General features: G+C 42.7%; 9 protein-coding genes and 1 long non-coding RNA gene across 40 annotated transcripts; 3 read left to right on the top strand and 7 right to left on the bottom strand.

Moving 5' to 3' along the window:
* Positions 1-776: 776 nt before the first annotated feature.
* ZER1 (zyg-11 related cell cycle regulator) lies at positions 777-25847 on the top strand. 5 transcript variants are annotated; one of them, XM_073314374.1, is made up of 18 exons: positions 777-952; positions 3136-3200; positions 5306-5439; positions 7720-8006; positions 8825-8975; positions 9377-9813; positions 11641-11817; positions 13106-13220; positions 13804-13950; positions 14349-14522; positions 15115-15330; positions 16935-16976; positions 17338-17457; positions 18399-18514; positions 18973-19161; positions 20312-20409; positions 20921-21023; positions 22802-25847. In XM_073314374.1, the coding sequence occupies exons 4-18, from the start codon at positions 7849-7851 to the stop codon at positions 22857-22859; spliced, it is 2301 nt and encodes a 766-aa protein (XP_073170475.1). In that variant the 5' UTR covers positions 777-952; positions 3136-3200; positions 5306-5439; positions 7720-7848; the 3' UTR covers positions 22860-25847. The 5 variants fall into 5 exon arrangements, with proteins under 5 accessions (XP_073170475.1, XP_073170476.1, XP_073170478.1 ...); XM_073314375.1 differs by lacking the exon at positions 3136-3200; XM_073314377.1 differs by lacking the exon at positions 5306-5439.
* A 5663-nt stretch (positions 25848-31510) lies between these two features.
* On the top strand, positions 31511-42257 carry ZDHHC12 (zDHHC palmitoyltransferase 12). The gene is made up of 5 exons (XM_073314387.1): positions 31511-31709; positions 33649-33785; positions 36276-36362; positions 38065-38231; positions 39727-42257. Exons 1-5 carry the CDS (start codon positions 31610-31612, stop codon positions 40034-40036), a joined length of 801 nt encoding a protein of 266 aa, XP_073170488.1. The 5' UTR covers positions 31511-31609; the 3' UTR covers positions 40037-42257.
* A 311-nt stretch (positions 42258-42568) lies between these two features.
* Positions 42569-69769, bottom strand: PKN3 (protein kinase N3). Of its 6 annotated transcripts, none has more exons than XM_073314245.1 (22): positions 69287-69444; positions 63680-63962; positions 62895-63049; positions 61398-61527; positions 61124-61275; positions 59838-60036; positions 59371-59562; positions 59004-59113; positions 58253-58396; positions 54854-54929; positions 53501-53690; positions 52506-52617; positions 51447-51523; positions 50057-50123; positions 49271-49362; positions 48742-48918; positions 48590-48652; positions 47876-47952; positions 47042-47184; positions 46534-46641; positions 45580-45660; positions 42569-42750 (listed from the first exon to the last, which is right to left on the bottom strand). In XM_073314245.1, the coding sequence occupies exons 1-22, from the start codon at positions 69308-69310 to the stop codon at positions 42745-42747; spliced, it is 2658 nt and encodes an 885-aa protein (XP_073170346.1). In that variant the 5' UTR covers positions 69311-69444; the 3' UTR covers positions 42569-42744. The 6 variants fall into 6 exon arrangements, with proteins under 6 accessions (XP_073170346.1, XP_073170345.1, XP_073170347.1 ...); XM_073314244.1 differs by lacking the exons at positions 42569-42750; positions 69287-69444 and adding exons at positions 43120-44575; positions 69706-69769; XM_073314246.1 differs by lacking the exons at positions 42569-42750; positions 69287-69444 and adding exons at positions 43120-44575; positions 69615-69689.
* A 7952-nt stretch (positions 69770-77721) lies between these two features.
* On the bottom strand, positions 77722-86386 carry SET (SET nuclear proto-oncogene). 2 transcript variants are annotated; one of them, XM_073313815.1, is made up of 8 exons: positions 86029-86383; positions 84395-84452; positions 83114-83256; positions 82422-82525; positions 82128-82241; positions 80079-80249; positions 79834-79980; positions 77722-78666 (listed from the first exon to the last, which is right to left on the bottom strand). In XM_073313815.1, exons 1-8 carry the CDS (start codon positions 86099-86101, stop codon positions 78643-78645), a joined length of 834 nt encoding a protein of 277 aa, XP_073169916.1. In that variant the 5' UTR covers positions 86102-86383; the 3' UTR covers positions 77722-78642. The 2 variants fall into 2 exon arrangements, with proteins under 2 accessions (XP_073169916.1, XP_073169914.1); XM_073313813.1 differs by having other exon boundaries at positions 78605-79189; positions 86029-86386.
* Positions 86387-109362: 22976 nt separating this feature from the next.
* On the top strand, positions 109363-136353 carry DYNC2I2 (dynein 2 intermediate chain 2). 6 transcript variants are annotated; one of them, XM_073314445.1, is made up of 10 exons: positions 115222-115684; positions 118512-118721; positions 122933-123193; positions 124264-124373; positions 126140-126297; positions 133187-133296; positions 133624-133791; positions 134214-134446; positions 135241-135398; positions 136086-136353. In XM_073314445.1, exons 1-10 carry the CDS (start codon positions 115664-115666, stop codon positions 136109-136111), a joined length of 1455 nt encoding a protein of 484 aa, XP_073170546.1. In that variant the 5' UTR covers positions 115222-115663; the 3' UTR covers positions 136112-136353. The 6 variants fall into 6 exon arrangements, with proteins under 6 accessions (XP_073170547.1, XP_073170544.1, XP_073170546.1 ...); XM_073314442.1 differs by having other exon boundaries at positions 115223-115684; positions 135901-136353; XM_073314446.1 differs by lacking the exons at positions 115222-115684; positions 118512-118721 and adding an exon at positions 109363-109406 and having other exon boundaries at positions 135901-136353.
* Positions 112643-116137, bottom strand: LOC140899255 (uncharacterized). The gene is made up of 3 exons (XR_012155257.1): positions 115310-116137; positions 113103-113212; positions 112643-112968 (listed from the first exon to the last, which is right to left on the bottom strand). It is a non-coding gene; the product is annotated as an uncharacterized lncRNA (long non-coding RNA).
* Positions 136350-208883, bottom strand: SPTAN1 (spectrin alpha, non-erythrocytic 1). 7 transcript variants are annotated; one of them, XM_073314432.1, is made up of 58 exons: positions 208776-208883; positions 199312-199551; positions 198551-198676; positions 196789-196929; positions 194426-194572; positions 193558-193691; positions 192610-192754; positions 192365-192519; positions 190944-191079; positions 189825-189926; positions 189104-189241; positions 188274-188384; positions 187670-187747; positions 187335-187490; positions 186677-186881; positions 186328-186509; positions 179713-179956; positions 179208-179330; positions 178117-178334; positions 177017-177109; positions 176407-176541; positions 175392-175540; positions 174044-174103; positions 171350-171548; positions 169942-170046; positions 169094-169114; positions 168599-168634; positions 166425-166472; positions 160114-160205; positions 158895-159039; positions 158603-158784; positions 158320-158419; positions 157904-158101; positions 157621-157767; positions 156853-156956; positions 156526-156688; positions 155970-155984; positions 153975-154106; positions 153446-153583; positions 152931-153035; positions 152529-152737; positions 151234-151354; positions 150564-150685; positions 149798-149930; positions 148888-148986; positions 147646-147805; positions 147351-147427; positions 146974-147183; positions 145543-145839; positions 144882-144994; positions 143871-143888; positions 140853-140915; positions 139438-139492; positions 138696-138892; positions 138252-138305; positions 137722-137868; positions 137205-137352; positions 136350-136668 (listed from the first exon to the last, which is right to left on the bottom strand). In XM_073314432.1, exons 2-58 carry the CDS (start codon positions 199546-199548, stop codon positions 136543-136545), a joined length of 7494 nt encoding a protein of 2497 aa, XP_073170533.1. In that variant the 5' UTR covers positions 199549-199551; positions 208776-208883; the 3' UTR covers positions 136350-136542. The 7 variants fall into 7 exon arrangements, with proteins under 7 accessions (XP_073170533.1, XP_073170526.1, XP_073170527.1 ...); XM_073314425.1 differs by lacking the exon at positions 140853-140915; XM_073314426.1 differs by lacking the exons at positions 140853-140915; positions 155970-155984.
* A 962-nt stretch (positions 208884-209845) lies between these two features.
* On the bottom strand, positions 209846-236617 carry GLE1 (GLE1 RNA export mediator). Of its 3 annotated transcripts, none has more exons than XM_073314441.1 (16): positions 236241-236617; positions 232235-232465; positions 230438-230563; positions 229967-230115; positions 228519-228579; positions 225716-225970; positions 224336-224564; positions 223591-223709; positions 222197-222266; positions 220966-221108; positions 219780-219970; positions 218156-218285; positions 217593-217697; positions 216014-216096; positions 215769-215832; positions 209846-213432 (listed from the first exon to the last, which is right to left on the bottom strand). In XM_073314441.1, the coding sequence occupies exons 1-16, from the start codon at positions 236322-236324 to the stop codon at positions 213364-213366; spliced, it is 2109 nt and encodes a 702-aa protein (XP_073170542.1). In that variant the 5' UTR covers positions 236325-236617; the 3' UTR covers positions 209846-213363. The 3 variants fall into 3 exon arrangements, 2 of the variants coding, with proteins under 2 accessions (XP_073170542.1, XP_073170541.1); XM_073314440.1 differs by lacking the exon at positions 236241-236617 and adding an exon at positions 235588-235986; XR_012155256.1 differs by lacking the exon at positions 236241-236617 and adding an exon at positions 235588-235985 and having other exon boundaries at positions 213398-213432; positions 215769-215857.
* A 2176-nt stretch (positions 236618-238793) lies between these two features.
* Positions 238794-265424, bottom strand: ODF2 (outer dense fiber of sperm tails 2). 7 transcript variants are annotated; one of them, XR_012155255.1, is made up of 21 exons: positions 262995-263215; positions 260820-260904; positions 257401-257526; positions 256524-256694; positions 254426-254592; positions 253346-253475; positions 252848-252979; positions 252045-252119; positions 251760-251831; positions 250624-250740; positions 248479-248664; positions 247379-247488; positions 246205-246340; positions 245375-245485; positions 244554-244658; positions 243725-243883; positions 242777-242877; positions 241569-241731; positions 241066-241191; positions 240689-240804; positions 240117-240195 (listed from the first exon to the last, which is right to left on the bottom strand). XR_012155255.1 is itself a non-coding variant. In XM_073314434.1 (20 exons), the coding sequence occupies exons 1-20, from the start codon at positions 265403-265405 to the stop codon at positions 240022-240024; spliced, it is 2511 nt and encodes an 836-aa protein (XP_073170535.1). In that variant the 5' UTR covers positions 265406-265424; the 3' UTR covers positions 238794-240021. The 7 variants fall into 7 exon arrangements, 6 of the variants coding, with proteins under 6 accessions (XP_073170535.1, XP_073170534.1, XP_073170538.1 ...); XM_073314434.1 differs by lacking the exons at positions 240689-240804; positions 262995-263215 and adding an exon at positions 265341-265424 and having other exon boundaries at positions 238794-240195; XM_073314433.1 differs by lacking the exon at positions 240689-240804 and having other exon boundaries at positions 238794-240195.
* Positions 264053-273215, bottom strand: PTGES2 (prostaglandin E synthase 2). 2 transcript variants are annotated; one of them, XM_073314448.1, is made up of 7 exons: positions 272901-273215; positions 270784-270978; positions 270073-270128; positions 268502-268654; positions 267637-267837; positions 266498-266615; positions 264053-265648 (listed from the first exon to the last, which is right to left on the bottom strand). In XM_073314448.1, exons 1-7 carry the CDS (start codon positions 273174-273176, stop codon positions 265496-265498), a joined length of 1152 nt encoding a protein of 383 aa, XP_073170549.1. In that variant the 5' UTR covers positions 273177-273215; the 3' UTR covers positions 264053-265495. The 2 variants fall into 2 exon arrangements, with proteins under 2 accessions (XP_073170549.1, XP_073170551.1); XM_073314450.1 differs by lacking the exon at positions 270784-270978.
* Positions 273216-275913: the final 2698 nt, after the last annotated feature.

Genomic DNA, 275913 nt, shown 5'->3' with positions numbered 1-275913 from the left:
ATTTCTGACATACTTCCACAATGCAATCATATTATCATAGAACATCAGGGTTGGAAGGGACCTCAGGAGGTCATCTAGTCCAAACCCCTGCTTAAAGCAGGGCCAATCTCCAATTTTTGCCCCAGATCCCTAAATCACCCTCTCAAGGATTAAACTCAAAACCCTAGGTTTAGCAGGCTAATACTCAAACCACTGAGCTATCTCTCCCACCCATCATGCTAAAATGCAGTGTGGCCTAGCTGGCAGGACAATGGACTGAGTTTCAGGAGCTATGGGTTCTATTTCTTGTTCTGCCACTGACCTGCTGGATGACCTTGGACAATCGCTCCCCCATCTGTGTCTCAGTTTCCCCATCTGTAAAATGGCAATAATATTATCCTCCTTTAGAATGCATTTTGTGATGTCCTGATAAAAAACTGGATGTAAGTAAGAGCTAGGTATTAGTATATCTGCACGCCAGGCCACTATCACAGTGTGATATCATCTCACCATGCTGGGACACCATCAGGCTGTGATGTCATCTCACTGTGCCATGATGTCACCGTGCTGCACTCTCATGATGTGATGTCACCTTGTGGCTTGAGGGAAGGCTGCAATGCGATGGGATTTCCCAGGTGATAAGGCGCAGAGGGAGGTGTCACCCTTCCGGTCCGTCTGGAACCTTTCAGCTCCCTGGGGTTAGGGCGAAAGGTGGGGTGGGATGGGGGAATTGTGGCCTCTGCCCAGGCAGCGGAACGTTCTGCCTGGGGATTCTGTTTCCCGGGAAAGGCAGTCTAGGGCTCCGGGCTCCGGCTGGCGGAAGTGACGGCTGGATTTGTTGACAGCGGAGGCTGCGGGGGGGGGCGGGAGCGGACCCTGAGGCGGACACACAGACCCCCGCCCCCGGGGACCGGAACCGGAACGAACCTGGATCCCCCTCTACCCAGAGAGCCGGGCAGGGGCCTCGGGCCAGGTGGGTGCCAGGGAGATCGGAGATAAGAGCATGCGGGGCTGACTCGTGGTACCGGCGCCCGGGGGGGACCCGATCCCGGATCCGCTCACTGCGGGGACCCAATCCCCCGGCTGCCGCGGGTCAGAGACCCAGGATCCACCCACTGTGCGGGGTGAGGGACGGGACCTGTCACACCCACTACTGCCCCGGGGAGGATACTTGACCATCCACCCACCGGGGAGGGAGCATTGTATCCTCTGGATCCACCCTCGGGAGACGTGATTCCCCACTCTGGGTGACCCCCTAAGAGAGGGGTAACCGTCCCCCCGTTACCAGGGATACCCAGCCGGACCCGTGCCCACTGGAAAGGAGCGAGCAAAGACCCTCCTCCTTTCCCGGGGTTGACACATGACCGAGGAGGATCCATGAGCTGCACCTAAGCTATAGAGCCAATTTCCGTGGGACCTTTGCACGTCTTGAATGGCATTAAAGCAGCCTCAAAATGTCTTTGGGCACTTGTGCAAATGTATCATGACTCATTCATGACAATGTTGGAATACAATGTCCTGCAGGAGAGATCCTGTAAAAGGGTAACAGCTCTCATGAAACTGTTTAATGGGGTGACCTTTAAAACAGATTGGAAACAGGCACAGCAGCTCTTCCGGAGAGGCAGATGTAGGTAGTATTGCAGAAGGGAGTTTCACCCTGTCTGTCCCTTCCTTCAAGGGACAGAAAAACCTGATTTTGACAGGGACCATTCTGCAGGCTGGTGAAACAGCTCAAAATATCTTTGGAGGCCATTGCGATCTGGTGATGCACAGTGTTAATGCGAATCATAACAGGCTTTTCTGGAGATGTTTTACTGGGTGGGTGACCGTTGCGAACAGCACCAACAATCTTGTACTGTAACTTTAAAAGGAGTATCTGCGCCATAGTCATATACAAATGGCAACCTGTTCCCTGTTTATAATCTATCTGATTTATAATGTTTGGTGTGGTCTGAGCAAAGGATGAGCACCAAAGAATTCCTAAATTCTCAGCACACTATGAATATTTTAACTGCTCTGTGCCTCATTTCCCCTACCTGTAAAATAGGGATGATATCTCCTGCATCAGTTGGGATGATCAGTTAGTATTTGTTAAGTGCTTTGGAACTGTGAAGTGCTGTGTAAATGCAATATAAATGAGCCATGCAGTTTTCCTTCAGAATGTAACCTATGCTGAGCTCTGGATTTACATTCAATCTGTTATTTTAAATAATCCCTTGTGATCTGTTCATGCTAATATTCGTTATGCCCTCTTTGTGGGCAAACTCATGATGCTGAAAGCCTTGCCAATCATCTTTGTAGCAGCAAATATGAAGGTTATGCACCTTGGCACTGAGCCACAATGAATCGGGCCTAGCCTCAAGTACCACGCTGAAGAGAGCCTGTAATAGAAGAGGGGATTGATCTGAAGTCCAAGATACAAATTCTAACACAGGCATTCCTAAGTGTGAGAACAGCAGCACCAGGCCTCACATGTGGGTGAAGCTGGGAATGTCTTAAAAATGCAGATGTATCTCATAGAGGAGCAGCACCCACAGAAGTGGCTGTTTGGATCTGGGAGGCTAGGGGTGGAGGAATGCTGTGTCTCATAGTTTCCCTCATTTTGATGAATGCTAAGAGGGTGGTGTACTACTCCCCAGATGCCTTGGATGGGGCTGATGGCTCTAGCCACCATGGGGCACACACTGGTTAACAAGCTTGTTTTAAATAACTCTGTCCCCTTGGATCAACCCTCTTCCAAGATGGAAGGGGATCTGCCAGGGTGGGAAATCAGTACTTGACTTGTGCAGTTGGGTTATAGTGGTCTCTTGGTCACTGAGTGCCTCACTGCTTGGATCCTCTGCACACCTTCCTCACACACATCCCTGACCCTTCACACATACCAGGCAGTTCATTGCCCACTTTGGAAACCATGGGTGACAATCTGGTAGCCAGGTAGACAACCAGCCAGCCAACTAAGTGGTCTAGAAGAGCCCACACCTTATGATAATGGCTAGGCAGTATCTCTAGTTCGCTTACAAATATGGCGCCTATACCTAGTAAAAGCATGCAACATTGTGTTCCCATCAGAGATCCCCTTATTTCCCTGCTCCCTGTCCCCTTGTGCTCCTAGTTAGGAACTTCAGGGCAGGATCTTCTATTTTTGTGTTTGTACAGTGTCCAGCACAATGGGGCCCAAATCTCAACTGAAGCTTCTGGGCACTACTCTAATACACATAATGGTGAGTGCTCTTCTGTAGTGATGCTTTACTGTGACAGTTTAATCCCTATCCCCTAGATTAGAGTGGGGTGCCTTTTGCATATGGTAATAGTGGTGGTTCTTGGAAGCTAAGGGATTAAAGCACAGATCATTTCTGCGCCCCAGTTCTATGAAATATCAGAGTCAGCTGATTACATTGCAGTAGCATCCAACGGTGCTAATCAGGATTGGGACCCTATTGCACTAGACAATATACAAACGTATAGAAAGACACAGTCTGTGTCCTCTGTGAACTGGACTGAGACCCACCAACTCATTTCACATCCCTTTAGCTCCTTATACTGCACCCATCACCGGGGTATTGGAGCCATCAAGCAGCCACTGGGAGGTAATGACATTCAGTTGCTACCAACATGGCCCAGAATAGAATTGTGTGACCTGCAAAACCATCACTAGAAGTGAAAGGCTGCATCTGCCATTACCATCGTCTGAATTAACCAGATCCTATAAAAGATTTTTGTTGATTGCTGGGTTTAATTTTCTTTCTGTAAAGCCCATTTGTAACTGTTCTCGTTCTGAAACCTCTCTGTACCTTGGGCACAAGGTAGCAGAGACCCCAACCTGCTTCTCCACCGGATAGTTTATTAAATGGGTTTTATGTCAGAATGCAGTAGGTTAAGATGAGAGTTTTGCGTTTGAAATTTGGGGAGGGGATTCTGCCCATTGCCTGGATATTTTATTTCCAGGGATGTTCATGGAAAGGAGAAGACACAAACCACTTCATATCCTCTGATGCTGAGAATCAGGTACATGCAGATCCAGAATACAGGAGCCAAATTCAGCCATAGTTTCTGCTCTTGCTGAAGTCAGTGGAGTTGCACCCACTTACACCAGGCCCAGATTTGATTCAAAGAGGCTACTGTGGAAACTAGGGCTAGACTAGGTGGACAGCTGTTCCGAAACAAAGAGCAGTTCTGCTGATCTCTGCCTTTTTTCTTGAGTCGTTATTTTCCGTGTTGGGTTAATTACTTGTTTGGCTCTTGTTCCTGGCACTGAAGCGCATTCTCTAAAGGAGAATTAATGAGACACAGAAAGAAGAACGGAGTTTTGATTTGAAACTCCTGCTGCTACCTAGGTTGCACAGAAATCTGTCCTGAAGCAAAGGGAGGGATCAGAAGGCTGGAGCCTGGGCTGATAGGAAAGCTAAGCCACAGCTGTGCTCCTGTCTCCCATGGGGACCATTCAGTTCCTGAATCTGAGTGGTTACCTTATCCCTGAAGTCATGGTCAAAGCAGCAGACTACCTGACTGGAGCTTCTGAGGGGACAGGGCTGGATCCTGATTGATCTACCTGCCTGATCTGACTGGTGCCTTCCTGTGGGGCAGTGGCTACAGTGGAGAATCCTGTGTTAACCAATTGGAGTTAAAACAACGAGGAGTCCTTGTGGCACCTTAGAGACTAACAAATTTATTTGGACATAAGCTTTCGTGTGATATAACAAAGTGGGTATAGCCCATGAAAGCTTATGCCAAATAAATTTGTTAGTCTCTGAGGTGCTACAAGGACTCCTCGTTGTTTTTACTAATACAGACTAACATGGCTACTCCTTTCTAATCTGTCACAGTGCAACTGGAGTTAGTTATAACATGGTGATGATGAAGAAAATAGCCTGGGAACGCTTTAAGGAATGACTCCCCATGAGAGGAGGGACAGGGAGAGAGACTGAGTCAATATGTTTGCTGTTTTGTCCTTCTGCACTGAGTGTGCTGCTCTCTGGAATCCCATGATGAAAAGCAAAGATTGGATGTTACAGACATTTTGCAACACCTTCCAGAGCAACAGCTGCTCAGCAGAGGTGGGACTGGAGAGAAGGAGCATGGCCATCAGACTCCTCAGTGGTGCTGTGATCACTACTTGCACAGTACTTTGGGGGTGGAATCAGCTAACTCTGCACTTCAGCTGTCAGTAATTTTTGGGGGGGATGTAGGTGATAGCCTTGGATTTGAAGCATAGGCCTGGGAGTCAGGAGATATGGGTTCTATTCCCAGCTGTGCCATAGATTCAGTGCATAACTTCAGGCGAATTTGCTTCAACTCTCTGTGACTTGGTTTTCCCATCTATCTATAGAAATGGGAGAATAGTTCTATTTCCCAGGGTGCTGGTGGTTAATTCATGGTTATAAAGTGCTTTGAGAACCTTTGATGAAAGCTGCTATAGAAGAGCGGTCTCAGGCGCCTAACTCTGTCTCTGCCACAACCCAGGTAAGTTATTGGTGCTCGTGGTCATCTCGGGTTTTCATTGCTTTGCTTTTCCCATGTGGGGAGTGAGTTATAGTTAAAGGAAGATGGGGGTACAATATCCCACATCAGTGATGGCATGCAGCATGTAACCTCAGTGTTTATTGTGCACACACAAGAAAGCAGTGCAAGGACCTCTATAAAAACCCAAATGAGACACTAAACATGATGCAAATGCTGTGCTGTATGGAAAAGAAGACAGCAGAGGATTCAAGAGAGAGCAGATTTCTATCACTTTGTGGGTGATATCCTGGTCTGGCTCAAGCTGGAAGCAGCAGCAGGGAGAGAAAGATGTTTTAACTGCTGCTCAGTGACCCCTTGCTGGCTGGTCCATGAGGCACCATTAACAGGGTACCACAGAGGAGCCTTCTCCTTTCCTCCCAGATGCAGGGTGCTGCTGTGGGTCAAGAGTGTGGTCTGGAGTTGTGCCTTATTAAGAAGCAACTAGCCAGGTAGTTGGAGAGGGTGGCTTGGGACACAATCCTCAGGGGTGTACAGATGGGCCTGAACCAACATAGGCAATCTGAAACTGTTAAGACAGGGTGCAGATGAAATGTCTGCCCTTGAAGGGGAAGATGCCACAAATGCCTTTTTAATTGTTGCCTTTAAGTTCAACACTTGTCAAGAAACTTCTTTCTGATGTTTAGATGGCAATAGCTAACAAAACGTCTGTATTGTACCACCTTATCTAACAACCACCCATCTCAAGCACTTTCTGTCTGAATGTATACACAAGGTCTCTAGTGCCTGTTTTTGCTTCTATACAATGTATAAAGAAGGCTTGAAAGTGTTTATTTAAAAAAAAAAGTTTTGGTTTTGTGTGTGCCTCTGATTTTACACTAGAAATTCAGATGTCTAGCATGTCTGTCATGGTTATCCCAAGAGTCAAGAGAGTGAAAGCTGAGTAGTGGAGAAGGGAAGGGATTTTTAGTACAGCTGCTTAAAACACTTAACTCCAATAGTTAATGAAAATTTCAGCAAAAATATGTTTTATGTTAAAGATTTGCCCTCATTCGTGCTCTCTCTCACATGCTTCCTTCAGGTAATATGTGATAAACATTTCTGAGACTCCCAAGAAGTTCTCCTGCAACAGCAAGGAGACCAGACTTTGCATTTCTGATATTTCTTAGATGAAAAACAAACAGGAAAAACCCTCAAACATTTCTGACTGTCTTTATGCATTGTAAAGTAAAACAAAGCCCCCAGCCCAATTCTTTTTACAGGTCAGCTTTAAAGCCCCAGCTCCTCTGAGAACCTGATCCGGCAAATGCTTACACATGGGACTACTCACAAGTAATATTATTCATGCGTATATGTGACTACAGGATCAGACCCTTCATTGTATTAAAAATAATGTCACTGCCCTCTTCTTGTAACTGTATCTCTGTGCCTGCATGGAGCCCTATTGACTTTGCAGGGGTTCAGTCACACAGAGCCCAGTTGGCTTCATTAGGGCTTTATGCAGAGGTAGGAGTCTGCCCATAAGGGAAGAATTGCAGGAATGTGGCTTTTGTTACTGACAAGACCTCAGAGAAATAAAATGGAGGGAAGTTATACAGATTGATCTTTCTTTCCTATGTACACTTTGCATTTCACTCAGCTTGGAAAATAAAAGTAGACCAATCAGTTTGGTCCCTACTCAGTTTCATATCCTGCTTCTGAGGTGCTGGTATAATGCTGTGGGTTTGGAGCTTTCAGCACTGCAGGGGAAGGTTCAAATTAAGTACAAAGCAAAGCAGTTTAACTGAAATGAAAATAAATAGAATCCTAGATGTTAGAGATGGGGCAAGCTGCTAAGTCCCATCAAGTCTGCATGCTGGATTGTGCCCTGGAGTATATTTTCTAGTGATCTGCTCAGTCTAGTATTATGTGACTCAAGCAATGTGGCTTCCCCCACTTCCCTCTAAGAGGCTCATCTTCAGACAGATGCAGCTCACTGCTTGGAAGCTTTTTTCTAATATTTAACCTAATTAATGAACATGGGTCCCATTAACTAACTAACCTTTATAGCATCATGGAAGCCTGGGGAGGAGTATTCCCATTTTACTGGAGGAGAAACTGAGGCATAGAGAGGTTAAGGGCATTATTTGCAAATGGCCAAACATCTGCAATTCTCTTTGCCATCAACAGGTGACTGGTCCATGAACCTAGCCATCAGTGTCCCCCTAAGCACTGGCAGATTTTCAGGGTACTTTCCAATGTACTTTTCTTTTATCTGATTGTCTGTCTTTTGTCTGCCTGCAGATGTCCTAATGTCCCTGTAAATCCAGCTGGGAATCTCCTGAGGTTGGGGGGCAGGGATCCCTTGAATTGAAAAGCTTCCTTCTGCCACAGTTCCCTGCTCCCCCTGCCCACCACCACTGTTCCCTGAAGATGGCATCTGACAGCCCAGAGTCGCTGATGACTTTATGCACAGACTATTGCCTCCGCAACCTGGAGGGGACCCTCTGCTACCTACTGGACAATGAGACTCTCCGGCTTCACCCCGATGTCTTCCTGCCGAGTGAGATCTGTGACAAGCTCGTCAATGAGTACGTGATTGGCTTGTGTGGGTGCTGCTGTCCATCGGGGATGGAAGCTGGAGGAAGAAGCCAGGACTCGAGGGGAGAGATGCATACACTTTACACTTATTTCTGCTTGATTCTTACATTAGAAATGTAGCTTTTGCTTAGCTTGTTTTTCCTGGAAAGCTCTGTGATTGACTGGAGAACAAATAGGGGTGTGCCCTTACAGGCACCATGTCTGGGAAAGCTGATGGGGGAAAGAGATCTATGTTTATACAGCACCCACCACAATGGGGTCCTGGTCTGTCCCATTTTCTGGTCCTCCAGGGAGAGCTCCAACAAACTCAGAAAGATTTCATAGCTTAGAAAAAGTAATGGGGGGAAAGGGGAAACATTGTTTTTTAAATGGAAAAATTCAAACCCCAGGGTGGAAAATAAAGAAAAATACTTATTTTCTTGGATCTCTTTCAGTTCCAAGAATCTTGGGTGTTACTTGTAACAACAGTAGGAAAGAAAATGTTGAGATGCAAGTGTGATTGTTATATTAGTGAGGTATTAGACCTGGGACTTGATTCTCCATTGGCTTTAAGCACCACTATGCTGCATTTCAGTATAGAGGGCCTTTAAAGTCAGCAGATTCCAACACCATCCCAGCCTTGTCCAGGGAATGCCCGTGGTGTCAGGGGGCATTCCCTGGACAGGCCACCCATGGGCTATCCCACGAGATCAGAGGGAGAGTCTCTCACACACACATGTTTTCTTGTGGCTATAGCTGTGATGAAAATCCTACTAGGTGTGCCCATATCAACACCACTGATGAGCTAACCCTGTTACCTCTCATGTAGGTATGTGGAGCTGGTGAATGCAGACAGCATCTTTGAACCCCATGAGAGCTTCTTCACCCTGTTCTCAGATCCTCGGAGCACCAGGCTAGCACGAATCCATTTGCGGGAGGATGTAGTGCAGGACCAGGACCTGGAAGCCATCAGAAAGCAGGTGGTATTGCATCTATGTCTTCCTAGCTGTCACTCTGCAGCAACCCACAGCAGGGACCACTCACAATGCTCAGGGAGAACCATAGATTACTTGTGCTTATTACCTGCTTTATCAGAATCCTAGCTGTGGGAGAACTTGAGGCTTCTCCATCCCCAGCCTTTCACAGCAGGAGTTGCTACAGGGAATGGAGTGGGAGCACTGGCTATGTGGGAGCTCAGAGGACTCTAGTCCTACTCCTAGTTGCTCCCAGCAGGAGCCACTATAGGGAACAGTGTGGAAATGCTGGCTGTGTGAGAGCTGAGTACTCCAGACCCAGCCTTTCCCAGCAAGAGTTGCTGTAGGGACTGGTGTAGGAACACTGACAGTGAAGTAATTCTAACATTTTGGCTTCCTGCTTCCAGGACCTTGTTGAGCTGTCCCTGATTAACTGTGAGAAGCTGACAGCCAAGAGCCTGCAGACCCTACTGAGCTTCAGCCACACTCTAGTTTCTCTTAGCCTCTTTGGCTGCAGTAATCTCTTCTACGAGGAAGAGAACCCAGGAGGCTGTGAAGACGACTGCCTGGTGAACCCCACTCGCCAAGTCTTGGTCAAGGACTTTACCTTCGAGGGCTTCAGCCGCTTGCGCTTCCTGAACCTGGGCCGTATGACCGAGGGGGTGAACGTGGAGACATTGCTTCGACCTTTGGCCTCCCTCACTGCCCTGGATCTCTCTGGGATCCAGCTCAATGATGTGGCATTTCTGACCCAGTGGAAGGACAGTCTGGTTTCCGTAGTGCTTTACAACATGGACCTTTCAGAGGAGCACATCCAAGTGATCTCACAGCTCCGCAAGCTCAGGTCAGCAGATGCCTCCCTCCTCACTTGTTCTTTCTTCACTGGGAGTTGCAGGTGCTCAGAGCTGCTCAGGATTGAGCCCCTATGGTGATTTTCTGAGAGCATTTTCCCCATCCCAGATCTTAGGTTTGTGGTGGTGGAGGAACTGAGCTTTCCCTCAAAGGCACTTGATCATTCACTTCCTTTACATCCCAAAGCCCTTGCTGAAGGCCGTTGAGGTTTTTCCTGCATAAGGACAGCAAGATCAAGCACTCAGAGGGGGCTCCCTATGTTTATACCTGATCCTCAGTCAAAATTACTCCTGGTCTGTGGGCACACTTGGATGCTGGTATCACAGCAATAATTGCGTGAAATTATTATTAAGTGTGAAATTATTATTAAGTGTGAAACCAAAACTGACTCCCACAAGTTGCTTATCGAATGAGGAAGTCCAATGTTTAAGCCTGACTCACAGATAAGAGAAAAATTTAGCAATCAGTGGTTGGCTTGAATCATCTGATCACTGAGCACCACCAAAGTCCATTGAATGTGAAATAAGCAGCAGATCTTACTGCTCTGAGCGCAGAGTTAGGGAAAGAGGATGATCCAGGAAACAATGTCATCCAAAGCAAATAGGCACCCCTGGCCTACCAGTGAGAATTAGTGCTGTCACATGACTCCAGAGCTGCAAACAGCGAGCACCACAGTCACCAGCGAAACTGCACATTTGCTATCAGGAATAGAATGCAGGACTTTCTGGTCCAAAACCACAGGGCTTTACCATTCAAATTAAAGGAGCCTGTCCACCAGTCTTATCACTTATAGTCTTGTAGGCTGTGGTTACTAGGAGGCACCATGTTCATACACGTTAGACGTGTCAGAAGAGCACCAGAGGTAAAATTTTCAAAAGCATCCAAGTGACTTAGGAGCTAAGTCCCATTTTTAAAGTGATGTAAGTTCCTAAGTCCTGCTGATTTTTTGTTGACTTCAACTCTTAAGTGCCCAAGTCACTTTAAAAATGGGACTTAGGCTCCTAAGTCACATACGCCCTTTAGAAAATTCCAACCTATGTGTCTTTAATCACTAATGTGCAACCCAGTCCTTCTCTCTCTCTCACACACATTCTGGTAGGAATGTACCTGACCATCTGTCCAGTAGGGGGTACTGGAGCCACAACATGCCCCCTGTGGGTAGGCAGTTGTACTGATGAAGTGTATTACTATTATTACATGGTTTATTAACTTAATTTTATGTTGTGTTTTTCATATAACATCAAACATTTAAAACTGTAGGGCAATGGTGCTGGTGTAATAGAGATTATTAAGATCTCTGTACAGTGTCATGGATACAACAATATCCAGTCTGGAAAAGAAAGAGACAAAGGGAGGAATCAGAGAGCTTCTGTCATTCATTTTGGGAGATGAGGTAACACACCTTTCTGGGGATGAGAAGATCTTCTGGTGCAATTTGATCCCCAGGTAGAAGATATGTAGCCAGTTCCATGGTTAGAGAAATGATCAGATGCCTGTTTATGTTGAAGACTGGGAAGGTAGGTTTCTCAGCCTACAGTAGTTGCCATTCTGGTCATTTAGCTGAGTAATTCTTTATACTCCATTCTGGACAGGCCCCCACCAGGGATCTGTTAGTGTATAATCCAAGGGTACTGCGTGCACTTAGGTTATACACAAGACTCCATCCTGCTGCTAGTTCCACAGAGTCACATCCCTGTATCTTGGAAAATCAGCAGTTGTGCTTGTGAATGGTCTCTGCAGGGCTGGGTTTGACCTGGAAGGATGGGGGAAGCCCCACATGATGCTCTCCAGACTCTTAGATGCTTGCTCTCATTTTCAGGCACTTGGATATTTCCCGAGACCGCCTGTCCAGTTATTACAAATTCAAGCTGACCCGGCGGGTGCTGAGCCTGTTTGTGGATAACCTGGTAAACCTCTCCTCACTAGATATCTCAGGGCACACCATGCTGGAGAACTGCACCATCTCAAGCATTGAGGAGAAAGTGGGTCAGACAAGGTAAGGCTAGAAGGCCAGGCAGGGATGGAGGTCACTGTGGATCTGTGGGAGGGGAAATTTCATTGAAAGCTGCAGCAAGGACAAATCTCTCTGTTGGGCTTTAGAATTCTTTAGAACTATTAATAATAACAAGAAAAAGAGATTTGTCACAAATTTTTAGTGACTCTAAAGCCTCTCTCCAAGTGGGATTGATCACCATGGATGAGGGCTTCAGAATAGTCGTTAATTAGCCCTACCTGGCTTTCATTCACATCCACATAGGTTTTGCAGCTGTCCTTTTCCTTATACATTACCCACATACTGATAGCTGTAAAAATAGTTTATATATCATCCACTTCCCTCCAAAAAGACCACAAAGCCCTCCACAAACTGTACTCAAGTAACTCTTGTCCACCACTGAAATGCAGTGAGTTGTGGGGAGGAGCACAGCAGCCTTCCTGCATCAGCTTCACTACACAACAGTTTTTAGAAGGGTTAGCAAAGAATTATTTCTGCAGTTGAAATAACTGCAGGTATTTTAAGGAGCTCGAATTTACAATGCTAATATTGAGATTTGTCAATACCACCCCCAATGAGAGCCTAACTTCCTTAGGCCCCTTTGAAAATCCCAACCAGCATCTACAGGGAGCACTGTTATCTCTCGCTCCAAATCAGCCAGGAATTTTGCCCTCCCATATTCTGAGCTGTTACAGTGTGAAAGCAAAACTGCTGTGCGCAGCTCTGGCTTCTTTACAGAATTTGTGGAGAACGTTGGCTGTAGATCTTCAAGGAGTACGACGGTGATGCAGCAATCACTGCTGATAGTGTTCTGAGTCAATTCTGACCCAGTGCTTCATTGTAATGAGAGGGGTGTTGAGCTGATGGCAATCCTTCAGAGGAGACATAAAATCAGGTTCCTGACTATTTATGATCATTAGAAATCCCATGGCCCTTTTTATAACAATCAGTTGTACCCCTGCTGTCCTAGCCGAACTTGGGTAACTATAGTCTCCCTGCCTGAATTCCTAACGTCATTTCTGTTGGACACATTCACTTCTTGTGCAGACCAGTAGGGATCATCTGTGATGAAAGGTCCCATCGAGGAGTATGATGTGACTGCCTTTAAAGATGCGATTGTCTTTAAGAAACCCTAACCAGGATTTTGATGGGATATGACTGAATTTAGACCCAGTTACTCTGGCTTGTTGTGAAGTGTAATCAAAGCAGGCAGGGAGCTCCGTAACTATCTTTGTGCTGGAGGGAGCTGAATAAGCAGAGCTCAGACATGGACGATTTCTTCTTTTCCCAGCATTGAGCCATCAAAGAGCAGCATTGCCCCCTTCAGGGATCTGAAACGACCGCTTCAGTTCCTGGGCCTCTTTGAGACCTCTCTTTGCCGTCTGACGCATATTCCAGCCTACAAGGTAAAGGGCCAATGGAAAAATTCTCAAAAGGGGTCTGAAGTTAGAGAGTCTGCCAGCATATCAGAGCTCTCAGGCTCTGTGGAAGTGATCCATGGCCTTTTGAACTATGGGTCCCCCTGCTGGAAGAATGCTGCAGTGGTGCAAGGTCCGTGCCCCATGCAATGTTTGTGAGGGCTAAAAACAGCCGTTTAGAAAGGAGCCTGGTAAAGACCCACATGCACCCTGTCCATTCCCAACCCTGCTTGTAGCACAAAGGGCACTCGACAACGGGTGTCTGAGGCTTAAGAAGTAGCCATACATAACTCTGCAAAGAGATACCACCCTGCCCTGCAGGAACCACTTCCTGCAAGGTTGGGCTGAGAGGTAACTCAGCCTGTGTGCTGATATCTTGGGCCTCATCAGAATGAATCCTGCTAGCTGTATAGAAAAGGGCTGAGAGAGTGCATGCACCATTTGAGCTGCCACCTACAGACTCCTCTCACTGCGGATCCCCCATTCTCTTGCTGGCCTCTCTCTTGAACGACCCCCTCCCTTGCTGGTCTCTTCCTCTCTGGACATGATTTTTTTCTTTCCTTGCTGCCAGGTGAGTGGGGACAAGAATGAAGAGCAGGTGCTGAATGCTATCGAGGCATACACCGAACACCGGCCCGAAATCACATCCCGGGCCATCAATCTCCTTTTTGATATCGCCCGCATCGAGCGCTGCAACCAGCTGCTGAGAGCACTGCAGGTGAGCACACAGGCACTTACCCACAGGCAGTGCTCACCTCCCTTGAGCACAGTCAGATTTAGGGGGAGGGGGATTTTACAGCACAAAAATCAAACCTTTCCCCATGACTTAGGGCTTGATCCAAACCCCATTAAAGTCAAAGGAAAGATTACCATTTCCTTTGACTTCAATGAGCTTTGGATCAGGGTCCTAAAGAGGAAGTTCCAGTAGCATGATGGAAATAGGGTCCTTGATTTTAGAAGGTGTCTTATGATCTCATTGAACAGACTATTTCAGCTGTGCCTGTGCTCTTCGTCCCTTGAATGCTTGTATTGGTCTTTGCCTGCGTAGGGGTAACGGTTACATGGGGGCTTAGCTGGGACTAAATGGCAATAAAAGCTCCCGTTGTTTCTTTGTAGCTGGTGATCACAGCTCTCAAGTGTCACAAGTACGATAAGAATATCCAGGTGACTGGGAGCGCAGCCCTTTTCTATCTAACAAATTCAGAGTATCGGATGGAGCAGAGCGTGAAGCTGCGGCGTCAGGTGATCCAGGTGGTGCTGAATGGCATGGAGTCTTACCAGGAAGTGACAGTAAGAGCTCAGTCAACTTCACCATGTTCTCACTGTTCTCCCTCTTCCTTTTCTCCCAGTAACAGGCCATTTCCAGTACTTTGTACCTTCTGGGCGCTTTGAGCCTATTGAATGTGTACCACGGCATGCCCTAGAGAAGCCGTTGCCTATATCTGGTCATGATTTCACTTTATGGGTGCGTGGGTGCCATTTTATTTGGGACCTACATTGTACATGTGATGGCGACATAGTTCTGTAGTAATATGGGGGAAGAAAGAGGCGATAGTGGTGCATGTGTATTTGTGGCAAAGGTGACTGGCTTTGGATTGCATGTGGAGCGTGCAGGTGGTGGTAGGGTTGGGTAGCAGATGGAGAGTGTGCATGCGGTGAGAGGGTTGAGCTGTAGGCTGGTGAAGCTATGGTGTGGGGAGTGCATATGCAGCGTGGTGTTGGGTTGGAGGGTGATGCATGTGTGTGTGGTGTTTGTGTTGAGATGGAAGACAGTGACAACGTTGTGTGGCATCTGTACATGTGCTTATGGGGTTTTGCACATACTTGTAGGATGATCCGTCTTGTCAGCCCACCCTCAGCTTGCTCTGCTTCCCCCCGCTAGGTGCAGCGGAACTGCTGCCTGACGCTGTGTAACTTCAGCATCCCAGAGGAGCTGGAATTTCAGTACCGCCGTGTCAACGAGCTGCTGCTGAACATCCTGAACCCTACTCGGCAGGATGAGTCCATCCAGCGCATTGCTGTACACCTCTGCAATGCCTTGGTCTGCCAAGTGGACAATGACCATAAGGAGGCTGTGGGCAAGATGGGGTTTGTCATGGTTGGTATGGTCCCAGGATGGCTGCTAATCCCTACCCCAGACTGGGCTAGAGTCCTGTGTGAACATACTTTCTGAGACTTCCATTGGACGTGTCCGTGGAGTAGGTCCAGTAAATAATCCAGCCCCCGAGGATCATAGAAAAGTATTGCAGTCAAGGAAAGCAAGAGTCCTAGCAGTGCTGTCCTATCATGGAATTCACCATCCTTAAGCTGAGCCCCTTGAAAATGTGCCAGCAAGGGAAGTTATTACTTTCTTGATGTGCTGTTAGAGGTAGTGTCTGTTTGAGGGCAGGGGAGGAGGCATGATCTCAACACAAGGCCAGGAGTCATGACTCCTGAGTTCTAATCTTGGCTCTGCTACAGAGTTATCGTGTGGCCTTGGGTAAGCCCCATAACCTCTCTGTGCCAGTCTCTCCATCAGTAGAAGGCAGACCGTCCCAAAGAAAAGTAATGTTGGATGGGGTGGGCTTCACACTGGGCAATATTGTTTTCCTCCTAGAAACATAAAAAAATGTTGTTTCTGCAACTAGCACAATCCTCCTGTGAACAATGTAAGGGTTTTCTTTTGGACATGTCTGAGTAACAACCTTGCCCCTGCTTTTCGATACAAAATGGCCCAGCAGGTCAGGAAGGCTCTCCTGCCTCTCCAGAGATAGGAAAAGCTGCTGCCCATTTGGAGATAATAAAATCTGCAGAACCTTTCCATTGTGGTTACTGCATGGACAGCACTTCCAGTGTGCCAAGAGTCAGACTTCCCTTCACACCTTCAGTTACATAGATTGGGTGGACATGTTTCTTTGTCTCACTTGATAGACAACACTGTCCAAATAATGGACCAGAAATTGTGCATGTGGGTGTATGTACACAGTTTTGGGGGGTTTCCAAGTCCCCCAAAGTCCCTACAGGAAGTCACTCTGCTCATTTTTTGACATAACCATAATCTCTTTCTGGCTTCAACTCTCCTGCCTCGTTCCAGTTCCTTATCCTCCTCTTCAAGACTCTGCTCGAATCCTCTACCATACCTCCGCCCTCATTTCCTCCAACAAAATTTCCTATGCCCCAGGCTCTTCCCTGTCTTTCCTTTGGTCTCCTTCACCCCTCTTGACTTCATGGCTCCTTCCGTGCTCCCCCTTGAGTTTGCAACAGCCTCCCAGTTAAAGTCCACCAACTTCTGAGGACCCATCTTTTTCATGAAGCTATAAAGAGCACACACCAGACTATTTATTTCTCATTGGGCTGTTGTGTACCGAACTCTGCATTTTTGTGTGTTTAGCTGTTTAGGCCAGGGACTTGTTATCTGGATGGTACAGGTCATCTGTCGTGCTGTGTGAACCAGTGGAATCGTTGTTTATACAGTGCCATTGACCCAGAGAAAATAACACTAATCTCGGAAGGGATGGGAGGGGTGTTTACACCTTGTGAATCAGATTCCAGATGCATAGAGCCAAATCCAATCCATGAGTAAACATAGCTGCCATTGACTTCGGTGAGAGCTGTGCCAGACTATGCAAGGGTTGAGTTTGATGTTATTTTAATCTCTGTGATTCCTGGCCTGTTCCCAGACGTGCTCTTACACGTCTCATTCCCTCTTCTCTCTGCCCACAGACCATGCTAAAGCTGATTCAGAAGAAGCTGGTGGATAAAACAGTAAGTGTTTCTTCTTAAAATCTGTAAGCAAAATATACTCCAGTTATATCCACTCTGACCCTGAGGTGGAGAGGTCAGCCCAGGGGTGCTAGGAATCCAGTCACATTGCACCAGCAATTTTCCAGGTGTCCCCAGAGGCTTGTGGGGACTTGGCTCCTCTGAACAAACTGGATAATGGTAATGTTTGTGTTGGTGGGTCTGAACTGAATAAAAACTGGTCTCTTCCAAGGTGACAGCAGTTCCCCATCCTTCCGATTAGTTTGCATTGGGCTCCTGTATTACAGGCACTCTGTCTTCAGTTGCCTGTGTCACATACTCCATTCCACTGTGTTTTACTGTTTCCTTCTCTCTGGCTTGACAGTGTGATCAGGTGATGGAGTTCTCCTGGAGCGCCCTGTGGAATATCACAGATGAAACCCCCGATAACTGTGAGATGTTTCTCAACTACAGTGGCATGAAGCTCTTCCTGGAGTGCCTGAAAGTAAGTGCTGCCCAGTATCCTCTACACCAGAGGTTCCCAAACTCTTCTTATTGCGTACCCTCTTCCAGATCTACCAGCTACCCGTGGACCCCTACCCTTCTCATTGCTGATACTTTGTGTGCTCTTCTTAACACTACCTATCTTTAGCCATCTGTCCATATTTCACTGTTACATATAGATATACTTATAGTGTGACATGTACAACTGAAAAAAACCCTGACTAAGTTCTGAGTTGCTGGGCAACTCAATCCACACTATATGGTGATTGGAGTGGAGGGTTCTGTAAATCGGCATCTCTGTGTTTCTGTATTCTCATTTGTACATCTTGAAGTAAATTAACTACCCTATTTTATATAACAAATTCCCACAGTTTTAAAGCTTCGTCTGAGTAGCCTATTATGAAAATGCAATAAATAAAATAATAAATAAAAAACACCATTACACAATTTCTTATGAGTAGCCCCCAGAAATATGGTACACATACCACAGTTTGGGAACCCCTACTCTCCACTGTCACACTGTCACGTTTGGGACTGAGTCCTGGCTCATCTGATCCCTGCTGAAGGCTTCATCTGTTGCATAAACAGAAAGAAAAAAAGACTTATACACATTCTGCCCATTCCCCTTCCACATACAGACATCCTATGAGCACAAGGAAACGGCACACTTCTACCTCATTTACTCTCTCTCCCACTCCCTGTCCTGTGCCTGGAGATGCATTTCCCTCTAGTGGCCATGTCAAGCAGTGGAGGACTGTCCCTTGCTTTGCAGTGGTTTGGTTCTCTCCCACCTGTCATGTGTTTTAAATGCTAGAAACCTCACCACACCAAGAAGAGAGCTCCATTCCTGACTGCTGGGAAATAGTCTGCCTTCCTGGATTTGCTGCATCATCAGTCACAGTGGTCATACTTTTGTTTTGCACATGTTCTTTGTTTCCTCAGGAGTTCCCAGAGAAGCAGGAGCTGCACCGTAACATGTTGGGGCTTCTGGGAAATGTGGCGGAGGTGAAAGAGCTCCGCCCACAGCTCATGACCTCCCAGTTCATCAGTGTGTTCAGGTTGGTGCATCACTGATCAAGAAGCAGTATGGTCTAATGGTTAGAGCCGTGGACTGTGAGCCAGGAGACCTGGCTGCTCTTCCTGACTGCCACTGAGTCACTGTGTGATGTAGGGCAGACACTTAACATTTGTGCATCAGTTTCCCCCCTTGTTAAACAAAACGAAAAAAGGATAGTGGAACTTGCCCAGTTTGTAAAGTGCTTTGGAATCTTCAGAGGATGGCTGCAATCTAAATACAAAGTCTGATCAATAAAACCAGTTTGGGAAGCTGGTGTTTGTCAAGCTGTTTTGCATAGGTTGCTGTGTCCAGTCCAGTTAGGAGATTATTACTTACCTGATGAGCTCTGGTTAGAGTTCACAGGGGCTGCACTGTTTGCATACTAAGTTTTTTTTTGTCCCTGATGTGCTGCATAAGGCTATCCTGGCACCTCTGAAATCTTATCCTCTATCTTGGCAGCAACCTGTTGGAGAGCAAAGCAGATGGGATTGAGGTATCTTACAATGCATGTGGGGTTCTCTCCCACATCATGTTTGATGGTCCAGAGGCTTGGGGTATCTGTGAGCCACGCCGAGAGGAAGTAGTAGACAGGATGTGGGCAGCCATCCAGAGCTGGGACATTAACTCCAGAAGAAATATCAATTACAGGTGAGGGATGTTGGATCTTGGCCCATTTATTCCAGGAGTGGGGAATGTCCCAAGAAGTAACCTCAAGCATGCTGAAGTCTGCAAGAAAGATGGAGATTTAATCAAGTGTAGAACTTCTCCCTGGAGTGAGGAAGAAATTTCCCACATGGACATACTATTTTAGTAGGGGTTTTCAACTTCCTTTGAAGCATGTGGTACTGGCCACAGTTGGAGATTAGAGGGACCATTGGTCTAATCTGGACAGTTGCTACACTTCTAAGCAGAATATGAAGAAAATTAAAATAGTCTGGATCTCTAGTTTCTCTTGAGGGAACACAGTAGGACTAGAACTTGTCTTGCATGTTTCTGGTGGAATTGGATTGTGCAGGAAACATGGAATCTTACTGTTTTAGTCTGCTTAAAAACATTTCTCTAAGGAATACTTCTCTTGCTGTTGGTTAAATTCCGATTCCTAATGAAAGGTACAGCTAGGGTGAATGTCCCTGTCTCCACAAAACGGGTCGCTGCAGCCTTCAGTCTGCCTTTGGGGATGTTTAGACAAGTCTCCCCAAATTCCCTTCAGGTGTTACAGTGACTTGTGGAATAACCCTAAGGCTCCTGCTGTGAGAGCTGCGTCAGGAACTCTGGAATGCCACAGTTCACTAGTACAACAACAGATGGAATGAATTGCTGGTGAGGATGCTGTACAAGTGTGATTTCAACACATGATTTGCAGTGTAGATGCACTTCACTGTTGCAGGAACAAATGGCGCAGCCACTGTTTATGAATGATTAGTGTCCCCTCAGCTGTATCTTGGCCTAGGGTAGATAGACGCCCTTTAAGTGTAACCCATCTACAGAGTGATCAGCACTGCTGAATTTCAGCTTTCTTAAGGAAATGTGACTGGAACAGGATATAAATTAATTCCCCATTTAATCCTTCAGAGCTGGTTCTCAGTGCTGCATGGTAGTTTTAAACAGCAGGGATTGAGCCTGTCAGTACCACAAACTATGACTGACTCTTTGATACTGGAAGCTGATATGCCAATGAGCTTTACTGCTGGGTAAAGTATTAGCTCTGACTGTGAAGCTTCCAGTACTAAAGCAGGAAAAGATGCTGAAACAGCAGCTTTTGGGTTTCTCATTTTTTTTTCTTTAATATTCATTGCAGGTCATTTGAACCGATCCTTCGACTCCTTCCGCAAGGGATCTCTCCTGTCAGCCAGCATTGGGCTACTTGGGCTCTCTATAACCTCGTCTCTGTTTACCGTAAGTCCCTCCATAGAGAACATTATAAATGCAGTGAAAAGGCTGGGGCTGTGAATTGTCATACACTGTGCCTGTTAGACAGCAGGGGTGGCGAAAAGTCAACGGAAACTATTTTCAGAGGCCCGTAGGTTAATGCAGAGTACGTGGCTAACTCCAAGGCAGATCCTTGAAGTTACCAAGAATGTTCAAGGGGTGTAGCCAGAACTAAGAAGACAACATGGACTAAGTGCATGAGAACAGCCTTCTGGAGCTTCCATCACTCTAGCAAGCTTGAGCGCTGAATTGGTTTCTATCTCCGATACTTCTGCAGATTGGATGCGCCTAAGAGGCTGAGCCACTAGAAAGAGAAATTTGTACCCTATGGCTTACCAGCCAGCAACCTTCTCACTGCTTCTCTGTCTCCTCTTGATTTGAGCTCATTGCCTAGGGAGAAGAGTCAGGCTGCAGAATATAGAGATTTGACCCAGTAGGAGTGAAGATTCCCAGGGTTCTATTTCCCCCTTCTTTACAGCTGACAAGTACTGCCCCCTGCTGATCAAAGAAGGTGGAATGCCCCTTCTGAAGGAGGTGATTAAGATGGCTTCAGCACGGCAGGAGACCAAGGAAATGGCCCGGTAGGAAACCAATAAGTTATTAAACATGCAACCTTGGTTTAGGATTTTTTATATATAAGCATGAGAGTAAAGCTATCAAATATAGGCCATTGAATATGTGATTAGGGATGGAGAGAACACAGTAGTAGTGTGCATAAGTAGATAGAAAAGATGGGAAGGATATAGGTGATTTGAGAGTTGTTCATAGATGGGGAATAGACAAGGATGAATGGGTAGATGAGTTCAGTGGATAGGACAGTAAGGTATCAATGGACTCCTAGAAGGTATTAAATGAATAGTAGAGCCATACCTCTCAACTAGATCTGATTATGAGGATAGCGACCCATTTATTTCCATCCCTCAAACCTGGTGTTACCTTACTGTTTATACATTTTTACATATTGTTTGTACATCATTGACACTAGAAGAGCTGAGTCACGTGACAAAATTGATGGAGAATGTCTTACATAGTAAAATGAATCTACCATTTTCCCAAGCTTCTTCCTCTGACGTTTGATATCAGAACCTTCCTTTTAGGTCATTCTTTCAGATTTTAAAAGCCAGTTGTATACATCTAATCCATGGCAAGTTGAGAGCTATGACTTGATAGATATAGGGAAAATGGAAAAGATAGGTAGATATTTGCTGGGAATATGTGTATTGTGTATGTATGACAGACACTTCCAGTAGCTGAAAGAATGATAAATGGTGGAGGAGATTAATGAAGTTTATGGAAGATAGAGTAGGAGATTGAATAATAGGGTAGATGAATTGTGTATGGGTCAGAGGCATGAATGATAGGGACAATAGAAGAATGGTGAATGGAAAGTATATGAATAACATGGTAAGTAGATGGCAAGGAATAGCTAAATTGCAGTCATATGGGTACAAGGATAGATGACAGAAAAGTAGGTGAATGATGGATGTTTGGATGAGCAGATTATTAGATCTGCTGATGACAGAAAGGTGTTTGTTTGGATGGGAGATGAGGGTGTGATGGTCAGTGAATAATGGGTGGGTTGATAAATGGACAGGTGTGGATCTGGATGTATACCAGGGGTTCCCAAACTGGGGTTCACAAACCCCGGGGTTTGCAGAACATTGCAGGGGGTTCGCCAGAAAAATTTCACTCCTGGTGGCCAGAGGACCCCGGGCATTGGAGGCAGCAGGCGGGACCTGGATGCAGGGCTGGCAGCCCGAGCCCCAAGGAGAGTGGGGCCGGGCAGCTGGGGCTGGTAGCCCGAGCCCTGCCCCTGTGAGCGGCGGAGCCAGCAGCCTGAACCCCGGTGCTCCGCCCGGGGCTGGCAGCCTGAGCCCCAGGGAGTGTGGGGCCGGGCAGTTGGGGCTGGCAGCCCAAGTCCCGGCAGTCAGCAGGACCTGCAGCCCGAGCTCAGTGGAACTCAGTTGACCAGGGCGGTCAATGGGGTCCAGCAGCAGGAGCCCCCAGAGTGCGGAGTGTGGAGGAAATTTAAACTTAAATCCCTGGAAATATTCATTTTTAGCAGGGGGTTCCCGAGATTTCACAATTTAGTGAAAGGGGTTCGCGGGCAGTTAAAGTTTGGGAATCACTGATGTACACTAATGTTGGAAGGGATTGGTTGTAAGTGTGTAACTAGAGCTGTTTTTGTTGAGATATACTTGTAACACAGGTACTGGGTTGATGCATGTCTCAGGTTAGGCTCCCCGATACATACACTACATTTAAATATAGGTGACAGTGCCTTATGCTTATGGCCCACTTCATTATTTTCCTAGTCTTTGAACTAAACCTTTTCTCCTTGTCCTTATTTTGTCTATAGGAAAGTTATAGAGCACTGCAGTAACTTTAAAGAGGAGAACATGGACACTTCCAGATAGAGGCAATGATCTAACAACGCCTCTTGCCAGCACTGTATCCAGCTTCTCTCTAATTCACTGTATATAGAGAGGACTCTTTCCCACCAGCTTGGCTGTTGGAAGGAACCTGTGTGTGTGTGTATATGTGTATGAGTGTGTGTGTGTGTGTGTGTGTGAGAGAGAGAGACCCTCAGTAGATGAAGGTGCACAGGGGTGGGGTGGGGGGGACCTTTTGCACAACAAATGCTTTCTTTAAATTAGTAGGTTTTTCGTTATGAAGTATGGATTGACGTTTTGTGTATATGATTTCTGTATAAAAAACAAAAAAAATGTATCTTTTGACCTTTTTTAGACCACATGAGACGCCTCAAATGAATGTGAGCGTGACGATCTAGCTGTGTGATTCCTACTGTGACCTTTTTTTTATTTCACACCTTTCGACAATTCCCCTTCACTATGTTGCATGAGGTCCTGTCATGTCCACAAGAACAGCCAGTCCGGCATCATGGCCACATCTCTACAGTGGGGTTGTGGGCACTGATCAGTGATCTATTCGCCTGGAGGGGGAAAAATAATGCTGAGAGGTGGAGACCAAAGGGATGCGAAGTAGAATAGCAAGGGGAGAAAGAGCCTTCAAGCCATTTCAGTCAGGTTTTGTATGGGGGTGCTGCTAGTGGAACCTTGAGGGATTGTATCAAGTGCATTTGGAAATTCCTTGCCGTAAGGCATTCCCATTAACCCTTTACAGCCAGGAGCTGTGACTTTGCCCAGTAACGCTACAGCGGTACCTTTCAATCACCTGGCACCACAGGGTGAAGGAAAGGCTAGAAAAAACAGCGGTCCTGCCCTTAAGAATGGAGGGTGTTTTCCTGCAAGGCATGCGGTGCAATGAAGAATCAGGTTCATTCACAGAGGGGTCTAATCTCTCCAGCTCTCCATGCAAGTCCTTTTACCACCTCTTCTTTTCAAATTGTGTTTTCTGTGTTTTATGGTAAAGGCTGCAAACACCAGAGGGTGAATTTCCCCTCACTCATGGCCAACTATCTCTGGGACCCAGGCCAGTCACTACTGCATGATTTGGTGACTTTGGAATTTGTGAGGGATTGGGAGTTTTCTCTCTTTTCTTAAGTCTGGGCCAACATTTGCCATGTTAAATGGGGATTCAGCCTCCCTGTGTGTCAAACACATTGCAGCACAATGCCTGATTTACAATGGTGCAAGCACAGCATCTTCATCTGTACGACTTGCCAAGGTTTGCCTTAAATCTAGGTCCCCCAGCAGCACATTGTGCAACCTGCAGAACCCAAACTTGGGACCCCTCTCCTTGTCCTGGTTCTTTCACAGTTAAGATAATCTTCTCCCCTTAGAAATGGCTATGTACCAAGGAGCAGCCAGGAGAGATTTGGCCTACTTGAGCTGGGACATTTCAGGCCACTGAGACAGCACAATAAGCCTGTCTGTCTTTCCTCTGCTTTCTCCTCCTATCCATTGCACTCTGATTTGATTCGCTGCTATGGCTGAGGTTCTCCTAATGTTCAGGGTAAATGCTGCAGTCATTGTGGATGGTATGGACAATTCTTAGGGCCATTAAGTGACATTTTAAATGACAGAACCCAGTTGCCCTGGAGAGGTTTAGTTTTTCTGCCCAGATGGTGTTAATTTTTTTTTTCCTTTTTAACCCTATGTCATTTGTTTCGATGGTGGGCTTGCTTTGTTTGTTTGTTTGTTTTCCTTTTAAATACTTTTCAAACCTATAGATATATATACTTTTGTCACTTTTGATTGTTTTCATATGTTTTGGAAAACTTGACAAATTGTACTTTTGAGGTTCTTTGCTTCAAATGTATTTCCCTTTTCCCACCTCCCCAAGGACTTGCATCTGAATAAGCTTTGGGACAGGGAGCTGATTTCAAAGTGTTTGTACATGCTCTTGCTTGTCAATCTTTCAGTTAGATGCAGAACTAGATGGAGCTACAAACATTGCTCACCTGTCTCCCTGCACATGGAGCACGTGGGAGAGCATTTGTTTATGTAACTATCCATTCCATGCTGAGAGGCTGATGTAGATAGCCTAAAAGCACTTACAGTTCTGCCCATCTTTTGGAGTACCACAGATGTAAGAGCAACAAGGAGCTTGATAGGGTCCCCTCTGAGCACTAACAACTGCTATGTTGGTGGAGTTGATATGCTCGGTAGTTCCCAACCACGGTTAATGCAGGATTTGGCCTTGCAGCATAGCCAGAACCAAATGATGCTTTAACCATAGTCTAGCCTTGGATTTTAGCAGGATAGCACTGTGTTTTAGGAACACAGTTAAAATATGGCTTGTTTCCATCTATTATGAGACTGAATTGTGTCAGGGTCTGCTGTGTTGTAACCAGGGTTTTAATGTGACAAGTGGGTGTGGAAGCCTGGAGGACAAAGGTGTGACCACCAGCTCCGGGACACGTCTACAGGAAGCTGCTGTTTTTGCACAGTTTGATTATGTCCCATGCTTCCTGAGAAGCCAGTCACTGTATGGAAGTAATTGACCTCCAGAGGGATCAGTAACTCAATGGGAAAGTTAAGGAGGCTCCAGCTGAACACGCTCCTAGTTCATAGCTTCCCACAGTGTGGCTTGTCCTTCCTGTTATGACTTGTCTGCTCCACCTACTTCTGAGTGCAGGGAGAGATGGAACACCTGCTTCAGCTTTGCCATCTACCACTTTCTTCCCACATGTGACTGAGATCTTGTACTGCAATCTGCATTGGCTTGGCACTTGTTCCACCAGGCCCAAGGAGATATGGTTTGTGGAGAATGGTGTTAACGGGCCCAGCTTGGACAGGGAACAGTCTCATCTGCTCTCTGCTCACTGACGCTCTTTAATGTACAACTTATCCTCTGATCACCCATCTGTACACACTTCTTTCCCCAACACCCTAGCTAGAATTGTTTTATCCTTGCTGCTATTGCCAGTGTTGCTGACACAGTCACTGGATACAAGCTCTTAGGATAGCTTTAAAAATAACTTAAGAAGATTGGAAGGCAGGATGAGGGCAGGGGCAGAGGCTGGTGTGGGGGAAGGCAGGATGGGGGCGGGAGATGAGTTAAATTTGTCTGATGCCTCCACGTCTAACCTTTGATGAGAGGTCACTCCATCTTTGAGAAGTAAATGCCAAAACAAAAGCTGAGCCTTAACTCAAGAAAAGCCCTTCAGAGACAGACCCTAGCACAATTGCTAAGATCCTCTTGGGTGTGGAGATGGCCCTGAGACTGAACTGTAAGCAAAATCTTTTCAAAGTCAGTCTGTGTTTGTGAGGACTAATAGATTCACAGAGGTTAATCTGACAGGAGAGTTCTTGTCTATACAGTTTGTAAATGTCTGAGGAGTAGGGGAGGCAATATCCATAAGCTAGTCAAGATCTATACAAGACAGGTACTTGCACAAGAGAGAGAAGGGTTTTGTCTGAGCACAGGCCTGGGATCCAGGAACTCCTGTGTTCTAGTACTGTCTCTGTAGCCTTAGGCTAGTCATTGAGCTCTGTGTGCCTCAGTTTCCCCATCTGTAAAACAGTAGGTATAAGTATTTACTTGCCTGCTCCCTAGGGATACTGTGAGGCTTAATCCATGACAGTAAAGCACTTTTGGAGGTGAATAGGTGCTAAGTAATTATTATACATGAGCCCATCCTGGGACAGACCTGCCATCTCCAGCTATCTCCCATCAGAGCACACAACACGGTGCTATTCTGATTTTGTGACTGTCTCTGGGAACACCTGGCCCCTTCACAAAAGAGGGAGTTTGAATTCTCAGGACTGCCCCGAGTTTGCTGGCTAGCCTATGCAGATAAATCCTACTGGGCCTTCCTGCTCTACCAGGATAAAGTTTCCTCAGTGCAACCCTGAGGACATACACACCCCTTTGTTTAGGTGGAAATTTCAGTTAACCAGAGTGGCACTGTTCAGAGCCAAGTCAGAAAACTAAGACAGGGACTGTCAGTGCCAATTGAAATAAAGCTGGAGAGTGATTTCTGAGGCACTCAGAACTAAACGATGTGGCAGAGAGACTCCTCTCACAGTATCCTCCCAAGGCTGAGGCTTACCCCCTTCCTCTACACAACCCCAATTTTCACTGAATGTTAAACAGTAGGGCAAACATGAGTGCTTAAATCAGTGATTCTCAGCAAAGACAGCACTGACAAGAGACCCTCCACCTGGAGTTTAGGTAACCAGCACCCTGGCTAGAGGTCTCCCTTGTCAGAGACAATGGCATAGTCTTGAGCCTCCAAAGTGCTGAGTGCCCTCCATTCCCATTGCAATCAACAGGAAAGACATTTTACAGTAGGTGTTCAGCCCTTAGCAAGTCTTGTAGGAGCAATAGCCTCTACGTATTGGCCCATCAAGATGTGTAGCCTTAACTAGCAACACCGAATAGCACAAGAATAGTTAATTTGTACAGGACTAAGAAGACAGGTGCACCACTGATCATCTGAGACCATGAACACTTAACACTACCAATAGTTCATCTTCCCCATTCACATTATCACTCTAACTATTCCAGACCCTCTACTGGCCTAACTACTTCCATCCTGGGAACTGAGCACTCTGGTTCCTGTGCTGAAGCACACCCAGCCTTGAAGATTAGGGTATGTACATCCTAGCACTTGGTGGTGGTGCAGTGAACATACAGACAAAAGAGGGTTGTTTTTTAACTCCTGTTGCCTGGATTAGGCATCTTGTTGGGTCACTTGTTTGGGTCTCTTTCTAGGGAAGTGAGTGTAAGGAGGGTTGCTAACCACACTTTTCTATATGAACCCCTTCCAATCCAGTTAGTGGAGCCTCACTTAAGGCAGTTTCAGAACTGGTTGTGCTGCACTTTCCCCTCAGGAAGATAATTTCTGTGGGGGTGAGGCAGCAGCCACCAGGCTGTGGACACTGGATTAAGATTCCATTTCAAAGAAAATATGTGGCCTCTGGAATGATGCAAAGACTTAAAAGTAGTAGGAACCACTTGTCTCCAAGACAACCAAAGTGTATAAAACAAGAGGCATAATGATTTTATCAGTGACGGATGGAAAGCAAGATTGGGGGCTGGCTAGGAAGGCAGCACTTTTAAGTAAAGATGGAAAAATTCCTGCTGCACTCAAACACCTCTCTTACAGATTGAATTCTGACTCCAAATACCTGTCACTGAGAGAGACTGTCATTTTTCCTTGTAAAAAAAAGAAAAATAAATGTTTTAAGTAAGGCTAACAATTAACCAAATATGTATTTCCTTGTTTAAAAAAGTTTCTGTTGTATTAAGCAACTTTTGCTTTCACTGTGTCCATTGATCAGCCTGATGTTGAGAGGTCTGGTTTGAACACTTGTACATGGTGAAACCAAGCTAATTAATTAATTAAATTAAAATGCATATCTGTTGCTTCCTTACAATTCTGATTGAATTAACTTTTCCGTTGTTTCCATAGGGATACCTGTTCTGTATTAAACCTAGTGCTTAACAATCTCTTGCTTCTTTGTCTGTGAATATGGTTTATTTGGATAAGTTACTGTTCCATTTGTTGTCATGTGTCTAATTAAACATGGAAGGAACTGCTGTGTGTTGATCCAGTTCAGTTACTTTTTGCTTTCATGACTTCAAAGGGATATGATGATTTTTTGTCACTGGGAGCGGGTGGGGGAAGAAGACTATTGTTATGAAGTGAGGTGGATGGAAAAATCAGGACTATATTCAGTTATACAGATTTCTTGGCAGAGTGTCACCAGGCATATCTGCAGTGGATATTCCCAGTATTCATGGGCATAACCATATTGAGTGGGGAAGCTGACTGTGGGAAGGACTCTCTTACACTGCTTTAGTGCCACTGTGACTTTCTCCTTAACGGTCCCAATCCTGCAAGCTCCTGAGTACACTTGTCTCCCATTGAATTCAGTGGGAGTGCCAGGTTCTCAGCAGGGCCTGGATAGGCAGGGTGAGAAGGGGGAATAGTATGAATCTGAACTGTCCCTAGGGAGCTGGAAATGTAGTAATGCAGTGATTCAGTATGTACTGAGAGAGGCGCTCTACCAGCTGTGATGTGGTTTGTGTAAAATTCCAAGTTGAGTAGATGCCATCAGAATCTAGATTTTATACTGTAAGAGCCCTGCCGCACTCATGTCCAATTCAATATAGGATAGTTTGTAGAATTAAGCCCAAATTTTATCTATCTGGTGATTTTTTGGTTTTTAAACTTTAAGGTAGAGGAAAGCCTCAAGCTCTGTACCAATTTCAAAGCTGCAGGGCAAGGTAAATAGCGCACTACATGTTTCAATGTATAGTTTAAGTCACAAAGGTGAAAGATTTCAGAGTAACAGCCGTGTTAGTCTGTATTCGCAAAAAGAAAAGGAGTACTTGTGGCACCTTAGAGACTAACCAATTTATTTGAGCATGAGCTTTCGTGAGCTACAGCTCACTTCATCGGATGCATGAAACATGTTTCCACGGCATGCATCCGATGAAGTGAGCTGTAGCTCACGAAAGCTCATGCTCAAATAAATTGGTTAGTCTCTAAGGTGCCACAAGTGCTCCTTTTCTTTTTTTAAAGGTGAAAGAGAAGTTCCCTTCATCAGACTAGGGGGCACTCCCTGCAGTCACACAGAAGATGAATGTGTCTGCTAAAGGGATCAGCAGTGAAATAGTTAATGTTGTTGCTATTTAAAATTGCTATCCTTAAGCTTCAGATCAATACCCCATTGAGATTAACTGAAGGCAGTTCCCACCTCTCTTGTCTATCTGGAAGAACAGCCTGACTACTGCCCTGGGTCCCTGTGGGAAGCTTTGCTGCACAACCAAAAGAGTTAGAAACATATTTTTATGATGGTTCCTCCATAATTTTAATTAATATCATCATCAAAGCGCTAGTACAGGCTCAGTCTTACCCCTGGAAGGCTTTCTCCAATACAAAAAGATTACTGGATTTGCTTTCAGGTTGTTAAAACATGATGGGGAATGAACTAGAGATTCTAAATATCATTTTCAACATTTCAGCTTTGCTGTCTCAAATAAATTATTTATAGTCAACCCTGAGCACCTTTAACAGTTTGCACTTTACTGTCATGGGACCAGCGGAGAAAGAACTGACTCACTATATCCCCACAGATGGCCTGAAATAATCAAGAATGCTGATGTACAACCAAGGAAGGAAAATAAACAGTCTGGTTTATACTCAAACAATAACAGGAAGGAATCAGCTGCTTGCCATGTGGAGGAGGATAAAATGTGCAGGGAGAAGAATGGTACTTTCAAGCCTCTACTGTTTTCTAGCTATGATGGATGGAAAAAATTACAGTGTAAAATCATTGTCAGCAAGGCTCGGTATACACTAGAAGTGAAAAGGTGTTGGGACAGATCATTGCTTGTAAAACCCGTACAATGCTTTGGGTCCTCACACATGAGCTGTAGCAGGGATTTTACAAGCTCTGTATTGATTTGACTGCCTGGGTTGAGCTAATTCATGTCTGGCTGACCCAGTGCAGTCTGTGTTTAATTTATCACTAGAGTGAATGGAGAGCAACAGGTATAACAGCTGCATATATTCCAACTGGTTTTGCCTAAGAGACCATCTCACAAAACAGAGCTACACTTTTCACTCCAAATGCTTTGCTACAGGGTCTTGAGAATCCTGTTCCCCTGCTTCAAGCATCCCTGTGGGTAGTTTTAGTGGAACTCCCTAGTTATGGGTATATGATGGCCAGTCCTTGCTGCAGGTCGCTATAATGCACATTTGACCTTCATGAGCACCATTGCCATGAGAGAGCAGAATCTTGTGATAGCTTCCTACATTTTTTTGCTTCCTATAATGCCTGCTTAAATAAAAAGCATTAATTGTGCTGGGATCTGGCCTGAGCTCCATTTGCAGAGCCTTGGTTGAGATCATAGAAGATCAGGGTTGGAAGAGACCTCAGGAAGTCATCTAGTCCAACCCCCTGCTCAAAGCAGGACCAACACCAGCTAAATCATCCCGGCCAGGGCTTTGTCAAGCTGGGCCTTAAAAACCTCTATGGATGGAGATTCCACCACATCCCTAGGTAACCCACTCCAGTGCTTCACCAGCCTCCTAGTGAAATAGTGTTTCCTAATATCCAACCTAGACCTCCCACATTGCAACTTGAGACCATTGCTCCTTGTTCTGTCATCTGCCACCACTGAGAACAGCCTAGCTCCGTCCGCTTTGGAACCCCCCTTCAGGTAGTTGAAGGCTGCTATTAAATCCCCCATCACTCGCCTCTTCTGCAGTCACAGCGGAAACAAGCCCAGTTCCCTCAGCCTGTCCTGGTAAGTCATGTGCCCCAGCCCTCTGATCATTTTCATTGCCCTCCACTGGACTCTCTCCAATTTGTCCACATCCTTTCTGTAGTGGGGGGGCTCAAAACTGGAGGCAGTGCTCCAGATGCAGCCTCACCAGTGCAGAATAGATGGGGAACAATCACCTCCCTTGATCTGCTGGCCAGGCTCAGCCCTTTCTTACACAGCGCGAGTGAAGGAGCCCCTCCACCGCAGGTGCCCCAGCAGGCATCAATGCAGGTAGCCAACGAGTTTAACCCCGGCCGTGCTCTGCCCCCGCGGCTCCACAACTGTTAATGCGGTTTAAGAACTACGCCCCACCCCCCGCCGCGGCATCCAGCTCAAGCCCCACCCCCTCTGCCATGGCAACCACCCGGCCAACCCTCGCTCCTCGCCCTGCGAACCGGCGCGGCCCTTCCGGGTTTGGAGCCGGGGCGCTGCCGCCGCCCCCCCGTCCTGTGCTGGGGCGATGGGGCAGGGGGCTGTACGGGGCGGCGGCTACCTGGTAAGGGTGGCGCACACGGGGATCAGCTGGGGCGTCGCTCTGGCCCTCTTCCTGCACCGCACAGGTGAGAGCCGGCATTCCTCGGGCCGCCCCGGGATTCCCCTCGCCAGGGGAGGGCCGCTCCCTAAGCACCGGACATGAGCCCCTCGGACCCCGGGGCCACAGGCGGAAGGGCCTGGCTGCTCCCGCCATGAACTTGCTTTTTTGGCCCCCTCTCCAACTCACCCAGATTTGCCAGCTCAGGATTATTCGCGCTGTTGGCTGCTTTTCTTACAGGCCCATCGCCTGGAGTCATGCGATTGGGAGACAGCTTTCATTTTTAAAAAGTGTTTGGCCCTCATTGGCTAGAACAGGGGTGGGCAAACTTTTTGGCCTGAGGGCCACATCGGGGTTGCAAAATGGTACGGAGGGCCGGTTAGGGAAGGCTGTGCCTGCCCAAAGAGCCTGGCCCCGCCCCCTATCCACCCCCTCCCACTTTTCGCCCCCTCAAAACCCCCCACCCATCCAACCCCCCTGCTCCTTGTCCCCTGAGCACCCCCTCCTGAGACCCCCCCCCGCCCCTAACCACCTGCCAGGACCCCACCCCTTATCTAAGCCCCCCTGCTCCTTGTCCCCTGACCACCCCGACCCCATCCACACCCCTGCCCCTTGACAGCCCCCCCGGGACTCCTGACCCACCCCCCGCTGCACACTTCTTGTCCCCTGACCACCCCTTCCTGGGACCCCCATCCCTAACTGCCCCCCCAGGACCCCACCCCCATCCAACCCCCCACTCCCTGCCCCCCCATTGGGACCCCACCCCCATACAATCCCCCATCCAACTCCCCTGCTCCCTGTCTCCTGACCATCCCCATCCCCGAACCTCCGCCCCATCCGACCGCCCCCGTCCCTTGACTGCCCCTTGGGACCTCCCCTTCCCCCTCCCCCTTTTCCTTACCATGCCGCTCAGAGCGGCAGGACAGGCTTGTTGGAAAGCCTGGGACATGGGTGGGCACAAGCCGCGCTGCCCGCATGGCGGCGTAACTGCAGGGGAGGGGTCAGGAGTTCAAAGGAGCTGGGCCGGATGTGGTCTGCAGGCCATAGTTTACCCACCTCTGGGCTAGAAGAATAATATGAAAATATGAACTCTGAAGACTCAAAAACCAGAAAGCCGCCCTTGTTCATTACCTTCAAATAAGAGATTTTTAAAAATATGTTTTGATGGAGCCAGACTTGTGATTTTTGGACACTTGAAGTTGGCAATAGTGCACCATCGTATCTGGCAGGAAAAAAAATTACCTCCAAGCTGGGGAAGTGAGAGCAGAGGAAACTGCTATATCCCTACCCAATACAACTAGATCCCTGTCCTACTCAGATAGATGGGAAACCTCACTCTTATTGTTTGTAGGGCGGGAAGGAGGGTTGGTATTTGACATTTGAGAAGACCTGGTGCCTACTCGAAGGAGTTTACAATCTAATCTAGTCACACACTATAATGGAAAACCTATAAACCATGGGGGGTTATAATAAAAAGTACCTTACGTGGTATTTGATTAATATAATGCTTAACATAATCAGTATTGATCTCTTCATATATAAATATTGTTTTTACTGGATTCTTTGACCCTGAATCTTACTCTGGCACCTAGATGCTGCAGTGATAGGCAGTTTTTAAATGCAGCTATCATAATAATTCTAGAATAGTTTTATACAGCACACTGCAGAACAGCAGGAGAAGGTGAAGAGAGACTGAAGTACAGGTAGTGTTTGGGGAAGGTCTTGCAAATCAATGGGAAGCTGTTTGCTGATCTTTTAAGTATGTTGTAAGGGCTCTCTGTAAATAGTTCCCCTTACAGAGGGGACAGCCGTGATGGGTCCCAACTTCCTGAGCAGTTGAGGCATACTTTCCACAGTTAATATGGAATTCAGCCCCACTTTGAATCCTATAGCTAATAAGATCAAGGAGAATAACTTGTTGCCCCAAACATTTCACATGGACTTACTCCTTCTCTTTACTCTTTCAGATCTGCGAAAGCAGGAAGAGCATGGAGAGTTGCTGCAGCCACTGATATTTGTCTTACTAGTTCTATGCTCTGTCTTGCTGTACTTTGTAGTGTCTCTCATGGATCCAGGCTTTGTTGAGTCTGATGAGGAAGAGAAGGTAAATCATTCTGTTAACCTGAATCATAGTTGACTGAATGAAGGAAAGTGGGAACCAACTTTCCTGGTTATAAAACCTGTAGATTTGGGTTTTCTTTGCAACATACTGGATAAGAATATGCAATATAAACTGTCTTGACATTTAGGATAGAGGACTCTTAAAATGTGTACAAAAGCAGAAGAGGTCACGGAGTTTAGGTTCTATAAAGTGAACCTCAGGAATCACAATTTTGCTAGGTGCATTTATCATACCATGCCCCCTTCTCAATTTCCCCTAGCACTCACGTGCTCTCCCACTTTGTTTTACTGAGAAGAACAGATAGCTGCCTTATATTCCCTCACTACTGCCAATTGCTGTGCATATGAAAACCAGGAAAGAGGTGCACTCTGGAAGGAAAATATTCCTTACAACTGTATTTACTGAACAAGGTAATTGTTCTGTTACTGTATCCCTCTTGAAAGATCTATTTGTACAAAAATCAGATGAGTGCTTTAATTAGATGGAAATATTTCCAGGTATTTTATATGTATCCTTCTTTAACATGCTTGGACACCTTATCTTGCCTTGTACAAGCAATTTAATATCCATTATCACTTTAATCTTCCAAAACGTAAGTGAATTTTGATCTGTATATATAACAACTAGCACTGCTTATACTGCAAATGCATTTCCCTTGTATTTTGAGGCAGATAGAGCAGTCTTCCTACTACTTATATCCTATGCAGCTCCATGCCAAAGTTTCATTCTGTCTCCACACCCTATCTGGTTGTCAATGGCTAAAATAGCCCCACTCTCTGAACAGTTATGTGTGTGTATCAATTGTATTAAATAGGATTTCATGGGATTCCCTGCATTGCTGAGGTTGTCATACAGTGTGTTGGGTCTGTCTCCTTTGTCTCTTAACAGCTTCTGTACTTCTCAGGGAATTGTTCTCTATGTTTAATGTTCTTAAACCGTGAGAGAGTTGTGACTATAATACTGTATAAAAAAAAGACAGCTGACTAATGGCTGCTGAGACACTTTACATCCCTCTCTCCAGAGTCTGGAGTACAAATCAACCATGCTGCTCACCCTTAGGATGTCTACACTATGAGCTACAAGTGTGATTCCCAGCTCACGTACATGTACTTGAGCTAGCTCTTATCGAGTTACTGCAAGTATAAATAGTAGCTGTGCCAAATACCAGTTTCAGGCGGGTTTGTACTCTGCCCCGCTAAACTGTGCCTTTGCTGTTGCTGCTTGTGTTATATGGCTGTGCTACTATTTATAGCAGGGGTCAGCCACCTTTCAGAAGTGCTGTGCCGAATCTTCATTTATTTACTCTAATTTAAGGTTTCACATGCCAGTAATACCTTCTAAAATTGTTAAAATGTATCTTTCTATAAGTCTATAATATATAACGAAACTATTGTTGTATGTAAAATAAATAAGGTTTTTAAAATGTTTAAGAAGCTTCATTTAAAATTAAATTAAAATGCAGATCTTATCAGTTTAGTGTGATCCTTGCCCTTGCTTTTCCTTGCTGAGTTTTCCAATGTCTGGCACGTATTTGGATACTTTAAGCTGCACACAGGCTTCTGAGTGATCAGTTGTTAACTGGCTCCGAGAGGGACAGAGGACAGATTTCATGTGTGAAAATACCTGTTCACAGTATGTGGATCCAAATGCTGAAAGCATTGCAAACGCGATTTTCTTCAAACAGTTAAACATGGGCACGGATGTCCAGCAGGTCAGAATAGATGCCCCATGATTTCTCTCGGTAGCTTCAAGTGCACTCCGCAAATCTCTAAACTTTGATGCCTACAATTCTGAGCTTTTTAACTGAATGAGCTGCATTTCAAAATCTTCAACACCCGTCCACTGAAATACAGACAAATTCAAGTCGTGTTCGTTGAACTTTTCAGGTTTAATTATAAAAGGAAGCATTGGACCAAATCGCTGGAAATCTTGAAATATGTCAGAAAATTCTGATTCCTGTTCTTGCATGTACATTCTAATCTCAATGTCAAACGCAGTGTGCTGTTCCACGTGGCATGATAGTGATGTAAGCAGCAAATCAGGACTTAAAAATATCCCAGTACGGTGGCGCTGGAACAACTTTTAAGGTGGGGATGCTGAGCTGTGCCCCCTCTTGTCCCTGTCTGCACCCCTCACAGCCCCAGCCTGGGTCCAGTTGCAGAGCCCCCCCCCGAACCAGTGGCCAGGTCCCAGGGTTGGCAGCGGGCTGAGCGAGACTGACGGCCGGAACCCCAGGCCAGCAGCATAGCCCCCGGGACCGGTGGCCAAGACCCAGGCAGTGTGAGTGCCACTGAAAATCAGCTTGTGTGCCGTCTTCGGCACGCCTGCCATAGGTTGCCTACCCCTGATTTATACTCGTGCTAGCTTGACGAGAGCTAGTGTATGGATGTATGTACAAACTGGGAATCACCCCTAGCTTGGCATATCGAAATAGTCTTAGGTCCCCTCTTTTTTCTTATCACCTTTTTGTAGGTAGGGATGAATGAAGAGCAAAGAGTAATGATGCCTCAATTTCCAAGCAATGTTTGGCTGCGGCGCTGTGGATACTGCATGCTGAAGGTATGTGTGTACAGCAGTTGGTCAAGGAACTGGGGTAACTGCTTGGTGAGCTGGTGCTCATCTGGCTACTTATCTTTTGTTATTGCCCAGCACATTATTATGCTTAGCCATCACTCAGCTGTTGAACTGGCTGGAGGCATCACTCATTTCTTGTAAACTTACAGTATTATCTTGGTTGAAAAGCCAAGGCAGGAGCAGAAAGAATTAGAAACTTGGGTTCAGGTACAATCCTGAGATGAAAGGTTTCAGAGTAACAGCCGTGTTAGTCTGTATTCGCAAAAAGAAAAGGAGTACTTGTGGCACCTTAGAGACTAACCAATTTATTTGAGCATGAGCTTTCGTGAGCTACAGCTCACTTCATCAGATGCATACCGTGGAAACTGCAGCAGACTTTATATACACACAGAGAATATGAAACAATACCTCCTCCCACCCCACTGTCCTGCTGGTAATAGCTTATCTAAAGTGATCATCAAGTTGGGCCATTTCCAGCACAAATCCAGGTTTTCTCACCCTCCACCCCCCCACACAAATTCACTCTCCTCCTGGTGATAGCCCATCCAAAGTGACAACTCTCTACTTTTCAGAGTAACAGCTGTGTTAGTCTGTGTAACTAAACATTTTTAAATGGGAAACTGTTAATTTTCAAGATTAATACAAATATTCTTGGCAGTTCACAAAAAGTACTGTTCTCTTCTTACTCTACATTGGGGAAAACCCTGCTTCCTGCCTCCTTGTTGCCATGTCAACTGAGGCCTCACTGCATCTTCAAAGACTTTATTTGAAAGCGTCTTAGTAAAGTCAAAAGGTAGAGTTCATCTGGGTGGATTGTGTAGCAAGAGCAGATTTCTGGCAGGTATGAGCTTGTTTAGATGCTTAGGACCAAAGAAAAGCTAGTTTTAACTGTAAAAAGCATAGTTTGCTCTTTTTTTTCCTTCATCCAATTAGTTCTTGAATATGCATCCCTGAAGCCCAGAAATGCCTGTTTTCAGTCGCAGTCTCTGTCAGTTTTATACAATCCAGGGTTGTTCCAGCTTCTGTAAATACCTGATGACTGACCAGCAGAAAGAGCTATCAGCCAGCTTGTTGTTGAAATAGATAAGAGACTGGCAGACCGTATGTGTACCTCAATAAGGGGGCATGTCACCTGTTGCCATCATCCCTTCCCCAACTATGCCTCCCCATTAGTCCTTGGACCAGCCCTCCTCCCAATATCAGGAGAGGAGTGGATACTTCTCTCCTACCCTCTCATCCACATGCCCCTAAAGACCAAAAAAACCAAAAACCTTTTCTTATACACACTCAAAACATTCCCTTGAATGGCAGGTGCCCTAGTTTTTCACTGTCAGACTTTGGTCACCTTTTTCTTAAATATCCACAGTTCACTGTATTGAGCTCTTGTTTCAGCTAATACCTTTCCTTATATGTTTGCAACTTTATTCTGTAGCTAGTTAAGGGAAGTTTTATAGCAAAGTACTGGCCATGGGCAAGTCATTTAACCTCCTTTTTCCCCATCTGTAAAAGGGGGATGATTTTCTTTGTAAGGCATTATACAAGTATTAAAATAATTGTTTTTGAAGGGAGAGTAGAGGGAACTGTCTCACTTTGCAGGAGGATTGACCTGGATGACTTCCCAGCTATTTTATAGAAAATAGGGCATTGGATATGGGTAGACTATTCTTAGTATCTGCTTATTCCACAGCAACCAATGCGAGCCAAGCACTGCCAGCTGTGTCGGCACTGCGTACGTCGTTATGACCATCACTGTCCCTGGATTGAGAACTGCATAGGAGAGAGGAATCATCCACTCTTTATAGTCTACCTGGCTGTACAGCTTGTGGTTCTCTTGTGGGCCTTTCATGTTGCGTGGTAAGAACTTTAAGTGGCAGCCTCTGGCAGAGACAGTTTGTCTTTGAGAGTTTTGATAAGAGCTGGACCTTCCAAAATCCTGCGGAATGTAGAGCAAGATAGCAACGGCTGGAGTTAAGCTGGTATGTTCTCTCCTTGCCTGTACACGGTAACCAGCTTTCCTCACAGCACCAATCTGATTATTGCCACTGAGGATTAACATATCCACTTAAGCAAGAGGGTGTGGTGTTCCTTAAAACAGTGGCTCTCAACCTTTCCAGACTCCTGTACCCCTTTCAGGAGTCTGATTTGCCTTGCGTACCTTCAAGTTTCACCTCACTTAGACTACTTGCTTACAAAAATCAGACATAAAATTACAAGTGTCACAGCACACTATTACTGAAAAATTACTTACTTTCTCATTTTTACTATACACTTATAAAATCAACTGGAATATAAATATTGTACTTACAATTCAGTGTACAATGCATAATGTAGTATAAAGTCATTGTCTGAGTGAAATTTTAGTTTGTACTGACTTCACTAGTGCTTTTTATGTAGCCTGTTGTAAAACTAGGCAAATATCTAGATGAGTTGATGTACCCCCAGGAGGACACATACCCATGGTTGAGAACAACTGCCTTAACACTGAAAAAGCCTGAGTCCATTCAGGCAGTGGGAGCAGATGGACAAGGCAATTTTAGAACAGGGGATCATTTAAAAAAGCTGGAAATGTGATTTGACTTAAATTGTCAAACAGTTACCTGAGCTACAGCACTTAAAACCAGAGATATAGGACATACACTCCCTGATAAATGAGGGGCAGGTAGTCTTACTTGCAATACAACCTTGGTTTTTCCAGAGGTAACAGTAACATCAAAACTTCTGGAAAAAGAGGGGAGCAGGCTTTGGCATCTGGCAGTAGATATATTCCATTTAAAGTCAGCTGCCATTCTTTCCACTTTGTACGAACATTGTGGGACTTTCAACAGTGATGTACTGTTTATTCAGTTGACAGAACTGAGGTGATTAGTTATGCAGTTTGATATTTTGGGTTGTAACAGTCCATATGGCTTAGCTTTAAGCTTAAACTAAATAAATATAAAATAATTTTGCATTGTTGGTGACTGTTTAACTTTCCCTCAATTATCGTGCAACCTATATTTTTAAATGGCAGGCAAGTGAAACTCCCCATAAACCATCTTCTGTTAGTGTCTCCTGGCTTTGTTCTCATGCAGTGCCAGTGGACACTCTAATTGTCAGGAGAACTTAATTTGTACAGAGGTATAGATGTCCAAGATCTTTTTCCGATGTCTGTTCCAGTGTATTTAGAACTTAGCTTTGTTTTGAGTCTTGGTGCTGCAGCTGCTGTCGAAGTTTATACAATGCTTTGAAGCTGTAAAACACCGCAGAAATATTATCAGCATGCAAATCAGGAGTGCAGTATTTGTGAGTCAAGCTGATTTGTATAATCTAACCCAGTGTGACTTAGCCATGTTTCTCTTTTAATTAAAAGGTCAGGCCTTTACGTCGAACAATCTTGGGAGTGGCTGCAGCACAACATCTTCCTTCTCCTGTCCTTCGTTGTGATAGCCATATTCACCATTGTAGTGATGCTGCTGCTGGTTTCACACTTGTACTTGGTCTCATGTAACACAACCACCTGGGAGTTCATGTCACACCATCGCATCTCCTACCTCCGACACTGTGAGTCAGACAACCCCTTTGACCAAGGTGTCATTCTCAACCTCTGGAGATTCTTCTGTGCCTGCCGCCTCGTTACATGGGAGAAAATATACTTTCAGGAGGATAGGGACCCTGTTTAATTATAGAATGTAGGATTTAATGATGTAATCCAAGTTTGATTACAAGAGGGAAAAAGTACAACTACAGTATGAACTGAAATGCAGGTCCTCTTGCTGAATTAGTCATTCAGGTTTTAACGGATAGAGGCTGCTTGTCATGGTGCATCTGTGCTAAGGGCTTTAAGAAAGAAATTTAGAGGACTCTCAGGAACCACCTCTGTGTGATTTGTTAGAGAAAGCACTTGTGTTGTAACCCATTTCCTACTGCTTCAATGGAGGGGGAATTTAGTCTATAATGAACCATGCAACTTGTACAACTATCCCATCTGCAGGAGCAAGTCTGCTTACAAGAAGATTAAGTGGCAGTGTGGCTCTATGGTTGTTCTTCATATCCAAGTAAAATAACTTCTATTAAAAGGGGACTTCTTGGTTCTGGGCAGCAAGGAAGGGATGATTTCTGGTCTGAGTGAATGTGTATGCTAGTCTTTACATCTTTTTGCTAATCATATTCATCAAAACTCTTGAGGCAAATGCAGGGACTTCCTGAATAGCTGTTTTCACTTATTTTCTCAGTCTCCCCTCCTCAGTTGGTGCCACATCCACTCTAGGGAATAGCAGCAAAAAGAAAAAGTTCATTATTGATAAATCAGGCCAGAATCAGTTTAGGCAATGTGGCCTTTCTTCAGGATAATTCTTACTGTCAGGACCGATGTGCCTTAGTGGGAAAATAGTGGAAAGTTTTGAATGAATATTTGGACAATGAAAAGCAAACCTCAGTTTGACTGCATGCAGAAGGTTCATGCCTTCCACTAAGATTTGAGCTTTACAACTGCTAATATGCCTGAGAAAAAGCTGTTATGCACCAAATCCAAGTTTTGAACTGTTAAACGTATGCTTTGTGATGGGGTGGCTATTTAGATACAAGTCAACAAAATGATACCATTGACTTAAACATAATGAAATGCACATTTAAAACCTACCATAGACTGTTATTCGATACAGAAATTCATGAGTTTTCAGTGAATATAGATTTCTCAGATTTAAACCATTCTTGAACAGAAAAAAGTAACATTTGTCAACTGCATTATTTGTGCATCTCACTTACTCAGCTCTAACTCTCACCTATAGCTTGTGTTTGGGAAAAGTCTCCCTCAAAATATTGTTCTAATTACATATTCTTAAATTAAAATAGTAAATGGGTGAGTGGCAGTGAAGGAGGTATTTCTGTATGCCCTGAGATGGTTTTTAACTGGTAACAGTGGGCTGGAGCCAGAATCCTTATTTCCTTGCCCAGCTGGTAATAGTACTGCTAAATCCATGTCTTGATGTTTTCCTCACTACCGTATTTCGTACTGTTTAGGTTTTCAACTTATTTTACTTTTTAACTCAAAAGGAGAAAGTCTCCTCTTTATTTTTAAAGTGTTAAAGTAGGTGCAGGTATTGTATTAAAGATACTGGGAAGATTTCCATTTTTATCTAAGATGACACTAACGAGTAAACTTAATTTCTTCAGTTTAAGCAGAATGGACAGTGAAATGAACCTGTTTAATTACAAGTTACAAGTTATTATATGGCATTGCAAAGATTGTGTGTCAGTCCCCAGCCTCAAAAAAAGGAGAGCCCTCCGCACTGAAACTTAGTCCTGAAAATATTTCTAATCATCAGGTTTTGTAAAAACTGTTACGCTTATTTGGTGCCTTAGTATCTTTCATTACTCAGGGGTTAGCACTTGACACAAGAGCCAAATGGATGGCTATCACATTGGCAGATTGCACTCAGGTTTCAAGGTAGGTAAGCTCTCTTAGAATACTGTTATACTCTGAAAAAGCCACTGAAAGACAGCAGGAGGCTCTATGTTTGTGTCTGACACCAGAAAAACATTGCAGGTTCCTTGGGGCCGGGGCTGTGTCTTGCACAGGGCAGAACACACTATCAGCACTGTGGTATGTGAATGTCAAGATGGGGTCTTTCTGGATTGTACATCTAATTGCAGAATCCTTTCTTAATGGTGAATTTTATTCTGTTGATGAAGTATGTCAGATTAGAGTTGACTTCACGCTTAGCTGTGTTGGCTCTATCACATGGAAAAAATAAGTCAGTATAACTGAATACACAAGTTAGATTTTTTTGATGGGATGGTGAATTTTAAAAAAATGTCTAGGCTGCCATTGAAAGATATTTGCAGTTTACATTTTTAAATGCTCTTAACTGTGTCAAAAATAATTGTAAATCATTAAAAGATTAGAACTAGTTTTTGCTGTTCTCTATGCATTTTTCAGGTTTAACCCTCAGCGTAGAGTCATCTAGTTCTCCTGCAGTAGCGCTATGCTGTACCTTTTAATATGTTAGAATGTAAAAAATCATGGAAACATGCCAGTCTTGACAAACACATTTGGAGCCAAATGTGAGCAGACAATGGCTGTTTAAACAAGGCACCATATAGACACGTACCTTGCCTTTAACTGGCTTTAAGGTTAGGAGGAGATAATTGGTAGTGTGGGTCAATTTCCCTTGGCGAGAGATTAAGCAGTAGTTATACTTGACTGTGGGAATGGGTGAGCTAAGATCAGGGTGGGCTGTTTTTCTTCCACACAAGTACATATACTAAAGCTCTTACCTAAGTAACTCCTTGAGCACTTCAGCAAATCTTGATTCAATAGGGACTCCTCTCTGGTTATGCCCAGATCCCGTCTTCAGAACAAGCACAATCAATCCTTCACTGGTAAAGTCTATCCCTGTAGATGAAGGGTTGAAAAAGCAACATCTACTTGTTCCCATTAGCCTTCAGCAGGGATATTTCTTCTCTAGCCTACTAGCCAAAGCCACAAGCCAAAGTTCTGTTCCCTGCACAGAGTAACAACCATAAATGTGTAGCAGTTCAGTCTGCACTGTGAAGTGCAACCATGTTGTAATTGCCCCAATAGTTTATGAATGACTCTCATTCCCCATACTTATCACTTGGAAAGTGTTTAAAGAACAATTGCTATTTTTGACTTGCTAGTCATACTGGCTATTTGGGAAGAGGCAACAGCACTCTGCAAAACAGTTTCACAGTCAGAATGTAATGTTTAAATAGTAATTATAAGTGCCTGTTACAGCACTGCTAGTACAAGAACCTCACACCCACTAATTTCCATATACATACTCACAGTTCTGCATTTTGGGCACCAAATGAAGTTGGTCTTGATACAAATTATTCTATATTTAGGCTGTTTTCTAGTCAGAGTTGTTTCACAATCAATATTTATTACTTTTTCCAATATAAACATCCACAATATTTTATATTAGCTGAGAAAAATACAGCATATACATAGTAAGGTAAAAAAAACTGTGGAGAAATAACCTGCCTGCAATCATTAAAGTGACATACACGGCCCCAGTAAGGCTAACACATACAAAGGGGACAGATCCAAGCAGCTGAAGTGACAAGAGACTCTTATGAAAGGAAGGAGGAAAGGGAAAAAAGTATTAACGTTACATTTACAGAGATAAAGAACACTCTCTCTCTGTGTTAAGCAGAAGATCTGTGTTCTCCCAACTCCTGAGATGTTCTAACAAGTCAGGGGGATGAAAGGCATAAGTTTAATCAGAAGGGAGAGTCTCTAATTTACAATAAACAATATATGCAAAGTTTGTAGGGTTTTAAATCAGTTCTTATTAAAGACAGGAATTAAGATTTAAGAGTAGCAGGAGAGTAGAAATAATCTTGTTTCTTCTACAAAGCAAGGCTAAGATCTCAGCTTGTAACGTCTGGGCAGTTTTCAAACTCAACTTTCATCATTCTGGTTGTATTAAGCCACTGCACACCTTCCCCCTCAAACTATGAACACAACTGGGCCTAAATCCTTTGCAAAGGAGAAATAGTGCCACTTTTCTTCTCTCAGAAAATAAGTGGAAAGTGCCAGTTCTTCTGCCGCTGATCATCCAGTGCTGAGAACGCTAGACCGCTTGCGAGGCCCTGCTGCAGAGGTAATGGAGTTTGTTTGGGAAGGTTCTATTTCATGTAGATACATTGTTAAATGAAATCAAGTTTAAATTGTAAGTGCCCACAGCGATCCAATGGTGGCATCAGAGTACAGCCAGGTACTGTTTCAAACACAGCCAGCAAGCATGAACCTTCTTAAAGCTCACATCCAGTACACTCCCGCCTAGGATGTGCACACACTGAACAATGCAGTAGAGCAACCAGCTTGCAGAACAGTCTGCTTTCTACAATCCTTAATACTACCAGACCTATGAATAATCTTTGCCTGTTATTAACTTGACCTTCCAATAGTCAGTACCAAGTTCCTCTCTAGGATCTCTCAGTGTAGTAGTGGTCTGCATAGGCTCCTTACACCACAGCAATCAGACTTCCAGAAGGTATCTGGAGACAAAGTCAAAGTCCTTAAAGACAGCCTGTTCCTCAGTGGTCAGGACAGGGAGCTCGTCTGGAGGAGTCAGGATTGGCTTCTGGGAAGTAAACTCTTCATCAAAGTTGCTAATGTCAGTGGGAGCTCTTAAGAAGGGCACAAAAGGGGGCTTCAGTGCTCTGGCAAACAGAGCATCCCAGTCAATCTCCTGTAAATAGAGGAAATTACAAAACCAGATTGGCACTAACAGACTAATGAACTGTGAGATAGTAGGTAGGAAATAGTAGCGTTATGTATCCTTCCTCCCTACCAGATCAGCTGCTGCATGCCTAATTTCTACCAGGCTAGAACCAGAAGTGCCAAGATAACCAAAATGATGTACACCACAGGAAAGAGAGAGATCAGTGTCTTCCATGAAACTTAAGGCTGCTCTTCAGAAAATCAGCCAAAAAACAAAGCTACAGCTCAGACTGTTATTCAGCAAAGACAAAACTAAATTAGACTCATAAGCTCTTATCAGGAGACCATTAAGCAGTTCTCTGTATAGGGGCTACCCAAAGGTGTGTTTTCATTACTACAGGGCCTGGCATAGCTCTTTATAAATATTAGCACTTATGGCAGAATAGTCCTGGACATTGATAAAGCTCAACTGTTTTATACAGTTGGTTTCAGTATTCAAAAAGTGTTAGTACCTCAGTGGCCTCCCTTCATAATGTATAGATTATAGCATCCTCTCCACCCTAAACTATTCAGCAGTCATATTCCTCTGTGAACACTCTGACAGTTCAAGTTTTATATTCTAACTGTTCAACCCTTCCTCCCGAATTCAGAGATGGTGCTTGCCAGACAATCTGTATACCCACAGCAAGAGAATTCCCATGCGATAGGGCAGATGTTTGATTGTATGCCTGAAATTAAGAGGTGAGGGACATTTAAGACTCAATTTGGAGCTGCACATATTGAAATAAAGATCCTGTGCTTGGAAGCCTAACAGTACCAGAAAATACAGTCTTCCATCAGGAGGTTCTAAAAGATAGGTTATGTAGATAATTGTTTGGCTTTAGTGACCACGTGTCAAAAAAGCTGTTGATGAGATTCTCATTTTTGACCAAAAGAAACAGGCAAGTTTGCCTCTATAGCAACAGAAAGCAAATAGCTCTTCTGCAGCTCAGACATATGAGCACAGAGGTGCACAGGGGACTGAGCTCTTACCTTGAAAAAGGGCTGGGTTTTAATCTCCTCTGCATCCCTCTCTCCTGCCCCAAGGCGACGTTCTGGACATTTCTGGAGAAGCTGCAGGAAATACCAATAGACAAATTCAACACATGGAACAAGGAGGAACATGAACACTATTCCAGAGAGAAAACAGAGCAGCAACCATCCAGTCTCTTCCACTTGCTCCCTTCAGGGCAGGGCCATAACCAGTCATAGAATCATAGAATATCAGGGTTGGAAGTGACCTCAGGAGGTCATCTAGTCCAACCCCCTGCTCAAAGGGGGACCAATCCCCAACTAAATTATCCCAGCCAGGGCTTTGTCAAGCCTGACCTTAAAAACTTCTAAGGAAGGAGATTCCACCACCTCCCTAGGTAACGCATTCCAGTGTTTCACCACCCTCCTAGGAAAAAAGTTTTTCCTAATATCCAACCTAACCTCCCCCACTGCAACTTGAGACCATTACTCCATTTAGTCAGCACTAAACTCAAGTTTAGTCCATTGTAAACCACCCATTTATATCAGTGGGTGATCCACTGTGGACTCTAGGTAGCATATAGCCGTAACTGTATACGCTGATCCACTGATAATTAGAAATGGAATTCAGCCCTATCCACAGAATGAATCCGACATCCCTACCCTAGAGTTATTTAACATCTGTCCATTTGAGAATTGGCAGGATAGACTCCAATAGGAACCCTGCTTAATCCTCAATGGCTATATGGATGGCATGTGTGTATGGAGGTGTCAAGGATGAGAAATTAAGAGATAAAAAAGTGTGTGTGTGTGTGGATCTTAAGGGTTCCCTATAGGATATGTGGACACCTCTGGAAGCACACAAACACACGCACTCACACACACAAGTGGAAATGCCATCTAGTAAGAAGAGTGTCTCTCTGGCTCTACTTGTGCTGAGGCCTGAGTAAAACCAGGGAGATCCCATTGCAGTACCTTGCGGAGTATGGGAAGTGCCTCAGAAGAAAGGAATCGCGGATAGCAGACCTCTTCATTAACAATGCTATCAAAGACCTCCTCTTCATTATCTCCAGGGAATGGAGACTGCAGTGGAGACATGTTGTTATCTGACATACATAGTATCTGTATCCTACTATTTGTTTATTGCACTGTGAGATGGGGATGATAATACTTCAGAGTTTTGGAAGGATTAAGTAAGTTTGACAAGTGCTGTGAATGAGGAAAACGTGATATAAATACTAAGGATCATTAGTGGAGAGAACAGAATTGGGAATGTTAGGCTGTTATAGCTGGTTTCAAATCACCACAAAAGCAATTAGAGGAATTATACTTTTAATGCAAGAGGAACCCAAAGATGTACTTTTATTCACTTACATTATTTTAAAGACACAAATAAAGAGCAGTTAGGTGCACCCAGCCCGTGACCACTCATGTCATGTGGTGAGGCCCACCTCTCCCTTTCCCCAGAGGAAAATGGTCTCACCTCACCAACAAGCATCTCGAAAATGAGCACACCAAGCCCCCACCAGTCCACTACCCGCGTGTATGAGGTGTCTGTCAGGACTTCTGGAGCCAGAAATTCAGGGGTGCCACAAAAAGTGTTAGTGCGGTCCCCAAAACCCATCCCTGTGGAGAAAATGCCTTTATGAACACACCATACACATTCTCAATTGGTTATGCATCATCACATTTTCTGGAAGCATAACAGGCAATGTAGGTGATGACAGCAGAGACGGTGATACTGGACAATAGACAACATGGCTGAGAACAGCAGAGACAGGTGGGCAAAGAGAGGAGAACTGGCATTAATACATTACTCCAAGAGGGATCTGCCTCTGACCTTGCAGGACTCTTGCCCACCCATGTCCATTTACTCTTGAAGAAGCATGGAATCTTTACTAAGGACTCTAGCAGCTTGTCTTTTTAGTATTTCTAAGCTGAAGCACAAGAAGGAATGTAAAGACACTGTTTATATAAACAGCAAGGCAAAGAAACTTCCTGCAGCCACAATTATTATATGACCACATAGCAAGGAAGAGGCCCTCCTCAGGAAAACTGCATGATGCTGCATCTTGGCTCCGCAGAACAGTCAAGTGCATTGTAACCCCCTTTATAAATTACCCAGAGAGAAAGAACAGGAACTGCTCCCAACTTCATAGTGGTCAGATAGGAAGGATTTCTTTAAGTGGGATTGAACACAACTGTGTTAGCCCAGCAATTCCACTAGTTGCGCTTGTGAACATGTTATCAAACCCTAGATCCTGAGTTGCTCCAGCAAGGGTGATGGCTCAGTCTTGGTACCATCAAAGTTGCTCACCTTCCTTACACAGCCCAAAATCTGCAATCTTCACAAAGCCCTCAGCATCTAAGAGCAAGTTATCCAGCTTCAAGTCCCTGCAAGCAGAGGAGGAAGAGAATGGGGGGTGAAGTCTGGGAATTGGCACATAACCCCAGATGTTAGGACCAGGAAAGTACAATCAACCATGAATAGAGAGTGCATTTTCTCAAATACTATATCACCTTAGAGGATGCTCTTCACAGACTATTGTATTTATTAATTTATTTTCCTAAGAGTATCAGGAAATGGCTCTGTGCAAGGAGGGGCTTGTGCTATCAAAGGATGTGTCCTGCTAATAGCAGGCCCCATTGCCAGGATGCCCCTGGAAAGAGGACACATGTTACCTCGCCCCAGTTCATCGCTGCTTCAGTGTGGATGGCCCACTGGCAATATGTCTGACAGACAGTTTCTTAATAACATTCCCTGGCATAGTTAACAGTAAGTTGGTATGGTCAATACAGACACAGGTTTGGATGTGTTCTATTTCTGCCAACTCATTCCAGTCAACTGTGGAAAAGATCCAGTTTAACTCTTGAATGTGATGGCAGGAGTGGTGGAAGGGAAATGTCACTGAGCTGGCTAGGTGGACAGAGTGCTAAAGAAACCCGAGCATGGCAGCAAACTACACATGTGGCTAAATGCGCAATTTAATATTTGGGTTGCTGGGTTTCTTACACTTTACTGTTATGTTACCTGTAAATAATTTTCTTCTCATGTAAGAACTGGAGTCCCAGCACTACGCAGGCTGTGTAAAACCTGAGAAAGAGGAAGAGTTTTCACTACAGAGACTTGAGAACCAAGTCAAACATCTATGGTACTTTGAAGCCTGAAACAAGCTAACTCACTGTGTCACATGTTCTGGAAAGATATCAGAGTGAATGCGCATCATGAGATCACCACCAGGGGTGTATTCCATCACAAAACATGCGTGATCTGATGTCTGGAAACATGCAAACATGTTCACCAGGAATGGATGGCTGAAGGAGTTGATCACTTCAAAGATTCGCTTCTCACAGTTCAAGCTGTCAGGGTTCAAAGAAAGAAAATGTCATGGCCAAAGCTTTGCAGAGAAGTCTATGTTTGGAGATGGAAGTACAGGGGGGATATTTTTATACTTAGATTTATAGAAACAAAAAAGGGAGATGACATTTATTTTGTGTTGTTCCCAAACTCCAGTTTTATTCTCTTCCCCCCAGGTGAGTGTTATTTTGCTAGATGCCAGGAGCAACACCATTATAAGCTTCCTCCAAGTCTTGATTCTAGCCCTCTGATGCTTAAGAGGGATCCACTACCACATTAGTGCTGAGATTGACATGATTAGAGAGGTGATCTCACAGCCTCTGGTGGAAGTGCTCCCTCTGGACAGAGACTCACCTATCAATCTCATCTCGGCTAATGATGTCTTGTTTCTTTAGGGCTTTGATAGCGTACAACTTTCCTGTTGCCTTGTATTGACCTAGCAGCACCTGAAAGACAATAAAAAGCCAATAATCCAGCACTCTTAGTCATTCTGAGATTCTCTCATCTGGCTACTTGGACTCCCACCCACACAGCCAGCAGGTACTCACACAAACTGCTCCCGTCCATTCCAGAGAGTCATTGTCAAAGCCAAGGCCAAGTAACTCCAAGGAGGGTTTTATTTTTCCCGAATGCTCTGCAGTGAATAGCTCCAGATAGAACTCATTTTAAATTATGCTATTTTTAAAATCTGGAGTGTCAAGGCTAGTCCTATGATTTTATAGCTGTTCAGTGCTCCAACTACCCAGGAGTTGTGAGCTCAATCTTTGGGGAGGAAGAGCACCTAATGCTGTTCTCCAGTGACCCCTATGGATGATGCAAGGAATGACTTTGATGAGCTCTGGAGCTAGAGGCATATGAACTACATGGGGTATGTGAAAAGAGGCTAGGTAGAGGATCCTCAGCCCTTAAAGGTTATCTCCAGCTTTGGAATCCCTAAACACCCTAAAGACCCTCTTATTAACAGGAATATCAGCTGTTTTCCTTGTGGGGCAGGAGCTGATTTTTCCATTTACACTGGAATGAGCCACTTCCCCTTTTGGAACATTTCCACTCACAAACTATGAGACGCAGAGGTGGAAAAAGAGAGGGGAACAGCTTTGCACCCACCCCCTTCAAGGAAGCCCCTTATTCACACTCTACCTTCCCGAAGTGCCCTCGTCCCAGCATGGCAATGCAGTGAAAATCCTGAAGCTGAACAGCCCTCTTCCTGCAGGCAAACAGAGAAAGCACTACTAGTAAACTCAAAGGTCAGAAATGGATACCAAAGGGAAGGAGGTTTACACAGCAAGAAGCCAACCCTAAGGAAACAACGAAGCTAGAGGGTAGCTGGTGGGACAAGACCACATAAATATGAAGATGCTGTCAGGACAACGATAGAAGAACAAAAAGTTGGTGGTGGGGTATGGGAGGAGACCAAGTCTCGGGTGCTGGTAGGATGAGAAGGATTCTAGTTCTTAGATAGGGGTAGGTAGTGATGAGGGGAGAGTGGGGGTGTTAGAGGGCCAAAAGGGGGATACAAAATGTGTAGCTGAGTGGACAGATGCCATGAAACATTATGCTGGCCACATGCTGTTACCAAGGAAACTAAAACTAGATTCTAGAACCTCTTGGAAAAAATAAATAAGAAGTTAGAAGGCTTAGTCTAGGAACATTGTTTGCTGGGAACACAGGTTTCCCTCTCCTCTGTGTGTGAATTGAAGGGCTAAGAATATAGGCTAGAAAGACACAAATGTCCCTCCCAGAGAGAAGGCAGGTATGTCAATGTATGTGTCTGACTGTCCTTGCTACCAACTTCAGACCTCCAAAGTGAGGGCAAAAGGACTGATACGTTAATGCTCCTACATAAGGAAATAGTTGAAGCTGTAGATCAGCTAACGTTTATTTTGTTATTCATGCATTTGTACATAACTGATGGTTCAATATTGTTGTTGTGTTTTTTACCTAGCATTTTCTTGTTGCATTTTTCTAGTCTGTATCCTTGTTATATACAGCCCAATAGCAGGATTAGACTCTACAAACAACTTTATTATTTTATGTATGCCCCCCGTCCAATGGGCACTAATTTACCTCAAATAGCTACATTAATATAATAAACAAGGGGTGGGGTCTACTGGGGGTGCTTTTGAAGTATGTTACTTTGTATTCACAGAGGTATAGCTAAATAGCTCACAAGTTTAAGCCCTAGAGAATTTAAAATGCTTAAAAATGAGGAGCCATTTGAGGGCAGTTAAATTATTTTACCTTCTACTAGAAAGATTCACTCAATTATACTGCACAGCCTGTTAATAGGGTAATCATCAAGGGTCATTACACAGATAATGCTATGCAGACATCTGGATAAATAAGGTAAAATACAGAGTTTTACCTGTATTCTATAAATACAGTATAAAAAGTCTGTTATTGAGAAATTAATTTCCTAATTAGAGGTCATACTACCTATTTAACAGAACTCAAGACTGATGGTAAAAAAATGTCAGCTCAATATCCTCTTTTCTTGTGTCCAAAAGAGCCCCATGCTGTCCACAATTACCTCTGAGAAGCCCAGTTTGGTGTTTCTGTTACAGCAGAGCTGCGAGTCCTCTCTTCCACATGTAGCCTCTTCAGACACTGAATGGAGAGAAAGTCACCACATCCAGTTCTGTGGAATGGTGTTTGCAAAGGCCCACTGGATCAGATCAGAACAGACTGGAAAACCCACACCCAAGCCTCCATCTGTCTCACCCAGCAGTGACCAGAGAGAATGTTGTTCTTGTGATATAAACAGGGATTGTCTCTGTTGTGAGTGGAGTATGGCCCACAGAGCACACAAACACAGATTATCTCTGGCTACTTAGCCCATTTCTACATACTGAGCAATGCAAGAATAAGATTTTATCTCCCTGTTGGAGTCAGCCCCCAGCGTGGGTACCCATTTGAAAAAGTCTAGGATGAACCATGGTTTTCCAGAAAGTCACTTCACATGTCTCAGTGCAATTCTAGAGAACTCTGGTGACCAGAGAGAATGCACTTTCATCTATGGGCACACACCAAGTAGAAGAGTAAGGTAGGTATGTGTCAGGGCACAGCTATTTAACCTTTACAGCACTGAAAACTCACATCTCTACCTCTCCCCCAGCGACTGCTCCTTCCCCTCAGTGAATGAGATCCCCTCTTCCTTCCCACCCAGGTCTCCTAGGAGGAGAGCTTTACAGGCCCTCCTGTTTTACAGCATCTGCAAGCTCTGTGCCCCTGCTTTCCCCATGCAGATACCTCTTCCCCACTTCTGGCCTAAAATCCCAAGATGACCCGCCCGCCACTTTTTTTCTGCAAGGGGAGGCAGTTTATAGGATTAGGAAGATGGAGCTCCTCCCCTTAGAGTCCAGATCTGTCCCACTTCTGAATGATCAAAAGCTCAATGCCCAGTCACCCAATTGGACCCCAAATCCCTGGATATTAACCAGTCTTAAATCAACATCTGCCCGAGGAGTCACTAATTTCCTGAGAATTACAAGTCAAAAAGAACTTGCATTTGAGAAGAAAGGGCAGGGCCCAACCCACTAAAGAAACCTGACCAAAACACAAAAATCTCGCTATGAACCCAGATCCTTACCGGAGAGTCTGCAGGAGATGGAGCAACCTCTTTGGAATCTGCTGTCAAAAAAAGGCATGGAGGCTTAGGGGGAGGTTCCTCGCCAAATGTCAGTTTAACCACTGGATAGTCACTGCATTTGGAATAAACATTTTAAAGAGGTCACTGTGGAATAAAATATGGTACAGCAGACACTATAGTGCAGTGTCAGAATTGCACAAGCAAGGTTTAAGTTAATCCTAAATGCACTGGACAGTAAGACTCCCTGATTCACACCTGGGATTCAAGTCTATGAGAAATCAACAGGTAGTACGCTCCTTTAAAATGAACTGTAAGGAAATAAGCCTTTATTGTGCTGCTGGTGTTTATACTCATGTCAGAATACCTAGCACTCTGACATTATGAGTGATGAAAGCTATAAAAATGGCTATAAATAAAATGGCCATCTGATGAAGAATTTAAAGTAGACATCTATTGTTTGACTGCGTCACAGCAATGAAGTTTAGCTTAATGACCAACTTGATCTTCCTCCTTTACAAGGGCTAGTGGACCAGTGAAAAATATCCTCTTCTAGAGGAGCAAATCTAAAAGCTAAAATACGCACTGAGGGCAGTTGAGAAGGAACAGATTTGCGCCTGCCTATATGCCCCTGCACAGGGACATGCAGTGCACAGGCACAGACCTTTGGACACTGCTAGCTAAAATCTCCAATTGAGAGTGCCCAGGCACATGCACATCCTATGGTGGAGCACCCAAAGGGGCATATACTCAAAGAAGAACCGTGATTCTGGAAATCTGTCTAATGGTCAACAATAAATCAGAGGTGGCCCTAAAATACTGAATGCGCCATAAAAGTTCACACCATCTCAGCCAGTATTTTTTCTTAATAGCCCACACTGAGTTTCCTACATAGATCTTTCACACCAAGGTCTTTCACCATCTTGTGGAGTTTCACCAAATTTTAATTTTGTGCCCATTCCAATTTGTCACATAGCATTAACTGGAACAAGACTTACCTGCTCAGCATGGACAGTGAATCAGTTTGAGTTTGCAGCAGCACTGGAGAGGAAAAGTCTGTAAGAATGGGAGTACGAAGTGGGGGGCTTAGCGTGTTCATGGAACTACATGGAGGGAGAATGTTCATCATTAGACGACCCCAGGTAGCAATATTTATGTTCATCTGAGAAGCTCGGAGAAACTCCTTTCCTGGAGAAGGAGAAATCCAAATATTACTAAGATTACCATGCCAAGCACTACATGAACCACTGACCTACCTAGTTCATCTAGGCAGCCATTTGCTCACCCCAAAAAAAGGCCCAATTTGGGGATGGTGGGCCAAGAGGCACCATAACCACATCTCCTAGACAATCAAAACAGCTGACAGACTCATAGGTAACTAACGAGGAAAGTATTCATAAGGTCCTAGTAGTTGGAGCTGAAAAAGATCTTCCATTTCATCACATCCAGACCCCTACAATGGCAAGGTATAATCCTCACACAGAAGATGTACCAGATATTAAACTGATACTCTACTAGAACTTAGCCAAAAGATAATGTGAAGGTACTACATTCTTATTTTCCACCCGCACTTCCATACTGAATTTAAGTCCCATAGCCTGAGAACAGAAAAATTGTGAAAATAAATTGTGGATTCTGAGTTTTTAAGGTCTTTCCACGATTTTTGCTGTTTCCTGCAGAATCAAAGTTGTTTAAAAAAAGAAATCGAGCTTTTCCAATTGCAAAGAGCCTTCAGAATATAAATTCTCACTCTCTTGCTCCAGCTCGGGAGAAAAAGAGTACATGACCTGTGCCACCCACCAACCCATTCACCTCGCTGAAGTGTCAACTTCAAAGCCTTGTTGGACAATCGATATCCCTGTCCACACCATGGTTGTGTCTAAATTTTCTGGGAAATCTCTCACCACTGCCACTTATCAGTGATAGCATAGGTGGTAGAACACACAGATTGAGACTTGGATCCTACTAGCAACAATGCTGTTCAGAAATTACTAATCGTAGCCCCGACACATAATCATGTTAGGCATGGATGTAAATGTTATAACATGTACATTCCATGTTACAGCCATGCTTCCATCACTTCCCTGGTGAGTGGAGACATTGCCACACACTAATAGATCTCACCTACACACATACATTAACCCAGAAGCATTCCAAAAAGTACCATAAACCAGGGATGCTTGAACAATTTTTACAGTGGGGGGTGCTGAGAGCCATTGAACCAAACTGTAAACCCTGTGTATAATGGAAACCACTTCAAGCCATGGAGTGCTGCAGCATCTCCCGCACCGACAACCACATAACCATACATGCCCCTAATTGGAGTGGCTGTCAGTTCACAGGCTGGTTACCTTTCTGTTTCGGGAAAATGCGTTTCTGGCGCTGCAGATTGGACCGTCTCTCAATCACAGGGTTACAGAAGGTCACCTGCCAGGGAAGCAGAGGAGACTCTACAGGGCAGTTCACTTCTCTCCTGGACACATGCTTAGCCTTCTGATCAAATAGAACATTCACACCCATTCAGCAAACTAGGAGTCACATATGAAGGCAGACTCCAGACTGAGTTATACTATCTACTCCCCTCAGGTGCTATGTTAAAAAAAAAAAAGAATTTTTAAAGTTAGAAGTATCCATTAACATGAAGTACAGAGAAGCTGACAGAGGCAGAATGATTGGCTCATAATTAGGGCCCTACCAAATTCACGGCCATGAAAAGTATGTCAGACCATGAAATCTGGTCTTCTGTGTGCTTTTACCCTCTCCTATACAGATTTCACAGGGGAGACCAGCATTTCTCCAATTGGGGGTCCTGACCCAAAAGGGAGTTGCAGGAGGGGTGTGGGGTTGCAAGGTTATTTTATGGGCGTTGCAGTATTGCCACCCTTATTTCTGCGCTGCTGCCTTCAGAGCTAGGCAGTCGGAGGGTGGCGGCTGCTGACTGAGGGCCCAGCTCTGCAGGCAGCAGCACAGAAGTAAGGGTTACAATACCATATCATGCCATCCTTACTTCTGCGTTGCTGCCAGCAACGGCTCTGCCTTCAAAGCTGGGCTCCTGGCCAGCAGCTGCTGCTCTCCAGCTGCCCAGCTCTGAAGGCAGCGCCACCACCAGCAGCCATGCAGAAGTAAGGGTAGCAGTACCGCAACCCCCCTACAATCACCTTGTGACCCGACCCCCCAACTCCTTTTTGGGTCAGGACCCCTACAATTACAATACCATGAAATTTCATATTTAAATAACTGAAATCATGACATTTACTATTTTTAAAATCCTATGACTGTGAAATTGAGCAAAATGGACCGTGAATTTGGTGGGACCCTTCTCATAACATTTCTAAGGTGTCTTCCATCCCAATTGATGCCAGTGTACTTTTCAAATTATATACATAAAGCACTGCTGAAATGCAGATACCTCCAAAGTGGGAAGCAGTAACCAGTCACTCCACAACACAAGAGTGACAAGAGGGGAAATTTTGGCTAAGGAGACTGGGTCAGACCCCAATTTAGGAAAGATGGCCTGGGATCTTTTGTCTCCTGCAAAGGAGACAGGACTGTGGTTTTTAAGGGGTTACCTGGAGATCTCGTAACAAACTGAATTCCATGCACTTTATTATCTCGAAAGATGAAGGGATGAGCCCAACCTGATGGGATTTGATCCCATGGTTCCAGACAGTCTGAGTAATTCAAACCTAACCATTAAGCCACCCCCTTTAATGTAAAGTGTTGCTGATGACTCCTAACAAAAGCAAGTCAAAGACTGTGGTTTTTATGTAGTGCCCAGGTAATTACAATGGGGCCCTTTAAGGGTCACTTCTGGCTATAAACACACTCATCTTTTTAAACTATTTCTTTCCTTGTTTTTAGTTGGTGCTTTTGTCCTCAACCATCTGAGAGTAGATTTCAGAGTAACAGCCGTGTTAGTCTGTATTCGCAAAAAGAAAAGGAGTACTTGTGGCACCTTAGAGACTAACCAATTTATTTGAGCATGAGCTTTCGTGAGCTACAGTTCACTTCATCGGATGCATACCGTGGAAACTGCAGCAGACTTTATATAAATATAAATATATTTATATAAATATATAAATATAAAATTTATATATATGCATCCGATGAAGTGAGCTGTAGCTCACGAAAGCTCATGCTCAAATAAATTGGTTAGTCTCTAAGGTGCCACAAGTACTCCTTTTCTTTTTGAGAGTAGATTGTATCAGTGACAAAGGCCACTCCTTAGGGCGGGTAATAATCAATGATTTTTTTTAAACAGATTTTTAATTTAAATTAAATAAAGGTTTATTTTAAAAAAATAAACGTATTTAGAACTACATTTTAAATTACGGCAATCTATGTTAAGGCTTACATTTATTAAAATAATTGAAATTAAATAAAAACATATAATATTATGTAGTAAATGTTTGCTGCCAAGTTTTAAAGAAAGTCATATCACTGAACTGGTGAAAGTCACTGGCTAAGGGCTAGTCTACACTGGCAGTGCTAAAGCGCTGCTGTGACAGCACTTTAACATGCCTTGTGTGGTTGCAGCATGGCGCTTTAAAAAACCACTTCAACGAGGGGCGTAGCTCCCAGCGCTGGGGCACTGTTTACACTGGTGCTTACAGTGCTGCAACTTGCTGCACTCAGGGGGGTATTTTTTCATACCCTTGAGTGAGAAAGTTGAAGCACTGTTAATTGCCAATGTAGACAAGCCCTTAGTATCTCTCACCAGTGTTTTTTGATGTGCTAAACCAACTTTTTCAACAGATACAGAAAGAATATATTTTATTTCAGTTTATTCAACGAGTTCAGTTTAATGACTAGTTCATTCTAAGTTAAGAGATCAATGTGAGTTGAAAGTGCAGGAAAAGTTGTTTTCCTGTTTCAATCTATGAATCAAAATTAGGTGCAGGAGGATGAAATCTATTCCTTCGGAAATCCTAAAGGGCATGGTGACAAACAATCAGTTCAATTCACTAATTACAGATAATACTTACTTTGTTTAATAAATCAGTTAGTTTTAAATGCAAAACATGTTTTGATTAACTTTTTCATTAACTTTGTTTAAATGTATCCAGCATATTTAAGGTAGTTTTATTTAACTAATAATTTTAAAATGCTGTTTTGTGCATTTTTTATTTAATTTGAATTTCCATCTACATAGACCATGACACAAATCAAAGGTAAAAAAATTGATCATTTCGTAAACAAATGGATCATTCACTATTCCCCAAAACAATAACAAAAATAAAAATTAAGAATCTGAATAAATGAAAGTTAAACTATATAATTGCTTAAATAAATGTGTGTAACACACATCCTCCCTGTTCACTCCTTTCATTCTGAGACAAGCACCTGTTTCCAGGGTAGACACGACACTTTAAACAGGGAGATGGAAACTATTTGAATTACAAGTGCTCATCATCCCTCCTCCTCTCCCCACCAGAGGCCAAGCAGATTACCTTTGAGGTATAAAGACAACGCATTGAGGGAGGGTGGGAGTGTACATCTAGAGGTTAGACTAGAGAAAATAGGAGTCAAGACTTCTGGGTTCTAGTCCAAGCTCCCCCACTGACTCACTGTGTGACCTTGGGTAAGTCACTTCACCTATCCGTGCCTCAGTTTACCCATTTGTCTGCAACCTTCTCAACGCAAGGAGAGACAAACCCAAAAGAATTACCTATCACTTCAGTGTATACCCGAAGAAAACCTCCAGAGTAGTGACTCTTCTGGAGGAGAAAGGTAAAATCTGGAGACTTTACCTCTGCAAAAAGCATCCCTTGGGGTTCGAGAGAGAGGCACATCCCATGGCGTTCATTATCGAGAAAGTCATCCAAGCGCAAGAACTTCACTGCACACAGCTCTCTCCAGTCACGCCAATAAACTGCAATCTCCAGCTCCCGGGACTGCAAGAAGAGAAGCAGAGAGCTTGGTAATGGACCAGGTCAACGGCCTATAACATACACACTCTGAACTCCACCTTAGCTCTGATGCTAGTTCCTTTTCCTTCCTTGTAGAAATTCCATGCAGCTAAATAATGCAGTGTATAAGAAACATGCTCCAAGGAAGAGGTGACAGTTCCTCATTCCTATTGCTTCCCACCTTTTTGGTCTTTTCAGACCTTCAGCAGCTACAACTTTCTTTAAAGATTGCTCATTTTCATGATGTAATTTGTTGACTTTGCTCCTACATAAGACTGTACCTCATCCCAAATATCCTGAAGTGAGCTGTATTGCAGGTAAAAGATGGAGCATGGCCACTCAAATGGAGACAGAAGAGGGGCATCAAATGTTCGGACTTAAGCTATACCAGAGGTAACCTGTACTTAGAGTAGATTTAAGGCTGGGGAGAAGGCCACATTATCAGTCCCAGTAAAGAAATAGATCAAAAATTGAATGACAAGTAAATCACCAAATCCACAGAAATAATTCAAATTAAGTTAAATACAAGGTTCTGAGGACAAGACTGAAAAGATCCTGGAATTCCTATCATCCTACAGAAATATAGTCTTACCCGATCCAGCTCAATGACAAAGCTTTGGTCCCAAGCCTGGTTATTAACTGGGCCCCAGTTTGTCTGACCAACCACTTTATTGTCCACTTTGAGCACAGCAAGCACCTCATCTGGACAAGGGAGAAAGTGTAGGTTACAATCTTTTATATGGTCATAAATTGGAATATACTTCTTGCTGGAGGTAGCCACACAATCCAATCAGATTTCCACCACAGGAGATCACTAAGAGGGATAGGAGACCAAATGATTCAGCCTCTTCCCCTGTTTCAGGAGCCAAGTTTCCTCTCACTGCACTCACACCAGACTGAAAGGTGGCAGGCACATTAGAATACACCATCACTGATCCAACAGGGAATATCATACTCACTACACAGCTCCTCATTCCGCAAGTGCTTTGCTGCAGTACTGCGGCCATGAATACTCATCCCAGCTCGTGCTCGGTTCAGGGACTTCATGTCACTTGGGCTCCCATGGTTGGGAGATGAACCAAACACTCGGGAACGTCCTGGAACTTTTTCCAACAGATCCTGACACCCCATCAGTCTCACTTCTAATGAACCTGAGGAATTTCACCAAAGAGTGTTATTCTCAAGAAAAGGGAAATTATTCTAGTCAGTCCACATAGGAAGTCAGAAACTTTAGACTGATGCTGCCCAGCCTTCAGTAGCGATTAAAGTCGTTACAATCTGACAGCTTTTTGGTGGCCTACATGAAACAAATTGAGGACTTGGGCCAATTCCTAATGGACCAAGTGTCCACATCACAAAAACCACCACAGTCATGACATGGGTACATAGGGAAGAAATATTCCCCACCCCCCGCAGCCTCAGGTACCTGTAAGAGCTGTGGGTTTGATCAGTGAAGTGAAGGGCTGGATGCTGACATGTGGAGCTCCCAGAGAGGAAGCATTCACTAGCTCCTGCTTGATGAGTGCCCGCTTTGGGTGATCAGAAGAAAGCTCATTAAGCTGCTGCTCCAGGGACAAGCGCAGCAAATCAATCTTCTGAGATGATTCTTGCAAACGACCCTGAGCCTGGTAACAAGGAGCAGAGAAAAAGCTAGTACAGGCTTTGAATGAATAGCCACTGCCATGATCTTGGTACTACTAACACTTCACAAGTGACCCAACTTCCCATCCTGCTCACGAAGGACAAGAAGGGACTGTCAGCATCACTCATTCATTGCAAGTCACTGCTGCTGAGGGTCTAGAGGATTCTGCCCTGAATAAGCTCCCACCATGGTATTTCCGACTCAAAGAACAGACTAGGATCAAAAATCCAAAACTGATTTCTTACATGCCAGTGCACTACAAGCAGACACAAATTTGGACTCCAAGAGATTTCCAATTAAAAATTATTGGTATAATGAACGCCCAAGTTGGAAAATTACTATAACTAACACTTCACACTTACATAGAGCCTTTCATCAGAGACCTTCAAAGCTCTTTACAAACATTAACTATGGTTCACAAAAGCCCTGTGGGATGAGTATTATCCTCATTGTACAGATGAGTAAATGGAGGCACAAAAAGGATAAATGACTTGCACAAAGTTACATAGCAAATGAGTGAAATTTCCAATTCACATTTTCCTGTTCTGACCATTAGAAAAATAAAAGAGATTGTTGTTTAGTTTACTATAAGTTCATTTTTTTCTGTCTTAGCTTTATGATGTAAGTCAATTGGCAAGTTCTGGAAACTTAACATCTCTCACAAGAACAGCATAAGATGGGGGAGCTTTATATGTGGCTTTTAAAAAAAAGAGTCATTGCATATTACAGGCAATGAATCAGATGGCAATGACAAGCACACAATCTCTCAAACAGCCAGTAACAGCAGTTATACAAGGGAATTATCACCTTCTACCGTTACAGTTGCTAGGAGTAGCACCTGCCACAACATCACTATGAGCAGGGACTGTGGTATTATGGCAGTGCTGGGGGATTTAGACCAGTGTAATGGGACTTTGAAGTAGGGAGCCATCATATCATTGTTCAGAACAAAGCTAAGGCATTCGTGGACAACAGCCGTAATACTGTTTTTCCTCTGAAAAAAGGTTACTATCCAGCATACAGAAAGTCACCACCAATGCTTCAAGTAGCAATACTGCAATGGTGCTTACTTCAGCCAACACTTTGCGATCCTGCACCCGCCTGCCTCCCAGGATCTTCACCACATTTTTTGCCCCCTCAGCCACAGCAGCTTCAATGCATAGGTGATGCCGCAGTTCCTCGATGCGTAGCTCCAGGAGACTGATGGTGGCCCCCACCTTCACTGGTAAGGTTGGAGATAAATATAACAATCAGACAAGCAAGTGGCCTAGCATCTCAGGCATTGGGGCTTCTTAATTCAGAAGCATCTTCTCTGAGTGATGTCAGATATCCAAAGCATCTTACTTGCTGGATCCATTGCATCCTCTATTCCACCTGCCGACTGAGATACCTTCACAATCTGCATGCGAATCAGCTCAATCTTCGTCTTGCTGTCCTGGAGCATTTGCTGAGCTGTTGCCAACAGCTTCCGGTCCTGGCAAGACAGATTACAGATGGCTAGGGAGGTCCATACAGGAGAGAAATGGATTTTAATGATGTGTTAGACTAGGACAAAGATGGGGCACCACAACACACAAGGCCTTACAAGGGGTCCCAGAAAGTCCTAAAACTTCACACAATGCCCAGTTGTGCAAAAAAGATGCATAAGCAACAGGGCTGATGATTTCCAACCATGGTAGATACAGATGAGGGATCTGTGAAATGCTGTGACACCTATGAAAGATGTGACGAGTTTGCTAGGTAACAGTGTCCTGCACTGTGGGTACATTCAACTAAGAGTTTGTGCTGATGTTGCAATGATTCAATATTGTGCTTCTCTAGTCAATTGTGCTGGCAGAGTTGTATGGATGGAGGTGAGGAATAAACCAGAATGTCTAAGTTCTTTATCTTGCTCATATAGTTAAATTAAGCTTCTTAATTAAACTTTATATTTTTATTTTCCTCCAGAATATTAAATATGATTATGTCAAACACAAAAAGCATGATGAATAAGAAAGCAGTAAATTCCCCAAAAGCTCTTTCTTAAGTAACTCATACACAAAGATACCATTTATACTTTGCTCTATCTTAAAGTCTCTGTTGAAATAAACAGTATTGCACCAACTTGGTACATTATATCAGAAACTTGATGATTTGGGATAGTGTCACACATTGAGGGTCATATTCCAAAGCATTTTATTTTCTTACCTTTGGTCAGATGTTTTGGCTCCTTTCCCTCTGCTGCACCTCCCAAAGCCTGGATTGACTTTTCTGGAGGCAGCACTCCATGTCTATGACTGACAAGATCAACCACTTCTGAGATTTTTTGTATCCATTTCTAATCTAGTGGCACTACCACCACTGTTAGATGCTGGTAGCCATTCTAATGTCTCATACTAGTAACTAATATCAGAGAACAGAAGCATAATCAGTATCTGAAGTCTAAGAACATAAATTACCATACCAGATCAGACCCCTGGTCTATCTAGTCCAGAATCCTGTCTCTAACAATGTTCAGCACTGATGCTTCAGAGGAAGGTGCAAGAAACCCCACAGAAGGCAGACTGATTTGAATTGTAGTAAATTATTGCCTCAATGACATCCTGTGACAATAAGCCTAACACAACCAGCATTCATAACACTGTTCCCCCATAGGATAGTACACCATGCTGTCACAGGGCTGTGCATCAGCTCATGAACACACAGATGAGCTCAGTCATTCAACCTAAAACAACTCTGCCTTAAAGCGTCTCCCTTTCACACCCAGATCTGGAATAAAGATTTTTGTGTGTTTGCACTTTTAACAGAAATCTTGTTCCAAAGTGGCATGCTCCCTGCTTATTTCTACTCAGCAATGCTTACCTTTGACGTTGCATTTGAATACATCTGGATCATGTTCTCAGCTCCCTGTTTCACTTTCATCTCAATGTGCAGCTGCTTTTTCAGAGCCTCTATCCTCCTTGCCACTGGGTTTGGGTTCCTTTCCCAGAGACAAGGGTCCGGGGACATAGAACCATCTGTGCAACAACAGTGAATTCCATTACCCTCCTTCTCATAGTTCCCTCAAAGGGTAATAGATGAGATGAGAAGAGTAGTATAAATGAGGTTTTCATCTTCAAAGACACGTACAATACACGGCCTCAATAGAAGGACAAATTCTCCTAGCAGTTGTTTACCCTAGCCTACTACTGACCCAATATGAGAACTGCTGGCTTCTTAGGATCAGGCCCTAACTGAGAATACCAACAACTTCCAATCTCACATTCACCCCTCTGTTAGGAACTTGCATGTTGGATTCTACCCCAAAGCCCCTATTTTCTCTCCCAAGCTCTGTACGTCTGCCTAAATAAAGTTCAGGAGGTGATCCTATGTCCAACATACTCAATCCTTTGCCCGTTCTGATTTATGTTATCACCTCCTTCCATCTCGATTAGTGCCAATCACAACTTTCCAAATTTCAATACCTCTACACTGTTCATCTCACCTGGACATAAGCAGGAACCAGCTGAGATTCCTCTCCTAGATGGATGAGATTTTTCCTTCCCATCATACTACCCCCCAATAGAAAAAAAAAAAGTTAAAGCATTGGCTATAATGAGGTTTACTGCTGAAGCTATCATGCCCAACAATTACGTACTAAGACATACCTGTTTTGCTCTCCCCTTTCTCTGTTACTACAATCCGGGCATTAAGCTCCTGGAGATCCCAGTGCAGCTGCTCCAGTTTCCGATTGGAAGATTTCAGCACATGCTCTATATGCACCAGGTTCTTCTTGTCTGTTGTCACCCTGCGCAGATTTTCCGCCCCCTCTTTGATCTTCAGTTCCTTCTGGATAGCTCGACGAATTACTTCCTTCTCACCCTCCAGTTTCTGCTGGAACCCTGGATCCATGAGGTTCACCCCATTGCTCGCTTGCAGGAGATAGATGCCCTAAATCCAGTACCAAAGGGGAGAGAGTTGGAGATATTATGTGATAGCAAAACAGTGAGTGTGCGACACATCAATAGCGTTCTACCACTTCATCTCAACTACAGAAGGTCTCAGACCAAAACCTTGATTCCAATCACCAACAAATTTTGAGGAAGATCAGATCTAAATTTTAACTTTGCAGTTTGGGGCCCATCTTTGATCTTAATATACCCCAACTAGGCACTAACTCACAAATGAGATGAGTCCTCACAAAGGTTGTCTTCTTGTTATTTAATATCAATTTATATTTATGTGTCCTGAATGAGTACCAAAGGGAAGCTGTAATTTGTTCTTATCGTGATCATGAGTCTGAGTTCCATTGGCATTATATAACAGGTGCAGATCTTTATTTTAATATGGCTTGAGCTGCCAGTTGTCCAAAGCTACATGCCAACTGGAACTTTTTGGAGGTGTTACAGCCATACTCTAACTTTCAGTGAATGCATGACCAAGTCTTCATCACTGAGGAAGACAAATAAATTAATCCAGACATCTGTTTGTAAATTAATGAGTCAAAAAGTCAGCTGTACAAGCTATACCTGAAAAGACAGACACAGTCTGTAGTCCCAACCCCCATCCTAGCTGTGATTTGCAAGCAGTATGGCTTCTTTAAAATTTTGCTCACGTTGAAATTGATCTGGCAACATTAAAATCTGCTCTTAGCTTTGCTTTTTAAGTCAATTTTAAACATATTTGTTTTGGTGAAAGGTGTACTGGTGATAGCTCTGGACTGACAGGCTCTGTTTACAGCCCCAGAACAAGATACAGCTTAGATAGCACAGACTTTCCCCATGTTCCCCCATGAATAGGCTTGCCACCCAGGCAGGGGCAGCCAGACCCCTATCCACAGAGACCTGCTCCTGGCTCCACCCACTGCTGATGACATAGTAAGCAGCTCCACGCAGGGGGCTCTAGAAAAGGAGGAGGGGTTTTAAAGGGCTCCATAGCAATTAAAGAAAAATAAATATATATATACACACACAGAGCGCCCAGGACTGATTGATTACTTACCATGATCCTCACTTTTATACAAAATGAAGAGCAGCAAAATAAAGTTCCTGTCACACTCAGTAAATTTCCCAATCTCACAGAGTCGCTGTCAGAGGTAGGAACAGAACCTAGGAGTCCTGTCTCCCTGTCATATTCTTTAATATTAGACCATAAATATAGTAACAAACCACATCAGGATTTGCATTATCAGGTCACTGGTGCATGTCACGGGTGGTTAAGACTTTACAATGCACCCAAGATACATGCCAACAGCTCAGAAACACACAATTGTTGAGTCATTGTAATGCTGTTATTGTGTTGCACATCACACAGCTAGTTTTATAAGCAGGCTCTCCATATTTCTTCACTAATCAGGTGTTGCTTAAATTTCAGTTTAATAGCAAAACGAGAGAGAGCGAGAACGAATTCTATTTTTACTTGTGGTTTAAGCCAATGTCAAGTTCACTACAGACTCAACAACCAAAAAAGGAGACTTTGGGATTGGTAATGAAACAAAGTAGCTCAGGTTTAACATCCTGACTCCAGGAAGTTCTCGCCCAATTAGTAAGGCCAGGAATCTAGCCAAATTCCTGACAACAAATAATAAAAGGTTTCATCAAGAGGAACTTGAATCATGGAGCCCTTGAGTCACTCAGCCAAACTGTACCAACTCTCGGTCAGGAAATCAGAAAGTCTTTTGTCCAGTGTGTAGAAAGTTACTAAAAGGAGTTTGATTTTTTTAAAATTACATTTTAAACAAATATTAGGAAAAAGTGTGTCATTTATCCTCTTCCCAAACTATATTGATAGGTATATGCAACACACCTTTCTGGTCCTACCCGTACATTTGTACTGACAAACTTATAGGGTAGCTGGTTAGTGTGAGCTTAGGGCTGGCAAAAAATACTGGACTGACTGCGCTGGAAACTGACATCCTTCATTTACCCACAGAATGGATACAGTGTGGCCAGTGTCAGGGCAAGTTTCCTCCACTCTGCTCCCTGCCAAACACATAGCTGAAAGTCAACTATCTGCCTATCCATTTTCTAAATACAGTATATTTAGAACACATATACCCTAAGGCATTGTGATTTACAGGCTCTTTCTACCCTCTGTGGGCCAGAAGATACCCAGTGTTAACAGTGATTGCACTAGCGCAGTGGTTCTCAACCAGGGGTCTGGGGCACCCTGCAGGGCCGCAAGCAGGTTTCAGGGGGGTCTACCAAAATAAACCAGGGCAGAAAGCCAAAGCCCGAGCCCCACCATGCGGCGCTGAAGCCTGAGCAACAAAGCTTTGAAGGCCCCGCTGTGGCATGGGACCCCAGGCAGTTGTCCTGCTTGCTATCCCCTAATGCCAATCCTGGCTTTTAAGCTACTGGATATGCAGAAAAACAGTTGTGGCACGGGAGAGGTGGGGGAGGAATTTTTATAGCATGTTGGGGGCCTCAGGAAGAAAAAGGTTGAGAACCACTGCACTAGGGGACATAAAATACTATTCAGTCAATCAACACAGAAAAGGGTAAGACAGCAGAATTTGCATTTGGGCTGATACATTTTTATGATCATTTTGCAAAGCTGGTTTAGGAATTCTGGGTGGAGTGTCAAGAAGCTGACACTGTCCATGCTGCAGTTGTTCTGTGGATCCCAGAAAAGGTTAGTCTCCTAGGCTGTTAAACTCTGAACCTGCAATGAAGTCCAATAGCACAGGACCCACTGCAGAGCTGGGGCCAGAGGGTTTGTCTACACATAGACATTGCACTGCTTTAACTGAAATCACTTTAAACATCAATTCAGCTACATCAGTGCAAACCCCTGCATAGACGCTCATATCAATTCAGCATTCAGCAAATGCAAGCTAAACCAACAGAACGTTTAAACTGATATAGAATGTCCACACACAACGATGCACCTTTTTAACTAAAGGGATTTTAAATCACGCCTTTAGTTAAACTGGTGCAACTCTGTGTTTAGACCAAGCCTGAGTCTGGCAGCTTTCACCTACACTAAATGTATTTTAAAAAGTTAAAAGTACAGCTCCCAGTTTGGGATAAATCAACTTCTAGCACTTGTGAATCTGGTCCCCTTTACTACTCTGAATTATGCAGACATTATCCCTCCTCTCACAAAAAATAAAAAAATCAGAGAGAAGGAAAGACCTATTTATTACATCGGGTATTCCCTTGCCCCAGTGGCTGTTTCAGAAATATTCTTTATAGTGGATTCTCCAGGGATTTTTTATGTAAGCAATGCAGCTCCTGTGTTAAAGTATAATTTAAAATTTTAATTTTTAAACATTTTCTAAAATACATATCTTGATAATTGTTCTAGGTTTGTCATATTTGGCACCATTGTGTTTGTGGAAGAAAGGGCATTTGAATTATACCCAATTCAACCCATTTCCACCAACATATCAACATTTCCACCAACCTGAGGACCTGGAGCCAGGCCATGGGGGACAGCAAGTGGGTGACATTGTGATTCTGTCAATTTTTACAAATCAAATTAAACCTCTCTGACCTTTCTGTCACTAACTTGCTCACAGAATGAGATTGTAATATATTATACTCCCAGATTAGATTTTTTTCCAGATTAGTTTTTAAAACGTCCGAAGTGATGGGGCACACACACCACCTCCCATAGGAGAGTATTCCACAACCTAATGCATTCCACTGCCAGAAAACGTTTCCTGTTATTCACCTTACATTTTCCCTTTCTCCATCTCAGCCCATTTCTCCTGGTTATAACAAACCCTTTTGCCATCCTAAATAACTAAACCATAACCTTAACATTCACACCTATCAGACACTTGCATTCCTCCCTTAGTCACATTGTAGCAAATTTAGCCCATATTCGTGGGGTTCTTTTTGGGCCAGGGAACATTTTTTCATTGTGTATATGCATGGTATCTAGCACAAAGAAACCCTAATCTCCAACCTGGGCTTTTAGACACTACCTCAATAATCGTCATCAGTGAAGGATAACCCCATTGTTCAGAGCCAACCCAGTCTGTTCTGAAAATCACAGGGTCTACTCTGGTGAGAGGAATGTGTCCCCACATACACTGGGATGAGCAGAAAGAGGGCTGTACACAATAGATCAGAATGGGAGACTGACTGCTTCATACTGGGTGGAGAAACCACAGCCTCATGGAAAGAAAAAAAGGTCTCAGGGTAAGGGAACTGGGGACTCCTAAGGGGTCCAGTTTCTCAAGCAAGCCAGGAGAACACTTGAGCCCCTGCGTGGATGTAGGGGAGGAAGGCAAGATGAGTTTCTGGGGGGAGGTGGCAATCCTGAGGAGTCCTGAAAAGCCCCCCAAGAAGGGAGAATTTGGAGGTGACAATGGGAAAGAGCTGGGGGAGACACTAGCTGATTTTTCCAGAGGCCAATTTTTCTCTCCCTTCTAAATTACTGTCCCTCTGCAAATGTGAAATCTCATTGTTGTCATCCCCCCATGCTTCCCCAAATGCCCTCAGGCTCTCCCCCCTCCCACAGGACTCTCCTTCTCCCTGCCACACAAATCCTCTCAGGCTCTCCCCCCTCCCGACTCTCCTCCTCCCCCGCCCCCCAAATCCCCTCAGGCTCTCCCCTCCTGCCCCCCAAATCCCCTCAGGCTCTCCTCGTCCGCCCCCGCAGGACTCTCCCCTTCTGCCCCCCAAATCCCCTCAGGCTCTCCCCCCGCCAGCCCCCGCGGGACTCTCCTCCCCTGCCCCACAAATCCCCTCAGGCTCTCCCCCCACCCGCCCCTGCCCCCCAAATCCCCTCAAGCTCTCCCCCCGCCCGCCCCCACGGGACACTCCTCCCCCGCCCCCCAAATCCCCTCAGGCTGTCCTCGCCTGCCCCCGCCCCCAAAATCCCCTCAGGCTCTCCCCCCGCCAGCCCTCGCCCCCAAAATCCCCTCAGGCTCTCCCCCCGCCCGCCCTCGCGAGACTCTCCTCGCCCGCCCCCCAAATCCCCTCAGGCTCTCCTCCCCCGCCCCCCAAATCCCCTCAGGCTCTCCCCCCCACTCGCCCCCGCGGGACTCTCCTCCCCCATCCCCCAAATCCCCTCAGGGTCTCCCCCCGCCCGCCTCCGCCCCCCAAATCCCCTCAGGCTCTCCCCCCGCCCGCCTCTCCTCTTCCCTCTCCCCCGGCCCGCGGGACTCTCCTCCTCGCCTCAGGCTCTCACCCCGGCCCAGTCCCAGAAGGGCTCATCCCGATCCCCAGCTCGGGGACTCTCGGCTCCGGCCCGGCCCAGCCCAGTCTCCTGCCCTCGGGACCCGCTGCGGATCTCCGCTCGGACAAGTCTCTCCCGCTCACCTGCCGGGACTCCCCAGCCGCCATGGCTCCTCTTACCCCGCGGCCCCCGAGCTCCCTACCCCAGCGCAGCCACTCGCAACCGGCACTTTTCAAACTTCAACCTTCATCCCGGCAGGGGAGCGCCGTTCGGGAGCAGGGAGCAGGCGCCCGCTCGCGGCACTGAGGACTACAGCGCCACCTGCCGGAATGCCGGGCGGCCCCCTGAGACTGAGGGATCCAGCGCCCCCGGCCGCTGAGTTCTGGTATCCCCTGCCCGCCAGGAGTGGATCAGCGCCGTTTGCTATGACACCGGGATCGCTGGCACAGAGCTCAGCATTTCCAGCGTCGCCTGCCATGGACCCAGCAATCGAGTGCCCATCGACAGGGATTCAGAGATCTGGTCCCACCTGCTGGAGATCTGCATAGCCAATGTACCTCACCTGACACTGATCCAGAGATCTAATGCTACTTGCTGGGGAATCCAGCAATCCTGTTCCACCTTCCCTTGATCCAGGAATCCGAACAACACCTGACAGGATGTGTAAATCCAGCACTATCTGCTACGGGGTCAGAGATCCAAGAGGGAAGGAGTCAATAATTAAATAGGGAAGAGGCTCCATGGTGCCTCCTAAATATTAACACATTACCAGGCAAAAACTTAGTTAAGATGGATTAAGGTTGTAAACATTCATCAGTTCTTTCAGGGAGAAAAAATAAACTTTAGGGCAATGGTGCCATTTTCTAGATAAACATACTTGGACATATGATGTTAAAGTTACATTTTTTAAAAGAGCATTGAAAAGTATGCACCTGCACAATTAAGGTCAGAAAACCTTAACTCTGCCCTTATCTCCCAGCTTTCCACCCTCAGCACTCTTGTGTCTGGAATTCTGATTAAGAATTTTTTGTGAGGATTGCCAGACTGTGACTCCAAATATCATAAATCCTACTGAACAGACTGGTTTTAAAGGCCTGACTACATTGATGGGAAGAGGGAGGGCTACACCATGCATCCATCTGACTCACCAGAATTCCTAGCCATCCTCTGAAATGGAGAAGTGTGCAGTGCTCTGCTCTGCAAGGCTAGCTTTGCATGGAGAAGAGAACATGCCCCTTCTCTCCCTGGTCCTTTTGGGAGGGTTGCCCCAGCAGCAGTTCAGTCTATCAACTTCTTTCTGCTCCACAGAGGGATTATGCACCTACATAAGAGGGAATAAAGACTTATTGTACCTTCTTCCCTTATATGACTACAGCACAATCCCCACACTTCCTTTTCCCTACTGTATAGCCTGCAGGATCAAGCACAATCTGGTTCTGTTTCTTGTGGAACTGAGAAGCTAGTTTGGAGTACATATGGCTTTAGTTTTGTACATACCTGTCTATGATATATGGGTGAGGCCTCACCACTGTGCAGCCCCAGAGTGAACCATACATATGGTAGCTATGTGTCTATGCAAAGCATCTCACAGTATAACAACACAATTTGGAACTCCATATACTTTTTTGGGGGGGATCCTAATAAAGTTCTCCTTTGGTGAATACATATAAAAGGCTTAATTGTATCTATAAACTGCATACAGATTTAAATAAGGGAGCAGTTTGATACACTGATTAAAAAAGACAGGTACTCTTAAATTTAAATTCTACAGTACAATCCATTTTAAGTGTAACACTACTTTTTAATTTTCAGTTTTCCTAAAATTTGTTTTTATCAGAAAACAAAGGTGTCCTTTTAAAATCCCTCCTTAAATAAGATAGATATTTAACTCCATCTTAGGAAAGTTATTTGTCTGGAAAGACGTTAAAATCTGGAAGATAAACTGTGCCTCTTCAGTACTTAACGTTTGACTCTTTCTTCCATTACATAATTCTTCTTGTAGGTCCAGGAATGTGGTCCTGGATTCTCGGTGGTATTGGACCTCTGGATCAATGTGTGTTTGTCACACTGCCCTCATAGATAGGAACAGAATTGATTTATTGCAGTCCTAGGGCTTATATTCCAAACACTTAAAGGGCATTCTCCTTCAGTTCAAGTGGTAGAGCCCTGTACTTAAAGATCTCTTCCTGCTGCCAGCCACATGTAATGCTGTTTGTTATTCCATTAAACAGGTTATTTCTGTCCTGAAGTGACACACAACTTTCCACAACTTAACAGCTGGAATTGGGCTACACAATTAGAGGATATTTTCAGTTAATAGTAGTCTCATGTTTATTTATTTTTAAAGTGTGTACAAAACCTGATATAAACATAAATTTTTCCATTATTTTTTAAATTACATTAAAATTGTTTTTTTTTATGTAAGCATTCCTCTGCAGAATTTGCAGACTGAATATTACAGTATGAGAACTAGCAAATTAAACTGACCAGAACAAGAAGTATAACTGAAACTGAAGTCTAGTTTTTTTCCAAACTGAATTAAATTACAAAAGTAAACAATGATAGATGTGTGCTAACCCTTATTCATCTGCTGTTTATTAGTAACAGAATTACAGTATTTTTGTTTGTTTTGTACTATATGATTCTACACTAAACTGTGTCCATGTAAAGGAAATACTGGAAAGTTAAAAAGTCAAGTTATTGGATTTAGATTCAGCCTCAGAGGAACAGAAGCTGTAGAAAGGGCAGAGAGATTCTGCTCTTATCTTCAGCAGACAAAGCCTTTCACAGCAGGTAGGGGTCTTGGCTACATTTTGAATGGTCAGAGGCTGGAGAAGGCTCTGGGTAGAAGCCTGGGGAGAGAATAGAATTAGTTTTCCTGGTCCTCCAACTTGTGGAAAGCGCTGTGCTCTCTGCTTTTTGCGAATACACACTAACACAGCTACTACTCTGAAATCTGGCTTTACAGGATCTTTCCCTTCTTTCCTTCCAGGTCTTGGATTCTCTCCAGGTGGAACAGCCAGTGGGAGGGGCTCAAGAAGCGGTTTAATAATATTGGAGAACTGGACCACTGAATAAGGACCAATCAGCTGAATAGCCCATCAGTCCTAAGGAAGAGGGCTGGCTAGCTAGCTATTCACTCTCAGGGCTTATGCATGTATGAGCTTGGAGGAGGAGGATGCATGCATTGGCTTTGCTAGCAGCCCTCTTCCTCTCCCTTGGTTGCTTCAGGGAGGTTCGCAGCCACTAAGTGCCTCAGGTCAAGCATCAAAGCGCAACCCACCAGCATGATCCTGAGGAGGAGAAAGAGGAATTATTTCTCTGCAAGCGTGCGGATTCGAGTTTGGGACTTGAAGTTCCTCCCCAGCCAGTGCTGCCTGTCAGGAACATGACGGTCACTGTTGGGAAACGCAAAGTGCCCGTGCAGCTCTCCCAGGATCCCACTGGGGAGAGGTACTCGGTGATCACCCTGGTCAGGGCTTAGTGCACAAGCACTGGCTGGCGGAGGATGGCTTCTGGTTCCCGGGATTCTCCTGGATGCTGGCCAGCTGCCCCAGGTGCCGTGCACACCTAGGTAACCGCCTCCTAAGAATGGCCGAGCTGCCGTTGGGAACGGAGACGCAGGAGACCCGGGGTCCCTCTGAGACCTCTGCAAATATGGTCTCCGGATGAAATGTGGTCTACTCCCCTTCAGGGGACCTTCCTGGAGAAGGGGCGGGGATTAAGGTCCTGTCTTGGAACTGGGTCCCTTTGTCCCTAGCGATTGCGATTAGAGAGAAGGGTGAAGGGATGGTTCTGTCCGTTGCTGAGGCCCTGCAACTTCTTTCACTTGTGCTCTGGGTGGGGGAGAAGCACCAGTTCTTCTAATCACCATTCCACTCCTTCCACGGATGTTTTGAAACACGGAGGAGGATCATTTGGGGGTCGGTGGAGGGTATTTAACTAAGAAAATTGAGGGGGTGGATAGGAGGAGGGATAGGTCCGGGCAGGATGGTACACCAGTAGCAGAAGCGAAACTCTTGAGGACTTGACTGGGAGCAAATTAATTTATCTCACTGAAGGGAGTGGAATTGTTCTACGGTGAGTTGTTTGTTTGTTCGTAGTGGTCGGGTTCCTAACTTCGTTCCCCTCCGCTTGATTTTCTCCACCCCAATAGGTTGGGCGTATCAGCTTAGGCCTTGGAGACCCCACGTCGCCGATGTGGAGTTCGAAGACTCTGATGATACTTTTGTGACTCTGATCAGGGACGAATTGCTGCCTGAGGGAAGCTTATCGCCTTCTGTGGTGATTCTACCACGATCCTTCCGCAGTTAAGGTTGAAAGGGCTCGACTGGAGATAAAACATTGTAAATGAGAACATTTTTAATTCTAGTGTGTGTGTGTTTCGCCCTCTAGGGGTGAGTTGTTAGCGAGACACATATAACGGACTGATTATATGAAGCATAACATCTCGGATGTACTATTTTTTTTTGGTAAGGTGTGTGTGGCGTGGAGGGAACTTTGCATGATCGGGAACAATACAGGTTCGAGCCCTTCTGTATTTCCCACCCTTAGCCGCGATTTTGCTCGTGGGGTGCACATCCTGCTTCCAACTCCCTCCCCCGCGCCCCTTTAAGCGCTCCAGGAAACATAGGCGATGATCCTGGACTTCATAGATCTGTCCTATTCTCGTGTGGTATCTACTCCAGCTTTACTGGGGTGTTGTCCGGGTGAAGTAAAATAGGGGAAGGGGTGGGGTGGAATATAAAATATACTTTGTTCTAGATCGAACAGGTGATCTTCAGCTCAAATTGTAGAATAGACTCTGCTAACCTCATGGGTCAGCACTCATTGAGTGACCAGCTTGAGCCACAATTGCAATTGTTGCTTCAAATTCCCTTAGCCATTTCTGTTCACACCTGTTACGTTAAAATATCATTATCCCCTTCCCTTCCCAAATTAGCACACTCACCTCCTGGCCGAAATTCTGGTTCAGAAAACTACCCTGTGAGTTTGAATGTCTCTTCTTTACAGATTTAGGGCCTAATTCGGTTCCAATGGAAATCAAAGCTTTATTATTTAATTCAGTAGGCTAGGACCAGGACCCTAAACTCTATCACCGACTAGTAAGTACTACTAATGAATGAGCACAGCTGAGGTTTCCAGAGGTTATGAAGAGGCAGTAAAGAAACCTATAGGTCTCACTAGAAAAAAAGCATGACAATTACTTTCATAAACCAGGAGAAAATATTTATTAGATGTTGTCTACCAGATAGCATGCTAAGATAAATATGATTAAAGTGAAACCATGCTTTCCAGTCCTGTTTAATAAAGAAAAGGAGGGCAAGTAGTGTAGTAGAAACTTGGTGTTTTAGCAACTGTTTCTCTCCCTGGTCTGGAACAAATTAAAGGGAGAACACTAACCTCAGAAATAGTGTATTTCTAAAAATTTGGTACCTGACAAGTATCTCCTAAAATACTATAAGCTTAGAAAATGTTGTTTACTTTTTGCAATTGACAGCTCTTTGTGCATAGTCCTTTAATTACATCCTACCAGGGGTTCCAGTAGCCCTAACCTGAGCCCACAGAGTCCCATTAAAGAAAACTGAACTTCATAATTAGAAGATCTACCCCATAACACAGCCTGATACAGGATATGGCCCTTAATTGGTCCTTACTAACCTTTATAAATATTAAGTATAGAAAAATACCCTCAACTAATATTTAAAAGGAATTTTCCAAAATCACTATGTATTATTGAGGGTATTCTCCCAGAAAATGACATGAGTGTCCTTTAATCTATTTATCAGTCACAGCAAATGCTTTCCTGAAAGCTCTAACAGTATTGTTACAGCAGAAATAAAGGCATAAAAATATCTTCTTGCAAGCCAAGATCAACATTATGGTTTTAAAATTCATAGACAGTGGCTACAGTGTTTGGTGTAATTTGGGTGTTGCATCAGTAAAAATTTATTAACCTGGTCCACTTTCTCTTCAAATAGAACTGGAAAGTATTTGCAAGTTCAAAGAAATGAATATAGGCCTCAATTTCTAATCACTCATGCACATGCACACTATTCTGCCTACTGATAGAGGAAATCTGGCATTCACATTTTCACACATAGACTAATAAGAAAATAATTGAGATGCTATAAATTTTGAATGACCCCCCCCAACACAATTGTGCTAAATTTACTAATTCTACAATCTATATACATTTCCCATGTGCATATGTTTAAGATCTGGCATTAAAGTTTACAGAAGCGGCGGACATTTCTGCTTCCTTTATCTATTAAACTTCAAACATAAGAATATGGAAGCTCTTCCATATGCTTTCTTATCATACTGGTTAAATACACATGCTAAAACTTTATTAAATGCTTCAACTTCTAAATTGTAAACCATTAACTTAGACAGCTCTTATACTGGAAGTAAAAGCCAGCTTCCATTAGCTTGAATGGGAGAATTCCTACCTCTGTTGAGAATTTCATGATAAATGATCTGCCAAGATAATTCATAAGGATAGTTTACCTTAAAAAGTGATTAAAGGTTTTAAGGAATGTACTAGAGATCCCTCTTCCGGTCTTAATTTATGAAATTGCAGAACTTGTATTTGACCCTAATTGTTACAAGGACATTTCTATCCCTTGAAAACATACCCATCAGTGTATTACATAAGTAATTACAAGTATCTACTAAGCTTAATGAAACGGGTCAAAGAACAGGCACTTCTAAATAGGTATGTTTGACTGAGTTTTTCCAAGTAGGTGTGTAGAGCACTGGATGGGCACTTAGGGCTGTATTTTTAAATCTGGAAAGTGTTTTAATCCCTACTCAATTTATATTTCCCCCCACTACTAGTTGATAAAAGTTTACCAGAACAAAAGTAATCTTACTAGCAGTTCAAAGGTTTTTTACTCTTACTGTTGTGAAGAATAAAACTGCAATGTAGAGTAGTTTCACCAGAAAGTTAAACCAATATTTTGTCTGCACAATAGTGGGATTGTTTTGGCACCTGTATCGTACTAATCAGTTTTTGTTTTCAAACTTGGAGGGGCATTTGATCACACCTCCCCCCATCTTACTTTTTGTCCTTGGTATTCAGCTGTACCACCTTATTGTGTGTGTCCTGGGGAAAAGCAGATTATGTAACTTTTTATAGGTCTTGCAATATAGGCAGGAGATAGTTTACGCACTCTTTCTGACAGCATAGAGATTTCTCCCTAAATAAGCACAATTTAGTTAGTTCTAGTAGCATTTTACTGTGCACTACATAAATGGCTACACAAGATGCAAGGCAACAGTTTGTCTACAGTTTTAGCACTAATGTAACTAAATTGGTTAAAAGATGGAGTTATTTAAAATTGATGCAAAAAATGGACATGGACTAAGGCAGTAGGTCCAACCCAACTGTCACTGAACAAAGTGAGTTGGTTCTGTCTTTTAAGGAGTGTCTCTCCCCACTGTGGAATATCACTCAAGAGAATAACCTTACTCCGTAGCACTAATTCTCTAGCATCACCAAATACACATGTGCTGCTATGACAGGCTAAAAGAAATTTTTCTGTAAGAGTGAAGACCCCCATCCTGAGAACCCATTAGGAAAAGACAGCTATACAATGATTTAATACTAAAATTGTTCTATACAGGTTTTAAAATATCCATTGAAATGAGGTTAGTTTATATGGTATTTTACTTTTTAAAGTAATTGTATAAATGCTAATTATTGCTAGAACAGGTTTCATCAAACTTTGCCACTTGCTATTCTGGTTAGTTCTAGATGTAGATTTTAGGCAATTGATACTTTTAAATCAAAACAGGTTGCATTTTATTAGCTCACATAGTTGAAAATATAAACAGCATAGACTGGAGGTTGTATGGCACTGAAATTCCACATGCAAAGTAACCACATCCTTGTGAGATGTAATTTAGCAGAATAAGATTCTTCTGTTTTTGAAGAGGAGTACAATCAGCCTGAACGTGTTATTGAAACTGATTTAACATCTCAACTGAGAAAGCTATTTACCAAATGGATTATAAACATTAGCCTTTGATCATTTAACTTGAGTTTGTATGGTCTTCTCAGTGATTTGATTTATTAGAGATATGTGGTATCTCTTACATCACTAATGAGTGTTTAAATCTGCAAATTTCTTTATTTTAGAACATCAGGTAATCTTTTTGGTGCAAGAGGGAACATTTAAAGACTCCATTAATTTAACGTAAGAGGAATGTAACCACAACTCATTCCTATGGAGATATAAAAATAAGTAAAGAGAAAATGTGCAGATTACAGTAATGACTGCCAATTTATAGTAATGATTGATAGGCAGTCTGACAGCAACTTATTGATAGTATCAGATAATTTATGGTAAGTTACACCTAAAGTAAACACTTTTTTCAGATATGAAAACTATCTAACAATTTAAATTCAGGTTAAATCCATATAGCCATGAGGTTATCTTGCAATACAGACATACTGACCACACACCAACAGGTGTTAAATTAGAAACTACAGACAAAAAAAATTTGACAATATACGGGAAAATGAGCAAGAAAAATCAGAAACATATTCTGTTCAGTGAAGACCATTAGTCCCTTTGTGTACACATTTAGTTTTATTGTAACAAAGCAACTTGTACACTTTAACGTTTAAAACTGAGCATCTTTCTTTCCTTTCCAGTGAACCAAAAAAAAAAAAAAAAAAGAATTTAAAAATAAACAAGAACAAAATTACAATAGAGAATGTCAATTCCAAATAAGATCCTACAGGTTCTGCTGATTCTCCATCAAGTGGTAGGGCTCAAAGTCATCATTAGGAGAAGATTTTATTTTAAAAGTGTCATCTTAAACTGCAAGGATGTTTGTTAAACATCACAATAAACATGCCAAAGGAGAAGAAGCCATGTTGTCAAAATGCCCACTTAACCCACCCAAACATCTGAAACCCACCCTTGCTGACCTTCTATACCCCATTTTTTTTTTAGTTTTTTTAATTTTTTTTAAACAAGAGAAAGTAGACAGACATGTTGGTAAATGCTAACTGTCCATATTCACATAGAGACACTGTAATCTCTGAGCCCAATATACAGAGAAAGAAGGAAAAAAGCTAGATTCTATGCACTACTACACAGGGGCCTAGCACTCTTCAGCTTCCAGCAGAGTGAAGGGAGCAGAAGGTTTTCTTTTTTCCCACAGAACATGGTGTGTTGATTCCATAAACAGTTTTTGTTTTGAGACAGAAAGGGATAAAAATGAACTTGGAACAGAAACTGGTAGAGATTTTCTTTTCCACTGTATTCTGCTCAGGGTATTTCCCCCAAAATAAATGGCGAATCATGGTGTAGAGGAGAGAAAAAGAGACCTCAAGAGAACAAGGCGACTGAGCACAAGGGTGGGGGAAAAAACAAACAAACAAACAAACAAAAAAAAAAAAACCAGCAACTTGCTCCCAGGGACTGGAGAAAAATTAAAAAGGTAAGAAAAGGAGGGGTGGGTGTTGGAATCCATCAGTGTTTAATTAGTCATCTTCTCCTTCATCTTCCTGTTGAAAGAAAAGAAACAGTTAAAATCTAGTCACTTTTTGGAGGGTGGGGAGAGGGAAGGAGCGGGAGTCAGTACATTCAAACTCCAGACAGCCCTGACTTTCAAACAGCAATTAACCAGAATTTTTGACCCTCTAAAAAGTCCTGTGCAGATATTCTTGCAGGACTGGTTGAAAAGATCATGTTTTCTCCCCCTCCACATGGAAATAGGTAAGGCTGGATAAGGTTTGATCTCCATGTTATTGCTGGGACATATGATTTGGATGAAAATTGACAGAACTATTTGTTAGTGAATATTGAAGAGACTGCTAAGGGCACCCAGAGCTTTGAATAGGCAGTCTTAAAGAGTAGTAAAGTCTAAGTAAATAATCTACAAGATTAAATAAAATACTATTTAGATACTAACAAGAATATTGCTCAGCAGAGCTTAGTTACTGCATCTAAAATCAAGCACCTTATGTGTCTACGTGCACAGCGTCCAAAGCCTTCCCCATTGTTTGCCTCCAAGGCAGTTTCATGTACCTCAATAACAAAAGCCAAATGTGGTTAATAAATTAATTGTAACAAATGAAACAGTGCAACATTCCCAGTTACTGGGTGATAACTAATTCCAAACTTTAAATCACTGGAGATTGTGAGAGTAGCAGAGGTGAGGAGGTCATCCCTAGCACTCCCAAAATGAGGACACAACCACATAAAAATTGGCAACAGTCCAGAGTAAAGTGTATATAATAGGTGAAACCTGCTAAAAGTGGATGCATACAAAAAAATTTGCTATTTATGGAATAACGTTAAAACTGGCACTCAAATACCCAGTAACTCACTAATAAAAACCAGTTTGCCGAAAGAAAAAACAGGCTTTTGGATGAACTGGGGTATAAAACAGATCAATTTTCCTCATTTTTGCCAACGAGTTTCCTAAAGCTATCCATCTCCAAATTAAAGGCAGTACTTGCCCCCCCCACCAACTAAGTACACTAAAATCATTGCTCAAGCTGCAAGAACTGTTATCACCTATACGAACTCCCCTCTGAAAAACATAATAGCAGACTGTACAGTGTGTCAATAACACCTTAACATTTATCAACAAGATAAATTCAATGCTGAAACAGGATTTCCTAATTGGATCTATTCATCTCCTGGATCTGGAAACAATGTGTTCTCACCTCTCCTTCTTCTCCCTCATCATCATCTTCGTCTTCTTCCCCCTCATCTTCATCTCCTTCTTCATCAATATCCTCCAACCCTTCTTCCTCTTCATCATCATCATCATCTTCCTCTCCTTCACCTTCTTCATCATCCATATCAGGAACCTTAATTAAAAATACATATACAATGTTACTGCATTGATCAAATTAATTCTGACATTGCCACGAGAACACCGTTACAAACAGCTCAACTCTACACGTACCAAGTAGTATTGTAATGGATTTGGCCAGATGTCATCTTTGATGACTTCTCCTAGTTCATCAGCACCTGCATCAGAGTGGTCAGTGAACCAGGTAAAGAAACTTTCTGGTTCTTCATGCTGCCTCTTCCTACTGGCCTTGTTCTGTGTCTGGCTTGAGCGCTTTGTCAGGTCCTGAAAAAGAAGAGACAAAGTTAAGTATTTTCCTGAAAGAATTTCCTGACCATGTTTCACAAGATGCGTTTGGAGATGTGCTTATTTACGCAACCACATACTACTTGTTCTTTTTCAAGGAGAGGTGTGTAGGAGACAGATTATACAGAGCCCCAAGGGCATGTACTAGTTGACACCTCATAGCTATGAGTTTCAGCTACCATTTCTCATGAATAGGTTCAGTGCTAGTAAAAAAGCGCTCAATTTTTTGCTACTTTCCTCAGAATGTAAGTTTTCACTCCCTTTATTTCTAGCTTTCTCCACTGAAATATTGACAATTCAAAGAGACTACCTGTTGACCTTTGTTAATGTTCCCAGCCACACAGTGGCAAAGGTATGACGCAAACCATTTACTGAAGTGCTAATTTCAAAGACTTGTTAGAACTATTTAAATGCTAACATTAAGCACAAACAATTTAAGCAGCTCTCAAATTAGCCCATGCCGCTTTCCGCAGCTCCCATTGGTTGGGAACGGCAAACCGCAGCCACTGGGAGCTGCGGGCAGCCATGCCTGTGGACAGTCAAGGTAAACAAACTGTCTTGCGGCCGCCAGCACATTACCCTGATGGGCTGCCCACCACGACTCTAGGCCTTTTTATAAAACATTGTCTTAACACTCCACTCTTCCTTCTCTCTCCCCCTAGGATGGGCTTATCCTTGTTTTCTTCATAAAAAAGATAAATCCTTAATCTAAGTCTTTTATCCTTGGAGTTTTCCCCTTTTAAATTTCCTGTTTCCCCTTTGTAGCAATTGAAAGGGGGAAAGCATACAACTCACTTTTTATGCTACTACAACATATTCACTAGCAAGAGAATATAGTAAGTTAACCTCACGCCTTTGAGACCAATACCTCTGTACTGTCCTGTCTTATACACCTGGAAAACATGACTTCAGAGGTAACTCTGGACCTTTTACTTCGTTGCTTAATGTGTACGGACTTCTAGCTGCTGCTTTGTTGAGACACTTTGCCCAGCATATACTTGTTTATGCAATTTTATGGACAGCAATAACTCAGCTTGTTTTAATAATTAGCTGAATGACCATAAGGTACTGCAAGATGTAAGTTATTGCTGGAAGACCCCAGAACACCAGAGGAAAATGCTAAAATTTTGACTGAAGTGTGATGCAGTTTTCCAACAGATCCAACTATGACGGATTCAAATAGACTCATTTGCAATATTGTAGTTTACTTTTGTGAGGTGCAGGAAATGAGCTCCTAATTCAGAAGTTCCACAAGATGTACATGTAACTTATGAACTACAAAGAAAGCATTAACTATATAGATGTAACTGGCAAATGCAAAAAAAACCAATTCATTAGATAAAAAGATTTGTTAGTTTCCTTACAAAGACCAAGTGGCCACCCAAACTTTTAGCATAATAATATTGAAATTGGAAAGGCAGCTGTAACCTGAAGTTTAAATTAGGCTTTGTTTACAATGAGAACTGTAGTTTACAATGAGAACTGTAGCACTGATGTTAGATCAACTGTGGGAGAATTCCCTAAAAAAGTTGGGAGTGCTAGTGTGAATTTGTTTTCTTTATAAAAGCACACACTTCACTGTGATTTCTAGGCCCACTCTGAGCAGTTGAACTGACATGCTTGTAGAAATACTGACAACTGGTCTTCACTAGCACTTCCACGGGTGCGCGACAAAGTGAGAGAATTAACTACAAGCTTCAGTGTAGATGCAGCCTCACCATATCCTTGGGTTTCATCCAGCAGGAATGGACTGGGTGTGTGTGTTTTTTCTTTTGCATCAAAGCACCGAGCACTCACTGACACTGTTTCAAGTGGAGCAATGATTTAATTCCTCCCCGCCCCAGTAAAGATACATGCCTTCCCAGATTTCCATTTGATCTCAGTTGATTTTGAAGATGGATCTCCACTCTCATTCAGATGAAACTCTTTGGAGAGAACTTTATTTTCAAAGTATGGATTCTCGTCAAAATACTGTAGAGTGGAAAGAATAAAGTTAGGATTGCATACTTGTCTATAGCACACCAGATATGTTAACTAAAAAATGTTAAGTACTATAAGTTTTGAAATATTAAGTTATGCTACTGTTCTCTGATGTAGGTTACATGCAAATAAAAATGGCACAACATTAAACAGACTGTCCGTGATACTTACAAAATCTATTCTGTAACCTGATTTGATATCTTCAAACTCTGTCACCTCAACTCTGGTCAAATAATGCAGTGCCTCCTCATCTTCTTCCCCCAACAGTGCAGATACTATGGTAGAATTAGGAATCTTGCATCACAAAGCTATTTATATAGGTTATTTTGCAGCAAACATTATAAGAAAATGTCACAGAAAGTTGATTTAGTAGGACATTTAGTATATTGTTTACTTGTCCCAGCCCATCTATAGAGGAAGCTCAAAAGAGCCACTGGCTCTCAGCTCCCCAGAGGTCACTATCAAGTACTCTCTGCAATACAGTCCATAAAAGAGCACTGAAAAGGTTGTTGAAGGTGTATTCTCTTTCACTTAAGAGGATGGTAAAAAGTATAGTGGTGGAGTCCTAATAATGGCGATCAAGTTTGTTCTTGGATTCAAAACGCAAGTGGAAGAAAATCTTTGGGACAATAGAAGTAGAAATGGATAAACTGCTTCCGTTTGATAGCATTATCGCCTCAAAAGGAAGTTCTAGGCATGTAGTCAAACAGAAGCCAGTGTTGTTAATCGGGGGAAACAAAAATCTAAGAGCAATTTTCTCAACCAAAGGACTAAAAGGCGTACATAATGTAACAAACTTCCCTGATGCCCCTCCCAGCTCCACCCCCCCGCCACCAAAAAAAAAAAAGGCACTGGGAACATACCTTGTGGGTGGTTGACAAATGTTGTTACCCAGAAGTTTGGGATTTTGGCGATCAGTTCTGACCTCTTCTGGAAGAATGGTTGGCGGAGTTTGTTGTATTTCTGTTCTACTTTCAAAATTTCCTCGCTTGCTTGTTCATTCAGTCTAAAGGAAAAGAAAGGTTCATGTTAACAACTGTATTATAGCATGGGGATCTGAAGTTTGAACAAAGTGCAAAATCAGTAGACAGTCCAAAACTAGAATGGATTATTTAATTAAACTAATCAACCCTGCCTGAAATATGTCAGCCAAAAACAAGGGGCCCAATCCTGCAAACACTATTTAGCTTGTACTATCGGGAGTAATCCCACTGACTTGACTGAAACTACACCACTAGTAAACGCTATGCTCTGGGGCATTTGCAGGGTTGGGCTCTAAATTGAAAGCAGCACACTATTAAAATTTGTAAATATCTAGTTTAGAAGGACCGGTGAACTTTGACACATGATACTGGATCAGATTCAAGCTCATTGCCCCTCCTCATATTATTTGCCAGAAAAACAAGATAAACACAAAATAAGTTTGTGTGCCACAAAGAGAACCTTTTAAGACCACAGAACTCTCTCTCTCTTTTTTTTTTTTTAAAATGGTTTGTTACACAGTAAAGTCCTAATCTTGCAAATGCTCCTCCCGGGTAGACTCCTATGTCCACTTGGAGGTTCATTAGTCAGTTTAGGAGGGTAGTGGGAAGGGTGTCTGTTTGCCAGGAAAAAGGTTGCAGGCATCAGGGCCTAAGCCGGCAGTGACCTGAGAAGATAGATAGATAGCTTACTGCTCCAGTGTAAATTTCGATAGATTTTATAAAACATACAAGAGCCTAGAGTTTGGTGTATGCACTTTTAAATTAAATCTAGACATTTTACTAAGTCAATTTTCAGTTCTGCTTTTCACAAAGAAATGAAATCTTACAAAAATAAAATAAGTATTAACCTGCAAAAGGCAATGAGTGCCAGATGTATACTGTCAAAGCCATTTTAAAGTCATCACAATGTATTTCAAGTGTTAAAAGTCAAGTTCTATCTTAAGGCCCAGCTAGTTTACTTGTACACAGCTAAACAGGACACAAGATTGCACCTTCAAATGTCAAACCACTACTATACTTTTGAGATTTTGGAAAGTGTGAGAACAACTATGGTACATACGCTACTTCAGTTACGAAAGCATTTTTATTACAAGTTATTTTTTTCCAGTTCTGCTAAAACATAATTTAAATTATTGAAAAGTTTTTTTGTTAATAATTTACCTGTCTATTTCATTCTGTACTTCATCAATATGTTCAATTGCTTCCTGTTGCTCTTTTTCTGAAAGAAAAATAAATCCATCAAACTCCGTAAGTTACTGAAAAGAAGTCTCAATAATATATGACACCATTTGAGAAACAATCAGAAAAGTTTATTTTCACAACCTTTACCACTATTCTGGATGGCATTTAAATGATTATTTCCACTTGATACAACAAGGCTCACCAGACCTTGTAAAACTACCATTTTTTACTAACTGAACTTGCTAAGTGAAGTCTCTGAAGATTGGTGTAAAGCTTTGCTATCTTTTTCCTTTTTTCTTTAAAAAGGGCTCAAACCAGGTCCCATGCTAATTCACAATATATTGTCACATACACTTGGTATTTTATAGCCCATCTGTTGAAACAACAATAGTTTAATAATTTACTAAAATTATACACCAAATCATTCTTTCTGAACTGAACACAGTTACAGAAATTGAATCAGTTAAGTGAACTGAATACTAAAGAAAAAATAAGATACAAAATGCTCATTAAAATAGTACAATTGGAAAGGCTGTTTTCCACAATTAACAGGCGCGTTTCGGAAGAGATGCGGGGAAATATGTCAAAACCACCATGAAGTGGACATTTTCTAATCAGAACTTTAACTCGGCAGAGGCTGTTGGAGCGCTTAATTAAGCAATGGCTGTTTGCCTAAAGTGTTTTAAGATTAACGAAAGGTAGCGGGAAGCAGCTGTAGAAGTGCGGCACAGGCACCCCTCCCCCGATTACTTTGCGAACACAGAGGATTTCGTGTGATGGGGTAGCTGTTTCCGGTGGGGGCCTCAGAGCCAAGCCCTACCCCCACCCTGCGGCCGGAGATGGGTAGATTGGTGTCGTCTTCTCTCCCCCGCCCCCATTACACAGGAAAACTCAGGTGCGGGAAGCACGTGTGTGAAAGGAACCGGGCACAGCGGAGAGCGGCTGGCCTGGAGGCTCGTTGCCATGAGCACCTCCACACCCCGCGCCAAACAGGCGAAGATCCATGGGTGGGGGAACCGACAGCCTTTACCGGGGGGCAAGTTCCCCCTACGGCGGCGACTGATGCAAACCCCACGCCACGGTGAACCGAGTACCGACCTTTGAGGACACACGGGCTGCTCGGATCGCACGTGGGGACGGGCGGGCAGCCGCATCCCGCTGCTGCACGAGTAGCGCGTGGCTCCCCAGTCGGGCGGGCCCCGCCAGCCACCGAGACAGCGCCGCTCTATCCCGGCGCTGCGCGGCCGGGCAGCACCATGCAGCAGTAGCGGCTCCGAGACCACAAGGCGGCGAAGCATCATGGCGGCGGCGGAGCACAATGAGGCTCCGCGGATGCTGCTCCAGGAGGGGGGGGTCCCGCTGCTCCGCGCAGGCCGCAGCGCCCCCCGCCCGCGGAGAAGGAGGCCGGGCAGTACAGACAAAAGGGCTCTAACATGGCCTCCTCTTGCCGCGGCTGAGGCCTGCACATCCGCCCGGCCGACCCCGCGCTCTTCCCGCCTCCGGCCCGGCCGCGGCCCGTGTGGCTGGGGAAAATGGCGGTCGGTGCAGCGCCGTGCGGGGAGGAGGCCGCGGCGGCCGCCGCCATTCCCTTCCCTCCCCCGTCCCGGCCTCACCTGAGGTCTCGTCGGCCCCATCGTGGTTGGAGTTCAGCTCCTTCTTACTGACTTTGGCCGCCGGCGCCGACATGTTGGTGGCTGCGGAGCGCGGAGGGAGGGGGTTGTAACGGGACTGAGCGCAGGGGGGGCCGGGCACAGACTGCTGCTGCCGCCGCTCGGACTCCCTCCGCGGCCGGGACGCCTCCTCCTCCTCCTCCTCGGCCCGGACCTGGGGCTCCCGGATAAAAGGGGGCAACAGCGGCGCTCGGGCACCCTCACGCTATCGCCCCAGCCGGGACCAACGCCGCCTCCTCCTACTGCTGCTACTGCTGGCGAGGGGCGGGCAGCGTTGTGCGCAGGCGCAGCAACCCCCCCCCTCCGGGGCACAGGGGTACGAAGGCCACACTGCGCATGCGTAGCAATCCCCCTCTCCCGGCCACTGGGGAGGGGAGGCGCACACCGCAGGCGCAGAAAACACCGCTCTTGGGCATGTGAGACCAGCGCTGTTATGCGCAGGCGTAGACACCCCCTCCCGTCCTGAACATCCAGGGGCGGGCAGCTTTGTGCGCAGCCGCACCAGACTCCATGTGGGCCCCGCCTCCGCCGCCTGCCCCACGCTGTGCCCCCATTGGCCGCGCCTCGCGCACAGGGAGAGGGCGGACGGAGCTCAGTGCTAAGGCACCGAGGACGGCGCGAGAAGCGGGCGCGGGAGAGGGAAAGTGGGACAGCGGCGCGCGCTGTCCCGCTCCATCACACACGTGGCTGGTTCCGCCCGGCCTTCGACGGCTGTGCCCAGGGATGGGCTGCCGCGCCCCCAGGCGATGACCTTGCAGCTCTCTTGCCCCAAAACACGCTCCAGCCCCTGGCCTTGCAGCTGCATAAGTGCCCGAGGGTTGGCCCCGCAGGTTTCCTGCCCAGTAAGGAGCTGGCGTGGTGGCCTATGCATGCCTGCTGTGGTAGCCATGCAGCCATGATAGTCACAACATCCGCTGTGTGCAACGTACACCTACCACCTCCTGCTCTGGCACAGTGGCCCAAGGGAAGAGTGTATCACAGGCTGTCTGAACTCTGTCCTGTACAATCTGTCACCACAGAAAAAGGATGTAGGCTTGAGGGAGCCACTGGTAGCTATGCAGCAATGTCACTCAGTAATGGGGTTCCGGGGTCACCTGACTGATAATCACTCATAATAAGTGTGCTGCTTTGGGTTCTTTGTCCTTCTAAAGCCTAAACCCAACCTGTAACGTCTTCTGAAAGGTTAAGCTGAGAGGCACTGGTTGGCTCATAGAGTCAATAATTGGTTTTTGATATCTCAATTAGCAGTTCCTATCCAGTTGCAAGTGAATAACGAGCACAGGTCACTGCCATCTTGTTGCTATTTGAAAAGGCCTAGGCCACAGCTTCAAACGCTTCCGTTAGCCTGCGTCTCAACGAGCGTTTAGAGAGCTTTTCAATCGCATTCAGCTAACTTGATTGAGATAGCATAGGGCTTCTTAGGAGACTAGATATCGATTGTAAACACATTTTTTTTATGTTCTGGAGTTGCCGGTCATGGCTATGTAGTTACTGTTGAAGTCCATTTTGCTCTTAAAACATGGATTCAATCACTTTGTTGTGTTTCATCCCCAAATGTACAGCGCTTATTCTTTGAGTAATTTAAACATACATCAGATTAGAAGGTGATTCAGTGATTTGGGGGGGAGGGATAGCTCAGTGGTTTGAGTGTTGGCCTGCTAAACCCAGGCTTGTGAGCTCAATCCTTGAGGGGGCCACTTAGGGATCTGGGGCAAAAATTGGGGATTGGCCCTGCTGTAAGCAGGGGGTTGGACTAGATGACGACCTGAGGTCCCTTCCAACCCTGAGATTCTATGTTTCTATACCCTCATGTGCTCAGCACAGAGTAAGCAAACCAGAAGCTCATCTTTTCCACTGCATTTTTCAGTCTGCTGTTTCTCTGCCACTCTCTGGCCTCTTGCATTGTCCCTGGTTCTCTTGGTTTTCTTGCTCTCTTCTTTCGCCTCCTTTTCATATGGCTCTTCTCACACACTTTACCCAACATCCCAGTAACACTTCCCTGCCTGATCCCTCTCTCCCCCTCAGATGGTTCCTACTGTTGTCACTGCACTTTCTTCAGCTTTCTTCTCTCTGGGATTCCCCCTAAGAACTGCCATTCTCACCTCTCAAATTCCAACAGCCAAATCCCTCGTGTCACTCCCCAGTTGCTGTCTTTCACGTCCAAATCCCAGCTCTAACAGTCACCATTCCCAACTGTCCCGGAGTGTTCTGGAACTTTTCTATTTCTAATGTTCTAGCCCTGTTTGCTGTATGAATAGCTGCCAAGAGGAAAGGAACATCACTGTATTTGGTCTCATTACGTCTGTACGATAGCAATTGTTAGTACCATGGGTGAGCATGCTTATTGGCAGTCAGAAATGAGAAGCAAGGGACTGAAAGAGTCATGGAGACTACATTATTTTCTCCTTCCTAGGGGTGTCTCTCCAGGGCACTGTTGAAGCATATCACTGAGGAGAAACTGCCTCATTCCCTGTGTGAATCTCCTAAGATCCATTATTGTTGCTGTCTTCATCTTCAGAGAGGGTAAGTGTGGCTTGTTTTTTTCCTTCTTTAATAGCTGGCTTCAAGTTTAATCGCTGGAGCCAGTCTATACGGCAAACAGTTATATCTGCTTGGATTGTCTCTGGCATAAACCATATATTTACCATTCACTGCAGTTCTTCAGATTTTCATATGAAGGGCTCCAAGTACCTAAAAACGTGGACATCTGTAGGAAAGCTACTTCCAAATGGGAACATCACAGTGGGAGAAGCCTCTGTCTACTCCTCACCCTGCATTTGAGTCTATGAATTATTTAGAGCCTTGGAAGGATTAGATTTTTGATAGATATCAGTAAACATCTATTTCACCGTACACACACAAACTGACAAAAAGTATTTCCATCCATAATAACTGAAATATACAGGCAGGCAAAGTTAGAAAAATGCTACTTGAGAACGTATTAGAGTTTGATTTAACAATACGTACTTGGTATATTTTGACATGTGACGTTGATAATTTGTATTTTAATGGTTATAAAGTTTTAACTTTCTGAATTTCAGTGTCTTCTGTCACTAAATAATTTTTGCCTGACCACCCCGTTGCCTGAACCTCCCATATTTTGCCACAAGTGTGAACATTTAAATGGTTAAAAATAAAAAAAGCTTTAAAATAAACATCAGTATCCATTGAAATGATATTAAAAAAATTGATTCTGTCAAGCCTGATCATTCGGTATCCTGAGGCACATGATTAGTATGGCCCATTGATGCATCTAAGGTCTAGTAAGCTGGGATGCGCCGTCTTGAATGCCAACAACACACTGTAGTTCCTGGGTACTGATAAGAACATCCTATGAAACTGTTTACCTTTTACCAGAACTAGGTAATTAGCCTATGGGACCACAATATATTCATTAGAGAGAGAGAGAGAAATACTTGAAATGTTTGTATTTTTTTCCCCCAAAAAAGGTCAGGAAGCAAATTCAGATCTGTATATGCTCCATGCAGTGAGAGAAAGCTAGGAACTCACTGATCTTTTTGGAGGGATGGCCCAGTCTGTTATTCTTCCACTGCTACTTCTTGCTTTTTCTTTGATTCTGTTGGTTTCCCCTCTTGTTCCCTTCCTTTCACTCAGCTCTTCTGATGCACTCTTCCAAGCTTCCTAGTAATGCTTCCTCCCTGACTGCTCTTCTCTTCTCTTCTCTCTTCCCCTCACTTTTATCCTTCTCATGTCAGCTGACCAGTTCCAACTGTTGCTTTCAAGTGCCATGGAACCTCCTGCTTCCAACAGTCTCTCTCTCCTCCTTTTCAAAGGGATATCACCCAACCATTCCAATCACTGTGTTTACAAAACTCCCATTGCTTTACAAGGGACCATGTGTAAACTGTAATAGTATATCACTCCTGTGTACCTTCCCAATCATTACAAGTCAGGGACTTTTTGCTCCTCTTCACTGTCAGATGTGACAGGGTGTAAAGTGATAGAGTAGCTCCTGAGTCCATGGAAGGATGAGAGCAGAGCGTACTCCCCATTTCAGGCAGCACTGGTTCACCTTCTGTCCTTGCTTCATGCATGTGCGCCCCCACACACGCTAGATATTAGAGTTCGGGTGTATGTGTGGGAGAGCTAGTAGCAACACAGCCCCTCTGTCATTTGATGTTATTGTTCCTCTGTGTAAGGATCCCAACATTTAATTGGCTTTTTCCCCCCATCTGATTGGTTTGAACACTTGATGTCACATATCTGCAGAGTTTGCGCTTAACATTTATGGCTATTTTGTCATATCAAGCACGTTCTAGAGTCACCGATGCCATAACAACACAGTTCTTAAGAGTTTAAAAATTAAATATTCAGAGTTGTCTCCTGCCACAGATTTCCAGCATTATTCAAAAACTGTCATCCAAAACAGTTTCAATGCTTGAACAACAATGGAAGTATTAAAAGGAGCATACTACTTCTATGACACATATCTCTTGTCTGTTGACATTATTGGAGAAGATAAAGTGCTCATTTTGTGACCGTGACCAGACCATGCTTTTCTGAGCTCCGATTGCATCAAGATCACATTGAATATTACATGGCCTCATTTTTCACTTTTCTCTTTTGATTGTGTAAGGCTTGAATATGATACATAACGTAATGTAACTTTACTAAAACATGCTGCCCAAATAAGTATCTTCCCTAAGAGAGGTGAATGGGGGCTATGGCAGATGGGCAGAGTCAATATTCCTGCTCTTGTCTGAACTTCAAATTGGACCATGAAGAAATACTTACTCGTCTACATCATATCTTTCAAACACAATACGTTTACCCTAGTGTTGTCACTAAGGGAGCTAGGCTGCAGAGGAGCCTTCAGGATGGCAGGGGGCTAGACGCATTGTGTCAGTAACACTTTATCAGAGGACTTATGAGAGTTTATTCCCATCTGCCTTTCTGTGTGGTATTGGCCTCTTTGGAGGTTGCTGCTGGCAATTGGTGGATGCAGAATTTGTGCAGACCTGTAACAACAATATCTTAATGGTATGCAATAATGATATAACAGCAGTTGTCAAACTGTGGGTGGGGACCCCAAAGTGGGTTGTGACCCCGTTTTAGTGGGGTCGCCAGGACTGGGGTTAGGCTTGCTGGGTACTGGGGTCCACATCCGGGTCCAAAGCCTGAGGCCCTGAGTGGTGGGGCTCAGGTTACAGGCCGCTTTGGCCCCACTGGGCTTGGGCTTTGGCCTCCCTCCCTCCCCCCGGGGTAGTGGGGCTTCAGTGAGCTCAGGCTTTGGTCCCCCCTCCTTGGATCATGTAGTAATTTTTGTTGTCAGAAGGGGGTCACGGTGCAATGAAGTTTGAGAACCCCGGTATATAATGATCTTCATTCTAAAGGATCCCAAAGGGCATTACAGGCATATACGCTGCAATCACTTTGTCCACCACTAAAACATGAGTCATGACAGCTGTTTAATAGAAATATTATTCTTTAATTTAGGACAGGAAGTAAAGAATATGATATCCAATTAAAACTTCAGGGGGACAAATATAATCAGACTGAAATTACTCAAATTGAAATTTAGCCAGGGCAATGGGACTGTCATTCCAATCTGGATCTGACTCACTACAAGCCAAATGATTTGTGCTTTCAAGAAAAGGGGAAAAAAACCTTTTCAGACAGACATCCAACCTCATCTACTCTTCAACGAAGAAATCCTTCTGATTGTACAGTATTTCTTTCAATAGCTGCTATGTTGCTATAAGATTAACAGAGAATTGTAACTGTCCACCATATTCAGTTTCTGAGATGCCGAACCAGCGTTCTACAGTCACAAGTCCTACTTGAGCACTGTCTGATGACCCATTATGAACTCTGCCATGGGGTTTAGGTCTTGGTTTTGGTGACAGTTTTTGTTAGAGCGTTGTTTTGGCAAGTGAAAGAATAAAGCAGGCCAAATCCACCTGTAGGACACAATACAATGTTGTGTGAAAAAGTAAGAGCAGTACATCTTCATGGAAGTATTTTGGTCACTCAAAATGTGTATAAAGTAGAACCTCAGAGTTACGAACTGACCAGTCAACTACACGCCTCTTTTGGAACCGGAAGTACAAAATCAGGCAGCAACAGAGACAAAAACAAAACAAAAAAAGCAAATACAGTACTCTGTTAAATGTAAACTAAGGGGGGGAAAAATAGGAAAGCAGCATTTTTCTTCTGCATAGTCAAGTTACAAAACTGTATTAAGTCAATGTTCCGTTGTAAACTTTTGAAAGAACCACAATGACTTGTTCAGAATTACAAGCATTTCAGAGTTATGAACAACCTCCATTCCCAAGGTGTTCATAACTCTGAGGTTCTACTATATACTAAAATTATGTTAATATAATAACAATGTACATATATAAAAATCATAGAAATGTAGGGCAGGAAGGGACCTTCCTCGAGAGGTAATCTAGTCTATCCCCCTGCATGGAGGCAGTACCAAATATACTTAGAACACCCCTAACCTGTTTGTCTAATCTGTTCTTAAAAACCTCTGACTATTGGAATTCCACAACCACACTAGGTAGCTTATTCCAGTACTTAATCATCCTTATAGTTAGAAAGTTTTTCCTACTATCTTATCTAAATCTTTCTTGCTGCAGATTAAGCCCATTACTTCTTGTTGACATGGAGAACAGTCGGTCACCATCCTCTTTATAAAAGCCCTTAAACCTTTTGTGCTTTGCATACTTATCAAGTCCCTCCCTTGGTCTTCTTTTCCCAATACTAAACTTGTCCAGTTTTTGTAACCTTTCCTCATAAGTCAGGTTTTCTAAACCTTTTATCACATTTGTTACTCTCCTCTGGACTCTCTCCAATTTTTCCACATCTTTCTAAAAGTATGGCACATAAAACTGGACACGATACTCCAGCTGAGGCCTCACCAGTGCAGCGTGGAACAATTTCCTCCCATGTCTTACATTCAACGCTCTAATACCCAAAATATTAGCCTTTTTTTGCAACTGCATCACATTATTCACTCTTGTTAAATTTGTGATCCAGTATGACCCCCGATGCTTTTCTGCAGTACTGCCACCTACCCAGTTACTCCCCATTTTGTATTTGTGCATTTGATTTTTTTTTTTTGTAAATATAATTCTTTACACGCCTTTATCAAATTTCATCCCGAAGAATCCCACAGTGCTTTAAAAATTTTATAAGTTTATAGAACAGCTGTACAAAAGGTTCATATCACCCCCTGCAGAAGTGCAGCCATCTGAGAGTGAGCCCTGGAAACTGTTTTAACAGTGGACATCCATGCTGGGAACATGCTTCACAGAGCATTTGCAGGATCAGGCTCTATATCAGGAGCAAAGATACTTGCAGCATGAGAAAAAATTTGTTACAAAATAATAAGGCTCTTGAATTGTTTAGGACACCAGAAGATGAAGGCTGCAAAACCTTAGCAAGGGCATATAAGGGTTCACTTAAAGCTGCTGCGAGAGGGAAGTCTGTGACTATCAGTGTATACTCTGAGTAGCAGGCAGAGATGCTCCGGCTCTTTTGCTGCATGTAATCTGTTTGACAGCCCAGAGGAACTACGGAGTCTCCATGACCCTGGAAAGACAGCTTGGCAGGCACATATGTTAAACAGGCAAATGCTTCTCTCCCAACTGTTTATTCATCTCCAGTAGCCATAGACCCTCCCAGTCAGACACTCACATTAGTGTTGAATGGTTAGATAATGACTGAAGAATCTTGCATGTGTCTTCACAGTGGTTGCATCCAAACCCATGGATCTAAATACTTGTGAGATGACAAGAGTGTCTGAAGCAGGATGATGGCCTAGTCATTTAGGCTGTGTCTACACTGGCACTTTCAGAGCTAAAACTTTAGTCATTCAGGGGTGTGAAAAAACACACCCCTGAGTGACAAAAGTTTTAGCGCTGAAAAGCGCCAGTATAGACAGCGCTTTATTGCTGTGCGTCATGCTCCTGGCGATAAAGCTACCAGTGCTCATTCGGGTGGGTTTTTTTTATCACTGAGAGAGCTCTCCCCAGTGATAAAGCGTGACTACACTGCCCATGTCACAGTGCTGCCATGGCTGTCAACAGGGAGATGTCAATATCATATACAGCAGAATGATTCAGTGTAAATAATTATCTTTATCATGACAGGTTTCAGAGGAACAGCCGTGTTAGTCTGTATTCGCAAAAAGAAAAGGAGGACTTGTGGCACCTTAGAGACTAACCAATTTATTTGAGCATGAGCTTTCGTGAGCTACAGCTCACTTCATCAGATGTTTACCGTGGAAACTGCAGCAGACTTTATATACACACAGAAATCATGAAACAATACCTCCTCCCACCCCACTGTCCTGCTGGTAATAGCTTATCTAAAGTGATCAACAGGTGGGCCATTTCCAGCACAAATCCAGGTTTTCTCACCCTCCACCCCCCCACACAAATTCACTCTAGCACCAGCAGGAGAGTGAATTTGTGTGGGGGGGTGGAGGGTGAGAAAACCTGGATTTGTGCTGGAAATGGCCCACCTGTTGATCACTTTAGATAAGCTATTACCAGCAGGACAGTGGGGTGGGAGGAGGTATTGTTTCATGATTTCTGTGTGTATATAAAGTCTGCTGCAGTTTCCACGGTAAACATCTGATGAAGTGAGCTGTAGCTCACGAAAGCTCATGCTCAAATAAATTGGTTAGTCTCTAAGGTGCCACAAGTCCTCCTTTTCTTTTTATCTTTATCATGTATATTCTGTCAAGTCCTATCATCTTATGTTTACTTCTGTTAGCACTGCAGAGCTATAGGACGGCAAGCTGAAAGACTGTAAGCTCTTTGGGGTAGGGACTAATTATGTTTGTACAGCACCTAGCACAATAGGGTTTAGTCCATAACTGAGGCTTCTTGACACTACCACAGTACAAATAAATTAATAAATACATTTATTATAAATAAATAAATAAACTATAAATAAAACTATACTAGTGTTCACACACCAGTAACAGAACTGTTAATTAAGTTCCACTTGCAGAATATTTCTTGTTGGTGATATGTAAGGAAACATCATATTTAGTGGTAAAACTTGAAGATTAGGAGTTTGGATTCCTGAGTTTCAGTCCCAGCTCTGGTGTGGACACTTACCTACTCTGTGACTTAGTTTAATACTTTTCTCACAAGGGAGTTTTAGAAACTCTGCTTTTAAATCTTAAAGTGCTTTGACATCCTAAGATGAAAGAAATCATAAGTACAAAGTATTATTATGGCATAACATTGTATATGTTAAATCCTTGTCTTATATATTTAATACTTTCCCTTTTTACTCCTGGTTTGTCTTTTTTCCAATTGCACTTATCTGTTAGGGGGCTTATTCCTTCACCCACTTACTTCCCTGGTCCTTCTCGCACAAACAGAGAGCAACAATACCCAAAGTCCAAAGGTGCAAACAATAAAGGGGCAGCTGTTTTCTTGGGAATCATGAAAGACTCCCCCTGTTATGGAAAGAGAGAGAAAGAGAAATTCTATTGATATTTCCACTCTGTGGAGGAGTATCCTCTTGTTTCTACCCAGGAAATATCAGATTAAAATAAACACACAGAACATCACTCAGTGAGGAGTGAGTGCTTTATTTGTAACTCTTTAGTTTCAGTCCAACACCTTTTAAATGTTTTCAGTGTGCCAATAGCCTTGGATAGTGTTAGGATATAGATATTCAGGCCTGTCTGTAAAGGCCTATACTCTAAGAATTTAGGTGTATTCTTATCACTTGGCTAGTTATAGAGGTATAAAAGAGAGAATCAAAATCACTGTCTGCCGGTGTAAGAGCCTTCTCTTACTAAGACAGTCTGAGGCCCTGTTCTTAGGTTAAGGCCTTTGGCTAAGCAGCAGAGGCAGCCATAAGATGGGAAGCGAATGGTCACCTCCTCACATTCCAAACTAGTCACATTGAAATAAGGTGCTATTGGGCTGTTAGGAATACAATCCCGTCCTGATAATGCCTATCGCCTCCAGAGAAAGGGAAGTGCCTAGAAGATGTAAAAGGAAACCTAGTTTGATAGGTTTCAGAGTAACAGCCAGGTTAGTCTGTATTCGCAAAAAGAAAAGGAGTACTTGTGGCACCTTAGAGACTAACCAATTTATTTGAGCATAAGCTTTTGTGAGCTCACTTCATCGGATGCATACTGTGGAAAGTACAGAAGATCTTTTTATACACACAAACCATGAAAAAATGGGTGTTCACCACTACAAAAGGTTTTCTCTCCCCGCACCCCACTCTCCTGCTGGTAATAGCTTATCTAAAGCAATCACTCTCCTTACAATGTGTATGATAATCAAGTTGGGCCATTTTCAGCACAAATCCAGGTCTTCTCTCGCCCCCGCCCCCCCCCCCCCCCAAACCCACTCTCCTGTTGGTAATAGCTTATCTAAAGTGATCACTTTCCTTACAATGTGTATGATAATCAAGGTGGGCTGTCTCCAGCACAAATCCAGGGTTTAACAAGAACGTCTGGGGGGTGGGTAGGAAAAAACAAGGGGAAATAGTTTGATAGCATCCTGTCTGGCAAGAACTCACTTATCAATAGCTGGGATGTGAAATCCTCACTTCTGTATTGTTTTGTCATTATAGTTCCCACTTTGCGATTGTTTGTCTGTATAATGTCTGTCTGGTTCTGTGATTGTTTCTGTCTGCTGTATAATTAATTTTGCTGGGTGTAAACTAATTAAGGTGGTGGGATATAATTGTTTACATAATCATTTTTACAATATGTTAGGATTGGTTAGTTAAATTTCAGTAAAGTGATTGGTTAAGGTATAGCTAAGTAGAACTCAAGTTTTCCTATATAGTCTGCAGTCAGTCAGGAAGTGGGTGGGTGGGAAATGGGAACAGGGAATGAGGGTGGGGAAATTGGAATCATGTTTTGCTAAAGGGGGAAATGGGAACAGGGAATGGGGTGGGGAAATTGGAATCATGTTTGGCTAAGGGTAGGAATGGGAACAGGGACACAGGTGTAAGGCTCTGTGGTGTCAGAGCTGGGAAGGGGAACACTAAGGAAGGAAACTGGAATCATGCTTGCTGGAATTTCACCCCAATAAGCATCGAATTGTTTGCACCTTTGGACTTTGGGTATTGTTGCTCTCTGTTTGTGCGAGAAGGACCAGGGAAGTAAGTGGGTGAAGGAATAAGCCCCCTAACAGATAAGTGCAATTGGAAAAAAGACAAACCAGGAGTAAAAAGGGAAAGTATTAAATATATAAGACAAGGATTTAACATATACAATGTTATGCCATAATAATACTTTGTACTTATGATTTCTTTCATCTTAGGATGTCAAAGCACTTTAAGATTTAAAAGCAGAGTTTCTAAAACTCCCTTGTGAGAAAAGTATTAAACTAAGTCACAGAGTAGGTAAGTGTCCACACCAGAGCTGGGACTGAAACTCAGGAATCCAAACTCCTAATCTTCAAGTTTTACCACTAAATATGATGTTTCCTTACATATCACCAACAAGAAATATTCTGCAAGTGGAACTTAATTAACAGTTCTGTTACTGGTGTGTGAACACTAGTATAGTTTTATTTATAGTTTATTTATTTATAATAAATGTATTTATTAATTTATTTGTACTGTGGTAGTGTCAAGAAGCCTCAGTTATGGACTAAACCCTATTGTGCTAGGTGCTGTACAAACATAATTAGTCCCTACCCCAAAGAGCTTACAGTCTTTCAGCTTGCCGTCCTATAGCTGGGACAGCTCTGCAGTGCTAACAGAAGTAAACGTAAGATGATAGGACTTGACAGAATATACATGGGAGCAGGTCTGTCATGTAAAGTGATATTTTAGCATAGTCACCTTTATGACAAGATCATCCTTCCTTTCTTGCAAATAAAAATATCACAAACTCTCACAGGTTTGTACAAGGGAAATACCTTTATATCATGTGTTTCTTGGTTTTGCACTGACATGATTGGAAAATATTTTCTTTCTGCATTGAAGTGGGCAAAACAGAGGGTGAAGACATTTTTTCCCCAATAGTACTGTACATCCGTTACCAAATTTGCCACTTCTGGGATTCTTTTTGACAACAGTGTTGTTTTTTATACTGCACTGGGAAATCAAGCTTGTCAGAATATTTCATACTTCCAGATTGCTATCTACTTTCAGTCAATACTCCTCCATTTGAATGTGTGGAATTCAACATTTTGAAAACTCTGAGCTATTGCTATTCCTAAGGAGCCTAGGGGAAGGATTCTAGTGGCAGGGATCAGCACAGTGGATGGGGGAAGGGAGGAGAGGAAGGTCCATATCTGAGGAGAGACTTTCTGGACTAGGAAGACTTCACTGACATGCATTCAGCACCCAGCATGGTTTCCTTCAAAGACCTTGTATTTTCATGCAGTACTGCCCTCTGGGAGTGAAGTTATAACTCTAGTCCTGGATAATAATAACAAAGAAAACTACCAGACTGCCATTGAAATGTCAACTGGGTGCTAGTGTCCTAGAGAATAACAAAGAAATGCTAATATAATTAATTATGAAGTCTTGGAGGCCTCATTAACACGTTTAGAGCCCAGATCTTTGGAAATGGAGCTGTATAAAGACATGCTCTGAGTTTATTCCTTTATAAATTATCTCCTGCCACTTCCCAAAACTGGAATCAGCTCTTGTAGGCCTTGACAACATGAGGAAGTTTGTTTTTCAGCCTCAATCCAGATGCACTGGTGCTATCAATGGTTTAAGCTGTGGTATAAGCAGGACTAGGGTAGGGTAGACTGCAGCAAGGTTAAAATGCCTGTACATTACAGTTTATACCATTGGTAGCACAGATAGGGAAAGTTTGAATCATCTGATCAAAGTGAAAATGAGGAACAAAGGGAAAGCAGGGAGGGGAGGTGTCACCTTCTTTTTGCATTAAAATGTTTCCAGACCTACCTTTCATTTTGAGTGGCATGACCAGTCTACAGCCCTCTTCCTGGGCTTTACTTCATTCAGGTCACTCTCCAAATGCATCATCCAACTATATGGCTTCTATTTAAAAGTGTTTATGTAGGACTAGATTACTCCAGCTGTCACAAGGTAAGCACGGTTAGCTTGGGGTCAGTACTTGCATGGGAATCCTACAAAAATTTGCATGAAGTGGTAGTGCTGATGATTCAGTATCTGTTTCTTTTCAGTGCTGGGCCAGTGTCCCATTCTTCAGATGGGTTTCAGAGTAGCAGCCGTGTTAGTCTGTATTCACAAAAAGAAAAGGAGTACTAGTGGCACCTTAGAGACTAACCAATTTATTTGAGCATGAGCTTTCGTGAGCTACAGCTCACTTCATCGGATGCATTCAGTGGAAAATACAGTGAGGAGATTTATATACACACACAACATGAAAACACCCATTTTTTCATGTTCTGTGTGTATATAAATCTCCTCACTGTATTTTCCATTGAATGCATCTGATGAAGTGAGCTGTAGCTCACGAAAGCTTATGCTCAAATAAATTGGTTAGTCTCTAAGGGGCCACTAGTACTCCTTTTCATTCTTCAGATGGAATACAAAACCATTTCTGGTCATTAGAAATTGCTTGGCAATTTTTTCAGCAGTAGGAATGTTAAAATTGGTATCTTGGCCATATTCCAGTTTGGATATTTACTATATTCTTCCTCCCTAAATCCCCCATGTAGTTTTTGCTCGGTGTGATATTCTTCCTTTATTATTCTAAGATGCTAAGTAGTTGTGTAGAGTTGCTTGTGTGTGTAGTCTGTAAAGCACTCTGAGATCCTTTGATGTGAACGATGATAAGATGCTAATAAAGGTAGGATATTCTTATTTACAGTTTCAGAAGCTACTTTGAGGTCTTGTCTGCGCTAGAAAGGCTTTTCTGGTGAAGCTATACCTGCAAACCCTCCTAGTAGAGATGTAGCTTATACTAGAAAGAGTTCTTTTTCTGATAAAATGACAGGTTTCAGAGTAGCAGCCGTGTTAGTCTGTATTCACAAAAAGAAAAGGCTTTTTCTGATATAGTTTATACTAGTCTCCCAAATGAAAGAAGGTCTATTTGCAAAATGAATCTTTTGCCAGTAACACTGCATCTACACTAGGGCTTTTCCCAGAGTAGCTATGTTGGTCTGGAGTGTGGGGTGTTTTTTTTCTTCACACTCCTAACTGACATACCTATGCCAGTAAAACTTTAAAGTGTAGATGAGGCCTGAATCTATGCTCAGATACTATGTTGAGTATTTAAAATTGCACATTTTAAATAAAAAATCAGCAAATGTTTACTTAAGAGCAGGCAGAAACTACTGGCCAAATCCTGCTTTTATTCTCATCAGTGTAAATGCAGTGTAACCCTTAGGCCTGGTCTACACCAAAACTTAGGTCAAAAGGCTTAGTGAAGATGCCCTCAGTCCAATATGGATGCCATTAGGTCAACGGAAGAATTCTTCTATTAACCTAGCTACCACCTCTGAAGGGGGTTGATTTACTACTGTGCTGGAAAAATCCCTTCTGTTGTTGTTATAAGTGTCTAGACTACAGCGCTGCCATAGTGCTTGCAATGTAGACATAGCCTGAGTAGAATTACTCCAAGAGTAGAACTGAGCAGAATTTGGCTGTGTGTTTCTAGGTGCCCTTTTAAAAATGATACTTTTGCAGCGGTGACTGCTTTTAGAATAATAAATAATATTTTGCCATAGCACTTACCTTCTGAAGATTTCTAATTATTTTACAAATGTTAATTCACCCCCCTCCCCAACAAATCTGTGAGGTACTATTGTGTCCATTGTATAAGCTGGTGAAGTGAGGCACAGAGTGGATAAGCAACTTTCCCAGTCACATGATGAGTTAGTGACAGAGCTAGGGGTCCTGATTTCTGGTGCCCTATTGTTGTGAGCACTACACCATACTTCCCCTGTGGTCATGCCCATTCTTGTTATATTTGGCTATAATTTTTGTCTCTTCCTTTTATTAAGGGCTGCCTTTGCAACGTAGGTGCTTGGATGTGAGTTTAGCAATACCTGCAAAAAAGGAAGAGGTCATTAATGCCCAAAATATTTAAAAGGATTAAACCCCCAAACCCTACCAAACTTGATTGATCTGTGACTTAATTGGTAATTGATGTTATTTATTGTCATGTTTTTCTGTACCAGATAAGGACTGGCTACAGAGTTGCTTATACACACCAGATGTATTCACCATAAGATCTTTTAATGCTCTGCCAGATATGGCTTAGATTCTTTTAAATAACTTATAATAACCAGAACAATATAACACATTTTAGCATTACATTACATTGTCCCCTTTAAGTTATGCGTTCCTTCCGTTTAAAAAATATACCCTATCAGACTACCTTTGACGTTCTGTACGGATTAGTCTGTTATGTGTGTCTGAATCAAACTGGTTTTCTAATTATATAGCCTGAACACATAATAACTTGGTTATCTGGCTATCCATTAGTGCAAATTGTCTGTGATTAGTTTGATTGGCCATTATCTTTGAAAACTCGTGGCGAATGGGGGAAGTCCCAGATGACTGGAAAAAGGCTAATGAAGAGCCAATCTTTAAAAAAGGGAAGAAGGAGGATCCTGGGAACTACAGGCCAGTCAGCCTCACCTCAGTCCCTGGAAAAATCATCGAGCAGGTCCTCAAAGAATCAATCTTGAAGCACTTACATGAGAGGAAAGTGATCAGGAACAGTCAGCATGGATTCACCAAGGGAAGGTCATGCCTGACTAATCTAATCGCCTTCTATGATGAGATTACTGGTTCTGTGGATGAAGGGAAAGCAGTGGATGTGTTGTTTCTTGACTTTAGCAAAGCTTTTGACACTGTCTCCCACAGTATTCTTGTCAGCAAGTTAAAGAAGTATGGGCTGGATGAATGCACTATAAGGTGGGTAGAAAGTTGGCTAGATTGTCAGGCTCAACGGGTAGTGATCAATGGCTCCATGTCTAGTTGGCATCCGGTGTCAAGTGGAGTGCCCCAGGGGTTGGTCCTGGGGCCGGTTTTGTTCAATATCTTCATAAATGATCTGGAGGATGGTGTGGATTGCACTCTCAGCAAATTTGCGGATGATACTAAACTAGGAGGAGTGGTAGATATGCTGGAGGGCAGGGATAGGATACAGAGGGACCTAGACAAATTGGAGGATTGGGCCAAAAGAAATCTGATGAGGTTCAATAAGGATAAGTGCAGGGTCCTGCACTTTGGACGGAAGAACCCAATGCACAGCTACAGACTATGGACCGAATGGCTAGGCAGCAGTTCTGCAGAAAAGGACCTAGGGGTGACAGTGGACGAGAAGCTGGATATGAGTCAGCAGTGTGCCCTTGTTGCCAAGAAAGCCAATGGCATTTTGGGATGTATAAGTAGGGGCAAAGCGAGCAGACCAAGGGACGTGATCATTCCCCTCTAGTCGACATTGGTGAGGCCTCATCTGGAGTACTATGTCCAGTTTTGGGCCCCACACTACAAGAAGGACGTGGATAAATTGGAGAGAGTCCAGCGAAGGGCAACAAAAATGATTAGGGGTCTGGAACACATGAGGAGAGGCTGAGGGAACTGGGATTGTTTAGTCTGCAGAAGAGAAGAATGAGGGGGGATTTGATAGCTGCTTTCAACTACCTGAGAGGTGGTCCAGAGAGGATGGTTCTAGACTATTCTCAGTGGTAGAAGAGGACAGGACAAGGAGTAATGGTCTCAAGTTGCAGTGGGGGAGGTTTAGGTTGGATATTAGGAAAAACTTTTTCACTAGGAGGGTGGTGAAACACTGGAATGCGGTACCTAGGGAGGTGGTAGAATCTCCTTCCTTAGAAGTTTTTAAGGTCAGGCTTGACAAAGCCCTGGCTGGGATGATTTAATTGGGGATTGGTCCTGCTTTGAGCAGGGGGTTGGACTAGATGACCTCCTGAGGTCCCTTCCAACCCTGATATTCTATGAAATCCTTGAGTCGTTATTGTTTTGTTCTGCATCTACCATCTGTAGAGTTTGTGTAACCCTGACAGACCCTGGTCATTGATGGACGGGATTGAACCTGGGACCTCTGGAGCTAAATGCATGAGCTTCTACTACATGAGCTAAAAGCCACATGGCTGTTAGCTAAAGCTGTATCAGATTCATTAATCAATAAGTGGTCTTGCCACTAGATGGGACAGAGCACCATACCCAGGAAGTGTATGGGTTACATTTGTGGATTATGTTTGCTCTGTTGATTGTTCTTTCTGAGGAACAAACTGTAGATGTTGATGGTTTCTGTTGAACTCTCCACTGTGGCTGTCGGTCTCAATCACATATGGTCTGGATGCTGAATTCTTTCTTTACGACAATTTGTAGCTGTCCATCCTTTATCTCCATCCACTTTGACATGAACATGGTAACCAGGTTCTAGATCTGGCAGTTTTCTAGCTGAGTGACGTGTTGTAAAAGTGGACCATCACACTCTTCTAGAATTCTAGTTCTAGCTTTCCTAGAATTCTTATCAATTTGGCTACTCCCTTCATGTCCGGCCACTTTGGAGATACATTATTTTCCAAAGTTGGAAAAACAGTTCTGAGTTGTCTTTCCATTAGGAGTTGTGCTGGAGTATATCCAGTAGCAGCTATTAATGTTGATCTGTAAACACAGAAGAGCAAGGAATGGATCTTCCTGCTGTAGGATTTTCTTGGCTGTCGGCACAGCTCTCTCAGCCTCTCCATTTGCTTGTGGATAATGTAGGCTGCTACTAATCTGAACAGATCATATTTAATTTGGAATGACTGAAATTCTGCTGCAGTGAATTGTGGCGTGTTGTCTGTCACTAGCTGTTCTGGAATACCAAAGTGAGCAAAAGTGCACTTCAGTTTTTCAGTAATACTGCAACATGTTATGTCTTTCAAATACATTATTTCTATATACTTGACAAATAGTCCACGACAACCAGGTATGATGTCCGCTGAATTTGCATAAATCTGCAGCTAGTTTCTTCTAGGGTGTGTTTGGTAGAGTTGTGCATACACTGCAAGAAAGGTTTTTATCTCTTAACCCCATAACTAGCCTGTCTCTGATATTTTCATGTTTTGCTTGCCCAAAATCACAGCTGTCAGCCAACATGTGCCACACTCTTATAAAACTTCTGACTTTTTCTTCTTGGTTCTTGAATTCTCTGGTTAAAACATGCTCTTTCATAAACCACATTTCTCTGAGTATAAAGTATGCATCAAACGTAGCCAGAACTCTTTCATAGTCATTTTTGTGACTCTTCAGTCAAGTCAAAAGATTTAAACATATGCTCTGCTTGCTTCCCCAGATCATAAGCTAAAGAAGATACCTGTATATCATCAGTTTTCTTGTAGAACTTGATAGCAATACTAAATCTTGCAAAAAATTGTCTCCAGGCTGTATATTCTGAAAGGTTTGGCAAGTTCTCTTGGGCATTGAAGAGTGCATGTTGATGAGATCCTGCAACCTTTGTTGTTGTTCCTTCTGTTTGCAGCTGTTGCTGTTGTTTTTCTTCTGTTTCTGGTCTTAAATTTATTCCTGAAACCATCTAATTTTCTTCTGTACCAGATATGGACTGGCTACAGAGCGTGCTTATGCACATGAGACCAGATGTGTTCATTATAAGATCCTTTAATAAGTGCTCTGCCAGGTATGGCTGAGGTTTGCTTAAATAAGGTATTTTATGCACAGCGCCACCTACTGGCTGAACTATAAAATAAATTTAGCATTCCGTTTCATTTATAATACATCATATGGAAAATCATGTAATAAAACCTCAAAGGTTAGCAACAAAAAAGAGCCCTGTTTCTGCTCTTTCCCCATTGATATCTGTGCTGTCTCTTTCATACCTTCCCCTCCTATCCAAAATTGTGAATTGAATTGCAATAGTGCCTAGAGATCAGGGCCCCTTTGTGCTAAGCACTGTACAAAGAGATGGTCCCTGACCTAAAGAGCGGAAATATCCTGTATACCACACCTCAGCTCTCTTATGTTCCCTTCCTCTTTCTGTTATGTCTCCCAATGCCCCTTCATTCCATGCTTTGTTTGCCTCCTCAGTCTTTTCCTGCTCTTGCCGTTTCCTGTTGCTGATCTGGACTGTTATAATATAATATGTCACCTATTAGCAATACGTTAATGTGAGGCCAGATGAAAATCCCTCTTTTTAAAATACCTTTAATTCCACCCCACTTTCAGTTCAGAATTAACATCTCAAAACAGAAAATTCTGTATGTTTCTGATGTTACCATTTGTGGCCTCACACACAAGAGAGAGAAGAAATGCTGATTACGCTGTTCAAACACAGTTGATATGTTGAAACTCTCAAGCAGATCAGAGAGACTGGATTTCCAATGACCCAAGAACAAAAACATCACTCCCTAAAAGGACACTTGTCCTCTCCTTTTGCTGTTTGGTCACTTTTCATACTTATGGAAGAAGTTCAGACATGTGCAGCATATTACCAGGGAATATAAGGCACTGGGTTGCAGCGGCTCTGATCAGCTTTGCTGACTGCGCCGTTAAAAGTCCCGTCGGTGGTGCTGCCTGGCTAGTTCCTATCTGTTCTGACACCGTGCTGCACCCTGGGAGTGGCCAGCAGCTGGTCTGGCTCCTGGGGGGGGGGGAGCTCCGTAGCTCTGTGCGCTGCCCCCATCCCGAGAACTGTCTTTGCACTCTCGTGCCTGCGGGTGAGAGCCACGTGGAGCTGCTTGCCCGCCTCTGCCTAGTAGCCAGACCTGCTGCTCGCCGCTTCTGGGGTGCAGCACGGTTCGTGGTGCCAGGACAGTCAGGAAGCCTGCTTTAGCACCCTTGCTCCGCCGCTGACTGGGAGCCACCTAAGGTAAGCCCGCACCCCAACCCTGTGCCCCAATCCCGTGCCCCAGCCCTGAGCCCACAACCCAGAGCCCCCTCCCACACCCTGAACCCCTCATTCCTGGCCGCAGCCCTCACCCCTGCACTCCTACCCTCTGTCCCAGCCCTGAGCCCCTTCCACACCCCAAACCCCTCATCCCCAGCTCTGTTGGGTTGCGGGCGTCAACAATTTTCTTCAACTGGGTCGCTAGAAAAAAAATTAGAAAACCACTGTTTTAATCTATGGTTGTAAAGCATTGCATATATTTGATACTCTATAATTATTAATAAACTAATATTTTATATGTGGAAATCATGCTGATTAAAGGTAATTTAGCAATGACTGCAGCAGATTCTCTGTTTTAAATTATAAATACTTAAGTACTGCTGAGAACTTTTGTGAAATACTCGTTTCCAGTCAGGTTCAAATGTTCAGTAAAGTTGTCCAGCAGAGTTGTCTAGCATACAGTAAACTGTGAGATTCAGAAGCACTCTACTTTCTGTACTTAATATTTACTGCATTTTGATCAAAGAACCCTGTAAAGAACACCCACTTTGCATATTTTAGTGGAGTGGCTGAGTTTGAATAGGGAAATTTATTTATTTACTATCTCAATCATTGGGAGACAAAGATTCTCAATGCCCTTAAACATCTTCAAGTAGTAGAGTCTGCTGATGTCCCAAGGAATAAGCATTTCCCAGCAAGTGCTATGCTAGGCTTTCAGCAATAATAGGAGCAGAGCGCTGTTTTATGAGACAGCAGTCTGGGTCCTGAATGAATTCACTATGAGGCAGAACACTAAGTATTTTCTCCAGACAAGGGACTGGAGTCCTGCTGTGAGAAAAACAGTGCATTGCTCCTATTATTCCTCTTGTACTGCAAGTCTTTTATAATTGCTTCACAAATGAATGTTTAAAACATCAAGTGCCAACAGAGAGAGCAGAAAAGGGAACAAGGGGAGTAAAGTATTGCTAAGATCATACTTAAAACTGGCCTGCTGAAAATCTAAAGAGAAGTTCTGCAGTCTGGATTTTGTCAGGTTTTAGAAGTATTAAACTTGGGAGAAAACGAGGGTGAAGGATACTTTCATGATATCAGCCCATTACAATCCATGTACAGACCCTTGCACTGGTAAAACAGTATATGTTACTACAGAATAATGGGACTTGCTTTGTGATCTTGGGCAGGTCAGTTAACCTCTCTGTGCCTCCTGTTTCCTTATTTGTAAAATGGGAATCCCATTCACTTCTCTAATAAAGCTAGAGAAGATCTGCAGATGCAAAGTATCGTTTTAAGCACAAAGTATTATTATAGCCTCATGAGGTGCAGCATCTGGGGCACAGAGTAAGTAAACGTACACATGTGAGTTCATTGGTTCATAGTTTACCAGAAAGACATCTTGATTTGAAGACTCCAAGAGATGAAGTATCCACCACTTTCCTTGGTAGTTTGTTCCAATGGTTAATCATCCTCACTGTTAAAAAAGTGCACATAATTTGCGTTTGTCTGGCTTCAGCTTCTTGGCCATTGGTTCCTGTTATGCCTTTCTCAACTAGATTAAAGAGCCAATTAGTACCTGTTATTTTCTCTCTGTGAAGATACAGTACTTATACAATTGTTGCAGAAACTTTTTTCTATATAGGTTCTTATATTGCACTCATCACCATAGTATCCATGCAGATATCAAACATAATACAATAACTTTCTCTGAGTTTATACAGCATATTCGACTTACATCAATAGCAAATACAAGGTTTAAAAACGTGTGTAGACCTCATTAATGGCTTAGTGAACTAGGAGTGGTCCTTTTGTTCCCAATACTGTATTAGGTGGTGAGGTGTCATGCTCAAATGGGGTTTGGGTTACAGTGCTTATATGGGTGTAGGATTTACGTCCTTTGTAAAGATCTGCTCATTAGAGTTTCATGAAGGCCTTAATAAACCAGGAGGAGCGGAGGAGATGGATGGTAAAAGGCACAGGGCTGGGAATTAGGAGACTTCTGTTCAGTTCTGCCTCTGATTTCTTTTGACTTTGGGTGAGTTACCTAATCTCTCTCTACCTCATTCTCTGTATCTGTAAAATGAATATAATATTTATATCTACCTCATATCCGTGTTGGAAGGCTTACTTTGCTAATATTTCTCAAGTGAAAGATGCTAGAGAAGGGTGAAATATTACTATAAAGTATAATTATTATTTGATGATCTTTCCTTGTTAGATTGCCAGAGTAGAACAAATTGAGCTATGGCATAACTGGGTGCAAATCTCTTGACTTTAGTGGAGTTATGTCCATTCTGAGCTACGCCTGCATTGGGGCATGTCTATAAGTGCAGCTGTACTGCTCCTTTACTGGAATAGGAGGAATACCAGTATACTATACTGGCAAAGCATTCCTAGTGTGGATGCAGCTATATTGGTATAGTAAAACCAAGTGAAACAAGCTATACCAGTAAAAGCACAGTTTTGCCAGTTTGTGTCGACACTAGGGTCTACAACCAGCAAAGGTATGTCAGTCAGTCGGTTAGGATCACACCTCTTCACACCATTGACTGACATAGGGTTAACAGAAATCTGAAGTATAGACCTGGCTGAATTTGTTCCCACATATCTTGATTCTTATGTAGGGGGCATATTCATTCCTGGAATAAGTGGCAACAAATCCATTGACGAAGTACATGGATTGATTTAGATCTGTTTATGCCAGGACAGAATTTATCCCATGTGTTCACCACAAAGTTAAAAAGAACTGGTCTTTTTTTGCCTCTTTTCAGCGTCCTTGCCTCTCCCACCGTGGCCATCTTTATTCCTGGCACCAACCCCCTCGACCTGTTCAACTGTTCACAGGAAGTGGAATGTTTCCTCCCCACATTGGGTCCCGGGGTCTAAGCCGAGGTAAATGCCCCCTAAATGGATATGGTGAGGGAACAACGGCAGGCTCATGCAACACGTCCTAAAGAGAGACCCTGTGCCCTTACAAAGATGGCGGGTCGGGCTAGGCCCTTCCCCGAGACCTGAGGTTCCATGCCCTTAACCAAGGTGGCCGTCTGAAGCATTGGGTATTCTGTAAGTTCAGTGCCCTTAACCAAGATGGCGGTCATGCCAGTCACAGAGTTGTACAGTGGAATTTTCGCTGTTCTGTATTTCATAGAATCATAGAATATCAGGATTGGAAGGGACCTCAGGAGGTCATCTAGTCCAACCCCCTGCTCAAAGCAGGACCAATCCCCAATTTATGCCACAAGTCCCTAAATGGCCCCCTTAGGGATTGAACTCACAACCCTGGATTTAGCAGGCCAATGCTCAAACCAACTGATGTCATTGTACAGTGCCTTTCTGGTCTCCATGGGAACCTACGTGGCTGGCTTGGGAAGATGGCAGCTCTAGAGGTGTCACCAGAGGTTGCTCGGGACTGGGACTCCAGGCTTCTGTGCTTCTAGAGAGACGCACTGCTACCTCTTGCCTTTCCCCCATTGCCGGGATGTTCAGGCACGGTGTGGCGTGCGGTGCCAACGTAGAGTCGCTGTGGCAAAGAAACCAGGGGACCCGCTGCGAGGCGGTGAGCGGCCATGGTGGTTGTGGGGGCATGGGCCATTCGCCATGGTGGTGGGTTGGTAGGTACCTTGGCCCTTTCTCCTGCACGTTGACTCTGTCCATGAGTCACTTGCTCTGGGGGAAGCCAAAGGGGCTGCTCACCCCACTCTCTGGCATTAAGCAGCTACCAATGCATGAAACAAATGCTGCAGCTCGCTGGGAACCTGAGGGGTTTTCCCCCAAATCAAACCATCCTTCTGCAGGAAGTGCAGGAGAGCCTAGGGACATGTCTGTGGCAGTCCTAGAGTGAGGTAAATTCCCAAAGGTCTGGATGCCATAGAGTGAGGCACACAGCATGTTGACACACTGTTTACCTCAGCATGAGGCATTGGTACCTTTATTTGGTTCACCTTTGCCATCTAGGTCTGATAGGTTAGCAAAAGATCTCACAGTGCTTCCTTCTCTGAAATATGGTGGAAATGTAGTGTTTTATCCTGGAGAGAAAATGTACTGTGTCCGTTGTGCCCATTCCCAAATGTTGAATGGCAAAACACAACAGTTGTTTGTCTTCCAAGAAATCCCTTTGTGCTAAGAAAATTGTGATTTGCCAGCTCTACTGCCCTTACAGATCTTCAGATAACACTTTGTCTGAATCGTTAGAGTAAGAAAATAAACTAAGGGTGGAGGGAAGTTTCTGCCATTGCTATGACCATTGTCACGGCACTGTCAGAATTTTTACAATCTACTACATGTGCCTAAGCGGTGCTAATTATATATCCTCCTCGTTGTATTTGTCTTCTACCCATCCTAAATCCTCTCTGGCCATAACTTCAGTCATCGCTCAGCACTATACAGCCCCTTTTGGGACTCCACTGGCCTTGTTTTGGGGGTGGGAGGGATAGCTCAGTGGTTTGAGCATTGGCCTCCTAAATCCACGGTTGTGAGTTCAATCCTTGAGGGGCCGTTTAGGGATCTGGAGCAAAAATTGGGGATTTGTCCTGCTTTGAGCAGGGGGTTGGACTAGATGACCTCCTGAGGTCCCTTCCAACCCTGATATTCTGTGATTCTTTGATGGGTCATTAGGCCTCAGGTTTTCTTTTGGAGTGGGCTCAGCACATTTCTAAAAGATTGTGGCTCCCTGTGAATGTAGACTCTGGAACCCTGTGGGACATGTTGGATCCAGACTGTGAAGTCTGGTCCAAGAGCTGGCTTGCTGTATGTCTTGTACAGTGCTGAGACATCATGGTTATAGGTATAGTATAAATAACTAGGTAGAGCATGTTGTTAATGTTCAATTAATAATAATTCCGGCCGTGTCTTTGTCATGGCATACAGAAAGGCAGATGGGAATAAACTCTCATAACTCCTCTGATAAAGTGTTACTGACACAATGCGTCTAGCCCCCTGCCATCCTGAAGGCTCCTCTGCAGCCTAGCTCCCTTAGTGACAACACTAGGGTAAACGTATTGTGTTTGAAAGATATGATGTAGACGAGTAAGTATTTCTTCATGGTCCAATTTGAAGTTCAGACAAGAGCAGGAATATTGACTCTGCCCATCTGCCATAGCCCCCATTCACCTCTCTTAGGGAAGATACTTATTTGGGCAGCATGTTTTAGTAAAGTTACATTACGTTATGTATCATATTCAAGCCTTACACAATCAAAAGAGAAAAGTGAAAAATGAGGCCATGTAATATTCAATGTGATCTTGATGCAATCGGAGCTCAGAAAAGCATGGTCTGGTCACGGTCACAAAATGAGCACTTTATCTTCTCCAATAATGTCAACAGACAAGAGATATGTGTCATAGAAGTAGTATGCTCCTTTTAATACTTCCATTGTTGTTCAAGCATTGAAACTGTTTTGGATGACAGTTTTTGAATAATGCTGGAAATCTGTGGCAGGAGACAACTCTGAATATTTAATTTTTAAACTCTTAAGAACTGTGTTGTTATGGCATCGGTGACTCTAGAACGTGCTTGATATGACAAAATAGCCATAAATGTTAAGCGCAAACTCTGCAGATATGTGACATCAAGTGTTCAAACCAATCAGATGGGGGGAAAAAGCCAATTAAATGTTGGGATCCTTACACAGAGGAACAATAACATCAAATGACAGAGGGGCTGTGTTGCTACTAGCTCTCCCACACATACACCCGAACTCTAATATCTAGCGTGTGTGGGGGCGCACATGCATGAAGCAAGGACAGAAGGTGAACCAGTGCTGCCTGAAATGGGGAGTACGCTCTGCTCTCATCCTTCCATGGACTCAGGAGCTACTCTATCACTTTACACCCTGTCACATCTGACAGTGAAGAGGAGCAAAAAGTCCCTGACTTGTAATGATTGGGAAGGTACACAGGAGTGATATACTATTACAGTTTACACATGGTCCCTTGTAAAGCAATGGGAGTTTTGTAAACACAGTGATTGGAATGGTTGGGTGATATCCCTTTGAAAAGGAGGAGAGAGAGACTGTTGGAAGCAGGAGGTTCCATGGCACTTGAAAGCAACAGTTGGAACTGGTCAGCTGACATGAGAAGGATAAAAGTGAGGGGAAGAGAGAAGAGAAGAGCAGTCAGGGAGGAAGCATTACTAGGAAGCTTGGAAGAGTGCATCAGAAGAGCTGAGTGAAAGGAAGGGAACAAGAGGGGAAACCAACAGAATCAAAGAAAAAGCAAGAAGTAGCAGTGGAAGAATAACAGACTGGGCCATCCCTCCAAAAAGATCAGTGAGTTCCTAGCTTTCTCTCACTGCATGGAGCATATACAGATCTGAATTTGCTTCCTGACCTTTTTTGGGGGAAAAAAATACAAACATTTCAAGTATTTCTCTCTCTCTCTCTAATGAATATATTGTGGTCCCATAGGCTAATTACCTAGTTCTGGTAAAAGGTAAACAGTTTCATAGGATGTTCTTATCAGTACCCAGGAACTACAGTGTGTTGTTGGCATTCAAGACGGCGCATCCCAGCTTACTAGACCTTAGATGCATCAATGGGCCATACTAATCATGTGCCTCAGGATACCGAATGATCAGGCTTGACAGAATCAATTTTTTTAATATCATTTCAATGGATACTGATGTTTATTTTAAAGCTTTTTTTATTTTTAACCATTTAAATGTTCACACTTGTGGCAAAGTATGGGAGGTTCAGGCAACGGGGTGGTCAGGCAAAAATTATTTAGTGACAGAAGACACTGAAATTCAGAAAGTTAAAACTTTATAACCATTAAAATACAAATTATCAACGTCACATGTCAAAATATACCAAGTACGTATTGTTAAATCAAACTCTAATACGTTCTCAAGTAGCATTTTTCTAACTTTGCCTGCCTGTATATTTCAGTTATTATGGATGGAAATACTTTTTGTCAGTTTGTGTGTGTACGGTGAAATAGATGTTTACTGATATCTATCAAAAATCTAATCCTTCCAAGGCTCTAAATAATTCATAGACTCAAATGCAGGGTGAGGAGTAGACAGAGGCTTCTCCCACTGTGATGTTCCCATTTGGAAGTAGCTTTCCTACAGATGTCCACGTTTTTAGGTACTTGGAGCCCTTCATATGAAAATCTGAAGAACTGCAGTGAATGGTAAATATATGGTTTATGCCAGAGACAATCCAAGCAGATATAACTGTTTGCCGTATAGACTGGCTCCAGCGATTAAACTTGAAGCCAGCTATTAAAGAAGGAAAAAAACAAGCCACACTTACCCTCTCTGAAGATGAAGACAGCAACAATAATGGATCTTAGGAGATTCACACAGGGAATGAGGCAGTTTCTCCTCAGTGATATGCTTCAACAGTGCCCTGGAGAGACACCCCTAGGAAGGAGAAAATAATGTAGTCTCCATGACTCTTTCAGTCCCTTGCTTCTCATTTCTGACTGCCAATAAGCATGCTCACCCATGGTACTAACAATTGCTATCGTACAGACGTAATGAGACCAAATACAGTGATGTTCCTTTCCTCTTGGCAGCTATTCATACAGCAAACAGGGCTAGAACATTAGAAATAGAAAAGTTCCAGAACACTCCGGGACAGTTGGGAATGGTGACTGTTAGAGCTGGGATTTGGACGTGAAAGACAGCAACTGGGGAGTGACACGAGGGATTTGGCTGTTGGAATTTGAGAGGTGAGAATGGCAGTTCTTAGGGGGAATCCCAGAGAGAAGAAAGCTGAAGAAAGTGCAGTGACAACAGTAGGAACCATCTGAGGGGGAGAGAGGGATCAGGCAGGGAAGTGTTACTGGGATGTTGGGTAAAGTGTGTGAGAAGAGCCATATGAAAAGGAGGCGAAAGAAGAGAGCAAGAAAACCAAGAGAACCAGGGACAATGCAAGAGGCCAGAGAGTGGCAGAGAAACAGCAGACTGAAAAATGCAGTGGAAAAGATGAGCTTCTGGTTTGCTTACTCTGTGCTGAGCACATGAGGGTATAGAAACATAGAATCTCAGGGTTGGAAGGGACCTCAGGTCGTCATCTAGTCCAACCCCCTGCTTACAGCAGGGCCAATCCCCAATTTTTGCCCCAGATCCCTAAGTGGCCCCCTCAAGGATTGAGCTCACAAGCCTGGGTTTAGCAGGCCAACACTCAAACCACTGAGCTATCCCTCCCCCCCAAATCACTGAATCACCTTCTAATCTGATGTATGTTTAAATTACTCAAAGAATAAGCGCTGTACATTTGGGGATGAAACACAACAAAGTGATTGAATCCATGTTTTAAGAGCAAAATGGACTTCAACAGTAACTACATAGCCATGACCGGCAACTCCAGAACATAAAAAAAATGTGTTTACAATCGATATCTAGTCTCCTAAGAAGCCCTATGCTATCTCAATCAAGTTAGCTGAATGCGATTGAAAAGCTCTCTAAACGCTCGTTGAGACGCAGGCTAACGGAAGCGTTTGAAGCTGTGGCCTAGGCCTTTTCAAATAGCAACAAGATGGCAGTGACCTGTGCTCGTTATTCACTTGCAACTGGATAGGAACTGCTAATTGAGATATCAAAAACCAATTATTGACTCTATGAGCCAACCAGTGCCTCTCAGCTTAACCTTTCAGAAGACGTTACAGGTTGGGTTTAGGCTTTAGAAGGACAAAGAACCCAAAGCAGCACACTTATTATGAGTGATTATCAGTCAGGTGACCCCGGAACCCCATTACTGAGTGACATTGCTGCATAGCTACCAGTGGCTCCCTCAAGCCTACATCCTTTTTCTGTGGTGACAGATTGTACAGGACAGAGTTCAGACAGCCTGTGATACACTCTTCCCTTGGGCCACTGTGCCAGAGCAGGAGGTGGTAGGTGTACGTTGCACACAGCGGATGTTGTGACTATCATGGCTGCATGGCTACCACAGCAGGCATGCATAGGCCACCACGCCAGCTCCTTACTGGGCAGGAAACCTGCGGGGCCAACCCTCGGGCACTTATGCAGCTGCAAGGCCAGGGGCTGGAGCGTGTTTTGGGGCAAGAGAGCTGCAAGGTCATCGCCTGGGGGCGCGGCAGCCCATCCCTGGGCACAGCCGTCGAAGGCCGGGCGGAACCAGCCACGTGTGTGATGGAGCGGGACAGCGCGCGCCGCTGTCCCACTTTCCCTCTCCCGCGCCCGCTTCTCGCGCCGTCCTCGGTGCCTTAGCACTGAGCTCCGTCCGCCCTCTCCCTGTGCGCGAGGCGCGGCCAATGGGGGCACAGCGTGGGGCAGGCGGCGGAGGCGGGGCCCACATGGAGTCTGGTGCGGCTGCGCACAAAGCTGCCCGCCCCTGGATGTTCAGGACGGGAGGGGGTGTCTACGCCTGCGCATAACAGCGCTGGTCTCACATGCCCAAGAGCGGTGTTTTCTGCGCCTGCGGTGTGCGCCTCCCCTCCCCAGTGGCCGGGAGAGGGGGATTGCTACGCATGCGCAGTGTGGCCTTCGTACCCCTGTGCCCCGGAGGGGGGGGTTGCTGCGCCTGCGCACAACGCTGCCCGCCCCTCGCCAGCAGTAGCAGCAGTAGGAGGAGGCGGCGTTGGTCCCGGCTGGGGCGATAGCGTGAGGGTGCCCGAGCGCCGCTGTTGCCCCCTTTTATCCGGGAGCCCCAGGTCCGGGCCGAGGAGGAGGAGGAGGAGGAGGCGTCCCGGCCGCGGAGGGAGTCCGAGCGGCGGCAGCAGCAGTCTGTGCCCGGCCCCCCCTGCGCTCAGTCCCGTTACAACCCCCTCCCTCCGCGCTCCGCAGCCACCAACATGTCGGCGCCGGCGGCCAAAGTCAGTAAGAAGGAGCTGAACTCCAACCACGATGGGGCCGACGAGACCTCAGGTGAGGCCGGGACGGGGGAGGGAAGGGAATGGCGGCGGCCGCCGCGGCCTCCTCCCCGCACGGCGCTGCACCGACCGCCATTTTCCCCAGCCACACGGGCCGCGGCCGGGCCGGAGGCGGGAAGAGCGCGGGGTCGGCCGGGCGGATGTGCAGGCCTCAGCCGCGGCAAGAGGAGGCCATGTTAGAGCCCTTTTGTCTGTACTGCCCGGCCTCCTTCTCCGCGGGCGGGGGGCGCTGCGGCCTGCGCGGAGCAGCGGGACCCCCCCCTCCTGGAGCAGCATCCGCGGAGCCTCATTGTGCTCCGCCGCCGCCATGATGCTTCGCCGCCTTGTGGTCTCGGAGCCGCTACTGCTGCATGGTGCTGCCCGGCCGCGCAGCGCCGGGATAGAGCGGCGCTGTCTCGGTGGCTGGCGGGGCCCGCCCGACTGGGGAGCCACGCGCTACTCGTGCAGCAGCGGGATGCGGCTGCCCGCCCGTCCCCACGTGCGATCCGAACAGCCCGTGTGTCCTCAAAGGTCGGTACTCGGTTCACCGTGGCGTGGGGTTTGCATCAGTCGCCGCCGTAGGGGGAACTTGCCCCCCGGTAAAGGCTGTCGGTTCCCCCACCCATGGATCTTCGCCTGTTTGGCGCGGGGTGTGGAGGTGCTTATGGCAACGAGCCTCCAGGCCAGCCGCTCTCCGCTGTGCCCGGTTCCTTTCACACACGTGCTTCCCGCACCTGAGTTTTCCTGTGTAATGGGGGCGGGGGAGAGAAGACGACACCAATCTACCCATCTCCGGCCGCAGGGTGGGGGTAGGGCTTGGCTCTGAGGCCCCCACCGGAAACAGCTACCCCATCACACGAAATCCTCTGTGTTCGCAAAGTAATCGGGGGAGGGGTGCCTGTGCCGCACTTCTACAGCTGCTTCCCGCTACCTTTCGTTAATCTTAAAACACTTTAGGCAAACAGCCATTGCTTAATTAAGCGCTCCAACAGCCTCTGCCGAGTTAAAGTTCTGATTAGAAAATGTCCACTTCATGGTGGTTTTGACATATTTCCCCGCATCTCTTCCGAAACGCGCCTGTTAATTGTGGAAAACAGCCTTTCCAATTGTACTATTTTAATGAGCATTTTGTATCTTATTTTTTCTTTAGTATTCAGTTCACTTAACTGATTCAATTTCTGTAACTGTGTTCAGTTCAGAAAGAATGATTTGGTGTATAATTTTAGTAAATTATTAAACTATTGTTGTTTCAACAGATGGGCTATAAAATACCAAGTGTATGTGACAATATATTGTGAATTAGCACGGGACCTGGTTTGAGCCCTTTTTAAAGAAAAAAGGAAAAAGATAGCAAAGCTTTACACCAATCTTCAGAGACTTCACTTAGCAAGTTCAGTTAGTAAAAAATGGTAGTTTTACAAGGTCTGGTGAGCCTTGTTGTATCAAGTGGAAATAATCATCACTCCCCGTGATAAAGCTACCGCTGCTCATTCGAGGTGGGGGTTTTTATCGCCGAGAGAGCTCTCTATTCACTTTGACATGCACATGGTAACCAGGTTCTAGATCTGGTAGTTTTCTAGCTGAGTGACGTGTTGTAAAAGTGGACCATCACACTCATTAATGGCTTAGTGAACTAGAAGTGGTCCTTTTGTTCCCAATACTGTATTAGGTGGTGAGGTGATTTCTTTTGACTTTGGGTGAGTTACCTAATCTCTCTCTACCTCATTCTCTGTAACTGTAAAATGAATATAATATTTATATCTACCTCATATCCGTGTTGGAAGGCTTACTTTGCTAATATTTCTCAAGTGAAAGATGCTAGAGAAGGGTGAAATATTACTATAAAGTATAATTATTATTTGATGATCTTTCCTTGTTAGATTGCCAGAGTAGAACAAATTGAGCTATGGCATAACTGGGTGCAAATCTCTTGACTTTAGTGGAGTTATGTGCATTCTGAGCTACGCCTGCATTGGGGCATGTCTATAAGTGCAGCTGTACTGCTCCTTTACTGGAATAGGAGGAATACCAGTATACTATACTGGCAAAGCATTCCTAGTGTGGATGCAGCTATATTGGTATAGTAAAACCAAGTGAAACAAGCTATACCAGTAAAAGCACAGTTTTGCCAGTTTGTGTCGACACTAGGGTCTACAACCAGCAAAGGTATGTCAGTCAGTCGGTTGGGATCACACCTCTTCACACCATTGACTGACATAGGGTTAACAGAAATCTGAAGTATAGACCTGGCTGACTTTGTTCCCACATATCTTGATTCTTATGTAGGGGGCATATTCATTCCTGGAATAAGTGGCAACAAATCCATTGACGAAGTACATGGATTGATTTAGATCTGTTTATGCCAGGACTGAATTTATCCCATGTTAAAAAGTTAAACCACAAAGTTAAAAAGAACTGGTCTTTTTTTGCCTCTTTTCAGCATCCTCGTCTCTCCCACCGTGGCCATCTTTATTCCTTGCACCCACCCTCTCGACCTGTTCACTTCCTGTGAACAGATGGAATGTTTCCTCCCCACACTGGGTTCTGGGGTCTAAGCCAAGGTAAATGCCCCCTAAACGGATATGGTGAGGGAACAACGGCAGGCTCATGCAACACGTCCTAAAGAGAGACCCTGTGCCCTTACAAAGATGGCGGGTCGGGCTAGGCCCTTCCCCGAGACCTGAGGTTCCATGCCCTTAACCAAGGTGGCCGTCTGAAGCATTGGGTATTCTGTAAGTTCAGTGCCCTTAACCAAGATGGCGGTCATGCCAGTCACAGAGTAGTACAGTGGAATTTTCGCTGTTAACTGATGTCATTCTACAGTGCCTTTCTGGTCTCCATAGGAACCTACGCGGCTGGCTTGGGAAGATGGCGGCTCTAGAGTGGTCGTCAGGGGTTGCTCGAGACTGGGACTCCAGGCTTCTGTGCTTCTAGAGAGACGCACTGCTACCTCTTGCTTTTCCCCCATCGCCGGGATGTTCAGGGATGGTGTGGCGCACGGTGCCGACGTAGAGTCGCTGTGGCGAAGAGACCAGGGGACCCGCTGCGAGGCGGTGAGCGGCCATGGTGGTTGTGGGGGCATGGGCCATTCGCCGTGGTGGTGGGTTGGTGGGTACCTTGGCCCTTTCTCCTGCATGTTGACTCTGTCCATGAGTCACTTGCTCTGGGGGAAGCCAATAGAGTGAGGCACACAGCACGTTGACACACTGTTTGCCTCATCCTCAGGCACTGGTACCTTTATTTGGTTCACCTGTGCCATCTAGGTCTGATCGGCTGGCAAAAGATCTCTCAGTGCTTCCTTCTCTGAAATATGGTGGAAATGTAGTGTTTTATCCTGGAGAGAAAATGTACTGTGTCCCTTGTGCCTACTCCCAAATGCTGAACGGCAAAACACGACAGTTGTTTGTCTTTCAAGAAATCCCTTTGTGCTAAGAAAATTGTGACTTGGCAGCTCTGCTGCCCTTACAGATCTTCAGATAACACTTTGTCTGACTCGTTAGAGTAAGAAAATTAAACTAAGGATGGAGGGAAGTTTCTGCCATTGCTATCACCATTGTCACTGGCACTGTCAGAATATTTGCAATCTACTGCATGTGCCTAAGCGGTGCTAACTATATATCCTCCTTGTTGTATTTGTGTCTTCTACCCATCCTAAATCCTCTCTGGCCATAACTTCAGTCATCACTCAGCACTATACAGCCCCTTTTGGGACTCCACTGGCCTTGTTTGGGGGGTCATCAGGCCTCAGGTTTTCTTTTGGAGTGCTCACTAGGCCTGAAGTCTTTCCACGCCAACAAAATCTCCTGGGTCGTCTTCTACTTTCCTGGAGGTATCCCTCTCCTTTTTCAACTCCACTGCCCCTTCCTTTCTTTTTCCCCAGCCTCATTCTCTTTTGGTAAATGAAAAGCCAAGAAAAGCACTCCACAAAGTCCAAGAAATCAGAAACCCATAGATGTAAGAAATCTGGAAACTTAACTCTCCATCTTCAGTGGAAGGTGAAATCTTTTCTCTTGTCTTTATTATCCTCTGAGGAGTCAGACTCAAATGAGGGGAGGCATTTTGACATTGTAGACCTGACAGTCCACATTCATTGAGGTGGCCTAATTTATTCTGGATATTTCTGATGAGGAAACACATCTTCCAGATTAAAATAAATAAAAATTCCCCAGGATAAGTTAAATAGAGTCTGAGGGATTCTGGTCTTCTCTGCCCTGGAGCTGCTGGAATAGATTTTTGCTTCAGTGGCTCTGCCCAGAATATAGGGAATTCCCACCAATAGAGCCTGCCTCAAGATGAATAAAGTACAGAAAAACACACACCTCAAACTTGCCTCAGTACCTGAAGTGAACATCTCAATCTCAAGGTTTGCAAAACCAAATAAAAACATAAAAATGGTGATTCCAGTTGAGGGGTGCTGCCTCCCTCAAAGATCTGTTGGGCAAACACAGGGTGAAATTGCACAATACAGCTGTGAGACTGCAACTTTGACCGCAGAGGTAGCGATGACTGGACCTCTCTCTCTCTGGTCAGGTCCAAAAGCCATTACCCCAAAAATCTTCTCAAAAGCCTGCAATCCTCATTTTTCACTTGGAAAAGCTTTCCTCTAGTTTCTTATATGAAAGTTGTCTTCCTTGTAGCAATTACCTCTGTGAGAAAGGTCAGCAAAGTAGAAGCTCTTTCCTCCTGAGAATCCTTTTTTTACTTCTTTCCTCTTACGGTTGTACTTTTTAGAACCCATGAATTCACATCTAAAGTGTATTCTTCAAGTCAGTCAGGAGACTGTTATTCCTTTCTTCTTCTGTAAACCATCCACACTGCTAGTCCAGATCTTTGGCTCGCATAATCCTACATTAGCAGAAGACAAACTGATTTTGAGTGCATAGTACAAGCACTGAGTCCTGCCACAGGAACTTCAGTTTTCCTGTCCGTTTTCAGAAGTGCATCCATTTTCACACTTTTTCATAGTGAAAATTGAATAATTAGGAAGTGCTAATTATAACCACCATCTCCATTTATTCCTTCATTCCAGCTTTCCGGCTTCGAAACACCTCTGACTTGCTGAACCCATAGCACTGTTCCATCAGCAGTTTTATTTCTCTTTGGGTAGCTGACTGGTTGCTGAAACTGGAGTGAAGCCACATCTGTATTTGAAAAAAGAACGAGGAATACTTGTGGCACCTTAGAGACTACCGCTCTGAAATCTGTATTTGAACGTTCACAGCAGCTTTACATAATTTAGCTCTTGGAACGGCCTATCTGTTCTTTTTACTGTGCCCTGGGGGCATATGGAATGCTGCAGAAAATCCAGGCTGGAGATCTTGGCTAGGAAAGCATGTTTACTTGTTTACAGGTAGCAGATACAGAAATATCTGTTTCAGAGTAGCAGCTGTGTTAGTCTGTATATGCAAAAAGAAAAGGAGGACTTGTGGCACCTTAGAGACTAACAAATTTATTTGAGCATAAGCTTTCGTGATGCATCCGATGCAGTGAGCTGTAGCTCACGAAAGCTTATGCTCAAATAAATTTGTTAGTCTCTAAGGTGCCACAGGTTCTCATCTTCTTGTTTCATAATGTTTTGTTTGGTGGAGTAGTCTGAGGCAGTTTTTAGCACCCTTCTGAAAACTGAAGAACTGTCAAAATTAAGCACAACTCCCACTAACTGAGATGTGGATAAAAGGTGCAAAATAAATCAGGCTGATGGGCTCAGCACATTTCTAAAAGATTGTGGCTCCCTGTGAATGTAGACTCTGGAACCCTGTGGGAGATGTTGGATCCAGACTGTGAAGTCTGTTCCAAGAGCTGGCTTGCTGTATGTCTTGTACAGTGCTGAGACATCATGGTTATAGGTATAGTATAAATAACTAGCTAGAACATGTTGCTGATGTCTGATTAATAATAATTCGGGCTGTTTCTTTGTCATGGCAAAAAATACAGTGGTCACAAATATATGGAAAAAATCCAGAAAGTCATGAACACACATTGCTTTGACCAAATAGCCTTTGTTTTTCGATTTATTTTTGAAATTTGTTTTAATTAAAAATTATTTAAAACAGCATGTCACTCTCTGATACTTCACTTCACTGGACATATGTAGAGCCAAATTTGTAAAAGTCATGGAGGAGTCTTGATTACTGGTTTAAAAGACCTTAAAAGTCTATAAAGTTTTATCAAAGCCATGACTGTGACAAACAAAGAGCCTCAATAATAATGGTCTTTGGAGATAGAAGTAATTTGATACTCTGCACAAGGAGAAGAGGTGGTATGTTCTAGGCCCCCCTAGATATAGGGAAGCATTATTTACTACTTTGCATAACACTTTGCATAACATAAGGAAGTACTCCTTCACACAATGCACAGTCAACTTGTGGAACTCATTGCCAGAGATGTTGTGAAGGCCAAAAGTATAACTGGGTTCAAAAAAGAATTAAATAATTTCATGGAGGATAGGTCCATCAATGGCTATGAGCCAAGATAATCAGGGACACAAACCCCATGCTCTGGGTGTCCCGAAACCTCTGGCTTCCAGAAGCTGGGACTGGACAATAGGGGATGGATCACAGTAATTACTCTGTTCTGTTCATTCCCTCTGAAGCATCTGGCAGTCATCACTTTTGGAAGACAGGGTACTGGGCTAGATGGCCCATTTGTCTGACCCAGTGTGGCCATTTTTATGTTTTTTTATAGTATGCTGCACTGGAGGAGCAAGAATGAGGGGAATCTGTTTACATTCATGTTGATCATATGCTAAAAGTAACTGAATTTTCTTACCCTAGTAGTACAGTACATACATAGTGTGGACCCCAGTGCCTTATACATCAGTTAAAATTGGGTCCTATGTTTCCACTCCCATAACTCTGGGACTATCCTTTCCTACTTATTCTCCCGAGTACCTAATCACTGTAATAGAAGGTTGGCATCTGTATCCTCACCCTGTTGATTTGAGGGAAGTCAAGGAGCAAGTAACCTCTGTTTCTTTGATTCGAAAACCAGGGTTGCTCCATAAAGTGACCTGCTAGAGGTGTACTTAGATTTGATAACTGTTCTTCTCTTTGTGAAACATGATCTCCACTGGCCTGAGAACTGTTCTTGCATACATGACTCCACAGTCCATAAAAGCCACCAATTAGCCAGGAACCCAATATGCAAGGTTCCTTTTGAGTATATATTCAGTATATTGAGTGACAAAAGGGAATTGTCCTAAATGCGTCTCTATGCACCCATCTTTCGTTGTTTCATTTGTAGAACATTATTCTTCTTCCAACAGAAAAGCTGCCAGACTGGGGAGATCTCAACCATGGAGGCTGCAGTACAATCCCATTCCATCCGAGATGCTGGCATGCAGACTGATCAAAGTGAGGAGACGATCCAAGACTTGGATATCCAGAAGGAAGCTCCTGTGGATTATCCTGGCCTGCTCTCGTTCCTTCAGGGAGTGGAGGATGTTGTTATCAAAGAGCTGAATAAAAACTGGAGAAGCCATGCCTTCGATGGCTTTGAGGTGAACTGGGTAGATCAGAATGAAACGGTAGGTTGATAGAATTCAGAGCAATATGACCATACTATACAGTGCCAATAGCAACAGCTGTGGAATAGTTGGCTCTGTTACCTGGTGCTGAGACTGTCATTGCTTGACTCTGTTCATAAGAAAATAAGTATTCTTTCTCCTTTTGACTTCACCCCAGTCTAGTTAGGTAACCTGTCCTTGTGAGTAGCAACAGTGTGTAATACTGGGTTCATCAAAAGGAAGCTTACAATTGGAGTAGGTTAGTTTCCTCCTCTCTTTAACCAGTGCAGTTTAAAATCTCTGATCATTTAGATCTTCCTGCCATATTCTTCAGACAATAGTGTATTAATCATTGTCTGGCAGCATCTGAAAGTCATTGCAGTGCCTGTGGTTTGGCAGCTCTACCTGTTCACATGACTTATCTGTCCAGGAATGTGGGCAGCTGATAGCTATTGGTGCATGCTGGGTATGTTTATTGCTGCCTTTTATCAGATTATGGTTTGAGAGCACAATGTAGATCTTAAACCACCAGAATTGTGGAGCGGGACTGCCCCAAGCTTTCGGGGCATGGGCTCCTTAGTCTTTTCCGTAATTGCTCTGAAGATAGTAGAGTGGGAGATGACATTATGGAGAGACATTTGGTTTGGTGGGAGCATGCAGAGTTTTGCGTGTGATGCTCTCAACAGGAGGCAAACTTCTGTCTTACCTGTATCTACAAACCACAGTTTGTTTCCCCAGACTCTGCTGCAATAAAGAGAGTGGGAGTCTGGACCCTGACCAGGATATTGGTCTGTGGAGATAATGTGATTCTTTCTTTAGTCTCTGAATATAGATCAAGACTAACAAATTTATTTGAGCATAAGCTTTCATGAGCTACAGCTCACTTCACTGAATACATCCGATGAAGTGAGCTGTAGCTCACCAAAGCTTATGCTCAAATAAATTTGTTAGTCTCTAAGGTGCCACAAGTATTCCTTTTCTTTTTGCGGATACAGACTAACACGGCTGCTACTCTGAAACCTGAATATAGATCCTAATTATCCGTATCTCCATAGGTTGGTGGCTCAGTATTTGGATTTCTTCTTTTCCAGGTGTCCTGTTTGCATAGCTTATTGTACCCAGAGGCTCAGGATCAGAAGTTGCAGGTGACCAGCATCTCCTGGAATGCCACTGGATCAGTTGTTGCATGTTCTTATGGCAGGTGAGCACCTGCGTTGATCCAGAGCACAACTGAGAGTGGTCTCTGAGACATTTCAGACTGGCCTGCATTCAGAAGCATTGGAGAATGTTCACTTGCTTTGTAATAACTAACCATGTGTATAAGCAACTTATTTATGTTGAAAAAGATATTTAATTGATATTCAGAAAAATCAGAACCCAAGGGCAGTTCTAATTTAGGTCAGATATCCTTTCCCTTTCCTCTCTGTCCATTATGTCCAATCCCCAAAGCTAATCTATATTTTCTCAGTGTTTTGTTCTTAGGCAGATTCTGTTGGAAAATGTAAAGAGGAGGTGTATGTTTGTATGTGTCTGCAGTGTGTGTGTGTGTGTATGGGATGGTTGGATGTGCATACTTGCCTTGATCATAAAATGTCTTGTTAGCCATCATGTGGTCTCCAAGCCCATATAGAATACACCTGGTGCCCATACACAGAAGTGCTCTCAGCCGTGTACTCGCATGCCGGATACTATTTGGATTAGATTTTCTTCCAGCAAGGCTAACCACCATTTTAGTCGTCTTTGTTATTGCCAGTGTGGACAGAGATTGCTGGTAGTCCTCCCACTGTCGGCACATAGTAAACTAGTCATTGTTGAAGTTGCTTGTCTGATTTACTTTCCACATGCACAGTTCGTGGTACCTTACTCTGGGAAACCCATTATTTCAGAAAGTGGATGACCTCATTGTGGAGTTGATTGGGATTAGCAAATGCAATATGGCAAACATTTGTTTCATGGTATTTCCAGCTCTGGGGATTTTGCACATGGCAATAATTGCTATAGATTTGCACTGCCCCTAACAAACAAGGTTGCACGCTGATAAACACAAAGTAAATGAAATAGCTACAAAGCAGAAGGGAAGCAAAACTTTGTCTTTTGAGAGGTTTATTTCCTTTGTCCTTTCAGAGTTACAAAATGAAACAAATCATGAACCCAACTTAACTGGGGCAAGTAAACATGGAAATGAAATTGGATTTAGGCTTTGAGAGATGTCAGTGGCATGACTTGTGTAATATCTGCACCATTTGGAGGTGCAAATGGGTGTGAATGAGACTTCATGCTTGTATGACCTCAGCAGAAATGTCATTACATACATGACTAATTAAACCAATGCCTCATTTTGTCTTTGAGATGGGTGGGGGAGATCGTTGTACATCACTATCAGAGCCCTTCACGCCAACATCAAGGGTCCACTTAATGGCTACTCTCTCCTGGCCAAGCAGGACTGAGTAGCACTTCAGCTCCTATCAGTTCTCCTTATTCAGCTGCAGTGGTCACTGCTCAGCAGCACAACACTTTTTTCCTCTCTAGAACACTTTCAAACCCTGAACTCCTTGTTGGAATGAGGAATGTTGGCTTTTCATCCTCTCTGCAGAACAGTTGCTTCTGGTAACTTAAAAAGGAGGAAATGTGTGCTCTCTTTGAATGGTGGCTGTGAAGTAACTTTCCCCAATGTGGATTCCAGGCTGTTACCTTAGTAGTATAGTTAATAGGTCCTGTCCTGTAATAATTTATATATGCTGTCAAACACTCCCATCATACTGGGGTGCACCAACATGTACTCAAAATGTAGCACTCCACAGAAATGCATTGTAACCGCAGCCTCCTCTAAAGAAAGGCTTTTGTAGCCCCAGAGAGCACATGTCAATGAAAATGGGAATGCAGCTGGAAATCTGCGTAGCTGAGTGTCTCTGTATAACAATGACCAGATGAGGTGTAGCTTTCATCTTGACTTCTTTTCTTTTCCAGACTGGATGACGGGGACTGGAGCACAGAAAAATCCTATGTTTGTACCTGGAACCTGGACAGAAGGGGGTTAAATCCAAAGCGTCCTGATCTAGTAGTGGATGTTCCCAGTTCTGTCATGTGCCTAGCTTTCCATCCATCACAGCCTTCGTTGATCGTTGGTAGACTGCTCTTGCCTTAGATTTTATTTTTAATTGTTCCCCTATCTCCTTCAACTAGTGCTGCTGATTTTCTCTTCAAGGCTACCTGGGTAGGGTGATCAGACAGTAAATGTGAAAAATCGGGACGGGTGTGTGTGTAAGTAATAGGAACCTATATAAGAAAAAGACCCAAAGATCGGTACTGTCCCTATAAAATCAGGACATCTGGTCATCCTATACCTGGGACTCCTCCCAAGAGGAATGGTAGTGCGCTTCCTCAGTCGCTTCCTCAGTCACTTCCCAAGGCAAGGGAAGTGTTGCTGCCAAATGTGTAATTGCTGTTTTATCCGAGGTACTAGGAATCAGGATCTTCCTTTGTTTTAGTGCGACCTTCCCTTCTCTTAGTAGGCTTTGCCTGTTTTATACTACCTCTTGGAGCACTTAGTTTCCCCACTTTCTCAGCAGGAATCTCTGGGAGATGAAGAGGGAGGGCAAATATCAGTCCTTGCATAAGTATTGGTTGTTCAAGATGGCTGTATATTCCCACTTATGGTATTGCGCTGCCTAGTGATGCCTAATGGCAGAACCTTCCCTTGGCATTGTCTCTTAGAGTGCTCTTGCATCCTCTTGTACCCCTCCCCTCAGCTGTCTCAGAGTGAGGCTATATCAGGGGACACAGCATCATCTACCACCTCAGTTCCTTTCAACCATGAGCTTGCATGGAAGTGAACCGCTCTGAACTGTTTGGGTCTGGAGTTCTTTCTCCTTGAGTATTCATTGGTGTTTTGTTGTTAGTAGTAGTTAGTATAAGTGTAGAAATAGTTACTTGCTAGTGTTTCATTTCTGGGTGATGGTGGAACTGAAGAGGAAGAAGCAGCCAAGATTCAAGAGGTGTGCTTCCTGCCCTACTGCCTTCTCAGCAGTGGATGACCACATCAGGTGCCTCAAGTGTTTGAGAGAGGTCACTCTCCGTCTGAGTATTCTATCTGCTGAACTTTGATACCCCAGAGCTCGCAAGCAGAGGCAGAACAGATTGCAAGGGGTTCTCCTGAAGGAGGCTCTTGAAGTTTCCGAACCAAGATCTGAGATACACTGTTGACTCTTGTGACTTCAAGAAAATTGAAGCAGTTGGAGGATTCCAGGAAGTTGGAACTCCCATCAGCTTTGGCTCCAATTCTCACTGTTCCTTCAACTAGGTCTTTGCTATGTCAGAACTAAGGGCCATGTGGTCGTCTCCATCTGTCTTATTGGATCCATTCTATTCTTACAGAGCCTCTATGGCTCCAGAAGTCAAGGTTGATTCTGGGGTCAGCCTTGGGAGCCAGGAGCATGAGTCTGGTGTTGGATCTGCTGCTGTCAGCTTCTTTGTCCCTGACCTTGGCTCCTGCTTTGGTTCCACTTACTTTTTCAGTTCTGAAAAATACTGTTACGTGATATCTGAGGCTTCTGATCAATCCTCAGATCTGAGCAAAAAGCAGAGGACCTTGAGAAAGGGCAGGCTTCGCTGACCACTTCATCTGTAAGGAGAGTAGAACTGTCTGTACTTCCTCCTCCTAGGACTCCTACAGGATCCTCGTAAAGGTTTCCTCCTTACGTCCCTCAAGGTCCTCCAGTGCACTCTGTCACAGATCCAGTGCCAGATCCATATCTGAAGGAGGCTAGAGGAAGAATTAAGAGGCCTGTTTCTTCCTGGTTTGCCCCTACCTTTGGTCCTCCTCCTGTGGGGGTGCTCCTGAATCCCAGTTTTTGGGAAGACTGACAGTCCTGGGTGTCGTGACCTTATTGGGAGCTGCTGCAGGAATTTTTCGGTTATCCTCCACGTGGATGGAGAGGTGAGCTTTCATTTGCTAAAGATCCAGTGGTGTGGAAATCCCAGATCCAGTTCCTCCAGATCTGTCTACGTTTCAGGCAGTGGTGCCTGATTATTGATAGCCTCTCTCTTTGAACAGGAGCATGTGGTCACACACTGTGATCCTGGATTTGTCACCAGATGAGCATGTGGGAGTTCCTTCAGTCTCCTCCCCTTTTAAGGATACTACACTATTTCACAAATTAGTGGATCGTGTCTAGAACTCATGTGTCTAGAATTTGAATCTGCCTTCAGTGCCTGCGGAAGAGACTTCTCATCTGATGTTTGACATTCTTGGTGCTTCTTCCAGGAATAGGATATCCCTACCTATTTTGGATGTTTGCTTTAGCCAACTAAATCAGTGTGGGTCTATTCCTGGCAAGCTACATTATTTATCCTCAGAAGAGAATTCATATTTTCATATGGACCCTGTACCTAAGTCGCTGGTGGTGGCTGCTGCCAGTAGCAGAGCAAGATCTGGACAAGCTCACCCTATCCTTATTGACAGAGAGGGGAAAGGTGTTCTCTCCTTTATCCTTTGGTATTAGGGTGGCAAGTTATCAAGCTGTTGTGTCCTGCTATCAGTTTCACTTGTGGGAGAAGATACTGCTGCAGGAGTTGCCAGATGACAAAAGGAGATTAACACAATTTCAACGGAGGGCCAAAATATGGTGAAACCCTCCTTTAGGGTTTTTTTTGATGTCTTGGACTCTTCTGCTAGTATATTGGCTTCTGTAGTGACGCTGAGGAGACATGCTTGGCTTTGTTCCTCTTCTCTGGAGGTGGATACAGACATAATGTTGCAGGGGATGGTCTTTTCAGTGAAAATACAGATGAATTGCTGAAAAAATTGGAGACGACAAGATTGACAACTCGTTCTTTGGTCTTAATTGCTTCTATTAGGAGATTGCTTCTTTGTGTTATCAGAGGCAGTACTCTCCAGAGTTATCTTCAACTTATTACCCAGAAAATCAGAGATGTCAACAACAGTACCAGCAGGCTACATCCTTTCAGAGCAGCATAAGAAGAGGTCATTTAAATCAAGACCTAAATTTAAGCAGTCTTCTATTTCCATGACTATTTTGTCTCATGCCAGACCTCAGATGTGATGGGAAGATCGAGTCAAAAACCAACCATCTAGGATCCTTCTCTTCCTCTGTTTGAAGAGAGGCTAGCCCTTTTTATTAGTGCCTGGAGGCTTATAATATCAGACAGATGGGTTCTAGAAGTTAAAGAAAAGAGCTATGCCATACAGTTCGAAAGACTACCTCTTCAAATTCCCCATACCCTTCCTTTGTCAGGGAACCTGAACATTAACATGCCATGCATTACATTGATTAAAAACTGGCTAACTGATAGGTCTCAAAATCTAATTGTAAATTGGGAACAGTTATTGAGTGGGTATGTTTTCAGTTGAGTCCTGCAGGGATGGATTCTTAGCCATACACTATTTATCATTTTTATTAATGACCTGGAAGAAAATATAAAATCATCATTGATAAAATTCACAGGAGCCATGAGAATTGGGGAAGCAGTAAATAAGGAAGAGACAAGTGACTGATTCAGAATGATCTGGATTGCTTAGTGAACTGTGTGAAGCAAAACAGTATGCATTTGAATAGTTAAATGTAAATGTGTACATCTAGGAACAAAGAATGTAGGCAATACATAACAGGATGGGAACTTCATCCTGAGAAGCAGTGACCTTGAAAAGGATTTGGAGATTGTGGTGGATAATCAGTTGAATATGAGCTCCCACTGTAACACTGTGGCCAAAAGAGCTAATGCAATCTTGGGCTGCACTAACTTGGAAATCTTGAGTAGCAGTAGAAAGGTTATTTTACCTCTCTATTTGGCATTGGTGCAACCACTGCAGGAATACTGTGTCTTCTGGTACCCAAAATTCAAGAAAATATTGATAAATTGGCGAGGGTCAGAGAAGAGCCGTGAGGATGATTAAAGGATTAGAAAACTTGCCTTATAGTTATAGACGCAAGGAGCTTCATCTATTTAGTTTAACAAAGAGAAGGTGGGGTGACTTGATTACAATCTATAAGTATATGGGGACAAATATTTAATAATGGCCTCTTCCATCTAGCAGAGAAAGATATAACGTGATCAAATGTCTGGAAGTTGAAGCAAGACACATTCAGATTGGAAATAAGGAGTACCTTTTGAACAGTGAGAGTAATTAACCGTTGGAACAATTTACCAAGGCTCGTTGTGGATTCTCCATTACTGAAAATTTTTAAATCACGATAGGATATTTTTCTTGTGTAGCTGCAAGCCCCATTCCAGAGCCTGGCAGCTGCGCCACAATGTCATCCAAGATCGCCTGGTCAGAGCCATCCCACCACCCGTGGGGAAGGTTGCTGTGAACTCCGCCATCCCTGGAATGGACAGACAACTGCGACTGGACATTGTCATCACCAACAAAGACTTGAAGATCATTATGGTGGATGTCACAATTCCCTTTGAAAACAGGACCTCAGCTTTCCGTGATGCCCAATCTTGAAAGCTGGAGAAATACGACCCTCTGGCCAACACATTGAGAGCAAGGGGCGACGAGGTCCAAACTCGCGCGCGCCAATCGTTGGAACCCTGGGTGTATGGGCCCCCACTAACGAGTGAGTGTTGAGAGAATGTGGAATCTTGGCTGATGCGGCAACTCATGCTGTCAGAAGCTATCAAGTGGTCGATGGACATCTACCTAGAACACATCACCGGACATCGCCAGTACCAGGAGGGATGAGCTGGAATGCCGATGAGAAGCGCAGTAGGGAAAGTAATTCAAATACTTTCCTGATGGATTGCATTTTCTAATGGCCAACCTATCCTAAATTCTCAGTTACTGAGAGAAAATCTTCACTCATTGATATATTCGCTTTCCACAACCAACTCTGTATAACTTTTCTATGAGTGATGTACCTGAATACTTGGAGGCTAATATCTAAACTGTATTGTTAAATTTACTCACCTAAATTTGGGTTATTGCTGATTATGCACTATATATATCTTATGACTTTATCTACAAATATGAAGTTTGTTTTAAAAATCTAAGCACTATACCCAGATGTACAGACACTCTTCTTAACCTATTGTGACAAAGCTCTGTCCTTGGCTCCGTGGGTCCTGCATTTCCTGACAGATTGCGCTAGTCTCAGAGGCTCACTGTGACCCTCCATGTAGCCCTTCTCTCCCTAGAGGCACGGGTCACAGCCTACTGAGCCATTTACATCATAAGTGAGGGAGGTGAGGAGAAGCTATCCTCCCTTGCACAGTCTCTGTTGTCTCCCAGTCTGAGTGATTAATCGGGGGGACAAAAGGAGGAGCCCGGGCCCGCCCTCTACTCTGGGCTCTAGCCCAGGGACCCTAATAGTATCAGCTATGGTAGCTGACCTTTTAGAAACAGGACGTGTACAATTCCCTGGGCTACTTCCCCACAGCAGCTCCCACTTCCTCTAGCTCCACTTCACCCTTACCTCAGGGCCACCTTCCTTGTGCTTGATATGGTATGTACTGCTCAGTCTCTCCAACAGCGCAACTTCCTCCCACAGCTCCTGATATGCGCACCCACCTGACTGACTGGGAGGTTTTAATCTAGTTTCAGCCAGCCCCTGATTGGCCTCTATTGTCTATTGTCTCAATCAACCTAGCTGTCTCCACTGCTTTCTGGAAGGATCTTAATTGGCCCCAGGTGTCTTGATTAACCTGGAACAACTGCCATTTGGTTACCATGGTAACAGGGATTTGTTTTGCCTGAGGCTAACATACCTGTTTCTCATTACTTTCCTATAGCCATCTGGCCTTGCCCCGTCACACTGTGTATTATATAATATTTTAACATTAACTTTAATAAAAATTTTAAACCTGTTTTTATCTGTTAAGATGTCATTCATTATTGGCATAATGTCAGTTAGAAGGGTGAGTGAATTGAATGCCTTGATGGCTGATCCACTGTTTACTACTTTTCATAAAGATAAGGTAGTTCTTAGGCCTGAACCCAGATTTTTGCCAAAAGTGGCATCTGACTTTTAAACCAATCAATTACTTTGCAGGCATTTTTTCCAAAGCCTCATATGAATAAGGGGAAATCTGTTATATATACTTTGGATGCAAGAAGAGCTCTTGCATATTATTTAAACATAATTTAAAAGATTTTGAAAATCATCCAGTTTATTTGTATTTCATGCTAAGAATTACGTGGGTTATGTCATTTTCCTAGACTGTTTCTAGATGGATTAAACAACACATTCATGAATATTATACATGACAGTACAATCGCATTCCACCAGAGCTGTGGCAGCTGCTTTTGCTTGCCTTAAGCAAGTCCTTGCTGCTAAATCTGCAGGGCAGTGACCTGGAATCTTGTACACATTTTTACTAAGTATTACGCTCTTGATATGGCCTCCAGGGCTGATGGTAGATTTAGTAGAGCAGCACTTCAGTCTCTATTTCATTAGGACTCTGTTCCTGCCTCCAGGTTATTTTCAGCACTGCTTATCAATCTGTCCCATAAATTGGAATATACAGAGCCACTTGGAAAAATGAAGATTACTTGTGTGTAACCGGAGTTGTCACTGCATATTCACACTTCCTACCCGCCTTCCCCTCTTTCTCAGAGTCCTGGTTTATTCTGGCATGTCTGGTTTGCAGTGGAAGAAACTGAGGTGGTAGAAGGCGCAGAGGCCTTGCCTTCAGAATGTTTGGAGACACTAAGGCGAAAGGTAGGATGGGGCACAAGAACACTAATGGACACCGCTAGAAGGTTCTACTATTAGGCACCACTAGGTGGTGCAATACCCATGAGTAGGAATAGGCAGAACCATCTCATGCTTCTACATAGCATTGCATCCGCTTACATCCGAGCTGAATATGTCCCCTGCTTGTTTCTGCTTACATCAGAGACTAATTTATTTTCCCTTGGCCCTTTTTGTTCAGGACAACTATAGGGGCCAACCTATTTACAGTCAGTAACAGAGTAAACAGAGCCCATCATGCTGTGTGTGACTTTCATTAGTAGCCATTGTTTATGTTCTATTGATCCTTTGTCATCTACAGGTGGCCTTTACAGTGGGGAGGTCTTGATATGGGACACGAGCAGGATAGAAGACCCCTTGATCTGGAGGACAGGGATGACAGATGACACTCATACAGATCCAGTTTATCAGGTAATAGGGGGCAGTCCACACTTTAGTGGGATGTTCATTGGGTTGGAGGGCAGGAGGAATCACAATCATGGCATTACATCCCTTTATTTCCTGGGCATCTTCGCACCAGATTAGTACTTGCACAGTTGCATTGAAATCTTCATATTCTCATTGCTAGATTAACTTAACCTCAACACAGTTGAAGAGGGCAAATCCTCAGACTGGTTTGCTGGTAGTGTTACCTAATGTCATTTGTTCTGAGACTTAATAGTGTTCTTGAATGTGGGGTTACTGAGCTTGGTGGGTTTGGCGAGGCCCCTTTTCAGAGTTTTCTCATGTTGGGAACAGGTTGACTGGTTTCAGGACTCAAAGCACAGTCACCACTTCCAGATTCTGAGTGTATCCACAGATGGAAAGATCCTTGTGTGGCAGACCCAGAGAGATGGTCAGCTGACATTAGTTGAAGGATTCGCCTTAGTTGCTCAGCAGATCCCTCGGAGTATGAAACTTAAGAAGGTTAGTTCAGTAATTCCAGAGAACATTGATTTGAAACAACCGTTTAATGGGCTTTGTGTGAGTTAGAATAGCTTGGGTTATAGAGAGCAGAAGCAGGAGGCTGTAGCTTCCATGTGAAGGGGGAGCAGAGAGAGATTGAAGCTCAGTAAACTTGGCTTTCCCATTACCAACCCACAGGATGGTGTGGAAACCAGCACCTTAGAAGTTTTGGGTGCAGCAGCCTTGCCCTGAACTAAAGCTAAATGACCAGAGCTAAGTTCTCCATCCTGAACTTGAATACTTATTAGAGGACTCAGTTCTGTAAAAAGAAAATGTTAAATGGTTGGTGCAGGTCATGCAGGCTGTGATTAGTACAGATTTCATGTAAGTGTGTGTTCAATTTCTGAGTCCTCGTGTCTCATCATTTGTCCCCTTTCCCCTAGCGCACACGTGGGGAGACGGCTGTGGGTGTGACCTCGCTCTCTTTCTCCCACTTTGATCCCAGTGTGTTTATCGTTGGTGTGGAAGGTGGATATTCTCTCAAGTGCTCCACTGCAGTAGAGACCACTGCTGCTCCTGGGACAGGTAGCTCTGTTCCCCTCAAGGCACCTGCACAGTTTGCCTTTTCTCCTCATGGTGGACCTGTGTACTGTGTAAGCTGCTCACCTTTCCACAGGCAAGTAAGGGGCAAACTATATTGGCACCAACTGTTAGTTTGTTACACTACCATCCTTTTCGAATTGTGGTTTTCTTGAGTGACCTAGGGGGTAGGAAAGATCCAATCAAGGGCCACATGCCAGAAGCCCTGCTGTGTTTGTCACACTGGGAAGCTGTTTTAGTGGAAATGCAGTTACCTTCAAGGGAGTTGCACCAACTTCTACCAAAGCTGAATATACCCCTTGTATAGGTGCAACTTCATTGAAGCCCATAGCATTGAACTTATTTCTACTAGGCTCTTTTTATTCAGGACAACTCTTCCCATAGTTCCATTAACAACTTTAGGGGACAGCCTCTTTTCACATCAAAGTCAACTGCCCATCACGCTACTTGTGACTTTCATTAGTAGCCTTCTATGTTTAAATGTGGAAGTGTACACAGTGTGTGGGTGCACCCTTTAATGACTGACCATTTTAAATGTCCATAAATCTGTTTCCTTGAAACATGCTGCGAGTCCTGGTGCTGCATAAAATTTGCATGAGCGTGACCAGATTATGTTAGATCCTGATCCTTAAATACAAGGTCTCTGGAGACTACAGGGCCAAAGATGCAGTGATTCATGTGATGGCTGGCAAACAAAAAAAAAATTGAGTAATCTTGATACCATTCAGTCAAAATGGCCATACATAAAGCCACCACACACTTGTGCAACAACACAGATCTAATGTACATCAACTTGCAGGCTGCTTAAAAGAACTCTGCTCTGTGTTCTTAATACTTATCCCCTAAGAAGTGTTTTCTCATTTTCTCCAGGAATCTCTTTCTGAGTTGTGGCACTGATGGACATGTTCATTTGCACTCCATGCTGCAGGCACAACCCCTTATTTCTCTCCAGTTATCAAAGAAGTATCTGTTTAGTGTGTGTTGGTCTCCAGTACGACCCTTGGTCTTTGCAGCTGCCACTGGAGAAGGTAGGTACCCTCTAGCTGCTTATTCCTTCGAAGGAGAAACCAGGTTTTCTTCTGGGTTCAAACACTAGTGCTATGTAAAAGTTTACTGCTTAGCACTTCCCACATGGGCTTAATTAATTTGAAAGCTGGGGTTTCCAAGCTGTCAGTTGGTATAACGTAGTGGTTTTTAGATCATTAGATCTGGTGTATCAACTACAGTTGTCATATCTTGCCCATTGCCAAAGTCTGTCTGGCCACAGACTTGTGTGGATATGGGAAATTTGATATCCCATACCATGGCTAAAACTGTTTCCAGCACTAGTATGCAATGTGACTGACTACAGAAAGTGGCCTAGCATTTAAAGATGTCAACAGGGCTGCAGCTGGTTTCAGCCTGCCCTGACTCTAGTGAGTAGATCTACACACTGCCAGCAGGAGTGGACTTTAATCCTTATGGCTCTAGTGCTGTGAGGCTGGAGGAAAATGTAATAACATAGATTGATGTGGATTATTTATTTTAAAGGAGAAGTGCAGCTGTTTGATTTTGGAAAGAGCTCCCAGAAGCCTGCAGTTTCTATAAAGCAAGCTTCAGCTCAGACTCCTGTGTACTGCATAGAGTTTAACATCAAGCAACCTCAGCTTTTGGCAGCAGGGGATGCCTGTGGCATGCTGAAAATATGGCAGCTGAGTTCAGACTTTATTCAACAGGGACCAAAAGAAGTGAATCACCTTGAGCAGCTGGCAAATGAAGTCACTGACTAAGACACTTACAGACCAGTTTTGGGTAAAAATTGTAACATAACACTGGCCTGTTAAACACATCCATGACATTTGTAATGGAGAGCAAGGTAAGTCCTAGTCACTCTGACCATCTTTACCTGAAGCTATGTAATGAGTGATTCTACTGGGCTTTGTTTGTATCACACTTGAAATTGGTACTCGAGCATCAAGATGATTAAACACAAGTTGAAATTTTTGCTGCAGTTTAGACCAGTAACTTTTATTGAAGCACACTGCAATATTGTTTTTTTTAAGCTAAGCAGTTTAAGATTACATCAGAAAGTAGCATTGATTATTGTAGAACACAAAGATAGAGACGCATGCAGGACTATAGTTAGCAAATGCGAGTGTGTTCTTGGTATTTTTAAAGGTTAGTGCTTTTATATCAATTCACAAACAGTGAACGTGTAAATTCTATGTAGTCATAAGCAGAAGGAAGTTCTCTGCCCTTGCTATCCATGTAGGGCTTCATGTGAGAGATGCAGTAATCGGCTTGTTCCCTGGTCAGGTTCTGAAAGACAAAATTGAAGATAGTTGCCTCGGTGGTGAAAACTTAAGCTGTTTTCATTGGTAAAGTACTTATCTGTAAACCTACTTCTCAGGGTAATGGGAGGATTAGATGAAATTACACTAAGGCCATAGAGGCAGAGCTAGGACTGGAATTCATGAGTTGTGGCTCCTGCTGAGAAGTTAGTTATCTCTCTCCTACTGTCAGGATCCAGAATGGAAAACTTGTTACTTGGTGACTATAGGCCTTGAGAGGTCCAGAAAGAAAAATCTAGAGTTTCAATGCAACTGGGAAAGTAGTAATCTGGCTTCTTACTGATAGTGTAAAGCACTGGTGTACTCTCATTAAAGGATCAAACAAACTTACAGACAGCTTTAGTTGTGTCAATAAAATATTTCAGTAGCAGGGAAAAGATGTTTTGGTGTTTGGGAATTTAACAGTTGTAGATCTATGTCAGCTTTGTAAAACAGTGCAATAGCTCAGAACAACTAGAGTTGCTACTGTCTTTCCTAAGATGGGGTTGCACAACTGAGACTTACTTGGTATAGCTCCTCCTTGGTCACATAGGGCTTGCCCTCTGAACTAAGAGCACGGAAAGCACTTTCTATTTCCTCACTGGATTTCACATTCTCAGTTTCCCTGCTGATCATAAATGCCATGTATTCCTGCAGTGAGACATGTCCATCCCTGCCAATAAAACACACACCGCATGTAAACAGACCTGCTTCAGAACACTACTACTAGATGCTATTGAGCTCTCAAGCCCATCGAAACAGGCAGGTCTATCCTTCTTAATTTAATGCAGGTCTAGGAAGTAAGATAAGGAATATTGTAAATATCTCATGAAAAGCCCTGGGCTCTAGATTGACTAAAGCATATCTACATGTGAAGAATTTCTCAGACACCAGTTACTAGGTGAGATTTAATGGCCCTTTTTGCTCGAACTATAAAAAGGAATAATTTGAAAAATATAGAGATGCTGCAACAGACTTTGAAAGTGAAAACAGAACATTTAGCAGTAGAACAATTTATATAGGTTTTCTTCTGTCTGCATACCTGTTGGGATCTACGGTGTCGAGAATCGCTTCAAACTCTGGATCTGGTTCTCCTTCCTCAACCATAGGGAGGTCATAGCCCAGAGAACGTAAGCAAGACTTAAACTCTTGGTGATTCAGACGACCAGATTTATCTTTGTCAAAGTGTCTAGAATAGAAAATATGAATCTTAAGATAACTGGGAAAACTGGAGCAACACTTTAGCCTGATGTTCTGAACATGCTATTTGCAGTGAATAAGTACCTTCCTATTTAATACAGCCAGCACATAGATTCTCTGGAGTGCTTCAGAAAGATCATTAACTGGCCACATACCCTTAGTGAGTAATTATTCCAGTTATTGCCAGCTGGCAGAGTTTATAGCAGCCTGGCTCAGAACTGGCTAAAGAATCAGGGAGTTGCGAACAGTGAAAACTATGTGCAGCTGAGAATCTGGACCATCAATTTTTGTGTAGCAATCATCTACATGTCAAGGATCTAAAGAATTCGTTTATGACCACTTTTCCAGGTTGCTGAGAACATGCATACTTACTTGAACATCATGCTGAACTCCTTCAGAGCCTCCTCAGTGACTCCAGTTGTGTTTCTAAAAAGGAAGAAGCAAAGCTAGTGAACTGATCATGAACTTGCAGTAGTAGGTCAGAGGCTAATCAAACACCAGGTTCATTTCAGGCTGTTTGGTTTTCTGTCTGCCATCCCTTTTAGGGGAGACAGCATGCACCTGGTTCAATTGCCACTCATTTCACTAAAATCACCAAGGCTAGCTGTAACCAGAACTATTTCTCAAATTGCAGTCTACCTTAAAAAATGAACATACTAATACACACTACTCAGAACACAAAACAGTAAGTGGAAGAGGTTTATCCTACCTGAACTGTGCTTGATTTGTACTGGTTTTTAGACAGTCTCTCCCTAACCCACTTATCCCCTGAAATGGTGAATGTGGTTTATCTTCCCAAATGAACGAACACTGTACCTAGCTTGTATTTGCTGTTCCAGGTTGTGCTGCATCCTCATCCCTAGTTGGTCAAGCTGGTCCCACTGCTGTGCCAGCCCTACAGTGCTGTGCTCTGTATATTTGTTGTCCAAAATAAGTGCTTCTTCCATAGCTGCTCCAAGGTCCTCAATCTTCTTTAGTTGACTTCTCATTGCCCGAATCTCCTGGTGCTTACGCTGTTGGGAAAGAAAACAGAATGGAGCAAACATATCAGCGTACCAACATTTTACTGACTGAGTTAGAACACAGGCTCATAACATCAAAGAAGTGGGGGGAGGAAGCTATGGTGAAGTTGTATATAGTGACATATTTTGTAACACTAGACAAGGGAGCTTCATCACATCTGACAGATAGATTTGTAAGATTGGCCAGTGTTCCAGGAAAGCTGATTTTGCCTGTAAATATCACAAGAAACCTCACAGCATCTACAGCCTAAATTTCAAAACAGAGTGTAGAGGATAGCAAGGAAAGGTTTCCAATACAGTCTCCTCTGCCCAGACAGGCTTACTTAGAAATACTATACAAGGGGGAACTAATCGAGGATTTTCCTTTGGCTTGTGCAATGCAGGTTAGATTAGATAATCATAATAGTGTCTGCTGGCCTTCAAAATGTATGAATCAATTAAAGACCTACATATCAGTCATTAAACGCATTCTCCCTCCCCCCTCATTCCTGAACATCAACAGGAAACAGAAGTTTTAACAGGTGAGGTATGCTTACTTTAGTAGCTTCCAGCTGTGATTCCAGGGTTCCTGATTCCTCCACCATACAGGACCTAAACAGAACCACAGTGAGGGACAGGCACTCTCCACATATGACAAAGGGGGCGGGGGGTGGGGGGGGCTTGAAATTAACACCATCCTTTTAGGGTAAAATAATTTTTCCATAAACTTTATAAACAAAACTTTTTCTGTCAAGCTTCTGGCCATAAGCTTTTAAATTCAGACTGACCCTATATAAAACAAGAGGCTTTTAGAACCTGCTGCATGTAATTTCTTTATATAGTTAATTTCAAGCCCAGTTTCACAGGCTGTGATAAAGGAGCTACTGGAAACACTTCATGCTAAATCCAAAGCACTCACCTTCTTACTGTACCTAGTGAAATTAGAAACCCAGTGCAAATGCCTTTCCCATCCCAAACTGTGCCCAACACACACACAAACTACAAGTGATTCACTAGAGCCAGGTTTTGTTTGCCAATGAGACAGGAGTGCGAGAGAGGCTTTACACAGAAAGCAAGTGTGAAAAACTTGAACTACTGGCTTAATGTAAAGCCAACCTTGATGTAAGACAATCACCCTTGCAAAACAGAAAAACTCCATTACTTTATTACGCCTGGGTGAATGTTGCTTTCTGTATTCTCAGACTGATACCTCACAGATGAGCACTTCTACAATCCTAATGTTCAGAGCCATTATGACACAGCCATTGATAGTCATTTGAATTTTGAAATTGATAGTAGTCACGATTGTAAGTCCATTTTTAAAATGTTTCACACAGAGGCATTCTTGGCATGCCAACAAGGGGCCCCAAACATCAGTCCAAACACTGGTTCATAAAAGCCACCTTTTGCAGTTATGATCTCCATGATTTTTTTCACAGGTACTAGCTGCATAAAGTTTCTGAATTTGTTTTTGTTTGTTCAATTTTAAGCAATATTAAGGCAGCAGTTTTTAGAGCCTCTGTCCTGTAACATTTAAAGTGAAAGTTTACAGCAGATGACTTGTGTACGAACAGCAAGTTGGATATTGTGCAGATGTGCTGTGTTTGTGCCCCCGGGGGAATTTAAATTCCTGGTGCTAAGATTGTCTTCCCTCGCCCCCACCAGATCCTTTCCTCCCAAACGTCTTTTAAACTTCTTGGGAAGGGTTTTCAAGTGCTGTATCACTGTGTAGCAATGAAAATACGCCAAACATCTGGGTATCTCTCACCACAGAGGGTTAAAGCTCAGAATCAAAGCGTGTTTAAAGAGAATGAAGCACAGGCCCAAAACCTTGGGCAGGAAGCTGTGAATCAACAGGGAAACAACCCCCAAGCATCTCACAGCAGTGAAAGTTAGTTGGAAAGAACGCGAACCTTTGCAATTAAGAGTGCATTTTAAAATCACAGTGAGGTAAGAAAATAAGAGGAAAAACCTTCCAGACAGATCATCCCCAACTTCATACTGATAGACACGAATGACACGACGATATGCTATGCTATTCAAAGAAAAGAAACCAAATGAATTCCAAAAAGAAACCGGGCAAGACAGAGGAAAGAACAGACCACCACAAGAGCACAGCAAGAGATCAAAACTCTAAGCCAGCACCACCTCACAGAGAAATAGCAAACAAGCAAATTACTTCATGAAGTACCAGACTCAATGGCAGATGCTGGTTGCGTACCCAAAAGAAATCTAATTATTTTAATATCTATTAAAAAGCGTTGCTGAGGTGAACAGAACAGAATCTCTAAGTTAATTTTGAGCTACCAACTTCATTTAAAAACAGTATCAATGTGCAAATATGGCTGCTGTATGCTGATAGATGAGACAGTAGGACAACGATGTTGACCATGAAAGTTCTACGTACAGGACATTCTGCTTAATAGCAACTCCGATATTAACAGCAACCCTTTCGGGGGAACCAATCCCATCCCACTGAGTTCAGTGTTAATGGGATTCATATTTTGCCACTGGCAGACTGCTTAACAACATTTTTTGGAAGAAAGGCCCCAGCTACAGACAGGACCATGAGGCTGCAGCCAGAGAAGGGAGTAGTGGGACATGCTGAGCACTAGCTATGGGCAGCTATGGGCAGGTCTACAGCCTAGGTAGTAAGTGCTAGGACATTCCTTCCTTAACTGCATCCCCACAAACCTGCTTAGAGCTATTCCTCAGCACATCCCCATGCTTCCTTCAGGGGCTCTGGCCCCACAATCTGCTTGCGCACAGGGACCACTCAGGAGGTAAGTGGTTTCAGGCTGGGAGAGGAGGCTGTGGGCAGTGCAGTAACAGGAAAAAAAGCTTCAGCCTGGATGCTGGAACTGCATGGTACTTTCTCCCTGTGCTGCGCTGTGCGAAGCGGCTGCACTCTGGAAAGGAAGCACTGGGGACTGAGCCCCAACCCCAGAATGCAAGAAGAGATACAGTGTAGCTTTATGGGCCCCGAGCATCCCTGCAGAATCTGAAAGCCCTGGCATTTGGGCTGCAGTCCCTACTCCTGCCCTGTCCCAGCACTTTTTCCCCTGGCTGCAGCCTTGCAAAACATGCCTCTGCTTATTAGCAACGCCTGGATAATGGCAAATTTTTGCTGGCAACTGAAGGTTTGCTAATAAGCGGAATCTACTATACATGGTTATATGCCCTCTAGGGGAGAATGAATGAACACAGACAATGCCCATTCTAATTAACTACAGTTTTAATCCTCTCAGAGTTTTGCTAAAGATTAACTTCCCTCTGCATTTCTAATAATCAGTTAGACAATAGAGTTGGAGCATGGCAATTGTGAGCACTAACCCACTTTATTTAGTAAATGTCTCCCCCTCTCCATTAGTATTTTCTGGGACACCAGAACTCATCTACAACACTACTTTTTAAAAACAGCAAAGAATCCAGCACTCATACCAGCAAAATCTATTGGGTTCCACCAAGCTACAACTGCAAAAGCTCAGGTGCTCTCCCTCTTATCTGAGGGGAGATACTGTGAGACCAGAGATTCTTGTCACTACAGAGCAAATAAAAAGTTACCAGAGATAAACCCACAAAACATGAACAAAGGCCCTCTATTCTAAGTAGCACACTAGACAATGTATAGAGGCCAGGGCAACCTCCCAAGCTGTGACCCCCTCTCCTTTGTATAGGATTCCTTAATTATTTTAATATTAAATACATTTTACACTGCACCCAAATTTAAAGTGTTCATTGTACTGTAGATTTTTTTTTTTTAATACTGAAAGTGTGTAATTGCATGGAAAAGCTGGAGGTTTTGGCAGCTGAGTCGGGGACAACAAGCTGTTTTGGCATCCAGGAAGTCACTGGAGTCAATTTGGGGTTTGCAACCAGAAGACAGTTAAGATTTTTGATGGTGGGGAGGGGATCTCTCTCCTTCCTTCCCTCTTTTGGGCAAAAGTAACTAAGTATGGAGTTGAATTCCCTATTTCATACCTCAGCAACTAGCTATCCCACTAACTGCCACTGTGCCCAACAATGAGAGATTTGTCAACCTCATTTTAGTAGAAAAGGCACAAGCAATGAAATAGTTATCTTGACAGTAAGCTTCAGTTAAAACACCATTGAGATGAATGGGTATTTTACACTTCAGGTTTTCAGCAGAGTGCATTGGTTTAGGTTTTCTTTGCAATCCTAAAGCCTACAGACTTTTTTTTTTTTTTTTTAAATAGTTAAAGCTTATCTTCTGGAGCACAGTTATGCAACAGAATCAAAAAGGACAACTAGGTAGCCACATAACTGAATTACACATGGAACTGTGATTAAAGAATATGATTTTTTAAAAAAAACTGTAGTGATACTAATTAGTGACAACCTTTAATAGGAGTCTACGAACAGGACATTCTGCTGAATACCCATGATGTGCAAGCCTGGGCTATTCCATTCCTTTATTTTACTCTTTTTACAAGATTGATTATAGCAATACCCAGTCAAAGCCCTTCAGTTTTAAATGTTCTGAGAGCATTATCGGAATATGTTCTTATTTTACCAAGTGTGCTTCTGACTGCTGGGAAATTGAGAATGCTGGCTAGTGAGGACAAAAGGCTACAGATAATCTGAGATGTGGAAGCACACCCAATAAAGAGCATCACACCTTGCACATCCTTATAAGCTGACCAGTGAAAGTTAACTGGTCACACAGAGTGTCTATTAACTCTTTATTTTCTACTCTGAACCAGGAAAAATGGTATTCCTTCCTACATGTTTATATTTATCCATATCAATGTCCTGTTACCTGTGACTCTCTGTGTGTGGCATTCTTGCGGGGGGGAGGGAGAAGGGGGAAATGGGTAAGTATCTCATGCACATCCCAGGCATGGCTTGCATTGTCCAAATAGAATGACCTTTAATACAACTTTCACAAGCAAAGCAATGACAGGAGAAAGCACACAAGACAGGAGAGGATCCGACGTCAAGCTTTTGGGAAACAAAATTCAATACTAACCCATCTAGCAGATACGTTCTGTAGAGTAGGAGGGTCCAAGTATCAGGCAGCAGGACAGAGAGAGAGGTGGGGGGGGGGGGGAAACATAGGTTAACAAATTAAAACCATATTTATACTTCAGACTTTTTGCAAAACCATCTAAGTGATGATTTTCTATAAATGCAGAAAGATTTACTATCAAAGGATTACATGAAAAGCACCCTCAGCTTAATTCACCTCTTCTGTACCAGAGCCCACACTTACTAGAATTGACGACATTTGATGGTGGTGTATGAGAGTATGCTTAAATCAGACACAGTTGTGCTGTAAAAATATCGTATTGATCTCCTTGCAATTCTGAAACACTGAAATTATTTTTCATTTCTAGAGAGGCTGTTGACCCTTGCTGCCTCTCCCTAATCATAGGTATTACTAGTACATTGGATAGGAGCTTGCAAAGTGATCCTAAAGACTGTGGAGTAGTCTCTTTAGAGAAGTAGTGGATACCCCCTCCCTGGAACATTTAAACCTGGACTATACAAAACACCTTAGGGAATAATCTTATGGTTAGACACAGGATAACAGAATTTTCCCCTTTCTAATTTCTATCATAATACAGAGTAGGTAATAAAGACAGTATTGGCATATTCTTCAGTTCTGTTCTCGGTATTTAGTATTCTCCTTGCACTATGAGTCCAGCTCTGGAGCTACCAGATAACCATTAGGGCATGTCTGTATATAGAATTACCCTGGGGAAGTGAATTCAGGAGCAGACACATTTTTAAAAATAGTATTGAATCAGAGACCCCATTAGCTGTCGCTCCAGCCCCAACTCTTGAACTCAGAAGGTGATCTTGCACTCAGCAATTCTGCCTCTTAGCAGCAGACACCTAAAACCCAATTGATCACAAAAGGAAGTATGGATAAGATGCACAATGTGAAGAATAATTAACAATCCCTTCTCAATGGGACACAAATGATTCTCTTTGGGAAATTCCCTAAGGCCAGCTCCTCTGTTAAGACAGACTGTACCTGGTCTCCTGAATCCACTGGTGGAAAGCATTAGCATGCTGAGCAAACTCCTGGCGCAATTTGTCATTTTCCTCCTGTCTTCGCTGCTCCTTCTGCAGCTCTAACTCACGTTCCTGAGAAACAGGGAAGTCATTTTACACTGAGAAAGAACATGGCACCTTTATCATGCACTGAAATACAGAAACCAAGCCAGCGCAGCAGTGAGATCTGGAGCTCAGCCCAAGACTGAGGGCCTGTAGGGTCTCTTGCCTGACTGCTCCACTAGTCTATAACTATGATCATCAATATTCCTACAGAAGTCTTGAGAATCAGCATTGAAGTGAGCCTTGCAATCATAATACTGTAACAAGACAGGTCATAAGGAACAGAGTATCATAGCTACAAATGGGAGATCGTTATTTGTTTTTGGGGTCTTTCAGGAAGAATGGAATGGGAGGGGGAGGGTCATGAAGTAGCAACCCAAATATATGGAGAACGGAGGATTTTGGGAGGTGCTAGTCCCACAGAATTCCTTTCAGAAACATTTCTGTGCTACCAGATGAAGGTGTTTCCATTTGTAATGTTTTATTGCTGAATAAGAGCACTGATTATCTGGATAGACGGTGTCCAAGGAAGAATTCAGAGGCAGAGTGGCAATGGGAAGAGACTTGTTCCAATTTACCTTGATGATCTTCTGCAGGTTCCTCCAGGTCTCTTCAAGAGCCTCCATAGTGAACCAAGTATATGGGTTGGAGGCTACACGGAAACTCTTGATCTGGCGATCCAGCTCAGCTAGCTGGTTGAAGTCAGCCTGGGCGGAACTTAGTGAGGAGCGGAAAGCATCATGAGCCTCTCGCAGTGCCTTGATCTCCTCCAGTGAGTTACACCGCACAGGGTCAGTCAAGTCCTCCTCTGCATTCTCAAACCAACTGTTAAAGGCAGATGCCTTCTTTGCAAAAGTCAGGAACAGATCCTCAACCTCAGAGAGAGAAGACAATCTAGGTGTTTACTTAGGCAATAACACAAATAGAATGTATTCAAGCAGGAGGATCTGGTATTAAGAACATGCAATAAATAATATATAATTTGCACCTGTTGCTCCTTTCTTGCAAGGCAGAGAACTAACCATAAGCACTATCTGTAAAATGGGGATAGTACTATTCCTCCCCATGACATCTCCCCTAAGACACAGCCTAAGAGGCCCATCTCATCCTCACCCACAGCTCTTAGGGGCAAGGCCAGACCTTTCCAGGAAGCAAAAGCTGTCTCTGGCCTCTTAGTGGCAGCTGGGGAGACAGCAATACATTTTGAGGCTTGGGAACCATCTTAGAGAACTTCCTTTAAAAAACCCCAGACACAACTGCAAGTCAGCAGGTCCCTGCTCACTTCTGTCTAGAGAAAGGGGCTATTTTTCAGTGGTGGAAATGTTGAAGGGAGGGGCACTTTGGGGACAGCAACGGTAGAGCATGTTGGCTAGGCAAGCTGTAAAAGGACAGTTGGGAGAGGTCAGGGGAACTAGGAAACAAAATTTTAATCTAAGTTTTGCATTTGGGAATTGTGTTTGTGTGTGTAGTCTGTCTTGTATATTTGGACTGTAAGCTCTTCAGGGCAGGGACTGTCATACTTTGTGTTTGTACAGTACCTAATACTAGGCCCTGATCCTGATCAGGGCCGTTAATAATTTACTTTACAGTAGCACCTATTAACAACATAAAGGAGGAAGTAATTTGTTCAAGAACACATAGCCAGTAGCAGAGTTTGGACTGGAACCCAGAACTCTAGACTCCCAGGCCCCTTGCAGTGACCACTTAACAATACTGCATCCCTATCTAAGTGTTTTCTCAAAAATAAAACATAGCAGAAAATCTGTCCTCAACAAATTGTATGTTAGTTAAATAACTACAATTATGATATACAAGTTGCACACGACGTAGAAGGCTAGTTCTTTAAAACAACTCCACTGTCAATACCTTTTCCATGAATGCTTCTCACGAGAAAGTGTTTAGTGTATGGTGTTTTGTGTATGTTTTTACACAGCTTGCATATCAAGATTTTAAATCAATGCTGTGCACGACTGTCAAGCTTTATAGCGTTCCAAGGTCTGTGTTCTCACCTTTCTGAAGTGCTCCTGGGCCTCCAGGAGTTTCTTCTTCCTAGCAGCTGAATTAGCCAGCAGCTGATTCCAGCGTTTCATCAAAGAAGCATGCCGGACCTCAATGGCCTTTGACTGGATGTGTTTGGCTGCCAGCAACTGATCTTTCAGTGCAGTGATGTTTGCAATTCCTTCCTGCTGGAAAGCCTGGAGACCAGCGTCAAAAGTTTCCTGCAGCATTAAAAAGGAAGAGACTAATGTAGATTAACTATATTTATGGATGATGTAGACATTGTTTTAGGTAAATGCAAAAATAAATGGCAGGCCCTCCGATATTCATCTGCCTGATGAGCATTAAAGCTCCATTGCTTCTCTGGCTCAAAGCACCTTGTACTGACCTGTTTGGTGAGGAGTGTTTGCACAGAGGAGAGATCCCGTCCATAATCATCTGTCTTCAGACTGTTTTCCTTCTCACCTGGATAATGAAGTAGAGACTAAATATAAACACCCACATTCCTTCTTCCTAAATTTGGGGAAGGGATATCACTGCTCAGCAAATCAATGGCTCAGACTACCACTCACATCCGCTTAGTAAAACAAGGTTAGTCAGAAACCATTCTCCATTCAAGAAGGGCTATAATGTTTTCAGTCACCTGCTTTGTCAGTGCACATATGTTTCAATGCAGCACATACCTATCCAAGACTCTACTACATCGGCTTTCCAGTTGAACTGGAGGAAGGCAGAGTTCTCATCTAGTTTGGCCTTCCTTTGAGCAGCCGCCTTCTCCAGATCTGACACTTTGCCCCTCAGGCCTTTTATCTTTGCAGTTATGTTCTCCTCATGATGATTGTTCTGTGGAATAGGAGAAAACAGTTTAGTACCCACGTGATTTAATCATCTTCCACACACCACTGGAGGAAATTTAGTCCTGTTCACCAAATTAGGAAGAAATACACTTAAAACATGTAGGCATCTGAGGGACTCCTTGGGATACTTATGGGAATTCCTAAAATGGATACCAAAGCTGAGGACAACAGAAGCAATTAAGACTAGTGTTCTCAAAAGAACTGAAGGGAGTTAGCTGCTCAAATCCCATTCTGAGTTTGGTGCCTAGCTCCCCTTAGGTTGCTCTGACAATCTCAAACAAGAAACATTAGCTCATGACTAATACAATAAATCCTGCACAATAACTCACAAGGCAGCCCACTAGCTCTAACAACATGGGAACAAACCACCTCGATTCACATTTAGGGATTCTCCATTTGGTGAAGAAGATGGCCTCATTCTACCTTAGTATGTGCCCCAAATGTGAGAGAAATCAGGAATGCAAACAATTTACTCCTGTTTTTCCCCCTGTATTGCTAGACTATTAAGGCTTTCTGGGAAGTGAATATACAGATAGAAAACAAAAGCATGGGATGGATAACAGTTGTTTTAGGTCTTTCGGAGAAAATTCCAATTCAATTTATGTTTCACAAAGATCTTACTGACTAGATGAGAAGTGTTAAAGATAATGGGAAAAGGTATCATGGTACACAAATGGGTATGTCAGAGGCTCTAAGCATAAAAGACAAGAATTCTTGGTCTGGTCTAGCACAGACCCATATGTAAGAATCAATTGGGATGGCTGTCTGTGGGAAAGAGAAATTAAGCGACTTGCCCAAGACATCCAACAAATCAGCAACAGAGCCAGAATTAAAACGAAGGAGCTTCTGTTAACAGTCCACCATGCTGCTGTCTCTAAAGTATTTAAAATCAATTATATGCCAAATGCCCTGTTATTGTGGCTATAGAGAGCATGATGTGTAGATGGTGTTTAGTTTTCATTTTTTAAACATACTTGCAGCTCAGTGTTAAGAGAACAGTGAATCCATTTTGACATGCTGACACTTTAAAGAACGTTCAAGGCATTCTTCTTACCAGGTTACACTCACCTTCTTAATGAGGTCCTCTCCATTAGCACAAACATCATTCACTCTGTCCTTGTGGACAGTGAAGTCAGTTTCAAATGCTTCATGCTTTTTCAGCAAGCCCTGCAGGGAAAGCATGTTCACAAGTCACTTTACTACATAATTTTACTTCTCAAGATGACTGCTTATAAAACAAGGATGAAAAGAAAGCAAAACAAAACATGATGATAGTAGGCCTGCAACACATCAATCAGTTCAATACTCACCATTACAACTAGTTAGTTAGTTTTAGCTAATATACATTCTGGCTATTTTTTGGGGTGTGTGAGGGAGGAATAATGGTTGGGTATAGTCCTGGATATAGTCCTTAAATATAATGTTAAGTTAGTTTTCTTTCACCTTTATCCAAGGAGAGATAAGGTCTTCTCTATGAAGTCCACTAGAGACCTCACCATGCAGATCTAATTTACCTGGAAAGCATTTAGATCCTGCAAACACACACATGCTTAATTGTAAGCACATGGACAATATTTAAGTTAAGCAAAAAAAAGATGGATTAGAAAGATTCTGTTGCTTCTTGCTGCTGCTGAGACTCTTCTTCTTTGCAACTCAGAAGTGGGATTAAAAAAACATTTAAACCATTTTTACACAATTCTGGGGTTGCTTTGCATCAGTCCAGTCCTCCAGAACAAATAAAAGCAGTCTGCTTTAATTAGAGCTGCCTACCAAAGGCCCAAACCCACAAGATCCTTCTAAATACCAGAGAAAAATCTTTTGAATCATTTTTATAGAAGGATCATCAATATTTTATACTTCTTTAAAATGAACAAAATGTCTGACTTGAAAAATAACAAAAGGGTATTTTAAATTCTAACCATTACATGTTATAAATAGCTGGTAAGGAGAGAACCAGAACAGTACAGCTTTTGCTTACTTGGATAGCAGCAAGTGTGTCTCCATAATCCTCACTGGCTACCAGGGTCATTTTCTCATTGATCCAGGCTTCCTCCTCTTCCACATTTGCTACAAACTGCTGATACTCCAGAGACTCCTCTAGACGTTGACCACTGTAAGAGGAATGAGAGGAAGTGGTGGAAGGAAATCACAGGTTGCATTCTGTACATTCAATTATGATGTGGAAGCAGAATAACTACTAAATGTAGGTGCACTGGAGGTCAAGACAGGTGAAAGGACGGCCTGCTCACTGCCATCAACCCTAAAATGTGATCATTTTACACTAACCTCTTTCCTCCAGAAGCTGAAAATGACCCCACTGTGACACTGCCAGCTCTAGATCTACCCTAAATCTACTATGTAATTCACCAGGCCATTTCACAGTCCTTACATTTCCAGAAATTATGTATTTCCTCCCCCATGGTCTCTATTCAGAAGAGCACAGCATGGTGGGAACAACAATGTCAAGCCTCTAGCCTCCAAATGAAGAAGGAATAAATGCCCCCCAAAGTTTAGATTGTGTTCAACTAAAGGAAAAGACAAAATTGAAGTTAGTACTGATCAGCATTTACGAATGAACCCCTTTTTACCTGTCCCCTCAGGCACGGCCTCAGCAGAATGCAGTATTAGCATTTATTGCATTGATATTGTTGATGACCTGAATCAAAGATTGCAAGATTTGGCTGCTACTTGTCCCTATATGTTTCATTCATAGTTCCTGGTGTAGAAAAATGATTCTCACTCACCGAGCTGCTGCCAACTGCTTTAACTCCTTCCAGTGGTCTACAAACTGAGCTAGTCTCTGCTGTATCTCCTCCTTTCCAATCGTGTTATCATCTGACAGTTTCTTACCAGTGTCTGACAAGCCCTGTGAAGCAGACAAAGCACACATCTGTCTTCTCAGTGTTTTCAATTTTCAGCAGCAATGATGCTTTCTCCTCATGATTTACCTGCACTCCCTACAACTCCTCAGTTTTGGGTCATTTTCTTTCACAAACATACCCTTTTTCTTCTTTCCTCCAGTTCATGTGTTTTTTGTGGATTTAGAATCAAGGTGAGGAGTGTTACTGTTTGAAGAGGAAGGAACTTCCTGCCACTTTAATTTAAAATACTCCATATCTTTGCTTAGTCACACCCTTCTTCAGGAGCATAAAGAAGTCTGATTTCCTTTGTGATCTGCAGAAACATCTCAGGATGCACAGATCTAAACCAGTGATGTTTGTAATTGATTGTGATCCAGATTATATAAATGTTAAAAATCTATAACTTGACTATACAGAGTACTACACTTTCTATCATGACTGGTTATTTTCCTCATCCAAATGTTTGCCTGTAACCTACACAGTTTGTGTTGGAAACAACACAGCAGTACCTGTCATGGAACAGCTCTTCATCTATTTTTTTTTTTTTTTTTACCTGGATGGCAGGTTCATGAGCAGCCAATTCTGCTTCCAGACGTTTGTGTTTCTTTCTTAGGTTCTGCACTCCAGTTAGGTCTCTGCCATAGTCCTCTGAGCTAACCAGCAGCTTCTTTTCCCTGAGTCCCAGAGAGGAAAAGGAGGAGGAGGGGGATGAGTAAAGTTTGTTCCTTTAAAGGTCAAACCAGACAGATATAACAGCTGCCACTGAAAACTTGACTCTTAACAGCTCTAACAGGAATGAACATTACCTCCTTTTGTATGTTTCACATTCCAGGACTGGAGTTTACAGCAAATTATTACATATATTTAAAGCGGTAAATAAAAGGATTTTAATGGGGTCCTCTGTTTTTAGCATTTGATGGCCTTTCAGCTACTTTATGATACAGAGGATCCAAGGCAGAGAAATCAATATAAATAATGAGGATGTTCCCTACAACCCAGCACTATGAGCACCTTTGAAGCAGTAAGCCATGCACCTGACTTATAAATGTTAGTCAAAAGGATTCAGCTCTCATCACTTTAACCAGAACAGTTTCAAAGAGGGGACAGGGCGCTCCCTTTATATATGTATACTACAGAAATATCCACTCCTTCTCTCCCTTTAAAGCTTGAAAATAAGTATAGTTCTCCAATTTTGATCATTTCTATTTGGCTAACCTACACATATTGATGGAGTGGAACCAGCACAGTTCTTATTTCCTTGATTATACACCAGTCATATCAATAGTATCAGGATCCATACGGACATCTCTGGAAAGCGTTTTTCCTTAACTGCTATCACAGGCCAAAATAGTAAAACTAAAAACTGCTTTCAGCGGGCTCATAAGTGCCTTTTTGAAAGAAATTTAAAATTGACAGAGGCAGAGTTTAAAAGATACACAGGATTCATAGGATTTTTAACACAAGATTATAGTCAAACCTCAATTTTTTCCTAGCATTGAACATGCTTCCTGAAGCCTGACCATAGATATCTGTAGACATTAAGACCATGCCCACACTAGAGTTGAAGGCACTTCTGCATGCTTCCCCGAGCACTGCGGGCAAGGGGTGTGTGCGCGCGTGCGTGTACGCTATAGACAAGACAGCATATACCTGACAAGTGGGTAGGTAGTCTATGGCATAGTTAGATTAACATGGTTCTTGGGGAAATCATCATTTTCCTCACTGATATGGTAAATTGTGCTATGAACACTGTTAAACAACTGCGTTGAAATATGGTTGTTGATAGCATGGCTATAATATGGACATCGCCTCAGACAATGCTACATCTAGAACTTCTGAAGTACATACTTGATCCAGGACTCCTCATCGTCCATATCCCGGAAGAACTGATGCAAGCGGTGGGACTCATTCAGATTCGCACGGCGGGCAGCTGCCATGCTCTTGATCCGCTGGAAGCGCCCATTAATAGTGTCTCGCTTGTCCTTTACCTGGGAGGTGTCAAAAGCGCTGCTGGTCATCAAGCTGTCAGCCTGGCCATTCAGGTCCTTCAGGCGATCCTGGAATCATAAGCAAGGAGTGTATGAAGAACGAAAATCTCAATTTCGCAATCAGCACAGGATCTTCTCTTCATATTCATGATGTACACACAGAAAAAATGTATTTCTACAGGTTTAAACTTTACAGCATGTTGCTATGGCATTCTTTGATTACTATAATTTCTCTTCCTCTGTTAGCAGAGGAGGTGCTTACCTCATGGGCAGATATGTCAGCTTCCAGGAGTTGGTGTTTCTTCAGCAGGTTATTTACAGATGCCAGGTCTTTTCCATAGTCTTCAGATGCAAGCAGAGCCTCCACCTGGAAAAGGAAGAATACAATTACATATTGCAGTTTAACTAAGAACTGCGAGTGTAATGCTCTTAGTTGTGCAGGCGACAGGTTGTCTCCTCCAACTGTCCCCAGTGCAAGTTAAGTTTGTGAAGTTTGTCTCCCTGCTTGTCTCAGACACAGGAGATTTTATGCAAGCACGTTTCCTGCCAACATCAGTGTAGGAAATGACACAAGCAATGAAACTTCCCAAACACTTGTTTTTTATTCTCTTAAGAATTTTGTACTAAAGAATCATTTTTGCAGTGAGAGTTTTAACTTTTTCATGCCAGCAACTGAGATTTTTTTGGAGCACATCACATATCAGCAAAGGGAGCCAGTATCAGAGAAACTGCAGTCCCTTCAGAGTGCATAATCCCCAATCCAGGGTGGTCAGGTACCTCTGACAGCCAAAAGTCAAAATCCTTGATTCCAGTATTGAAATTCTGCTGTTTGTTTGCTTCCTTCAGCTTCTGACTCTTCTCTGCTGATTTCTGCACCAGGAACTGCCACTGGTCAGCCAGAGCAGCTAAACGTGCCTGTTACAAAAAGGAGAAGATAAATGCTCAGAGCAAAACAAAATCCCTAATAAATGTAGCAAATGAACACACTGTACACATTTGGTTGCTGCTTCTACAACTATAGATTATGCAGTTATTCATGCGATCTAGGAAAATTCTCCATTGTATGCCTCTCCAGTTCACTTTTACATTCTGACAGAAGAATCAGAAAACATTACTCATTCCCAAGCAAAAATGGGACAAAACAGTTCTCATGCTCCATACTGCATAGTTAAACAAGGAATTTAAAAAAAAAAAAAAAAAAAAAGCTTCTACAAAAGAAAGTGGTTTTCCTCATTCTAACAAAATGTAACTATAGAATCAGTGGAAGGCTACATGTCATTAACTATCCTATATGTGCTGCCCCTACCTTCACTGCATCCTCACTGCCGGCACATGCTCCCCGATCAATGAGAGAATTCCCCATGTCAATGACTCCACGGATCCGGTCTGCATTGGCATGAAGTTCAGCTTCAAAGGCCTGGTGTTTCTGGTGTTTGCTCTGAATGCAACAAAAACAAAGCTGTTAAGGACTGGACATGGGGCTCCTAAATTATTCTCATGGGTTGAGAAGAGAATGCAAGAATGTTCTGCATAGACAGGGTTAGAAGGAAGGGAGTTTGTGTGAAGCATTTCCCCAGATTAGACTAAATACCTTATGTAAAATCATGAAAATCAAAATCTCTCTCTAGGCATTTACATCACATTCACCACTTGCTCTCTCAGTCTTACTAAGTGAGCATTAGGCTGTTTTTGAACCAGCATGTCTACCCTGCGATTGAACATTTACACTAATATTCCTATATCAGCATATATCTCCTGCATTTTAAAGGGGGCTGCAATACATTTCTAATGTTAAGTTTTGCTATTCTCCAAATATGGATTTCTGGTTTACATGGCACCACCGCTAAAAAAGATTGACTGTGTATGTACGTACCCTGAACATGGTGCCTGCTCCACACTAATCAGGTCTAGAGGTTTATGACTTTTCCCATCCAAACCCATGGGTCAGGAGAAAAGTCCCCACCCCAACCTGCACTTTTCTCCACACCTTTCATATTAGAAGATATGGAGTTACCATATGACTAAATTATGTGGTCAAATTAAACATAGTTCGCAACTCAACTATTTAAGAAACAACGCTTAGCTGTTCGTTGAAATTTGTCTTCACTGAAAATTGAAGGCACCATGAGAACAACAGGAGCCACAGGAAGGGAGTGAATAAGCAGTTTTCTTTCATATACATGCATACACCCACCATAAGCATAAACAATGGGACGAGAACAACAAAACAGTATTTACAAGTAACAACTCCACATGCTAGTAACACTGGACACATGGGAAAAATACATTGTCCTGAGGGAGAATGGAAGGGAAGGTGACTGTTAAAGTAAAAATAAAACAAGAAAAATGCTACAGTACTGTTATGAAAAATTCTGCATGCCTGCTTATTCTGGAAACGGCTATTGCTGAAGGCTGTGATTATACTGTACGTCAGCTAAAATCCACCCATTTCTTGGCATATAAATTCATTATGCGGGAGAATGAAAAAAGCTTCTCATAGTACAAAATGTCCATCTATTACCACCAAAACAAATTCAGACCCTAGGGAAATGACAGACGACATTTTTGCTTGAGTTGCCAATATATAGATAGTGCAGCCTCCAGGGCCAGAAAGACAAACACTGCTTCCTTCACTTGGGCCCCTACTTCCTTACCCTAGTCACTCCTCCACTCTTCGCTTTGCTCTGTCCTCTTTCTGATTCTTCTCCTCCTTGGATTCTTACCACTCCCATCAGCCTTCTACATATACTCTCAGTTCTGCAATCTTCCCTCTACTTCTTCCACACTGCTATCCCTGCAAACTGTGGGTCTCCAACTTTCACTGATAAAATTTCTGAAGGAAGGGTGACTCCAGACATAAATTAGTGGAATTGACATCTCAAGGCCATGGGTTAATCACCACAGCTCTAGGTCCACCAGGAATGAGGACAAGACATGTCCAGTAGCCAAATATTTGAAAAAGGAGGATGACAATCCATATTTCTATTTCCTTATGAGCCACCCCTTAAAGAACTAATACCACACCACAAATTAAACAGATCATGCAGAACACATCTGCAAAACAAATACATAAGTAAATGGTGTTTAAGAGGCATTAACTAAACAAAAAAGCAACACCCAAAAACACTGAGGCTTATGGTAACATCTGTTTGGAGGTAATGAATATCAGAAAATGGAAAAGAAACTGGATGAATTAATGGATGGAGCAACACTGAACACAGTCAGACTTTGTGCTCACATATAATCTATACAGAGGAACAAACACCTACCATGGCAAGTCCAACCAAACTACAAAACTTACCAGCAATTTGGAAAGCTACAAAACAGATCAAGAAGAGAAGAGTTCAGTGCAGTCATACTGATCCACATATCAGTATTAAAACAGAGGAAATCACAAAGTTTTTCTTTAATAATGAAAAATAGATGAAGACTGCATCTTAGGGCAGTAAGTGGGGTTGGGACATAAGAGACATTTATAAAAGGTAAATACTTATTTTATCATCTAGTCATTAGGGAGAAGAGAGGATAGGATGTCTTATCAAATTTACACTGGAGCATAACTGCCTAGGGATTTATGTGAATTCTGGCAGCATATTTATGTGGATATTATATTTATTAAAAAATAATTACTGCCTTCTATTTTGGTCCTTTCTCTATGCATATTGCATGTCTCCATAATGAAATGATTGCTTTATTTACATTTTCTCTCCTTTAGAAGATTAATTCCAAACAATTTGTTATCCCTTTAACACGGAATTGAAATTTTTCCTGTGCACATCCTGTAATCAGCAACAGGATATGCCACATGGAATTAAACTTTCACTCCATTTGACTTTCTTGGTCAAATAATTATTCACCTGGATGTTTGTGGGATCCTTATAGGATTCATCACTTGCAGTTTGGAGTTTTTCACTGATCCAAGCCTCTATTTCATCAACATCACGGCTGAACTGCTGGAGGGTCTGAGATTCTCCCAGTTTAGATCTCTTCTCAATCATCTGAGCTTTCAAACGACGCCACCTGTACATAATAAGAGATATGGTTCATACTCACCAGTACCTATAAGAACAGGCATGAAGTAGGAGACTATGTACCATCATAACAGCGATAAATTTTCTCTAAACAATTTCCTTCTTTTCAGAAGGTATCCGCAGCTGATCTAACAATGAAATTAGTACACCAACCTGTCCAGAACTTCATTGCGTCTGTTAGAAACGACCCCTTTAGCATAGTGGTCAGCAGAAATCAGCTGGTCAGCAAACGATTGCAGGGCAGCAATTTTTTCTTCCTGTTCAAAACAAAAGGACACAAGTTGGGTGGATTCAGGTACCGCAAAAAACCAAAAAGCCACTGTGTCAGAACTAGAATAGGGCATCCTTTTGAAAGGAGGCTGGTATCTTGTTAATAGGAGTCTAAGGAAATCAGCCCTATGTCAGGATGAGCAGAACTCCACTTAAGAGCAAGTGGGGGATCCTGCAGATCAGACATTGAGAAGAAAATTCTTTTGGCCTCTGTGCCAGAACTACAGAGGCACTTCTCTCAGGATCAGAAAGGGCTCTTCCCGGATTTAGAGGAAGTGGAGAAACACTGATTTTTTTCAGTGTAAGGACTTCCAATACAAACCATTAAATCACTTAGTCTTTTCACAAGAAATCTGCTGTACTGTGATTCATGCTACCCTAGTTAGGTAAATACCTATTATTTTATTGCATCCTGTTCATAGCCAATCAATAACAAACCCCTTATCTGCAGTGATAGTAGCCATTTCTCATCTTTGTAACCAGTTTCTAACCTGCTAAATATTTAGAACAAATCTTTATAGGGTTCTAAACTTTAGAGTCACATCACCAACATCAGATCTATCATATCCTGCTGACCTTAAAAGAAGCTTGCAAGAGCTGAATGTAAAATAAAATAGAAAAACTGTCCCCCACTTTGGATACATCCCTCACCTGGACATTGATTGCTTTATCAAAGTCTTCATGTTTCTTGATGAGAGCCTCCACACTGTCTAAGGAATCTCCTTTATCTTCTGTGTTCAGGAAAGCCTCCCGGGCAGCCATCCAGTTTTCTGCTTGTTCACAGTCCCGATGAAACAGCTAAGGAGAAGGAACACAGGTAGGAGAAGACTAGCCAGTGAGTACGGTCCACTGGTGGGAGTGAAATAAAAATTTCCTTAAGCAAGCATACTACTTAAAAAAAAAAAAAAAAAAAAAAAAAAAGGCAGCAAAGTACCTGTAGTTCTAGACACTGGTCCAGCATCATTCTACGTTGGACCCAGGCTTTCTCCAAGTCCGCCCGTTCTTGATCTAGAACATCCAGTTTCTCCTTGATCTCTGGGCTGGCATAGTGTCCACGAGCCAAGAGTTGTTGCCCAAACTGCTCAAATGCCTGGAAAGTGCCAGCCCTGGCATCTATTTCAGTGCGATGTTCCTTTGGGGGGGGGAGGGAGAAGGGGAGAAAAGAGGTTTAATAACTAGAAACAGAATGCTAAACTGAGAGGAAATGATTTTATCAGTCTCATCTTGGAAATATACATGAGGAGTCTCAAAAAAACACTGTTGAACTGGTTTACTAACAGAGTACATAAAACTGATTTTAACAGCAAATGTTCACACCTACAGAAAAATGCTGAGGGCTCTTGCACATACCTGGTGTCTCTCCAATAAAGCCTCAGCTCCAGTCACATCCTTTGCCAGTTCATCTGAGGATACCAGCCCCCGGATTCCATTGATCCAAGACATGAGGTCCCTGTAGCCATAAAACCAACCAAAAAATTGTTTGTTTGTTTTTTCTTGCAGCAAGTCTGATTAGGGAAATGAGTTATCTTTCACCACTCCAACAAATATTCAGTCCAAGCCATATACTATATGTACTTAAATTGATAACTAAACTAACAGTGGGGACGAGGGATTTGATCAGTTTAGTTTTTACCTGAAGTCACTGAGGAAACGTTGCAGGTCATGAGAATCCCCAAGCTTCTCTTTACGCTGGTCGGCACGTTTCCCCAGGCTATTCCAGGCCTGGTTCAGTTCAGTACATTTTTCTTGAAGGTCTTCAGCAGACTCTGGGTGTGACTGAATCAGGCGTTCAGCAGTCTCACCTAAAGAGTTCACCTAGCAATAAAGAAGGAGGAGTAAGAAGAAAGGCAGGAACCTCTTTTGCAGTACCATTATTACGGCTACAGAAAGCAAGTAACCCATGTGTTCTGGTCTCTTGGTCTGACCTTGTCTCCAAGAGCTGCCAAATCTCTCTCAAAGCCTTCATGCTTGCGCTGCAGGGCCTGCACACTGGCCAGGTCATGCCCGTAGTTGTCTGTATTTAATGCCTGATTCTTTTCTTCAATCCATTCCTTTGTTTCATCAGCATCTCTGGTTGGGGAAAAAGGAAAAACACTGAAATGAATGACATGCAAGAGTCTCATCAAACTCCAGGTAGCCTGTTTCCATAAGGTCTTAAGTATCTAATACTTAAATCAGAATTTTTAGTGCCCTTCAATAATAAGCTTTCCTCTGAGAATCTCAACACTTAATAAATCAAGCTTCAGATTACACCTGTGAGGTAGTGTAAATTCTCAAGATCACAAAGGCGATCTCTGGCAGAGCCAGGAAACTAATCTAGACCTCCTAATTCTCACATTCCTGTGCTGTAACCATTAGAGAAACTCTCCTCTCTCTAGTGAATGCAGACACGGAATACATAGAGTTCTTGTTGGACCTGGATTAAGATATACTTTCCTTTTCAGGAATGAATGTAGCAGGAGAAATTAATGAGAGATGTGGAGGAGGCTGGGGCAAAATGTTGGCATCTGTTGAGCTGACAGCATCTTAGCCACAGAAGTAAGAATGGTGCTGGTGGCAGTAAGTTCAGACAAAGCAGAAGCCGTGAGATACAGACGTGGTGGACAGTGAAATTAAAATGTTTAGAAGCCTGCTATCAGCTGTGCCAAATAACTGAAGGGAGAAGCTGCACCTGTGTGTGGTAGCCAGCTGGCAAAGGGATGGAGAAGAGAGAAGAGAAAGCTCATGATAGCAGTTCCAGAGAGAGAAAGGGCACAGCATGGTTGGAGCATTGCAACCCCTTTAAAGAATATCACTGATCCGAAGATAAAGGTTTAAGGCAGAATCCTACACTGGGCTTCCATACGGATAGTGACACGCTGGTACCACAAGATGCCTCTGTCAGCAATAAAACTAAGGTGGCCAATTTTTTAATTAAAATTTTACTGCAAGCCACAGATTAGAGAACTGCTCCTTATCATGGACCTGGTCCAACTTCCACTGAAGCAGATGGAAAGCGTCAATGCGTATTTGACAAGGCCCTATATGAGCTGGTGTTTGTTCTCTTAAAATTAAATGTTTTCACGTTAAACTGAGAACAAAAATTGCATGCAAAAACTACCACTAAAACATTATGTGATGTACCTGAGGCAGTGTGCTCCTTACCTGTGAAATCTCTGGACTTCATGGGCACTGCCCAGCAGCTGGCTTCGCTCCTCTGCCATCTGCTGCAGAGATCTCCAGCGCTCATTTAGTTCCTGAAAGGGAAAAATGGAAATGAAGCCTCATCACCGCACCTGCTGATGACAGGTTAAAACAATGTTATGTATTTATTTCTTGTTTAAAAGAGAAAGCTTTGTTACTCCAGGTCATACTAAAATGACAAAAAAGACCGTTACCTTTTCCATAGCGGGTGTTCTTCGAGATGTGTTGCTCTGTCCATTCCATGTTAGGTGTGCGTGCTCGCCGCATGCACTGGTGCTAGACGTTTTTCCCTCAGCAGTATCCATGGGGGACCGGCTCTGGTACCCTCTGGAGTGGCGCCCGCATGGCACGGTATAAGGGGCACTGCAAGCTCCCCCCACCCTCGGTTCCTTCTTGCTGGAAACTCTGACAGTGGGGAAGGAGGGCAGGTCATGGAATGGACATGAGCAATACATCTCGAAGAACCTCAGTCATGGAACAGGTAACTGTCTTTTCTTCTTTGAGTGCTTGCTCATGTCCATTCCATATTAGGTGACTCCAAAGCAGTACCCCTGGAGGTGGATAGGAGTTCACGGACGTGTAGATTGCAACACAGCTCGGCCAAACCCAGCATTGTCCCTGGCCTGCTGAGTGATGGCATGAGTGGTAAACGTGTGGACAGAGGACCATGTTGTGGCTCTACAGATGTCCTGGATAGGGATGTGTGCCAGGAAGGCTGACCAAGACACCTGAGCTCTCATCGAGTGGGCTTTGGAACCCCCGCCAGGTCGTAACAGGTCCTTATGCACGAGGTGATCCAATTGGAAATCTTCTGCGAGGACACCAGATGACCCTTCATCCTATCAGCTGTAACAATGAAGAGTTGAGTTGATTTACGGAAAGGCTTGGTATGTTCTAAGTAAAAAGCCAAGGCCCTCCGGACGTCCAGGGAGTGGCTGCTGACAGGCTCATGAGTGTGCCAAACCAATGCTGGCCAGGCCACGCCGTGGCGATCATGATAACCTGCGCCTGGTCTCTCTTGATCTTTGCCAGGGCCCTGCTGATGAGTGGAATCAGAGGGAACGTGTACATCAGGCTTCCTGACCACGACAGGAGGAAGGCATTGGAGAGGGAGTCCTTGCTCAGACTCTGTTGAGAACAAAACCAGTGGCATTTCCTGTTCTGTTTGGTAGTGAACAGGTCCACTTGGGGAGTTCCCACCTTTGGAAGATCATACAGGCTACCTCTGGATGAAGTGACCACTCGTGGTGAGAGGAGAAGTCCCTGCTGAGCTCGTCTGCCAGCATATTCCTGATGCCAGGAAGGTGACAAGCTTCCAGGTGGATTTCGTGGCTGATGCAGAAGTCCCACAGATGGAGCACCTCCTTCCTGACAGAGAGCCGACAAGCACGCTCCCCCTTGCCCATTGATGTAGAACATGGAGGCTGTGTTGTCTGTCAGGACGTGTACCACATTGCCTGATAGGTGGGGCAAGAAGACTCTGCATGCCACCCGGACTGCTCAGAGCTCTTTGACGTTTATGTGTAACTGTGCATCCCCCGGGGACCACATTCCCTGTGTCTGGAGGTTGCGGAGATGTGCCCTCCAGCCGAGGTCTGAAGTGTCCGACACCAACTCAATGGAGTGAGGAGGGTTGTTGAACGGAACCCCTTCCAGGACTGTCTGGCAGTCAGTCCACCATCTCAGCGAGGTATCGCCTGAGGAATGGTAACTATCTTTTCCAGGGGGTCCCAGGACTGGGAATAGACCATTCCCAGACATTGTTGTAAGGGCCACATCCGGAGCCTGGCATGGCAGACCATGTAAGTGCATGCTGCCATGCGGTCCAGCAGGCGCAGACAGAGCCTAGCTGTAGTCAGAGGGAACTCTGAGACTTCCGCAATGAGGTTTGCCATCGTGCGGAACCTTTCTAGTGGCAGGAATGCTCTGGAGCAGGCAGAGTCGAGGACCGCTCTGATGAACCCTATCCTCTGCACCGGCACCAACGTCGATTTTTTGTCATTCACCAGTAGGCCCAGAGAGTGGCATACGGCTTGAAGCACTGCGACATCTCTTTGGACTTGAGACCTGGAGCCGCCCTTGACGAGCCAGTCGTCGAGGTATGGGTAGATCTGGATACCCTGGTGCCTGAGGTAAGCCGCTACCACCGACACGCACCCTTGGTAAACACCCTTGGTGCTGTCATCAGGCCAAATGGGAGGACCGAAGACTGGTAATGGTGGGGTCCACCGTAAACCAGCAGAAGCGTCTGTGTCCTTGAAAGATCGCTATGTGGAAGTACGAGGATGGCATACCAGTCTCCGGGATACAGAGAGGGGATAATAGAAGCCGAAGAGACCATGCAGAACTTTAGCTTCTGTAGGTACTTGTTGAGGTCTTGCAGGTCCAGGATGGGCCACAGACCACCCTTGGCCTTTGGGATTAAAAAGGACTGGGAATAGAACCCCTTGTTACTGTACTTGAGATTAACTTCTTCCACTACACCCAGCTGTAGTAACCCCTTTACCGCCTGTGAGATGAGACTCTTGCGAGAGGAATCCCTGAAGAGGGATGGGGAAGGTGGGTGGGAAGGGGTTAGAAAGCAACTGGAGGGTATAACCCTGTTCCACTATGTTGAGGACCCAGTGGTCCAAAAAGCTGTAGGGGTCCACACTGGGAGGAAAGGCGGTCGGAGAACACTGGGAAAGATGGATCCAGGGATTAGTCTGGTAGGTCGCCCTCGGGCGCACCCTCAAAATGTCCGTTTGGCCCCCTGCTTATTACGGGTCAAGCCCGACTAGGCAGAGGGTGGAGGTGGGTGGCTCAGGTGGCGCTTGTAACCCTTGGCTCATTTATGGGGCTGATCCTGCCAAGGCTGGCTCCTGTGGCCCTGAGGCTGCTGTGATTTGAACTGCTTATGTGCCGGGGCTGGGACATAGAGACCCAGGGTTTACAGGGTGGTGCGGGAGTCCTTGAGGCCTTACAACTTCTTGTCTGTTTGCTCTGCAAATAGAGCCCTGCCGAAGGGCAGGTCCTGCAATTACCCTGGTGGGCAACCCAGAGAGGAGCAGCCAAGAGATTCGCCGCATGGAGACAGCGGAAGCCATGGTGCAGGGGAGCAGCAGCATCAGATGATGCCTGGAGGGCTGCCCTGGACATGGATGTGCCCTCATTGAGGATCGCTCAGAATTCCTTCTTGGAGATTTCAAGGAGCGACCCTTGGAACTTGGCCATGGCGTGCCACATATTAAACTCATATTGGCCAAGGAGGGCTTCGTGGTTGGACATTCTCGGCTGGAAGATGAATAAACCTTACATCCGAAGAGATCCAGCCTCCTTGAGTCTTTATTTTTGGGGGTGGCCCCAGGCTGTCCTTGCCTCTCCTTGTGATTAACCACCTCAACCACAAGGGCTGGGTGGGAGTGTAAGTACTCTTTGGTTGGCACGAAGTACTTGTGTTCGGCCCTTTTAGAGATAGGAGCCAGGGAAGAGGGGTCTGCCACAGGGCATTAGTGATTTTGGAAACCCCTTCATGAAGGGGTAGAACCACCCTGGCAGGAGCCAAGGAGGTCAAACAGAGAGTCCAAGGGCTCTTCCTTTTCCTCTGCCTGAAGCCCCAGGTTAGAAGTGACCCTCTTCAAAAGTTCCTGGTGTGCTTTGGCGTCATCCTTAGGAACTAGGTGAGGGGGCCCCGTGATTGGCATCATCCTCGTTGTTGCCGGACGAGGCTGTGCGGCAGGAACCTCCACGTCCATTGGTGGTCCAGCATCTTGCTCCCCTGGGTCCTCCTGGAAATGTGGTGTCTTATCCTCTGAAGCCTCGAGCACTGTAGGGGGATGGGATACTGAGGCCGCTGGCTTCTCTGAGGCTCCCGACACCAATTGGGCATCCAGAAAAGGTTAGGTGAACCCCCAAAGGTTCCATGCATACCATGGTGCCGGTCGCTGCGCTTGGGGCTATGGGACAGGTTTCGGGGCCGATAATGTAGTCGGCACTGCCAGTACCTGGGCTTGTCCCGCAGTCAGGGAACCTTGCTCCAAGCCAGAGCTACCAGCAAAGCAGTCAGTACCGGCTGACCAGGTTCTTGTCCAACCGGTGCTAATTGATGCGTCCCAAAGCCGACCTGTCCAAGTGAGACTGTCTTGGTCAGGAATTCAAGGACCGACAGCTCTGTGTCGGATACCCAGCGATCCATGCCTCACGCTACTCGACCGGTACCAGGATGTCAAACGGGACTGGGAGCTACTATGGGCCAGTTGCCAGGAGGATCGTCCTGAGTAGGGTGACCTCCTTCTTGGAGACAGGCAATGATGGCCCGGCGATCTCTGGTGTCCGATTGGTCCTGGGCCCATATAGACAGACAGGGCTGGTCCCGGAGTTCTTGCCGGGTGGCACATGCCTCAGGGGGTCTGTGCCAATCTACTGGCGAGATACACCTCAAGTGCCTTGATAGGTACCCCCAGTGCGGGGACCAAAGAGGGCTCCGCTGAGCCTGCCTCTCCAGTCCTGAGGCATGACGGCTTCGAGCAGGCAAACGCTGGCATGACGTCCCTCTTGATGGGGATCGGTATTGCTGAGGCGGGGACACTTGCATAGGTCCCAACGCGGGTCTTCCTTGAGACCCGGGTACTGTGGGAGCCGGTGTGGGCAGCACTGGGAGCATCCGGATCTCTTGAGCCGCTCAAAGAGCTTCGGGAGTCGACGGCACCTAAAGCTGGCTAGGGCCTGCACAGCTATCTGGGGTTGTAGGTGAAGCATGGAATGGGCTGCACCGCTCGACTTGACCGGGGGCCCGACTTCCTGAAGGGGGTATTGAGCTGCCCGGGGGACCAGTGCTGGCTTGTGGATGGTGCCAGCAGGGCACTGCACACGGAGGCTGTGGTGCTCGATGCAGAGTCAGAATGCTGCTCTGGTGCCGTAGCAAGTGCCGACTCCATTAGGAGCACTTTCAGATAGATATCGTGCTCCTCCTTCATCCGAGGTTTAAAACACTTGCAGATACAGAACTTGTCATTTATGTGCCCTTAACCTAAGCACCTTAGGCAGCTGGTACGTGGATTGCTGACGGGCATAGGCCATTTGCAGCTATCGCAGGTCTTAAAGCCGGGGGACAGGGCATGAGTTCCGTTTGGGACTAACAAAAAGTTGAGAACTACTACTAAGGGTAACCAAGAAACTACTAACTATATACAACTATATTACAGGTTTTCAAAGTTCACAAGAACAGAAAACGAAACAATACTAGCCAAAGCAGCAGATGTTCCAGCACCGTCACTGGCGGCAAGAAGGAACTGAGGGTCGGGGGAGCCAGCAGCACCCCTTATACTGCACCATGTGGGCGCCACCCGAGGGGGTGCCAGAGACGGTCCCCTATGGATACTGCTGGGGGAAAAATTTCCGGCACCGGTGCATGTGGAGAGCACACACACCTAATATGGAATGGACATGAGCAAGCACTCGAAGAAGATCTTCATGACGTGAAATGTAAATCCAATAAAGATTTATTTTCAAATATTTTGCTCACTGTGCTTGTATAGTTACATTTCTTAAGGTATAAAAGGTGCTTCAAATTCTCTTTAAAGAAAAGGAAAGGAAGAAGGGCCTATGAAGATTTATTTTCAGGTGAGGATCACATTTAAAGCATGGTTCCCCAGCTTTTTCGTTCCACAGATTTCTTTATAGAAGCTAAATCCTCTTGCAATTCCCACCACCGCTGCCACTCCATTTTGGCTCCCTAAAGGTTTCATTCTATAGATCTGCTGAAAAGGCCCATTGGAACACTGGCAGTCCACAGACAATAGTCAGAATACTGCCACTTTAAAAAGATTATGGTAGAAATGGTAGTCTTCCTAAAAATGTTACTCTTTGTGCTTTAAGAGCACATAAGCAAACTACTTAGAGAACAGTGGGTGGGAGAAATGAACTAGGAGGAAGGCCAAAGTTATCTTTGAGCATAACTGAAGGTTTCTAACTGCAAGTTGTCCACAAACGTCATTGGATTTCTATTTGCTGCTTTGATCACAGAAGAATGCACTGGTTCAAGGAACTATACAGCAAGTTATAAGCGTTTCTCCTGCAATGTGAAAGCAGGTAATTTTATGGTATGTATGTGCATAAAGCCCCTGTTGCATTCTGAGAAGCAGATGCTGTAAATTAGCATTTATCTTAACATGCTTATTTAAAAGAGTATGAAGGGCAACAGAACATGGAGGCAGAATGGTGAACACAAAACAAGGTGATGAGAGAAAGCTGTTACTTTTCAGTGAGTAGAAGAACCACAACTGGACTCTTACCTTGATGGAATTAAAGGTGGCCACTGTATGCACCATCATACGTGCAGACTATATGAGGAAAAAGCAGAAATAGCAAAAAAATCAAAATCAAGCAGTTAAATTTCTATCCTAGCAATCAAGAGTCATACCATACTAACAAAAACTCAGACACCCCAACACAACTTAGTTTTGGCCAAAAACAGGTTTTGTAAAACAGGTTTTACAACATGTAGGATGAATAGAAATGTTCATGATTTTATACGTTTCAATTACAAATTTTTAGTGTACATTTTCTTCTACGGCATTGTGAACCCATCATTATCTCAGACAAGTGATTGCTTTTTGTATGTAGTGTTGCAGTAATTGTGTTGATCCCAAGATATTAGAGAGACAAGGTGAGTGAGGTAATATCTTTTATTGAACCAACTTAATTTTTTACAGTAGAACCTCAGAGTTATGAACACCCTGGGAATAGAGGTTGTTCGTAACTCTGAAATGTTCATAACTCTGAACAAACGATCATGGTTGTTCTTTCAAAAGTTTATAACTGAACAATGACTTAATACACACACCTTTGAAACTTTACTATGCAGAAGAAAAATGCTGTTTTCCCCCTTTTCAGCAGTTTACATTTAACACAGTACTGGATTGTATTTGGGGTTTTTTTTGGTATGTCTGCTGCTGCCTGATTGTGTACCTCCGGTTCCAAATGAGGTGTGTGGTTGACTGGTCAGTTTGTAACTCTGAGGTTCTACTGTATTAGATTTTGTATTTTTAGATTGCTTTTTGTATTTCAATCAGCATATAAGTAAGTGGTGAAAGACAGATTTTTAAAATTTAATCAGTTGTAACAGCTTAAGGTTTTACAGACCGCAGTAATTTAAAAATGTTTATAAATATTATCTTGATAGTGTTCCTTTAAAGAAGAGCCACCGCCTTCATGAGGGTTGAAAAGGCAAAGAACCTGAAAAGACAACTCTTGCAAATGGAAACTTTTTAAAAATAAAATATGCACTGAGAATGACAAGTGTTAAACAGATTTAAGTTTAACTGAATTTTTGACAAAAATCATCCCAGCAAGTAATTAAAATATTCCTGAAAGGCTAAGAAAACATTTGAGGCTAGTGGAAACAAACTGGAAAAATAATTGACTGAATCCTCTCCTCTCCTTCAGGATGTAAAAATCTCCTTTCTTCTACCATTGATGGATTGCTCACAGAATTCATTCTTTCGTGCACACTGTACAACGGAAGGGGAGCTTAAATCATAGATTCATAGATATTTAGGTCAGAAGGGACCATTATGATCATCTAGTCTGACCTCCTGCACAACGCAGGCCACAGAATTTCACCCACCACTCCTACAAAAAAAACCTCACACCTATATCTGTGCTATTGAAGTCCTGAAATCGTAGTTTAAAGACTTCAGGGAGCAGAGAATCCTCCAGCAAGTGACCCGTGCCCCATGCGACAGAGGAAGGCGAAAAACCTCCAGGGCCTCTTCCAATCTGCCCTGGAGGAAATTCCTTCCCGACCCCAAATATGGCAAATCTGCTAAACCCTGAGCATATGGGCAAGATTCATCAAATCGTTCACAGTGAGACTATCATCTTCCCACCAAGAGCCATATTGCCAGTTAAAAGATCTGAACTGCAAATCATCTTTGTACAGAAGTGGAAATCAGTCCTCTATTAAAGACTGTCAAATGGAAAATGTCATTTTGCTATACAGAAAGGGAACTGATTACTTTGGTTTTATATATAAAGTGCAGTTTGAGATTTCTACAGTGAGTGTTATCTTGCTGAGGACATGCTACCTTGTTCATCGTTGTGTGCATACTTGTAATGAAGACTAGACATGAGGAAATTTGAGGGTGTTTTTTTTTTGTTAATATTACCTCTGAGACAGCAGCATCTGTATAGTAGCTTTATATTTTAACACAGTGTGCGGGATAATTACATCAGTTAATTTCGACTGATTATTCCACAGATTTTTCATAATGTGCATTTTAAAAATCTATCCACTGTGAAATGACATGATTACTGGAAAAAAGGACCAGGACAGCACTCTACTACTACTCGTAAGGAAAGGAATGTGTGTGTTAGAAGGATGCAAGGCCCTAAGAGATGATGCAATTTGCAAGAATGTTATTATTTTTCCTATCTGTTAGATGTGCCACCCAATAGTCAGACCTACCTTCCAAGGAGACGCGGTCTTGGAATCAGTTTCATCCTGTTTAAAGAATTAAGGGAAAACTTTAGACATATCAAGAAAACACAGAAAATTGAAGTTAACCAACACCATGTTAAACTTTCAAGGATCAAGACACCCGATTAAATCTCTAAGATATTTATGTGCACAAAATCCTTTCAGAATTAATTATTTTAAAAATTTAAAAAATGCATGGTGGTAAATATATGCCAGGGTCACATGAACTACCCTGCATTGAGCTGGCTACTGGCTTGAGATGTATCAGAGGATGAATGCATCAAAAAGATAATTTGGCTGAAGAAGGTAAGAGAATTTTTGTGTTTCCCTTCAAAGCCATTATCAAGAAAGAGGGTTCTGAGACAGAGATGAACTATGACCCAAAAGGGATCTCAGTCACAAAATCTTCTCTTCTGTATGTCCAAATCCTCCTTCTGTTAAAGCTTCTGCAAGACAGCATGCAAATATCATAACAATGCTCACCCTGGGCATGCCATAGACTTCCTGTAAGGGAAAAGGAAATAGATATGATATTTTGTAAAAGGAAATCTAGAAAGATTTGATTCTTTTTGAGGAAAGGGACGGAAATGGGATGAACAATGTAATCTACAAAGAGGAAGCAAAAGTATTCTGCTACGTTGACCCTCTGCGTACTACCAAGCTGAAGAACATGCTCAAATCAAAAAATACCTGCAGAACAAGTGGCAGAGTTTTGATACTCACAGTGAGTTATGGGATAGCATACACATTATCTCAGGATTTATAAAGGAACAAGAGTTTTCGGTGCTCTTGCTATAATTGTCGATAGTGTGTAGAATTATTTACACAAGCAAAAGCTAATAATACTTGGGCATTTTATATTACATTTTAAATTTTCAAAGAACTGCATGAACAGTGGAGTGAATTTATCCCATTAACCAACTAATCCTCACCTCTGTAAGGTCTAACAGTATTATCAAAAATGTAGAAACAAAGGCAGAGAGATTAAATGACTTACCCAAAGCATCACTACTAGTCATGGAAAATCCACATACTATTAATTTAGAACTTCCAAGTATTAAAAAATGTAAATATTACCTAGATGTACGTTATAGCACTATTTACAATGAAATGATCTGAAGGCTACCCTGCTGACGAAAGCCACTTTAGGAGGCCACTTTTAGACAACCAGCAATCTAGAAAAAAGAATAAGTAGCGAAATAGAAGCAATAAAAATCTTCAGCTGCAAACGTGGAGGACAGATGGAAAAGCAGGAGAAGAAAGGACAAAACCAATTCCTTCTGTCTCTTATTATCAAATGGCAGCGGACCAAGCCGCAAACACACACAGACCTGTTGCTGCACAGCCTGTACTTCCTCTGCCATCAGCCCTTCCGATTCCAGGTCATTCGCAACCTTGTTTATGTCCTTTAGACGAGATTCATTGGCTTTCAAATCCTGCACAGAACAGTAAATATCACAGCACGAACATTTATATAAGCAAAACACAAAGCGATAAGGTTGTCAATCAGAGGCATCAAAAGGTATCCAATTTATGAACAGCAGGGATTTAGCCCTTTTGACCTTTCCAGTCATCAGTGGATCTACAATGCATAGAGTCTTATGCCAAGAAATCCCAACTGCCAGTGTCAATGGATTAAAGAACTGGACTACTGGAGTTTTCCCACGCTAAAATAAAGTTAATTTCTAGACAGCAATGATATATCCTTTAAAACCATTAACTAAAACGTTAATGTAAACCGCATTACTGAGAAGATTAAAAAATGATCAGCTATTGTGCTGAATAAGTACACTAGAAAAGATGACTCAAGATGTGATTTTATGATACAGGCCACTATTTCAGGCCCCATAACAACTCATTAAATAGATTACTAAAAGTAGAAAAGGGGAAGTTATATATTTCAGAATAAACCTACTTCCCTATACTAGAGAGCTGGCACTGAAGTCTTGAAGGGGATATATTTTAAGTTCAGTCAGCTAGTTTATTACAGAGACATCAAGGTGTTTGGCACCCATCTCTCACCTGTAAAGTTAGGCCAGCTCAGACTGCTTGTTACTTAACATTCAAGCTGTAAATGCAATACAGCCCATATTGAATCACCGGTTATTCCAAATCATTAGTCCAGAGCCCCTAGCACTTCTATGCACAATGTTTCACAGAACAAGAGGGAAAACATTTTAAAGCTCTTTTACATCTCATGCAAGGCAAAATTCAGCCAATGTCATACACTCACCAATGGTGGATGGAGAAAAAAAAAAATAAATAAAACCAATCACCTCCTCTTCAAAGCAGAGGCCATTATTATTTCATGTCTTGTAGAAAGACTACTGTGCAGTTCAGAGTGCCTGATCACTCTGCCTTTAAACAAAGGGAGGGGGAAGCTTCCTCGTCTGGATGGCACACTCAGCATAGAGGAAGTCGTAAAAGTGGCACCTACAGTCAGTGCAGGAGGTTCCATGTTCAGAAATGCTAAATAAAAAGAGGGTTTCCTCTGGTGCTACATAGGTGGAGATAACATGTAGCAGAATACCATCTTGGGCTGTGTGGATATGGGGTCTCCAGCAGCAGATCCAGCAGAAACAAACTGAATGCTCTGCTTGCTTCACAGAGTTGTGTCTTAGCAGAACTATACCAAACTATGAAGGGATTGTCATGGAAACCTCATCAGGAATCTGAGCTGAAGGATGACAAGAAGATGTAGAATTATTGTGCTACATAAAAGGTTACATAATAACCTACCTTCTGAAAGTCATCAAATTTCTTCTGCAGTACCTCAACCTGCTCCAAATCAGCCCCCACCTCTTCATTGGTGAGTGCAGACTCTTTCTCATTGATCCACTGCTGCAGCTCATTAGCCTCACGGAAAAGCATGAACTTTTTGCAACTTTTTTCCAGCATATCCTTGCGCTTCTCCCCCAGCTCAAGAAGAGAGTGATATCTGGAACATACAAAGAGGGAGGGTGGGAGACCATCAGATCTCACCTGAACAGAGTTATAGTACATGAAGGTGATAAAAATGGACTAGTAGCACCAGTGATGAAGGAAATCCCTACAAGGAGCTGCCAAATAAATCATTCTGCACAACAACAGACAATGATCATGTAGCTGTAAACCCTGTACGTTTCTATACTACACAGATCACGACACTGAACCATGACCTCCCACATACAAGGCTTTTTTTGATGGGAGAAGCAAAGCAAAACTGCAGCTTAGGATAAGGAATGCAGGTCAGCAACACAGGGGTAGCTGCATACAACATAAGCTCTTTTACTTATTTATCCTACCCTATATTTTGTTCATGCAACTATATCAAACATATGCATGAAATATGCTAAACACCACATTAAAGGGTTTTCTTCTAGTATATCAATTTCCCACAGCTCATTTAAATTTGTTTGGCTCACAGCTGTCTGACACAAGATTCTTGCCAGCCTGTTATTCAGTGCAAAATCTGATGAATACCTGGTTATCTTGTTTTTTTTTTTTTCCCCTCCTTTCACAATGCAAAGATTTTCAACTGTGGAATAGAAATGTGCCTAATTCTGATTTCACTTACACCATTTTTACATCTGTGTGATTCCTACTGACTACAGTGGAATTACTCCTGATTTACATTAGGATAAATGTAACAAGAATTAGGTCCTAAAGACATACCAACAGCTTAAAAAAAGGTACATAGTTTTCCTACGCCTTAAAAGACCAAAGCAAATTAATATTTTTGCCTAAGGGGTTAGGATCTCTCAGAACAAGTATTATATACAGAAATATTGTGCAATTATTTGAAAAGCACAGGTAGGTGGGTGGGTAAATGTCTTCTACTTATTTCTCGCAATCAAGTCTAAATATTTCCAACATACAACAAAGAGGAAGCAATGGATACAGATGGTCTTTGGAGCCCTTTTACAAGCTATGGCTGGTGACAGACAGCAGAGAAGTCTTGGGGGACTGTGAATGCTTCTTTTTGGGAGGGCAAACTTGATGACCATTTTAAGGAATCTGTGGTTAGATCCTTACGGGAAAAACCACCTCTAAAAGTTTCTCTAATTGCCATCCTGTTTCAAATCTTCTGGTGATGGGGCAGCTCCAGCAGCCTCTGGATTCCTCAGACTTCTTCAATCAGATTTCAAGCTTGAGTATAGTAGAGAGACTATTAATATCCATGACTGATTTCGATCTTCAAGCCACGGGTAGAAGGAAAGTGTCCATTCTGATTTGATTAAATTAGCAGCCTTTAATACTACGAGATATCATTGGGTCACCTGCAGCACCAAACAAAGGTGAACAGGACACCCTTGCAATGGTTTCATTCCTAAGACCAAAAGCACACTGGGCGAATGAGTAATTACTTCCCAATAGGAGGGACTACACAGGGTATCACTCTGTCACTTCTCCTATTCAATGTCTATGTAAGGCTGTTGGAGAAAAGCTAGACACTTTGGGCTCCAGTGTCAACACACAATGTCCATACTTACATATGTCCTTTTCATGAAACCTAAATTCAATGAGACCATTGTCATCTTGGTATCAGATTAAGACTGGAAGTCAGAAGGAAGTGAACTGGCTGAGACTGAGTCCACCTGAGACTCATGCAGAATGCTGCTGCTCATCTTCTGAATGGGATAGGCTGCCATAAGCACATAGCACTTGACTGTCATATCCTGCACTGACCATAAAAGTTTGCTTCAGGGTGCAATTTCAGGAACTAGGAAGCATAATTATATAGCCCATAAATGACCTGGGATCCAATTCCCTTAGAATCTGATTTTCCTTCAACTACTTTGTGACAATTAAGAGAGATTAGGAGGTTTCTGTTGTGGGTGCCTGAGACAAACTCTGTAGGAAAGGTGGCAGAGCATTCTCAAGTAAGAGCAGTCACCTGTGGAAGTTGCTTCCTCTGGCGGTTTGTCAGAGCTCAAGGCAAAGTACATTTGTTCCAGCAGGTTTTAATAGAATATTTTAACTTAGTCTTATGACAGTGAGGAACCTTCCTGTATGCCTGTAACGTAACTTTTATGGAGCAAAATAACAGGGCGTGATCACCCTTTGTGAATGGTATGATTATTTTAATTGTGTCTGTGAATAATTCTAAGCCATTCACATGCAATATGTTGTATTCCAATACACACACATACCTTCACGTATGTATATAAATAGATCACATTTTTACATACACCTAAGAAACTGCAGGATTCTTTTTAACTTGGTAGAAAATAACAGCGCCTCCAGTTTAGCAAAGACAGAAGTGGTCAACAAGATAAGATACTATCTAGCTGTCAGAGATCCTGTGCCAAATTAAGACTATTCTACATTGCACAAATTGATTCCCTGTGTCCCTCTGGAGCAGCACTCCCAAAGGAGGAAAGAAAAAAGGGAGAATGAACAGGTAACTAGTATGGAGACAGCGTGGTTTAGAAAGGGGTGAATCCTACTCACAGTTCTTCGACCTGTTTCATACGTAGAGATACACTGCCGACTTCCTTAGTTATGAGAGTCCTGCACAGACAGAGGGAGCACAGCAAAAGCATGCAAAAATTAGTTAGATTAACAAAAATAATGAAAGCAGCAGCTCCATCCAGGGGTCATTTGTGGTGGGAGATGAAGGTTAAGAATTCACATTTAAATGGAGAAAGTTAGGTGCCATTCAAAAGCAAAATCTGAAGCAAATCAGTCAGTGCAAATCATGTAAAGAAATCATCAGCAGCACAGTTGAACTCTCACTACAGGGCCATCTCACTTCCCGATCATGCCATTCAGTTCAGAATGGATTCCAAAATAAGGCACCCTAGTTTCTACGTCTCAGAAGCAGTGTGCAAGCATATATTAGAGTTACATAACAAACTGTTTAGGAACTTATTACTATCTAAGAACCTTGCGTTCTTTCCTCCCTCTAGCATGTACTATGTATTACAGTAGAATAGAATTTTAAAAAACACAGGTTTTCATTCTCAGTTTACAAAGCCAATAATTTACAAATACATTTAATAGTTGGTGTCTCAAAACAACTGAGTGGGTGGGAATTCTTGTAAAAGTGACAGCATAACTGTGAGAACACTTGGGAGGGAGCATACAACTTACAGATTTTCCTTTCCAAGTAGTCTGATAAGATGAGCCTGTAGCCCACACCTATCCTCTACTGCTCTGCCTCAAGCTAATCTACAGCTACCATGTGCTGTAGGAGAGGCATTTACCAAGCATTCAGGCAGCTTTCTTCATCTGCATAGCAAATTAAAATTTTATGCAGGTAGATTTTAGCTCACATAGTGCAGAGTGGCAGCACTTTGTCTCTGAAAAACTGCAACAAGCCAGAACCAAACAGCCATGACCCGACCCCTAAACAATTAATTGCCAAGGCCAGTCCTGTATATGGAGGGTACTGTACTTCAGATAATCAGATTTAAGAAGGTGTCTCAAACATAATTGCATGTTAAGATGTTATAATTACAAAGATGAATGCTGCTTAGGACAGAAATAATTCAACAATGAGTTTAAGTTGTTAGGTACAACAACAACAAAACACGGAAAATAACGTTAGACAGTAAGTGTAGCTCAATTTTCATGATGTGTACAGTTAACCCGGAGAAGCAGCAGAAGAATCTAGAATTAAGAATGACAAGGATCAATAAAAAAAAGCATTTTACTGCTGTAAAAGTGCAACGCTGTGAGCTCTAATGCAACTAGCCACTGATGTTAACGGGACGTCTACCTAACCTGGTAAAAGCGAGGCACTGGCCAACCCAGCAAGTGCTACGACTGGTTTTAGGTCCTGTTAATTAGATCTTACTGGTTATCAATTTGCTCCTGCCGCAAGGCTATGCTGCCCTGCTCCTCAAGTAGGTTCTCTCGGGATGCAGACTGGGCAGGGTCTAGTTTTTTCACGTAGGCAGCTGGTACAAAACCCTGACGGTCATTCACTTCTACCTTCCACCAGTCCTGAAAGAAAGGAAAATACAACCTTGATTACATGTTCATCTTGATAGGTGACATGGATACACAACCACAAACTGAAAACAAGCAACTTCTGTAACTGCTTGGAGGCTACTGCTACACCTGAACAGCACAAGAGAACTACCACTACCCACATATTTTCAGTGTACCTCACCGGCACGAGGACAGTCCTGTGAGCGTTTCTGCCCACAGGATTTTTGGTACCTGGATTCGTGCATTAACACCATTAGACTTTAAACACAAATGTTTTGTTTTTATTTCAATTAAAAAAACCAAACAAACAAAAACAACGAACAAAAATGCCATCAGGAATCTGTCGAGTGACCTAATGGATAACAAACAGAAACGGAAGAGGCCTACCATAAAATCCACCCCTCTGCAAGAGTAGCACACAGCTTTTCAGAGACCCCTTCAGATACTAAACTGAACCTGCTCTAAGTAACAATCCTCTGCAGTACCATAGTGAATCTCCAATTTGATTTCCAAGCTCTCTGCCCCCTCGCCAGAAGGGACTAGGAGTGCAGTAGAGCAGGAAAAGAATAGCTTCATCTCTCAACCATGAGCCCTTACGGTCAATGAATGCTGAATGATGATGGGATATAAAGAGAATGAAGTCTCTCACTTAGGAAGTTGGTGGATACAACAGAGTGATAAGGGTTGTAAAAGAGGGGTGAAGCCTCTGGAGGTTGAAGAGGGGTGCCAAAGAACTGAGGGAGGAATGGAAGCACAGAATGACTATGTAAATGATTTAACTATGCTATGACAGTGCTGTTTAACAACAAAAAAGCTCACTAGTGCTTATAAGACCAAGTGTACCAGGCAGTACAGAATCCTGGCAGGAAAGAGTTTACCTTGTTGGTGCTGTTGAGCAGTGTGAGGATGTCTCCCTTTTTCATTGTCACCTCCCGGGGACTCTTCTCTTGATAATCATAGAGAGCAAGGACCAGCTCTTTCCCAGTTTCATCATCTGTGGGAGCAACTTGTTGCTACCATGAAGAGGAGGAAAGAGAAAAACGCATTACACAATAAAAACTGCTGAATGTCAAAATGTAACTAATAAAGTTGTTTTACAAAGTATTGCAGCCTTAATTATACCTACTACAATGCCACAGTGTATTAAAGGATTCCTATTTAGCAACTGATGATAGTGCTGAAGTAGGTTTATTTGGGTGCCGTTTCCTACATTCAAACCCGCAAACAAGGCCAACAGCTATAACAGTTTCATTTAAAAACCCAACAAAAAAACCCAACAAAAAACTGTTTTCTGTCTGTGCTACATACATGCCTGTTATCAATTACAATAGGCAGCAGTAGAGCACATAAAGATGAAGATCACTAACTTAGATTTGAGAACAAAACACATTCTGCTGTAAGCACTCAGCAATAATGCTTGATGATAATAAGCTTTGTTTCTATTGACACAAGAGTTTTAGAAACAGATGATTAGCCATCTTTCCTTACCCTACATGACTGTGCCTGCTCCCTTAATGCCTGCATGCTACTGCCATAAGCGGTAAGATCTGACATCAAAGCTTCATGTTTCTTCAAAAGAGCCTGAAACCAAACAAACATTGCAACATGCACATCAGAAAACCACTTCACAGATTCTACACTTTTATATACACACACACTCACTCTAAAATGAATATATATTGAATGCAGTTCTCATGAGAAATGCAGGACTAGCAGCTCTGGAGAGTGAAGACCTCTATTTAGCCACAGAACAGATATGCAAGTTTTTTGACACTGCTCCACTAAAGTGCTTCAATCCTGAATAGGGGATACCATCCTCTGGAAGTGAGAGCAGTGTAGACTTCATGTTCTTGAAGTCGCTAGCTTCTACTGCTTTGGAATTACCACCACGGGTGCCAGTATGTGTAATCTGTGATATAGCTACCATCCACTAGGAATTGGTTCAATACCACTAAAAGATCGGTTTGAAAACCATCTCACAGCTATATATCATTAATGAACTACTGAAGGGCAGATTCATACTGAAGACATAGGCGTGAAAGACTGTATCCGATTACCAATCCACTGAGATATTACGCCCTGTGTCTCCTCCACACAATATGAAAATCCTATAACAAAGTGAATAACAATTCTTTTTAGATAAAAAGAAAAGGAGTACTTGTGGCACCTTAGAGACTAACCAATTTATTTGAGCATAAGCTTTTGTGAACTACAGCTCACTTCATCGGACGCTGTAGCTCACGAAAGCTTATGCTCAAATAAATTGGTTAGTCTCTAAGGTGCCACACGTACTCCTTTTCTTTTTGCGAATACAGACTAACACAGCTGCTACTCTGAAACCTGTCTTTTTAGATAGTCTAACATCTTGCCCAGGGAACTTTATTAATGGAGGTGGAGAACAAGAATACATACTCTTGTTTCTATACTCAACTACAATTTGCTAAACAAGAAGCTTATTGTATATGCTGTCCTTTTCACTTTCACATAAACACTAAAACCTGCAGAACAACTCATTATCTTTATCAATCCTACATCAGATTTCCACTGTTACTTTTTGCACATGCAACAAACCACCACCAATACCACACCTCAGCAGAGTCTTCATCCTTTCCATAGTCTGTACTGCCCACAATGGGCTCCTTCTCCCTCATCCAGGATTCAGCCTCGTTAGCATCAGCAAAGTACTGCTGGGCTTGCAGGGAGTCCTCTAGATCTTGTCGACGCTGAGAGGCCTTGGCTTTCAGTGATTCCCACTTCTGATTTAGCTCATTCAATCTAGCTTTCACGTCCTCTGCAGCAAAGTGTCCTAAATAATGAAACAGCAGGAAAAGTGGGTTTGGAGACATTATTTATAGACATATAAATGACAGAAGGGACTGAAAGATGACTTGTATTTTTTTTTAATCACACAAGTCCGGTTTATGTAAAGCTATCCACCTTACTTTGAATGGTTTTCATTAGCACACAAAGCTTAGTCCAAGTTTGGCTTTCGGCAGGCAATGTCCTTTTGACACTGAATGGAAGTTACTGTTTTCTCCTGTCAGATCGGGCCAGGAACATTTGAGTCATTGAAGACAAAGCACACCCTGCCCTAATCATTTCCCTTCTATTTGTTTACAGTGATGCAGGAAAAGGCCAGTTCTTTCAATGGTTGAGTTTCTACATCAGAAAAAGACTCTGATTTGAAAAGGCATTTTGAATTTTAAAAGAGGGGGTACATTAGTTAGATTGCTGAATAAGAAATACTAATGTAAATGTAATATCACTAATAGCAGGAGCTACAGAGCTCCCATCACCATTGATTATTATTTAAAGGTAGTACCTTAAAATGAGACAAAGAAAAAAGTGCAAAGATCAGACAATACTAGGAGCCATGTATTAGGATAAAATTACAGCTCATTAGTTTAATGTGACAATTACTTTGTACCAATATGTAGGTGACTAGCAGCAGCGGATGGAAATCTGTTAAATAGAAGATGTGGATTTCCCCAGGAACATACATGTATTTCCATGTGAAGGACAGTGATAAATCAAAATCGGTTATTTAATTCCACTGGCAGATATTATTATGCACATGCAAACTATCATAAAAGAGGCAATTGTATAGGGCCAGAGGATATAAAGTGAAAAAAGAATACTGAATTTCTGAACTAGGAAGGATTAAAATATTTAGACGCACCCTCTTCCACCATGGCATTTCCTTTCTGGGTGACTGCTTTAATGCGTGGCTCATGGCCTGCAATTTCTGCTTGCAAGGCTTGGTGCTTCTTTAGCAGGTTCTGGACCCCAATCAAATCCTTGCCTGAAAGAGATCATAGTATATTTCTTAATCTATGAGATCATTCGAAGTCACTGAAGTCAATAGGTTAAATAAAAAGATTCTAGCATGAAACGCATTGACTGAAACCTGCATGATTAGTCAGAGAGTAGGTCTGGAATCTATTACTGTGTAAAATTAATTGCCCTATAAAAAGTTAGAAACTTCACAAAGTAATCAATAATAAAGGAATCATGGGCAGCAACTCCTGTAACAATAGATTTGTAATTCAAACCAATGCCATGAATAACCCTGCCATAAACATTTTAGAAAGTCCCAAATTATAGTCTGTAAAGATACATAGACAATGAACAACAGAATTGTCCAGTTAAAATAAATGGAAGCACAAAGATGAGGATGTACCAACCTCTGTTTGTTGAAGCTGCAATAGGTTCCTTCTCTCTAATCCAGGTCTCTTCATCCTCGATGTCACGGAACAGTTGCTGCAGGCGAAGAGAGTCAGCAAGTTTCTGCTTGCGAGCCACCATAGGATCCTTCAGAGCTTCATAGCGAGCCACCAAAGCTTCTTGTTTCTTCTTGATATTATCAGCATCAAAGTGTCCAGCATCCTGGAACTGGCGAGCCTGGATGGTGATGCCATCAATGCGATCCTAAAATGTAATTTTGCAATGGTATTAGATCAGTATTCTCCAGGATGTTTTAGGCTTTGATTATTCTTGTTAGTTGCAGGGCCAGACTGTTATGTAACATTTCTCAGCCTTTAGCTTATCTCTTGAACTGCGATAATGGATGAGAAAAATCAAAGTGAAATTGGACGAGAAATCAACTAGTTATTTTCACTGCCTAAAAGCAGAAAGAAATACAAAAAGTAAACAGCTGCGTGAAAAGTTTAAGTTTTAATAGAGAGGAAGGATTATCTTATGGGAATCAACAGATCTAAGTTCCTAAGTCTCAGAATTCACAGATCTCAGTTCAATTCCTGGCTCTGCCAAGTCTTCCCGTTTGACCCTAGCAAGTTCATTTAGTTTCTTTGTGCCTCAGTTCCCCATCTGTAAAATGGGGATAATAATTCTCCCTTTGCCTGTCTTGCCTTATTTAGATTTAGAAGCTCTGTGGGGCAGTATCTGTCTCTTACTATATATCTTTGTACAGCATGAATATAGATACATTGAAACCACCCCCCACATCTCAGTCAGAACCTGTAGGTGCAGCAACAACAATCTCAGTGAGGGGTTATTCATAGCATAGGTAAATAAGTCTGATTTTTCAGAGGTGTATGATTTTTAGACTCTCAATATACTACACAAAAGGAAAACATCAAATTCCAATAAGCTTACAAATGTACTGACTGTTCCCAAAAGTCAGATCAACAGGGGTATTCAGCAAATTTAAATAAAAGTTTAAAATTAAGCAAGTTTTAATGAAGTTACTGGAATCTGCACGTTACTGAGTTTCCTTGCTGTGTGTTTTGAACTTTTAAAGGTGATGTATAGAGGCTAGGATTGTCTTCAGCTCTGAAAGTCTTTGGTTTTGGAACTTTTAGTCTGTCTTTTATAACTAAATTTGTGTATTGTCTGAATGAATGAATGAAAAAAAATGGACAGTAATAGCCACCTCATGAATGAACATGAGAGTTAACGTCACCCAGAGCATTAGGCATTTTTTAATAGTTATCTACTAAATAAGGTGCAATTCACCTTTTTAAACTGATAAATGGATCTTGGAAGTATCACGCCACAGAATGACTTTGTGCTCTCAACAAGTCTAAACAGTTAGTAATCTTCTTGGATTTTTGCATTTCTCTTAGTTACTTCAAAAAACTAAAGTAAAAATGCAGGTTACTTACCTGTAACTAGAGTTCTTTGAGATGGCTCTTCATATTCACACTTATGGATACTTCCCGGGCTGGTGGTGCCTTATAATAAAAGCCTCTTCTCGCAGCATCAACTAGCGCGCTCCTGAACTGCACTTAGCATCACTCACAGTGCACTGAGGGTAATGCTATAAAGGGAGGCGGAGCACCCTCACCACTTCAGTTCCTTCCACCACAAAGCCAGAGACACAGAACAACAAGGACTCTGACAGAGACAGGTGTGAAGCATGAATATGCAGAGCCATCTCGAACAACTCTGGTTACAAGTAAGTAACTTTCATTTCTTCTTTGAGTGGCTCTGCATATTCCCACTTAAGGGACAGATTGATAAGCAGTGCTAAAACTAACCTGGAGGAGGGAACAAAATCCTAGTTGAACAGACTGAAGCACCACTTTGCCAAATTCTGCATCCCCCTAGAAGCCGAGTCCAGAGCACAGTACATCGTGAAACTGTGCATAGAAGTCCAGTTTGCAGCTTTGCAAATTTCAGCAACTGGTACCTGCCTAAGACAGGCAAAGGAACTCTTACAGCTCTAGTGGAATGCAGTCAAATTGCAGCAGGCACCGGGACTTTTGCCAGTGTGTAGCAATGAGTAATACTTTGTTTAATCCACCCAGAAACAGACTGGACAAAAACTGTACACACCAAGTTCTTGGCACAAGACACAATCTAGATGATTTATGAAAACTCTTAGTTTTTTCCAGATAACAGGCTACAGCTCTTCTAACATCCAAAGTATGAAGAACTGTAACCCCTCTCCCCCAATTAGAGTGCTGCCTGAGTGGGAGGGGAGAATCTGGCAAATTAATGGTCTGATTGATGTGGAAATCAGACATCACAGAGGTAAAAATCTTTGATCAGATCTGAGAACTAGCTTGTCCTTATGCCAAGAAGTGAAAGGTGGGGTCGGCCATAAGTGCATTCAATGTACTCACTCTCCCAGCTGATGTGATGGCAATAAAGAAAGCTCTTTTGATAGATAAGTGGTAGAAGGAACACTCAGCCAGGGGATCAAAGGTTGATTTTAGCAGCATGGCCAACACCAAGCTGACATCCCAAGAAGGGACAGGATCTGTAACAGAGGGATTCACATTTGATAACCCTCTCATAAACCTTTTAACTGAACTATGAAGAAATAAAGATCTACCATCAACTAGAATACGATATGTGAAAATGGCTGACAAACTTTTAACTATGTTAGATAATGTACTTAAAGAATCAGTAAACCACCACTGACATGGCCAAAATGGGGCCATGAGTATCATCCTTGGTCTATCCTGATGCATCTTCCTTACTACCTTCTGAATCAACTGAAATGGAGGAAAAGCATACAACAAGCCCTTCCCACAGTGCAGAAGGAAGGCATCTGACAGGGATCAACGGTCCCTGCCCACTCTGGAACCGCAAAGACAACAACACTTTCTGTTGACCCTTGTTGTGAACAGCCCACCTCTAATTGACCCCAGCTGGAAAATACAGTGTGAACCAACTAATCTTTTGTTTGTTCATCTGAGAGCTGGGTCATGCTGAGATGGTCCACAACTACATTGTTTTCCCTCACTAGATGATGAGTTACAGGATGAATGTTGTGACAAATACACTAATACCTGTGACAAAGTTCCTCCTCTACCTTGGCGGGTCTTGCGCTTATTGGCAGACTTGCTCACCTTGGAACTTCACGGCAGCCCTCAGTTTGGCCGTTTTCGTGAACCCATAGTCCAGGTCAACTCCTCCTGTGTCTGACCAGGAGTTGGGAGGTTTGGGGGGAACCCAGGCCCACCCTCTACTTCAGGTTCCAGCCCAGGGCCCTGTGGAATGCAGCTGTCTAGAGTGCCTCCTGGAACAGCTGTGCGACAGCTACAATTCCCTGGGCTACTTCCCCATGGCCTCCTCCCAGCACCTTCTTTATTCTCACCATAGGACCTTCCTCCTGGTGTCTGATAATGCTTATACTCCTCAGTCCTCCAACAGTATGTGTTCTCACTCTCAGCTCCTATTGCCTCTTGCTCCCAGCTCCTCACACACGCACCACAAACTGAAGTGAGCTCCTTTTTAAACCCAGGTGCCCTGATTAGCCTGCCTTAATTGATTCTAGCAGCTTCTTGATTGGCTGCAAGTGTTCTAATCAGCCTGTCTATCTTAATTGTTTCCAGAAGGTTCCCGATTGTTCTGGAACCTTCCCTGTTACCTTACCCAGGGAAAAGGGACCTACTTAACCTGGGGCTAATGTATCTGCCTTCTATCACTCTCCTGTAGCCATCTGGCCCGACCCTGTCACATACCATAGTCTTATAGCCTCTGCGCACAGGGGAGCAGAGTGGGCCCCCACTCCATTTGTTGACGTAATACGTCGCTGATGTAATGTCAGTTTCCACCTGCACAAACCTCCATTGCAGATGAGGGAGGAATGACCTGACAGCTCTTAATATTGATATGCAGGGATCTCTCCTGAAGAGGACCAGTTCCCATGAACTCTCAAATTATTCAGATGTGCTCCCAAACCCTTGGTTGACGTGTTTGAAGTCACTGTCCAGGATGGACCCTCCCCTTCAAAAGCAAGATCCTCCAGCTTAGTTCTAGCAGCCATAGCTAAGGAGGAGGAATGGAGCCAAGCTTTTCTCCTGATCTTCAAGATGCCAATATTCTGGCAGCAAGAGTCTGAAGTGTCAAAAGAGGCCATGAGCATGTCTGGCTGCATTCTGAGTTTTCTATTAAGATGGCATTCGCCAACCTTCTTTTGTCATTTGGCAAGTCTTGGAAAAATAAAGTCATCTTTTCCCATACATGGCATTGGTAAAGGGCAATAACCACTTGATAATTTCCTGTCCTAATATAGAGGAACAATGAGAACACCTTACTCCTCAACAAGTCAATCCTTTTGCCCTCTTCATCAGCTAGAGTGGAATGCGCTAATCTAGATCTAGCCCTGTTACTGACTACAGCCACCACGAGTGGTTAGGGACAGGGTGGGTATGCAAATAGGAAAACCCTTCAGAGGGTATCTGATACAACTGGTCTGCTTTCTTAGAAACAGGTGTGGTTCACACAGATTTAGCTGGCTGTAGCAAACCATCCAAATGGGTAGGCATATTCTACTCCTCCAAGTAGCAAATATATCAAACACCAGCAGAGCAGTCTCTTCCGCAGACAGGGCAGGGAAGAATTAAAGCGGACACCATTTGATATACCAAGGTGCGGAACTGTTTAATGTCTCCTGAAGGAGCAGAGGCTGAAGTTACCCCACATGCGATAAATCAGGCTCATAGTCCATTTCCAAATGCTCCTGATCAGAAAGGAACTACCTCCTTGTCTTCTCCTCTGACAGCATTTCAGGCATCAGTGCTGGTAATGTCAACAGATATGAAGGATTTGGCAGTCGAGAGATCCTCAACAGAGGCAACATTATCTCTCCATACACTTGGAGGTTAATTACAAAATTGCGGAGATGGCCCCCAAAAAAGCCATGGGGTCCTGGATTGCCAGTCTCCCCAGCAACTAGGGATCAGGAATATGCCTATGGGACACAGACCAGGGTGGTACAAAGCAAGACACAGATCTCTCTATTCATCCTCCATCTTCCTCTTGGTTCCAAGTCTGGATCCAATATAGAATGTAATGATGATAAAAGCAGATCCAAAGAAAAGAATGGAGATCCAGCTCTTTGTGGAGAGGAAGAATGAATGAGGGATTGAGGAAGACTACGTCAAGCACTGGGAAAAATAAGCCTTCTTTTGGAATCCCTTTTGGTTTCCCACTGAGAACAGACAAACTGACGCTGGTATGTGAACATGGGTTGCCACATTGACTGAGCTGTCTGGAACAGAGGATGTAGCCAGATCCTACCCAGGAACCAACAGAAGATCCAAAGATGACAACACTGGACCAGTTGTTAGACACAAGTCCATAACCCTTGCTACCAAATAAGGAATGGATCTCTGCTTCTGACCCATAGCAGTTTTGTCAGAATTGGACGTATGCTTCAGTTCTGATGCATGGGAACCGGCACTGCTAATGAGGTGTATATATAGAGACAAAACAGCTACAGAGAGCAGAAGCAAAGGTGCCAACAGCCCAGATTCTGACAGATTGAGCAATTCCATCTTCCTGGATCTGGAACCTGAAGTCAGAACTGACCCTAATCCTGCAGCCATAGGGTTTCCATCAGGGCTCGATAGCTGGAAGGAAGGAGGTATGGCACCAGTGAAGGTGGCTGAACTATTTTTTGATCTCTTTTCCAGAATCGGGGTAGTTGGCTCTGACCATAGTTCAGATATCTGTAGCCCCGGGGGGCAGGAACTGAGTCTGACCTTGACAGGAGAAGTGGCTTCTTAGAACACTTCAGTTCCTTGGAGCTGCTAGTAACCACAAGGACAAAGACTGGCCTCTTAGACTTAGGATCCTGATCGGGTCCAGAGGGTCTAGGCTCGAGGGCTTCCTTTAGGAGGAGGAGCTGCAAGCAAGTCTCCCTATCCTTACAGGCTCTGGGAGTAAATGTTTGGCAAATCAAACACCCAGAGGGCAAGTGCCCTTCTCCCAGACACTTGAGGCATCACACATGGCCGTTGGATGCCAGGTAGACTGCCAAGCAGGAAGCACACTTCTTGAACTCCAGCTTCTTCTGTTTCTTCAGTTCATCCATAACCCTGAACTGGGAGAAATCCTAATTCACTAACTATTCTGAAATGAGCTAACACTAACTATTTCTAAGCAGAAAGAGATGCCAACTCCGAAGAGACCAGAGCGGTTCACATCCATCCAGGCACGTTGCTGGAAGGAACTGAAGTGGTGAGAGCACTCGGCTCCCTTAATGGCTTCACCCTCGGTACATCCTCAAGCTGAGGGGAAGATGTGCTCTAGCTGACACTGCTAGAAGAGGTTTTACCTTAAGGTACCACAAGGCTGTGCAGTACCCATAAATAGGAATATGCAGAGTCACTCAAAGAAACACTGTTCCCAGTCAAGTCTTTCTAACAACCCATGTTCAGAGCAAATTCCAAGAACAAAACTGTAAACTCCTGAAAGTACACTGTTATCATGGAAACACTAACAAACCCTTTACTCCATAGACACTAGCAGTTAGTGCTATGTCTAGCTAAATAATCATGTGAATATGCCAGTAAGGGAGGGAGGAAAGGAAACTGTGTTACCTGGTGAGCAGCAACATCTGCTTCCAACAGAGCATGTTTCTTCTGAAGATTCTGAACATTAGTAAGATCTTTTCCATAATCATCAGAAGCCAAGTGTCCCTCCACCTCATACAACCATAGCTCAATGTCTTCTACATTGCGGTTAAATTGCTGCTGTTGGTTGGCTTCACGCAGCTTTATTCCTGCATGTATGTAAAGGATAGAGAGGAGAAAGGTTTTTAAATTTCTATTTCATTTAACTCACTACTCACTTTTTCTCAGGGCTAACTTCTCCAGAAAACGTCTCCATAGCTGGAAATGTCGTTCTATAGCTCTCTTATGATCACTTAGAGCAAAGAGTATATCTTACCTTTGAGCTCAGTGGCCTCCAGCAGTTTTTTCCACAAGCTGATGACCTCATTCATGCGTGCTGCCACTTCATCAGATGCATAGTGATTGACATCAATCAGCTTCTGGCCAGCTTTCTCCAGGGCATCAATGCGACTTTGATTTGCAGAGAGTTCTGCCTCAAAAGCCTGATGTTTTTGAACTTTACCCTGCAGGTTTGATGGGTCCTACAGGTAGGAAAGGGAGAAAACATTTCAGTCTGAAATTGGCATATATTAAAAAACCTCATTCCACCAATCTCATGCTAATAAGTAAGAGCAAAAGTGGAGAACTTACATCAGTTCTTCATATTTACATTTCCTATGTGACTATGAACACTTCTACACATTAGATGGCCTATCCTCCATAACTGTAGTACATATCACAAAGAATACACCAGTTAATTGTGGATCACGTAAGGCTGAGGGCTGTCACAAATGCTGATATAATGTCAAAAGAATTGCAACCATAAGTACCAAGTTAGATAGCAAACCATTTTATCTACAGGGTAAGCGTTTGTTTGCCTAGTGCTGGAATATTCTCCTTGGAATCATGCAGATGACAAGAGGAGGAACTATTTATAAGGCTCCCAGAAACTAATACTAGTTTAACATTATCAGGATATTTATTCTTGTTTTTACCTTATAAGCCTCATCCGTTGCAGTTTTCATCTTTTCATTGACCCAACTCTTTAGTTCATCTGAGTCTCGGAAAAACTGCTGCAGGTGGAATGAATCTGCCAGTTGAGCACGCCGATACATAGCCCTTTCGTGCAGAGCATTACGTCGGCTCAGCAGCTGAATAAGCAAATATCAGTAGTGAATTCTCAGACAAATGAGAAACCCCATCATGTTTTCTTTAATTATAGTTGAGCTTGCTGCAACTCTACTTATTTATCCTTCATCTGTGCCATCACTTATCCTTTTTATTCATATAACATACAAACCAAGCAGCAGCATGGGTTACTTAAACTTACAGCATCTCTTCGTGTAGCAACATCCTCCTTGGCATAGTGGTTATTCTGAATCAGTTTAGTAGCAAACTCGTCCAGAGCCTAAAAAGAAAGGAGTCTTCATTCATCTGAAATACTAAGAATATTTGTGCAAGCTTATTTAGCAAACTAGGCTTTAGCAGAGATGTGTCAGTTGAACTAATCAAAAGTCAAGACAGCTATTTTTAAACCCCTCCCCTATCCGCACCATTCTCCACATTTCCTTAAGAACATGATCCTAAATCCAGAGGATGGTAGATTTATAGCTCCCGTGAGAAATGATTACTGTATATGTTGAAACAATTCAAGCATCATCCGAAAATTTTCTGGCATGGTGTGCAAGAGAGTACTGGATTACTCTGATGCCCTGATTCAGAGGTTAAATGCTATTCTCTGCCTTGATCCTAAATGTGGGTTTTATTCTTTGAGCGAAATTCCATTTCACATACAATTTGGGATTATATTCAAAACCCCACAATCATCTTTTTCTGAAGCTCCTGGACAATGATCTGGGTTCAACCCTTCTGTTTTATTCCTTGCTCATTAATACAAAGAGACTTAATGAATACAACTAATGTAAGCATCTTACTGTGATTTTCTCCTCCTGGGCACTGAGGGATTTCTCAAAGTCTTCATGCTTCTTTAGCAGAGCCTCAACACTATCCAGAGAGTCACCTAGGTCTTCATTTAGAAGGAATGCCTACAGAAAAGAAAAACACTTTAGTGAGCCTTACACTACCACCACTCCCAGTTATCCTAAAGCCAGCTCAGGCAGGCAGCATTGGGTTCATCACTGTAGGATTTTATTGGGAAAGTTTGTGGTACGGAATTGATGCATCTTCTTCTGCTTTTGACAACTGAGGAGTACATATCTAATTTGTATCAGAAATGAAAAGGAATAATCCCTGGTGGGCATTAACTCACATAAAAGAAACATTACACCAATTCAGCTTGACTTGCAGGTTATGTAAAGCAGCAGCATTAGATTGGAATATTGGAGGTCTGGCATTCTTGGTGAAAAAGACCACTAACAGAACCAAGTGAAGAGAGTCATGAGTACCTCCATGCACTATGGTTAAGGCCGTGTGTGCGTGCGCCCTCCCCCCAGCACCTGCGGCACCCTGACCCTAGTTTTAGTAAGGGGTATATAATACAAGTCATGGACAGGTCACAGGTCGTGAATTTTTGTTTACTGCCCATGACCTGTCTATGACTTTTACTAAAAATACCCGTGACTAAAACGTAGACTTAACTATGGCATGCCTGGCTTTGGCCAGAACTAGTTATTACATTGATAAAATTTGGGGGTGGGGGGGCACAATTCAGAAATTAAATCTTATCCTCTCTTTCTGAAGGAGCCAAATGCATGCTTAGTATGCTGTCTAACCAGTGCTGCTGCTGTGCAATTGAAACACTCACCTCTTGTTTACTCATCCAGTTGTCAACTTGTTCAGTGTCTCTGTAGAAAAGCTGCAGGTCCATACACTGTTCATATTGCTGTCTGCGAAGTTCCCATAGCTCTAGAAGGGCAGTTCTTTCATCTGAAAGGATGGTCAGCTGAGGGGCGGGGAAGAAACACATGTTCAATACAGGGAGAGTGGTTCTTTTCCATCTCAATGACAGTACAATCAAGCATAGGCTCTACAAAGCAGTGATTGTGTCTGTGTCACTTTTTCAGTCTCCAGAACACTTCACGAGAGAGTTCAAACACCTCACTCAACTTCTGAAATTCCTCACCTCCCCCCTCAATCAGGGCATCTAAAGTGTTTTTTCAGCCAGCACACTACAACAAAGGACTCTCTTAGTTTAAGAGCCAGTGCTATGAAATACACAGTATGTTCCATTACAGCAAACTTGAAAGCATGGATAAAAGAGACACTTGTTCTATTAGATCATTCATTTTTCCAATGGGAAAATAAAGAAATGTCACTAGCTTCAAAAAAATGGAGGTTATGCCAAATTGAAGGATGAGAGAAGCATGCTGCTTAAATTAAGGGGAAAAGGGAGCATAATCTAGCCAGATAAATACTTTTGCATCCAGGCTCTTAAACAAAAACTACATCCCTCACTAAATACTAAGATAGGAATGGAAACATATTAGAACTTTTCCAACTCCTCTTTTTAGAGTTGTCCAACTTACCTTTTCTCTAACTTCATCAGAGGCATAGTGCCCAGCAGCCAGCAAGGCCTGACCAGATTCATCAGCAGATTTAAAGCTATCTTCATGGGCATCAATTTCTCCCTGTGGCAAACAACAAATATACACACACATGGTTTCTAAAATTCTAAAGGAAAACAAATCCAACTATTTTAAGATATTAAGATATGAACTTGAAAATCAAGCCAGATACTGAAAATGAAGCCAAAGACAGCATTCAGCTATCTAGAGTATTAACGGACATTCAATTATCTATATATGAAAACAGAGTTCAATCTCTTGTATTAGTAATGTAGATATAATTCAAATGTATCTAGTAAATAGAAGCCACAAGTCAGATTGCAAGCTACCTCTGTGTATTCATGGAAACTCTATAAGGCTGGAGAATTTAGACAGCCATCAAAGAAATTTAGTCATAGCTTTAGTGAAGCTCATGTGGAAAGAGTAACTAGTAAACATGACTTGAATATACAGAAAGAAAAGATGCATGAGTGATAGTAATGTTCTACCTGAAATTATTTTTAGGACATCGTCATGTGGAAACTACATAATGGGACTCTAGGATATAAAACATGAGCCTGCTCAACTATAATTCTGCAGTGTATACATGTGATAATATAGAGGGCGTGATACATACACAGAAGCTAGGAAATTCAAAGTCTACAGCGATCACATTCACTTGACACTATCTTAATTAATTTGTTTTAGGAGCTGAGGAGGCGAGGGGAAAGGAAAGCACGATTGGAGTTAAAATGCTAATCTAGATTCTTAGAATTAATCTCCTTGTTTGTATCGGTTTCAGTTCAACTCAACATTTTTTTTTAAACAAGCCTTTATTGTTTCCAGTTTTTCTTTAATAAGAAATTATCTGAAACATTAGTTCAGTATTTACTCATTTGTGTTTCGACCTATTAAACATGAAGCAAAAATCCAAACTCTTAAATCAGAATAGGCCGCTACCTAGTACATGCAACTGAAATGATATATTCAAAGCATGCTAATGCTACAACATAGTGTGATTCAAAAGACTGCATTAAACTTGTACACATAAACCAGCCTCCAAGTGAGGCCAAGCAGATTAAGCTATATGACTGTGATTACCTTATGCTCCTGATGCCTATCAAGCAGGGCTTCAGCTCCAGCTACGTCATTGGCAAGTTCATCAGCATTAATTAGAGCCTTCATTTCAGTCACCCAGCTGGTAAGGTCACGAAAGTCTGCAAGGAAGCGCTGCAATCTTTGGAAAACAAATGGCAGAAGTCATTTATCTGCACAGGATTTCCATCCTTACCCTTTTTTTGGAACATGGTACGTTTATGTTAGGATTCTGAGAAAAATTCATAAAACTAACTAATAACGTAATGATCATAGTAACCAGCCAAATTACAATCTCAACTCCTGAGATAAACCTGACATTTTTCTATACATTAACGGATTAAAGGCCAAGGGAGATGTTTTCTGATATTTTTAAGTTTTCACACAATTTTCCTCAGGGAAACATGTAGTATACCACCTGAGCTGAAAGAAAAAGAAATACTTCTAACTGCAAAGCTTGCATGCTGGAAGACAAGAGGAAACAAGGGCAGTATTAATGTGGTGATTCTCAAATTGATCTAAAGAAGACTTCTATGTGACCCACAGACCTGCTTTGGTTAGAACAGTGAAGTATGCACAACTGGGAGAAGAAGAAAAAAGAGGCAGTTCAGCCATTTTAGAAAGCTTCAACTGCACATGTCTCAGTCTTCAATAAGAATTCCCTTGTTTTCCTATCAGCTTTTCTTCATATTCCCCTGCCTTTAGGGTTACTTGAAAAGGAAATGAAGTCTTAATGAGTCTCTGTCAGGTATCTCTTTGATAAACGCTTTAAAACCCATCAAATTTGCTGGCAAGACCAAGTTTAAAAGGGAAGCAGATACACAGAGGAACAGAAAAAAACTACAAAAGTGACTTGGAGAGATCACAGCAGTGTGGGCTACAGGAATCAAGGGGAGAATCATTAGTAATAAACATAAAATCCTGCACTCTGGGAGAGGACAAATAGCACAACACAAAATAAATATAAACAAACAGCCACATTCAACTGAGTTTATTTTCCAATATTATTTTATGTGACCAAGCATATTTATGGCTACAGAGAAGCCAAGTAATTAGGAGATTGGAGGCAAAAGAGAACAAGAGGATCCCATGGGATACAGGAACTGTCATAGTAGATCAGATCAATGTTCCACCTAGTCTGATATCTTTTCCCAGACAGTGGCCAATACCAGAGATCCACAACAGAAAAAGGTTTGAAAGCTATTGCTATATATTATCTTGGAAATGTAAATCCATTTTTTCCCATTAGAAATCCCTGAACACATTCAGTTTAGAAGCAAGATCATGTATTTTGTGTACAATAGTTGCCTCTTGAAACATTACCTCATTCAAAATCTTGGAAATGGCCTCCCTTTATCCTCCCTGCAACCCTGCATTTAATTTAGGTGGAGATACAAAAGGTCCTTCCAGTGATACAGCATTCCTACCTATAGGAGTCATTCAGGCGAGCGTGCCTCTCTGCTGCCAGAGTGCGGATCTGCTCCCAGTTTGCAATCAGCTCCTCCCGTTTCACTTGGATCTGAGAAGCATTTTGTGGGTGGGACTGCTGCAGACGATCAGCTTCTGCACACAAAGCCTTTACCTAGACACACACACACCATCAAATTGCCATAAGCTTATTACAAGACAATTATATGATTTAAATTACAGACAAAATGCCTACGCTACGTACCTTGTCCTCCAGAGCTGCAAGATCTCTCTCTAGGCCCTCGTGCTTGCGCAGCAGAGCCTGCACACTGGCTAAGTCTCTGCCAAAATCATCTGAGGCCATCAACTGCTCTTTCTCTTTAATCCAGCTTATAGTCTCATCCACATCCCTTCAGAAAGTAACACACAAATTAATATGCATTCATCTCTCTTACAAGAAAAGGAAGAAGGTAAAAAGCTTCTACCTGTCACAAACATCACAATGATGTAGGCCTTCATGACAATAAAGCCCTGGTGATATCATCCAACGGTCATTACACGGAAACTTGTTAATCAATCTTTAGGAAACTAGACAACCCTAGAAGGTTTTACAAGTGTTTTTTAAGGTTTGGGAGCACAAATGGCCAGCTGGTGTAGGGGCAGATCAGGATTTGTGGCTTCGGTTCCTCCCAGAAACAGTCACTCTTTAAGCCTCACTGATTCTACAGGGCCCACCTCCCATGATTACTAAAACCGACCTCCTCCCTCATCCCAAGAAACCACCAAGAGCAATCAGACAGCACAGACAAGGGTGGTGAGGAAAGGAAAAATCTATCAGAGGCCAGAGTGGCTCCATAATGACTAGTTAGCCAACAGCATGAGAGAGGGATACCTCTTCTGGTGTTTACCGAGGCTGGATTTAGAGGAGGGGGCCTTCAGACAGAGGGGAGGGAGACAGAACTGCCATCTGGCAAGGAGAAGGCGAGAGATGAGGGTTTTAAGAGTTAACGAGAAAAATCAGATTATTATTCTGGATGTCATTATAGATGTTGTAGGTCCTTCTTTCAGGAAGGAACAATGAATAAGCTGCAAAACAAAAACATGACAGAGGATGTCAAGTGTTCACACAACCTTAAATGCAGTAGAATGGACCATTAGATATTTATGTGTAGTCAGAACCATAGGCACCAAACAAATCCGGCCAAGCCCATACCTGTTAAAGCGCTGAACTTCAGCTGCCCCGAAGAGTTTTCCCTGCCTCTGAAGGGCCAGCCCCTTCAGACGTTGCCAGCCTGCATTTACTTCATCCTGCTTAGACTTGATCAGTTCCTCCTCAGGATGCTGCTCCTGATGAGCAAAAGAAAGATGGCTTACAGTCTATGGATTTATTTCCACAGACACCAAGACAGTTCCTGTGTTTCTACAAGATCAGTTTATAAACACCGTCCCTTTCCTCCCAATCTTTCAACTTTATAGTTTTACTGCAGCAGCCAAACATCCAATACTTTCATAAGACACTGCATAAAAACCTATACTTCTTTTGTACGCTGTAGGCCTTTGGAAAACCAATCCCCGCATTTGTCCTGGGATCCCATGCCTTCTCACGCCCAGCTGATAACCAGGTGTAGAAAATGACACTTTAGTCTTGGATGGCAGTGGAGAAACAGTTTTAACTTCAGGTCTTCATGAGAGCTTGTCAGTTACTCCTGTAAAACCACTCCTCACAGAGTTTTCCTTTGAGGAATGTTCTTGTCTAACAGAGCTTTACACAACCTACCCAGCAGAAGAATCCCTGTTGAGAATATTCAGCATCTATAGATCTACCCCATATGCAAGTACAGTTGCCTCTGTTTCCCTCCAAGGTGACAGCTGGCATAGCACAGCAAATTTTTGCTCACTGAGTTTCAATTGTTGTTTCCACAATTATCACAACAGATTTCAGATACTTACCTATATTTGTATGCTATCAATTTCTGTACATTTTTGAGAAACAACTACTGTTTCAATTTACAACCCAACACTCCTTAAAGAATCTAAACAGCATCACTTAGGGGGCCTTTTCACAACACACCGATATTTACCTGGATAAGTTTGCCAGCAAACTGGTTTACTTCATTTACTCTTTCTTCATGGGCTGCCAGGTCTGTCTGAAACTCTTCAAACTTCTTTTGTAAAACCTCAACGTGCTCCAGATCCTGGCCAAGTTCTTCTGAGGTCACTATTGCTTCCTAGCATGTTAGGAAACAAGAAAATCAGTTCTATCACAAGCCAACACACAGAAAACCTATTAGAAACTGGGAAACCAGCTGTTCTAGCTGCAAAATGTTGCCACTTCAAAGACAGTTACAGTGGGTACAGCAAAACAAAGTTCATTATGCTTTAAAGGCAGTTTTAAAATGCATCCTTAAAAGGAACACTGTCAACTTAAAATCCACTTCATCCAAAAAATTTTCACTTACTATAGTTCAAGTAACACTTAAGATTGCTATAATAAAGAGATTAGAGAAAAATATCTCTCTCCTTCTTCCAGTGTGTTTACTTTGCTATCAGTCAGTTTCTCTACAGCAGTGGTTCTCAAATATTTTTTTTTGCGGACCACTTGAAATTTGCTCAGGGTCTCGGCGGACTACTTAATGATCTTTCCAAATGTTGTTTGAACCGTTAGCTAACTATTGTAAAGCGCTTTGGATAAAAGTGTTATATATAAAAAAACCCTTAATAATTAATGTGTTTTTGTTCTACAAATAAAAGCACATAACTCATATTTTAATATCAGTAGTCTTACCTTTCTAATGTGATGGATGTGCCCTCTCTCCCCCTCACCACGGCAGCCCCCAAGCTGGGGCTGGGAAGGAGAGGGAGGGTCTCTCCCCAGCAGCCACAGCCCTGGAGCTGGGGAAAGTTGCCTCTCTCTCTGGCCGCCACAGTCCTGCACGTCCCAAATTCCCCCACCCCCTCTTCTCACCCCATTGCCCCATCCCACCTACCCCCTGTTCCCCCCAAGGCCACCACCTCTCTGTACATGTGCGTCTTCTCCAGGGTCCAGACACCTAATTAGTAGAGCCATGCCTGTGCAACTCCACTAATTAGATGGGTGGCCCTTCATTCTCTCATGTGCAGCCACCCAGGTGAGCACCTTAGAGGGAACTATTCTCAGACCATCTCAATGGAGCTCGCGGACCACAGTTTGAGAACCTCCGCTCTACAGTTATTTGTCTGGTTTGCATGGGTCCTGTCCACAGCAACTATTGTTTTTTGTTTTGTTTTTAATCAGGAAGCTGTGGTTGTAAAAACTGAAAAATTAGCAGGCATACTTAAGGGCAGGTACAGTGACTGAAGCTACTTGTAACTCCTTTATCTGACATAAAGAAAAGGAGTACTTGTGGCACCTTAGAGACTAACCAATTTATTTGAGCATAAGCTTTCGTGAGCTACAGCTCACTTCATTGGATGCATACTGTGGAAAATACAGAAGATGTTTGTTTTTATACACACAAATCATGAAAAAATGGGTGTTTTCTCTCCTCCCACCCACTGTCCTGCTGGTAATAGCTTATGTAAAGTGATCGCTCTCCTTACAATGTGTATGATAATCAAGGTGGGCCACTTCCATCACAAATCCAGGGTTTAACAAGAACATCTGGGGGGGTGGGGTGTGTGTTAGGAAAACAAGGGGAAATAGGGAAATTTGACATGGACTAGATATCAAGCTGACAGTGTCAGGCTGACTGATTTTAATGAGGGACAGGTTTATGAAAAATATTTTGTAATACTTAATGGCAGTTAAGGAGGATTTACAATTTGAAACTCCTAGTGCCACAAAACAGCGAGTCATCATTAAGAAAACCTAGCTGATCATTTTGTGGCTTTTAAACTTTAGTATTGTGGTTTGTGGTTCTGCTTCCTCAATGTTCAGAGAGGTCAAAAGCAAACTGTTCTCTTGCAATGGTTCTCTAAAGATATTCCAGTCACAGCTAAGTACTTATAAACTTTTCAATGGGTAGCGCTCCCTTTTCATACTTGTTCATTTTAGCATACGTGTCACAAAACCTTACTTTTATGTGCAGCAGCTTTCACAATGTAGGTAAGGCACAGTCAGCCACTATGAGAAATACTAAGGGTTGTCTTAAGCAAAGAAAAGAGTATCATGTTTCGTGGTATCCTCAACATACAGAGAATTTCTCTGTTATCCATTACTTCTATCAATTTCCTAAAATTGTTTTTGCAATTGCTGAAATAGGCTAGAATGCTCTGTATACCTACCATTTATATCACACAAAGAACTACAACAATTCATAAAACCGTATTTAAATCCCATATGGTTCCTTAAAACAATAAGACAGTGAATGTTTTGATAAAACAGCTCCATATAAATCCTTTCATGGAATTGGGACGTTGTAAAGGCTATATGATGCAAGTGGATATTCTTTTAACCATAATATACCTTGTCATTGATCCAGTCCAAGACATCTTCACATTCTCGTAAGTACTGCACCAGCTTCTGGGCTTGCAGCAGCTTGATCCCCTTTTCACGCATCTTCTCTAGCAACAGCTCCCAGAGTCGATGAAGCTCCTGCAGTCGAGTCTGAAAGACATAAATAAGATGCCGACATTATAATTCTATTTCATAAAATATGAAACTTTGCAATGCAATTATTTTCTCAACTCCTAAAATGATAGAAATTTTCATTTGAATCCTATTTTCATAAATGTTACACTAGGTAAAGCAAGAATGAACTTCTGTCAACTAACAAGACCACCATTAGACATTTATGTGCAGTCAGAGTCATAGGATCTGAAGAAGAGCTCTGTGTAGCTCAAAAGCTTGTCTCTTTCACCAGCAGACAATGGTCCAGTAAAAGACATTACCTCACCCAACTTCTCTCTCTCTAAGCTTTAATGGAAATTAAAAGAAAAACACACACACACAAATTGCAAAACAGGAAAACAGCTGTTTCACCCATCATTTATAACACTATGCACACTGAGATTTGGAACATAAAAGGCAAGTTAGAGGAGCTTTCAGAGATCTAACATGGATACATACTTAAAGGTATTTAATAGGCTTAGTTATAGAGGTGTATAGGAGAGAAGGAGCTCACGCTATGTGAATCTCTAACATTGTCCAACAGCACACTGCAAACTATCAAAGAGGAAGAAAGAGGCATTCAAAGAGAAAGTGACAAAGCAGCATTGCACAGTCAAAGATTCACCTACTCGTATATGGAGCCCAACTTGAGTAGCAGTTACTATTGGGCGCTGTGCAGTCCTGTATGGCGTGAAAGACTAAACCATGGACAGACAGGTTACTATTCCAAACAGAATACAAATTAAAGTTTACATTGATCACCATGTCCCAGGATTTTCAATATTTTTAAACAGAATTAGACCACTTATTTGAAAAGTAATTTTTTACTTTTGTTAAGGATAAATTACAAGATCAAAATATCCTTATGCAATGAGATGGCTAGGGCTAATATGCATAATTTATAAAAAGTGCTCTAAAATAATGACACAAATTGGTCATTGCGCTTCTGTAAGCACCCTTAACTCAGCTATATATTAGAAATGTAATAAATAAAATTAATCAGTAAATTTGATAACTGTGAAAAGAAGGACCCTTGTCACTGATTTCTCTTCTTTTTGAAGAACTTTACCTTTTACAGCCTTTTTAAGAAGAAGTGACAAAAGAAGAGCTTTAAAATATTTGGAAAACGTATTTGTTCTGTTAAAGAGTTGTGCATCACTGACATCTGCAAACTAGTTATCCATTTGCATAATTGCTATGCAAACTTAATCAAGACCTGGAAAGGGTGGATTTACACCCCCGCCCTCCCCCCCGCCAAATAAGCCTTAAAAAAATGGATGAGTGCAAAGTAAGAGCAGTAGTTTAGTAAAGCACAGTAAAGCATAGTCAGAAGTAAGCTAGAATAAGAAACGTAGCCAGAGGAATGAGAATACGAAAGAGAAGGAGTAAAAGAGAAGCACTGATAGAGGGTTCAAAGAAAGCTATTTTAATAAGAATCCAGAATTTGTCAAAACATGTAGCTAATATAGCATAGCAGCAAGTGTTTTAAAAATCGACTTCGTGCTGTGATACACAGTTTGGGAGATTTGGAATGAAGAAAAGTTTTTAGAAAAAGGAGATAAAAGTGCCTATCTACACTGAAGAAAAAACTTGTAGAAAACAGATTTCTAGCACTCACTCTTATAGTTTCAGATGCAAAATGCCCTTCGTTAATCATCTGGTTTCCAGTCTCATCCAGTTTAATGATAGCCCCTGAATTGGCCTGCACCTCAGCTTCAAAGGCTTGGTGTTTCTGCAGTTTCCCCTGTAAGTAAAACGTTAAAGATGACGACTAAAATCTGAGGAGCTGCCTTCTTCCACATCCGCTCCCCCCTCTCTCCCCCCCAACACCAGTACATTTATTACACTTTTTGCACTTGTAGCAGCGTTCACAGACAGTAAAACAGCACATTTGAAATAACAGCTGTACCACGTTTCCTGGGCGGATTCAAACATCTCAATTTTAGTTATTTTATTTTTGTTTGCTCGTTGTGCTGCAGAGCTTTCAAACACTTTGGAGGTAATCCCTCCCACACAGCATATTTTTCTGCAAATGTAATTTTTATGGAAATAATAAGAATTTACCCAAATCTACTCATATAATTGAAGTATCCACTAGATTCTGGAAATAAAAAGGCTGTATTGACATTCCATTCTCTTAAGGGCCAACAAGATTTCAGTGACTAACCCATCATTACAATACGCCATTTACAGTGGATCAATTTAGAAACCAGTTTACTGAAGAAAGCTTTGTAGATGTTTGCATCCAGCTCCTTTTATCACACTATATTATTTCAGCTACATTTTTACGTTTGTTGTACTTATTCCACAGACTGAACCTGGTATGCTTGGAGGCCAATAGTGCCGGGGTGAAAGGTAGGAGACAGAAATAGGATGTACCTGTAAATTGGTTGGGTCTTTGTAATTCTCATCAGATGCAATCTGGAGTTTCTCCTGGATCCATTTTTCCAGCTCATCTGCATCACGCTGGAAAAACTGGAATCGATAGGAATCTTCAAGCTTTTGGCGTCTCAGAGTAGACAGTTCCTTGAACCTGTGGTATCGGTCCAAAACTTGCTGGCGCCTCTCTTGGATATCCTCTGCTGTTTCCAGCACTTTTACACCACTTGGATCCATTTTCTGAAAGTCAAAAAACTTCAATTAATAACTTTGCTTCTGACATGAAACAAAGGCAAATATGCCAAGATCTGAGAAAGTAAAGTTTGTTTTTAGTCTCACACATGGTTTACTTACAGACCTAGTGTTTTCTGTATAAAGAAACCCTTCTATCAAGAAAGCATTACAAGGGAAATGCCCATGAAAAGACTCAACAACCACTTGTTTCTTAAAAGTCCTGATGGGAGATCAAAGAATCTACCCAGCAACATAAATGACATTTATCCACCACAAAAGTACCATGCTAGAATCTGGTAGAAATATACTACCAGAGCTAAGTATATGGAAAAAAATAAAAAAACTGCCCCACTATTTCTACTGTAAAAATGTTTAAAATCTTAGGGTTGTTTATTTAAAAAAAATGCTTATAATAACAGAAAGACAAAAAATATTACTGCTTGTTACAGAATGGCTAAAAGGCCCTATTTATGTTCTCCTCATTCTCTTACATAAAGAAACTTGTAAAACAAAACTTTCTATTTTACATAAAACTTTAAAACCCAGTAAGCTCACATTGTACTTCACAGATGTCAACTTTTGGGGAAGGAAGAGAAATAGTAGGATTTAATCATTAATTATCCCTCTCTGCTATATATCTTCATTGCAGTCCTTTTGCAAAAAAACAAATATAGATATTTTGAAAATCATTTTTATTACAGGCAGTGAGAAGAATAAATATTGTACTCCTGCAGCCACTTTCCATTAAAGGTTTCACCCCTTTCTACTTTCTTTGTAGCTTCATCAAAATTTAAATGTAAATAGGGAGCTTGATCCTCCAATACCAAAAGTTCTGATGGCACAGAAGTATTAAGGACAAATGGGACCTAAAACAAAATTCTGTTCATCACAGTCAGTGACATTAAGATCTAATACACTTAAACATTTAACCAATCAGTGACCATCCCAGAGATTTTGCAATGAACATTTTGTGCTTATAAAATAAAATAATTTTTCAGGTTTCACCGTTTACAGGCAAATTCTTACCTTAACGAGCAGTTATTTACATGTACATCTGTATTGCTTATCATGTAAATCCTACACATATCAAAATGGAAACACAGTCCAGAGAATGTATCACTCTTATGAAAAAAGTAATGAAAAATCAAATATAGGGAAAGACAGGTGATCTCTATGAGATGCTGTTGAATGAGGAATTATTAGTCTCTACTCAGCTGTATGTCTACATCAGAAATGTATCTGGGTATGATTTCATGCAAAATTCCACAGGTGGGAAAAATATATGTTACAGATATATTTCCTCTTCAGATTCCAGACACTTGGAATGGGACCATCCAATAAAAAGGAACACATGGAAGCGAATTCACACATTCCAAAGCTTTCTTCCAGCACAGTCACACCCTGCTGTAAAACAGCCATTTCAGCAGCAGTTGTTACACTTGTGAACTCTTGAGGCCCCGCTGCATTGCGGCAGTTAAAGTGAGGGGATGGAAATTCTACTATGCATTAATTTTTGAAGTAATAAAAATGGGTGTTTCACCCATTTCTTTCCAAGAAAACTAGCACATGAAAAAATCTGCATGCACTATATTGTTCAAATATACTCAAACTTCAATCTGATAAAAATGGTAACGCCTCAATCAGATTAGCAAATCTGAATCTCACATAACCATAAACTCCAAATGTAATCTCAGCTCAACTACACGTTAATTTTACTGACAAAGTAGTTGCTCTTTCCACTGTGTTTAAACTCAGCCTTCAAGCAGGGATGACATGTTGAGTACATAAACCATTCACTACTAAAAATGCATTTCTCCTGTCCTGTTTTCTAGTTATGATTAAATCCATTTTTAAAAAACTGCTCAAGAAAGGTGGGGTTGGAGAGTGTTTTAATCCTGATTTGCACCTGCTCAACTATATCTTATCTCATTGCTGCCTATTCTGATTATTTATACTACTAGGAAAAATTAAAGTCATGTTTTTTCATTAGACTCCAGTTTTATACTCTTTGGTTATAACACTACTGTTAACTACTAAAAAATGTCTTCAATAGTTTATATTTAAAATGGGAAATATCTTATTTAAAATGGGAAATATATTTTGTAATTCAACTAGTTAACTCGGCTATCTTTTTGCTGGAACTTGCAAAATAAAAGACTCTTTGTAACTACAGTAAGTAGACCAAGTCAATTGTAAAAGAAGTGCTTTGGTCTAGCAATAATGGACTGTTCTTTCCTGCAGCAAATCAGCGGACGTCAGCATGCCTCTGTTCTGCCAAAATGTTATCAGCAGTCACTGGGGAGCTCTGAGCATAAAAATCATCGATGCTGCAGAATGATGCAGTCTGCATTCAGTATTTTCATCTCAAAATTGAAGTAACCCTGTTTGGAGCCAAAGAGCAATTCATTGACTTGTTTCTAAATCATCTGTCGTTTAATTGTATAACTAAAATGTTTCTGTATAAAGGGCTGCAACAGTATAAACAAGGAAAGCTATAAAAGCAGCTTAAGGTTGTTTACATCTAAATTACAACAATGTTTATGTGGAATTTTTTTACTCAAATGACTACAAAAACAACAAGCAGTACGGTGGCACCTTAAAGACTAACCGATTTATTTGGGCATAAGCTTTTGTGGGTAAAAAACCCACTTCTTCAGATGCATCTGGGTTTTTTACCCATGAAAGCTTATGCCCAAATAAATCGGTTACTCTTTAAGGTGCCACTGGACTCCTCGGACTCCTCGCTGTTTTTGTGGACACAGACTAACACAGCTACCCCTCTGATACTTGGCATCAAATGACTGCTAGCTTGACACCAGATAACTCACTTCATTCTTGGTCTCTGTACTTACAGACATCACATTCCACACATTATTGTGCTAGATGATTGAGACTGGTATAGTGCAAGACCAGCCCCTCCCATTGCAATCTGCACTGGGCTGATAAGGTCAGACAGACAGAAAGTTCCAGGCTGTTCAGGGAGGCTGTCTGAATTAAATAGGTTATTTCCTTCTGAAAACCTGTCTTCTAGATAGCTAAAACCAGCAGAAAAATAGCTCCAAAGTGGCACACATCTTCCTTAAAAATGCTTTGTGATCTTTCTACATTTCCCATTATTCTTAAATACTGTGAACTATTTTTTTAAAAAACCTATCAATCATCTCTATGAAAAGCTTGCAAGTTAATAGTTTTAAAACTACTTTGTCTCAGATTTACTCTTCGATTTTCAATTTATAATCATAGTTTGTGTTTTAAAAAAAGACTGCAATGCCCAGTGAATGGAATGAATTTTGAAACAAAAATGTTTATTACCCCCAGATCTCTTCAAATGCACTGTATATGCCAAGGATTAGTCTTCTACAATAATTTTTTTAAAAAAGAGGTATGCTAAGCATTTGAATGGGAATGTTCAGCTGTGGATATTTATAGATACAACAATGCAACAGTAATGTCAGCAACATCATTCAACCATGGAAAGCAGTTGTATCTAGGTGGGTTAGCAGGAATTATAGTTTTGGACAATATAATGGCTGTCAGCATTTTAATTTCTAAATCATGTTTTCAGGGCTTAAAACTTGACTGCAAAATTTGTAAAGTGCTCAAATTCTGTATACAAGATCTCAGCACAAGACCATTTTTATAATTACCCAAAGCTACCCAAACTTTAATTTTTCTAAGTACCACCCGGGTATTATGGTGATCAGTACTTTTGGAATGTAATAAAACAGTGACCATCTCTTAAAATAAGCACTTACTGTTTAGTATAGTGTCCTCCTATTCTGACAAAAAAGACTTAGCAGTTTCAGACGCCTTTTTTGTATTCATAAGAATTAAGTATTTTAATGATTTTTCATAGCTATCACATTACAGGCTTTTCATTTTCTTTCCTTTGGGAGAGAAGAGAAGGGGCGATTCTTATTAAACAAAATCAAATATTATACATAAGTAGTAAAAATTTTATACCCACCATGTCAATTTTAATATGGAGCGAGGCAAGGTGGGTGAGGTAATATCATTTATTGGATCAAATTCTGTTGGTGAGAGAGAGAGAGAGAGAGAGACACTTTCGAGCCACAAAGAGCCCTTCTTCAGGTCTGGGAAAAGAATTTTAATAGGTAGACATCTTATTTTCACTTGTTCCATTCAGGGCTTTTCTGAAGTTTTTAGGCAACTAGTAATCCTTATCTGAAACATTCATAAAGTTTAAACAGCTACTAAAATTTATAATGCCAATTTTGGTTTTAACTTAGTTAATGTAAGTTATCCAAGATGAAAAAGGGAGAAGAATTTCTGGAAAGGAAGTATGGTGGGGCTCCTTAGGTCTTTGAAGAAAATTCCGTGTGCTGATATAATGTTGGAAAGGCAGTGAAGACGACATTGAAGTATATTATATTAAAATTCATTATGGGTTTTGTTAATTTACCCTACTATAAGAAGGGAAATTAATACCCACTCATTTAATTTACTGTTGTTGGAAAGGATCTTTTTAAGTTCACAAAAATCACAGTAAGAAAGACCACCCAAATGCTTAGAAACCCCTGCAATACACAAGCAAAAATGGGTACGTGAAGGAAAGTGTTGCAGTAATAAATTCAAATGTCTTGGTTTCTGCCTGTTTAAAGTCAGATCATTTAAAGCTGCTGCATATTAGTATGGACTAATAGCAGAATAGGCAAAATTCAAACAGAAGAATCTAATAGTGCATTACGTGGACACAAGAAAAAGTACAAAGAAACTGTAGGAGTAAAACACTGGACACAGCAGTCTTCTTTAAAGTATGATCTCATGGTTTGCACACTGACAACTATACATTTTTAAGAATGCAAGATAGTCAAACGTTTTCTTTTTAATTTTGGCACTTTGAAGATGATATATAAAATAGCTGAATTTCACCACTGATTACGGTTCATTAGGTACAACTCTTAACTATGACCACAGACCTTTAACGTAACTATGCAGAGGTCAGCAGGGATTGCACTCTGCATTGAAGCTCATGAGAAGGCAAATTACCTTGACTGCATTGCATCAAAATCCAGAAATACGGAGCTGAGAAACAGTGTGATCCCAGTGTAAATAACCTTTTAACTTACAACTTTTTTCTTAATAATATTATGTTGCAATCATCACCTCTTACTGTAATTAAGATACATATATAAAAAACTTATTTTACCCCATAATAAGAGACTTTATATTGCTCTTAATTACCCAGCTCAAGTTCTGTTCCTTAATCTTATTTATTTGACCACCATTTTACAAAAACCCACACATCAGTGGCTACCCTGCAATTATACGATTGCAGTGTCTGTATATATTGATAGAATAGGAAACAAGGCCAATTTTTCAGTTTACAGTAATTTACATTACACAGTACATCACAGTAGATCTTCAGATGCTGTAATCAAAAATATTTTCTTGGCCAACAGCCCTTTAAAGCAAAACAGAACTTTATAAAAGTTAATACACAACAACAGTAGATCAGACAAAACTATGATCAGGACAGAACAATGATCACACACCATGCGTCACAGAAGAAAATGAGAAATCTTTAACAGAAAAAATTCACAATCTACACTCCACAGAGTACAAAAAAGCAACTGCTATATTTGTCATGCTGTATTTTACGCTCTAGAGTCTATACACATACACAACTCTCAAAACAGGCTGTTTTTTGGCACAAATAAGTCATCACTGCAACAAAGGCAGGCAAATGAAGAAAATGACTCCATTACATGCATTTCATAAGATACCTGGACTTTGAGTTTACGAAACGATAACATGATGGAGGAATGTAGAGTCTAAAAGGGAGGTGGAAATCAAGATAACATACCACTATCTACAAATGTAGTAACATAGGTCAAACAAATGCAACTTCTGACAAAATACACATTCTGACAAAGTAACATCTTTCTATTTCCTCTCCTCACCACATGTAATTTGGAATGATTGTTATGTAAGCTGCTGCATGCAACAATGTTAAGAATATCAATATTCAAATGTAATTAAAACAATTGAGAATTGACTTAAGATACACAATTTTCATTTAAAAAAAATTAAATTAAAGGAAAAAAATTACAAGTAAAGAAAGTGATCTCACTTGGTAAACTACACTTCCATATACAAATTCATCAGACAGGATGACTTAAAATACAGCCTCAGAAACTAACACGCTTAACAAGCAAACTTTAAATATAAATCTCCTCCAAAATACTTAAATTCACTTCCCATGTAAAATATGTGCAGTAAATAAAATCTGTGACAACGTATTTTTTTGGGATTGCTGTTCAAGGATTATTAAGTATGGCTGATACACTGAATTTTAACATCTTCAGTTCCCTGCATCCCCTAGTCCGCATTTTCCATGAGTATACTGCAGTCCATGTTCTTGTACAGGGACAACTGCAGTTATGTGCCTTTGTGTTTTCTGAAGCAAGTGCATATCTAGCATGGCATTATCACACCTTAGGGTAGATCAATTACAGCAGTAAGAAGGCAGATTGCCACCTTATTTGATACATGGCCAGCAACGGGCACATGGTGCTGGACTGCACTTGGCAGTCTACTTCAACAACATCTGCAATCTGCTCCACCCCATTATTCTGGTGCCTGCTCCAGAGACAAATTATGGGGGGGGGAGGAGAAGAAGGAATACTACTATATCAGGATAAGAAAAGGCTCAGTTTAAAATTACTTGCCCCAGACTGGTGGGCAAGCAAGCAATTCACACCCCAAGAATGAGTCTGATTTTATCCAAAAATATATAATAGATGAATACCATACAAAGTTATTACACAGGTAAAATTAAGGCAATGCAGAATTTAAAAATTATTTTCATGAAGTGATGAGAGGGATAGTTTTAAAATTAACAGCTCACAATCAGAGGTGCCACCCTGTCTGAAAAGACTGAGACTGCTCTTACCTTGCTTGTGCATAGGGAAAGATGGTAAACAAGACTTAGTCTGGGATGGGGTCAATACCACACTTTAAAATAAAATGTGTTTGTTAATCTCACCAACTATGGAGCTCACAGAAGCACACCATCTATTATTTTTTATTGTTGAACCTTGCTTTGACCTTTCCAAATACAAGATTTCTGTTACAACAGAAATGGAAATAAATTACCCCATGCAAGCACTATAACCTCTTATCTTAATTCAATGATTTTACACAGTCCAGTGGTTCCATTACTACACTTATGAACCCTTCACAATGCTGCAGAAGTCTTCCTAGCTTTCAATCCTTTTGTTCGTTCTTTTCAGAACACATTTTATAAACACAAACACAAAATTCACAGCAAGGCTGATTTGTTAATTGCATTAAAATGCACAAGGCTATCCAGTGATTTTTTGTTTTAAAGAACATTTTATTTTGAACCAGTATGAAATTCTGATCAAGGCCTCTCACAAAAAGCAATCAATAGAATCTTCTACCACTTTGGTGTGGACAGAAAACCTTAAAAGGAGCATTCTTGGTTCAGGACACATTTTTAAATCAGAGATACAGAACCATTCCCAGGGGCTATTTTCTGCATCCCATTCTTCACATCAACATACCTGTCTTCCTGAGCCTATTTAAATCTGAGTGACAAATTGCTCAGTAGCCATGTATATTTTAAGATCAAATGATTGGAAAGTATAATCATTCACTGAAAAATGGTATTAAAGAACCTGACTAGAGAATAAAGCTACCATAATATTACTGCTGCATACACATGGACACTTCGAATACCAAACAAAAATAACTGTTTCAAATATTAACATAAATGATTACATTACTGAAATACTTGTAAACTGCCAAAAGTATATTTCTTTTACTATACATGGATAAGCTCCATTCAAACAGAACAAACATGGCTGACGTTCCTTTGATTTATCAGAAATATGTTATGATGAGTTCCGTAATTGCAGGAACAAGGTGAGAAAGCCAGGCCAAAATCCTGATTTATTTTGTAAAGCGAGCCATGATCCTCCTCTTTCCCCCCTTATGTCAAGCATCTGGAGTCTTGCAAAGTCACACATTTGGAAGGAGACTTTATCATTCATTTTAGGGGATTAATTTAAGGCTATTTAAAAGCCTCTTCCAGTTAGGATGAAGGATTTTGCTGTGTGTTTCAATCAAGCATTTAAAAATTCCCTCCTGTAACAGTTAAAGTCCAGGATTATTTTAAAAAATATATCTTTATATTGGGGAAGAAGTTCTCCAGCCACCACCTAGAAATCCAGAATCGCTACCTCACTTTTCTGCATCTCCTGACCTTGGACAGGGGATGGGCTTGTGAAGGCTCAGGGAGGGAAGCCATTGCTGTGAAATGAACCCAGGGGTTATTCCCCGCAATCAGCCTCTCTGTGATCATTTTTTCCCTCTCCAGATTTTCCCCCAAAGCTGGCGGGAGTAATTAGGCTGCAAAGCTTGCTTGGGGGCGGGGGTGTGTGTGTGTAAATCTCCCCTGCTCTTTTTGTGGGGAGGGAGATTTGCTGGCACTGTTATTTATCAGGGTGTTTATTCGCTCCTCAGAGCGGTAAATGAAATTCCTGCTGTTACTGCTGGGAGCTACACAGGGCGGATCCGCCTCGCTCTTTCACATCCACACAAATCGCCTGTTCCTCCATCCCCAAAACCTCCCTCCCGTCCCGACCCCATCAGGAAAGAGTAACAGAAATGCAGCCACTCATTACACTACTGTCGTAACCGCCCTGAGCTCGCCTATACTCAAGCGAGCCCAGAGAGACCGGGGGGCGGGGAGGAAGAGCGTCTCTCTGCAGAGACTATGTTAATAGCGATGACAAGAAGCGAGCCTGGGAGGAGAACGTCAAGGCTCTAAATCCATTTTTGGGAAATCGAACAGTAGCAAGGATCCCTCGGCTGCCGCGAGCGAGCTTGGGCGAGCCCCAGGGAAACGGCAGCGTACGCGGGGCGGTGTCGCGGAGCAGGAGAGCTTTCCCGGGTGAGCTTCTGCGCGCACAGAAGGGGGACACCCACCGCTACCCCCACCCATCCTCCGGGCGCCCCGAGGCGAGCGTCGAGGAAGATAGGGATAACTCCTGGCTTTACACCTGTCCCTGCAACGCCTCTATGGCCAACGGGGACTGGGAGGGGCGCACCACACCGGTCTCTCTCCGCAGGCTAAGGGCGCCTGGGAGAGCCCAGCTGAGCTCGCCTTCAACGGGCCCACCCCGCCGCCCGCTCGGGCCGTCGTAGACAGTAACACCCCCCGCCCCTCCTTCCTTCCTCACCAAGTCTGTGTGGAGGGTCCGGCGAGGCGACCGCAGCCCCCCGCTCTCCGCCCGTCAGACAGACTACCCACACGCCACCCCCAGCTCCGGCCTTTATAGAGGCTGGCCCGGATATGACGTCACCCCCGCAGCACCGAATGGCTCCGGCCGGAACCGAAGGGAGAGGGCCCCACCCCGCGGAGGAGGTGCCCTGTACACGGAAAAAACCGAGTGAAGCCGAAGGCGCCTGCCGCAGTACGGAGAAAGCCGAAGGGTTCCGGAAAGAGTCGAAAGGGCGGAAGAGGCCAGCGGGGGCCGGTCCGCGGGGAGCACGCTGCAGGGGCTCGGCCGTAGCGCCGCGGCTTCCCACAAAGCTCCGTTTTTCTGCCCCAGGCCCAGCTCGCTGAAGCAGGGCCCGGGTTTGCTCTTCGCCACGACAAGGGCGCTCTCACCCGAGGTTGAGTTTAGGCCCTTCCATTTGAGCGACCCGAGTACATGAACTGGATGATCAACGCCGAGCCTCGTACACCGGCTTCGTTGTGGGACCCACAGGGGTTGTTAGGAAAGATTAAAAACTGAAAATAATGGTAAAAATCGCATCCACTTTTCCATCATGGAAACGGTTTATTTTCATTCTCTTTGTGCTAGTCACTTTCAGGCTGCTGCCCCGGAGCATTCCCTTGATAGAAGTGCAAAAAAAGAGCACAACGTTTACATAAAAACATTTAATTTACCATAAAAAGAAAATATTTAGCAAGGTTTAGATTTCTGTACTACTACTAAAAGCAGGCACCTTTAGTTTGCATTAATATTAAAGATAATGTAGAGGGTTCCTTTCTCAAACCCACCTGCAAGGTAAAAATGGCAAAAGATCATGGTTTCAAAAAGATTTGAATGCCTGCACAGGTAAGAGGTTTTTGTTTTTAGATAGTCTATGCACCAGTTTTGTTAACAACTAAAAAGGAAGTCTTTCTTTAAATAGGAACACTAGGATGCTGTAATTATACCCCCTAAACTATGTTGTATGGAGCCCTCATATATATTTAAAGCCCCAGTGAGATAGCAAATAAATAAAATTTCTGGGAACAGAGTTGTGGTTTTGTTCTTTATTAAAAAGCCCACAAACATACATTCTCTTTCAGCTCCTGTGCAAGCTGTTAAAGCAATTAAATAGAATAAAAATCATCTTCCACAGACATTGCAACAGAACCTGTAGGACTGCAACAGGACCATTATCTCTAATGAAGTACATGAGTCACATCAATCACATCAATTTAAATTGGATCAGGTCATTAATGTACCACAATTTTTCATGTCAGATGTTCCCATTTACACTGTATTTGAAATGAATGTGACGCATACATACTGGAAACAAATCCTTTAAGTGCATTTGAGATTATATAAATACATTCTATTCTACGCTGCATTGAGAAGTTCTCTAAATACCCCAGTAAGGCAAGATGGTCATCACTCAAATCGACAGAAATGGAAAAAAACAGTTGCAACAAAAAATGAGACTTCAGTTACATTAGACACCACTAGATACAATTATGAACTACCCCTGGAAAGGTGGTATGTGTTACATTTTGGTTATGCGAATACATTAAGTGGAAAAATTTTAAAAAATAAATTTATTGCTCTATTTAAATATAGTTTCAAAACATCATGGCAATCCATTGCAACAGTCTTTCATGAGTAAGGCAGAGAAACTCAACATCCGTACGGTATTTATAAAAACATACACCTTCATTAATATCCCCTAAATAACTAAAATATACAAAGCTTCCTGCCTTGCATATTGTCATAAAACATGATCCACACACATTTTAGAACTTAAACAAAATCTATAATATTTAACCAAAATATCCAATATGACCACAACAGTAAGCATTAGATATTCAAGATGTAATTAAATACATTTTAGTTTGTTCATTATAGGAATGGTTGCTACACTAAACATAGGCACAGTGAGAAATTTTATGAGGCACTAATAGGACTTGAATACCTAACTGTCCTTTGCGCTTTTGACAATCTCCCCTTGTATCCTTTCAATAGCATTCTAGAACAGCTATCAGTATTACCAACTCTAAGCAGTCAGACTTTAAAAAAAAAAATTAAAAAACATTTTCCTTCTTGTATAGGGGACAGTGTTTTTACATGTGCTTCCTGGGAAAGTTTAACATACAAAATTTAAGCTATAGAGATGCATATTATTAAAAACACTGTAGCATAAGCTTTATCAGTAGATGAGTTCATCATAGATACTCAAAATCTTGTGATAATATTGCTTAAATAGTGTTTGTGGCAGTGTTTTGTGAAACACTTTGCCTCAATGGTCATTTCTCAAATACATACAATCATGTTCTTGTCCGAGTTTTTACTTATTTTCATTTAATTTCCTCTCTCTCAAAACTTGCTCTTCACTAAAGACTAAAAACATTTTTGGAGGTCTCAGTGACAAAAAAAATGCCAATAAAACATGAAAATGCTATTAATTTTGCTAGAACAATCTCTACCTGAACTATTTCTGAATTAAAGGGTCTTCATCAAATATACAAAAGGAGAGGGAGAAAGAGAGGAGAGGTCTAGTTGATTCTAAGATACTACTTCAGCCAGAGCCCAGATCAACAGCAAGCAAGTGGCTACCATCGGATGGCTGTTAAATGGACTACAAAAAAAATGAGTGTCCAGCCCAGTTCCCAGCGATTAGGTATCCAACTCACTTTAGCTGTCAGCTCTCACTACAAGGCTGCCAGACCTCAGCAAAGAGGTCAAAGATTGAATAAGTATGCAAACTGAATTACCCCCCCAATATTAGATGTGACCCCTCCAGGCCGAAGTTAAGCACATGAGCAGGGCAGTGACGGAAGGTGGAGGAAGATTCTGGATTAAAAACTAAAATTCTATACTATGTGCAATGATAGTAGAATCATCTCCACAATGCCCCCTTCCCTCCTCCCACCCCACATTTGTGAATAAGCCACCCTCTGGGTTAGAAATGTAAATTTTAAATTTTCATATTAAATCTCTCTTCCTGCCAAGACTGTCAATTAGCTATCCAGTTGCAATATGGGCACCTGTCCTCTAGAAATGGGAGAAATATTAACGTGTAGCACATAACTGCTACCTCTTCAATGGCCTCTCAGGCAGAGTGCACTCCACTGTCAAAAATCACCTCCCAATCTGACCTTCCATAACATATTGGTACAGACACCCATTAAGGATTCCCAGAAACTTACTTGGCACCATTGCAGGCACCCAGAGAGAAGTAAACTGCATCAGCTTTAGGTTAAAAAGAGTCTTAAATTTAACATTTTTTTCAAAGAAGATTCTAGAATGAACCATTCTTAGAATAATTCAACATTACACTATCATAGTACAAAACTATTACAGTACTTTATACACAAACTGCAGTAAAACTCATACAATCCATGTCTGATCAAGCTATAAAGGCTTTTTTCGACACAGGTCAATACCACAGTTCTTCTTTAGACAAGCCAAGGGGACTAACTTCTAATTTCTACATTTCTAATTTCTTCATGTGATAGCACAATATCAGTACTGAAGAAGACACAAAGCTGTTAAGTGCCCTTCCACCTGCTGTTTTGTTGTTGTTTTTTTTGGTCAGACCGATTCTAAACTACATTTCATATGGTGGATCATGGATCCTTCTAGTTTCATGAACCTCACAGTAAAGATATTACACGCATGCAAAGCCTTTTAAAAAAAATCCAAAAAACAGAAAGCAGTGAGCTGTTCTTCAGCAGCCATCATATTGCTTATGTAGCTATAAAAATCAAGTCTAACCCAGGTAAATAAGGAATGCTGTGTCATTAGGAAAAATCAGAATTTCTAAGTTAAAATGAAAGAGCTGTTGATTTTAAGGCCTTCCCTGGGGAAAAATGAAGAAATCAATGCTGTCTCTACGACCAAAGTGACATTTGACCAACATCAAATCAGCCTCGTTAACACAACCACCACTTTTGCTGCTTTGGACTTTTAGGCAGCCAGATATAAAATGAATTTTCCTATGGGCTCCAATGCTGTTAACAATGAAACAACTTTAAAATGCCTAGACACACAAAATGCAAAAATAAAGTTTTACAGGATTTTATATTTAGACCTTAATATGACTAAAGTACTGAGGTATTTCTATTTGCAGTTTCATGTAAAACTATCACAGATTGATCAATTCAGAGCAAAATTCCCACCAAAATTCATTGCTTACTGTAAGTAAACTCTAAAGTGTAGTGGGGCATTTAGACTAGTTTATGCACTTGACACATTCACTGTTCAAGATGTGAAGGAGCCTCTTATATTCCATAATACACACACAATAGGTCCGTAAAGCTAATGAAATGCAAACAGAATGGCTTAAATTATTTGCAAAATAAGTTAGATGAGAAAAGTTACTGAAGCTCCAAATTCTGTTTAGCATAAAATAGGATCAAAGATGGGTAAAATGTTTCAGTTGAAAATATCCACAACATCCATGGAAATACAAATATAAGATTTACATTTCTATGTATTCTTGTCCCTGAATGTAACAAGAAGGTAGGTGAGGAAATTCTTTGAACTACTGTGAAGATGAAAATGGGAAGGAACCGACTTATGACCTCCAGAAGGAAGAAGGCAGATAACCCTTTGGTAAAGGAATTTCCTTCCGCTGCAAACATTTCTAGGAAAACAAAACAAAACAAAAAGTCAATTTAGAACCAATGCAAGCAATTCCAAACCTCCAAAAGAGATTGGCTACATTATGGAAATATCTGCACCCAATAGGACTCAAGTTATGTAAGAAACTCTTCCACTGAAAAAGCCTGCTATAAAAGCAAGAAAAAGGTCCATCTAGCCCAGTATCCTGTCTTCTGACAGTGGCCAATGCTAGGTGCCCCAGAGGGACCAAACAGGTAATCATCAAGTGATCCATTCCCTGTCCCTCATCCCCAGCTTCTGGCAAACAGAGGCTAGGGACACCATCCCTGCCCACCCTAGCTAATAGCCATTGATGGACCTATCCTCCATGAATTTATCTAGTTCTTTTTTAAACCCTGTTACAGTCTTGGCCTTCACAACATCCTCTGGCAAAGAGTTTCACAGGTTGACTGTGCGCTGTGTGAAGAAATACTTCCTTTTGTTTGTTTTAAGCCTGCTGCCTATTAATTTCATTTGGTGATCCCAAGTTCTTGTGTTATGAGAAGGAGTAAACAACACTCCCCTATTTACTTTCTCCATATCAGACATGATTTTATAGACCTCTATCATATCCCCCCTTCGTCATCTCTTTTCCAAACTGAAAAGTCCCAGTCTTAATCTCTCCTCGTACAAAAGCCATTCCATACCCCTAATAATTTTTGTTGCCCTTTTCTGAACCTTTTTCCAATTTCAATATATCTATTTTGAGATGGGGCGACCACATCTGCACGCACTATTCAAGATGTGGGTGTACACTGGATTTATAGAGAGGCAATATGATATTTTCTGCCTTATTATCTATCCCTTTCTTGATGATTCCCAACATTCTGCTTGCTTTTTTGACTGCCACTGCACATTGAGTGGATGTTTTCAGAGAACTATCCACAATGACTCCAAGATCTTTCTTGAGTGGTAACCATTAATTTAGACCCCATCGTTTTATATGTATAGTTGGGATTGTTTTCCAATGCGCCTTACTTTGCATTTCTCAACATTGAATTTCATCTGCCATTTTGTTGCCCAGTCACCCAGTTTTGAGAGATCCTTTTGTAGCTCTTCCCAGTTTGCCTGGTCTTAACTATCTTGAGTAGTTTTGTATCATCTGCAAATTTTGCCACCTCACTGTTTACCCCTTTTTCCAGATAATTTATGAATACATTGAATAGGACTGGTCCCAGTACAGACTCCTGGGGGACACCATTATTTACCTCTCTCCATTCTGAAAACTGACCACTTATTCCTACCCTTTGTTTCCTATCTTTTAACCAGTTACCAATCCATGAGAGGACCTTTCCTCTTATCCCATGACAGCTTACTTTGCTTAAGAGCCTTTGGTGAGGGACCTTGTCAAAGGCTTTCTGAAAATCTAAGTACACTTTATCCACTGGATCCCCTTGTCTACATGCTTGTTGATCTCCTCAAAGAATTCTAGTAGATTGGTGAGGCATGATTTCCCTTTACTAAAACCATATTGACTCTTCCTCAACAAATTATGTTCATCTATATGTCTGACAATATTGTTCTTTATTATAGTTTCAACCAGTTTGCTCGGTACCGAAGTCAGGCTTACAGGCCTGTAATTGCCAGGATTACCTCTGGAGCCCTTTTTAAAAACTGGCATCACATAGCTATCCTCTGGTCATCTGGTACAGAAGCGGATTTAAATGCTAGGTTACAGACTACAGTTAGTAGTTCTGCAATTTCACATTTGAGTTCCTTTAGAACTCTTGGGTGAATACCATCTGGTCCTGGTGACTTATTACAGTTTAGTTTATCAATTTGTTCCAAAACCTCCTCTAATGACACCTGGGACAGTTCCTCAGATTTGTCACCTAAAAAGAATGGCTTGGTTTGGGAATCTCCTTCACATCCTCAGCTGTGAAGACCGATACAAAGAATTCATTTCGTTTCTCTGCAATGGCCTTTTTGTCCTTGGGTGCTCCTTTGTTTTTAAGTAAGAAAATCACAAACTCCTGTGTCTCCTAGCTTCATATTTATTAAAACTAATCAATATTTGCAAGACACTTTCAAAATAAAGTGTATTTTACACCTTTGCAAAATATTTCTTCAAAAGGATGCCTATGATGGGGGGGACAGAGGGGCAGTTGAGAAGGGAGAGGTTTCGGAGTCATAATCATCAAGAAGACTGAACAGACTCAGTAACAAAGAAGCCATATAAGAATGGAGAATGCATCAAAAAGTCATAATCATGGACCTTTTGGGAATCAGAAGGTAGCATGGGATTTGCTGACTGAACAATACATCTTTAAGAAAAGGGAAAAAATAGAGACTTTCAAGAATTTAAAGAGAATGCTTTACCTCCAAAAATTGCTTAAGCCGCATTAAAGAGCCCATCTGCCCAGAGATGGTGATTGCTTCAATCCTGCAGGGAGATCAACAAGAGTGAGCTCCAAAACACAAACAGAAAAACAGCCTTGTGTTATTTACATGGGGGAGAGCTTGAGAACACTAATGAATATAGAGCTAAGAGGAAATGCTCCTAATTCTGAAAAAAAACTGACAGAAGTTTCTTTGTATAAGGTTTATATATATAGGTGTCATACCTATGAAAATAGTCTTCTCTGATAAGTAGCAGCATCTTCCAGAACTGGACCTGGTAGTGTTTCATGAGCGCATTGCCACACACCTGGCACACAAAACCATAAAGGTAACAGAGATCAGAATTCAGAACTGGGCCTTGTAATTGAGAGAGAACTCTTACAAATTTGTACAATACAAATGCCTCAAGAACTCAGGCAGTATAGTTTGAACTCTGCTGGCCATCTGCATCTTGAATCACACTCCAGAAATTCATCTGGATTGCCACAGAACAAGAGAAGACTCCAAATCCATTAGAACCCAGAAAAGAAACATCTGGATTTCTACAATGTCAGGGAATGAAGCGCCCATCACTAGTGACAATTTCTGCAAGCATTTACCCCAATTTCTGCAACCATTTGCCCCAATTTGCAGAGTTCTGGTTTTCTATTATATTTGATCATATTCCTGTATTTTAATGCCATATATTCCAAGTTAAAGAAGCTCAGCACGTTCTCTTTCCCACCCCAACATCATCATCAACACCACCTTGTTTCCTCATCATTCACCCATGCACAGTCCATGGCGCCACCTTTGAGATCTCCTTCCTGTTCAACAATATCTCCCCAAAATAATTCTCTTCCTTACCCATTTTGCCAGTCTATTCTCTGGTCATGTCCCCCTTTGACTATTATAGCAGTTTCTTTTCAACTCTCCCCATGGAGCCCATTCAAAATGGATCTATCAAAACCACCCTTTTTTTCCCCCCACTCTGACAATACCTCCCTGCTGTCACTGTCTTGCATCTCTCTGGTAGCTACCACCTAGTTCTGCATAAAGTTCTCTGCTCCACTTTCAAGGCTCTACAGACTTCTGCCCTTATCTATACCTGTCATTTTCTACAGAACTCCTCCTCTTGCTGTCTATGTTCCATCCATGCTTCTTTACTAGCCTCAACTTGGTCTTCATCCATTACCAGCTTGGTGCCTTATTTACGTACCTTTGTATCTTAGGATCAGTCTCCCAATTAATGCACACCAAGCTCTCTCCCTTTCTTGCTGTAAAAGCCCACCTGTTCTGTGAAGCAATCTAGTTAGGATGGCCATATGGCATAAAACGTTCTGCACTGTATTGTACCAGCCAGTGCCAGTACTAGTGAGTTTGGGCTTGCCAAGTATATGAAGAATAAAAATAAGGAATTAAAAATATTGATGAGCTTAATGTGAACTGCCTCAGCTGCTGAGGGACCAAGTGTAATAAAAAGCCAAACACTGCACTGTGGGAGTCCAGCTTTTTAAACAGATGAAACTGAAATCATATCACTGAGGGAATTAAAGGACTCTTTAGAGCAAGGGTCTCTGAAAATATACATAAGCCTCCTTTCAAAAGCGTGGGGAGGGGTAGAGAAGGGGTGAAACTCAGGCCATTTATAAAAAAACTGTCATGGCTACAGCCAGCAGCATCTGAACGTATTATATAGTAATGTCACCAATGCATCTTATGGCACCTCACTGATGGGAGGACCTAGGGCCAGACTTTTAGACTAGTTCCTCATCCAACTTATTTATTTTGCTAGTGAGGCTCATGCCAGGTAACATCACTTACCTCTAAGAAATCAAAGAGAAGTGTAGCTGTCACATCAGAGAGAGGCTCCATGTTCAACATTTGAGCCAGCCAGCGCCATCCATGGCCCAGCCCATGAGGGTGAGTCTAAAGGAACAAGAAAGCAACTCATTGTATGTTTGATAATCTTGCAAAATATTGCCACCAAAAACATTACCAGATTTTTCTCCAGTTCCACTTGCTCTCCAAGGGACAGTTATTTTGGGACAATACTTTGTGCATTTTCAGAATATTTTCTGATAGAGACTCTTATAAACATGCAGACAAACCCTTACTTTGTATTTTTAAAGGAATTTTTAAGAACAATTTCAAAACATACTATTTAAAACATAATTCATCAAAAGCTGGAACTGTTTTAAATTAGTCAATTAAAAAAATTCAAGTTGACAGTCCCTTTAAACACAGTTTGTCTCTATTCACAATGACTAGTTTAAACTTAAGTCTGGATCAGTTTTAAACCACATTTTAAATCAGTTTAGTCAATGCTGTTCCTATCCCAAGAATTAGTGTTGTAATATAACATTTTTAAAGCACCATTTACATACCACTTGTTTGTTTCCATAAGGCCACCGTAGTTGAATGATAGCCGCATAAAGACGGATCATTCCAGACATCCGTTTAAGGAAATTATCCTGCTGTTCTACCTTGGAATCCTTAACTTGATAACCAAGTATCCTGTATATTGGAAGAAAGACACTAATATTAATATACCAAACCAGGTTCACTGGTTTCCCAAAGTGACCCCAATTCTCAGTCTTCTTTAACAACTCTCAAATTTAACATCAGAATATGCTAGAGCTGTGCAAGAATTCACATGAAGGCTACTTATTAAACACTGAGCTCAGTAGTCCAGTGTCTTAAACATACTGAATATTATGGACAACACTTTTTAAAAGGCCACGATTAGGGAAAACATCGATAAACATATATCCCTTCACCAGCAAAAAATAAATAAAAAGTTGGATAAGCAACTACGCTAAAAGTCTGGCCCTAGATCCGCTCATCAGTAAGGTGCTACAAGATACACTGGTGACACCTGAAAGTTTGAACAGCATGAAGGGGCAAACGAATGTTTAGCTGGCACATAAATACCTTGCAAGGCCGGTTACAACAGTGCCATGTGAATGCTTATCATCACTTTCAGACACACTATAAGTGAGAAGCAGTCAGCATTATCTCCCGTAAATGTAAACCAACTTGTTGGTCTTAGCAATTGGCTGAACAAGAAGTAGGACTGAGTGGACTTGTACACTCTGAAGTTTTACATTGTTTTGTTTTTGAGTGCAGTTATATAACAAAAAAAAAAATCTACATTTGTAAATTGCACTTTCACAACAAAGAAATTGCTCTACAGTATTTGTATGAGGTAAACTGAAAAATACTATTTCTTTTGTTTATGTTTACAGTGCAAATATTTAAAATAAAAAATATGCACTTGATTTCATTTACAACACAGAATACAATATATATGAAAATGTAGAAAAACATTCACAATATTTAATAAATTTCAATTGGTATTCTATTGTTTAACAGAATGATTAAAACTGTGATTAATTGTGATTAATTTTTTGAGTTAAACACGTGAGTTAACTGCAATTAATCAAAAGCCCTAAAAAATACTATTTCTTTTTTACAGTGCAAATACTTGTAATAAAAAATATAAAGTGATCACTATATGCTTTATATTCTGTGTTGAAATTGAAATCAATGTTTAAAAATATAGAAAACATCCAAAAATATTTAAATAAATGGTATTCTATTAACAGTGCGATTAAGATTGTGATTAATAGTGATTTTTTTAATCGTGTGATTAATCAGGATTATTTTTTTAAATTGTTTGACAGCCCTAGTTGAAACACTATTTTTGGGGGGTGGAGGTATTTTAGCGGCCATAGCATCCACTTAACAGCAGACAAACCAGTGACACTGCTTCTAGACATGCTTGGCCTGATCTCAGATTTCCAAGTAATGGCAATCATCAGTGTAAAGCAATAAGGTTCTATTCTGTACTGGATACTTCAAAACTAGATCAGTAAATTATCCTTTGAGGAAGTGGAGGGGCAAATGAGGGTTAATGTAAGAAAACATGTATTTCTTCAATTTCCCTACCAGCTGCTACTCTCAGCCCTTACAGAGCTCCAAAGAAGAGAAGTTATATGGAGAAGTTACCTCTGATACTCTTCTATGGGAGTCCCCTCCTTGAACGCAGGATAAAATGGTACAGAGTAGGGGCATTTTTTGTGCAGGTGAGCTAAAATGAGGTCTCCCACCCTGGGGTGTAATTCCCAGATTCCTGAAGCCACCACAGCAATTGGGAAAGCTGCCTCGTGGTGAGAAGCCACTTCCTCCTCTCCTTGTTTCTGAAAACATTAAAGATACACACACACCCCTTTCAAGTTAATGCTCAGCAAAGATAACATTTTAATTTATTTTTTAGTTTACATATATCCTTTACTGATGGCTCCTAATGCTTCTATATATTCCATGAGCACGCAGCTACCCAATATGGGAGGACAATACAATCTACATGTCCTTGCCAGAGGCCCATAAACCCTTCTTCTCAGGATAAAGAAAATGAGTAAGTGATTAGAGGCACTATTTACAAAAGCCTGCAGTTAAGGTTACACAAGTATTTTCATTCTAAAAGGACCATTTTCATATGCTTATAATTTAACCAAGTTTTACCTTTTGAGCTAGAATTCTGCACATTTGTGGTCAGCACAAAAGCAAGGGTTATTGATTGATTTAAATCTTCAGCAAATGCAGCTAAAGCCATTTGAGAATGGAGAGTAGAAAAAAAACAACACTCCCTATAAAAAAAAGGGGGCAGCATAATTTGAACAGCTATAGCCCCTCAAAGGGAAGTGTTGGAAACTTGGCAGGGACATAGTCCCTAGATTGCGGATGTGTGTTTCAGTGGCCCAGTGAATTCTTGTTTCAAATTTTGCCAAGTTACAAGGTTTTCAATAGTGTATTTTGAGCATGTGCATAGGTTTGTGCTACATGATATGCTAAATATCACCCTACATTCCACTGGTACTGCACATGCCTCTGGTTTTTTTTGTTTTGTTTTGTTTTGTTTTTTAAAAGTGTGTAGGGAGTAAGTTGAGGAGTCAACGGGGCCTTGCCTCCTTCCATAAGACATGAGCAAGTGCATAAAGAAAAAAGCAAAGCTCCTCTTTTTCCTGGGCCAAAAAATATAACCCCATTTTTTCTAATAGCGTGAGCATAGCCTGGCAGGTGATAAGTTCCGAAGACTTTTGTTTTCAATAGTTAAAGAGACAGGTCAGCATCCCAGAGAATCTCCAGAAGCTATGGCTACCCTCACCACCCCAATAAGACAAGGTGTCCTCACCACAAATTTCTCCGCCAGTTTGTAATAAACAAAATCCAGACCCTGTGGATGTTGAGTCACCGACACAGTTCGCCCTCCAGACTGAACAGACTTTCCAGAGAGAAGGTTATTGATTTTGTCAAATATCTCTCTTAGCTGAGAGCCTGTGAATATATCATCAATAGTGCACGGAGAGACAGAATATTAGGAAGTTGCCAACAAGCAAGCCTCAACCAAACCACATCAGCCTCAGTAAAGCTAGCACCAGATTCTGAAGGGAGGGGGTAAGAGTCCTGTTAAATATTTCTAAGAGCTTGGCTACACTTGCAAGTTAGAGCGCATTAAAGCAGCCCTGGGCGCCCTAGCTCACTACCCATCCACACTAGCAAGGCACGTAGAGCGCTCTGACTCCACAGCTGGAGCGCTCCTGGTGCTCCACCTCAGCGAGAAGATGAACGCTTGCTGCGTCTTCGCTGAAATGCCTGGGCGTCAGCGTGAATGCGGTGTTGCATTACTGCGCTCTGATCAGCCTCCAGAAACGTCCCATAATCCCCTTAAGTCAAGTGGCCACTCTTGTCATTGTTTTTGAATCGCTGCAGGAATGCAGATATGCCCTTTGAAAGCTCCGTTTCTGACAGCCGGCTGCTTATCTGCTCCAAGACAAAGTAACCATTAGTGTGGAATGCTGTGTGAGATGTCTGAACTTACAAGACAGCATGCTGACATGCTCTCAGCCCCCAAAAACCCACTCTCTCTCTCCCCCCACATACACACAACACACTCCCTGTTACACTCTACACCTGCCCCCCCGCATTTGAAAAGCCCCTTGCAGTCACTTGCATGCTGGGATAGCTGCCCATAATGCACCGCTCCCAATGCCGCTGCAAGTGCTGCAAATGTGGCCACGCCAGTGTGCTTGAAGCTGTCAGTGTGGACAGACTGCAGCGCTTTCCCTACTGCGCTCTCCGAAGGCTGGTTTAACTCAAAACACTCTACATCTGCAAGTGTAGCTATGCCCTAAATCTGCTCACTAGAACTGAAATGTGCTAAAAATCAATAAGATCCCTCCCAGCTGAGGAAAATACCCTCCCAACTGCAAGTAAAGAGTTCAAATAACAAAGATCGGGACTCCATCCACATTAGCTCTCCAATGTAATAGCAATGCAGAGATACAGGGCAGGCTTGATGTTCCCCTCAGATATTTAAAGGTTAACAGCATCTCAGCTGGGATTGTTCTCAGCATTTTCCTGACCTGCTATGGATGAAATCTGGCTCACAGGAATGCTGGCTGCTTTCTGGAGATCCATTCTGATATTCTTCACCTGTTGAAGATTGTAAAAAGCTGTTAAAATCACTTCAGACAAGAGACCTGATCAAGCCCAAAGAGGCATATCACCACAGGGAAGACACTTCTCATGAGTGGCCCAATTCTACAAGGATGCAGTCAGCACTAACTCCAACTGATTTTAATAGGAGTTAAAAGCACTCTCACACAAAGGAGGCATTCAGGTCCTTGCAGGATTGGGCTGAAAACGCTGATCAAGTTCGAGCACAGGAACATACAACACAAGATGAACGGTACATTGAACAGCTTCAGACTAATAAATGAAGAATTCATTTTGAGACAGCAATGTGCCAGCCTCCTTGAAGATAAAAGGAAGATATGTAATTGGGACTTGATGACACTTCATTCTGCCACAGTCATTGCTGTGCGCATCTTGAAAAGCCTGAGCATGAAGTATCTGATTTTCCAAGATACATACAAGTGTGTGTGTGTGATGCATTGGGAGGGCAGGAACAAGTCTATAGTATCTAGGTTTCGTTCTGCTACAGTATTTTTTAATTGGAAATTGAGCAGGTGCTCAGCCCTTAAGGCAGCCAGAAACTTTTCCTGCAGTATTTAAAAAAACAAAACAACAAAACAAACAAAAAAACCAGTACTATAACTGAGAAGTGTTAATAAAAAATAAATTCCCGTGAAAGCACAGTAGCTGCTGCTTAACATTTTACTGTCTCAAGGTTTCAACTTCATTGAAACCTAAAAGCTTCATTGAATCAATGTGATTTGTCAATACTCCTCCCACACCTGACATTACTATAATCCATTTGAGAATATTGCCTGCTGTGGAAATTTACAATTTACATATGTGATGTGAGAGGCACAAGTTGAATTAAAAAAAAAAAAAAAAAAACCAACCATTTTCTCACCAGGAATGAGAGAAGAGATGCAGAAACAGGATTGTTTAAAGGAATGTTTTTCAAAGTCTTTTGTGGCATTAGCTACTGTTTAAGGACTTCCTGGCAGCCACAACTCCAAGTTATTCACTTTTTTGGGTTTAAGCCAGATCACAAATATACACAGGACAAAAATCTGCTCTACGGCAGACTTTCAAAATTTTTTACGCACCCTCTTAAAGAAAGGGATTTTTTTGACAGGTGAATAAAGCATTTATTCATCATAATCTTGGTAAAAGGTGGATGAGTAGGTTTTGCAGGTGGGCTTCTAAGTTTTCAGGGCCATTCTGAAGGCTGCTTTACATCCCACTCAACATAAGTATTAGACAATAAACAAGTAGAAAGACAGGGGAGGGAGGGAGAGAGTTTTCCTAACAATATTTATAATTTGGATTTGTAGAGTAGCCATACCTGATTGTCTTTGCAGTCAGTCAATCCACTAAAGGAAGCAACACACTGGTCAGAGGCATCCTGCAATTGCTGATACCACTGCATTGTGCTCTCCTCTGCCTTAACCTGAAGTCCTAATACTAGACAAGAAAAGCAGTCACATGAAAATACACTATTACCACAACGAAGACATCAGAAATCCTAATGTTCCACAAAAATTATCAAGACTCAGAAGTTCTGAGCAGCTGTTGTTCTTCCCCAACCAAATTTAGAAAATCAATTATACCTGACTAAGGCTTTGCAAATTGTACAAAAGTCCACCCTTTGAAGACTGATCACTCCTGTGCCTGGATTTTTTGAACTTCAGTTACAGACAAACAGTAAGCCATTCTAGATGCACATGGTAGCAGGGGTGAGGAATTAGAAATGGCTCCCTTTAATAATCCATGCATGTAACCTAGCACACATCATCCCACCAGGTTCTCCCCTACTCTATTAACGGTCTGTGTCCCTCCTGTCCCAGCATGATGTGTATTGTCCAAGAATGACTGTTTTTGCTTCAATTAACATAACCAGTTTATGAAACATCAATTTCAGTGTCAATGAAGCTTTCTGCCAGCAATCCCATACCCACATTAGTTCTGTTTGACCTGAAGCCTACCCACGGTGATGCTCCGGCAGCCTGTGCATTTCTGAACCAGTGTTTAGCGTGGCAGTCCAATGGAACTCAGTAAAGTAAGGTAGGTCTCACTGGAGCTGGACCTACCTTCCTTCTGCTCTTTCCCCCGTGGATGTTGTGCAAGGACTGGAGTCTGGGCCTTCAGCTGCTCTTGTTTCTGTAACTCCTTCTGCCTCTCTCTTTCCTCGTCTTCATCCCGCTTCCTTTTCTCTTCCAAAGCTGTGGCAATTTCTTGTTGCATGCTAGATATTAACCCTCGCATTTCCTGCAGTGCTCGCTCAGTGTTGGCTACATCTACCTGAGTAGGGAAACCTCTCTACCAGGAAACAAGGAAAAGGCAAATTAAAGTTCCCCCTACCAAAAGGCCAATTGAGGGCAGGCTGCCCCCAGAACAGCACCTAGATACTTTGTGTAGAAGCTGTGAACCTAATGCACATGCGGTCTACTATCCTCAATGTGCAATGGCAGCACCATTCTACTGGAAAGCCCAGACTGCCTCCTCCAGAACCAGTAATTAATTCACACCACCAGTCAAGAGAAGCAAGTTCGTGGCCTTTAGTCATTTCCTGGTACACAACAGACAAGGCAGAATTTCTGCCTCCTATGCCTGTGTAAACCAATTACTGAAGACTTCTACTTACTCTTTTACAGTCAAGCTCTAGATACAGAAAGGGATCCACTGCAATGTAGCAAAATAAAATAAAAAAAATAAAATACCATCTTACTTATTATAACTAAGGAAAAATAACCACCTTTGCAAACCTGACAGACACAGAGTCTAGTGATGGGGCCAGACAAGACTCTCAATACATTAGTTCCATTAACAGGGTTGGGTAAAACAAAAAGGGATCATGCTAGAGAAGCAAGTCCATGTAGCCTGAATATCCATTTCCCTTTAACTCCACTGGGAAGAGGGTTATTTTAAATGCCAGCTAAAGCTGAAGTTACAAGACATTTATGATAGACTGGAACTGAGAACTAACCCAGCCCATGCCAAATTTTAGAAGTGTGTCATTGGTTCACTCTGTCTCCCACCTTTCATATAGAGAAGAGTAGTTTTGTGAGAAAGCCTAGATGCTATAGGAAAGCTTGTGAATGCTGGAACCTACTGAACACTGTGCATCATTGAATCTCAAACAATTGTTTGACCAGCCACTCCAGTTCTAGCATGGTCTCAGAAAAGAGAGATATCTAACGTTAACATTTTACAGTATATTTAACATCAAGTGTCTCTTCTCCAGTAAAAATCCCCTTAAGTTATATAAGACTTTTTCAAGGAAGCATTTAAAGTGCATTGAGAAAAAGATTCTCTTTCTTTCAAGATTAACCAGTGCACAAGAACTGCATCTACAAGCTCTTCTGTGGCAACATAAGATCTCAAAGCACCTCTCAACTAGCTGACTTAGTGTCTCCCTTCAAGGAATAAGAAGCTAACTTAAAAGAAAAGGAAATCTAGAACCTCATTACCTCACTAGTGGTGCGAATGAGCCCAGACACTAGCCCACAGATCTGGTTGCCACGGTTACTGAACCCTGAGAGATCTATCCGTGGCAAGTCTTTATGTCTGTAGTTGGGGTCAATCTGCTGGTTAAGCTGCAGCACCTCTTCCTGGATAGAATAGAGGCGGCGTAGCCTTTCCTGGCCTTCTTCCTTGCGCAGACGCTCCAACTCCTCCTGACGCTGCCTCTCCTGTTCTGCTTCACGAAGCTTCAGGTTTAAAATCTGGAGAGGAGGAGAGAGTGACAGTGTAAAGATAAGCTACATAAATAAAGCTTTTCTCACAACACTACCTATACAGTCCCTGCATGCTACCCACAAGCAAGGATGCTCAGGAAAATCTGATTAAAAACTATGTTCCAGTCACTCCTCTTGCTGGCCCTGGTTTAAATCCCCACTGCAAAAATTCTACAAAGCCTTTAACAGCATGAGCCACACTACAGCATACTGGTGCTGTTACCACAGGACTCAACGTTCTGGAGGCAGCAACAGTCTCAGGGCGAGTTTGAAGAATTTAGTCCAAATATACTCCCCGTCTAGAGAGAAAGATTTTAGCAACATCCAAAGGAAGGACAAATCCTGCCTGCTCATAACATACATTGACTGCTGCCGAGCAATGCAGGTTGGGACACGGCAGTTCCAGCTGGTATCTCAGACTGTTTGGCCAACAAAGGGACCAGCAGCACACACAAAAAGCAAAAGCATATTCAAGTTCCTGATCATCACCCTGGAGTTTCACAAATCAAACTGCAGGTAAAGTTATCGGTACTGCAGCTGGGTAGGAAATGGTTTTCCTGTCCTGAAGGGAGGGGGAAAAAAAGATTTAAAAAGTTTTTCCCTTTCCACATCAGGATGAAACAGAGACCTTCCAAATATTTTTGTAGAAAATCGGAGAGACCCACCCCAGAATAGCCAATAACTCAGTGGTTAGGTCTCCCACATCCCAAGAGAGTTCCCTAACTACCAGGCTCTTTGCTATTGCGGAGTGGGTCTGTCTCAACCTCTCCTGTTGGAGCTGTTCCACTTTGTATAAAATATTCATTGGGGGGGGGGAGAGAGAGACAGACAGACACTGACTGAGACTAACTCTATAACCTGGTGGTTAGATCGCTGACCTGCAATGTGGGGGAGACAGGGACTTGAATCTGTGAACCCCTAACCACCGGGCTAGCAAGTCAGACAGGCTTTCCCTATGCCTCTCTCCAATCTCAGCCTCAAAAGTCTTCCTGATGAAAGTTTCACTGAACTTTCCTGAGAAAAGTCTCAGTTCGGACAAATCAGCATTTTCCAACAAAAAATGTTTTACTGAAAAATTCCCCACCAGCTCTGTGGCTGTTTTGGAGCATTGGTCTGAAATCAAGAAGATTAATCTGAGTAAGGACAAGTGTAAAGTATTTCACTTAGGAAGGAAAAATCAAATGCACAACTACAAAATGGGTAATAATTAGCTAGGCAGTAGTACTGCAGAAGAGCATCTGGAAGTTACAGTGGATCACAAATTGAATATGAGTTAACAATGTGATGCAGTTGTGAAAAAGGCTAATATAATTCTGGGGTGTATTAACAGAAGCCTCATATGTAAGACACAAGAGGTAACTGTCCTGCTGCTGTACACTGGTGAGGTGTCAGCTGGAGTGCTGTGTCCAGTTCTGAGCACCGCACTTTAAGGAATACATGGACAAACTGAAGAGAGTCCAAAGGAGAGCAACAAAAATGCAAAAAGGTTTTACAAAATCTGACCTGTGAGGAAAGGTTAAAGAAACCTGGTCATATTTAGTCCTGAGAAAAGAAGGCTGAGAGGAGACCTGATAAGTCTTCGAATATATTAAGGACTGTTATAAAGAGGATGGTGATCAATAGTTCTTCATCTCCACTGAAGGTAGGACAAGTAGTAATGGGTTTAATCTCTAGCAAGGAAGATGTAGATTATATATTAAGAAATTGTTTCTAAGTACAAGGATAGTTTAAGTACTGCAATAAGCTTCAAAGGGAGGTTGTAGAATCCTCATCATTGGAGGTTTTTAAGAACAGGTTGGATAAGCACCTGTCAGGGAATTGTCTTAGGTATACTTGGTCTTTCCTCATTGCAAGATGATTTATCAAGGTCCCTTCTAGCCCTACATTTCTATGATTTTACAACAAGAACACATACTGCTTAATATTATTTATTTTACTTTAAATGGTTTTAATGGATTATAGTAAATTTAAGACATAAAATAGGAGTAATTTCAATTTTAAATCTATTGATTTTTAAAGAGAAATGTATTTAATTTAAATATAATCCATTTTAAAAAAAATCTGATCAGGACACACAAGAATAGTACACGTCTCTGTTTATACATTGAACTAAAAGGTTTACTACCACAGAACAAAAGTGAAGGGTGGACAACATCCTGACAAGTTGGGTTACAATGCCTCAATGGCTATGGACATTGTCCTGAATAGTTATATATTAAGGGCTAAAGCCCTGGTCCATCTGAGGTCAGTAGCAAACTACCTTTCATTTTAACTATGATTCAGCCACGAGTGAAATGTAACTGCTTCTATTCCTGCAATGTAGCAGAATGTCCTAAATGATGAACATTTCACTGGAATATCTGCATTCCCATGGGGATGTAGCAAATATGTGGGGCAGCACTGCAATGTACATTTTCACTCTACATATGTGTTATGCTATGCATCACTAAAGCAGTTAAATCTGTGCAAGTCCTAGCTTCCAAACACAGGCCAACCACCCTTTCTTGTAATAGCACTACCCTTTCTAAGTTCAGACCTTTGCTCTGTGTCGATGTTCCTCTTTCAACTTCTCCTGCTGACCCTGGGCCTCCCTAGAGCTGAAATACAAGCAGAAGAAAATGAGGGATTGTTCTGTTCTTCAAAGGACTTCGAAGGATTCCCCACCCTCTTCCCCCAAGACATGCTCCGGATGAAGTACAGTCTATGGACACACCAGAGAAGCTATTTTTAAATTGGTTTAAAGGAGAACTCCATCAGATGCAATCTCTCTTCATCCACTTACTGAAAGCTGGAATCACCTGAAAAACACCCTGAAAGATAAATACCAGTAGGACAGTAAATGCAAAGATGCTGCATATGAGATTTTCAAGCATAAATCACAGAAGTGTTAACCCCAGAGTCCTGACAAAATTCCAAAAGGTGAATTACACTCTCCATTCTTGATCAATTAGATACAACAGCCTTCACTTCCTGTCCTGAACTACTGCTGTGTACTGTTAAATAAATGTCTTTTAACACCTCCAAGTTCCTATTTAGTTTACATAGGGTCCTGTGGAAAAAAATAGTATGTGAATCTGTAATTAAAGATTATCACAACACATTTCCACAAGAAGCCCAAATTAAGGATTTTTGAACTTTTGAGTGCTTTACTTTGCAACCTTAATCATGTGTGTGTGAGTGAGAGAGAGAGAGAAATTTCCTAGGTTTTAAAAAACAGCAAACTGAAAAAACAAATGTCATCACATGTGGATCATCAGCAGGGCTGGAACCTTCAGATCCACTGCAGTGACCTCTTCCACTTGATCTTACAGAGTAACTGATAGTGAATAACTATCTACTATTGCTATGTGAACCAGCACTGGAGTGAGATGAGACATTTTGCCAGTATATTTCATAGATATTTGCTGATGGCAGAGAAACAGTGAGATTCAGGAATCTTGGGTTCCATTCAGGGTGGATTGAAATCTTCAGCACAAGGCAGACCCCTGGTATGGAAAACTTCAGGCTAAACAGCTAAAGCTTTGCAAAATTAAAGCAACTGAAAACAGGATCTTAGAATGGGAAGTGTTGGGCAGCCTTAATAATAGGTAGTGCTACCAGCTCAGCCTCCAATAGAGAATACTTGTATCAACAGATAGTGAGTCAACTTTATACTTTAATACCCATGTGTAAGGCAGCAAGTGACTTCCATGTACTTAAATTCTAAACCATAACGTTACATTAAATTTTCTTTACTTGTAAAACCCATGTGCATGTTTGTTTGAGCATATGATCACGAAGGATAGTTTCTTGATGTATGATATTCAACAAGACATACAAAAACATCTATTAGGTACCAATTCATTCACAAATCTCAACAGAAAGTAGCTTTTTTTTTTTTAATAGGTTTACAGATCTAAGAATCAAAACTCTATTTAGTCAGTCTCCAACAACACCAGTTAGTTGCTGCATTTCTAAGAGGTCACATAAGAGAACTACCCTTACCTCTTCTCCATCACTTCCTGCAGGTCCTGGTATTCCTGATGCTGTTTTAATTCCTTCAGCTCATCAAAGCGCTTCAGCTGCTCACTCGCCATATCAGAAACCGCTCTCACCATCTGTTCTTGCTGCTCCTGCCTCTGCCTGAGCCCCTCCTGCGGATTTCAAGGAGAAAGGAAGAGCCTTTCACATACACTATGCATTTTGAACACAGCCCTGTGACTTCTAATGAAGGGAGTAGGCTCTGGAAGGCCAGATTTCACATAAACATCCCCACCAGAGACTTTGTCAGAGATAGGAACTGTGCTACAGTAATCACTGGGATCTGCATACAAGGTAATGCAAGCAAAGCAGCACAAACTAGGCCAAGATAACCATATTTTAATTTAGGGGTTATCTGCTTATCCCCATTAGTTTTGGTGGATCATCATCACATTTGGCTACGTATTACCCCAGTGATTCAGCATGCCTTGTTACCTTTCCTTTCAACCTATGGACCTCCTTGTACATCCATATGCAGCCTTCCACCTCTGTAACTTTAGATGGTAGAACAAGAAGATGGACTTTGTGGTCTGTCTCCAGCAGACTAAGATCTTCATTGCCCTGTATGGACAGCAGGACAAACCAAGTCAGTGACAGATTAGATCAGTAAGTTATGCAGGAAACTAGATAAACTGACAATCTTTCTCTAGAAAATAGCATGCACCATAAGAGACAAAGGAGTCAAAGCAGACTACTGCCTATCTAGCGAAGGTTCTTATACAGCTCCCATCTCCACAGTACTTGAGTGCCTGACTATCTAATGTATTTATCCTCACAACACCCTGTGAGGTAGGGAAATATTATCCCCATTTTGCAGGTGGGGAACTGAGGCACGGAGAGACTAAGTGACTTGCTTAAGGTTACATAAGAAGTCTGTGGCAGAACAGGGAATTGTATCCAGGTCATTAAGTCCCCTGTCTCTCTTGTATTTTACCTTTAGATAAAGGAAAGTGACTGATGGATCTCCAAACTATTCATTATTTGATAACTTTCATCAAGGAAACTAAATAGCACAAGTTTAATCTTGCCTCACACAATCTCTCCAAAACCTCTTGCCCTCTTCATTGCACAACCTGAGAAAGTCAGCATTCTTTTTGAGGGAAGGAGACCAAAACTGAATGCAATATTCAAGTCAAAGACATATTGGTTTTAAAATGCCAACTATCACGCTTTTAGCAATTAATGACTGCTATCCATTAAGTACAAAACAGTGAACTGTCCATAATAAGATCTGCCCTGTGTCTTCCCCCCACCCCTAAGTCTCTAAATTAGCTAGCATCTTGCAAATGCATGCAAAACTCAAATTCATTCCCTAGATGTGAATTACTTTGCAGATATCTGGGTTAAGTGGCAGCTGATATTTTAGATGCCTCAATACCAAGCCTGAAATGCTCTAAAAAGATGTAGATCATGTTGCTATGTTGGTTAAAGGTTTGCAAATCTATCACGTTTTCTTGAGTTATAAATATTTAGCTATTAAACAGGACTCCACACCAGGCCCCAAAGAACCACACTTATAGCCTTCTTGTACCTAGAGAAATAGTCACTTACACTCATGCTGCTTTCTAACACTAAGTAATTTTTAAATCATGGTAGAACTTCACCAGATGCTCAGATCCATGTGGCATTACTCAAGATGGCTTCCTTAGCAAGTTCTTTCATAATTCTACAGGAGGCCAAGCTGCTGCAAAAAAAAATCTCCTAACTCAATTTGACTGAAAGTACTTTATTCACTTTCTGTTTCTCCACCCCATTCTACATCCAGTCTTCAAAACTTAGCTGCTAATTGTCCTATTTCCTCTCCACTCTACCTTGTAACAGGGGCCTAACAGCTGTAAGTAACTTGGAAGGACTTTGGAGAGCAAGCAGGAGAAAGCACAAGATGCACCCATTCATTTTCATTAAAAGCCTAGATTTACACCCCACAGTCATCCTTCCTCCATATTATTAGATCTCACAGTGACAGCCTGGAGAACTAATCTTTTTATACTGCCAAATTGAGTTTGACATCTTTCTTCAATAATGTCTCCTACTGGGCCAGATGCACTCACCCTTCCAACTCACTATTTCCAGTTAACCTATCCAAGAAGCTGAGTACATTCACTGTTAGAACAAATTAACACATTAGTACTAGTAGACCATTGGATCATCCTTGATCAGGCAGATTAAGGCTAAAGACCACCATGCTCTTTCCCTAGCTGCTTATATATGGGTTATTAGTTAACTAGCTACCTTTGATTCACTGGGTGCTGCAGATGAAAGTGGTGAGGAGCCCAGCTCGCTGGCAGAAGAAGTGGTCTTTGCAAGGGAGGGCGGCTGGTCATCTGTATGGGGAATGGATTCATTGGGTGTTGAACTTCGGGAGAGAGGTGTTTCCTGTAGAGATTGGGAGATCACTCGATCCAGCACCCAGCCAGAGTAGGATGACAACTTGGGAGGGGACCGGCATCCTTCCAAAATATCCTAGAGAGAGAGAGAGAGAGAGAATTTCTTCTATGAGCATGTAAACTCTATACCAGAAACCTACTGACTGCTATACTTACCTACATGCCTCCAGCTTTCATCCAGACCACATCACACAATCCATCGTCTACAGCCAAGCTCGAAGATAAAACTGCATTTGTTCTTAAAACTACAATACCCAACTGGTGATGTGAAGAAACAGACTGACAGAGCCAGAAGGATACCCAGAAGTCACCTACTATAAGACAGGCCCAACAAAGGAAGTAACACCACTAGCCATCACCTACAGCCCCCAACTAAAACCTCTCCAGCGCATCATCAAGGATCTACAACCTATCCTGAAGGACGATCCCTCACTCTCACAGACCTTGGGAGACAGGCCAGTCCTCACTTACAGACAGCCCCCCAACCTGAAGCAAATACTCACCAGCAACTATACACCACACAACAAAAACACTAACCCAGGAACCAAACCCTGCAACAAATCCTGGTGCCAACTCTGTCCACATATCTATTCAAGGGACACTATCATAGGACCTAACCACATCAGCCACACCATCAGGGACTTGTTCACCTGCACATCTACCAATGTGATATATGCCATCATGTGCCAGCAATGCCCCTCTGCCATGTACATTGGCCAGACCAGACAGTTTCTATGCAACAGAATAAACGGACACAAATCTGACATCAGGTATTATAACATTCAAAAACCAGTAGGAGAATACTTCAATCTCCCTGATCACTCAACAACAGACTTTAAAAGTGGCAATTCTTCAACAACAACAACAAAAATTCAAAAACAGACTCCAACGAGAAACTACAGAACTAGAAATAATTTGCAAACTGAACACCATCAAATTAGGCCTGAATAAAGACTGGGAGTGGATAGGTCATTACAAAAACTAATTTCCCCATACTGTTACTCACACCTTCTTGTCAACTGTTTGAAATTTGCCACCCTCATTACCACTACAAAAGTGATTTTTCCTCCCTTGGTATTCTACAGTTGAGAATAGCCTACTTCCACTTTAATTGAATTGTCTCATTAGCACTGACCCCCCCAGACACACACTTGGTAAGGCAACTCCCATCTTTTCATGTACTGTGTGTATATACCTGCTACTGTATTTTCCACTCCATGCATCTGATGAAGTCGCTTTTAGCCCATGAAAGCTTATGCCCAAATAAATTTGTTAGTCTCTAAGATGCCACAAGGACTCCTTGTTGTTTTTGCTGATACAGACTAACACGGCTACCGCTCTAAAACACAACAGTTTAACTTTAAGAAAAAAAGCTGCTCTTGAAAAAGCTCTGATCAGGTCTCATTCACAAGGCTTCATTGTGCAGATACCAATATTACATGATATTACTGTGTCAGCCCCAATACACCATTTGTCTTCTCCTCCTACACACTTCTCCGCACTCATTTCCTTGCTGCCCCCTATGCATGGAACACCCTTCTTGAGCTGGTCCACACAGCCACTTAATCTCTCCTCACTTAAATCACTCCACAGGGTCTACTTCTTTGATATTATGCCTACAAGAAGCCAGCTAAGTGTATGTCTAAACTAGAAATGCTGCAGCTGCACCACGATAGCGTAGAGAGACTACAGCGACAGAAGGCATTATCCTGTTACTATAGTTAATCCACCTCTCTGAGAGGGCAGTAGCTAGGTCAATGGAAGACTTTGTCCGTTGATCTAGCAGTGTCTACACTGGGGCTTAGGTCAGTTAACTACGTTTGTCAGGGGTGTGAATTTTTCATACCCTTGGTCGACATAGCTAGGATGAGTTAAGTTTTAGGTATAGACTGGGCCTTAGTCATCTACTTATTTATTTAACTTATCCCAGGAGTAACTACTCATGTATTAGAGGCCAGGGATCAAATGGTAGGAAGGAGAGACATAAGGTGGAACTGAAACTGGGTATTGTTGTTGGGGATCAAAAAGACGACGAATCGGAGGGGAGAATGCAACATGTTTAATTTGTCATCAGTCAACGTTGCTCTAATCGTCTTGCTTGTCTGTTGTATTCTGTTTACCAGCCTCATCTTTGTCTTTTTTATATTGCAACATCTTATAGGGCAGACACTGTATTTTTCTCAGTCTGGAAAACACCTAGCATAGTCAACACGTCATTACAATTTAATTAATCTACAGATAGATTTGGGAACAGTTATGGAAAGCGCCAAAGAAAGGTCTTGACGAAACGTAGTTCAAAAGGAAGTTTTATACACAAGGAGTAGTAATGTCCTAAGGGCCAAATGTACTGGCCACATATACTCAACCAAATCAAAAGCCCCACAAACTAGGACCACCAGCCAGTAGGTCCATTCTTGCATACCAACAAGGGATCTACTCACCAGGCAGAAAATTAAAAATAGATCTGTCTGTAGCTGCCAGGTACGCCGCAACACCACTTAAGAAAGAAGGGAACTCTGTCGTCAACCCAAGTCTGAGAAGTTTTATTGAATATTGAACAGAGTGAAAAATCTCTCAAGAAGCCCAGCTCACTGGAAACAAACTTTGCACTACAGAGATCACCACCAATGATCTGAGATTAACTAATACACTGGGTGGGAGGGAGGCAGAAGTCAGCTATTTCATTAATTGCTTTAAAAATGAAGCCAAGCGTAAAGCTATAATACTTGGGGGTTTTGAGGCAACAATAAGAACTAAGTAGTAGCCTGAAGGGCCAGAAGTTTTCAGAGTGAGATCTTTATATAAGCCACCAACTATAAAATACTGCAAACAGGATTTCAGACAGCACCAGTCAGGACACATGCACGAAGTAGTGGCTCATAAAACCTCTGTTTACATCAGTGGGTCTTAGTCTGTGAGTTGCCAAACACTTTTGATCAGTGACCTAACAAGAATGGGTAAGAAGCCAAACAAGTCAGTCAAACTGATCACCAGAGCAGGGCTGGCAGGACGGGTCCAGCACCCCCATCCCCTGCATGTGAGGGGGGAGTCCCCGAGCAGGGCCGGGCGGGGGTGGGTCCAGCCCCGCCCCTTGTGTGTGGGGGGGGTCCCCGAGCAGAGCTGGGCGGGGGCGGGTCCAGTCGTCCCCCCCCATATGTGGGGTAGGGTCCCCGCAGCGCTCCCCCACTCCGCACTCACCTCACCCCGCAGCAGCCAGTCCTGGGAGTAGCTCAGCTGCCCCTTGCTGGAACCCTTGAGCGCCTCCAGGGTCTCCCAGCGATACCGCTCCGACGGCATCTCGACCCAGCCGCGGGACCGCCGCCGGCCAGCTCCACCCCCGCCAACCGTCACGCATGACGAGGACACAATGATCTTTGACCCCCTCACACTCCTTCCGTTTCCGGGCACCCTGGGCTCTCCTCCTGCAGTGGGTGAGGAAACTGCAGAGGCGCCTGAGGGGCCCCACAGCGCCCCCTAAGGGCGAGCACGGAACTCTGCAGTCCTCAATGGGCCGCCTGGTGCAGTTCTGCCTGTTAAGCCCCCATTCGCACCCCGAAGCGTGCTCCCGCTGCTAGGGGCTGCCCCCAGGGGAAACAACTGCTGTCTACACCTGGTGAAATCCTGGCTCCAGGCAAAACTCCAAACGGTTTAAGTGGCGCTCGGCTTTCTTCCTGGAGTGACCAGCAGAAGCGACCCCCAGTCGAGTCCAGTCCAGTTCCCCTAGCCAGGGCAGAGCATGAAGGGAAGAGCCCCTGCCCAGGCACAGAAAGCCTCCAATCCATTATAGTCCTCTGGGGATAGGCCCAGCTTTTCATTACAAACACCCTGGTTTGTTTTATTGCATTGATTACCTGGTCAAACGTGGGAGGCAACTCCTCCAGTGTGGCTCCATACAGACACCGTCCTGGAGGAGGAGAACAACAGTTACAGCACATTTGTCAGGACTGGCTTGTGATTCATATTATTCCCATGTACAAGTCTCCATTTTTCCCAAAAATCAATATTGGCACCAGTCTGTTTGCTGAAGGTTTCTCACGATACACAAAAATACTTCAAACAGAAAAATGTTCACTATTTAGGACTAGAGCTGCCCCAGCACAGAGGTCTGCTCATGTGGATCCAGTTGCAAAAGCCAGCCCTTAGTTTATAACTCTTAAGAGCTAGGAAATTACACATAGCAGACTTGGCCCAGAAGTGCCTGAGCTGAGTTTTTTTCTGTTAATTTTATGACAGGTTAGAATCTACATAACCTTTCTTACATTTATTTCTCTCTATGCGTAAGGTAAGAGAAGAGTATCTCTCCTTAAGGGATCAGATTTCAGAGTAACAGCCATGTTAGTCTGTATTCGCAAAAAGAAAAGGAGTACTTGTGGCACCTTAGAGACTAACCGATTTATTTGAGCATGAGCTTTTGTGAGCTACAGCTCACTTCATTGGATGCATACTGTGGAAACTGCAGAAGACATTATATACGCAGACACCATGAAACAATACCTCCTCCCACCCCACTCTCCTGCTGGTAATAGCTTAAGGGATAACTTAATATCCTTAAGGGATAACTCCCTCAGAGAGTGATGCCACTATTGCTCCAGGAAAAAAGATCCCTGAGGCAAAAGATGACCCATTTGGTATCGTGTATTTAACCGCCTCCTGCTGGGATTGCACTGTATAATTTCACCTTTGGTAAATTAAGAACAAAGGTCGTTTTATGTGGCAGGTTGACTCAAAGTTTGCCATGGCATCCATTTAAAAAAGGTGATGTGTGCAGCAACAACCAGCCTACCAAAACCGCACATTCAGTAACTGTTTTCAGTAGAACTCAAAACAGCCATTTCAGGCCAGATTTTCAAAAGTTAAACCTAATCTCTGTTGAATATCTGTCCTTAAATATCAAAATGGGAGCTGCTGGGTGCGAACCTCTTGAAAAATTGCCCTCTAGCTGGACATTGCAGATCAAATGTCACTAAAGGAATCTTACAGAGTATGGTGAAAGATGTAGATTAGTGAGGGCATCCGAGTTCTCTCTCTGGCTCTGGCACAAGTTTCACAAGTGACCTTGGACTAATAATTTCATTGCTCTGTGCCTCAGTTTCTTTATCTGTAAAATGAAGATAATACCAAATGGAGGAAGAAGGCTAATGCCATGCTGAATGTTTACATTGCTTCAAAACTCTGCTGCACACTTTTAAGTGCCTTCCTCTCCCCTGTATTGCATAATGACCAAGGTTTATGTCTGGAGCATCTGGTATACTTCTAGGAGGAGGATATTAAGATAGATAGAGCAAAGGAATTGTCATGTTTCATATTAGTGTACTATCCCTTGTCCCATTCCTGCAGCAGCTTTGTGCCTTGAACTGCACTAAGAGCATGGGAGGTCCATGCATAAAATGGATGGAGCATTAGGCTCCTTACCAAGGAGTACACACAAAATAAAAGCAAGAAAGAGAGGGATGCCTACATGATGAAATCTAAGGAGACAACCTGGATCCAATGAACTTGGAACAGAAAACTGAACTAACTGTGACAGTAGTGTATGAAAAGTAAAACAAATTCCAACTACAGAATAGGATCTCAGAGTAATTGCTGAATGATAATGCGATACAGCAGAGGCAGATGCAGTACTTAGAAATCCCACCCCAACTGCTAGGTGTTCCTGGGGGAGAGAACAGTGATAGACTAGGGATTCATTCAAAAATAATGCTGGGAGCTTTACAGTCATGGAAGACTTCAGCTGCATCAGGAGTTCTGCATGCTTACGGAAGTGAGCCAACTCAGCCAAAAGGGCTGCCTCTGTATGTCTCTTCAGAGACAGAATGATACAAACACCAAGGAAGCTGCAACACATGGAACGTATGAAGGAGCCAACATTTTCATTTTCCACAACACAAGAGAACAGAGAAAAGCACTGGACCCTATTAAAATCACAAGACAGAGGGCTTTTTTCCTTACTGCCTTTGGCAAATGTAAAATTCAAAGTCTAGGATACATGGGCCATTGAGACCTTGACACTTCTTGATTCAGAATGACAGGACTATGGTATTTTGTGCTGGAGCTAAAAACTGAAAGCTTAAGAACTGATTTTCTTGATTTTATCATACATTTGACTATCAGTGAAGGCTAGTGCAGACTGCTTTCTCCTCCCTTTATTGTAAGGATTCATTTCCCCTCAAGCAACTGCAGCATTATCCCCATGAACAAATTTATGTATTTTGAGCACCAGTGCTGATGGTTCAAAGGTGTATTAGTTTTGATCTTTAAAATAAGATTAAATTTTAAAAAATCCATGAATTTCCTTTGAGACATTAGCTCCTACAAAACACCAGAAGCATGATGGAGGGGAATGACTGTAGAAAGACAGTGAGGCAATTTATAAGATGAAGTGTCAACCTCAGAAACACCACACATTTTAAAACTTCTGAAGTTTAATAATTTTATCATAGCACCTTCTGGATTTTTTTAAGTTACACATTAAAACAGAACTCTCAAATACTGATTAAAAGAAACGTAGAAATCCTTTACCAAACAAACATTCCACTGATTACTGCATCTCATATAAACAGAATTTAAAACAAACAAACAAAAAAAACACCAAAAAGCCCCCCAGCCAAACAGCTGTGGTTGAAATGAAATGAATATTTACTATATTTCAGAACAGCTGCTTACTGGAGGACACAGTAGAGCTCATAGACCTTGACATTTCTTCACATGCCAGAGATGACCTCACATCACATGAGTATGTGCAGGCTGGCTCTGAGGGCAAAGCCAAGCATCAAGTCTGTCTTTTTATTTTATTTTTCCCTACAGCTAACTCAAAGCTCCCACTGTATTTGGATTGGGGTCCTGATTCCAGACCCACTGAAATTAATGTGACTCTTTCCATGACTTCAAATGGCTTTGACTCAGACCCTGGTATGTGCAAGGTATGCAGGATCAGGCTGTTGGGAGGAAAAGGTCATCCAGAAATATGCAGATTAGAAGCATTAACACACACCAACCACACACTCAAGAACGATAAAGGATCAGACAGTATTCATGAATCAGGTGAGAAACCTTCAGAAGATATAATTTCATTGTTTCCCAGTACAAAATTGTTTATAAAAAGGGTGGATGATCAGGAGGTAACCCACTCTCAGTGTGGATTCCAGTCACTTAGTTATCACTGTTGGGTTCACACTTATACTGGTGGCACTGTCTCCCAGTATCCCCATTGGTCAGCTGTATCAACACAGTATGTGAGAGTTAAAAACAAACATGATCTTTGCAGTGTGAGAAAAGAACATAAGGTAGGAAGAGCAAAAAGGAAGAGATGTAACTCTTACAAAAATAAAAAATATCTAATATGATTAATTAAAAAGACCACCAGGTTAGTTACAAGAGAAGTAACCACTGGGGGATTAGGAGATGAAAAGGAAAGCATTCCCCACATACTCCAACCCAGATTTGCAGTGTCAATCCCATTTTCCTGTTGTACACCACTGCAGCTCCATCTCACCCAGACAACAAGAATGCGAGGAAGACTTCTCTTTAAATGGACTCTGAAATCCCAACCAGTTTTCTGCACAAGATATGGCTTTGAAGTAAGGCCCCCTTTTTGTACCTCTCAATAGCAGAGGGACAGGGAGGGAACTATTATCATGGAGGAGATCGGGAACAGAGAGGTGAGCTCAATAAGGCACTTTCTCCAAAGACATTGGCATAAGAGGACTTGAGGAACTGGACATAGTTTTGCATGCTGCGGTTGGTGCTTTCAGACTGCTCCAGGCGATCCTTTAAATCCTGTAGACGGCTTTGGTATCGGTGCTCTGACTGCATGAAGAAGACACAAAACACAGGGCTGAAGGCTAGAGATTTTTCATTCTAGTCATGCTAGCCTTAACTCTTATCATTCTCTGGGATTTTTATGAACAATATGGCACTGCAACACACACCACTTAACACTAAAAGTCTATCACTCATTTCACTCAGTCCCAACCCCACACATCAACTTGTATATAAATGCTCAAGATAACACAGCCAATCAGAATAGGAACTTAACATTCTGATTAACTAACGGTTGAAAACAAAATGGAACCACTCTCTAGGAAGAAACTCAGGAGGTTATCACCTGCTGTAGGTCAGCCCTCTTCCAATCCCAGGGCTAAAGTAAACAGGGAAAGAAAACGGGAGACCAAATGTAAAATATCCCCTTCAACGAGAACAAAATCATTCCCCTAGCAGAGGAACACTCCTCAGCCCCTCTCTTGTACATCCAAAGGTGATGAAAGGGAGGAAAAGAACTCCCCCCTAAATGTAGCAATACCTGCACTGTCTGGACCCCTTCCGTTCTCCAGGTTTTTGATGTAGTGTTTGTCTGAATAGTATGGTGGGTCTGATTCTCCTCTCACCCAGTGTAAATTAGGAGTAGCTCCATTCAAACTGTTAGTATAAGTGACGAGAATCAGGCCCCATGTATGTGACTTAGATTGTAAGCCTCTTGGGGCAAAAACTACATCTTCCTCCACACTTTATACTTCACCAAGCACACTAGTGTGTTTCACCATCACAGCAGACACAGATACACTACAACAAAGTTACTGTACAATTTCTTCAGCACACTGATGGGACATAGGATTACAGACTCTTACTGCTGCATCGAGGCTGCTAGTTTATCAACAACATCCCCTCCAAAACACTCACATCTTCTTTGCTCCGACGCAGCTGGTTTAGTTCTGTTTTCGTCCGGCTCAGCTGGGTCTCCAACTCCAACATCTTGGACTGGGCTGTCCGCTCTCTAGATGCTGCTCGGTCCCTCGTTTGTTCCACCTACAAGTAGGAACAAGGCAATGAATTTTTTGCTTTGGCAAGAGTGTTGTCCATACAAAATGCTTTGCTTCTGCTATGGTAATAACTTCCTCCCCGTTCGCCCTAGAGGAGGGCTGGACATATTTTTGTATGATTCTGGCAAAGACAAGGAGCATCTGAGTCTAGCATTTTTCCTTCCATTTTTGTGTGCCTACTGGAGACAAAGTACCAACTTCATTTTTTTGCTTCTGTTTCCTACAGATAATGCAGCAAGAGGAAGCAAAATTAGAAGGTTGGTGATGGAATGTAGAGGTATCCCCTTCCATCACCTGCTCTCCTGTAGTTTGAGGGTTCCACTGTATTTGATCATTTTCTTACTCTGACAAGGAGTTACTAACCTGTCTTTTGGCATCTTCAATGGCCATCTCCAGCTGCCGAGCCAAGGAGCTACACTCACGGGTTTTCTCCTCCAATCGCAGCTGGGATTGATGGATAGACTCCTCCCTTTTAGCTATGACCTGAAGGAACTCTATGTTCTGTGCACCCGTCGACTCTAGTTTCCTGGGTTGAGACAGCAAGACAAAGAATTTTATTAATCATTAAATACAATTTGGCTCAATATGCCTCTCCCTCAGGTCACTGGTTGGTCAGGGGACAGATCAATCTTCAACTTCCCCTCTAAAGTCAGGACCTCCGAGCCAAGCAGAGTTTCACACTTCACTTCTAACACCAAATAATTTCAAGATGGGGGGCATACTGAGAATACTCATTGACCTGTCCTCACCACAGCATCACCAATGAAAGAGTGTAGAAACACTGAGAGATACAGGAAATTTAGGACTGCCATACTGATCAGACCAGTAGCCTATCTAATGCAATATCCTGTCTCTGACAGTGGTCAGTACCAGATGCTTAGAGGAAGATGTAAGAAACTCTACAGTGGACAGTTATGGATTGCCCTTTCTCACTGATTTCAGTGGAGCTCCTCCAAGAGCCAATGGTGTGGGACCAGGCCCTTTGTTCTTGTTGATTTTTCTAGTGTGCCTGCAGAGGACTTCAGAGTGCCTCACACAGAAGAAAATTTCTCTTCTTAAGATTACTTAGCACAAAATACCAGACTGAAGACTCAGGGTGGGCACAGACTCGGAATAAGAGCCAACCTGAACCTTCTTTGATTACATAAACAAGTAAATCTAATTTTTCCTATGCTCATGTCTCTGGCACTTCCATATTTCAGCAGGGACCAGGAATAACACAGAAAAGGACAGTCACAGAGAATTTCCAACCTGGCCAGAACAAGCAAGTACTTGAAAGCTCATGAGGGGAAAAAAAAGAGATGGGGGAAGAAGTAGTCCTTCTGAGATGTTTTCCTGACTAAAAAAGTTATTCTCCCTACAGAAGCATTCCAAACTTATGTAGGCCAGACTACCTAACTTTCTGATTTAATTCTACAAAGGCTCTTAAATGCATAAAGGCTCAGGGAGATGGGAAAGGTACACAAGCAAGCCAGCAGCTGCCTTAGTGCCTTGAAAAAGGAACAAGGAGGGTCAGGAGCGGAGGAGAGAAAAAGTCAGGCAAGGAGAGCAGGCCAGTTATATATTCTAACCTCTCCAGCTCCTCTAGCTTCAAGATCAGCTGCTTGTTCTCCTCCTGGGCAGATTGATACTTCTCTCTTGTCATTTCCATTTTGTCTCCCTGGAACTCAATCTAAAATGACAGAAAACAGACCTTACGTAGGAGGTCAATACAAAGGCAAGACCAGCCACCTCAAATGGGTGCTGTTCTTGGGGAGGAGGAAACCCACAGCTATAACACCTTAATTCACAATTCTGGAAAGCCCTGGAGAGGGAAATGGAGGCAACAGTACGTGAAACAGCAAAAAGCCACATGTCAGATTTGTGTAGTTCCTCCAGGTAATGTTTAGACCCATCATTAAATAGAATTTTTCCACACCACATACGAGTGGTCAGTGCCATAAGAACTTGACAGTAGAGCAGCCACCTGCAAGCATAGTGAAGCATACAGATTAGACGAAGCTTGTGCGTGGTAACAGGGCCAGGAAGAATTCAGAGCCTGAAATACTGAGAAAGCTAATGATTTGCATGAGATCATCAAAGCAAAGTGCGTAGGCCACAGAATCATTCAAGGCCCCTGTTGGCATGGCATCAGGAAGGCAGGGGAAGAAAATAAAAGCAGAGCAACATTTGTGAGCGGATGGTCATGAGAGAGAGGCAGCCAATAAGTTGATCAGGGTGACAGAAATGAACGAGACACCATGCATTTTGGGTTCTGCAGCTCTTCAAGACCCAGTAAGACTCTGCAACTAAGCAGTTTGAAAGAAAGCCTTGAAATAGCAAGGAAAGCCATCAGCTAAGTTACTATTCTCCCTAAACAAAGACATGCCACACATCTTTATTTTGCAGTGCAGATGTTTTAATCATTTCAAAAAGAGACGAGTACAGAGGCAAAGACTGAATTTCCTGCAACTAGAAACTCATCTTGGTCCCCGGCTTGCAGACAGTGCAGCTGTGGGTCCTTTCTGCCAGTCCCTTACCCGCTGACGAAGATCTGTAATCATGGCAGAAAGGTCCATGTTCTTTTTTTCATAACTCTGCAGCTGATCCTGACATTCTGCCAGCTTTGTTTCCGTGATCTTCAGGATCTCGGGCAGCTTTTCTAGTTCAGCAAGCTGTCTCTGGAACTGCTTCCGAGCCTGTGGTGGTGAGAGGAATGGAAGGACAGAGTGGTCAGTTAAAAACAACTAAACATGTGACCCTATTTCAGACATTTCTGAAGAGTCTGGGCTAATAAATTTTTGAGTTGATTGGTGCTATCTGTCCACCAGAGCATCTCTGTTTCCCAGCAATAAGGGCATCTCAGATGCCTGGCAAGCAATGGAACTGCTCATTGTAATGCAGATTCCTTCCTCTATTCCAAGACACATTCACTTAGATTCTCAAATTCCCACAAGGTGCGAATGTCTACAAATCCAGGCTTGAGTTTTATTAATGTATACAGTATTCTTGAGAACAACTGTTCCATGACAACCACTGAAAGACAGGATGCACAATTTAAACTTAATGACCCTGAACAACCCTCCCCACAGTGAAGGGCACCACCTCAAATGGACACTATGTATTTGACAAGGCCCCTCATGGGACATTCTGAAAATTCAATGCACTTGGCAAAACAAACACTAGTTTACATTTCCATTCTCCCTTGAGCTGAGATGGGGGAAAAAGGCAAACCTGTCTGGAGGACTTCTTTTATCTCCATCAGAGTCCAAGCACATTTGTTTTCAACTATACCAAGAAAGGAGTGCAGCCCTGAGTGGCTGCCATGTACCAATTTAATGGTCCAGGTTTTCTTAAAGGAATAATTACCAACTCAATCTCCTTGTTCATTTCATCTTTTAGTGTCTTATTCTCTTTGTCACAAAGCTCCAGTTTCACAGTCACCTCATCGGCTTCCATTCGGGTTCTCAATACCTGGGCACAGAAAGAATTGGCACATGACTATGTTAGGGTTTTCAATCACAGATTGCTACACACTGGCACAATTACAATTGTTGAGATCCAGTAGCAGAATTCTTGTGAACCTCTGGACAGCAACACCCCAAGTTGTGGAGCTTTTCCACCTTTGTACTTTTTAATAGCCTTCTCACCCTTCTTTGTGCTGTCCTCCAAAGATTTCCCCCTTGGTGCTTTTCCTCCCTACCACCACCACAAAACCCAGATCTCAGCAGGGGCAGCAAAGGAATAGCACTAGCCAAGTGGAAGGGCCGCAGAAGGTATGACTAGGATTAGACATTTTACTTCTGGATTTGCTTCTTAAAAGGGGCTGGGAAAGTGACAATTACCAAGATCAGTTCTAGACAATTTATACACTGAGCAAGATCTTTACACATGGACTCAGCTTCTGCTAACAGAATGGGTGATCAGAGTGTGCAGAGTGAGGCAAGTTTTCTACAGTCCAGAACAAAGCAGGTGGCTGTCTACAGGCTGCCATTTGAACAGAATAATCTATAAAAGCTTTTGCATAAATAGATTTTATTAGAGCCATGAAAACCAGAAAAGTAAGACGACAGAGCATCATCCAATAGCTAGCAAACAGAATTAAGGCATGAGAGAATAAACCACAACAGCAAAGGAAGAAAACAAATTTGTGTGAGGAGGGAAGGAAAAAGGAGGGTTGAATAAAATACCTGAGACTTGTAGGTTTCAATCAGCCCTTCATAGTTCCTCAGAGATGCCTTGAGCTGCTGCACCTCCATCTGAGCTTGGTTCAGCTTCTCCTCCACTGGGACCATGGTAGCCTGAATGGAGAAGACATCTTCTATTCAAGAGGCAGTGCTTGGAGCAGGCTAAGTTGTCCCCATATACATTAAGCTAAGTTAGAGCAGGGGCTGTGAGCTTCACCAATGTATGCCAGCAGAGAACATGGCCTTACATCTGCATGAGAGTTGTTCCATCATGTTCCAAACACTTTTAAATGAGCTGTGTCCACTGGATCAGCGTCATGCTTGGTTTATTTGGACTGAAGCTTTCTTTAAAGGGATAATCAGGTACATTACCTACCATACCATAGATGGTTATGTAAGTGTCTGGAGAGGATGTCAGGCATCTTTCTATTTTGGAGGCTGTGGTTCTCCCTAAAGATATGGTTTTTGTTCCCTGTCCAGCTGTATAGATGACACAATATATCATCCAGGAGACCAGGCAGGTAAGCATATCTCCAATCCCACATACTGAATCAGAGGGTAGAAAAAGCCTATTCTTCCCCTCCCCTAACAAACCTTATATGTTCCTCTCTTCACAAATTTCAGCCTACCTCACCCAAGTCAAAAAATGGAACACAGGACTGAACATACAGTCAATCCAGTTACACTTAAGGTTTCCAACGCAATTTGATCTGACATCAAATGGGATCAAAGGACATAATTTCTCTCTGGACTTACAGGGGTAGCAGCTGCTCACTACAACTTCTCCCTTATACTAACATTTCAGCTACAAAACGCCTAGATATTCAACTGACCTTCAGCCTTTCATTCTCCATTTTGAAAGACGTGCTCTCTGTGGCCTGTCGGTGCAGTTTATCCACCAGAGCATCTCTGTCTTCCCGCATTTTGTCCTCCATGGAGGTCTGCTGCTCCAACAAGTCTGTAATACGGCTGCCATGCAGGAGGTGAAATTAACCATTAAATGACAAAAAAGAAAAAAGTCTCTTGTTCTTTGAAATTCAGCTTCAGGAACAAGACATCCTTTCTTTACTCCCCCTTTTCCCTCCACATCTCATGCATGCACACACTACTGGTTGGCTATACAAACTTCACTCTGGTTTCTTCTGCTGCTCCATTCCCTTTGGGAAAACAGGCACACAGATGTTACCGGGCTGCTGGCATTTCATTGCAGTGGCACTGATACATTATATCCGAGTTGTATAGGCTAATGCAGTCGTACCCATCCTTATTACACAGAAGGGCCACGTAAACCTAAGCACCTCAAGTCTTGTGTGGGCCAAACAGATTCTACGTATTTTAATAAGATTTAAAGTCACCTGTATTGATTTATAATTTTAAGTTCAGCTTGTCTCATATGCATTTAGATAGAAACAACCTACGTACAGTATTGTCTGTTTGCAGACTTGTGTACATTAAAATGATGTAAACATGACAACAAAACATGAATGAATTGGCCATTAGTATATTGTTTTGAAGCAGGCTGCAGGCCTTATGAAATGCTCTGGTGGTCCACGTACAGCCCATGAGCCGTAGGTTTGGCACCCCTGCTAATATGATACTTCCCCCTCTTGCTCCTATGCTCAGTTTTCTCTGTGGTAACTGCACTGTGATGATACTGACAATTTTTGCCCCCAGCTCCACAAAAACAGATCAGCCTTAATGAAACTACTTTGCATTTAAATAGTCTCTTTCGTTGTGAGCCATTCTGAGATCCTTCAAAGAAAAGTAAGTATATATATTTTACAGAATAGGCAGCAGGCACAGGGATAAGTGACTTAATCAACAAATCATTGTGGCAGTCAGGAGTAGAAGCCAGACCTCCTGGCTCTCAGACCCTTTCACCACTAGACCATGCTGGCTCTAGCTTTCAACTGAGTACTTATGCTCCAACCTGGAGACTTGAGGAGTCCCTTCTTGAACTAGTATCCCAGCTCCATTCATGCTGGCTCCCCATGCCAGAGCTCTTACCTGTTCAGCATAACAATCTCAAGCTCCAGGTCAGTCTTGTCCTTCACTACTTTGTTGTAGCGGCTCCTCCAGGACTCCAGAGTGGACAGTGCCTCAGTAACATAACTGTCCTGTCCAACATGAGAAAGATGTGGAATGAGAGAGACAAGACTGACAAAAAAAAAAAAAAATATCACAGGACAACAGTGATGTGAAAAGTGGAACATGCCACGGTAGCAACAAATATCAAACACTCTGGAGATAATACTTCCGCTCAACAGTAGTCCGGTTTGAAAAACAACATTAATTCCTTTTACCACTCCATGTCCTCGCCAAATAACATTTTCAATTGATGCTGTCAGCTCACAGCCACACTGGCAGAGAGAGGAGGGGCTCCTCTTTGAAGACAACAAATGCAGTAGTTAGGAATGCAAAGCATAGCTAAGAACCTGCATTGGTCTTGGACAGAGGAGATAACCCCAAAAGAACACAAATTACTGAAGAGCAGGAAGGGGACAAGTGGTCTAAAATGTCTGAGCTTTTCTGGTTTGTCCTAGTCGCAGCCTTCCTGCTTTTGCTATATCCTCCAATCCCCTTTCCCCAAAGGCAAATCTAGGTGTCTTATTTATTTATAGTCTCTGCTCCAATTGCTTTCCCCAATGATTTCCTCTGCCAAAATAAATTCCCATTTTTTACTCCTACTTTCTTTCCCCTTTGCCACGATGAACATTTTCTTTGTCAACTACCAATTCCATGCATAACTCTGAAAGCAGCTCAATATTGAACCAGCATACATGTACAAAAGCAAAGCGAGGCCCTGCAACCTTTTGTCCATTTTCCTCAGCAGGCTCTAAAGGTAGGAAGGAAGTCTGAAGAAGATCAGATCTGCTAGTTTATCACATGATCTTGTTCAAAGGAAGGAGCAGTGAACAGTGACAGCTGAGGAAAAATAGCTTTGTTTTAAATGTGGTGCAAATGGGCTGAGGCCCCAGTACAAAAATAAATCTCATTAGATAAAGCAGCTCTCCCGCCCTGGGGTTGGTATCAGACATCAAGGATGTGCCCACATACAGACAGAGACTCTAAAGGATTCTCTTTCCCTCCTCCCCAGGACCAACTACCTTTTCTGCTAGCTGTACATTCAGCTGCTCTGCATATTCCTCACTGCGCTCAGCCCGCTCTTTCTGTGCACGTATGGCTTTCTTCAGGGCCTCCTTATCACGCTCCCCCTTCTGCCTCAGCTCTTTTAGCTGTTCCATGATATGTTCCACCTCTGCCTTATGCTGAGCCCCACTGCGCTCCAGATTCTGGAAAGGAAAAAAAAAAAAAAAAACCCACACATTCTATGTGAAATGCTTTATCTTCAGTCAAGAGGGTCAACTTATCTCCCAGCAGCCAAGGAGAGAGGCAGACATAAGCCATCTATCAATGTGGTCCATCATGGAGCTAAATAATCTCAGTTCAGTCTGCCATTCCTACTGTAGCTTGGTCCACTTTATTCATGGGATGAGACACAAAATGATCTTGAAAACCATTCTTGCAGTGGAAAAGGTGGGCTGAGATGCCAAACTTCCAGTCTTAAAAGTAGCATGTAGTGTTTCTGTGTGCTGATAAACACAGCTGCCAAATTTCACTCCTGAGGCAGCAACCGGTTCCTCTTAGTGCAATTTATAAGTTATGATAGATCCTTTAACTTTTTCCACTCACAGTGTTAACATATGCTAAGAGAGGTGTCTCATTCTCTTGTCCTAAAACAAGTGAATAAGGGTAATACCTCTTGGGAACCAGTTCAGGAATTATGTCTCAAGAAGACTCAAACAGCAGTCGTTTCCAATATTTCTAGTCTTAATATAGAATCTAAAGGTTATTATTACATCAGAACCAAACAAGGTAAGCTCTGAACTCTTTGCATTTGGCTCAGTGTATTTCAATATAATACCTAGTTTAAGCAAGTGCAATTCTACTGACCACAAAGCTGCACATCCTTACACTAGGCCCAATATTTATTGCTATATGTAAGGACAGATTTTAGCAAGATTATTTTCTTTCCACCGTGTGTGGCATACTTCTGCTCAGCAATGAAGTCATCTTTCCTGAGGCTTTCCAAGGTAGATATAGACCTAGCACCTTTTGTTCTACATAGGAGTTATCTCCTTTCAATTGAAATGTATCTGCCTTGATAATTCATTGTACAGAAGAACATACCTGTATATAGCCTTTTTCTTAAAATTACAGAGATAGTTAACACACAGCTTTCATCAAGATAACCCAAGGCAACTTTCTTCATCTCAGTACCTAAGAACTGTCATACTGATTCAGACTATGGTCCATCTTGACCAGTATCTTGTCTCTGACAGTGGCCAGTACCAGAGCTTCAGGGTGAGCATACAGGACAGAGCAGTTGAGGTGCTCCACCCACCTTCCGCTCCTAGCTTCTCGCGGTCAAGAGGTTTAGGGTCACTAGAAGCATGAGATTGCATCCCTGACCATCTTGGCTAATAACCTATCCTCTGTGAACTTAGCTAATTCTTTTTTTTAAAACCCAGTTATAGTTTTGGCCATTACAACAACCCATGGAAATGAGTTCCACAGGTAAACTGTGCATTTATATAAAAAAGTACTTCCTCTTGTTTGTATTAAACTGGCTGACTATTACTTTAATCAGGTGACCCCTGATTTTTGTATTGTGTGAAAGGATAACACTTCTCTATTCACTTTTCCCATACTATTCATGATTTTATAGATCTCTGTCATATTCCCCCTTTGTTGTCTCTTTTCTAAGATAAACAGCCCTCATTTTTATAGTCTCTCCTCACATGGAAGCCGTTCCAGACCCTTGATCATAGGTATCACCAGTGATACAGTGAAACAAACATTTGTCTTTGCAATCAGATAAAGAGACCCATGGCAGGAGTTTCTTTTTCCCAGATAGCAAGTTAAATAGTTTCCCATCCCTCCTGATATGTGGTTCAGCAGAAACCAATCTCTTTAACATAACTAATTTGAGGGGAAATCTAAAGTAACAAGTAATTACTTGGAGACAATTAACCCTTAAAGTTTATGACTTCGCTTCACACAAGTAAAAAAAGAATTTTAGTTCTCAATCAAAATTACAGAAGAAAATGTACAACAATGGCATAAGTGATGCCAGCTTATGCATTTCGTTATTGGATGGGCATGGCATGGAATAGTCAGTGACTGCCACTCTCTTCTTCAGTGCAATCAGCCGCTCAGTTTGAATGGCCTGGTGAATACCGAAAACATACCCGGATCTGAATAGCCAGACGATTATTTTCAGCTTCTTTATTTCGCAGCTGAGCTTGTAAATGACCCCTCACAGCTTCCATGGATTTGGAGAGTTCGCATGCTGTCTTCGCTTGATCCTAAATATGAAACAAATAGGACTAAGTGTCGTTTTCCCAGGCATCGAAGCAGATGGGACATTTCACACTACGCAGCAGTTCAGGCCTCTGCTTCAACACACACCACCAGCTATCACAGGATCTGCCAGAAAGAGCCCTCTCAGAGACTCATTTTCTTAGTCATGGGAGCAGGGAGGCAAGACATGTCAGTCAAATTTGCCCAGTTTAGCTAGAGTGTGTAAGCTCTGAGGGGAGAGCCATGGCTTGCTGGAATCCAGCAGTTTTGTCCAGAGAGTTATGAGAACAAAATGTTTACAGAAAACTACAGTAATTCTAAGCACCCCAAGAACCAGTATTCTGCATTACGGTGCTGATGAATGGTATATTCCCTATTCCATTACCACAAGCCCTGTCCTTCTCCCCCACTCCCTGAAGCACCCTCACGGATCCCTCTCTCCATTCAAGTGTACCAGGATGGGATCCCCCTCTTTCTAAACTGGCATGGAGTCTAGACCCCACAGTCACCCTGGTTGACCAGCCTGCAAGGATTTGTTCTGAGCCAAAATACACTCCACTCTGGCCACTGTTGCCATGTGTCCATCTGCTTCATAGGAACTTGGAACCAGGGGGAGGCAGGGCACATTAGAACCTGAGGCCATGGGCAGCTGATGGTTCCCAGCAAAACGAGATTACCCATCAGGACTTGCTGCAGCAAGGCACCTAACTGAGCTCTGCCTCCAAGCCCTATGAGACCCTCCTGAGCAAAGTGTGCAATAGCAGCTTTGGAAAAACCCTAGGAATAGCCAGTCCTGAGGTGACATCTATCATTTCACATTTGTTGCCTGAAGTATTTGTGATGGATGTTATCAATAAATCAGCAATTCCATGTGGGGATTAGATAGGCATCTGCCAGTTCACACTAGAAAGCAGGACCTGCAATGCCTTAATTCACAATAGCTGCCTCAAATTCCAGACCCTTGTTACAGTTTTGAAGGTTCATGTGTGTTCAAGGAGAGGTTGTAATAGAAAAGGGAAACTACCTTTTCTGTCTGTATTTGACTGATGAGATCTTCCACCTCCTTCTCTTTCTCCTGTAGCCTCATCTTCAGATTCTGGAAGACAAACACCACCCAGATCCTAAGTGACTTTGTTGCTAGCAGTGGAAAAAAGGGGCTGTTAAAAAAAGGCCAATGTAGCTTTCTCCATCAGGCTAAATGGCACCTCTACAATATATATCACAATTGGTCACCCATGTTTTAAAGAATAAACTGTAAATCTCATTTTTTGCCCCATGTACTGAAAGCATGCTTTTGCTCTTGCATTACCGCTTTCTCTGCATCTGAGTCAGACAGCCTTTTTAGCAGCAACCCCTGCTGTTCCATCAATTTCTGTGCATCTTTCTACAAGAGAATGAAGAAACAAGAGCTCATTAAGCTTTTTCCAAAACCACCCTCAATGTCCTAATTCCAAGAAAATGTGCCTTCCAATTTAAGATGGACCTGAGAAAAATATCTATCCATGCCAGCACTCAAGCAGCAACTCTCAGATAACATTAAAAGGTGTCAACCCTGCCAGCAATTTCATTTTCAACTCTCTTCCTCTCAGAATTCCCATCCCAGAAACCCTTCCTCACTCCCATCTCCTTTAACCCAGTCAAAGGGGATACTACAATACACAATGGCAAACTAAGATCTTGCAAATGTATCCCACTTTGGGCAAACACAAACCTTTGCTGGTTCCTTTTACTGGAATCATGGGTGGCTGAGGAAGTACTTTGCCACCGACCTGCCTTTGACCAAAGCAGCACGTGTTCAACAAGCTGCAGTAGGAATAGTAATTACACTGAAGTATTATCACTCCAGCAGTTTGCCTAGCACTCTGAGATGTTAACATCTTCACACTAGGATTCAAACTTTATCTGAGCCTTAAAAGGGAGGGGTAAGGTCTACATTACAATTAGGAGAACCAAGGCAGAGGGAGGTGAAGCATTTGTCCATGATCACATAGCATGTCAGTTGCAGAACTGGAATTAGAGTTCAGGAGTTCTGACTCCAAGTTCTGGTCTCAGTCCACTAGCCCATGCTGTCTCCTGTAAATCGGGGAAAGTTAAACATGCAGCACTGCTCACCTCCCGGTTGTGCTGTTCTTTAAGTAGATCCCGGAGTGTCCTATTGGTTTCTTCAAAAGTGCTTAATTTCTGTAGCAGCAACTCTTTTTGCCTTGTCAGCGTATTAACGTCTGAGCTGGTCATGTGTTTCTCCTAAAAAAAGAAAGACATGGTCATATTTCTCTGCAGTTCAGTATCTAGAGTCTGGTATGAGCGATGTGTACAATATAAACACAAAGCATAACAAAACAACTTGAACATCAATGTCACATCCACAAAGGGCAGTGGGATGTTAAGATGCTGGCTGATAAACTCCCATTTGTAAATTCAAAATGACTTCAGATTTAACTTAATCTGGATTTCAGTACCTTCCGTGCCCAAAGGCCTATCAAGCAATTAAAGCACTAGAAACCTCTCCACTTTCCCTTGACAACCCCTGAACCAGTGATTCTGTGACAGCTCTTGGAATAGCAATGTGGCAGTACATCAAATGCTATGGTGGACGATGCCATCACTTACATTTTTGAGTCTCCCAATCGTATCCTTCAGCGCATGAATCTGTTTGGCTGCTGCAGCTCCGTCCATCTCCGCCTCAACTAACTTGGACATCAAACACTCCTTCTCATGCTGCAAGTGCCTCTTCTGCATTCTGCAAGAAGAACACAGCTATCAGAAGAATGGATAGCCAAATGCAATAACCAGGCTGCACTGGTGAGGTCATCCTTAAAGGAAGCATTGTAATTAGGGTTTCTGATTAGAGGTTAACAGATAAAACCTCCCAAACAAAAAGATAAACCATAAATACTAGAAATGTACCACTTTTCAGTCTTGGAAGTGGGTTGTGGTGGGGATCAGCAGACCCTACCAATCCTCCTGTACTTGCTGGAAGCTCATCTATCAAGTGGGGAATATCAGAGGGGGCCAATGTTGGGGTTCTCTCAGAGCAACCTCCCCTACCAAATACTAAACCACAACACCTTTTATCCTGGATATCAACAGTCCTAAGGACCTATATCACCCCAGAAATAAGCCTCCAAAATGGTATCGGCTGAACATGAAGCTGGACATTCTAAAAAACTGGAGAGAACACAGACAACTAGAACTCAGAGAAACCCTTCATAAAGGGCTCAAAGCCCTTCCCAAGCCTTAAAAATTATTCATAAAGCTCTTCTGAAAGATTCAGAGATTTATTCTCCATATAAACTTTAGTGTGATGGGAAGAAGAGGGGAGATGATGACTCACAATCAAATATGAATGTTTTACTATGTCCCCACTTAGTGAAAATGGGTAACAGAATGAGCTAAAACATTACTTGCTTCCAAATAATTGCCTCAGGAAGGCTGAGACGGATTTTTCAACCACCACAATGAGATCCCTAGGCAAAAATAATGTCACACTGAGGAAAGAGGGTTTCGCTGCACCATTAGGCAGGAAGCAGATATAAGGAAGGAGAATGCCAATTCCGCAGTGCCACTCAGCCCTGTACTCCTGGGGCTAACCAGAATTAAATTTGTTAATGTTTTTATAAAGGAGACAAGTGCTCTTTAAACATCACTATAGTACATGTACACACAGGAGTTAAACGGTAAGTTCTTTACAAAGTAAGATCTTTCTCCTCCTTTATGCGCTCAATGTTACGTCGGAGCAAGGTATTCTCATGTTCTGTCTCCACCAGCTCCTGTGTGACTTCATCTAGCTCATCCTTCTGCTCCTCAAGGAGACGCTTTGCCATCTGCTGTTGTTCTTCCCGCTTCTGTGTCTTGGCCTAAGGAGGACACATCTTATTTTTATGTATATAGAGCTTTACACAAGTCAAGGTGCTTTTACGGCATTACAGATGGTTCAGATCCCCCACCACTGAAATGCAGCAACTCGTTAACAGCACACAGCAATGCTCCTCAACAGTTTAATAGATGAGGGAGGGATGGGAAGGAGCTGATCAACGTAGCCAACAGACCCCCCTGGGGTACCCTTATGGACCTGCAGACCCGTTCGAGAAACGGTGCTACAGATAAATTGCTGAAGATATTTAGGAATGTAGACTGAGACCTTATGCTGGAATTTAACCAAGGCACCAGACCTACTGCCTTTACTCAATATAGAAGAAGGACCTAGTATTCCCCTGTCTAATTAAGGTTAAAACTGGTGACATGGATTATACTTTCATGTTATATCTACAACATTAGCCTGGTTAGATCCTATTTACATTTAAACCACATTGTAACTGGTTTGGAGGACAACTGTTTGTAATCATAGCATGATAGGACTGGAAGGGATCTCAAGAGATCATCTAGTCCAGTCACCTGTATCATGGCAGGACCAAGCACTATCTAAACCATCCCTGACAGGTGTTCGTCTAACCTGCCCTTAAAAATATCCAATGATGGAGATTCCACAACCTCCCTGGGCAATTTATTCCAGTGCTTAACCACCCTGACAGTTAGGAAATGTTTTCGAATGTCCAACCTAAACCTCCCTTGCTGCAGTTTAAGCCCATTGTGTCATTAAAACAGTTTGCGATACACCGCCGGTCTAGCCGTTCAGGGCAGGGCCCTCACTTTTGTGTTCTTCCCACTGTACGTCTCAAAAGCCAAGGGACCAACTCAGCCCGGTTGTCCTCAGGTGTGATTATTTGAGTTTAGACATTTGAGTTACCCTATCATGTAATGACAGGTTTCAGAGGAACAGCCGTGTTAGTCTGTATTCGCAAAAAGAAAAGGAGTACTTGTGGCACCTTAGAGACTAACCAATTTATTTGAGCATGAGCTCACGAAAGCTCATGCTCAAATAAATTGGTTAGTCTCTAAGGTGCCACAAGTACTCCTTTCCTATCATGTAACTGACTTTTGTTTTTGGAGCATGGACAGGCTTAAACTACTTATGATGATAACAGTCTACCTAACTCAGAAGTCCTGTTTTTGATTATAGGTTTTTAGATTTTTAATTAAAACCAAACAAAGTTACATAGTAATATAATTGGGATATATTGCCTGCTCTGGGGGAAGCTGAAAGAAAGGAAAATGCCTGTGGTCTGCCCGCACCATCTGGGCCTGTTAGAGGGTTTGGACATCAGATTAAATCTACACTTTAAAATTCTGTATGCAGACTCTCAAGGGACAGCTGTTAAAATATTGACAAGTACTTGAAGGCCATTTAGACTACATGGGATAACATTGCGTCACTGAAGCGCAAGTTCCAGTAGTGAGCCACGAGGAACATATTGTTCAACAAGACAACCCTGAGAGCCTATGGGTCCATGTGGTAAGACAATACTTTTACCTTTAGGGAGGAACATCTTTTAGGTTTAGAACCTTGGTGGGAACAAAACTTTACACATAGAAACTGAGGCAAAGCATCATCTTGTATGACAAAGTCATCCATGTTCCATGATTCATTTTAACATAAGTAAAAAAGACTCTCGTTAATCTGTAGTTGAGATATAGCTAAACTGAATGAAAGCCGAAATCCAACTTGCTAGCAGACAACACAAGTGTAAACAACGCATCAGAGTAGCCAAGCCCTTTTCAACTCATTCATACTGGCCTCTAAGAAATGTAACAAATGAGTTGAGCATCCGTTTGCCCTTCATCACTGTACCCCAGTCTTTAGCATCCTCTTGCCAAGTTTCCTCTTTCAGTATCACTTTGCAAGCCCCTCCCTATTACCCTCTGTGAGCCTTTAGTATGGTCTTCTCACCTCATTCTTCAGTGTCCCCACTACATTCATCAGGCTATCTATCTTCTTCTCATATTTGTTCATTTTGCTGTGAATAGCATCCTCCTCGTCTGTAGAGAGGTCACTCAGACGCAGCACCGAGAGCAGTTTTTCTGAATCTGGAGGAGTAATTTCCAAGCGATGGGTTGGTCCCTGGTGGGGATGTAATAGTCATAGCTTTTTTTTTAAAAGGTACACGCAATGTTGTAATCTGAGCATCTCCAAAACCAATCTAGGATCGAATCACATCTCTGAAAAAATCCTAATGAGGACAAGATAAAATACCCAGGCTATAATCCTCTCTACTTCAACCTGTTTCAGTCAGTTATAAAAGGCTCTTGACGGGGAAAAATAAATACTCCCAAATCCACCAAAACAGCACATGTAGGGATTAGATTGATTGTCTGATTGTCATGAAGGAAGCTGGGAGTGGGCAGCTCATTCAGCCCTGGTGAGAAAAGGGGCACAATACACGCCTTTCTAGAAATCTTATGACAGACAATAGTGGCCTGTAAAGTAAACTGTGCCCCAAGGTAAGGTCTTTTAGAGAGGGAAATAGAAAAGGAATAAACGAAGGGGGATTTCTCCAGCCTTGCAGTATCAGGGTGGGAGTGGGAAAGAGGAAAAAGTGACAGATAGCTGTAGACGAAACAGCCACATGATGAATCCCCCATTCAGAATCTATTTGTACAAATAAGTTTCAAAAAGCCAGAGATAAATATTGGATGTTTAAAATGACTGCCAGGTGGTAGTGGTCACCTTAACTACAGTCTAGCACCCTCCAATCCCACAGTAAGATAAAAATCTAGTGATCATCTCTTAGTCCAACCCATCCAATTAAAAAGCAAGTCAGCCATACCTCCCACTTGTAGGCAGACTCCCGGATGGATGTTTTGCCTGGGGGCATCCAGGGGACCCTGGTTTTCACCCGAACGCTTCGGCGCACATTCACAGTATCCCCTTTCATTTTCTGTTTGTGTTTCGGCTGAAGGAGAGAGAAAAACAAAATAAACCTCATAAGACTTTTAAAAAATCATTTAAACCTTTAATGCTGTAAAAGTTAAATGTCAGGACGTCATTCTTACAATAGTACCACAGACTGCTTCACATGGTATATCAGAGAGGAGAGTCAGCAGCTGGAGGAACAAGGCAAAGCCAAGCACAAGAAAAACTTATTGCATAAATAGGAGAGCATATAGCCAAAATGAAAGCATTCTTGCTATTTGTCAGACAGGGCCTTTATGACATCACTTGTAGCTCTGCCTCTTGTGATGCAACGAAGGCCTTGGTTACCCTGTGAAAATAGATCTAGCTGGTGTTAAAGCAGGTCTGTCCTTTTTTACATTTTGAGGAGGAGTTTGCTTGCTTGCAAAATTTTACATCAGGACTTGAGTGACAACCTACTTTCATTTCATTTTTTTGGTTTATTTAATGTCTTAGTTTATAAAGCACCAATATTACAAACAGTACCTGGAATGCTAGACATAACAAACATGAAATAAATCAAACTGGGCCCAGTGACAACATTTAAATCAAGAGGACTGGGACAAAAAGCATTCCAAGGATCAAGAGCATAAGAAAATAAGGCCAGGACCTTAAACCAAACCTTAAAGACAACCACAGAAGGACATCAGATATCACAGGAATTAAGGGGAAACAGAGGTCCCTCAACCAAGAATCTCCTGTTCTTAAGCCCAATTCCAATTAAACCTCAGACGAGAGAGCCTTGGGTGGCCTAAGGGGAAGTATGCTAGTTGCTGAGTACCAATCACCCAGATTATTATAATTTTACATATAGTCGTAATAGCTTGAGTTGGCCTACTGAGAAAGCCCAACTCAGAGAGAATGACAGAAGGGAGGTCAAGGTTAGAGAGAAAAAGGTCTTTCTGGGCAAGAGAGGAGACACACAAAAGCACTGCCACAACATCTATTTCTGTGCAGGAAGAGCAAAGTAGGTGGATCCTCCCTATCCCCCAAACCTGACTCTCAAACAGTAGCCATGATGTATTAATGAGGGGTTGGGGTGTGGGGGGGATTGATCTATTAAGATCCTAGAATCACTTTGCCTGCTTTGTGATTAACAGGTATTCTCACTCCTATATGGGCTGATCTTAAGCTTCCTTATCTAAATGAAAATGCAGACGCTTTTGCACAGTTCTGAGGCTTGATCAGAAAGTCAGGTGGTCCAAAAGCAAAGGAGGCATATAGCTGAGTATCATCAGGCATACCCCATTAAAATATTCACTAGTGGCAACATACACAGTTAACAACTGAGAGGGGGGCAAAGTAACACTGTTGCAGACTCTTAAAGAACAATAAGCTAGCACTCACCACCTTTTGGGTCTTCCATTTCAAGAATGACCTCGACTTCGGAAGAGGATTTCACCCGCTCCAACTAGTAATTGAAACCTAGCCACCATTACCAGCTAATCAATTATATCTAAGGCTACTTGCTAGATCCTCTCGGCCAATGCTCAATAGAAGATAGTCCAGACTGATAAAAGCTGTCTGTGCACCAGCAGATGACTTCAATCCAGAGTCTTTTTAAATCTAATATTTCACTTAACCTGATCCAGGTGGAATTTGAGATGTCCAGCTACCATCTTCCCAACAACCCTTCCTCCAGACAAAGGGATGATCAGAGAATGGGCAGTAGTTTGACAAGATGTTAACCCAGAAAAAATATGTTAAGCTGGGGCAGGACTTCTATACACTTTATACACAAGCAGGATACTGCCCTAAGTTAAAATGTCTTAGGTGTCTAAAAAGCAACTGTATAATACAGTATGGTTTTCCTCAGCAAAAAAAGGGTGTTAGGAAAGTCTAGCTGCTCAAGCAAAGGAATGTGTTTTACTCCTGGTTCCGTCATGACTGACTGTATGATTCTGGACAACCCACTTATCTGTGTCTCAGTTTGCCCATCTGTAAAATGGCTAGTGTACTTCCACATCTCATGGCAGAGGGAGAGGTAGCTCGAAACTTAACTAAATGTTTGTAAAATGCTTTAAAGACCATTGGATAGAGGCCCTAAAGAAGTACAAATGGTAACCCAACTATACATGTAAATATAAAACTAAATCACGTATTTTACCCATATGAGATACAGTTTCAATTTCTAAAGATTACTTAAAAGTATTGCTGAAAATTCACATTGAAATGAATGCAGTTAAGAAGTCAATCAGTCTTATTTCTCTAACCTACTATCTATTTATTCAGATCTCAAGTGGTAGAAACAGACCTTGAACATTCAGTGGTGCTTCTAGGACCCTTCACTTTTCTGGTTTGTAGCCCTTACAAACACCCAACTACACACTCCTACCTGGCTTTTTGCAGGTGTTGTTTTCTGACCCTTTTTTATATGGACATGGACAGGGGTGTTTTCATCCACATGAACGTGCAAAGGGGGAGATGAGGAACGGTTCTTCATGGTTCTTCTCCGACAAACGGGAAAGGGTAATACAATGAAAGGAAACCTGTGAATAAGGAAACTGGAAATAATAAAATTTCCCTATGCTCCAGTCAAACTGGACAACTGCCTCTAGCCACCTGTCCCCAGACAGCTACAATTGCTGAGATGGGTCAAGCTATTTAGGCCACAGTTTGAGCTTCCTTTCAGTAGCACCTGCCGTTTTAGATCACATGCAGCTTCGGTGTAAGATCTGGAGTAACTCCATAAGCTTCTATTTACACCATGGCTGAATCTGGCCCTTCATTTTTGTTTGGACAAGGGATGGTACAGACAATGTAAAGACAGCGTTGTATTGGTAGAGGGTGTCTGTAAGAGTCACCAGAGTTCAAGGTCTTAGAGCATGCCAAGGGCTCTGATTAGCAACACCATCTGATTTTGAGCAGAAATTTTACAACAGGGCCATTACTTTGACTAGCAAACTAAAGAATTTGGGAAAACTACAAGGAATCCATCAGAGGTGCCATACGAGGCTTATCCTGCAAACATTCTTGTGCTTAATTTTAAGCATTCTGAATAGTCCCCTTGATTTCCATGAAACTACTCACAGTTCTTAAAGTTAAACATGTGTAAGTGCTTGCAGGACTGGGGCCTATATTTGTCTCTGCAGGTTATTTCTCATAAATGATGCATGTATTTTATTTCCACATTAATTATCCGCCTAACATGCAATAGCAAGGTATGAAAACAAATTCAAAGTAATCAATGCACAGTTTAAGTGTAAAAGTTTCCTTCTTATAAAAGAAAAGTAGCACCACTAACCTGAGTATAGCAAAAAAGAGAGTTACATCATTCCAATCCCAGTTACTTACAGTTAGCATAAGATCATCAGTTTCTTGTGACACTTTTCTCTGTGCTGAGATTGCAGTTCTCTCGTTTTTGATGGAGGGGGGACACCTGATGGCAGAAATACAAAATAGATTACTAATAGGAAAGGATGCTAGTTTCCTTAAGGTTCCCATTCCTTGAGTAGAAAGGTAACATCCTGACTCAAACTTGTTAAATACCTAAAAAACACTCTATAAAAGAGTGTGCCTTAGTGTTCTTTGCACAAAAAATGTTAAAACAAAAAGATTAAAATAAGTACTTTGATTTTCAGGTATGATACACACATTATGCTAGATAATTAATTTTAAGGTGCATCATGTGTAAGACACCTGATTTTGCAGGGTGGATTGGCCATAGAAGAGAAAGTTTTTATTCTTTCTGACCAGTGGTTTGGGACCAGTGCTTCCCAGATGTTCCTAATCCTGAAAACAATATGCACTTTCTTTTTCCAAAATGTTTCTAGCCCTGGCATGTCACAAACTATTAGATCTTCAAGTCAGATCATTCTGATCATCATCTTGCAACTCCTGCCCTTGGAGTCTGATAATTTTAGCTACTGCTGTCTCAGGAACTGCTACAAACCAATACTTCCTACTGTCTAAATACTCATAACAACAGCTTTTCAAATGGTATAAAACAGTTTCATATAAGCAAAATAACCATTGCAACTAGCAAAAGACAAAATGCATCGCACTATTGACCCCCTATGCTCATTATTGCAATTTGGTGGGAAAGAGCAGCAAGAAGTGAGGACTACATGGATAAATGGCAGGAAGAAGAAGAAGAAATTAACAAAGGTTCTTATAGGTCTGTGGAAATAGGATAGTTTTTCTTAATAGATGATGTTTATTGTGGGTTAAGATAATTTGGAAGCAACACAAATTAAACCAGAAAAAGACACTCATATTACAAAATAAGAGTGTCTACACAGGGAGACACAACAATATTAATATCGTGGTATAGGTACAATTATACCGTTATAGTTCTGCCAATAAATTTTCCCATGCTGATGAACTCTACAAATAGTTCTAGCAACAGTTCAGTATAATTGACATTATAAAATCTTGCAGCATAAATGTGGTAATATCCAAAGCTATTAGCCAAACGTCAAGCAGAGTCCAAATGCTCAGTGATCATCGAAGGTAAATTAATATTGGTAAGATTTCCATCATCATTCTGAAGAGACTGAGATTTTTCAGTCTCATTAAAATGATTAAGTTTGCAGAGTGAAAGTGTCTGTTGAAGAGTAAAGAAAACAACATACCAGAACAGTTTTAGCAAAAATATTTTATAGAGACAGGGGGAAAAAATCCTTCCAGCCTCGGAAGATATGTATTTAGAAACTGAGACAGAGTTTGCTGAAGTGAGAGAATTTCTCCAGCTTCTTGTTAGATAAGTGATTGTAAATACAGCTGGTTTGTTTGGTTATCTCAGTCTTGATAAGTAACTAAACCCTATTAATGGGCAGAAAACCTACATCAACTACAGTGTAAAAGAATGAGGGAATTCAAATCTGAACCTTGAAATACTAAGAGCAATATTAATATTCTCATTAGAGCCAGCACATTCATTTTAGAAGAATAAAGGAGCTTTCCTTGTCCAACAGCAATCACTATTACTAACTCTTGTTACTTTACCTCACAGAATTTCTTTCCTAAAACCCCAGCTTCTGGAGTCATGTTATTTCATAAGAATCTCTTTTTCACAAGTAAGTTTATCTTGCCCGCATGGTTGCGGAGAAAAGCTTGAAAATAATGAACCCTAAAGGCTCAAAAAAAAAAAAAAAAAAAGGACAGCAACGCTGAAGCCTGAAAAAATATTGTAAAGGCTTCCTGACTGTTAAAGCCAATCTCCTGATTTCGGAGCGGGGCGGGGAGTGACACATGTCTGGACTGCCTGGGGAACTTCACAAAGCGAGTCCTTAGGGGGCGGATGGACGAAGTCACAAGGCAAAGGGCACGTCCCAGACACCACAGAAACCCACCCCTGAGAGGCAGACGTGACAGAGCAGCAGCAGCCCGCGGGGTGTGATCCGCTGCAGCGCATGGGCTGTGGGGACCCCCGTGCCCCTGGCCAGTCCACGCTACCCCGGGGGGCTCGGGGACCCGAGATCCTACTTCAGCCAGCGTCGTCCCCCCCGGCTCCCCAGCCCCCCTCACCATGCGGGGCCGAGCCGGGTTCGGAGCCGCCGCCTCAGGATCTCCTCGAAATTGGCGGCGAGGCGGCGGTAGCTGTTGCTGCCATGGAGAGCCCTGGGCCGGGGCGAGGGGGGACGGGGCAGGGGGCGGCAGCAGCAAGGGCAGGACAAGCAGCAGCAGCAGCGGGACCCGCCGCCGAACTTCCGGGTCCGCTTCTGGGACGCTGCCCGCAGCTCCCCCATTGGGCGATTCAAACCCCCCGTGACCCCGGCTCGCCGCCGCGATTAGCTCCCAAGGCTCGTCGGGGCGTCACAAGAGCCCGCCCTCTTTGGGCGAGCCGGGGCGTGTCACTATGGGAACGCCGGGCAACACGCGAGGGAGGGGGCCGGGCCGGGCCGGGCCGGGCCGGGCCACGGCTGCGCTGAGATGGGGGCGGGGTGGAGATGGGGGCCAGAGGAGGGAAGGGCAGGCGGGAGGAGCCCTAACCCCCACTGACAGGGGAGGAGGGGCGCTGAATCAACTATCCCACAGACCCTAGTATAGGTCAGCTCTGGCAGAGATTCAGCTCATCAACCAGCCCCCCTTACCCCGGCAGCAGCAGCCCCGTTCAAAGCTGGTCATATGAAGCCCCACTCTAGGCAATTGCACAGCGTGGGTAGGGGACTGGGCCCCTAGGAGAGCAGCTGAGGTAACCTGCTCTGCCTGGTGACAAATACTTCTGAGCAAGGCCCCAGGGCAGTTCTGAAGCAGTGATGGCTCATTTACGCATCTGTCACATCCCTGTGTTCTGGCCCCCAGAGTGCCCGTGGGGGTTGGACCATTGTTAAATATTTTTCTCCTGATCCATTTTTTTTTGGTTAACTTTATCAGAGATTTAAAAACAAAACCAAACCCCGCTCCCCCCAACTTTTTAATTGATCTAATCCATCTCCCCCTTCATACCCACACATGCTCAAACACTGTATGAAAAATAACCTGTAATTTTCAAACACTAAAACAGTGTACTGTTGAACTAGGGTGTAGCTGTACTTAAAGATAGCTAAGTGCAGAAGTGCTTAAATAAATGTAGCCAGCCAGCGTAGCAACAGTTTGTTTTTATTGCAAATACTCTCTTCCTCTCCCACTACTACTCATCCAGTCCACACTAGAATTTGCACTTCATTTTCCTTCTAAAGTATCCGTAGATACAGTAGGTTCTGGACAATAAAACACACCTGTATCACACACTGATACTTATGACTGATAGCAAAAAGCAGTCTTCAACTAACACAAAGTTTCTGCATTGATGACAGATGCCATCTCCACCACTAATTTCCCAGATAACCAGTTTCCTTGAAAAGTGCCCATGATGCCATGGAAAGGATTGTTATAAGTAGAGAAGAGGGAAATTAAAACCTAGTACCATTCAGAAGATCTCTCACTCTCTGACCTACAGCCAGAAGTGAAAGGATTCCCTGCAACTTAGCTCACCAAGACAGGTACCAACTGGCATTTCCACACTGCACTAGTATTAGCCAGAACTCAGTGAGGAAATACTAGTTCCAAAAAGTTCACACTATACAACGTAGCTTACAGCAATGGCTCCCACTCCACACAGCAAAGCCTTTGTTGCTCTTGCATTACAAGAAGCATCTAGAGAGCCAGAGGACTGCAAAATTCACAAGCACTCACTTGATAACAACTGATCATATTGAGTATTTCCAGGAACACTTTTCATGTAACTCATGCTAGGAAGCTTTTTTTCAAATAATCATTTTGCAATAATTCTTTCTTCAGTCTAGGTTGTGCTCTCTGGGCCTCTATCTTCTGGTAGACGAGAAACCCTAGATGCCATATACTGCATAGAAAGAGGAACTGAGCCTGTATTATCACTGACAATCCAGAATCACCTGTTGAAATAACAGTTTAAATGGAGATCACCCTGAAGACTGGAAGCACATGGCCTGCAGACAGCAGGATCTTTTCTATCATGCAAAGGGATTCCTTCCTCAGGGCTGCTGATTCACCCATTGCCCTCAGCACTGTACTTACAGGATGCTATTGCAGGTCAAATCTTAATGCCATTTAAGAGTTACACAGTACCTCAAATAGTCAGGAAGACACTCAGGACAACTTGGACAAGAGGAGATACAGCCTGAAGTCAACCCTGGACAGACCTCAAATATTTGCTTTTGCTCCAGGGTCCACTAGCCAGCACTGTGGTTTCTTTTTAACATATACTTAGTATGGGGCTCACCAAGAGAAAGTCAGTTTGCTGCACTCTGCTGTTTAAATCAGAATTTACCCTCCTCTCCAATGAGGTCCCAGGTCAGCACCTTTTACATGTTTCTATTATTCTAAATGTCATATTTACTTAACTGTACACACCTGTCCCCTCCTGCTCTCTTGGTCTCATGAAGCCTCTTATTAGCTCTAAGCTGGACAATCCACATGCCTGCACATCAGTCCAGGGGGAAAGGCCAGTGCATTTTATTTTTAAAACAGAAGGTCTTTCCTTTTTAATGTTTTTCTGTGCAAGAATTTTAGTAAGGCGGCTGCAGCAGTTGCCAGTTTGGGACTTCGGCCTCCCCAATAGCCTTCTCCATGCGATGGTACCAAGGTTGAATCTTTGTATGAGTCATCATGTCATCATAGGCTTCCAGCCCTTCCATGACCCGGAGGACCCCATACACTGCCTGTGCCAAGAGAGGAGAGAGAGTTTGGAAATTAACATAGATAACATTAACTCTACATCTGGAATGGATGTAACTTCAGATTTAAGTGTCCCAAAACTCTACTCCCTTCCCGATCACCTATTCCACCCATCTGATTAGCAGAGATTATTGAGACAGTCACAGACATTAGATGGATAAATAGGCAGTGCCTAACAAAATGGGCAAAAATTTTGGGAGATGGAGTAAAATGAAAAGTGATTATAAGATCTGGTACAGTATCCAGCTCCATATAAACTCTTTATGGAGATATTGCTTCAGATTAAAACAAAAACCATTATCATTATTTATAATGAGAGCTAATGATGCAGGAAATGGTTTAAGATTCAAATCCTGAAGTCTGAGCTATGCATGCTAACCTTATGACCCTGTCCACTGATGTCAACAGGGCTCATCTCCAGTTGCAGATGTGGAAGCCTAAACTGCTTTTGTCATTACTGCTTTTGTCATTACTTCAGATTAATAATGTCCTACTTTGGGAAGTCATGATGTTTGTAAGGTATGTGCTTGGAGTATATTTCCCAGTGGAAAGGTGATTGGCTGGCATGCTTTCTACACACACAGCCAATACAGAATGTATGCTCCTGAACTATCTCCATATTGTACAATGGAGTAAACATACTCACCCTGCACCTGTAACACATTTTGACAACACAACTCTCACCTCCCACATAAGACACTCAAATGATATATCTAATACAGACCAAGAGGATATAGTACATATTTTATACATAATCATAGTCACACCTATACCATACTATGTGCATGATGAATGATAAATTAAGTACAGAGACCAAGGGTCTTGACCATTACCAAGTCAGCAAGATTCGGCTGGCTGCCACCCATGAATGGTCTGTGTTTGCCAATAGCTTTTACCCAGTCATTGGCTGCTTTGTACAAATCTTCTCGGACATTATCCTGGAGATGGTGCCTGTGTTAAGAGAAAATATGGTGTCCTCTAACTGGTTCATTTCTCTCTTTAATTTTCCCCTCTCATTACCCCTTCCCATGGATTCATATATGGCTGGGGACAGGGAATGCACTTCAGAGAGTGAATTGAAAGGCTTGGGTATTTTTAAAGATGACTATGAAGTAACTTGTGTGCATAAGCATCTCTTTCATTCAGAAGGTTAGAGGGCTCAAAGAAGTCCAATAAGTACTTAAAGCTGATTAAGTGGTTAATGAGCTATTTACTGTAGTGGTTAAAGCAAAGGACCAGAATTCTAGAAATCATGGACAGTAATTCTTTCTCAGTCACTAACTAAGTGTGTCACACTAAACAAGTCAAGTCTTGACCATTCCTTGGTTACACCAATTGATAAACTGGATTAAAGAAGGCACTTCTATTGGAAAGACAGCAGAAATCTAAAGGGGAAAGATCCCCTGGTCCTACTACTATTCAAATGGTGAGGGTACAGTGGAACTAGTTCCACTTGCAGTGATCATTCATTCAGTTCATGGGAATAAAATATTACTTTTTTACAGTTTCTGATTGTTCTGATCAGTGGAGATTTAAGTTGCACAGATCAAACAAGTATAAATTCCTTTGATATTTTCACAGGTAGAAAAGGATTTTGCACCACTGAATGGCATTCAGCTGTACAAGAACATAACTGATGCTCCCATAAACTGTAATAACTGGAGTGACGTGCCTTGGAGCTAATGTTAAAATTAAAAATGTGTCGTTACAGAAATGGAAATTTTGCTTCTGCATGTCTGATTTGAAAGTTGTTTTGGGTCCACATATAGTGATCATTCAGATACAATGATCAGAATGGAGGGAGTATTCAAACTGACCCTTAGAACAGAACTGCATTTTATTTGCAAGGAAAATGCCTATTAAAAAGTGTTTGAGACAGAGTTTTACTGTTTGAAGTTCATGGCTAAGGGTGGTTAAAAACCAACGGGACAAAGACATTCCCTTGCTGTGTGACTGGGTCAGTGGTACCAACCTGCTCTTCAGCCTCTTGCTGATGAAGAACATGGCAACGGCCCCCATGTACTTGGCAAAAAAACCTTCCACGGTGCCAAACTTTCCCTCATGGACAATGTAATTGAAAGAAGCCAGGGCTTCCCTAGGTGTGCGGTAAACATTGGGGGAGATGAGGTGAACAAGCCAGTCATCTGCCCATTTTCGCCACTTCATTTCCTCCCTGTAGACATCCCAAGAAAGTAGTTTAAGTGAACAAGGTGGAAACATTGAATCAGAGGAGGAGGATGCAGATGATATCACAATAACTGTAGCTGGAGCTTCTGCAAAGGATGAGAGTGCAACATAGTTCCCATCCAGTCTGCTCCACTGGTAATATCCCTGAACTGTGGTCAGGAGGGATCCCTCCCCACTTAACTGCTCTAATGCCAAACTCCAGCTGGATGAGACAAACTAAAGCTCTAGATTCACTTTCTATTGTTGCAAGCAGGCTGGATGGCCCATGAGGAACGTGTGTCCCATAATCATGGGTTTTCCCCAACATTAATCAATCCCAAGTGACCCTTCCAGCTAACTCAGGAGCCTAAAGGGACATCACTCTCTGGGAAGAAGGCAGGGAGGAGAGAAAGCAAAGGAGGAAATTAGTGCAATGGTTGAGGCTCGGAGTACACCAAAGCGGGGGCGGGGGGATTTTCACATAGAAGTATTACATTTTGCAAGTTAAACAAATAAATTACTTGAAACAAAACCATTCCAGTTATTTATGGGTGTCTGATGTGTATCATGTCAAGAGCAGCATTAGGAGGATTGTGTTCGTGTTCTCCAAGATGATACAGGAGGGGTGCTGTGAAACCAGCTCAGAGACCCCTAGCACATGAAATGCTTACACCCTAGTTTCTTTGATGGGGTACACATGCTGGGTCTCCATTTCATCCAGCATGAGCCAGTATTTGTTCCCATACTCAGTCACCTCCTTGCCCCGCTCATTCACAGCTTTCATAGGAGGATAAAATGACACAATCTCTTCTAAGCTCTTCTTCCTGAGGGGAGAAACACAGTCAGAATCTGCATGGTCTTCTCCACGTGTTACTGAAAAACAGTTGCTATGAGTCCTCTTTTTGGGGCAACAAAACACTGGCTGCTCTAAAAATAGAGACTTCCATAACAAGGCAGCTCAGCGGTTGTAAATCTAAGGACTATCTCTGTGCAGTCTGTATTTTCTCTTTCAGAATTCCTCTCCATCTTGAGGTGCAGTTAGTCAGAACAGTGACTGTAAAAAAATTTGATGATTTTAATAGCACTATGGAGCTGATACAGCTGTGGGAGAGCAAACTAGAGCCTATGGCACCATAAGGAAACCAGATTCCAATAGTGGAATATTCTATTACCGTTGATAATGTAAGAGAAAAAGATCGTGGCTAAATTTTTAGGTCTCAGGAGGAGATTGACCGTTATGGGGAAATAAAAAAAAACAAAAAACCAGCATAGTGAGCAAATATACAATTAAAATACTTGTCCTTCAGTTATAATTCTTCCCCCACAGCGTAAAAGTAACTTCCACTGGCTTCAGTGCAAATTGTTTGAATCCTGCATGGGGGTGGAAGCAATAATGCCAGTGGACTTTAAAGTCTCACTCCTCCCCCCGCCCCCCCCAGCACCCCTTGACTTTCAAGATCTGAGCAAATTTGATCTGGAATCATGGATAGAACATAAATGTGTCGTTTTTAGAATGGTTTCAGTTTGAAAGTTGACTCTATACATGCCCGTTATACACCTTATTATCCCAGATATATCTTTACTGTAATATGTTGTAGTAACGTTGCAGTGTGTTCATGGATGCAAGACTAAGAGGAAAGTGCACTTAATGTATATGAAAAGAAAACAGTAAACACACACTGAAGCCACACACATTAAAATGCACTACTATGGAACAGCTTAATGCAAGAAACTAATGAGAGAGAGAGTACATGTAAGTGTCATTTCAAATAACCCACAGTAAGTATTAACCAGACTCCAGAATAGTCAGCTGCAGCTAACAATGTCTCTCTTATGGTTAAATTTCTATATACTGAGGTTCTCTATATCACAGGGGGGAAAAAAAGGAATAGAAGTACAAGTTGTCCCAGATATAAGATCCCCTCCTTCTCCATTCCCTACTCAAGCTCTTTGTAACCTGGATCTAAAGAACAGGCTACAAGAGCAGCAAGTTGATTTATTTCCAGATATTCTGACTGGCCAACAAAACAAAACAAAAAAATCAGAGGAAGGTTTGATTCATTTCATTTTTGGACTAACTTTTAAGTCTTCTTTGTGCAAAGGCAGAATTCTGAATTAAAAAACACCTGAGCTCTATAACTAACACACACACACACACACACACACACAAAAGTGTTCTTGTTTTCCAGTTTGCCTAAGGCAATTCACACTCAACTACATTCTCACTATCCAGTTCTCGTACCTGGAAATGAGATAGGTCTTTATTGCACTGATGATCACTGAAGAGTCATTCAGTTGCTGCAAAATAGAATGAAAATAAATTTAAAAAGAGATGCTGATGGAGCTAAGGAGGAGGAGCTCATAAGAAGCTCTGCCAATTGAACCCCTTTGGGGCTTAAGTAGTCCCCAAGTCCCTTCTTCCCTAATCTTCCGTTTATTTCCATAGGCAAATCTGCTATACTACAGCCGTATATCTATTATTCTGCTTGTTCTAGACAGGCCAATAGTGGAAACCAAAGTGGGTTTCAGTCTGAGCCATTGGCATTCCAGGGGGCAAACCAGCATGGTAAGAAAATATACGGTTAAAACACTTATCCTTGGGTCATAATTCTTCCACCACAGAGTACAAGTAACACCCTCTGACTTCTGTACAAATTGTTTGAATCCTGCATGGGGGTGGGAAGAATAAGACCAGTGGACTTTAAAGTCTCACCTTCCTCCAAACTCCCTAGCAGCAGCATAGCTTGTCACTGCTAGGGAACATTGGGCGTTGTGAGTGTTCGGCAAAATAAGAGTGAGGCTAAGGAAGAGGTAGCTAAGTATACAGCCATAAAATGAGGAACAGGATGCTAAGCAACCTTGGAAATAAAGTAGGCTACACCTGCACTTGGCTAGTGACCCAGTGCTAGATGTAAACCCAAGAACCATGGTTATTTGAGAAGCAGAGACTCACCAGAGTGTTTCCAGCGTTGGCTAAAAGGATGGGCACCTTTCTGTAGGAGGAGAATTTGATCTCCTTCCTCATTACCGGGTTCACTTCCACAATTTCATAAGGCACCCCATGGTAATCAAGAAAGGCTCGAACCTTACTGCAGAACGGGCAGGTTTTGTATTGGTACAGGGTCAACTGCAGGCTACCTGCAGGGAGCTGAGGGAGGAAAATGCCAGAAGTTTCTATGTTCAATTCAAATATCACCTCCTCCCCCAATCGATTTATGTTTATTTTAAATTGCTGTTGCTGATATTTGGTGTTCAGATTATAATCTAGTCATCCAAATCAAAGCTCACACCTCTGGTTAACCAGCATTTTCTTCCAATGACGTCATAAATACTTAACTTTTTTGTATAATGAATATCTAATTTTTTAAATATCCCCTTATCCCTTTGTAGTAACTCCGATCTCTTATGAATATATGGTTTTGCCAACTGAATCCTATAGGTTAGGGACCAAGTCATCATAAGAATGACATTCACAACTCTGCTTTCTACACAAAAATCCAACCATCCAGCCTAAGAAAATTAAACAAAATTAACCTTAAAAAACAAAAAGTACCCCCCCCAAAGTAATAAAATTAACAAAAAATCAAAACCAAACCCATCCCCCACGCACAGTTTTTATGCTGCGAAGGGAGAGGTGTCAGAGATTCCATGAAGTCCACTAGAGACTTTGCTATTATCTATTTTACGTGGAAGATGCTCAAATACTACAGCAACGGACAGCAGTACAAAACCCTACCTTCAACATTTTATAAAAAAAATACCAGTGACTTATGCCAGGAAGCAATGGCTTTTTTTTGGGGAACAGTGGTTGCAAGGTATTGGTTGAGAACATATAAACACAGAATCTGATCTTGCATTGTTTGCACACCAGACCTTCACTGAGAATGCTGGGTGCACAAGGAATAAAGCATCAGTATTAGGCACAATGCAATTACACAACAGACATTTAACGTGCCTTGCTTATTATTCATACATTATAAAACACATGCCACCATTTTAACTTGTTTCTCACTTCCACAAACCCTCAGGGTATTTGCAGGAAGTCATTAGTTGATGGAAAGCCCGATGTAAGTGTACAGAATTGTTGTTTTCCCTGTCACTTGACAACTACTTTTTGCTTTTTTTATTCATTAAAAGCAATTTTTATAGTTACTCAAAGAAGATAATGTTGGGTAGTTTAGGCCTTTAGATTTTAATACTTTAAATGTTATTTCCTAATAACATCTAATATTAAGGAGGTGTGTGTGTTTCAATCAATAGAAAAAGCCTGCTATGTGTATTTAAACCTTCTCTTGAAGGGTTTGCCACCCCCAAATACTGCAGCATTATGCTAGTGTATGAGAACCAGAAAGCGAACAGACTAAAAGCAAAATTGAAACTAACAAGACTATTTTCTTTCTATTGACTAAAGTTAGGTATGTGTGTATGTCTTGCAGGATCAGGATCTATAAGTGTTTAGTTTTAATACACAAGAGTTACTAGTAAAATTGGTAGACATTATTTGTTTAGGATATTGTAACCTGATGGCATCACTTGTATATTCTAGATCACTTACCATGTAATTCATCCATAGGCATGGAAAACATTAATTAGCTAATTATTTTTATTATTAACTTTATTATTATTTTTAAAGTAGCAATTAGCCTATCCAGCAAAAACTACAAAAGGATTTGCAGACAGTAAATAGAAAAAGCAGCCACAGATCATTTGAGAGACTTTTGTAGCCTTTTAATCTGGAGACTAGGCTAAAATACTATCTGAAAATGAACAAAAATAGAAACGTCATATAGAAGAGAAAATCTGTGAGGGGGTGAGGAAAAAACCAATTTCAAGGTTCTTCCTGCCACCCCCTTAAGATTTCATTAAGGATGGGAGCCAAGATCTCAGTGTGCACCCCAAAAATGGAAGATATTTGGGAGGCAATATAATTGCACGGGAAGGACCATCATTTCAGAATCATTTGTAAGTGGGGGATGGGAAAGCACCATGGGGCCCGGTGTTCCTTAGGGATTGCAAGGAGCTTCCGGATTTCCTGCAGTACTCTTAAAAGTGGGGGAAGTGGGAGGTTACCTTGGCTGCCTGCTGCTCTGCAAGGTGCTCCTGGGCCTTCAGGGGATACTGGAGAGTCTGGAAGAGGCCAAAGGTGCCCCCCAGGGCAAAAGCAGCCCCCACCAGCATGCGGCTGCCCTTCCGTGCCCGGCCCCGTGCATAGCGTCCTGTCCCAAAGGGGATACAGTACCCCCTGCTCTGGGCCCGCAGGAGCCCCACCCCAGCCGCCTGGCCAGCAGCCCTCAGTCTCCACGGGAGCAGCCCAAGGCACCTCCAGCCACTGCAGGCTGCTGCCATCTTCGCTCCACAAGGTGGGCGGGGGAACAGTGCGGGAGGGCCTCTACACGCAGCACCAGAGGCTTTAAACCAGAGCAGAGGAGGCCTTGAGGATAGAGCGCCTCTGCTGGGCTTGTGTTTTGATTGGTTGGTTTGTTTGCTGCGGCATCATTTCTTCCCAGAGGCAGTACTGCACAGGGGCCAGTATCCCCATACAGAACTGGGGACGGGTGGGAAGCAAACCCGGCGCCACCAGGGGAGAGAACGTTTGCCTCCCCAAATGATTTTCAAGCCCCCCACCCCATCATTGCCAGAAAAGCCGAAATATGTACAAAGTTATACAATGTTAAGCAATGAGCAGATGGAAGAGATTTCATTTGTTAGATAACTTATAAAATCACAGAGAAATGCTAACTCAGTAGCCACAATTTCTTTTTAAACTCTTAAAAGTCCAAGTATTTCTAAGGGACTAATTTCTAAGGGCTCCAAAATATCCATTTGCCCCTCCAGTAATGGGAGCCTAGAATTACCCTGATCGGAAATGGTTATAAATGGCACAGGTGGGTTGAAAAAATAATCACACTGGTAGCAGATTTCAGAGTAGCAGCCCTGTTAGTCTGTATCCACAAAAAGAAAAGGAGGACTTGTGGCACCTCAGAGACTTAACAAATTTATTTGAGCATAAGCTTTCGTGAGCTAGAGCTCACTTCATCAGATGCATTCCTGTAGCAGAGAATGTAACATTCAATGTAATAACCTATGCTAGGATGACAAGTGCTATAAAATCCTGCTAGGTTGGATCAGGGGCTCTCAAACATTTTCATAGTGTGGAATATATCTTAATACTGAGAGTGTCTCATGAACACCTCCTTTCCTGATGCAATTAGTGTTTTTTCCTTTTGAAAAAAAAAAAAGAATCAAACCCACCACCTGCTTTTACTCTTAATTTTATCTGCTCCTCCCATGTTTGTTATTAATCTCTCTCACTGACACATGCTCACTCCTCTGCTGTCTAGACCCTGTTCTTTCCCCCCTGCATAGGGTTCCCTAACAGTTGGTTTCTTGCTCCTCTGGCTATGCTGTCCAGCCACCAACTCCTTTTCTTTGCTTAGCTCTCCTGAAAATATTACCTAGCTGCCATATGGATTACAACTCTAATCCCATTGATATCTCCAGTCCCTGAGTGGTAGTGCTCATTTCCTCTCATTCTCTATTTATGTAATAGCTGCTCTCAGCAAAAGTTTATTGTTTAATGTTTATTCCTTGTTTCCAGCTTCTTTTACAGGTGGCTTTTCACTGTAGTGAAGAGTGTGGACACCTGTAGCAGCAGTTGGAAACAAGGAGAGCCAGCACCATGTGACCAGTCAGATCTTTGAGAATTATCAGCAAGTGTTCTTCAGCCAACATATTGGGAACCCCTGGATTAGATCATTTTACATATTATTTAAATCACAGAATTTGCTGAATCATTAGCAAAAACTCCAAGACATTATTCAGCTCATACAAAGAGTGCAGTCTGGCCAGTTATTTTTCCAAGTATTAGAACTCATACCTCTCAGCTACATACATAGTGGGCCCAATTCCATCCTTCATGCAAATTACACTAAGGATTAATTTTGCTCACAATGTGTCATGTGAATATTGAATGCCATGCTTGGGAACAGAGCTAGATGATTAGGTAAAATCTCAAATAGTCTATGACTTTATGGTAACATTCCAAATCAATAAATAATTACAATTAAAATTCCATCTTTGTAAATTGCTTTAGAATCACAGGGTGAAACGCAAGAACAAAATATTCAGAGTATCTAGTAGTTGTCATACTAGCAAAGTCAGATTTATAGTTATCTGGCTTTTGCCATGATGGATAATTAAACCTCAGCACTTCATAAAGATGTTAAAACATACAATAGGAATAAAAAATAATAGTCATAGTTTCCACTTCTATAGTGCCTCTTATGCAAGGATCTCAAAGACAACTACTGACATTAGTTACATAAGCCTACTTAATTGTGAAATTGTATTCCACCATACAATAGGAAGACCTATAACCTCATGCTTCAGGGCAATTAACTTTTGTCACTTATGCTTGGTTATGCCCATACTATTATATTGATGAGCATAACTGTGCTAGGGCATAGGATGGGGCCCTAACCCAGCAGAATGTAGTCAGCTTATAGTAAGGAAAGATACAGAATGTACCATGATGTTGAGGATATGACCCTTCATTCCTTATGCATTGAAAATTCCATCTCAATTGGAATTCAAAAACTCTTCAAATCAGTCTTTGCCCAGGTTCAGCTCAGGGACACACTGATGCCCTAATTGCAAGTTATTTTCATCTCTAAAGATATATCCTATAAAATGGAAGAAATTATATAATGATATGATTTCCCAGGAGAGGTGAAATATATGACTAATATCAAGTCTAAAAAAAGAAATCTTAGTTATAAAAAAAGGCAGAGAAAATTGTGTTCACTGTCCTAGGGAAAGAGGAAATTTGAAAGTGACCTACTAACTTCGGTTACAATTATTAAGAGGAAAAATCAAAAACAGCTGAAACAAACTTTATTCTGTTAAATACAATTAAGCTAAATTAAACAAACCATTAACTAAAACTGGATAGATTAAAACAGGAAGGGACTATGCTCTAGTGGCAAAAGCAGAAGTCTGGGTATCAAGAATCCTGGGGTTTAGCCCTGGCTGCGTCACTGACTCAATGTGTGATTCTGGGCAAATTACTTAACCAACCATCCTC

This window comes from Lepidochelys kempii, chromosome 16, assembly GCF_965140265.1.
Source record: "Lepidochelys kempii isolate rLepKem1 chromosome 16, rLepKem1.hap2, whole genome shotgun sequence".
NCBI classification, from domain to species: Eukaryota; Metazoa; Chordata; order Testudines; family Cheloniidae; genus Lepidochelys; species Lepidochelys kempii.
This window is presented reverse-complemented; position numbering and strand designations above follow the sequence as displayed.

What these genes read in the sequence shown, in the direction of transcription:
- DYNC2I2 (XM_073314442.1), top strand. Translation starts at nt 115,664, where the DNA reads ATGGGGCCGACGAGACCTCAG. An exon ending in GGAGTATGAAACTTAAGAAG is followed by an intron (nt 133,792 to 134,213) that starts GTTAGTTCAGTA and finishes CCTTTCCCCTAG; the next exon opens with CGCACACGTGGGGAGACGGC. An exon ending in TGCAGCTGCCACTGGAGAAG is followed by an intron (nt 135,399 to 135,900) that starts GTAGGTACCCTC and finishes TTTATTTTAAAG; the next exon opens with GAGAAGTGCAGCTGTTTGAT.
- SPTAN1 (XM_073314432.1), bottom strand. Translation starts at nt 199,548, where the DNA reads ATGGATCCAAGTGGTGTAAAAGTGCTGGAAACAGCAGAGGATATCCAA. An exon ending in AGCAGGCACAGTCATGTAGG is followed by an intron (nt 176,542 to 177,016) that starts GTAAGGAAAGAT and finishes TCTTCATGGTAG; the next exon opens with CAACAAGTTGCTCCCACAGA. An exon ending in CCACCTTTAATTCCATCAAG is followed by an intron (nt 160,206 to 166,424) that starts GTAAGAGTCCAG and finishes TTTCCCTTTCAG; the next exon opens with GAACTAAATGAGCGCTGGAG.
- ZER1 (XM_073314373.1), top strand. Translation starts at nt 7,849, where the DNA reads ATGGCATCTGACAGCCCAGAGTCGCTGATGACTTTATGCACAGACTAT. An exon ending in TGTGACAAGCTCGTCAATGA is followed by an intron (nt 8,007 to 8,824) that starts GTACGTGATTGG and finishes CCTCTCATGTAG; the next exon opens with GTATGTGGAGCTGGTGAATG. An exon ending in AGAAGAAATATCAATTACAG is followed by an intron (nt 19,162 to 20,311) that starts GTGAGGGATGTT and finishes TATTCATTGCAG; the next exon opens with GTCATTTGAACCGATCCTTC.
- SET (XM_073313813.1), bottom strand. Translation starts at nt 86,101, where the DNA reads ATGTCGGCGCCGGCGGCCAAAGTCAGTAAGAAGGAGCTGAACTCCAAC. An exon ending in GTACAGAATGAAATAGACAG is followed by an intron (nt 83,257 to 84,394) that starts GTAAATTATTAA and finishes CTTTTCCTTTAG; the next exon opens with ACTGAATGAACAAGCAAGCG. An exon ending in ATTTGTCAACCACCCACAAG is followed by an intron (nt 82,526 to 83,113) that starts GTATGTTCCCAG and finishes ATTCTACCATAG; the next exon opens with TATCTGCACTGTTGGGGGAA.
- PTGES2 (XM_073314448.1), bottom strand. Translation starts at nt 273,176, where the DNA reads ATGGCAGCAGCCTGCAGTGGCTGGAGGTGCCTTGGGCTGCTCCCGTGG. An exon ending in AGCAAGAGGCTGAAGAGCAG is followed by an intron (nt 266,616 to 267,636) that starts GTTGGTACCACT and finishes CTCTTAACACAG; the next exon opens with GCACCATCTCCAGGATAATG. An exon ending in AGCCGAATCTTGCTGACTTG is followed by an intron (nt 265,649 to 266,497) that starts GTAATGGTCAAG and finishes CTCTTGGCACAG; the next exon opens with GCAGTGTATGGGGTCCTCCG.
- PKN3 (XM_073314246.1), bottom strand. Translation starts at nt 69,689, where the DNA reads ATGCAGATCTCCAGCAGGTGGGACCAGATCTCTGAATCCCTGTCGATG. An exon ending in GCGGAATGAGGAGCTGTGTA is followed by an intron (nt 59,114 to 59,370) that starts GTGAGTATGATA and finishes TCCCTTGTCCAG; the next exon opens with ATGAGGTGCTTGCTGTGCTC. An exon ending in CATCTCCTGCAGACTCTCCG is followed by an intron (nt 51,524 to 52,505) that starts GTAAGGATCTGG and finishes CTCTCCATTCAG; the next exon opens with TGTCTGAAGAGGCTACATGT.
- ZDHHC12 (XM_073314387.1), top strand. Translation starts at nt 31,610, where the DNA reads ATGGGGCAGGGGGCTGTACGGGGCGGCGGCTACCTGGTAAGGGTGGCG. An exon ending in GTGGATACTGCATGCTGAAG is followed by an intron (nt 36,363 to 38,064) that starts GTATGTGTGTAC and finishes CTTATTCCACAG; the next exon opens with CAACCAATGCGAGCCAAGCA. An exon ending in TGGGCCTTTCATGTTGCGTG is followed by an intron (nt 38,232 to 39,726) that starts GTAAGAACTTTA and finishes TTTAATTAAAAG; the next exon opens with GTCAGGCCTTTACGTCGAAC.
- ODF2 (XM_073314433.1), bottom strand. Translation starts at nt 263,215, where the DNA reads ATGGGGGAGCTGCGGGCAGCGTCCCAGAAGCGGACCCGGAAGTTCGGC. An exon ending in ACTCAGATGCAGAGAAAGCG is followed by an intron (nt 251,832 to 252,044) that starts GTAATGCAAGAG and finishes TTTGTCTTCCAG; the next exon opens with AATCTGAAGATGAGGCTACA. An exon ending in ATGTACAGCTAGCAGAAAAG is followed by an intron (nt 247,489 to 248,478) that starts GTAGTTGGTCCT and finishes CATGTTGGACAG; the next exon opens with GACAGTTATGTTACTGAGGC.
- GLE1 (XM_073314440.1), bottom strand. Translation starts at nt 235,686, where the DNA reads ATGCCGTCGGAGCGGTATCGCTGGGAGACCCTGGAGGCGCTCAAGGGT. An exon ending in TCATTCGCACCACTAGTGAG is followed by an intron (nt 224,565 to 225,715) that starts GTAATGAGGTTC and finishes GTTTCCTGGTAG; the next exon opens with AGAGGTTTCCCTACTCAGGT. An exon ending in CCAGATTTCATCCATAGCAG is followed by an intron (nt 221,109 to 222,196) that starts GTCAGGAAAATG and finishes ATATATTCACAG; the next exon opens with GCTCTCAGCTAAGAGAGATA.